Raw genomic sequence first — 253,326 nt, forward strand, 5'->3', positions numbered from 1 at the left:
AAAACCAACCAAAAAAATGAGTTCACGTGTCACCTCTGACACGCGTGTCATAGGTTCGCCATCACTGCCCTATAGTCTCAATGTAACAACCCTGTGACAATGAGAGAAGCATGTTCTAAGCACCCAGGGGACACCTTCTCCATTCAGAATTGTGGTCAGCAGGACTCATGGGCCCACTCTGCAGCTCGCTCTCATCATCTATGTCTTAAGTGGACTTGTGTTCTTTAGTCATTTTGTGCATTATGTCCGCAGCTAGAGAGAGGAAAGCAATCTTTCCTTTTTTACTTCCATACTAGCTTCTCAGCAAGTTAAATTGGTTTCCCCAAAAGTTGTCAAGTAAGGTGCCATTGCGAGTAAAGTGAAACCATCCTGTCAGAGTCTACATATATTTTATTTTATGATGAGTTATAAATATATAAATATTTTTAAAATAAGGTTATTAAAAACTCATAAATTAAAATATCCAGCTTCCACTCTTTGAGTATTTCTCTTGCATGATGGTCTTTAACCTTTCCAGGAAGTCTTTCAGTGTCCTCTTCTTGGCTTCGTTCACAGGACAGGAGGTCTACAAAAGAAACATTTCATTAGCTTGCATTGCTAAATACTCGAGTCTTGCTGTCGTGCCTGTCTGCTCCAGTCAAGCCCACTCTGGCACTTAGCACCGGAGCAATGATCGAACCAGGCCTCCAGTCTAGATTGAAGGGGAGTCTGACTCCACCACGAGGACAGCAGGGCTTGCCTATTTCCAGTATCTGCCTTCAGGGTGCCACAGTGTCTGGAGACGTGTGTCACACACTGCTAGGTGCTGCTCAGGGGCCTAACATGAAGGTAGAGGCTGAGACCTGTCCACTGCTGACCTGGGTCTTCTGTGGGGCGCCTGGGCTTCTGAGAGAGGTTCAGTCCATTTGCCCTCCTGCCCATTAAATAGCAACAGCACAGCGTGCAGCATGCCAGGTGGGAAGGGTTCCAGGTGCTTGCCGCCAGGCCACTGCTTCAGTTTGGGTCTCAGCTCTACCAGTTTACTATTTATTATGTTGCTTAGGACAAACATTTCATTTATAGAACGCTTCAGTTTCCTCTTTTGTAAAATGGGAAAAACAGTGCGGATTTTATAAGATGATTAAGAGGATTAAAAGAGAATTGAGTGTAATGTCAGCTCCCTATTCCATCACCTTATCTAATAGATAAGGTAACCGGCCCAGGGAGGGGTGAATGGCCCAGTTCCTCTACTTGACATTAGATAACGTCCACTCTTCGCTCTCCCTCTTTCCTACACTGTTGGTTCTCCCCTCTCACTGGACTATGCCCATTGGTACATTCACATGCTGAGTATATAGCCCACCTTCAAAGACCTTCCCTCACTCCACACCTGCCCTTCAGCTGTTGGTCCATTTCTCTGCAACCTATAGCAAACACCTCAGAAGACTTTTCTGTGCTCATTGCCTCTTCCTTCTCACTCCTCCCTGCCCATTTTCTATGGATCCCACTTCAGTCAGCCTTTCATTACCACATCTCCATTTACATCAGCTTTGCCGATGCCCCTGTCATGCCAAATCCGATGGCCATCTCTGTCTTCATCTTACTTGACCTTCTAGTGACCTGACACACTTGCTCACTCTCTATTCAGTCTACCACACAGTAGCCAGAGTAATCTTTTTAAGTCACAAAAATCAGATCGTAGTCTCTGTCCTGCTAAAAGCCGGGTGGGTATTTCCCACCATACTTGGGGCAGAGTCCAAAGGCCCAGTGTGATCTGATCTCCTGCTAAAATCCCCCTGCTCACTCTGGTCCAGCCACCCTGGCCCTCCTACCGCTCTTTGAACACATGAAGCTCATTTCTGCCTGAGGGCCTTTGCACAACTGTCCCCCTGCCAGGAATGTTCTTTCTCCAGTTATGAGGCCTGCTCCCTCACGTAATTTAAGTTCTTCTCAGATGATGTCACCGACTCCTAATCAGCCTCTTCCTCCTAACCCCTATGTTCTTTATTCCTGTGTTCTTTGCACACTTACCCGCTGGGCATCGTGGGCACGTTAGTTTGCTTTTCTGTCTCCCCCACTGGAACATTCTGAGGGCAGCGACTCTGCCTTCTCCCTACTACTGTATCCCCAGTGCCAGAACAGCACCTGGCACACATAGAGCCTCAGCAAATACTGCTTGAATGAATGGATGGGCTGAGTAACGGGGCTACCACTCATAGGAGGAGCACTGAGATGTGAAGGTGCTGTCCGCCGGGAGCCTTGCTGTTGGCATGAGGCAGCTTACCTTGTTGGCCATGCTGCTGAGGTTCCTGTCAAGTCCGCTCAATATTCTGGTCAAGCACTTGTGGTGCCTGTAGACCTGCCGAAGCACCGTTGCGGCCCTGCACAAGGTTTCCTTCTCAGTTGTGTTCTAGAAAGAGAAATACCAGATAGTCGTACACTAGCTCTGTTCTGAACATGGGAGAGAGGTTTTTCCTTCTGGTTTCTGGTTTCCAGGAAGACAAGTGATGAAGGCAGGTTAGCTCAGACATGGGCCCAGGTGTTCAAGGATTCTTGCCATGGTAATGAAGGCTGCTCACCACAGCCATAAACCTCTGCAAACAACTTCTCCCCCTCCCAGTTATCTGCAAATTCAGCAGCTTTTTCCTCAGACGCTCCCCGTTTCCTTTCTCTTAGAGCAGCGGTTCTCAACCTGTGGGTCGCGACCCCTTTGGGGGTCAAACGACCCTTTCACAGGGGTCACCTAAGACCATCGGAAAACACATATATAATTACATATTGTTTTTGTGATCAATCACTATGCTTTAATTATGTTCAATTTGTAACAATGAAAATACATCCTGCATATCAGATATTTACATTATGATTCATAACAAAATTACAGTTATGAAGTAGCAACGAAAATAATTTTATGGTTGGGGGTCACCCCAACATGAGGAACTGTATTAAAGGGTCGCAGCATTAGGAAGGTTGAGAACCACTGTCTTAGAGGGTTTTGCTGAAAGGATGCCTAATAAAGTCACTCAACTAAGGAGAGGACACAGTGGGGATTTGAATGCAGATCCATCTGTCTGGAGCTCAAGTCCGTTTCTTTCTGTGGAAGGTGCCTATGTGAGCTCACAGTCATTCCTATGGGGTTTGAAAGCCCAGGTCTCCCTGGAAGTCCTACATATGTGCTGAATAACGGGATGCCCATCCTTTGCCTGAACAGTGCTGCTGTGGGCCACACTCTCCATTTAGCTGTCCCCATGGGAGACAGCAGTGTGTGTATAAACTCGGGTCCAAGTGAGGAGATAAGACATTTCCCCACAGCTAGGTGAGTGCCAGGATCCTGGTGAGGTGCCCCAGGAGTCTGGCCTTGGGAGATCAGGAAGCATCTGAGAGAGGGTGCCATTGAGCTGGGCCTTGGACGGGGCAGCAGTCAGGAGATTTTGACCTTGCATGTACATGGTCAGAACCTCCTTGGAATGCTGGCAGCTCTGACGGGGCGCTGGCCACATGTCTCTTCCTGGGGACGTTTGGGCCTTAGAGGAGGGAACGTATAAGCAGGGAAACAGCTCTTGCTGGGAACCTGGGAGAGGAGTTGTGTATCCGTCTGGAGCAGGCCTGGTGTGTGCTCTCATTTCCCCTAAAAAGTGAAGTCACAGGGTCTGGAGAGTGGTCTTAGCTCGAGTCCGATCCAGAGCAGATGAAGCTCTCCTGGCCTCTCTCAGGACACGCTCCAGGCCCTTCCCACTCAGCACGTGGCCCGTGGGGCAGCAGCACAGGCATCACCCGTGAGCTTGTTGGAAATGCAGAATCCCAGTCCCCACCCAGACCCCCTGAACCACAAATGTGCATTACAGTAGCTCCAGGGGAGATTTACATGAGAAGCACTGTCCAGGCAGCTTTGTACGTTCTTACAGTTATCACGGTCATGTAAGTTTACTATAAAAATAGTATATATGCAACAAAAATGAATTCACTCATTATCTTACCAGCCAGAGATAACTACTGTTATTATTTTGGTAAATATCTTCCCAGGTTTTTAAAAATACTTTTTTTCAAAATAGGGGACCAACTATTGGTACTGCTTTGTAACCTTTTTACACTTAACATATAGTACAAGTGTATTCTTCAGTTATTCAAAAGTATCTGGAACATGGGATTGAGAGCTCTGTAGGAACTCATAGCATATTTGTACCCTAATTGATCAATCCCCGATTATTGCAGGTTTTTTTGCTTTTGTAAATAAATGCAGCAGTGAGTCATCTGTGTAGATACCTGTGTTCAGCTCTTACTATCTAGGCAAAATACTAGAAACACCAGAATTCCAAACTACAGAAGCTTCCTGGAACCTCCCCCTCTGGGCGGGGGCGGGGGGGTGGGAACGGGCACACCCTTGGAAGGGCACCCACTTGATGAGCTGGTGAGAGTCCTGGGCCCTGATTCCAGTTGGAAATTTAAGAGCAGCACTGGTATCTTTGGGCTCAGGGAGCCAAGAAATCTCCCATACAGCACCCTGCCTCTGGGCAGTGCGGCCTGGGGAAGACATACCACCTGTGGACGCAGATGAGGCAGACCCTGTGTGGCTGTAGAGAGAACAGTGAGGTTCAAGGGGGCCAAGAGGAGACGAGCCCCTTGGCTTATTTTTCCATCAAAACCTAATGAGACTTTGGAGAAAGGCTGGCTTGGAGCCTAGAGAATGGGCTGCCTCTCAGTATTGCATGGATGGCCGTATAATACAGGGAAACCTCTATCACGCAGCGGTTCTCAACCTGTTGGTGCGACCCCTTTGGGGGTCAAATGACCCTTTCACAGGGGTCGCCTAAGACCATCGGGAAACACATATATAATTACATATTGTTTTGTGATTAATCACTATGCTTTAATTATGTTCAATTTGTAACAATGAAATTGGGGGTCACCACAACATGAGGAACTGTATTAAAGGGTCGCGGCATCAGGAAGGTTGAGAACCACTGCACGATACTTGTCAGAGGACTTCCTGAAGGCCATTAGGGTAAAATAGGAATTGAAAAGAGTTTGAATCAAGTGGAAAAAGGTCAAAACAACCTAATTCTTAAGGCCTTTTAAACAAAGGGCTAGAGTTTTAGTTCCATTGGTATCGCAGCAACAGGAAGCCAGCCCATGCTGACTGCTTTCAGCTGCGTGTCCAGCTTTCGCTGCCCGCATGTGCGCAGCCCAGCTCAGGGGCGCACTTCACAGCCTGGCAGACCTCGCAGCCAGAACTGCACAGGGAAAGGGACTCAAAGGGGAGGCCCAGGCGCATGCCAGGGGAGCTCCCTCACCGGCCAGGCACCTCCTAGGAGATTTCTGTGGCAGGGACTCCTATAGAGCTCTAACTTGGCTCTTCACTAGCTTCGTCCAGGCCTGTAAAAATTCAGTCCCATTTGTGTCATATCCATTATCTACACTTCTGCCCAGATTTGGTGAGCCAGTGCTGTGTATAAGAAAATCCTTCACTTCCCCCACCCCCCAAAATAAATTGGGGGTTGACATAGAGCTTTCTGTAAATTATGAACTTGAGCTCTCTTTGGTAGGAAATACCTTCAAGGGTCCACCCAAGAAATCCTTCCTAGACCAGCAGCTTGCTTGCTTTGCACTTTGCTCTTCCTCAGACCACCTTAACTTCATGGACGCCTGGGCAGGCATTGCCTGTGAAGCCCAGGACTTAGATCAGCACATTCTTGCCAGCAACTGCCCAGACCAGGATGTTATCCAACAGGGAGATGCAGGAATTTTTGATTCCCAAAAGAAATAAAACTAATACACGATCTCGGAAAGGCTTTCCTTTTCAGGAACACAAGGATGTAACTTTCCCTTCCACATATCGCCTCTGTGTGTTTTGAAAAGAACCACCTTTCCTTGTTCTGAAATATCCTCCTAGATAAGTGAGCACTGAGTCTTGAGTAAAAGAAAAGAAAGGAAAATGAGGTTGTTAATCAGGAAGGACAGAAGCAGGTCGGGGAAGGCGTTTGCGGAAGGGTGGGGTGAAGGAGATATCTGCCTGTGCGGTGAGGGAGGTATGTTAGAACCAAGTGCAGAGAGGGCCCAGGATGGGAGGAGAGCAGCGTGGCCAGGCCTGCACCTCAGTGGGCTGAGGGGTGGCTGGGTCTTCTAGAGACAGGCCAGAGAGGGGTCCCCCGGACTTGGAAGGTTTGATCATTTCCAACCACGGCCCCTCCCTCTTAGAATTATTGCTTCTCTACAACCAGTTTTTTGTCTTTCATCAACAGTTGAAGCATCTTACAATATCACTTTCCACTAACTCAATAGTTGCATTCCAGCCAAAAGCATTTCTTCAGATCTGGAAACTGAGGCACAGAGAGGTGTGGAGACTTGCCAAAGGCCGTACAACTAGTTAATAGCAGAATCAGGGCTAAAACCACACTTTCAGACTCTCTGCACTTCCTTCAGGGCCTGCCCTTGGCTTTGGTAGAGCGCTCTCGGCAATGTAGCTGCTCTCCGGGGAGCCCAGAGCACAACCTGTGGACTCTTGGCTATTTATATATAAATATACGCACACACACACACACACATATATATAAATATATCACATTAACATACAGGGTGAGGCAAAAGTAGGTTTACAGTTGTTTGTATGGAAAATAATACAAGAATAAATAATAATACAAGAATAAACCCTGTGTTTCACGTACTCACAAATGTAAGCCTACTTTTGCCCACCCTGTATATAATCTTACAGGTATAAAATCTCCAAATCCTTCCATCCTACCAATAGAGTCTGATACATAATGAGATTCTGAAGGACCAAATTATATAATATTTATACTTACATACTATACACTTATTTATATAATGTTATGTATAATTCTATTATGATATTATATATTACTGTATATCAGATCCCTGGAATAATCTTTAATGAAATGAGGTAGCCAGATAAAGCCCAAAGAGTAGTTTTTCTCATGAAGTAGGACGGGCCTGTTTACGGCCTCGGTGCTGGGACATGGCCCTGCCCAGCCCGCGGGGCTTCCTCCTGGCCAGGCACCCCCAGCACACGTGGAAAGCAGGTGGTTAGGAGACCACTGGCAAATTGAAGCTTTGGGTTTTTCATTCTCAGTCGTGTGTTTCCATGAAAACAGGAACTGATGTGCACAAAGCTATTGATATGTCTGTAGTCATGTGTTTGTCAGAGAACATGCACTATCAGCTGTCAAATCTATCTCCTCCCACTGCAGATGGAGGGGCGGGGGTGAGGCACACAGGAGGTGGAAAGGCGAGATGCCCAAGCAGCCAGAAGCAGGGATGAGTTGGACCTCAGCTGGCAGGAGGGCTCCGGACCAGGCCGGAGGGGAGCTGGCAGGACAGAGCAAGCCAAGGCTCCCTGGACAGCACCCCAGAGCCGGTGGGCTGCGAGGTGACCAGGCGGCGGAAGACGAGGCTCTGGCAATACCTTCTCTGTTGCCATAGGAAGTCTCTTAGACAAAATGAAAGCTCCCTCAACCTGTAATCTCAATATCTGTTTTTGTGAGCGTATTTGTTTTTTCGGAAATGTATGGGCCAGAAAATTCTCTCCTTCAATAAGCATTTAACAAGGACCTCCTATGTCCCAGGTCCCTGGCCAGGGCTGGGTGAATCCTAGAGAGCACTTCCTTGACCAGGATCTCCATTAGGCTGACAGAATCCAAGCTCTCTATTAGACATCCTCTAAATCAAATGTCACCAGAAACTCCAAAACATGTTTTGAGAGTAAAGATCAGAATTCTTATTCTTTGAAAACATTTAACACCTTAGAGTTAATTTGGGCCTGTTCGCTTTCTGTTAAGAAATACATTTCTTGCTCAAACACTTATAGATGACTCTCCTGTCCCAAGTCACCCGCCTGCCAAGCAGACCACCCCAGACAGTTCTTACCTTTGGGGCAGCCAAGACGTCTGATACGGTCAGCTCCATGCACCGTGGATCCTTGGCCGGGCCAGGAACAAGAGAGCAAGAGATACAGTTACCTCCAACTAAGCAGAGTGATCCTTGCCAAGCAGCTCCCACTCCCTCAAACTGAGAAAACTTCCGACAGTCCCGCAGGGAACAAAAAAAGTGCCAGGGAGAAGTCTCCCATCCCCATCAACCAGCTACTGACTTGTCTAGAAGCTGTTATGTTCTTCTCATAGTCTAAGAAATACGCACAGCATCACCACACATCGGGAGAGATGGTGGCAGATAGCTCACTCACCTTTTTCGCTGTGAGGACATTCAGCATTTTGATGGTCTCTTGTAAGGTGATGTACTTGCGTCCGTGGGTGAAGTTGCTGGTACATGCTAGTAAGCAGATCAGAGCTGGAATCAGTTGGGACGTGAGACCCATTAATCGATCTCTATTTGCAATGACAGTGTGAGGCAATTAGTTTACCAGGAGAAGCTAACAATGCAATTCTGACAATGATATCTCTATATATAGATTTAAAATTGCTGAAACGGAGGGAAAATGAGTTTACATTGGAAATTTTCATTACACCAGGTTGGGGCCAATCAGCGCCTCTCTTCCAGGAGAAAAATATGCCTCACAGAAACAGGTAACATGTTCCTGTGAAATCAGACCAATAGGAAAATGAAACCTTTTTTTAAAATTAACTACAAAGTATCAGCATAGGAAATTACACCATAATTTGCTCTTTAGATTAATCTTATCAGCTTGGGGTTGTTGCTGGCTTTTTGCTTTGAAGGAAGAGGCCACAGGTGTCCGAATCTGTTGTAGTGCAGTGCTCCCGGGGAAAGACAGAGTAATATCAAGAAAGTTTGACTTGAAAGGTATTTCAACCTGGCTTTTTCCAAGTATGGGTGGCATCTTGGAAACTTTTCTTTTGTGGAAAAGCTGATGTGGGTTCTTTATCTGGGTAGAAGGAAAGTGACAAGCACAGATTATCTCCTGTCGTGGCACTCGGGCATGCCATTCTCTAGGTAAAGGACAGGTGACACCCGGTGGGGCTTAGTTTGGGTCACAGCAGATGCATAGTTTTTATTTTTTTTAAAAAATATATTTTTATTGATTTCAGAGAGGAAGGAAGAGGGGAAGGGACATAGAAACATCAATGAGAGAGAATCACTAATTGGCTGCCTCCTGCACACCCCCTACTGGGGATTAAGCCCACAACCTGGGCATGTGCCCTTGACCGGAATTGAACCTAGGACCCTTCCGGTTGAGCCAGACTGGCTAGGGCTGCATAGTCTAATAAGGAGGCGCTAAGCATGTTAGGTCGGTCAGGAATGACTGCTCTTTAAATGGAACTTACGTACGTCTTCAGTGAATTGGGAAAACCTTCCTGATTTATAAATCAAATGTCTTGTCAATGCCCCACCACCTACCTGCTGCTTTAGTGCAGCTCCCCTGGACCAGTGAGGGGCTGAGCACCCCATGTTCACCGATGCAGCAGGGTTGCTGTGCCCCAGCAAGCCATGCTTTTTCCTCCCTGAACTTTCCTGTTCTCTCCTCTCCTCTCCCCTCCCCTTATTTGGGTTCCCCGCCTTCCTCCCTCACTGGCTTTCCTCTGGAGGGTCACACGGAAGGATTCCTGCGGAGGCTGTTCCTGCCTTTGGATCTTGTTGCGGTGCCCTGCTCTCTGTGAAGGAGAGGGCAGGGATCCCTGTATCAGGAGGGCCCCTTGACCACATTTAGGGTGCTTCCCTCGGGACTGTGCAACACGTTTGCCAAACCCAAGGCAATGGCTTCTGACACCAACTACGTGGAGTTGGGCCACAAGTCTCAGTGAAGGGCACAGCCTTGCAAGCCTGCCCTCGCTCAGCAGCTGCGAATCCGGGGTTTCAGTCCACACTCACTGCAGGCCACTGGCTGCGAATTCCAGAGTTCCCATGATGCCCTCAGGCTCAGTAATGTACTAGAATGACCCACAGACCTCAGGAAAGTGCGATACATTTATTAGAGCAGAAGGATACCAATCAGACACAAGCAGGTGGTGAGATCTAAAGGATCCCAAACACAAAGCTCCCGCTGTCTCCTCCCGCGGAGTCGCTTCCCCAGCACCAGCTCACCAGCTTCCGTGCCCAGAGTTCTCCTGGGGTGTACTCTGTAGGCATGATTGATTGCATCGCTCGCCACTCAGTTGACCTCATCCTCCACCCCTTCCCTGGAGGTTTGATGACATCACAGTAGCTTAATAGTGTGGCTGCCCCCCACTTTGAGTTGCTTTATTAGCATAAACCAGTGATGGCGAACCTTTTGAGCTTGGCGTGTCAATATTTTGAAAAATCCTAAATTAACTCTGGTGCCGTGTCACATATAGAAATTTTTTGATATTTGCAACCGTAGTAAAACAAAGACTTATATTTTTGATATTTATTTTATACTAGAGGCCCGGTGCACAAAACTTTGTGCACTCGAGGGGAAGGGGGGGCGGTCCCTCAGCCTGGCCTGTGCCCTCTCGCAGTCTGGGACCCCTCGGGAGATAACGACCTGCTGGCGTAGGCCTGCTTCCGGGTGGCAGAGGGCAGGCCCAATCCCTAGGTGCAGCCCCTGGTCGGGCTCAGAGCAGGGCCGACTGGGGAGTTGGGGCGCCGCCCCCTGTCATGCACAGAGCAGGGTGGATTGGGAGGTTGCGATGCCACCCTCAGTCATGCTCAGGGTAGGGCCGATTGGAGGGTTGGGGCACTGCCCCCTGTCACACTCAAGGCAGGGTCGATGGGGAGGTTGCGGCGCCACCCCCTATCACGCACAGAGCAGGGCCAATCTGGGGGTTGGGGAGCTCCCCCCTGTCACACACAGAGCAGGGCTGATCCGGGGGTTGGGGTGCCGCCACTGTCACACTCAGGGCAGGGCCGATGGGGAGGTTATGGCTCTACCCCATCACACACAGAGCAGGGCCCGTGGGCGGGGGGTGGGGGTTGGGGCGCCACACCCTGTCACACACAGAGCCGCAGGGCGATCAGGGGGTTGGGGAGCTCCCCCCGTATCAGGCACAGAGCAGGGCTGATCAGGAGGTTGGGGCGCCTTCCCCTGTCAGAAACAGAGCAGGGCGGATAGGGAGGTTGTGGCCCTGCCACCTATCACACACAGAGCCGCAGGGTGATCAGGGGGTTTGGGCGCTGCCCCCTGTCATGCTGATCCCGGTGCCAGGAGGCCTTTCGGCTCTGCTGATCCCGGTGCTGGGAGGCATATTACCCTTTTACTATATAGGATAGAGGCCTGGTGCATGGGTGGGGCTGGCTGGTTTGCCCTGAAGGGTGTCCTGGATCAGGGTGGGGGTCCCCACTGGGGTGCCTGGCCAGCCTGGGTGAGGGGATGATGGCTGTTTGCAGCTGGTCACACACCCTTCAGTGTGGGGGTCCCCACTGGGGTGCCTGGCCAGCCTGGGTGAGGGGATGATGGCTGTTTGCAGCTGGTCACACACCCTTCAGGGTGGGGGTCCCCACTGGGGTGCCTGGCCAGTCTGGGTGAGGGGCTGAGGGCTGAAGCTCCCAATTGCTCCTTTTTTTCTTTTTTTTTTAAATTCTGGGCCAGCTTTAGCTCTGGCTCCAGCTCTGAGGCCTCTGCTGCTGAAAGCAGGTATCTGGTTTGTTTGTGTTCTATAATTGAAACAATGTATAACTCCAGCTCTGAGATCCCAGCTCGCTGAAAGCAGGTTTCTGGGGTTTTGTTTAGCTTCTATATTTGTTACAATGTTTCAAACTGCAGGCTCAGAGGCCAGCAAGGCAGGCGGGGAACATTGGTTTCCTCCATCACTGAAGCAAGCAAGCCTCGTGTTAGTTTCAAGCTGCCTGGCTGCCGGCCGCCATCTTGGCTGGCAGTTAATTTGCATATCGCCCTGATTATCCAATGGGAAGGGTAGCGGTTGTATGCTAATTACCATGTTTCTCTTTTATTAGATAGGATATTTAAATGCCATTTAACAAAGAAAAACCAACCAAAAAAATGAGTTTGCGTGTCACCTCTGAGACGCGTGTCATAGGTTTGCCATCACTGGCATAAACCATCAGAGCTCATCTTGAATGGCCGAGACTCCTATCACTTGAGAAATTCCTAGGATTTAGGGACTACCTCTCAGGAACTAATGACAAAACACAGCCAAATTCTTTATTGCAGGAGTTTAGAGGTTATCTTCCAAGAGGGGAACAAAGGTCTGACTTCTTTGGGTACATTCTTTTAAAAAGATAGGCATTTCTTTTTTCTTCCAGTTTTATTGAGATATAATTACAGCATTGTGTAAGTTTAAAGTGTATATACAGCATAATGACTTGACATATATATTGTGAAATGATTAACGCAAGTTTAGTTAACATCCGTCACCTCATATAGATACAACAAAAAAAGGAAAAGAAAAAAATGTGTTTTTTCTTGTGATGAGAAGTCTTAGGGTCTACTCTCTTAGCCACTTTCAAATATACTATCCAGCCGTGTTCTCAATAGTTATGTTGCACGTGACATCCCAGTATTTTATCTTATAACTGAAAGCTTGTACCTTTTGATCACCTTCATCCAAGGCCCCTCCTTCCACCTATAGATTCCACCTGTAGGGGGATCATATGGTATTTGTCTTTCTCTGACTTATCTCACTTAGCATCATATCCTTTATCAGTGGTTCTCAACCTTCTGGCCCTTTAAATACAGTTCCTCACGTTATGACCCAACCATAAAATTATTTTCATTGCTACTTCATAACTGTAATGTCGCTATTGTTATGAATCGTAATGTAAATATCTGATATGCAGATTGGTCTTAGGCGACCCCTGTGAAAGGGTCAGTCGTTTGACTGCCAAAGGGGTCGCGACCCCACAGGTTGAGAACCGCTGCTCCAGGTCCATCCATGTTGCCACAAATGGCTGGATTTCCTTCCTTTTTATGACTGAACTAGAGGCCTGTTGCATGAAGAGATTCGTGCAATAGGCCTTCCCTTCCCTTGGCTGCTGGCACCGGTTTGCCTCTGGCACCCGGGACCCAGGCTTTCCCTCTGGCCGGGCTCCAGCTGGAGCCGGCCCTGGGGGCGCCTGGCTTCATTCTGCCGCTTAGAGCCTACATATGCAAATTAACCGCCATCTTTGTTGGGTTAATTTACATACTCTCCTGATTGGCTGGTTAGCATAGCAAAGGTACGGTCAATTTACATGTTTGTCTATTATTAGGTAAGATAACATAGTCGAGTGTGTGTGTGTGTGTGTGTGTGTGTGTCACATTTTCTTTATCTATTTATCTGTCACTTAGGTTGTTTCCATGTCTTGGCTATTGTAAATAATGCTGCAGTGAACATGGGGTGCACATATCTTCATATATATATGTGTGTGTATATATATGTGTGTGTGTGTGTGTGTGTGTGTGTATACACACACATACATATATTTCAGGGAGAAAAGGAGAGGGAGAGAGAGATTGAAACATCAATGGTGAGAGAAAATCATTGATTGGCTGCCTCTTGCATGCCCCCTATCGGGGACTGAGCCCACAACCTGGGCATGTGCCCTTGGCCTTGACCGAAATCGAACCTGGAACCCTTAGTGTTTTTGTTTCCATTGGATAAACATGGAAGTGGAATTGTGGGATCAGATAGCAGTTATATTTTTAATTTTTTTTGCGGGGGGGAACCTCCATGCTGTTTCCACAGTGGCTGCACCAATTTGAAATCCCACCAACAGTGCACAAGGGTTCTCCTTCCGCCAAGTCATCTCCGGCATTTGTCATCTTCATTTTTAATGATGGCCATTCTGCAGGTGTGAGGTGCTATCTCACTGTGGTTTTGATTTGCATTTCTCTGATGATTAGCGATGTTGAGCACCTTTTCATGGACCTCTTGGCCATCTGCATGTCTTCTATGGAAAATCCATTTTCAATGGGATTGTTTGTTTTTCTGCTGGGGAAGTTAATCCGTCACTGCACAGATAAGTGGGTGTATGAGGCGGCAGGCAGCTCCTTCCAGAACAGGCAGGGACTTCAACTCAGATGGACTATTACCTGGAGTAAAATGGTGCTCCTCCTTTATTGAGGAAAAGTTCTGGTGAAACAGGAGGGAACTTGGGAGTGCGGATGCACTGGAGGGGAGTCCAGGCAGTGTGCACCCCACAAAGCCTTGTAGATGCTGGCGAGGCAGGGTCAGCGGGCCTTGCTGAGGGGTGCCTGAGAGGCACAGAACAGCCATCGTGTGTCCAGCAGTGGTTTTGTGAGCGCCCCACCTCACTGAGGGCCAGCCCCGGGCTTGGGCTCCGGGCACAGACACGGATCAGAAAAGGAATAGAAATGGGAACCAGTAGCCCGGAAGCAGAACACAGCTTTGTTTTTGGATTTCCACTGGTTGGAGAAGGCCAGGGGGAAAGGCTTAACTTTCCAGAACAACAGGGAGTGACCAGAGGTCCCCTCGAAGGGAAGTAGAAACGAACCGTCCCCTGCAGCGCGGCTGTGGCAGTGCCCGCCCATGGCTGCCTGGGCAGCGGCCAGGAAGGCGGAGGCCTGCAGGATCCCAGGCGGGCAGATTGAGGACCCTCTTCCCTTTCCCCTTTGTGAGAGCAGATGACAAGTGTCTCCCCCCTCCCCCCACACCTGTGTGGCCTCAGCGCTTCCCTTTCAGGCCCTGGGCCGTACCAGTTAGGAGCACTGGGGTTTAGAGTTTAGCAAACAGGCCACTCGTCTATCATGTGATCATGGGCGGGTCACTAACTCTCTGGGCTCAGTTCCCTCACCTGTGAAATGGGAATAATGTAGTTCCTCGTGGGACTCCTGTGAGGAGCGAGCAAGAGGTTCCTCCGTAAAGTGAGGGAGACACGGTACCGGCCTCGTGGGGGGCTCAGGAATAAACAAGGTGATGTTAGAGCCGTCAGAGACGTGCCTGGACACAGAACGCGCTCTGGATGCTCTGGATGTGGCAGCAGCGGCAGCACCGTCGGCATCACATCTTCCGTTGGTCCAATGACTGTGGTACTTAATGTGTGAGGCAAGCCCGAGCCCGGGCCCGGGCAGGGCCAGTGGAGGTTGTGCCAGCGGACCCTTCCCCACACGGACCCTCCTGGGTGTGTCCTCTTTTCAGTCTCTGAGGCCCTGTCCTTGTTCTGGGGAGTCCCATTAGCTGCTGCACTGCAGCCCTCATTTTCCATGTCTGGATTCTCTGTAGGAAGTAGATGCTGCTGTGGCTCCGCAGGCAGGAAGCATCTGATGCAGGAAAGTAGGTGCATGTAGAATGTTGGGGGAGGGAGGGTGGTTGCACAGCTCCAGGCTGGGCCCACAGCTCTAAAGGAACGACCCACAGGAAGGACTTCTGCCCTTGAAGCTGCCACTGCAGGTCTGAAGTTCGAGAAACACCCCTGAAGCCCCAGTGAAGGGACCGCAGAGCTGTGGCCTGGGCTTCTCCCAACTCCCCGAACTCAGGAGTAAACCCTGCCCCAGCCCCAGGGAACAGGAATGTGGCATCTGCCTCCCGCCTTCCACAGCTCCCGGAGAACAATGCGGGTGCAGGCTTTCACTCCAAGATCGGAACTGAATTGTGAGCATTCAAGGGGAGAGGCATGGAGGTGGAGCAGGGCAGCCCAGCCTCCTGTGGCCCCCGGTGATCGGTGATGGGTGTGCCCAGCCCCCAGCCCCCAGCCCTGCAAATCGTCTTCCTCCAGTGTCAGCAGCGCCCGGGCAACACACCGAGGAGCCCCTCCCAGCTCCTCTGGTGGCCGCGTTCATGAACACAAGGGAGAGCCCTCCAAGGGAGTGATGTCGGCAGAGATGAGTGGGTAGGCCCAGCTGGGAGCAGGGGGGCAGCGGGGAAGGCCCTGGAGGGCCTGAGGAAGGGCAGAGGGGAGCCAATCAGAGCACTGCCCGTCCCATCCGTCTGCGTGGATGGGGCGGGTGGGGGGTGGGGGCTGTGGTGTGAGGGGCTCTGTGGCCAGGGAGTGTGGAAGTGAAGGCCGTGTGTGTCTGGAGCCCACGGGACCTGGCAGTTCTGCGTCCCAGCTCTGCCACTCACCCTGTCCAGGCTTCTCTGTGAAACTGGGCTAATGAATAAGAGGTGGGGGCCCTGGCTGGTACATCCGTTGGTTGGAGAGCTGTCCGTACACCAAAAGTTTGCGGGTCCGATCCTGGGTCGCGGCACATATGGGAGGCAACTGGTCCATGTTTCTTACATCAATGATTCCCTCTCTCCCTTCCTCTCTAAAGTCAATTTAAAAAATACCCTCGGGTGAAGATTGAAAAAAAATAATAGGAGTGTGGGAAGATGATATAAGGTTATAAATATAAAGTGTTTTGTGTGGTGCCTGGCACGTGGAAAGCCTTTAATAGATGCCAGCTATCATTATCACCATCATGATGCCGACTGCCAGCACTTAGAGCTGCTGGATGTGGGGTGAGGAAGGGCGAGAGGCCGGAGGATGCCTGGTTTCTGGCTTGGGGCTGCTGTTAATGGTGATGGCAGCTTAGCAGGGATGGGGTGGGGTGCGGCGGGACCAGGAACTGAGCCGTGCAGTTCTGCACAGAGGGGGAGAGGGAGCAAAGGGGGCGTGGGACGCGGGTGCCTGCAGCCCTCAGCGCCTGGAATAGGAAGGAGGCAGAGGAGGCAGGCAGCCACGGAGCCTGCGAGGGGCCCCGGCCTGGACAGTCTGGGGCAAGGAGTTCCTCAGGGTCAGGAAAGGGAAGGGCAGAGGCACTTAGGCTGGGCTTAGTGATAGGAGCTTGTGGGTGAATCACTGAGACAGCGTCTCGATGCTGCGGGGACGGGATAGGACGCAGTGTGGACGGTGTGAGCGTCCGCGCAGACGCCCTGGAGGAGGGTGCTGGCTGCGTGTGGCAGTTACGCATGATCAGCAGTTAGTTTTTAAAGGCACACACTTGAGCACAGGCTTCCCCAGCTCAGTGAATGGCACCGCCCTTCAGGGCGCCCGCACCATCCTCTGCCTTCAAACGGCCTCCAGACCTGGATGGCTGCCTGTTTGGATGGGCGCGGGCCATTTTAAGATTTCTTAAAATGATGTAGATAGAAAACTTAAATGTATATTTACTACTTTTTAGATATAATATACAAGTATTTATGCTTTTACATATAACATAACATTTATGTACATGGTATATGCATGTAAGTGTATATTTCATAGGTAACACACACACATACACATCCCCAGAGTCTGACCCTGCCCCACCCTCCACTGCCACATACCCTGTCATTTCCCACCTGGGTTCTCGGCAGGAGCCTCCCAACTAGCATCCTGCTCCGGCCCTCGTCCCACGTCCGTTCTCCACACGAGGGCGTCTGTTAAATGAGAGCAAATGGTGGTGCATTATCCCACCTGGAGCAAAGCCTGGGAACCTTCCGCTCCGGCCACACGTGCTGGGAGGAGCATTCCATTTCCCCCACCTCCAGGCTCTGGCATTTGCTGTCCTCACTCCCTGTTCTTGTCCCACATTATGCTGAATGCCCTTCTCCCTCCCTCATGTCATCACGCACCATTTTGAATGACTTCACCTGGAGGACCTGTCTGACCGCCCCTCACAGCATGGCAGCCCCCCTGCCTCTCTGCCCCTGGAGCCCCCCCGCCCAACCTGCACACTCCATGTTCTCTCTTTCTTTTTTTAAAAATATATTTTATTGATTTTTTACAGAGAGGAAGGGAGAGGGATAGAGAGTTAGAAACATCGATGAGAGAGAAACATCGATCAGCTGCCTCCTGCACATCCCCCCACCAGGGATGTGCCCGCAACCAAGGTACATGCCCTTGACCTTAATCGAACCCAGGACCCCTCAGTCCACAGGCTGACACCCTATCCACTGAGCCAAACCGGTCAGGGCTCGGTGTTCTCTTGTTTGTGGATTCTGTGTCCCCATTAGATGCAACCTTGTTTAGTTGACCAGAGCGTAGAACAGTGCCTGGCACCGGGTAAAGGCCTCGGTAGATCCCTGTTGAAGGAGTGGTCAGCGCTCCATTCCATGGAGGGGCAGCTGAGACTTGGCCTATGTAACAAGGGAAGTCAGGGCCCAGTGGGGACTGGGAGCCAGGGCTGTCTGGACCCTGAAGTCCTTGCCCCAAGTCCCTGGAGAAGGCAGGGGGGAATGGGATTCTGAGCACAGGTGCAGGGAGGACCCTCCCAAGGGATGAGGGGACAAGGAGACCAGGGGAGGAGGGAGCCGAGGCAGGAGGGCCTTGGACTCCCGCTCCCCTGAGCGCATGGTGGGCCATGGGCCCTGGCTTCTCTTTTCTTTGAGAAGCAGGTGGAAGGTCTTTCTGAGAGAGGAAAGCTGGTCCAGGAGTCTGCAGCACCTCTCCATGTGCCCCCAGGGCACTGATGTCATTTCAGCCACTTGCCCAGCTCCCCCTGGTCTCCCTGCCCCAGCCTGGTTGGCCAGGGCTGGGTGACGACCCCCAAGGACAAGATCTGATGGGCCTGGGGATCCAGCCCTGGGAGGAGGGCAGCTGGGCCTCCTGCCTCCCAGGCCCTTGCAAACGCCCAGCTCCTCTCCTACACCAGCTGGGCCCCGGAGAGGGGCTAGAACGGAGCCAGGCCCACCCAGGGGTGCTACTGGCCCCTTCCCCACCCTAGTTTTGATCTGCTCCCTCATGACATCAGTTTCATGTTCTTTTTGTTCTCAATTAGTTTTGTCTTTGTCTCCCAGTGGGAAATGAATGCATGCTCATTATAGGAAATGTGAGCACAGAGATTAGAAGAAGAGATAATACATGAGAAATTGCTATTCTAATGTGGTATCACTGTGGCTCCTCCTGGCCAGGCCCAGGCTGGGCAGGGGGCACGGGCACTCTGCCTGGCGTGGTCAGCAGGCCATCGGGCACTGGTCTCCATGGGACGCCCCGTGGGTTTCAGGAGGGGCTGTGGGGCCACAGGCGTGTCTGAGTGCCGCGGGAGCGGACCTGGTGAGAGAGGCTGTTTAACTTTGGCGTCTGTGTCACGGTGGCCACAGGGAGGTCTGCCCAGGCAGGGCACGGGGCTGGGGGCAGCTCTGAGAGACGCTCTGAGAGAATTACTTTCCATAAGAGAGGCACTGCGGAGGGGAAGGGAGAGAGCGTAACAGAAAGTGAGGTTGTAAGTAGAAACGGCTTCTGGGATCTCACCGGCTTCGTCATGGGGCCCTCCCTGGCTGCCGGGAAATCAGTTGATCTGGGAAAGTTCGTTGGTGCAAACCTTTTGCTCTGCTGCTTTTGGGTGGAGCCAAGAAAAGAACGAAGATAATGAGACTGTATGACTTTTCTTTTCAGGGTAGGAGTGGGCCTAGTGTGTGGGCGGGTGATCGTGGATACAGCCACCGGTTCTGACACTGGCTCGGCCCTCCAGAAAGGCCAACTGGCCAGCGTGTCCCACGCCAGGGCACCCCCGCCCCGGGAGCACCGTCAGCCTGGCCCCGGCGGGCCTCCTCACCCGGGAGCCAAAGGGAAGAAGTTTGACTTTGCTCAAACTGACCAACTGAATTGAGATCATAAGCAAAAGGCACTTCCCTGCTTTGTCATAACGAACAGTGACGAGCTGATGGGCTGGATAAACCCCGGCCTCCCAGCTGCAGGGGCACAGGGACACAAGGCAGCCCTGTCCTCCTAGGCCCAGAGCAGTTCGGGGGCCACCCTCGGAGAACCCCTGAGGTGACTCGAGCGTTTCTGACTTCTCATCTGAGCAGCAAACAGAGGTGTTTGGTGCCGACTTCACCCGAAACTCACTTGCTTCTCATTTCTCACTTGAGCCCCAGCCCCCCTTCCAGTGAAACCTCCTAAGCTTGGGGTTCCCGAGGTGCCAGGGGGCTCCCTCTCTGGGCCCCACAATCAGCATCTCCCTCCCACTCACCAAGCACCATGTCTCTTCCCCCTTCTCTCGGGGCGGCCCTTGCCTCCTACAGGAAAATAAGCAAGAGGACGGGGTAGAGAAAACTCCCAGCAAACACCCAGGTGCTCCCAGTCACAATGGCTGACACAGACCTTTGTATTCTCTTTCTTCTCTTTTTCCCTTTCTCCCTGTTGCCACCAGAAGTGGCGTGGTCCTGTGCTCTGTGAGGCATCCATCCTCCCTGGACGCCATCTCTGACTCACCGCACGCTGGCGGCCACAGGCCCTGTCTAGGGACAGCTCAGAGGTGCAGGCCGGGAGCTGTGGGTGGCTGAGGATGTGGCACTCGGCAGCCCCCTAGTGGTGAAGCCCGATGGCCCGGTGGGGACTGTGCACCCCGCTGCAGGGCCCTGGGACTGCAGGGCTCAGAATACAGCCCCGGGAAATCCTAAGGGGCCCTCCCCAACACCAGCCTCAGTCCCAGGCTCTGTTTGGGAGATTCACATGGACTTTCACCAGCAGACTTTCCGTCTTCCTTTTGGACAGATACGCCAATGCCCTGGTTGGACAGAGAGGACATGGGTCAAAAGTGATGCTACCAGCAGATAGATGATAAATTTTATAATTAATCTTCCATAAATATCCTTCTGGCCTTAAAATTTTCGAATCTCTGGATGGAGGGGGTTAGTGGAGATCTGCCTCCTGTCCCCACCCTCCAGGGTAGAGCGCCTTCCTCAGACCCTCCATCGTCTAAAGACACCCGGCTGGGGCTCGGCCTTGAGTGCATGTGGTGTCTTGGTCATCACCTGCCCAGAAGGCTGGTGCAGAGCAGGCCACAGGCTGTCCTCAGCTAACGTAGTGGGGCCACAGAGACCAGCCAGTCCCTGCTGCGGACAGCCCGTGGGACGCGCAGCTCCCATGCCCACTCCCAGGTCTTCCCTCTCGGGGCCAAACATCCCTAACATCCTGCCTCGTCAGTTGTGACCTCTTCCCTCACCTCTGCCTGGGAGCCAAGTGAGGGTCCCTCCACCGCAGTCTGTGTGGTCATCCGCCCCAGGACACAGCCTGCCGTGGCCTCTGCTGCCTGCGGAAGCTCTCCCTGCTCCTGGGCGTCCACCTCCACTGACTTCTGAGCATCACTGCAGATGTTCCCAGGGGCTCTGGGCTCTCCAGGGAGGGCACCTGCCTGCCAGAGTTTAAGACTGGTCTCCAGTGACCCACCACCCACTGCAGAGGCACCCGTCCTCTGGGGCAGTCCTCTGCTCAGGGCACCGCCCAAAGGTTCTCCGTGGAAACCACGACACCAGCTCGCGGAGGCCGCTGCTCCCAGACAGGCCGAGGCCAGGGGAGGAGCAGAAAGAGGCGGCGAGCGTACTCACTAGTGACGAGAAATGTTTGGAAATGGAATGGGCTGTCCCTGAAGAGTAGGCAGTGAGCGCCCCATCAGGGGAGATGCCCAAGCAGATGGATGAAAATATTACAAAGGCCATGCATTCAGGCCAGATGACACTTGGACAGGGAGGCAGGGTTGTTAAGTGTTGTTAAGTGGAGTTGGATTGAGTTTTGGGTTCAAATCCTGGCTTTATTTATCCTCGTGTGACCTTGAACAAGTCACCTCCTCTTCTCTGAGCCTCAGAGAGGTTGTGTGGGAGACGCAGGCTGGCTCCTCATCAAGAGCTGTGATCATGAGATGACTCTGAGGTCAACGTCTGCTCCAGACGCCCTCCTTGAACCCTGACATCCTGGCCCAGGCCCCCCCACCCCCCTCCCACTCTCTGCAGGGGGAGGTGAGGGCACTTCCTGCAGGCCAGGCCTCCCCCAGGGGCTTGCTCACTTTCTTTCTGCCGAGGTCTCATCCCTCGCTCCCCCTCCGCCCATCCCAGGCCCCAACTCCAATTAGCTGGTTTCCAGGAGAGCTCCACAGAGTCTTAGGAACACAGGCCAGCACTCCCACAGATAAAATAAAAGGCAAACACCGTGAGTCTCTTGTCACCACCTTTATTCTGGCTTCCAGTTGACAAAGCCAATGGAAATATGTATTGAATGACCGCTCCCCCCGAGTCCACACATACCACATGCAGTGTTCTAGGCTGCTCTTATATATATTATTAACTCTGATAACATATTTTAATACTTAAATTTAAATACAAGGAAAAACAATAAATTACTCTTTGGCTGAGGGCCGGCTGGCGGCTGCAGACAGGAGCCTCCGCCCCGGGCCCGTGAGGTAGCAGGGTTTGCACACAGTACTTGTTCCCAGGGCTCTTGCGCCGCTGCGTTAGTGCTGGAGCCCGAGTCTCCTTGGCTCCGAGTTCTGGCAGCAGCAGTCCCCCCCTCCCCCCGGCACAGACAGACACTTGTTTAAATAACACACAGGAATAAATAAGGCCAAGAAGGAGGCCTGCGCTCTGCCTCAGGCGCCCGCTGGGAAGGCCCCTCCCTCACGCTGGCAAGGCTAGTGCCCACTTAATGCTAGTTCGCCCTAAGGAAGGGGAGGTCACGGGGGGCCATGTTTTTACCTCCCTCCACTGAGCTTGGAGCCCCGGAGGGAGGAGGCCCACCATGTGGGGCCTCAAGCCCGAGGCACCAGGGCCAGGGGCAGGCAGGGCTGAAGGCAGGCAGCACAGGCTGAGGTCGAAGCTAAGGAAATGTCACCCCCTCCCGCCCCCTTCGCCCCACCTCCCCGAAGAAATGTCTGACACATGAAAGGAAAACGAATCTGCAACTCAAATGGGTGGGTCAGCTCTGCCAACAGCGAGGCCAGCGGTTCCCGCTGTTGCTCTCATTCGAACTTCCCTTGGCGAACACCCTTCCTGAGGTGCTGCAGCAGGTCCTTGGCAAGCCGGGTCACTTCCACCTTGGTGTCGCGGACGGGCGGGCTGGAGGCCGGCTGCAGTGGGAGAGAGGCCCGTGCGTTAGTGGCAACGCCAGGGGTTCCCCGGGGCTGGGCGTGCTGGGTCCTCAGAGAAGACCCATGGGTGGATACCGCTGTCCTGACTCATTTTACAGACGTGGCCCCTCATTCCAGGTCCTAGACATCCCAGGGCCACGTGCCTGCTGCCACAGGGGACCCGCCCCCAGGTGGGTGGGTGCTTCAGATGCTCAGCCGGGCCCCCGGGGCCCCCAGGGCGAGCCCAGGGCTGCAGGAGGGGTGCAGGGCGGGGTGCGGGGCAGGGGCCTCACCCCGGCTGAGGGCTTGCGAGGGCACAGTGCGCTCAGCATCCTCTGGGTCCTCTGGATGGCAGGGCAGTCGGAGACGTTCATCAGCGACTCGAAGGCTGCACAGCACTGCGTGGGGGAGGAGGCGGTGTCAGGCCTGTGGGCAGCCCCAGCCTCACACCTTCAGTGCGTGGCCAGGGGGTACTGAGAGGCCTGGTGGAGGTGGGGTTGGGGGGAGGGAGGGAGGGAGCAGCTCTTTAAGCTTGCCTAGAGCCCCCCAAGCCCTGTGAGCGGGAAGGCCTTGGGGTCCTGGTGCCCAAGGGGGCCTTACCGAGCCAGCTGTCAGGTTGACACTCCACACCATGCTGCCATTGCAGAGCGGGGCCTGGGGGAGCAAAGGACAGTAAGCGAGTGCTGGCGGGGCCCAGGCAGGTCTCAGTGGGGATCAGTCCCACAAGCACCCCCGGTGTCGCACTGAGGCAGGCCTGGCCACCTCAGTGTTCCTGAACCCCATTTTCTTCTCTGCACATCGGGGAGACCCATTCTCCAGGGGCCTTTGAGGGAGAAAAACTGAATGACACAACCACTAAGGGACGCTTGCCACGGCTTATTTTTCCAATGAAGCGGTCTTTTGCCTTGTGTGGCGCTCGCCACAGCCAGGACTGAGGGCAGAAGACGCTGCCGGGCAGGCCACGAGGGAGGGGGCCGGCAGGGAAGACCCGCTGGCAGGTGAGGCGGCCAGGCCATGCAGATGGAGGCGGTGGGGATCTACCCTGCCTTGTGGACGCCGCAGTTCACCCGCAGTTCAGAGCATGGCACTCTGTGTTGAATCTGTTTGTTGTGAACTAAGTGCACTGAGGCCCAGTCAGTAAAACGGGGTCATCAGACCTGCCTCTCGAGGTGGCTGACAGGGATGAACTGAGACACGAGCCCCAGCCCCAGGCCTGGCACATGATCAGCGCTCAGAAAGCGTGAGCTGCCACCACCAGGAGAGGACCTGCCCCTGCCCGCGAACCTTCCACAAGAATGGGCTCAATGAGGAGCTCGGAATAACAGCCCCATGACTGCATTCAAATCCCGTTGGCAAAGGCCAAGTGGTTCTGAGCGGGCGCTGGCCCTTCTCTGCTTTTCTCTGATCAGGAACGGCTGGGTAGGCGCTTGCTAGGCAGGCAGGGCCAGGCCAGGGAACAGGCGGTCCCTGGGACTCTGCCAAATCTCTTCATGCGTCCACCCATTCTGCGGCACCCCAGCCTGGCCCCTCTCTCTCCCTCGGACCCTGCCCCTGGTCCGTGGGGCTTCTTCCTGACCCACGGGCATCTTAGCGCCAGGCCCAGCCTTCATGGCCCAGACCATGGCCAGTTCCAAGAGTCCAGCACCAGCACCAGCACCAGCACCAGCGCCAGCACCAGCACCAGCACCAGCACCAGCACCAGCACCAGCACCAGCACTCACCTTCTGGGTGATGTTGTCCAGCTCCTCGATGAGCTCTTTGACGACCGTGAGGGGGCGCACAGGGCCCGGGGAGGCGAGGCCGCCAAAGCAGGTGAGAACGATGACCAGGGTCAGCCAGAGCGCCATGGAGCCCCGAGCAGACCAGCAGGAGCAGGAGCAGGAGCAGGAGCAGGAGCAGGAGCAGACGCGCAGGCTGGCCCGAGCTGAGCGCTTGTGGCCTTGGTCTCTCGTGGCAGCTTTTATAGGCCCACGGTGACGCCTCACATCCTGGTCCCCGCGTTGTCAGCCACTATCTAGAAACCACAATTTACTTATCTTGATTTTACTTTGTGGAAAATCCAGCATCGCATAAAGGAAAGTGTTTGATTTCTTGTGGACTTACTAATGACAGGGGTCTGGGCAGTTTCCAAGATCTGGTGGGTTTTCTCCAGGGGCAGGTGAGAGGGCCTGGGGGGCCGGGTCAGCCATGCTGCTGGGGTGCCAGCGGTCCTGCCTGGTGGCCACCCGAGGGCCTGCCCCGCTCCTGCCCTCAGACCCCTCTGGGCCACCGCGTGTGCTCGGCGGACAGTGCTAGGACCCCAGTCCACCAGATATGGGGAGTTGGGGGTTTATTTTCCAATGAAGCGGTCTTTGCGTTCCCGAAGGGATGCTTGCTTCGGATACAAAGTACAGACAGGACAGGAGCGGAGTGAGGTCCACTCCTCAGGGCCTCCTGGTTCCCAGCAGCCCTGCTGTGTGAGGGGTTTTAAAAGTCCAGATTCTGGGTCTCCACCAACAGATCCAGGCAGACCCTCTGGACCTTCCCTTTTCCACGTGGCTTTGACGGGAGCACAGGCCACCTGGACACTGGGAGCCCTGCCCCACCGGCCTTCAGTGTGGGCCCATCCTGCTGGGCGGCCTCACTGCTCCGGTCAGTCCCAGGTCAGGGAGTGGACTGCCCACCTCTGCCCACCAGCCTCTGTGGAAACCAAGCCGTGCCCTCTGCGGACCTCGTTTCCCTTCTGCACAGTGAAGCCTGCTCCTGGGTCCCTGGCACAGCCCACCCCCTGCAGGGACCCTGGCACGTAGCTGTTTCCTGCCCTTCCCTCATTTCTCTAGAACTCCTCCAGAAACCCCCACAACAGAGACGCAGCATTTGCCTATTGTGTGCTGATGTCAAACCCTCTCACCCACTTCCTCCCTCCCCTAAGCCAGTGCCTCCCCCTCCAGCCCCCTCTCTGCCTTCTTGCTCAGGCTCCCTGTCACCCCTTCCCCCCTGTGGGGCCCAATCTCCTCAAAAGGGCCTTTAGGGATGCAGGAGCTTCTCTCCTGCTCTGCAGCCTCCCAGCCTTACCCCCTCTCCTCCCACAGGCAACACTGTCCCCCATCTCTTCTGTCCAAACCCTAAGCTCCCACCCAACTGCCCGCCCTGACGGAAGGCAGCCCGTGCAGCTCGTGTACCCCCTCCCCACCCACCCCTGTCCCCGCTCCCAGTGCCTGGAGTGCTGCTCCCTGGCTGTGTGACCCCGCTGTGGGCCTCCGATTCTTCGTGGGTAGAATAGGGCCAAGGACATCTTTGCCTGGGGTCTTGGATGGGGGAAGGTTTGGGGAACCACCCTGGGCTGTGCAAGTCCCGGGGAGCCCTGTCAGGATGAGTCAACGCCTGCCTACTCCCCAGGACCAGCCGAACCCAGGCGGGGAGCGGTGGGCAGGCTGCTGTGTGTGGGAGAAGATGCGCTGGCCGTGCGCTGGCGGCGATGCCGGGGAGATAGGGGCGCGGCCTTATGTAATGGGAGATGGGGCTGATAAGCGGCTGGTACCGCCCGCCCCTCCTCCTGTCCCGCCACCCAGGGCCCGGGAGCTGAGCTCCGCTGGCCAGCCGACTGTTGCTATTTCTTGACTTTCTGCGGGGCTCCATTCAACACAAAGGACAGAAGGGCTGCTCCCGGCTGCGCGGGGTCCGGTCAGGGGCAGCCCAGCGCGCAGCCCCGCCCACGCCCACCAGCCCTCCCTGGGCAAGGTTTCAGAAAACTTCCTTTTCCAGTTGTCTTCAACGGCGGGTCTCCGTTGGAAAGAAAATATGCCTAGTCGGTAGGAGTGGGGGTTAGATGAGTTGTCTGAATCATTTAAAATATCTTAGGTTTGTGTTTTTACGGAAGTTTTATGTGCATGCAAATTTTAAAAAATAATTCAAGGAGGTTGATGATGAATAACAGCAGTTTTGAGAATCAGTTCTCCATTGTTCTCTTGCATTTCTGCACACCTGTGAGTCAGACACTGGCTGCCCTCTTTGTTTCCCTGGAGAGTGTGTGTATTTCAGAGAGGAAGGGGGAGAGAGAGATGGTCAGAGAGAATCATCAATGGGCTGCCTTTTGCACGCTCCCCGCCCGTGAAGCTTGGGCTCCCTACTACCTTTTTTTTCCCTTCAACTTCCAGCATCCATTTATTTTTCCTAGAATTTGGATACAATAGCTGCAGCAAGACAGTGCTCAGTACTATTCAAACCTCACTTTAGGTTCTTAAACTACCTCAGCATTTGTAAATGTGAATTCACATTCCAGTGAAACTGGGAAATTAAAATTTAACATATGAACAAATTTACTCAATATTGATGTAACTACAAAATTTTATGTTAACACGTGGCCTTCACAGAATTTGGCCTTTAGAGACTAGCTTACAAACACAAAGTTAATGCCGCTGTGAAAATAAACTGTTCTTTGTCTCTGATCCCAGAGTTCTGTGTCTTCTGTCGGCATCCACGAAACTGTGGCAAACTAGTTAGTGTGCAAGTAGGGTAAGATCTCAGACCTGTCAGACCTTGCCTCTTCTCCAGAAAAACCACCATTTTCACTGTTTTTCTTGGTATTTACCCCCTCAGGTTTCCAAATTTCTTGATTTTCAGGTGTAGCCATTATGTGTAATTTAGCTGGATATTTACTTCTCTTTCTCCCTACCATTCTTCTTCCACTGTGTCCTATCAATATACATAAATCATACGTTCGGTCGGTCAAAAGCCTTGTCTATCATTTACATAATTATGCTAACATATTCATCGCTGACACATGGTTAATTATGATTATTTTTATTTTCCCTCAAAACTCATTTCCTCTGGAATTAAAAATTGTCTTGCACCTGGAACATGTACAATTTTGTTAACCAGTGTCACCCCAATAAGTTCAATAAAAGGAAAAAAATACAAAAATATACCATAGAAAAGCTTTTTTAAAAAAATCTTGTTTCCCCATTGGCTTAGTTTTCTATGTTCAAATCAGTCCTTTAGCCTTACATTCTGGGCCACCTAATAAATCTCTTCTCAAGAGACTTGGGTAAGTGAGTTATTCTCACAATGTCATCTTCCTGAGAAGTCTTCCTCAGGGCCTGCCCACCTGCCGTGACAGGGACAGCTGCCCTCTGACCCTTCTACACAGCGGTCGCCGCTGCCCTGGAGCTCCTTCGCCTCTCTCTTATCTGACTTCCCTGTTCTTTGCATCCCAGGACACATTCTAATAAACATAGAATTTCAGGCAGGAAGTAATTTTCTTTCAGAATCTTGAACGCCTGTGCTGTTGCCTCCTAAGTTCCAACACTGCTGTTCAGAAGTGCAAAGGCTTTTTTGAATCCAGACCTGTCCTAATTCTCTCTCTCTCTGGAAATTGTAGGAAATTTTCCTGGTCCCCATGTTCCAGATTTTGCAATGATGTGCTGTGTGTTTTCATCTACGATGGCAGACACCCTGGAGGCCCTTTCAAATGGAAACATGCTAAGTTCTTGGAAACTTTCTTTTAAAAGAAATTTTGTGAAGTCGTTGCTTTTTTAAAAATAGATTTTATTTTATTTTTTAATTTTTTAAAATATATTTTATTGATTTTTTACAGAGAGGAAGGGAGAAGGATAGAGAGTTAGAAACATCGATGGGAGAGAAACATCGATCAGCTGCCTCCTGCACACTCCCCACTGGGGATGTGCCCGCAACCAAGGTACATGCCCTTGACCGGAATCGAACCCGGGACCCTTCAGTCCGCAGGCCGACGCTCCATCCACTGAGCCAAACCTGCCAGGGCAGATTTTATTTTTTAGAGCAGTTTAGATTCACAGCAAAACTGAGGAACAATTACAGAGTCCCTGCAGCCCCCTGCCCCCACACATGCATGGCCTCCCCTCCATTAGCATCCCCACCAGAGTGGAACATTTGTTACAGCTGATGAACCTACACTGACACATGTAATTGTCATCCAGAGTCCATAGTTTTCATTAGGGTTCACTCTTTTTTTTTTTTTTTTTTTTTTTAAATATATTTTATTGATTCTTTACAGAGAGGAAGGGAGAGAGATAGTTAGAAACATCGATGAGAGAGAAACATCGATCAGCTGCCCCCTGCACCCTCCCTGCTGGGGATGTGCCCGCAACCTGGGACCCTTGAGTCCGCAGGCCGACGCTCCATCCACTGAGCCAAACCTGCCAGGGCAGATTTTATTTTTTAGAGCAGTTTAGATTCACAGCAAAACTGAGGAACAATTACAGAGTCCCTACAGCCCCCTGCCCCCACACATGCATGGCCTCCCCTCCATTAGCATCCCCACCAGAGTGGAACATTTGTTACAGCTGATGAACCTACACTGACACATGTAATTGTCATCCAGAGTCCATAGTTTTCATTAGGGTTCACTCTTTTTTTTTTTTTTTTTTTTTTTTAAATATATTTTATTGATTCTTTACAGAGAGGAAGGGAGAGAGATAGTTAGAAACATCGATGAGAGAGAAACATCGATCAGCTGCCCCCTGCACCCTCCCTGCTGGGGATGTGCCCGCAACCTGGGACCCTTGAGTCCGCAGGCCGACGCCCTATCCACTGAGCCACCCCGGTCAGGGCTGACCTTCCTCCTTTCATTCCGATCTTCCTCGCCCGAGGCCAACAGCAAACCTCAATCGAAACAATTTCCCGCTGGAAGTCACGTCCAAATACTGCGAGACTGAGGCCTAGGCGGCTGACTCTGCACATGCGCAGTAACAGGCTCTAGGGTTCACTCTTGGTGTTGTGCATTCTGTGGACGTGGACAGATGGATAATGACATGGATCCACAGGATATTTTCACTGCCCTAAAAATCCTCCGTGCTCCACCTATTCATCCCTTCCTCCCTCCTAACCCCAAACCACTCATCTTTTTTACTGTCCCCATAATTTTGCCTTTTCCAGAACGTCGCATAGTTGGAATCATAGTCTTTTCAGATTGGCTTCTTTCGCTTAGTAATATGCATTTAACTTTTCCCATGTCTTCTCATGGCTTAATAGCTCATTTATTTTTCAGTACTGAATAATATTGTCTAGGTTTACTCATTCACCTAATCAAGGATGTCTTGGTTGTTTCTAACTATTGACTATTACGAATAAAGCTCCTACACACATCTCTGTGCAGTTTTGTGTGGACATGAGTTTTCAGTTCATTTACACAAACACCAAGGAGTATGACTGCTGGATCATATGGTAAGAGTATGTATAGTTTTGCCAGAAAAAAATCTAAACCCGTCAAACTGTCTTGCAAAGTGGCTGTACCATTTTGCATTCCCACCAGCAAAGAATGAGAGTTCCTGTTGCTCCACAGACTTGCCAGCATGTAGTGTGGTCAGTGTTTTGGATTTTGGCCGTTCTAATAGGTATCTCACCATTTCTCTGAAGAAATATGATGTGGAGCATCTTTTTATGTGCTTACTTGCCCTTTGTATATCTTTTTTTTTTTTTTAATGAGATTTCTGTTAAGGTCTTTGGCCCTTTTAAAATTTGAGTTGGTATATATTGGATAACAGTCCTTTATCTGATATGTCTTATAGCTTGTCTTTATTCTCTTGACAGTGTTTTGAAGAGCAGAATTTTTAACTTTAATGAAGTCCAGTTTATCAGTTAATATCTTTCATAGATTGTGCCTTGGTATTGCATGTAAAAAGTCACCGATAAACCCAAAGTCATCTACCTTTTCTCCTATGTTATCTTATAGGAGTTTATAGTTTTGACTTTTACACTTAGGTCTGTGATCCATTTGAGTTACTTTTGTGAAGGGTATAAAGTCTGGGTCCAGTTTTCATTTTCCCCCCAGATATTCCAGCACCATTTGTTGGAAAGATTATCTTTGCTTCATTGCATTGCCTTTGCTCCTCTGTCAACGATTAGCTGACTATATTTATGTGGGTCTATTTCTGAGCTCTCTGTTCTGTTCCACTGATATATCAACAAGTCTATTCTTTTGCTATTACCACACTGTCCTGATTACTATAGCTTTATAGTAGGTCTTGAAGTCAGGTAGTGTCAGTCCTCCAACTTGGTTCTTTTCCTTCAATATTGTGCTGGCTAGTCTTTTGCCTCTCCATATAAACTTTAGAGTCAGTTTGTTAATATCTACAAAATATCTTGCTGACATTTTGATTGGGATTGCATTGAATCTACAGATTAAGTTGGGGAGAACTGACATCTAAACAATATTAAGTCTTCCTACCCATGAACAATGGACTATTTCTCCATTTATTTAGTTCTGTCATCAGAGTTTTGTAGTTTTCCTCATGTAGATCTTATACATATTTTGTCAGATTGATACCTGCATATTTCATTTTGGGGTGCTAATGTTAACAGTGCTGTGTTTTTAATTGCAAATTTCCCTTGTTAACTGCTGGTATATAGGAAAGGGATCAAGTTTTGTATATTAACCTTGTATCCTGTAACCCTGTTATAATAGCTTATTAGTTCTAGCAGTATTTTATTGATTCTTTTAGATTTTCTATTTCGATGACCATGACATCTGTGAACAAAGACCGTTTTATTTCTTCATTTCTAGTCTATATATCTTTTATTTCCTTTTCATGTCTTAGTGCATTAGATAAGATTTCCAGTATAGTGCTGAAAAGCAGTGGTAAGAGAGGCTATCCTTGCCTTGTTCCTGGTCTTTGTGGGAAAGCTTTGAGTTTCTAACCATAAAGTGTGATGTTAGCTATAGGGTTTTTAGAGATTCTTAGTCAAGTTGAGGAAGCTCACCTCTATCCTTAGTTGTTTGTTTGGAGAGAATTTTATCATGAATGGGTGATGGATTTTGTCCATTGATATGATAGTATGATACTTATTCTTTAGCTTGTTGATGTGATAGATTACATTAACTGATTTTTGAATGTTGAACCAGCCTTGCATTAGGAAAAACTCCATTTGGTCGTGATGTATAATTCTTTTTATACATTGTCAGATTTAATTTGCTAATATTTTGTTGAGGATTTTTGCATCTCTGTTTATGAGCTATATGGATTTGTACATTTATTTTCTTATAATGTTTTTGTCTGTTTTGATATTAGGATAATGTTGTCCTCATGGAACTTGTTAGCAAGTATTCTCTCTGTTTATATCCCCTGAAAGAGGTTGTAGAGAATCAGTATAATTTTTTCCATAAAATGTTTGGCAGAATTCACCAGTGAATGAACCCATCTGGGCCTGGTGCTTTATATTTTAGAGGATTATTATTATTCAACTTATTTAATAGATATTAACCTATTTGGATTGTTTTTTATTTCTTGTGCAAGTTTTGATTGGTTGTGCCTTTCAAAGAATTGGTCCATTTCAACTAGGCTATCAAATTTTTAGGCATAGAATAGCTCATATTATTTATAGTATTTATAGTATTCCTTGATTATCCTTTTTATGTCCATGGGATCTGCAGTGGTTCCCTTAGTCCATTTATGTTATTAGTAATTTGTAGTCTTTCTTTTTTTCTTAGCCTAGTTAGAGGCTCACTGATTTTATTGATCTTTTCAAAGAACCAGCTTTTGGTTTCTTTGATTTTCTCTATTGATTTCTTGTTTTTAAAATTCATTGATTTCTGTTCTAATTCTTATTATTTATTTTCTTGTTTATGTTGGATTTAACTTGCTCTTTTTTCTAGTTTCCTAAGGTGGAAACTTACTAGTAGATGATTGATTTTAGATCTGTCTTGTTTTCTAATATATATTCAATGCTATAAATTTCCCTCTAACACTACTTTCACCACATCCCATAAATTTTGACAACTTGTTTTCATTTCCAGTTAGTTAAAAATATTGTTTAATTTACCTAAATATTTCTTCTTTGACCCATGTTGTTCCAAGTGTTTTGTTTAATCTCAACATATTTTTTTAGATTTCCCGCTATCCTTGTTATTGATTCCTAGTTTAATTCCATTGTTGTATGAGAGCAGACATAGTATAATCTCTATTCGTCTGTGTTAAGGCTTGTTTTAGGGCCCCAAATGGTGAATTTTCCCTGTGAGCCTGAGAAGAATGCGCATTTTGCTGTTGTTGAATGAAATAGTCTACAGCTGTCCATTTTACCCGGTTGTTTGATAGTGAATAGAATTCAACTATTCCCTCACTGATTTTCTCCCAGTGGATGTATTCATTTCTGAAAGAGGGTACTAAAGTCTTCAATTGTAATAATGGAATAATCTATTTTTCTTTGCAGTTCTATCAGTTTTTGCCTCATGCAAAACTGACACTGTGTTCTAGCCAGTTTGGCTCAGTGGATAGAGCAGAGCGTTGTCCTGTGGACAGAGGGGTCCCGGGTTTGATTCTGGTCAAGGGCACGTACTTTGGTTGCAGGCTCCTCCCCGTCCCGGGCCCTGGTCAGGGCTTGTACGGGAGGCAACCAATCGATGTGTTTCTCTCACATCAATATTTCTCTCTGTCTTACCCTCTCTCTTCCACTCTCTCTAAAAATCAATGGAAAAATATCCTCAGGTGAGGATTAAAAACAAACAAACAAATAAAAACTGACATTGTTATTATATGTGTCCAGTAGGCATCCATGTTAAGAATCATTATGTCTTTTTGGAAAACTGACTATTGTTATATAATGCCCCTTTTTATCCCTGATAACTTTCCTTTGTCTGAAGTATGCTGTCGGAAATTAATATATTATTAGTATTCACATAGTAATATTTCATATAGGGGAGAGCCTGGGTGGGGGGTACTTTAGCTCACTGGGAAGCCAGAGAAAAGGGGGCCTTGGAGACAAGTTCAGGGGGTTAGCCAGGGATGAGCTGCTGCTGCCCATTGCTCCCTGGTTGCAAGTCTCCTGGGGACCCTTAGAGTTTAGGAGAGGCATGCTTTCAGGGAAGAAGAGGGGAAGGGAAAGGTACGCATTCTCCCGGGAGGGGGCGTGCACCTAACTTTTTTTTTGCTGCATATGGGCCACATATTCCTGTTGTTTGCATGTCTTATAATTTCTGGTTGATAACCGGACATAATATGATGTATCAACTCTGAAAATCAGATTACCCCCTCCCCAGGGTTTGTAACTGTTGTTATTGCTATTTATTTATTGTCTTTCCTGGACTAATTAAGTAAAGCTGTTTTCTTTGTCATGCGTGTTCATTGAAGTCTCTACTGAGTAGGCTTAGTAGTAAGTTAATGATTGGACAGAGATTTCTTTTAATGCCTTGAACTTATAAGTTTCCAAGCCTTTGTTGAAGGGCTCTGTGCGTGTGAATGAGCGAGGGAAGAAGCGAGAAAGAGAGAGAGCGCGAGATTGAGATGGAGATGGAGATTGAGATGGTTTGGTCATGTTATCAATGCTCTAGCAGGCAATTTACAACTGTGCTTTAGCCTTCACTTCTTGCCTAAGTATCAAGGTCAGCCAGAGGTCAGAGCTTAGGGCCTTCTCATCTCTGACACACACATGAACGTCTAGATTCCCAGGAACATGTTCAATTTGTCAAAGCCCCCATGGACATATCCTTCCCCACTTTGTCCTTTTAAGTTTTTTCTTAGCCCCTGTGCCTCAGGCAGCTGCAGAGTTAACTAATTATACCACTGATTGGCTACGGCAGGTGCCTGTTTGCTGCGAGAGCTTGTCTCAGGCCAAATAGACCCTGAGGGTGGAGCGTTTCAGTGAGCTGCCGGACAAGCCAAATCGTGGCAGTTTCCTTGGGCTGCAGATTTTGGGGAGCTCTAGACCCATTCCGCTTCGCTTCCTCCAGGCACTGCTGATTTAACAGGTACGGTGGTTATGTTGGTTTTCAAATCTGCCAGAGACAGGGAGAGGGGACTGGGATTAGGGCAGGTTCAAATGCACTGGATTTTCTTACTGAGACTCAGCTGCTTTCCTTGAAAAGGACTCTTTGGCCTGTTGCAAGCCTTCAGTTAATTCCTAAAGTTCTAAAAAGAGTTTTATTTTGGCTTTGTTCTCATTGCTTTTATGGAGAAGCATATTTTTGGCAGTCTTTGCTCTTCCCTTCTGAAAGTTGAAATCCTTTATATACTGAAACCATACATTTACACCGATAGTTTGGATTCAATCCAACAGTACTGGGCTCTTTCTAGCCTTCCCCCTTTCCGGAGATGCAAACATCTCTCTTCAACAGTGAGAAACTCAGCTCTAATTATCTACAATGTACGTATTTGTTTGATTTTGATATAAAGTGGTTTCAGAATTGCTAACCCTCACCTCTGTGAGAAACACCTATTTCGTTTACTTTTTAAAACAAGGACTGGCTGCTGTGTTGAGAACAAACTGTGAGGGGCAGGACGGAGTCGGCAGAGCAGTTAGGTGCTTACTCAGACTGCCAGGTGACGGTGGCCGGAGCCAGCACAGTGGCGGGCGGATGCACAGGCATGGCCTGGTTCTGGGTATATTTTGAAATTTGAACCCATAGCATTAAAATGATGGGTTGGATGCATGATGTGAGATAAATAGAGTAAAGGGTGATGCCATGATTTAGCCTGAGCAATGGGAAGGAGCTGACATTAATTGAACGCCTATGGGAGGTTCTGAGGGAAAGACTGGTTTTGGTCATTTTAAGTTTCAAATGTCTATCATATTTAAGTGCAACTAGATGTCCAGTAGGCAGCTTAATGAGTCGGGAGCTTAGAAGAGATCTAGACTAGAGACTTGTTTGAGGAATAGCATCCACATGATTATTAAAGTTGTCATCAGGGCCCTACCTCTATCCTAAAAAATTCCACTGTGCTCCATCCCACTTGTATCTTCTGCTATGCGTATCTCTGTCAAAGGCGTTTTCTTTCTTTCTTAAAACAACAACAAGAAAAAAAATCCCTGTAAAAGGCAGCTCTGCTGGTGTACATGGCGAGCCAACAGCCAGCTCGCCCTGGAAGAGCCCTCCGCTGGTGCCTCTAGGAGTGGGTATACACAGACATGCCCAGCTCTCTTGCCCCTCCGGTGGGATAATTCTGAAACACATATTCTGCCAAAGTTCCCGGTCTCCCTGTGGGATGAAGCCTCCGTTGCCTGCTGGGACCGCTGGTTTAAGAACACAATCTTCATTGGCTGTCTTCACTATATAATTCCTGAAGTCTCCTGTTTCCTTCTGCTGGGATCATTGTTTTAGGTTCTGCTTCTGGGAGAACCCAAACTAAGATAGTAGTAACTTTAAGGCCAAGACCGGATGAGATCAACAAACAAGGGCGTGCAGAGGAGGTGCAGATTCAGGCTGAGCGCGAGCACCACAACCTCACAGGCGAGGGAGATGGGGATCAGCGAAGGAAACCTTTGTGCGGGAAGAGGGCTGGCGCTGTCAGGAGAGTTTGAGGACAGAAGAGGACGAGACAGTGATGTAGGATGGGCCGTGGAACTTCAGGTGTGCGGAGAGAAGGCGAGGGAAGTGAAGAACTGAAGACATGGTGGGATCAACGGGCCAAAACCCTGGTGGGCTCAAAGAGTTGCCGGGGTTGGAGGCCCCAGGAGTGAGTTGGAAAGTACCAGGGGCTTGGAGAGAGGTGCTTCCAGTCGAGCTTGTATGTGTGGGGGTCACAGTTATCATTATTGGAGGGACTGGACGAAAAGAACAAGGAGCAGAGAGCCAGGGGTTGGTCTTCGATCGTCGTTTGGACACTGAAATCACAATGACTGTGAAATTAGTGTTGGACAATGACAGTGAACTGGATGATGAAACAGTCAGGGGACATGGGGGAGTGACCAGGCTAAAGATAACGGCAGTGAGAAAGAGTAAACTGAAAATAGGCTTTTCTTGCACACCCAGTACTTACTGTGTGCCAGGCAACTCTAAGCAGTTTGTGAAGTCATTTAATCCTCACAACAACCCTACATGACAGGCACTGTTTTGACCTACTTTTACAAATAAGGAAACAGAAGCAGAAGAGGATATACATGACTTGCCCAAGGTCCCAGGACTAGTGAGTGGTGGTGCTAAGATTTGAGCTCAAGTAGTCTGGCTCATATTCTGAACCTCCATCCTGTAATGCCTGTTCATTCCAAGTGTGAAGGAGGGGGCTGTGGAGAAGCAGCAATGAAAAGCAGGAAGGGCACCCACCCCACCTCCATGCCCACGGATTCAAGAGGAACGGGGGCGAGGTGGGGAGAGGAGAGCAAGCAGCAGTCACTCTCAACAGGGCTGCAAGGGAAGCTGCATCCTCGGGGAAAACCAGAATCAAACTAGGAAGTCTGTCTGACTGTTTCATTGCCTATATGTGTCCTGCATTGCTGTTTTTGGTCACTCCTATTGCAATGGCCAGAGCTTTCAGAAACATGTTGTTGCTAGAAGGTAACTGGTTTTATTATTTAACTAGAGGCCCAGTGCATGAATTCGTGCACCTTGAAAGAAACTGTGGGCCCTGAGGATGCGGTGGGCACAGGGGCGGGTCTCGGCCCCTCCTCCGCACCCCAGCCCGGCCCCTCCTGCCGCAGCCCTCGGTCCCCTGTCTGCTGGCAGCCCCACTCCTGCCACTCCCATGCACTTACGGCGCTGGCCCCACGCGCACCTACTGATGGCGCAGAGCAATTGGGGCCGGCACCTGCAGCGGTGCGAGCAGAGGCTGCTGGCCTGATAGCCCCTCAGGAGCAGGGGGAGGTGGAGAAGCCCTGAGGGGGGATCTGGGCCAGCAGCCACCGCTCGCACCCACTGACGGCACCGAGCAATTGGGGCCAGTGCTGGGCGCTGGCAGCAGGTGTGAACGGCGGCTCTGGTGCCGGGAGCGGGTGCAAGTGGGACCAGTGCCGGCAGCAGGTGTGAGCACCAGGCAGGACCACGGTGCATAGGAGCAAAGAATTTTCAGTAACCACCAGAAGCTCGCCCCGATGACAGTGACTGGTCCTCTGCCTTGGTCTGGCGCCCCTACTCACCTGCTCCACCATCCCGCTGTGGCCGACGCCTGCCATGTTTGCACACGTCCCCTGGTGGTCAGTGCACATCATAGTGTCTGGTTGTTCGGTTGTTCAGCTGTTCAGTCTATTTGCATATTAGGGTTTTATATAGATAGATGGGAATGTTTCATCGTTGGCTTGAGTTTAATTTTGATTTGAAGACAACATTAAGAATATATTCTCTTATCCTTTGCAATGTTATGAGTTCACTAAGCTAGGAGATAGTAAATGTTACCAAATAATGGTCAGTGTTAGGTGTCTGTCAGAAATTTTCCCCTTTGGCTTTATTGTGTTGATTTAGGTTTCTCATTTTCTGAAGTAGTCTTGCACTCTTGGGATAAAAACACCTTGGTTAATTATGTGTATTTACTTATTTAAATCTTTATTGTTGAAAGTTTTACATAGGTCCACCTTTCCCCCCCATTAATCTCTTCCAGCCCACTCCCGACCCCCACACCCAGGCTCTCACCACCACATTGTCTGTGTCCATGGGTTCTGCATATGTGCATACAAGTTCCTTGGTTGATCTCTTCCCAACCCCCCTCCCCTGCCTTCCCTCTGAGGTTCACTGTCTGGAGATGACATGGACAAGTCTGTTCATGCTTCTATGTCTCTGGGTCTATTTTTGTTCATCAGTTTATTTGGTTCATTAGATTCCATATATGAGTGAGATCATATGATACTTACCTTTCTCCAACTTGGTTATTTCACTTAGTGTAATGCTCTCCAGGTCCATCCATGATGCTACAAATGATAAGAGTTCTTTTTAATTGCTGTGTAGTATTCCATTGTGTAAATGTTACTACAGTTTTTTTTTCATCTGCTGATAGGCACTTAGGCTGTTTCCAAATCTTAGCAATTGTAAATTGTGCTGCTATGAACATAGGGGTGCATATATCCTTTCTGATTTCTTGGGATATATTCCTAGAAGTGGGATTACTGGGTCAAATGTGAGATCCATTTTTAATTTTTTGAGGAAACTCCATACTGTTTTCCATAGTGGCTGCACCAGTCTGCATTCCCACCAGCAGTGCACGAGGGTTCCCTTTTATCTACAACCTCGCCAACATTTGTCGCTTGTTGATGGTAGCCATTCTGACAGGTGTGAAGTGATATCTCATGTTGTTTTGATTTGATCTCTTGTATAAGTGACTTTGAGCATTTTCTCATGTCTCTTGGCTTTCTGTATGTCTGCCGGGGTCCAACCCCAGCGGGTCCAGGGGTTCCCAAAGGTGTGGACGGAGTCGGCAAAGAAGGAATGACATGGAGGCAGCATTCAGTTGATCAGCATAGCGAGGATCTCCAGCCAGGATCTCCAGCCAAGTTCTGGTCTGGATCTCCAGAGAAGTTCTGCTTAGGATCTCCAGCCAGGTTCTGTGTCCATGTTCTCTTGCTAGGTTCTCCAGCCAGGTTCTGTAGCCAAGTTCCCTCGTTAGGTTCTCCAGCCAGGTTCTGTCCAGGTTCTCCAGCCAGGTTCAGTTACCAGGTTCTAGTCAGGTTCTCTTGCCAATTTCTGTAGTCAGGTTCAGTCCAGGATCTTTTGCCATGTTCTCTCGCTAGGTTCTGTCTCTAGGTTCTGAGGCCAGTTTCTGTCCAGGAACTTTTGCCATGTTCTCCAGCGAAGTTCTTCTGTCTCTAGAGAACGTTCTGTGTAGGTTCTGTCTCTCTTGGTTCCGTATTCTAAGTTCTGTCTTGCTGTCTTATTACATCTATATTTATACCAGTTGATTCAATCCTATCAATCTCTATTACAAAGGTTAGGGCGTTTCTTATCTCCATTCCAGGGAGTAAAGATTATGTAGCTTAAGCATGATTGTTCGTAGTTAAAGTGATTAATTACCCACCTGGCACTAGTTAAGAGGTTTTATTCCCTCCCTAACTTCAGGGGAAAATCCCTACCTGGGGAAACAACCTTTCTCAGAGACCTTGGTTAAAACACATAGTGCCAAGAAGGTGAGCAAACATATTAAGAACAGTATGCCATATATGCCAGGTCCTTTGAAACAGCAAGCATGGACCGGCTCCCGGCATATGTCCACTTTGGAAAAGTGTCTATTTAGGTCTTTTGCCCTTTTTTAATTGGATTGTTTAACTTCCTTTTAAGTTGTATGAGTTCCCTATATATTTTGGAGATTAACCTCTTATTGGATGTATCATTGGCAAATATGTTCTCCCATGCAGTGGGTTAATTGTGTTTATTTTAATATGTCTGGGATTGATTTGCTCTTAATTTATAAATTCCTGGATCTGTGCTCTGAGAATTGGTTTGTTTTTTCTCATAATACCTTTGTCAAGGTGATGCTAGTTTGGTAAATATGGGTAATTTCAGTTTTTCAAAGCTCATTAGGACTGAACATGGTCATGAGAAGGTGGCAGGAGAGGTGGCTGTGCTGCTTGGCCTTTTCATCTAGGCACTGGGTGAGGGTCTAGACCAGCCTTTTCAACCAGGGTTCTTCATGGGAACCACAGAAAGGAATCTGAGTAATTTTTTCCAATTCTCTCAAGGATAGTACGTAACTAGTGTCCTTTTATATACATAGAAATTGATTACATACAGTGGGTACTGTGTTAGTTTCCTATTGCTGCTATAACAAATTATAATTACCACAAACCCAGCAGCTTAAAACAATACAAATTTATTCTCTTATACTTCTGGAGATCAGGAATCCAAAATCAGTTTTACTGGGCTAAAAGTCAAGGTGCCAGCGAGGCTGGTTCCTTTTGGAGGCTTGGTAGGGGGTGGGGGTAGGGAGGGAATTGGGGTCCTTCAGTCTGTGGCAGAGCTCTATCCACTGAGCCACACCGGCTGGGCTCTGCCTCCTTATTAGGACACTAGTGACTACATTTAGGTTTACCAGGGTAACCCCATCTCAAGATCCTTAGCTTTAATCACCTCTGCAAAGCCCCTTTGGCTACATAATATTCACAGGTTCCATGGATTAAGACCTTGGTATCTTCAGAGGCCATTACTCAACCTACTATAGGTATGTTAGGACCTTGGAGCTCTTTATTTCCTCCATTTTTAAAAATTTGTTGGGATTACATTGATCAATAAAATTATATAGGTTTCAATTACATAATTATGTAAGTGTACAATTCTATAACACATCACCTGCATATTGTATTCTGTGTTCACCACCCAAAGTCTAATCTCCTTCTGTCACCATTTGTTCCCCCTTTAAGGACCTTCGAGCTTAATTCTCTTCTATACTTGGGTTGAGAAAGGCTGTCTAGACCAGTGATGGCAAACCTATGACACACGTGTCAGAGGTGACACGTGAACTCATTTTTTTGGTTGATTTTTCTTTGTTAAATGGCATTTAAATATATAAAATAAATCAAAAATATAAATCTTTGTTTTACTATGGTTGCAAATACCAAAAAATTTCTATATGTGACACGGCACCAGAGTTAAGTTAGGGTTTTTCAAAATGCTGACACGCCGAGCTCAAAAGGTTCGCCATCACTGGTCTAGACCATCTCCTCATTGTCTGCAGATGACACAGAACCATGCCACATGACAGGCTCCGAAGGATCAAACTCCACAGTCTAACTCAAAAGCATGTGGCTTGGTAGCACTCTGTATGTATGCAATGCTTGTGAGAGGCTTCAAGATGTCAGTTGGCAATTCCGAGGGAAAGTGTGATTGGGCTTTTATTAGAAATGACATCTGGAGTGAAATGAGGGGCCTGCTCCTCCAGATGTGGCAGGACCCCACTGGAGCAGGTCCCGACTTTGTGACCGAGCCTTGCTGTCTCCACCCTGTAGTGCACACCTGGAGAGCAGCCAGCTGATGGCGAGGCTGAGGACACACAGGGAGGGTTAAAGACTTGTGATGGCAGGGAGGCCTTGCTCTGTCAGCGTTTCCAAGGGTGGATGTGCACAGTGGGGGACTTCCTCTCTAGAGAGCCCGCGGCTGGATGTGTGGGGAGGGAAGATGGGACAGTGACTACAAGATTACTTACGGTTCCGTGAAACCCTGAAGCCCCATTCAACTTTGTAAAATTTTAGCTGGGAAAACTGAGGCCCAGAGGAAGGTCACTTGGCTGGATTTATAGAGTGAATGGAGCCAGACATTAAAATCTCATCATTTATGGTCATTGTCAGGTGTTAACAGTCACTGATAACTCAGTTTTATAAAAGACTTTTTAAAAATTGATTTTTAGACACCTTCCTGGTGTGGTTGAGTGGTTAGACTCTTCAGCACCTGCAATGAAGTCACGGGTTGGATTCCTAGTCAAGAGCATGTACCTGGGTTGCAAGTTCAATCTCCAGCCCCATTTAGGGCAAATGCAGGAGGCAACCAATCAATGTGTCTCTCTCACATCAATGTTTCTCGCTCTTCCCTCCCTCTCTCCCACTCTAAAAATCAATGGAAAAAATATCCTTGGATGAGGATAAACAAAAAATAAAGTTATTTTTAGAGAGAGAAGAAAGTAGGGGAGAGACATCAATGTGAGAACAAGACATCAATCAGCTGCCTCCCTTATGCCCCCCACTGGGAGCCCGAAACCCAGGCATATGCCCCGTCTGGGAATCAGTGCATATGATGTCGTCCAACCAACTGGGCCACACTGGCCAGAGTGATAACTCGGCTTTTAAAAACCGTATCTCAGCAAATAAATTTAGTGATAACATTTAACACACATAACTTTAAAATGCAAAGACCTAAATCTTGAAGGCAGTGAGGACCCACTCTCAATGGTGCTGTGAGAAGTGAAAGGTAGTAGCAGGTCAGGCCAGGGAATCACACGGACGCTGGGAAGGGAGGGGAAACCGAGTCTAACTGCTGTGCTGAGCCCTGTGGGCCTGTCAGGCTGCCCGAGGGGATGAAGTTCAGGAATCAGTCCAAATTTCATGTGAAACAACTTTAATCATTTTAGAACCTCTCAGACATTCAAAATCCTAGACACAGAGCTCCTTTTAAAGAATATATTTGCTTACTGACTCAGCTGATACCAGAAACAAGCAGTTGCCTAAGGACCTGTATTTCCAAGGCAGCTAAATCTCGAGTCTTCTCAGTGAACATAGGATTCCAGGGAGCTAATATTGCACTTCACAATCTCTGAGCACTGGTCGATGTTCTTCTTAATCCTGTAGAATTTCTCCACATACTCGGATCGCCCCAAGAGCTCCACAAAATCTTCGTCATGAGTGATTACCAGAAGCTGGAAGTTACGTTGCTGTGAGCGACTCTTTATTATCCTGAAACAACAGATTTAGAACATTTTGTTACTAAAGAACATATATAACCCTTTCTTTCCTTTATTTGAAAAAGCTATTGAGAACCTTGTTTGACATATGGCTGAGTGGCAGGGCCGCTGCCAGCCCTGCAGGAAGTGGGGGTGGGGTGGGGTGGACCCGGGCCTCTGTCAAGTAGGAGCCCACCTCCTCTCCAGGCAGTGGGGGTGCATGTCTTGACTCTTCACGTAGGTCTGGCTTACGAACTGGTAAGAATACGTGATCTAGTTTCTTCCAGAACACAAAGTTCTTACCACAGCAGCTGGAAATGCTCTAAAGTTTTCCTTAATATCTATGCTGCTCAACTTTAGGAGTCTGACTTATTCCTTTGCCTTGGGTTTTCTTGACCTCTGACTAGTTTTCTCTGGAAGAAAATACTTTTTCTTTTTGAAAAGACAGACTACAGGCAAGGGGAATAACGTGTGCAAGCCCTGCTGCCTTCTCAGGAGCTGTGTCTACTTAGAATTCTGCCCGCCTAGTCACTATATGCATCATGAGCATGACACACGGCCTGAGTGGGTGGACTGAGACACGGTGCTCGTTATCTATACGCTGAGGTTACGAGGCTGAGACCTGAGGCCTGAAAGACCTTTTCCTTATATCAACCACTTACATATCCCTTGCCCGGAGCTGGATGTACTTAGGTTCAAAAGCACTAGCCCTTACTTGCTGGTCACGCAGGTATCCTGGGAGGTGGCTCCGGGGTTGCTCAATTCTCCCTCTGGCTGTCAGACAGGAAACATGTCTGCCAGGGGTCTCCCACAGGTGACTGTGCTGCAAGGTGTGTGCAACTTTACCTTCCTGGATTCCACTTAACCACTAATCTACTTTTGAATAAGAACTGTCACTCCTCATAGAGTCTGACGCATGTGGAAAGCTGGGGAGACAGTCCAAAACCACCGTGACCACCCAGAATGTTTTACAAGTCATGGTAACTCCTGTACACAACATGTGGGCCCCTCTGGTGGGTTTACAGGAAAGCCAAACCAAACCAGCAAACTCACCACAGTTTCCCCATGAACACAGGGGGAGGTGCAGGGTGTGTGCTGCTGGTGGTCACCATTTAGTTCATTTTTAAAAATCTGATAAATTACTATCAAAAGGTAAAGCCAACCAGCTTCCCCGAGGAAGACACATCTAAAGGCGTTTCACCATGGAGCTCTCTTAATCTTACTTTAAACTTGAGAAACTTACTCAACCAGCGAATGTGCAAGAGATTCAATGTTTTCTCGGTCAAGATTCGTTGTTGGCTCATCCAAGGCAAGGATGCCGCAGTTCAAACAGAAGGTTTCAGCCAGGGCCAAGCGGATAATGAGGGAGGCTAACACCTGGAAAAAGCACCAAAGCTGAGCTGCCGCACAGACCATTTTCTCATCCACCTGGGAGAGTGTGCAGACCTGGCTGGGTCTCTACACGGGGAAGGTCACAGGGCCACTGGCCTGAGGAAAATCGCTGCTCTTCTGCTTGGGAGAGCCCGGCACTGTGACCAGACGTGCTCTACCAGAAAGTGAGCCATCACGTGCACGACCTCAGCGTATCATGTGCAATGAAATAAAATGCTAAGAGCAATGCTGACCCCCTGCCCCAATCACATCAGCTATAACAAAACTTGAATTCACAGACGTGAATCAGAAATGCATTGCCATTTAGTATTAACTAATAATTTTAATAACTGGTATAAGATTAACAACCTTAAAATTCACAACCTATTTTATTTTCCTGATAGAGATTTATCAGGAAACCTGGACACATTACATTTCCCAGAGCCTCAGAGACCTTTTATCTCTTCCTTACATCTCTCTGTTCTGTGGTCTAAAAGAGGCACCTAACCTACAAATGCTCTCACCCACACAAATATGTTCGTGCATTGTGAGACAGAATGAATGAATTCCTGGGCCAAAATACCAGGAGTACAGAAATACAGCGTTATTTAAGCTTAACCTGTAGGAAATCCAAACAACCCAAACTGAGGCACTTCCATGGCTAACAGACACCTAACAGAAACCCCTCAGGCCCTGCTGAAACCATCTGAGGGTACAGGCACACCAATAAGAGTGCAGGCGCTTCAGGAAGTCTAACCACCTGTGTGTGAGCTGGAAGTCCCCCTCCCCTCGAACATGTGAGTGAAGGAGAGTCAGTGAGTTCGTGATTCTAGAGCAGCTGACAGTCTCTCTTTGATGGAGCGCTTGGTCCTTTGGACAGACACTTCTTCCTCTGTGTCTGAACCCCCTGCTGCCACCTCCCCCACCACTCCTCGGAGTGGAGTCTACTGAGGTCCTGGCCCACCTCTACCAAACCATTCCTCTGTCTTCTCCCCCAATCACTACAAATGAATTTATAGTAGTTACCGGAAATCTACTTTTATTCAGAAACTATTTTTGAAAGTATTTTTAATCCAAAGAGACATGTTTTAAACTATATTTTCCCATTCATAACTACCACTACAAATCACCAAAGCAAGTAGGGGATACTGATTATAGATCACAAATTTGTCATTTTTTGCAGACTACGATTATGATAATCTGCAGATGCCTTAAACTAGTATAGTTGTCTGGGCTGACAACAAAATACATACATGCATGGAGTGTCTTTAGGTCAAAATTTAAAACTACAAAAATAACTTGGGTAACATGAGCATCTATTTCTAGAATTTTAAAAATTTGTTAAGAAAACCAAGGGTAAAGAGATGTCATCAATATAATCTCTCTTTTTTTAAAAAAATATATTTTATTGATTTTTTACAGAGAGGAAGGGAGAGGGATAGAGAGTTAGAAACATCGATCAGCTGCCTCCTGCACATCTCCTATTGGGGATGTGCCCGCAACCCAGGTACATGCCCTTGACCGGAATCGAACCTGGGACCTTTCAGTCCGCAGGCCGACGCTCTATCCACTGAGCCAAACCGGTTTCGGCGTCAATATAATCTCTTGCTTCTAATCTGAAAGGAGGAAATCTGTGGCATCTTGGGTACCAGCCTGTGCACAGGGAAGACCCTGCCTGTTCCCCAGGATGCAGGCCCCACTGTCCTCACTGTAAATCACCTTCCCTCTGATTTGCTCTGTGCTCCATACCCCACCAAGGCTGTCTTCCCAGAGCCTCACGTAGCAGCACCAGGTGCCCTGCCCAGCAGCTGAGTGTGTGTGTGTGTGTGTGTGTGTGTGTGTGTGTGTGTGTGTGTGGTGGGGGGGGGGGGTCTGCAGGCCCCAAGGCTAGGCTGGGTGGTGTTGGGGGACTCAGACCTATAAGGGGGCTGCTTTCTCAGAGAGAGGCTCATCTATTATAACACCTCATCTGGCTCAACCTAGGATCTAGTTTGCTAATACTGCCTGTCACTGACTAAAACACACCTCCCTCTCCCACTTGACTTCTCTCAAATCAGGATGCATCTTATAATTACAACTGCCTTTTTTCTTTCTTAGTGGCACATAAAATGGTGTGTCTTGCAATCAATGACACAGTAACTTATTCTCCTAAGGAAGGCTGTAGAAGAATGAATGGTCTTCAGCTCCTTGTTTTATATTGAGCCTATCCTGTGAGAATGGTTCAGGCCCTTCTCCTAAAAGCCCAATTTATGTGATGCTGCAGGAAATGCCGGTTAGAAGTGGGGGAGTGTATGAGGGCAGCAGATCCGACCCTGAATGTGGCAGCCAGGAGCATGGTAGGAGCTTCCACCATTCCCGGGCGGCCTTGGAGGCTTCCACCTCACTGACATTTGTTTCTCTCTGTCGAGTCTCTGGGTGAAGGTGGCCCCTAGGTTCTGAGTACCTGCCTTTTGTCCAGCACTGCATCGTCCTCGCATATCCAAGGCCGTGTCACCCTTTAGCATCACCACGCGGTAGTTATAATTCCGCCGTTTATCAGAAGCTGATACGTTTTCATCGGCATCAGACCGAATTTCTATATATTCAATATCTGACACAGAAGGGAGAAGATTTCAGAGGAACCTACACTCTGTACCCTTTGTCATTTGCCAGCATTATCAAATAAGCCCAGGAGTACCATGTGAGGGCAGACACCACAGGGGAAACCCTGGCTTGTCTGGAACCTTTCCTCTGGCTGAGAGTGTTCCCGTGGATTCCTGGCTAGAAGCAACCCAGAGACCCCAACCCCCTCTCAGCGCTGCCTTTCTTAGTTCTACTCTACTAAGAGTTTCCTCCTGACGGTTTCTTCTTATCACATTTCGGCTTATCCCTATCGACACTCAACAGAATCTATTATGTCATCAGCTAAATATAATGTGCATCGTAGCCAAATATGTAAGGCCTACCAGGCTCTGGAATAGAAACCTCTGCACTTCTTCTTGCTATAAGATGTTGTCAAGATAAGAATTCTTAGAACACATCAGAGAGATGCTCAGCAAGGGCCCGGGAGGGGACGCGGCACAATGAGAAGTCGCGCGGTGGGAGCGGGGACAGGGCTTTGGGAGGAGCTGGTGACACCTCGCGATACCTTGTCCACGATAGGTGCTGCGCCAGAGGTCACGGATGATCTTATTGATTTCTTCCATTTTCATACTGTGGAATTTCATTATTGCTCTGGAAAAAAAGCCAGTGGTACTTTTAATAGAATAATAATATGGTAACGTATTATTACATGTAACAGTAACATTAAAGTGTGAAATATATAATAATGTGTATAATAATGATGTAAGTAACATCATAACAATATCATGAAGTAACTTCCCTGGATATTTCAGTGATAAAAGTAGGATATAGTAAGAGCTAGAAAAAATAATCAGGACCAAGATCTTGCTGCTTGGCTAATAATGAGTAGTGCCGTCATATTTCCAGAGCTCCAGGGTCCCTACCTTCTCCATTTTCACTCTGTATGATATGACAAACACTCCCTTAAATACAACCACAAATGCTGTGAACATTTCAGAAAACAGTTTTTTAGTAGACTCTTTCTTAGGCTTATTGGAAGGACTGTTTCCACTGATGGCCACCAGTTACAGGAAGACCTGCTGAATGGAAGAGAGTCAAGAGGGGAGGGAGGTGTACAGGGTCCCTTGCTCTATGGGGAAATAGGCAAATCTCTGCAAATGCTGTTGTTTTCCTCTTTAATTACTAATAAGGTTTACCAAGAGTCAGTCTCTTGGGCTGCTTTTATTCCTCAGATCCGTGAGCTTTTTATCTATTAGAAGCTTTGGTACAGAAAGGGCCATTTAGAGACTTAAACTGAGCTGAACCTCAAAACTTTTATTCTCCCTTCCTAGCCAAAGATTCAGAAATCCTACTAATAGGTACACCCCTTCCGTCCCCTCTCAACACTCTTAAAAAACTAGGAGTTTCTGAACACTAAAGGGAAGAAATGTTTGTAAAAACAGAAGTAGCCTTCAAAATCTAATGTTGTTCTTACTATTGTCACCTTTCACCAAAAAGCGCTAGGTTCTGTGGAGGCCTATGAACTGTAAGCGCTGCCCCAGTGACACACAGGCAGACTTCGCTGCCACCGCCACACAGAGGATGTGAGGCGCCTCACTTCCATTTGCAGCCTCTTATCTGATACACACAAAAAGAAACTGAACGTAATGCTTCTGCCTCTTCATAATCACTTCATGATCTTCTGGTTCACTAGCCAAAGAGAAAGAAATGACTCAACACAAATACATTTTAAGTATCAGATGAAGGATTTTGAAGTAATTGACTGGAAAAAACCATATTCTGCTTGATGATGAGAATGCAAGTCTCCATATTCTACTTTATACATCTGTCTCAGGCTAACATTTTATACTCCTTTAAAAGGATGGAGACAGCCCTGGTCAGTGTGGCTAGGTGGTTAGAGTATTGGCCCATGCGCCAAAGGGTCTTGGGTTTGATTTCTGGTCAAGGGCACGTATCTGGGTTGCAGGTTTGATCCCTGGCCCCAACTGTGGGTGTGTGTGGGAGGCAACCAATTGATGTCTCTCTCTCACATCGATGTTTCTCTCTCTCCCTCCCCCTATCCCCTTCCTCCCTTCCACTCTCTAAAAATCAATAGAAAAAAATATCCTTGGGGTGAGGATTAACAAAAAAATAAGACAAAGGATGGAGACAAAATGTCTAAATATTTGCTATAAAATACACACACACGCACTCTCAGAGAATGTTCTTGAGATCAATCATGTAATCCATAGTTTTTTGTTTTTTAATTAATCCTCACCTGAGGATATGTGTGTGTGTTTTTTAATTGATTTTAGAGAGAAAGGGAGAGGGAGAGAAACATCAATGTGACAGACATTGATTGGCTGCCTCACGAATGCACCCAGACTGGGGATTGAACCCGCAACCTAGGTATGTGCACTGGCCTGGAATCAAACCCACAACTTATTTGGTGTATGGAACAAGGCCCAACCTGCTGAACCACCTGGCCCAGGTTGTAAGCCATAGTTTTATATATTACTATCCTGACTTTTCAAATGACTTTTTAAAAAAGTCATCTTTCCATTCAAGTTAAAAATCTTCCATAATAAACATTCCCAAAGTAGAGCACAAGCTCCAGCTGAGGCAGGGGGTGATGGTGCCCCATGTGCAGCCGCGGAGGTGCATCTGCCCATGGGTAGTGTGCTGGAGAGAGCACTGCGAGAAAGACCTACTCACCCCAGGGCTGTGCCAGACACAGCTGAGGCTACTTGGCTGTATCCCTTCTGTCTAGTCTTGAGTTTAACCCCACTTGAGGGAATAACAATAATAATAGTGGTTACTACTGAGGAGCATTAACTTATGGAAGGCACAAATATGCTTAAACAATCATATTATTTCATTTAATCCTTATAATACTGGGAGAGTTAGGTTTGGTTATCCCCATTTTCCTATTAAGAAGATGAAGTCAGTAACTTCATCATAATCAGAGAAAAGTGGGTAGACTATTAACAGCCCTTAAATATGATAATTAAAAATTTTAAAAGGCAGTCAAAATGCCATCCTTAAAGCCACCAAGCTCAGCTAGTTTTATGTTCTAATGTTCTCCATTCTTCAAGGTACATTGGTACGCTTAAAACTCTTAAGTATATGAAATATTACATAGCAAAAAGAAATATAAGTAGAGCCTGGCCTGTGTTGCTCAGTGGTTGAGTGTTGACCCATGAACTAGGATTCCTGGTTCAATTCCTGGTCAGGGCACATGCCCAGGTTGTGGGCTCAATCCCCAGTAGGGGGTGTGCAGGAGGCAGCTGATCAATGTTTTTTCTCTCATCATTGATGTTTCTATTCTCTCTCCCTTCCTTTCTGCAATCAATAAAAACATTTTTTAAAAAAGAAATACAAGTAGAAAGAGGAAAAAAATGTATAAGCCTATATAAGATCATTTAGTAGTGAGGTATTAAAAAGAATATATCAGGACCAAGTAGTATTTATCCCAAGAATAGTACAACAGAAAAAAAAATTGATTCATTGTATTAATGAATTATAAGGAAAAAAATCATCTCAATAGATGTCCAAAAAGTACTTGTTATAACACTGAGTTTTGATAAAAATCCTCAGTAAAAAATAGAAAATTTTCTTAATTTGACAAAATGACTTGATCAGATATCCACAGCAGCATTCAATTAATGTTGAAATATACAGAAGTGTTACTGCTAAAAACTGTATCAAGAAAAAGATGCCTCTTATTATGGCTACCCTAAAATAATACCCTAGAGATATCCCTGACAATGAAGAGGAAGCAGCAGCCCAAAACATGTCACTGTTTCTGCAAATGATATAACTGTGCACTCAGAAAATCTAAGAAATCAACTGTAAAGCTATTAAGACTAATACAGTGGTCAGAAATAAAATTAATAGTTTTATGATCTAGTAGCAAAATCCAATAGAAAACAATAGGAAAAAAGGACCCTAATCACAGTGGCAATTAAAATTATGAAATAAATACCTAGGAAAAAATCTAACAAAAAGGTAAATGCTCTAAACGGAAAGCTATAGAACTTTACAACAGGACAAAGGAACTGACTAAATAGAAGAGACATACTATAGAGTCCAAAATGGGAGATTCAATACTGCAAAGATGTCTCCTCTCCTCAGTAATCCATAAAGCAAATGCAATCCAAACACAACTCCCAAAAGATTAAAACATTTTAAAAATTAAATCCATAAGGTGACTCTAAAGTTCTTATTTCAAAAGAATAATGCAAAATAATAAATCACAGTAGGACAGGAAAAGAAATGAAATAAAACCAAATACTTGCAGAACTTTAGTTTTACAAATGACATTTTAAATCAGTAGGAAAGCTTTCAGTAGTGTTGGAGAAAGGAAAAACTGAAACTTATATCACTGCCCTTTAACAAACCTCAAATATAATTCTTCTGAAAACATTTTTATAATTTTAAGATTGGGGAGGCCCTTCTAATCCAGAAGCCATAAAGAAAGACTAAAGATTTGCCTACCTAGAAATTAAAAGTCACAAACAATACTGTAAAGTTAAAGGACAATGACAAACTAGGAATAACTAATTTGCAATGTATGTGAAAAGGATTAATATCCAGAATATATATTTAAAAAGTGGTACAAATCATTGAGAAAAAGACAACCTAATAGAAAAACTGGTAAAAAGATATGAATAGGCAATTCTTGGAGAAGAAATACAAATAGCCAACATATGTAAAAAGTGTTTAACCTCACTAATAAATAGGGAAATGTAAATTAAAGTGAGCTTTTTTTGTGTGTGTGTGTAACAGACTGGCAAAAATTAGAAAGGGTAATGATATGAAGACATAGAGAAATGTGTACTTTCATACACTTTTGGTGAATACAAATTTTGTAAATGTGTTTGGAAGGCAATCTGGCAATAACAACTTAAAAATGTAGATACCCTCTGACCCATTAACTCTGTTTCTAAGAAGTTATCTTCCTAGTGTATCTATACAAGTGTGCAAAGACATGCATTGTAGCACTATCTGTAGTAGCAATTATTTAAAAACTTCCTAATATGTCCATCTGTGGTTAAATAAAGTAGGCAACATCCATTTTATAGAATAGTATGCAGCCATTATAAATGAAGTACTTACATATATGAACATAAAAGATTTTCATTACATGTTAAGTGAAAGAAAAAGCCAACAGAAAAAGCCAATAGTGTGATACTATTCACATAAAAACAAAAAAGATCTATTTGTATAAACATACTTAGAAAAGCACTGTGAGAGAAATAAAAACATGTCACCAATGTACTAATACTTAAGTGCTGAATAAATGTTAGACATTGTCATGGAAATAAACCTAAGTCTAATGTGAACCATGTTCTGTGATTTGGATAGTAATGGAGTGAGTACCGGGAAGCATAAATATCTATAATATAAGGCTGAATGGTTTAACTCATATAAGTTGTACAAAATATTATGGAATACACAGGAAGGAAAAATTATATCTGCTTGGGAAGGGCTTCATCAAGATAACGTTCCAAGGAAGAGAAATAGCATGGGAAAATCTGAGGTGTCCTAAGGAATGTTCAGTTTGCTTAGATCACAGTGAGTATTGAGAGATGAAATGGGAAAGGCCAGGTGTGGAAGTCTGTCCTAAAATTAGCAGGGAATAGAGACAACTATCTTTAGGAAAATTAGCCAGGTGAAAGTATATCGGGGGGGGAGGAGGGGGGTAGGAGGGACAAAGAAGTGAGGGAAAACGACAATAATATAGGTAAGAGTAAGGAGGGTCTGACGTAAGAGGGGGCTGTGCAAGAAAAGCAGCCCTGACACAGGACCGGGTGAGGGTGGACTGCTGATCAACAAATACAGGCCCAGAGATGAGCTACACACACCTTTACGCACCTGGACTTTATAATTAACATTTAAGATTGACCTTGAAGGTCCATGACCTCAAGTAAACAATCATTCTGCTGAGGCAAAGATATGAATTTCATGGGCTGGAAACTGTTGTGGGTAAGTGGTCATCTGGTTAGTTGCATCAGCCCCACCATGTGCCTGGTGTACATATCATTTGGTTATATGCAAATACTAACTCACATGAAGTGGTACATTTTGTGAAAACTGGTTCCCACAAGAGAATGGAAAGGTCTAAGAGCTAAGAATATGGTGGTCTATAAATTATTTGGTCCTATATTTAATCTGAAAGATTTCCTTTAAATTTTTAGTAACAATCTATGTCATATTATGAGGACAAATGATAGCTTTAGAGTAGTGATAATTTTGGTGATCAATGAAAGTCTTAGGATATGATCCTCACAAATGACAAGGGCCTACTAATTTCCTGTTTGAAAGAAGGCATGGGACAGCATGAGGCCAGAAAGACAAAAAGACATGCGCCAGTGAAACAATTCTATATGATACCATAATGGTAGATACATATCATTATACATTTGTCCAAACCCATAGGATGTATTACAACAAGAGTGAACCCTAATGTAAACGATGGACTTTGGGGGATTATGACATGTCAGTGTAGGTTCAACTGTTCCACTCTAGTGAAGGCTGCTGATGGTGGGAGAGGCTTTGGTTATTAGGTTGGGGGAGGTATATGGGAAATCTCTGTATTTTCTGCTCAATTTTGTGGTGAACCTAAAACTGCTCTAAATGAAGTCTACTAAAAAAAAAAAAAAGACAGAGCCCTAACCGGTTTGGCTCAGTGGATAGAGCGTCAACCTGTGGACTCAAGGGTCCCAGGTTCGATTCCGGTCAAGTGCATGTACCTTGGTTGCGGGCACATCCCCAGTAGGGAGTGCGCAGGAGGCAGCTGATTGATGTTTCTCTCTCATCGATGTTTCTAACTCTCTATCCCTCTCCCTTCCTCTCTGTAAAAAATCAATAAAATATTTTTTAAAAAAGACAGAAAAATAGAAATAGGGGCCAATGTAACTGGTGCAGCGGTTTCTATCCATGTCCCTCTTCCTTCTTTATGCAGCATCTCCTGTAAACGTTAGGCTGACTACACTGCCCTTTAGTACCTCTTTGCACCAGGGCTTCTGCCCCGGCAATGAGATGATTTTCCTTTTTGTTCTAAGCTGTCCAGCTGCCTCCCACACTTGGACATTTAGTGAAAAGCTCTGTAAGCTCTAAATTATCTTCTTCCTAAGTATACATATGTTCTAGTTTGATGTCACAAGTGAAGCATATTAGGCCTCCCCAGGACCATAGTTCAGGGTTTTTGTTGCCGTTCTGAGGCCACATTTTAAATCAGGACTTAACCATTAGCAAAGATCGGAATGTCTGATATGGAGTAATTAGAGAGCAGGTATCTAAGGGGTTGGAAAAATATCATCTAAATAGTCCAAAACCTTACCTGCCGGGAAAAGACCTTCTAGGTCCTGCTTCTTTCATTATTTAAAACATCTCCAGGTACTAAGGAAGGTTAGCTACCATTTTGGCAAAATTTGAACTAATGCACAGAAAATGGCAAATCTTGAACTGAATTTCCCCATTGTCTCAAGCTATTTTATTGAGTATTGATTAAAAGGGCCAAATACAAATATGCCTTACTAATAAAAAAATGTTAGTTCAAAAGTATGAAAAACTAAGTTAATGAAAATAAAGTTGGAAAAAAGTAGAAAAGATTATATTTAACAAAGGACGTTTTCTAACAATATTGTCGTTATCCTTGTATTTAAAATTGTACCAAACTTTGAGATATATAGTTTGCTAAGAAATTGGCTATGACCATTGTTATTCATGATTACACTGAATACTCTTCTCTGCTGCCCTGGTACTTAGCAGCGTGAGAACTTCCTGTCTCCCAACATCTAAGCTAGCGGAAGCCCTCTCATATAGAGGAAATGGTACCATGTTCCAAACTAATAATGATTTTCATTACCGAGCTAAACTCAAAATCCCTAATTTGCCAAACTTAAGTTGCACATTTAAAAGAAAAAAGGCCACTTTTTCTAGATAAAACCCTTAAGACTATTACATTCTTAAAACTACTGAACTAATTTCCTTTAGCCAGACTCTCAAAAAAAAACCACCACAAAACAAAACAGCTTTTAAAATTCAAGCAAGGGTTCAACCATCATCACAAGATAAACATTTGGTTTAAAAAAACTGCAGTGAGTGTGAAAAGTCTCTGGTTATCTTTTGATTTTGGCTCGATGCTGGAGGGACCCAGTGCTGTAAAACTGCTGCATCCACGGTGAAGACAAGAATATTGGTTGAAAAATGAGCCCTAAGCCCTCCATGCATTCAAGTAGCCAGACTCTCAACAGATTCACAGAGAGTTGGTTACCTTGGATACAAAACTGTAAAAGTTACATGTTTCCACAGAATCTCAGCAGAATATGCAACTTTCCACGTTTGGGGAAGAATGACAGTGTAAGATTGGTATAAGGTTGAACATATTCTAAAATCATTTAATTCTAATTGATATATTCTACTAAGGAACAAGGAGCAATACATTCTAAATGATGAATGTTTTCCCTCTTCTCAGCCAGTGCAAGTCTCTCAGGCCATTGGCAATGCTTACAATTAGTGATGTTTTTAGATGATTACTAATAACAGATGGTAATCAGCTTTTCTTGAAAATGCACTGCTAATTTCCTGTGTTACCTTAAATAGACAGCTAAATGCAACAACTACACTGACTGCATGCTTCATTCTAAGAGGTGAAACAATGAGGGAAATTTTGGACCTCACTTTCTTCTAGGTGAGAAGGCAAACTTAAGGCTTAGAGTATAAACCTTAAGAATGCCACTGTTTGCAAGCACAAGCCCACAAAGACTCAATTTTGGGGAAATTTGTACCAATTCTTTTCCTCTCACTTAGTAGAATCCATCTGACTACCAGATAAAGACCTCAGTTTGGATTTGTTCCTTTAGTAAGCCCAAATTGCTGGAAAGCCCCGTACCTCCCTACCCCCAGAAACCCCTGATTGGCCACACCAAACCCTCTCACCCCCATCACTTGGCTACATGATGCCTCTGTGATTTTTTTCTCTACTGAAATGTCCTTCCTTCATTATTAAAGGCCCAGGTCAAACATAGACTATGGGGCACCTACCATGGTCTCCCCTGTTGGACTGTTTGCAGGAGGGACAGAATATGATATCTCCATTTTCCCTGACGAGAAGACAGAAGAGGGATTTGGGAATGAACATGTGCATTTCTGAGGACATTCCTCTTCTTGTGGCTACCACTGGCTCTCTGGGTCTGCAGGAATAGCTGGAGGCGCCTAGCAGTAGTGTTCTATTCAGTCAGTACACATGAAACCAGGTCTGCCGTCAGTTTACTAAGTAGAGGAGCTACCTAATAGTAGAATATGAGCAAGTAAAATTTAAAACCAAACCTTTCTACCTAAATGGGCCCTTCAAGCTAACACCCCATTGTTTTGCTCCCCTTCACAGAAGAACTTTTTGTAAGAAGTATCTATATTCGCTGTCTCCATTTCTTACCAAACATCCTTTCTTCATCCAACTTCAAGGCTTTAGTTCCAACCAAGCCACTAAGATTGTACCTCAAAATCATTAACAACCTCCATTTTGTCAAATTCAAGGGTTGGGTCGCTTTTTTTGTTTCTTAAATTTCAGTGAGTTTTTGATTGTTAAAAATTTTATTTAAATAAATTTTAAAATTTTAAAATGTTATTTAAGATTATATAATATTGACATAATATTATATGAGTGTCAGGTATACAAAATAGTAATTAGACATTTATATACCTTATGATTTATGTACCTCATGATTACTTTTATAAGTGGCAGTTTGTTATCTTCACTTGCAATCCCTGATTTCCAATGCTGCTGAACATCTTTTCGTGTTTGATTATTTTGTTTCCTCTTTGAAACATTTGTGTCTTTTACCCATTTTAAATGTATTATTGGTCATTAATCCAACTGGTCATTACATTCTTTTGTTGTTAATTCCCATCAGGATATACTTTTTCCATTAATTTTTTTTTAGAGAGAGAAGGGAGGGAGGGAAGGAGAGAGACATCGATGTGAGAGAGATACATTAATTGGTTGCCTCCTGCACATGCCCCAACTGGGTGTGGGGATCGAACCTCCGACCCAGGTACATACCCTGGACTGGAAATCAAACCTGTGACCCTTCGGTGTGCAGGCCAAGGCTCTAACCACTGGACAACACAGGGCTTAGTCATTATATTCTTAATCTCCCTTCATCTTTCTCACCCATCTCTCCCATCCCTTCCCATCTGACAACTATCAGTTTATTCTCTGTATTTATGAGTTTGTTTTTGTTTTGTCTTTTTAGATTCCACACAGAAATGAAATCATACGGTATTTATCTTTCTCTGTCTGACTTATTTCACTAGCATAATACCCTCAAGGTCCATCCCTGTTGTTGCAAATACAAGTTTTCATTCATTTTTACGGCAAGGTAATATTCCACTGTATATATGTACCACATCCTCTTTATCCATTCATCTATTCATGGATACCTAGGGGTGAATGTATCTTTTCAAACTGGTGTTTTGGATTTCTTCAGATAAATACCCAGAAGTGGGACTGCTGGGTCACAGGCAGCTCTATTTTTAATTTAGTGAGGAGCCTCCATGCTGTTTTCCACGGTGGCTGCACCAATTTGCAATCCCACCTAAAAGGCAGGAGGGTTTCTTTTTCTCCACATTCTCATATCCCACTCCTCAGGGAGGACCTTGGAAGCTGAGCTATCTTTGATAATCTCCACCCTGTAGGTGTGCGACTGAGTCCCCACCTCTCCTTCCTATCTAATAAGTTCCAAGATGATACTCATAATGCTGCTCCAGAAACACTTTAAGAATCAATGTATCTGATTTTAAAATATGCATGTTAAAAATTTAAAGGTAAACACCTAATAACTAAAGTGGAATATATCATTTACAACCCAAAGAAGGGAAAAGAGAAATAAAGAAAAATTCCACAGAAGGCAGAAAGTAGAGGAAAAAAAAAGACAGAAACAAATTTGTGAATTGAAAGAACTAAATTCACTAGTGAAAACAACAAGATGGTCAGACTGACTAAAAAATTATGGGGGGGTTGGGGATGGGGGGATAAGGACACATGTAATACCTTAATCAATAAAGAAAAAAAACCAAATTCTGTTATATGCTGAATATATTATGCAGATGTAGGAAATAAGGCAGTTTAGGCAATGGCACAGAGATAGATAAAATGACCAATGAAACAGATGGAAAACTTCTTTTTCTCCACATTCTCATATCCCACTCCTCAGGGAGGACCTTGGAAGCTGAGCTATCTTTGATAATCTCCACCCTGTAGGTGTGCGACTGAGTCCCCACCTCTCCTTCCTATCTAATAAGTTCCAAGATGATACTCATAATGCTGCTCCAGAAACACTTTAAGAATCAATGTATCTGATTTTAAAATATGCATGTTAAAAATTTAAAGGTAAACACCTAATAACTAAAGTGGAATATATCATTTACAACCCAAAGAAGGGAAAAGAGAAATAAAGAAAAATTCCACAGAAGGCAGAAAGTAGAGGAAAAAAAAAGACAGAAACAAATTTGTGAATTGAAAGAACTAAATTCACTAGTGAAAACAACAAGATGGTCAGACTGAATAAAAAATTATGGGGGGGTTGGGGATGGGGGGATAAGGACACATGTAATACCTTAATCAATAAAGAAAAAAAACCAAATTCTGTTATATGCTGAATATATTATGCAGATGTAGGAAATAAGGCAGTTTAGGCAATGGCACAGAGATAGATAAAATGACCAATGAAACAGATGGAAAACCCAGAAGTGACCCATACACACACATGGAATTCCGATGTGTGACGTAAGTGACAGTGCAGATCATTAAGAAAAGGATAGGCTCCTCGCTACACAGAGCCAGGACGACTGGTTGGCCACAAGGGGAAAAGTGATACTGGAGTCCTACCTGACGCTGTACATAAAGTTCCATTTAGGATTATATACTTAAATGTACTTAAATGTGAAAAGACAAACTTTAAAACTTTTAGAAGGACACACAAAAGTAGGGAAGGATTTCTTAAACAAGACAAAAAAGAGCTAACCCAAAAAGAAAAGATTGGTAAATTCAATGACCCTAAAATCAAATCTGTCCACTAGAAGACACTATAAGAAAGTGAAAAGATAAACATGAAAAGTTCGAAAAAAATATTTGTAATACATATAACTTAAAAGTAATTAAAATGCAGAAGAGATAAAGAACACCTTCAAATCAATCGGATGACTGAAAGCCCTGGCTGGATGACCTAATTGGTTGAAGCATCGTCCCATATACCAAAAGGTTGCGGGTTCGATTCCTGATCGGGGTGCATACCTAGGCTGTGGGTTTGAGCCCCAGGTGGGGAGCATACGAGAGGCCACGAAATATTTCTCTCTTCCTTCCTCTCTCTCTAAAATCAATAAACATATCCTTATGTGAGGAGTAAGGAAAAAAACCCAAAACTAATAATACATTAAATATAGGTAGAAGACACAAACATTTCAAAGATGAAGCAAAATGGTCAAACATGAAAAAGACGTTCAGCAATATTAGAAATCAGGGGACTGCAGATGAAGACCACAATGATTTAACATTTTAAACTCAGATTGGCAAAAATTAAGAAACTGAAAAAAATCAATGTCAGAAAATGTGTTTAAAAAAATCCTTATATTCTGCTAGTGGTGCAAATTAGTAAAAAAACTTTGGCAAAAAACTTAACATTATTTTGTAAAATTGAGCATATCCTGCAACCCAGAAACTTTACCCCACATATACTCTAGGGTAGTGGTTGGCAAACTGGCTCGCGAGCCACATGCGGCTCTTTGGCCCTTTAAGTGTGGCTCTTCCACAAAATACCGACTTCTGCGCATGGGCCACGAAGGGCCACAAAGTTTCAATCGCACTGTACGTGTGCACCCGCACGGGGTATTTTGTGGAAGAGCCACACTCAAGGGGCCAAAGAGCCACATGTGGCTCGCGAGCCGCAGTTTGCTGACCACTGCTCTAAGGAATCTCTTACACCTCTGCTCCAGAACACATAACAAGGAAGGGTGATATCAGTGAAGACCCGGAAGCAACCGAATGTCCATCTACAGAAGAATGGATACATAGTGGTCTAGTCCCACAATAGAATTCTATATATCAGTGAAGATGAATGAATGACAGCTCTAAGCAACATAAGCAAAAGCAAACAAAATTTAAAAAAAGCAAATCCTAGAAGAGTACACAGAATATATTTTTAAGCTCAAATTACATGCATATGATAAAATTATTTTTTTTTAAAGCATATAAAACAAAAATCTGTGCCAATGGTTACAGGGAGTAGGGATGACAGAGGCTGAGATAAAGAGGAGCATTTGAGAGGATGCCAGTTAGTGACAATGGTAGAGTTCTTGGATTGGGTGTGTGTGAGGAGGGAAGCATGACCACTCCTTAGTATTAATATGCTTTATAACTTACCTTTATAACTTCAGTATTTGTTGTATACACATAAATATATGTATTTTCCATTCTTTGGCATGTATGACATATAATTAAAAAGAGGGAAATATGACTAAAATATGCTAGTTGATATTCACTACAATGGGGACCAAATTCCCAATCCAATACTTACTGGTCAAGGGTCTTATAATAAATGTCCAGATCCTTGTTCACAAGCTCTGTTGTTCTCATAACAATCATCATTTCTCTATACTTTTCCTCGGCATCTCGAAACTGAGGTGATCGAAGTTCTTTCTTAAAGTGAATAATTTCTTCCTCATAACCCTTCTGTCGCCCTATTGCCAAACTGTGACTTGTTTTTATATTTTCTATTTTTTCTTCCAAGTTCTGATGTTCACTATGAAAGGGAAAAATGACAAATGAGGACCATTTTTAGCTTTTGGCAGCTTGAAGTGGAAAAGCCAGATCTCTTTAGAGAGAAATATCATTTATCATTCTCCTTAGCAGTCAGCATATGATAACAGAGTCTTTCCTTGCTTTTTATGTAAGGCTTCAGTACAAAAGAAAATTTTCTTACTTCCAAATTCCTGAAGCATCCAGGTTTCTAAACAGTTAATTTTTGTGTGCTGAATAAAGAACTCTCATAACATGTGAGCAATAAGAAAGTTCCTGACTTTTAGACACTAAATAAAGCACTCTTAGTGATTAATATTAGAAATTCACAAACTTCTGACTGTGAACTGAGAGTGTACAATGAGGAGTTATTGAATGACAGATGTCATAATTTTGTTCACATTGTCAAAGACAAATATAATTTTATTTCAAACTATTAATTTCTATAGTAACACCTACTAAAAAAAAGTTTGTATTCCTCTATGAAAAAATTTCTCACACAAGCATAATTCTGACCAAAAAAAGTAAAATACCCAAACTTAGTAGATAATACAGTTTTTAATATATGATTTAAAAAATCTTCATTCATTTAACAGTTCCTTATTAAGCACCCTCTTATGTGCCCGGCACTGCTGTCAAGTTTATAAACATCCTTACAGAATTGGCCTGATTGTCCTTTTGTTGATATTTCTGTTGTGTTCTGGTTGAAGAAAGGTTTGCAAAATAGCAGTTGTACTTAGTAGACTGAATGGATCTAAAAAGCATTGTTATATACCAACCACAGAAGGAATTATATTTAAAAAATCTGGTTTTGCTTTCAGTAGCAAAGAATAAATTGTTTCATTTAAAAGTTTCTTCTAAAAGCTTTATTTTTTCCAACTTGCAACCGGGAGCACTAACATTATAGCGTTAAAGAGCTGAGGCTTGGGAGTGAGGATATCTGAGTCACATTCCTGGCTTTCATCAAAATTTACTGTGAATTTTTTTCCTGAGTCTCAATGTCCTAATGTATAAAAAATGAAGAAGCTAAAGATGAATAGCTCTTCCAGCTAAAAAGTCTGATTTCCTCATTATAGGAAAGAGATTTTAAACAGCTAAACCAATAACAGGGTTAACCACTTGTAGTGTTTTATAAATTAAAATTTCAGTTTACTATATACTTTAGAAAACCTAAAGCATTCTTTGATTCATATTTCTGTGTAAAGTCAAACAAATGAAAAATCTATAAGGAATGGCTGAATGAGAGACCTAAATTTAATCAACTGAGGCCGTTAAAAAATCAATTTGGTGAGTATAGCCATTTATACCAGTCTAATGCCTTAGCATCAACCGAGTTCTTACAGAATTCTTAAGGCAACTGACTCTAAGGCAGACAAGGCAAGAACAAAATCTTTTCTGCTGCACCAGGAAGGTAGACACTACAGTAAGTACCAATAAAACCAGATGAAAGAAGAATCAGGACAATCTTAAGAAAAAACCACACAAATCTGCCTGGTTGTCATCTATATATATACTAGTAAAAGCCCAGCGACCTGAACGGCGGAACAACCAGAACGACTGGTGGCTATGACTCATATTGCGGCAGCTAACCAGCCTGATCCTGGCCCCAATCCTCCCCACCCCCAACCCTCCAGCCAGCCAACCACCACGGTCCCTCCCCCTGGCCAGCCTATCCTGATGGGCACCCATAGGGGCAGACTGGCTGGACCACATCTATGCACGAATTCGTGTACCAGGCCTCTAGTATAATTATAACTAAGACCATCTAAAATGGGTCTCCAATGTCAAATCACTTTGGCAGTATTATAAATTGCACAAGCTCTGACCCAGGCAGGGTTCATAGGCCATATATTATTTTTGTTCGGTACCATTATCTTGTGAAGCAGACTAACAGAAACCTGGGGACTTGGCATTTTTAATTCTGTCCACCACTGCAGTGTAACTATAAATTTTATATCACTCTTCAGTAATTTAATTCATAAGGCCATGAAATATATTTGTATAAAAACTTCCTATAAGTCTCAAGGGACATTTAGGCTAAAGGCTTAAATCATTTTTAAAAAAACACATATTAAATATTCTTCACATTCAATAATAGTCCTTTATTTAAACTAAAGACTATTTTTAAAAAACATACTTTTTCAGTTGTAAGACCTGCATTTGACCCATTTCCTTCAAATGTTGTTTTCTTTCTTCTTCAACTTCTTTTAATTCTTCATTTCTTTTTCTTAACGTAAGATTATCCTGCAGCCATCTTTCTTGTATCTAAATGTAAATATTAAACCAGTTAAAAAATGATCAAGTTACCAACATGTGATTCATAACAGGCAACTGCTGGCAGGTAGTACTCATTCTGCCTTATTTAGAATCGTGTTAAACTCAATAGAGGGAGAATAAGCCAGGGTGAAGGAATCTACAACCTGGACTAACCTGGATTGCACATATAAACCAGAACAGAAATTTACACAATGAAATAACAACTGTAACTAATTAAATATTTTATACCTGTACCCCATTGGATCATCTTGCACAGGAACCCCACAATAAAAAATCTGATTGAAAAAAAAATCACAAGCTAGCAATACTACTATTAATGTCCCCCCTCAATTTTTTTGCCTACTTGTATTTTTGTCCTATGTGCCAATACTGTTAGATTCTATTTTTTTAAAAAATATATTTCTTTATTGATTTCAGAGAGGGAAGAGGGAGAGAAACATCGATGAGAGAGAATCATTGATTGGCTGCCTCCTGCACGCCCCCTACTGGGGATCGAGCCCACAACCCAGGCATGTGCCCTTGGCCAGAACTGAACCTGGAACCCTTCAGTCCCCAGGCCGACGCTCTAGCCACTGAGCCAAACTGGCTAGGGCTAGATTCTATTAAGTATGTCAGATAAGATCTTTACCTTCAAGCTAACAAATAAATTATACAAGGCAGTAAGAAGTGCCACAAAAACAGTAAATATTTACTTGATGAGACTTCCATGGACATTGAATTGAACTGAAAATTTAAAAAGTTGGCTGTTCTTATTGAGCAGTTTTGTCCTTAAAGAGACCTAATCACTTAGCAGCAGCAGCAGCAATGCCAACACAATTATTTCAGTAGGTTTCCCAGTGATTACAATGGACTATATTGTGAGATAAACATTATAAGTTGATTCTTTGAAATTTAGAGAAAAAAATATCCTGTAGAAACAATGTTGGTTTGGACCATAAAAGCCTGAATATAGAAAACTCATCACAAGTTCAAAGTCAAGACTTCTCAAAGAAGGAGCTAGGTTCCTCCTTCAGTGACCCTAGCTGCTGAGATAAACTCAAGAGTCATGTGGGAAGTGGGAGGGAGAGGCAGATCTTTGGCAATATCTCATTAACCAACAATAACAGCAGAGAGTCACCAGGGAAAATGAATTTGGAGGTGGGAGAGAAGCATGGAAGGATTTTTCTCTCATGTTTAGTGTTCATATCCAACCCTGCCCATCTATAAATCACTATTTTGTGGGTTTTTCCCCCAACTGTCATCAGTTTTCCTGGTAATGATAAAATAAATATATACTTATCTATTACAGATATCATTATAAGCAGTTAAAAGTGACTACCATGATATGGTTGTAACTGTCCTTTTGCTGCCAAGGCAACTTAATGCACCACTGCAGCTGCTGTGACACTCCAAGATCCTTCCATGGGAGACTATCTGTGTACTTTTTCCTTATTAGGAACAAGAGACTATGCTATTGCTTTCTTTTATCTAGTATTACATAACACTGGAATTGGCTTTCAATACTGCATAAAAACTTCATTTTTAAAAAACTGATATTCTCTACTATATGGATCTATTGAACATAAAAGTTTTAAAAAATGTTATTGGTATAAGTCAGTGGTCGGCAAACCGCGGCTCACGAGTCACATGAGGCTGTTTGGCCCCTTAAGTATGGCTCTTCCACAAAATACCACGTGCGGCCGCGCACGTACAGTGCGATTGAAACTTCGTGGCCTATGCGCAGAAGTTGGTTTTCGGCCTGGGCGAGTCTATTTTGAAGAAGTGGCGTTAGAAGAAGTGGGGGTACATTCACTGAGGTTGACCTTGACCCCTCAGATTGAGGACGTTTTTAGCAAAGGCCAGCTTGGGAGTACCCTAATTCAGTTAATAACAATGTACCTACCTATATAGTTTAAGTTTAAAAAATTTGGCTCTCAAAAGAAATTTCAATCGTTGTACTGTTGGTATTTGGCTCTGTTGACTAATGAGTTTGCCGACCACTGGTATAAGTGATACCATTAAGACACAAAGAAGACTTACTTTCTGTGTATCAATATCTTGTCTCATGATTCCCATATCGGTATTTATCTTTTCTTTGTGTTTCTCGCTTTCACTTAGTTGAGCTATTACTTTATTAAGTTCAGTTTCTTTTTGCTATAAAAAAGAAAATTTTTTTTAATTGTTCAAGTATTACATATGTCTCCTTTTCCCCCCGATTGACCCCTCCACCACACTCCCGCACCCAGGACAAGCCCCCACCGCCCCAGTGTCCGTGTCCATTAGTTATGCTAATATGCTTGCATACACGTCCTTCGATTGATCTCTTACGCCCCGGCCCCCACGCTTTCTCTCTGAGGTTGGAGGGACAAAATTTCTTTAAGCACAAGAAATAAAACTATAAATAAATAAGATTTAAGTTTTAAATTACCTTCTTATAGTCGTCTTTCCCATCTTGAATATAATTCTCAATGTTTTTCACATAGCCGTGAATATTTTTAACCTTCTCTTTGATATCATTCATCTGTAAAAAAAGTTATTAAACACATTGATTGAGGACCAGAGCATTTAAGATTTATTTCCAAGGAAATACTAGGTGTACCAGTTAATAATGAGGATTTTTTTCAATAGATGGAGTTACACATATGTTGATATATATGCGATTTGATATGTATGCTATTTTGTTGTATTGACAGCAAGCTTCAAAACTTGTATGTCAAATTTGCTGAAGGTGTTAATATCATAGATATTTTTACACTTAAAAATGAGCATTTGCGGGAAGTTTTAATTCATTATTTTGAAGAAAAAGTTATTGTATACTTTGGGAAGATTATGGTGAACATGCTCCATTTCAAGATACTTGTGAACGCTGATTTAAACGCTTTAAAAGTGATGATTTTGATGTGAAAGACAAAGAACGTCCAGGTCAACCGAAAAAGTTTGAAGACCAACAATTACAAGCATTATTGGATGAAGATGCATGTAAAACTCAAAAACAACTTGCAGAAAGATTAAACGTTGCTCAGCAAATAATTTCCAATCGTTTACAAGCAATGGGAAAGATTTTAAAGGAAGGAAAATGGGTGCCATATCAACTGAACAAAAGACAAATGGAAAACCGAAAAGTCATTAGTAAAATGTTGCTTCAACGGCACGAAAGAAAGTCTTTTTTGCATGGAATTGTGACTGGCGATGAAAAGTGGATTTATTTTGAAAATCCCAAGTGCACAAAATCATGGGCTGATCCAGGTCAACTATCAACATCGACTGCAAGGCCAAATCGCTTCTGAACGAAGACAATGCTCTGCATTTGGTGGGATCAGGAAGGTGTGGTGTATTATGAGCTTCTAAAACCAGGTGAAACCATTAATACTGATCGCTACTGACAACAAATAATCAATTTGAACCACGCTTTGATCGTGAAATGACCAGAATTGGCCAGAAGACACGGCAAAGTAATTTTGTTTCATCATGACACACCATCACACACTTCAAAACCAGTTAAAGACATGTTAAAGATCTTGCCTGAGAAGTATTAACCCACCCGCTGTATTCACCAGACCTTGCTCCTTCAGATTACCACTTGTTTCCATCGATGGCACACGCACTTTCTGAGCAGCACTTCAAAACGTACAAAGAAGTGGAAAACTGGATGTCTGAATGGTTTGCCTCAAAACAAGAAAAGTTCTATTGGGACAGTATCCAAAAATTAACCTGAAAGATGGGGGAAATGTGTAGCTAGAGATGGACATTACTTTGAATGAAGCACTTTTGATGTTTCTCTTGAAATTATTGTGTTTCCTTTGATTACAAAATCTGCATTTTTAACCGGTACACCTCGTATATTAAGGTAACAAAAACTTAATAGGAGAGCACAGTGAAACATTGGCTTGAAAGTTAGGAGCTTTGGGTTCTAGTTTTCATCACCAGCACATTTTATTATCTCAGATAATTCCCTTTATCATGTATGGAATTGGATTAAATAGTCTTACTTCTCAGCTTCTATGATAGATCAAGAAACTAGTTACAAGTTTAATCCTTATTTTAACAAGAATTTTTAATATCAAGATTATGTCACAAATCTGAAAATACTATTTATCTTGTACTTTTAATTTCATGGGAAGTAATAATGCCCAATATGGTGCTCTGAACATTATGTTTAATATATATATATTGGTAAGTAAATATAGAAAGGAAATATTACTTTATCCTGTGTTATTTTGTGGCTTGTATTTTTTTTGAAGATTAATTCTTCTTTCTCCTGCTGGAACTTTTCCAGTGTTATTTCCAAAGGGCTTATCTGCTCTTTAGCATCCTAAAAACAAAAAACATTCCATTATTTTAGGGTCAGACTTTACAGTCATACAAGCACTCTCTTATGTGCCAGGCTTTAAAAAGAAATTCATTTGCCTCTTCTAACAACCCTATGAGGAAGTACCATTATTTTCATCCCATATTTCAGATGAGTAAATAGGCATAGAAATGACTTGTCCAGGATCACAACAGCCAGTAAATAAAGGAGCCAGGAGTCAAATCCCATCCAGCTCGAGTCTCTGTGAGCCACTATGCTATACTGCTACAGCCATTGTCTTGATTCTTAAACTACACCATGCACTCCCAACTATATGAACGACCGGCTTCAGGTATAAGTTTTTAGGAGTCTGCAGGGGCTCATGCCAACTGTGTCACCAAAAAATGGCAAAGTTCATTCGCTCCAGACAGGCGGCATTCCTCTTACAGACAGGAATATGATTGTAAAGGACACATTTGTCCTTAAGCTTATTTTGCTAAGTAAGATTAAGTAGATTGTTTATGGTAACAAAAGTGTACTGTACACACTGATATCACTGATGTGTCCACACCTATTTTGGTAGGAAAAGGGCTTTCAAGTAACAAACTAGTTTACTAATCAAAAGTCTGCATTATTTGGCCTTGTAACATATCTACAGCATAATTATATGATAACCCCTGTTAAAAAACAATGATCCTTAAGTATTTTAAGATCCTGAAATATATAATGAATCCACAAAAGTAGAAATGACTATGTAGTATTACTTCAACACAGGTGTATTTTATCATATTGGGAAGTGGTATGGTGTAGTGCAGTGATGGCGAACCTATGACACACGTGTCAGAGGTGACACGCGAACTCATTTTTTTGGTTGATTTTTCTTTGTTAAATGGCATTTAAATATATAAAATAAATATCAAAAATATGTCTTTGTTTTACTATGGTTGCAAATATCAAAAAATTTCTATATGTGACATGGCACCAGAGTTAAGTTAGGGTTTTTCAAAATGCTGACACGCCGAGCTCAAAAGGTTCGCCATCACTGGTGGGAAGTCAAATGTCTTTGATGTCTGTAGACCTAACATCTGAAATTAACCTGCCTCTTACTAGCTCCATGAACATGGGTAAGTTATGGGACATCTAAAAGTCTCAATTTCTTTTTCTATAATAGGGGATTTAGTCACATATCTCAACAGGGTTACTTAGACCTAAATGGCTTATTGTCAAATTACTTTATAAACACTAAAATATTATATAAATGTATGGTAGTACTATTTGATATACTATAAGCCTCTGATAATTTGTAATCCAAAATACTTAAGAAACACAGTAACTATAGATTCAATAATATATATATATATATATATATATATTTATATATATATATTTTTTTAAATATATTTTTTTATTGACTTCAGAAAGGAAGGGAGAGGAAGAGTGAAATAGAAACATCAATGATGAGAAGGAATCATTGATTGGCTGCCGCCCACAATGTACCCTTAGCTGGAATCTATCCTGGGGCCCTTCGGTCCGCAAGCCAATGCTCTATCCACTGAGCCAAACTAGGCAGGGCTCAATAATATATTTAGTGCTTACTGAATGTGTCTAATTATAAAAACCTAAATGAGATTGTTGTTTCTAAAACTGTTTAAAAACTTAATTGGTTGGGTTTTAGATTTTATTAATCGAGATGAAGGATTCCAAATGGGTTCCATTTCATGTGACAAATCAATTCCCCATGTTCACTGTTTGGGGAAGAATTCCAAGACTACATCTCAAATCAGATAGAGAAAGTGCTATGACTAAGGCAGTGTTGGCCGTGGATATAGAATTAAGACGAACTTCACATGGAGGAATACTTACATGGAGTTAGTTACCCACCACCTGACCACCTCCAATAACAAGACATTCTCTACTAAGTTAACCAGGCAGCCAATTCTTCCTTATTATGACCAAAATTCTTCTTCCAGACATCTTTAGTACTATGAGTACAAGTTCTGTCACCCAGGAGCCACACAAAGAATTATTATGCCATTTTCATTTTATCTTCACAATATCCATAATTCTAGCTACTATACCAATAAAGAACATTTCATACATTTGAAGTAATTAAAGACATACAAATGTTCTTACCTTTATCTCTCTGTATAAGGACTGAACTTCAGTGGATAATTCCACAGTCTGCTCCTCCAGTTGCTGACGACGTTGTAAATTAGTGGATATCTGAAGTTTTTCTGATTTAAGTTCATTTGTTAAACCTCTTAGGTGTTGAATCTGTTCTTGCTGGTCCTGTATAAGCTTACGATTCAATTCAATCTTACTGGAAACTGCACAAAAACATATGGACACAGTGATTAATGTAAGAGTATAGAAAATGCTCTGAGCAGCATCCTTCCAGTGTTATAGGTCTATGGAATTCACAAAGGCAAGTTTCTACGGGTCCCACCCACAGCAACAAAAGTGCCACTAGAACCCTCGAGCCCCAAACCATCTTTCTGTCCCCTCCTGGCCACTCACAGGGCAGGTATGATTGAGAAAGAGTACAGCTCACTTGATACTCATCATTCAAAATCTGTTGTACAAAGCAAGGAAACAGAAGTGATACTTCTGAAAAAAGTAAGTGAATATACTGTGGATTGGAAGGAGGAAAGACAGTTCTTATCCACATAACAGGTGTAAAATTTAGGTGAAAAGCAAAAGCTGGGATGTTGATGTCTTTAATGGGAATATGAGGAAACGGGCTATATTACCTGTATCTAATTTGTGTTGTTTTTCTTGTTTTTCTTGGTTTACTTGTTGAAGAGTTCTATCTAAGTCTAGTCCTTGTAGCTTAGCTGCTTGTTGTGCAATTTTCCTTTCAACATCTTTAAGTTCCATCTTAAGAATAAAACAAAGTTATTTCTTTTAAGAAATTTACTGCAATTTACAACTGCTTTCATATATCATTTGAACAAAATTTGATAGGAAGAAATAAAATTAATTTTAAATAATTTCAATGATATAAGCAAAAGGCAGCAGACTGAAAATGGAAACAAACAGGACTATTTTTCATGATCCTATATAATAAAAAGCTAATATGCAAATTGTCCCCTTGACTGTGAGTTCGACCATGGATGGGGCTGGCCTGCCAATTGCCCATGGCCTCTCCCTGCCGGCCAGCCGGCCGGCAGACTCCACCTATGCACAAATTTGTGCACTGGGCCTCTAGTTTATAAATAATTCAGAATGGGGAACTCTAACCATGATGTGTACCTGAACACCAGCTACTGTTTTTAACACTCTCACACTTCACATTCAAACCACCATGAAACAAGTTTTTTGCTGCCTCGCTATAAGTTTTTTGTAGTTTTAACTACAATCAGCATACCTGAAATCTCTCCATAATTGTAACATCTGTGAGACACACTTTGGCACTTTCTTCTTCAGGCATTATTGTACCCAAGAGTGTTTCCTGTTCTTCTATGTCATTCTTCAGGCGCTGTATATCTCTATTGACATTCTGCAGTTTGTTTCTTAATTCTGGTATTTCCTTCTCTTTCAAATCAATTATGCTTTGCCTTAACAGAAAACACACAATTAAAAATAAGCTATCTAATGTTTTCTCATCGTGAGATTGAGGTTATGTATTTTTTGGCAATAATATAAAAGTGGTATCATGTATCCTTCTCAGGGCATCATATCGATGGGTACATGTCAGTATGTCTTATTACTGGAGATGTTAAACTTATTCACTTGGTTAAGATGGTGTTAGCCAGATCCATCCATTGTAAAGTAATTATTTCCCTTTTTGTAGTTAATACTTAGGAGAGATACACTGAGACTGTAAATATCCTGTTTCTCCTCAAACTTCTGCCCATTGATTTTACTATCCATTGCTAGATGTTGCTTGCAACAATTATTACTGTGCTGTTTGTCAAACATATTCTACAAATTAACCGATCATACTCATTAGAAGTATCAAGGCCATGAAAGACAAAGACTGAAGAATGTTACAGACCACAGTAGCCTAAGGAGAAATAAGAACTACATGCAATGTGGAATCCAGGTTTGGATCCTGAAACAAAAAAGGACATTAATGGAAAGACTGCTGAAATTCAAATATGGTAATTTAGGTAATAGCATTTTATCAATGTTAATTATGGTTACATAAATTCTGATCATCACGAGAAGCTAGGTGAAGGGTATATGTAAATTCTCTGTACTATTTTTGTAATTTTCCTATAAGTCTAAAATTTTTTTCAAAATAAAAGGTTTAAAAAAATGATGGAAAGAAGGAAAGCAAACAACCACTCAGCCAAATGCTACATGAGTTTTAGGTACAAAAGCTGTCAGTCCAGCCTACTGTTGCTTCTCTAGCTAATATGGCAGGTACTAGCCCCACATATATATTATTTTTTCACTCTCATTATTTTATTAAACACTTTTATGGTTTAATAGAGAAGAAGTGTAGACAAAATTCACACTGAAAACTATGGGTCACAAAAGTTACAATACACAAAGAATTATGAAACTACAACATTGAAAAAGGTAGGCACCAAGTACCTTACTCTGAAAATGGGAGCTGTGATGGCAAGAGCCCCAAAATATAACACAATGTTGATTTCTGCTATTTATAGTATATCAGTATGACACAGAACTAAGCTCAAATTTCCTTGACATGCAATTTCTATCAACTTTAAATTTTATCTTTTATTTGATCTTTTTCTTCTCAAGATACTGCCTTATTCCTCTTCCTTTTCATTCTCAAACTACTGCCTTTGTCTCCTATCACATTCTCTCTATAGCCGGCAATAATCTGGTTTCACCTTGATAATTATATTATTTACTGCTGCAAAACAAAACAGCCCAAAATTTAGCTGCTTAAAATGACAGCACTTATTTCTCACAGTAAGACAATCAGGAGCAGCTATCTGGATACTTCTGATTTGGGTTTCTTGTTGAAGTTGCACTCAAGCTGAAGGCCAGGGCTACAGTCACTCAAGGAGTGACTGCTAGAGAATATGTTTCCAAATGGTACCCTCACTCAATTGGTTGTTCAAAGGCCTTAAGTCCTCACCAAGTGGGTCCCTGCTCTGCTCACCACATGACAACTGGCTTTCCCGAGATCCAGATGATCCAGGAGAGAAAAAAGGAGAGCAGGAAGCTTGAGTGCCTTATATAACCGAGTCCTAGAAGGGACATGTTATCACTTCTGTCGTATTTGCTTGGTCACACAGACCAATCCTGGAACAAGACTGTGAAAGCCAGGATCATTGGGGGCCATCATGGAGGCTGGCTACCACAAAGTACATCTTCTTAAACCTTTCCTGCCTTTTTTTTTTTTTAATTTTTTTAAAAATTTTTTTTAAATTAAATCTTTATTGTTCAGATTATTACATTTGTTCCTCTTTTTCCCACCCATAACTCCCCTCCTCCCAGTTCCTGCCCCACCCTCCGCCCTCACTCCCCACCCACTGTCCTCATCCATAGGTGCACGATTTTTGTCCAGTCTCTTCCCGCATCTCCCACACCCCTTTCCCCCCTAAGAATAGTCAGTCCATTCCCTTTCTATGTCCCTGATTCTATTATGATCACCAGATTATTTATTCACTTGATTCTTAGATTCACTTGTTGATAGATGCATGTTTGTTGTTCATAATTTGTATCTTTACCTTTTTCTTCTTCTTCCTCTTCTTAAAGGATACCTTTCAGCATTTCATATAATACTGGTTTGGTGGTGATGAACTCCTTTAGCTTTTCCTTATCTATGAAGCTCTTTATCTGACCTTCAGTTCTGAATGATAGCTTTGCTGGATAAAGTAATCTTGGTTGTAGGTTCTTGGTATTCATCACTTTGAATATTTCTTGCCATTCCCTTCTGGCCTGCAAAGTTTCTGTTGAGAAATCAGCTGACAGTCATATGGGTATTCCCTTGTAGGTAACTGGGTTTCTTTCTCTTGCTGCTTTTAAGATTCTCTCTTTGTGTTCTGCTCTTGGCATTTTAATTATGATGTGTCTTGGTGTGGTCCTCTTTGGATTCCTTTTGTTTGGGGTTCTCTGCGCTTCCTGGACCTGTAAGTCTATTTCTTTCACCAGGTGGGGGAAGTTTTCTGTCATTATTTCTTCAAATAGGTTTTCAATATCTTGCTCTCTCTCATCTTCTGGCGCCCCTATAATTCTGATGTTGGTACGCTTGAAGCTGTCCCAGAGGCTCCTTACACTATCTTCGTATTTTTGGATTCTTTTTTCATTTTGCTTTTCCGGTTGGGTGTTTTTTGCTTCTTCGCATTTCGAATCTTTGAGTTGATTCTTGCGCTCCTCTGGTCTGCTGTTGGGTGTCTGTATAATATTCTTTATTTCAGTCAGTGTATGCTTAATTTCTAGTTGGTTCTTTATCACAGCATCGAGGGTCTCATTAGATTTCTTGAGGATCTCACTACATTTATCGGTGGCTTCTAAACAGTTCTTGAGAGACCTTAAAAGTGTGGTTCTGAACTCTATATCCTCCATGGACAATTTTGTCCTGTTTCTTTGTCTCCGCATTTTTTATGCTTTCTTGGTGCACCCCCTAGTGGTCTTTGTGCGCAGTCTTGTTGTAGTTAAGCCTTGATTGTTGTCGGCAATAGTGGGGGTGATTTGACCTCCAGGCTAACTGGCTATGAGAGTCCGCTGTGTCTGCAGTGGGAGAGCTTCTGTGCTGGATCTCTAGGGCAGTGGTAATCTAGCATTTGCCTGAGGCTATTCGGCAAATGGCTCTGCGCAGGGCTTGGGCGGGGCGGGTCCCTGGGGATCTACAGGGCGGGTGGAGCAAGCAGTTATGGCTGCTCTCAGTCCTGTCCCTAGGGGCTCTGCCTCACAGAGTCCCAGCAACCGCTGCAAACCTCGGAGAGAAAGCTGCCTTCGATTTCTGACCGAAGCCAGACAGTCCCGCTTCTCCCGTTTGAGTCTGGGTCCCTAGAGACTCGCCTGGATCTGGAGCTCAGAGTCTGAAACTCCCTCCCGATTGAAAACAACAACCGAGCCCTCCGCCGCCAGCCCGCTCGGTGCGCACTCCGCACCTCAGTATTTCACTTCAGCACTGCGCCTCCTCTGAGTCTGGGTATGATATTCTCTTTCCTCCTAGTTGTAGAATTTCCACTCAGCCAGCCTTCCTGTGGTTCTGGATGATGTCTGTTCCGTCTTTAGTTGTTTTTTGAAGTGGTTGTTCGAGGCAGCAATCTCCGGCATTAACCTATGCCGCCATCTTGGTTTTTCTCAACCTTTCCTGCTTTTCCTGAAATTCCTCTTTGGTTTTCCAGGACAACAGACCCTCTTGGTTTTTCTGCTTCCAGAGTTTTTTGTTGTTGTTTTTTTTCACTCTCATCTATTCAATACATTAATATTAGATCAATTTTCCTAAAACACATTGTTGATTAAATCCCTCAGAATGGCTCCCCATCAGAGACAGCTATAACTAGAACTGAACATAATCTAGTCCCATCTTCCCAATTTATGGGAATCAATCCCTATAAGTAACTCCCTAAACTCCAATGCTTCTATTGCAGCACAGGTCATGTTCTCCATCCTTTTATACACAATGTTCTCAATTCCCTCTCCCCTTTCCTTTTCTTAACTGAGTTTAACCAGTTTCCCTGTGTGACTTTGTGCAAATTACATTCTCCCTCCTACCTTGTTCTTTATAAATTCTATTCTCACTCTGTAGTCCACTGGCTTCTCTCTTCTTAAATAATGCATTTGTTTGAACTAACTAAGCACTTTATCTAATTCTGAATGCTTGTTTCCTTTCTTGGGACATCAGCTCCTTGAGGGTCATGTCATTGGTTTCTCTGACCAGCTCTGTGCTCTGTTCTGGGAGACAAGGCAATCATCACATACTTTCTGATTTGATTTATAGACTATCATTTGAATTTCTTGCACAAGCAAGGGAAAAATGAACACTAGAAATCATTTAGGATTCATTCCTTTTTAGAGTGGGAAAGACATAATACAGTTTCTTATATTTTATTGATTTTTAGAGAGACCGGGAGAGAGAGGAAGAAACATCAGTGTGACACTCCTGCACGATCCCTGCCAGGGATTGAGCCCGCAACCCAGGCATGTGCCCTGAACGGGAATCAAACCAGCAACCTTTCGGTGCAAGGGATGACACCCAACCAACTGAGCCACACCAGCCAGGGCCGTAATACAGTTTAAAATTTGTCTGCTGAGAGAGCTTTTCAGTAATTTAATTCTTTTGCTGGGTTTACAAAGTTAAATATCAGCAAACAGTTCTAAATCTGTCAAAATTTCTGCCCTCAAACCAAATCTGAGGAATTCAATTAACACAGACACAGATTGTATCTGTCTGCCCTGTAACTAGATTAAGAAGCAAATTTACCTTTAGAAGAAAACAAAAAAGGAAACAGGAAGAAAATCATTGTTTCTTCTTGTCATGTAACTAACATGAGACGGGGCATACTGGCTTAGGATCCTGACTTCAACTTTTATTCATTCGAGACATGCTACTGAGGCGCTACCACATGCCAGGCACTAGGCCAGTACCTTCTACCGGGCTGCTGCTGCTGCTACACGTACGTAACGGTAAACCCCTCGTCTCACCTCATGGGCACAAGCCCCAGCATTTCATCACGCCGCTTCTCTTTTTTCTTTAGCTCTGATTCTGTTGACTTGAGTTTGTCTGGAGCCAGCCGCAGCTTAGACTGCAAATCACTGATGACTTCTTGTAATTCAGCTTCTGTCTGAAAAACTCTCTGACAGACGGGGCAGCAGGACTGGCTTTCATCCGTCAGCTGAGTGATGAATTGGGAGTACACGGCCGTAGCTCCAGCCAGCATGGCTGTTTTAAGAAAATAAGTATTTCCAGTCAGGAGAAAATATAGTTTTGTCAATATGGTTACATCCTCCTCTGTAAATATATGATTATTCTTCTTGCTTTATAAACACATTATTAAAAAATTTTAAATTCTGATATTTAAATATTCCTACAAATTTTTCAATTTCTTCTTGAAAACCTCTATCTAAATCACTTTCAAAATTCTGGCTCCCACAATACATTCAGATTTGTCTTTTGGATAACACATAAAAGTACAATAAATTTTAGAGCTTATTATGTTCCAAGAACTGTTCTAAGTTTTATACCTAAAATCTCATTTACTCCTCCCTAACGGCCTAGGTCAGTGGTTGGCAAACTCATTAGTCAACAGAGCCAAATATCAACAGTACTTCTTCAAAATAGACTCGCCCAGGCTGAAAACCGACTTCTGTGCATGGGCCACGAAGTTTCAACCGCACTGTACACGAGCCTACACGTGATATTTTGTGGAAAAGCCACACTCAAGGGGCCAAAGAGCCGCATGTGGCTCACGAGCCGCAGTTTGCCAGCCACGGTCCTAGGTGGTAGGTAATTATGTCCTCAGACAATGAATCTGAAGTATAGGAAGATTCAATAATTTGCACAAAGTCACACAGCAAGTTAAGTTATAGAACCAGGATCAAAACTTAAGCCAACTGGATCCAGAACCAAGTTTTTAAATCTCCCATCCTTAGTTACCTGTCAATGAAAATTCATGTGTCACAGTGACTCGATAATATAAAGCAGGTAACTTACCTCGTTGTTTTGAAGATTTTTCAATTTCTTCTTTAAGCCTGCCTAAATCACTTTCAAAATCCTGGCTACCACAAACATCAAACAGCTTGTCTTCATAACTGGATAACTGCTCCTCCTTCCTTTTTAGCTCAATATTTATATGATTTTTATTTTGCTCAGCTGAAGCCAGTTCCTTGCTATAAAATAAGAAAAATATGAATTACCATTTTAGAACATGAGAAATTAGTTTGAAAAGTTTGAATAGGTATAAGACAAATTCTGCCAACAAATATTAAAAAGTTTGCTATGGCCAAGTACTTTTTTTAGAAGTCCAGGCAATTGTCACTTCCACCTGAACTCTCCCACTCAGATACCAACTCACTTGCCATCAGTAGTCATGGGCCCGGTCCCAGAAAAATGTGTAATATCAGCGAAATTCTGCCTGGTTTCTGGGAATTCATGGCCTCAGATCTCAGCTTAAGAGCCTTTGCAAGGAGAATGTGCTTGCTGGATCTACTGGAGGAAGGGAAGCGGGGCAAACATCCTAATCCCCTTCGGGCCCATTCACAATATTCCTTCCCTTCCTTTCCTGTAAACTTTTCCTTTGTCCCCTCTTTATTGTTATCATCTACTTAAGATCATTCATTTCTTCTCATTCATCAAAGACTTTGCTCACTAGTACAATTTATCTCCATTCCAACTCTTAAATTTCACCCTAGTCAATCTCCATGCCCATACAGATTAGGGTTTTTTAATTTGCAGGTTGTGAGGCAAATCATATAATCAATTCAATGGATCATCTCAGCATATTTTAACAAAATGAAACAACAGAATCTATCGGAGTAGACTGTACATAGGTAGGACAGGTACTATTTTGAGAAATCTGTTTCAGATAAACATGTGTGAGTGCACACCTGCTTCATCTTGATACTTCCCATTGTTTTCTATATGCAACTGCACCATTTTGCATTCCCACCAACAGTGCCTAAGGGTTCCAATTTCTCAACATTCTTACCAACACCTGTTATTTTCTGCGTTTTTGATATTGGACATCCTAACCAGTGTGAAGTGATGTGGGTTTTTGTTGTTGTTGTTGCTGATTTCAGAGAGGGAGGGAGAGGGAGAGAAAGATCGAAACATCAATGATGAGAGAGAATCATTGATTGGCTGCTTCCTGCACACCCGCTACTGGGGACTGAACCAGCAACCTGGGCATGTGACCATGACCGGAATTAAACCCGGGACCCTTCAGTCTGCAGGCTGACACTATCCACTGAGCAAACCGGCTAGGGCTGAAGTGATGTGGTTTTAATCTGCATTTCCCTGATGACTAGTGATGTTGGGCATCTTTTCACATGTTCATTGGCCATTTGTATATCTTCTTTGGAGAATTATCTATTCAAGTCCTTTGCCCTTTTTTTTTTTAATCCTCACCTGAAGTCATTTTTCTATTGATTTTTTGAGAGTGGAAGAGAGAGGGAAAGACAGAGAGAAATATCGATGCGAGAGAAACACATCGATTTGTTGCCTCCCACACATGCCCTAGGGCCCAGGGGGGGTGAACCCAGGACCCTTTGGTCAGCAGGCCAACACTCTATCCATTGAGCCAAACTGGCTAGGGCCTTTGCCCATTTTTAAAATCCAGTTATTTTGTTGTTGTTGAGTAGTAGGAGTTTATATATTCTGGATATTAACCCCTTATTAGATACACGATTTGCAAACATTTTCTCCCATTTTATAGGCTGCCTTTTCCCTGTCTAATGTTTCTTTTGCTGTGTAGAAGTTTTAAAGCTTGATGTAGCCTCATTTGTCTATTTTGCTTTTGTTGTCATATGCAAGAAATGATTGCCATTTCAATATAATAAAGCTTTTCCTCTTAAGTTTCCTTCTAGGTGTTTTATAGTTTCAGGTCTCACTTTTTTTATAAAGGAGACTTTTAATCCTCTCAGTTAATTCTACAAACTTTCAAGGAACAAGAGATCCCAAATCACTATTACCATTTTACTTAAATTCATAAAATGTAGAACCAAAATCGATTAATAAGACTTACCTTTTCATGACAAATTATTTTAGAACAATTAAAAATTAATGCAAGAAATAAGAGATTTCTATTACTTACTTCAATTTGGCAAGCCTGTCCCTGGTCTGATTAATTTCTCTTGATTTACTATGAAGCCAGTCTTCAAGTTGTTTTTTGTTGGGAAAATACCCTAATAATGAATTTAATTCATCACTGTGTCTAGACTTTATTTTTCTGATTTGTTCATCTTTGTCAGCCTATTAAAAAATATTTTAAAAATAAAGCTCAGTATCTCCACATTATGTCAAGAACAAATATAAATTTTAGATTTGTTAAAGTTCTAGGCTTAGAAAGTAAAACTATAAAAATGTAAGAAGAGAATATATAATTTCCTAAAGTCTAAGAGTGGGGATGACCTTCCTAAGCCATAAAAGAGTAACAAGTCTGATAATATAAAAATTAAAACTTCTGCATAAGATATAAAATTTAACAGCAATGTATGGTATTTACTAGTATCTATACACCTCTGTATTAGTTTCTTGTAATTAGAAAATAGTTTTTAAACTTGAAAGTCTATTTTTATAGTATTAAGCTCAGTTAGCCCCTAAAATATAAAGCCAATAACGACCAACTTCTTCATAATAAGATAAACTATTAAAAATACCAAAAATTATCCTATATAATAAAAGCCTAATATGCTAAGTGTCTGACCATTCGACAAGTCGCTATGATGTGCAATGACCACCAGGGGCAGAAGCTCCGACTGGTAGGTTAGCTTGCTGGTGGGGTCTGGCTGACTGGGACTGGGCAAGAGGGCCAGACACGCCCTGGAGCCCTCCCACAGCCCCTTCCAGGCCCCAATCTAGGCGGGACTGGGCAAGAGGGGCCGGACACACTCTGGAGCCCTTCTGCAGTCCCTCCCTGGCCGCCACCAATCACGATTGGGCGAGACGGGCCAGAAACGCCCTGCAGACCTCCCACGGTTCCTCCCCAGCCCCGATCATGCATCAGTGGGGTCCCTTGGCCTGGCCTGTGCCCTCTCACAATCCGGGACCCCTCAGGGGATGTCCACAGGCCAAGCTGAGGGATCCCACCAATGCACGAGCCCTCTCGTAATTAAAATAAAAAGAAAGGTCATACTTTGTCTTTGGTCAGCATCTCCATCTGGGTGCGTGTTGCTGTATGATGGTTTAACTGCTCCATCTCCTGGTCCAGTTTACGCAGGGTCCTGTCTAGGTCTGCTTTCTCATTCTGAAGACTTATTACTTCTGTTTTTAGAGTTTCTACATTACTGTTTTTCTCAGCCTTGCTTAGCTCATGTTCCTTATCAATAATAAAAACACAGGTTTATATAGTTTGTGTTAAAATAGTGACAAAGTGTATTAGAAATCAACTACTCACTGCAACAGAAATAAAAAAAAATAAGGAATAAAATTTTTAAGGAAAAAATCTTATAAAATTACCTTACTATCTTATAATACTTAAATAAATCTGGAAGAGTCAAACAAGGGTGGGAGAATAAGAATTAATGCAAAGTTAAGAGAAATTTGTCTAAGAATATAGTTTCATGACTCTTCAGTCAATACCTAAGTATTTATCAAGTACCCATGTAACTCACTACATTTCCTGCCACATAGAAACTCTAAAAACAGTGTAACGCTATCCCTTAATAATGCCACCCCTTTACAACAAGACAATCCTATCTAATAATAGACAAACATGATAATTAACCGTAACTTCGCTACCCTTCCCATTGGCTAATTAGGGTGATATGCAAATTAACTGCCAACAAAGATGGTGGTTAACCGCCAACAAAGATGGCGGTTAATTTGCATATATAGGCGCAATGATGGGAGGCCATAGGGGAAGGACGGTGATTGGAAACACAGTCGGCAGGCAAGAGCCAGGAGGCACTGCCCCTGGCCCTGGATCGGAGAACCGGCCGCCTTTGCCCACCCCCCTGCCGGTGATCGGAGAAGTCAGAGGGGGGCAGGGAAGAGGCGGGCGCCCGCCTCTTCCCTGGCCGCCCCTGCCAGGGATGAGCAACCAGAGATCCCACAGCAGGAAAGGGCGGCCTGAAGCCAGCCCCCCTGTGCACCTGCCTGCCCATGGGATCGCCGATGCGATCCCACAGCAGGAAAGGGGGGCCTGCAGCCAGCCCTGTGTGCGCCTGACCCAGGCCGCCACTGCAATCCCCTAGCAGGAAAGAGCGGCCTCTAGCCAGCCCCCCTGTGTGCCTGCCCATGGGATCGCCACGGCGATCACGGAGCAGGGAAGGGTGGCCTCTAGCCAGCCTCCCGTGCACCTGCCGGTGGGTCGCCATGGCAATCCCATAGCAGGAAAGGGCGCCCCACCCTGGCCACAGCTCAAGGGAGAGTACAACATGCAGTGGAGGCCAGGAGCCTGAGAGATCAACAGAGAGGGGCGCCTGCTCCAAGCCTCCAAGGTGTGGTTGGGGGCAGGCCCTCAGCAGACACACACACACACACACACACACACACACACACACAGCGCCTACTCTGAGCTTCCAATGTGGCTGGAAGCAGACCACCGCTGGACACACACAAACGGCAAATGCTCGGAGCCTATGTGGCACGGCTGGGGGCAGGCCCCAGCAGACAGACACACACACACACACACACACAAACACATACACACACACACACGGGACGCCTGCACCGAGCCTCTGCTGCCAGACAGTGGCCATGAGTAGGACATCCACTGAGGGCTCCCGGACTGAGGGGCAGGCTGGGCTGAGGGAACCCCATCCCCCAGTGCACTAATTTCGTGGACCGGGCCTCTAGTCTATAATAATAAAAGCGTAATATGCTAATTAGACCCGATGTCCTTCCTTCCGGACAAAGCTGCAGCAGGTGGGGGCCGCTGCAAAGGCAGCAGAGGCCCCTGGCCATGGCAGCGGTGGGCGGGGGCCAGGACCAAGGCCCTTGCATGAATTTAGTGCATCGGGCCTCTAGTATTGTGATAAAATGCTAAACTGACAAAACGTACACTAGATGTTAAATTAGGAAGCAAAAAGCAGTGTTTAATTACATTATCAAAGTAGGGTCTGAGAGGGGGAATTCCCAGCTTTAGGATGTTTACTTTGGTGGTGGGGATGAAGAAAATAGAAAGAAGGAAGAAAATTTGGAAATTCATGAAAAGAATAGGTGGGCTAAGAAAGATTCCACCATAGAAAAAGTGGTAGTATGGCAAAAAATTTATAAGATCTACAGTGTATGGAACCTAGAGGAAAAATACTTGTTTCTTTTTTAACTTAAGTAAATGGTTCTTAACCAAGGTACTCGTAAGAATGCCTTGTTTTGTTCTGAATGCACATTTCCAGGCTCTACTCTAGAGAGGTTTGATTTGGAAGGTCTGAAGTAAGGTCTAAGCATAAGTACTTTTTAAAAAGTTCCTAGGTGATTCTAATTTTTAATCCACTGGATTCTAGAACCAAAGAGTTAACTGATTAAGATATTTAGATGAATTCATTTTACATGAAATTGTTAGACAAGATAGATATTTTAATTAACATGTCATAATCTTAGAATTAACAACAGAAAAAAAATACTTCAAACTACAAGATTCTAAATGTCTTACACCTTAAAATTATTTTGTCTTACAGCTTTTGTGAGTTCCTGGTCCAGTTCATGAATCCTGTCAGAAGATCCTTCCAATTGTTGTAATTCGTACTTCACATTTTTCAGCTCATTCTGCTTCTTACTTAGAATTTCTGATTTCAACTCAATTATTCTTCCCAGTCCAATTTTCTTATCCCTTATCTCATCTATCTGTTTTTGTTTCAGAGTTTCTTTTTCTGCAAAGTCATTCTAAATACATATAAAAAAAAGTATTAACAATTTTTTCACTCCATAATTCATTAAGTGACAGTTTCCTCATTATCAAAGTAACACATGCACACTAAGGAAAATATTAAAAAGTTAAAAAATATGGAATGGCTAGCACCCACAGATAATCATTTTTAACTCTGAGCAAACCTTTTCCTTTACTTTTTCTGGTAAAAGAAAAAAAAAATATTACTTAAAATCAAATAAAAAATATAGGTCTGCATTTCTTCATATTTTTAGCCTTATCCACATTTAAAAATTTGCTTCCATGAAAGTTTCTTCTACCTTGTATCAGATTCTATCCTAAAACTAACCCCAAAATATAAGAAAATAAGGTCTATCCAAAAATTAAAACAACATAACTAAAGATTTGGACACAAACAAAAGAAAATAATATTTACCATCAGTTGGCTGGCAGTTTCTTCTTCCTTTTCTTGTCTCTCTCTTACAAGTTTGTGAAAATTTTTAATCTGTCTTTCACTGAATGGTCCATGCTCAAAGCCATCCAATTCTAACTGTGACGCCAAAGACTGAATTAATGAATCTCTAGCTCGGATATTTTCTTGATGGCGATCTGCTTGTTGCTGTAGACGACCTTTATTATTATTATTTTTAATATGTTTTTATTAATTTCAGAGAGAAAGGGAGGAGAGATAGAATCGTCAATGATGAGAGAGAATTATTGATCAGCTGCCTTCTGCACCCCCCCCCCCCCCCCCCCACTGGGGATTGAGCCCACAACCTGGGCATGTGCCCTGACCAGGAATCGAACCGTGACCTCCTGGTTCATAGGTCAACGCTCAACCATTGAGCCACACGGACTGAGCTGTAGATATAATTCTATTTTTAGCTGATTTTTTAAAAATTGAGATAATCATACATTAACATGTAGTTGTAAAAAAAATACAGCAAGATCTCTTATATTCTGTGCCCTGTTTGCCCAAATAGTAACTATGATATTGTAATATAATTAGAAATACACATTTGGTCTTTGTCCCTGGTTCCTGGCACTGATCTCCTAAAACTCTTAGAATTTCGGATAGAATGTCTTTGTTTGGTTGTTGTTGTTAATCCTTAGGATATTTTTTCCAATGATTTTTAGAGAGTGGAAGGGGAGAGAAAGAGAGAAACATCGATGTAAGAGAGACACATCAGCTGGATGCCCCGACAAAGAAAGGCCTGGGGATCAAATCAGAGACCTTTCTGTGAATGGGCCAATGGTCTAACTATTGAGCAACACTAGCCAGGGCAAGAGAGGAGTGTCTTTTGTTATTCATTACTAGGGGCCCAGTGCACGAAGATTTGTGCATGGGGTGGGGGGGTGGGGGGGAAGGGTGGGTCCCTCAGCCCGATTTGCACCCTCTCCAATCTGGGAGACCTCAGAGGAGCCGTCTCCAATCTGGGAGTTTCTGTCTGTCTTTGCAATCATATGAGCGAACTGTCTGAGACCCCAACCCAGTTTGATTTGCTGCTCACAGAATTATAGAGGCTTTTTTTTTCTTTGCTTCATTGGTGGAGATTTCCTGGAAGTTTTAGGATATCTTCCCTTTAATTTTTCCTAGACACTCTGATTTTACTTATGTCTCTCACCTTTGCTTTCCCTCCATCCCCCACCGCAACAGTAACTTGCTCCAGGCTCACTTTGCTCCAGTGCAGTGGTTCTCAACCTTGGCTGCACATTAGAATCACCTGGGAATCTTTTCAAAATCCTGATTTCTGGGCCTCATCCTCCGGAAATTCTGTTTCTTTGTTATGGGGTGGGGCTACAACATTAGTAACAAAGAAACAGAATTTCCGGAGGATGAGGCCCAGAAATCAGGATTTTGAAAAGATTCCCAGGTGATTCTAATGTGCAGCCAAGGTTGAGAACCACTGCTCTAGTGTCTAGGTCCTAGACCTAGACCAGGGGTGGGCAAACTTTTTTACTCGAGGGCCACAATGGGTTCTTAAACTGGACCGGAGGGCCGGAACAAAAGCATGGATGGAGTGTTTGTGTGAACTAATATAAATTCAAAGTAAACATCATTACATAAAAGGGTATGGTCTTTTTTTTTTAGTTTTATTCATTTCAAACGGGCCGAATCCGGCCCGCGGGCCGTAGTTTGCCCACGGCTGACCTAGACTCTAGGAGATCCGTCTGCCACCTGAACTACGATTCCCAGCATTCCTGGTGCTCCCTGGGCTCTGGGCTTCCGCTTCTGGTCCTGGGGCTGCCACCAGAACTACTATTCCCAGAATTCCTGGTGCTCCCCACACTCTTGGTTTTCCCTTCCTGCTCTGTCTCTGTCCCATGGCCTCCCACTCTGCCAAGTTCCCCAAGCTGCTCCACTCTCCCTCTCTGCTCTCAGCGACCAAGGGAGCCATGCCTCCCCCCGCACCCCCCCCAAGCCTCTGACTCTCCTGTTCTGCTCTCTGCCAGGCGGCTTGCGGGGAGCGACCAAGGGAGACACATCCCCCCAAGCCTCCAGCTCTCTCACTCTGCTCTCTGTCTGTGTATGCAAATTAACCCTCCATCTTTGTCCGGTTAATTCGCATGCTCACTCCTGATTGGCTGGTGGGCAACACAGAGGTACGGTCAACTTACACGTTTCTCTTTTATTATTATTCATTATAGGTTTCTTTCTACCACACCTGAGTTTATTCTAATGAAGTGACGCCTGTAGGATGAGACCTGGTTATCAGAGGAGCCTCTATGTGATTAGAGAATAGGAATTTTCAGTACTCTCCTACCCCACTCTGGGGAGAAGTTGAAGATTCAGTTCAATCGTCAATGGTCAATAATTTAATCAATAATGATTACATAATGGAACTCCCATAAAACCCCTAAACAAGGAGCTTCAGAGCTTCCAGGTTGGTGAACACATGGAGGTGCTTAGAAAGTGCCACGCCCTTTCCCCATACCTTACTCTATACATCTCTTCCATTTGGTTGTTTCTGAGCTGTATTCTTTATAATAAACTAGAAATTGTGTTTCCCTGAGTTCTATGAGCTATTATAGAAAATTATTGAATCTGAGGAAGGGGTATAGAAATGCCTGATGTATAGCCAGTGGTCAGAAGAACAGGTGACAGACAACCTGGACTTGGCAACGGCCATTGGAAATGGAAGGCAGTCTCACAGGACTGAGCCCTCAATCTGTGGGGTCTGTGCTAATTCCAGACAGTTAGTGTCAGAACTAAATTAAATTACAGGACACCCAGTTGCCAAGAATTGGAAAATTGCTTGGTGTGGAAAAATGCACTCACCTGGTGTTAGAATTTTTTAAGCAGAAAACTGTGTAACATTTTAGTAACATTTTGCAAAACTATAAAGTAAATCCTCACTTAAAGTCATGGATAGATTCTGCAACTTTAAATGAAATGACATATAATGAAACCAAATTTACCATAGACTACTTGATATAGACAAGAGTTAAGTTCCTATGCCTCTCAAAAACATTGTAATAAAAGTTATTCGAAGGACCTATTGTAGTGTCATTATCAACCAGGATACAGACACTGATACAATCCTACAAACTTATTCAGATTTCCCAGTTTTACTTGTATTCATTTGTATGTGTGTTTATTAAATTCTATATAATTGTATCACCTGTACTGGCTCATATATCTACCACAACAGTCAAGATACCGAACAGTTCCAATACCACAAGAATCCCTCTTGTTGCTTTTATAACTATACCCACAGTAACCTTTTTCCTGCCCCTCCTCCTACTTAGTAAGCCTAGCAACCACTAATCAGTCCTCCACTTCTAAAATTCTGGCATTTCAAAAATGTTACATAAATGGCAATACACTGTATATATTTTGAGATTGACTTATTTTTACTCAGCATAATTCCCTGGAGATTCATCATTCATGCTGAAAATGCATAATATTACAATAAGAAAGACCAAGTAAATACTTTACCCTACCCTGTTCAACAAGTAGCTCTGATTTTTCTTGATTGAGAAGCCTAGATTCTTTATTTAATTTTTCCAGTTCACGCTGACAGTCTACCAATTTCCTTTCTTTCTCCCTTATTGTTCTCTGGTGATTGAGATATAAATCATTTAGTTGCTCATCAGTCCCTTGAAAAACCTATGCAAAACCAAAATAAAGAGCTTTAATAAGTATAAGAAGATATCACTCTGAGGTACAAAGTATGAAAAAAGTATTCAATATCCTTCCTCTTAACATATACTTGGAAGGCAAACATCATAAGGATTTTCTTCCAAAATGAGTGGCAAAATGGATTAAAATGAGGTTCACTATAAGAAGCCCAGAATTTTGAAGAACAAAATTCTATCACCACAAACCTTTTCCATTTTCTGTTCCAGTTCACTATTATCTTTCTCCATTTGCTTCTTTCGGCTTTCCAAGGCTTTAATTTCATTGTCAAGTTTCATTATTTTAGAGAGATTGTGTTCAATTTCTTTGAGACGATTCTGGAAATAAACAAACACTCTACAATAAATAAAATTCTCTATAGTTTACAACACAGATGGATAAAGAGAAATACATAAGATGTGCCAGGGTCAGGCACTTGGTAAAAGTGATCTCATTTAATGTGAACGATGCTGCAAAGGGGTATACAAAAACTAAGGATCGGAGACATTAAGTAACTTGCCCAACTCCTCATAGCTAGTAAAGAAAAGCAGTAAACTCCAAATCTAACTCCAAAGCCATGTCTCATCTTCAACACCCCCAAGTCATTCATTAATTGAGTACTTAGAGCCACATTATGCAAAGTACCACATTTTAAGAATTTAATCCTCAAAAGGTTAGCTATTTAATGTATTTTAAAAAGTTAGGAAAAACAAGTGGGCTAGAGACTCAGGGTGAGTCACCAGTGCATTCCGAGCCTGGAGGCAAATTTACATGGAAGATTATACTTTAATTCAAAGTTGGCTCAAGCACAGAGGACTCTGACCACGTGAAATGTGATAAATAACCTCAGTGGTCTGCTCCCTGGGAGAGCTGGCTGCCTCATCACCTAGGAATATGTGTGACCTGGTTCAGAGCATTCTCCTGGGTGATGCTCTTCCACTGCCATTACATTTCCAAGGCTGACCGAGTCCTCTTACAAGACATTTGTAGAACCTGATTTTTAAACTAACGCATTACTACAGTGCTTATTTATTGTAACCTTTCAAAGCTGCACCAAAATGCATCCTCAACTTTAATGTCATTTAATAAAATTGTATCAAACCATCTCGTGATTTGTAAATTAATCAGTAGCATGTAATCACTATAAAAATAGGAATTTTGTTCACTAATGTATCACTAGCACATATAACAGGTGTTCAGTATGTTAGCTGAAAAAAGATTTTTAAAATTTTTAAAGATTTTTAAAGATTTTATATTTACAGTTACAGCTATCATGACTGAATGCCTACCAACTTGCAGACATTGTACTAGCTGCTCCTCTACATTCTCTTTAATCCTATGAGACTATGTACTAGGTAGGAGACTTGGAGGACTTAACTTGTATAAAGCTACATATATACTTAACAATAAGAGATGAGACTGGGATGCAGAGTTGTATAATGGTTATGACCTAGGCTTTGTGTGCTGGAACAATTAAACATCTGTATGCAAAAAAGCAAACCTCAACCTTACCTCACACATATTTTAAAATTAACCCGAAATAGGGCATATACTTAAGTGTAAGAACTCAAACTATAAAATGTCAGGAAGAAAATACAGAAAAAAAAATCTTTGTGTCAGGAAAAGATTTCCTAGATAAAAAACAAAAACTATAAAAGAAAAATTGATAAACTGAACTTCATAAAAACTAAACTCTTGCTCTTTGAAAAGCAGTTAACAAAATATTTGCAAAATATGTATTTGATAAGGACTTGTATCGAAACTATCTGAAGCACTTTTAATATTCAGCTTGTAAGACAAAAAAATTTGAAAATAGCCTTGACCAGTGTTGCTAAGTAGTTAGAGCATCGTCTCTCTCACATCAATGATTCTCTCTTTCTCTGTCTCTCTTCCCTCCTCTCTCCCTTCCTTCCACTCTTTTTGAAAATCAATGGGAGAAAAATGTCCTTGGGTGAGGATTAAAACATTTTTTGAAAATAGCCAGAAGAATCAAAGACACTTTACCAAAAACGATATTCAGATGGCGAATAAACACATACAAAGGATGCTCAATATCCAAAGACATTAGAAAAATTAAAGGCACAATGAAAAAAAAATACTCAAGAGATACAACCTATCTAATGTAATGGCTGAAATAAAAAAAGACTAACAATGTAAGAGCTGATAAGGATGCAGAGCAACTTCAATCGTAAACATTCTTGGTAGGACTATGAAATGGTACAGCCACTCTGAAAAGTGGCAGCTCACAGTGTTAAACATATACTTACCATACATCCTATCAACTCCCCTCCTGGAGAGTTACCCTAGAAAGAAACAAACTACAAACAAAGACCCATACACAAGTTTATAGCAGTTTGATTTGTAATAGCTAAAAGCTGGAAACAACCTAACGTCCCTCAATCAGGGAACAGATGGACATACTGTAATAGAGCCATACAGTAAAATAACCTCAGCAATGAAAAGGAGTAACTACCTAAATGTGCAAGAGACTAATTAAAAGCAACATGCTAAGAAGTCAGATGCAAAAAGCTACATAAGCTAGGATTCCATTTATGTGACAATTCTGGAAAAGACAAAACGAATCAGTGGTTACCAAGGGCTGGGGATGGAGGGAGAAGGCTGACTACAGAGACTTATAAGAACTTTTTGAGGATGGAAATGTTCTGTATCTTGATTGGAGTGGTAGCAATGCTACTATATGCATTTGCCCAAACTCATTGAACTATATACTTTTAAAAGGGTTGATTTTACTATATGTAAATTATACATCAATAAATCTGACGTTTAATAGTACAGGCATAGGAATCAGAGAGGCCTGGACTCAAATCTGGGCTTTATCCCTTACTTCCAACATGAAAACCTGTGTCTCAGTTTTCTTTCCTAAAAACCTCACAGGATTAATGTGGAGCTTACAAAATACATTTTAAAGCACTTTGATCAGTGACTGACATACAGCTGGCCCTTAATGAATACCTTTTGAACAGTCTAACCAAGAGAAATGGATTGAATCTTCAAAACACTGATTATAGGCATACCTCATTTTATTGTGTTTCATTTTATTGCACTTCACAAAGTTGCATTGTTTACAAATTGGAGGAGAGCCTATCCACCAGGAAAAATATTACAACTCATTTTATTGCAGTAGTCTGGAACCAAACCCGCAATGGTACTCTACTTCTCAAAAACTTCTTAGCTTCCCTCAGTGTTTTCACTGCCTCTTGGTGGCATTAACATTATCTGGGCTTGAATTGTTTGTGACATCCCTAGCTACTTCCTTTTTTTATATCTAGCCCATCACCAGATGCTGTGGATTCTTTTTTTGACACTTGTGTTTTGGCTCTACCCCCAGAGCACACAATCTAATAAAAGGAGCTAAGACAAATTTGTAAGCAACAAAAAATATAGCAGAGTGCTTAAAGCTTAGGCATTAGTGTGAAATGAGACAAATGAATAGGGTAATTGGGCTATTACTATGTAACTAGTAGCCCTGTGCACGAATCCGTGTGCCAGTAGCTCACTGCTGCCCTCCAGTAGCTCTCTGCCTGCTGCCCCACCCTCTGGTAGCTCCTCGTCCCCCCTCCCCACCTCATAGCTTGCTGCCCTACCCCCTCCTGTAGCTCTCCACCACCCGCTTGTAGCTCGCTGCCCCACCCTCCTGCTGATCCATGATCCGGTCGTTACGCCGATATGCTTCATGACCATTTGCATATTATATCTTTATTATATAGGCTTAGTGGTCTGATGCACAAAATTCATGCACGGGGGAGGGAGGTCCCTTAGCCTTGCCTGCACCCTCTCCAATCCGGACCCCTCGGGGAATGTCGGACTGCCGGCAGTTGGACATCCTTCTCGAAATCTGGGACCACTAGTAACCACTCGCATGCCTGCCTGCCTGATCACCCCTAACCGCCTCTGCCTGCCTGCCTGATCTTTTCTCTAACTGCTTGCTCCCCCATACCCCTAACTGCCCTCCCCTACCAGCCTGATTACCGCTAACCACCTCTGCCTCGGCCCCCGCCACCATGGCTTTGTCCGGAAGGATGTCAGATGTCCAGTGGATCCAGTCTAATTAGCATATTACCCTTGTATCAGTATAGATGACTATGAACTTGTGTGTGTGGAAAAATAAATAAGTGTTTTTGAACTTGAAAACAAATTTCTCAAGCAGTTTCCACTAATAGAAAGAAAGAAAAACAGGCCTAAATGAGCCAGTGTGGTGGGATGGAAATAAAGTAGTTTATGAAAGAGTTCTTAAAGACTGGGGGAATCTGTAAAAATGGTTAAGAATGAATTATAGTGCAGTAGTGAAATGAAACTATCCCTGGATGGCTGCTGGGAAGGTGACTTGATCCAAACTTTATGCTGAGTTCTATGAAGGAAAGAATTCTCAAATATTAGAGCTAAAAAAGGACTTTGGAAATAACCCACTTAATAAATACTACTGACCCACCTGCTATGTGCCAGGCACTGGACTAGGCTCTGAAGAGAATAAGATTAAAACCTTGGAGAACTAGTCAAATTAAACAAAGAAATTTACAAACACCTCAATGTTTGCTACAATCTTGGAATCTAGGCACCACTCAAATAAATATCAGATATTATCCCAGCCTATCTTGACATATTTCCTATTCATATGCTCTACTTCAGCTATATGAATTTCCTTGATAGTGTTCAAAGACAGTTTGCATTTTACTGTCCCTATGTCTCTAATTACCTACCCATTTTTGGTTTAAAACATACCCCAAATTTAGTCTCATAAAGTCCTTTCTGGCCACCTCAGAGCTTACAGCTCTAGTCTAGTAAGATACATCATACTTGTCATTCTTTTGTCTACTGAACTAAATTCTAAACCCATTAACTCTTCATAATCTGACTGTAATAATCTCTTACTCCTTTTACCCTGATTTACTTAACCCAGGCTCTTCTCACACAATCCTATTTTGATAAGCTTGTATGTGTGAACATATACTTATATACATGTGAATATATGCACATATATGTTATATATATGCAAAAAAAGTTTTTGGTTGGATGTGTCTAGGAGGCCAAAAATAACAAGTGGGAAGAACATTTCTTACTTTAAATTAATATTCTTCTGTAATTTTTTTCATTGTGAGCATAGATTATTTTTAAAGAAAAAAAAATGCAGAATAAATACAAACATACATAAAATGCCTTCCAATCTGTTGATATAATTTTCCCATTCTTTAAGGCCCAGCTCAGCCATGCTTCCTCCCTGGACACCTTAAAACAGATTTATATTAAATCTTATTAATTAAAGATTTATATCACTTTTTAAACAGCGCTATTGGGATATAATTTGCATACCCTACAACTCATCCATTTAAAGTGTGCAATTCAATGTTTTTTAGTGTATTCAGAGTTGTGCAACCATCACCATACTCTATTCTTAGGACATTTTCAATTTCTAAACAGAAACCGTGTATTCATTAGCAGTCACTATTCATTCCTCTCTACCACCTACCCATGGCAATCACTAATTTATTTTCTATCTCTATCAATTTGCCAATTCTGACCATTTTAAATAAATGGAATCATACAATATGTGGTCTTTTGTGATTGGCTTCTTTCACTTAGCATGTATGAGAACTTCATTTCTTTTTATGGCTAAATAATAATCCAATATATGGATATGCCATATTTTATTGATCAGGTATTTATGACATCTGAGTTTTCATTGTTTACTATTATGCATAATACTGCTATAAACATTCCTATACAAGTTTTTATGTAGATTTATGTTTTAATTTCCTTTGAGGTTATATGAGAATTCATGTTCAACATTTTGAGGAACTTGCTGAACTATTTTCTAAAGTGGCTGCACCATTTTACATTCACACCAGCATGTATAAGAGCTCCAATTTCTCCACATCCTCACCAACACTTATTTTTTTAATTTATACTCATTTCAGTAAGTATGAAGTGGCATCTCATTGTGGTTTTAATTTGCATTTCCTGATGAATACTGTTCTATAGCAAAAGTTTTTTTATAAGTAAAAAGAGTACACCCTAAAATAATGATAAAAAGTACAATGTAGTAAATACATAAAACAGTAACATAGTAATATATTACCATTATCAAGTATTACGTACTGTACATATTTCAAGAAATATATGTATCATTCAAACTCATAACAAAATAAAGTACATGCAGCGATTCTCAACCTGTGGTTCGCGACCCCTTTGGTGGTCGAACGACCCTTTCACAGGGGTCGCCTAAGACCATCCTGCATATCAGATATTTACATTACGATTCATAACAGTAGCAACATTACAGTTATGAAGTAGCAACGAAAATAATTTTATGGTTGGGTCACAACATGAGGAACTGTATTTAAAGGGACAGAAGGTTGAGAACCACTGAGTCATAAAGGGTGAGTGCTACCATGGTAAAGGTGACTTTCTCCTTAGCATATAAGAAATCAAATTACCTTCAGTGGATCAAGTTCATTCTCATAGGATTTGACAATTTCTTTTGAAGATGTTAACTGGGTTTCCTTACTAGTAATCTGATCGCGGATCTCACAAGCTTTTTCCTTATTTTGCTTCAGATATTTTAGTTCTGTTTGACATTCTTTTACTTTCTGACCTTGTGTCTGGCGTACCTGCCTAAGTGTTTCCAAGGCCTTAATGTACCTATGAAGATATTAAATAACAATTTCTGGATAAGTAAATGATAGTATAGTCATACAATGAAATATTATGCAGTCATTAAAAGTTTTTAATAACTTGGAAAATGCTTATGACATATGGTAAGTGAAAAAGTTACATATACACTGTCAATCAGGTAGTTTACATGCACAGAAAGAAAACTGAAAGGAAATATGCCCACTAGTTGCTACTGAGAAGTAATAATTAATGACTTTCTTGCTTTTAAAATTTTATCTGTTTTAAGAAAGATATATCCAAATTGCAATCGTATCAATAACTTAATGGGCTACAAAGTCTAATTAAATGTTACAAACCTTGTTGCTGAAAAAATCTCATCAAATTTTTGCTTCAAAGCCTTTCCTTCACTTAAAGGCCAATTAGAATCTTCTTGATGACAGAAAATGACATTATTTAGCACAGACTTGGAAACCCCAAGAGAACTTATCATCTCTCGGTCAATTTCTGCACACTTAGAGCTGAGACTGACCTTTTCACCATGCCTATAGAAAATGAAAATAAAGAATTTATGTAAAATAACCTCCAGTTGTGCCTATTCTATTGCTTAAATCAATCCTTTATGTTATACTTGTAAAAAAAAAAAAAGTCCCTTCATTCATCCCTCTTACAATAGCTTCCTCATGTTAAAAAGTATTCTGAGCCAAAACCGGTTTGGCTCGGTGGATGGGGCGTCGGCCTGCGGACTGAAGGGTCGCCGGTTCGATTCCGGTCAAGGGCATGTACCTTGGTTGCAGGCACATCCCCAGTGGGAGATATGCAGGAGGCAGCTGATCGATGTTTCTCTCTCATCGATGTTTCTAGCTCTCTCTCGCTCTCCCTTCCTCTCTGTAGAAAATCAATAAAATATATTTTAAAAAAAATTGAAAAAAAAAAGTATTCTGAAATAATTCAGTTCACTGAGAAAAGAAGTACATAAAACTGTGTGGTTCAGAAAAAGATGTAAGAATTTATGTAATATGTTTTTACATATTTGGATTTTTAATTACAATCATTTAAAATACCTATAGACAATACATAGGGAAAAATAAACTACCTCCCATCCCTAGAACTTAAAAATAAGGAAAATAAGGGTCTTAAGAGAATAGAACAAAACATGATAATCCACAGCAGACAGGCAAAGGTGCCTTAAACAAAAACATGTAAAGACTGTGTAGTTTAGATAAGGGGTTGTTTAATAACAGACACATGGTAAAAGGAGAGTAAAGGCAAACAAACCTTAGTGGTACCCATCTAGCAAATCCAGGGAGGATTCTTATCAGTAGACCTCAAGTTCTAGGTTCACACTGCCAAAGCAATACAATAAAGAGAACTGCTTTGGGGTCTCTTAAGTGAGATCAGTATACCCAGAGCAAGGAGCATCCTTGTCCTTGGATTCCAAGAGATCTCTCAGTATCTTCCAGCAGAAAGACAAATCTACCATGTTCTTTCATATCTTCTGTCCAGTCAGTATCTGTTAACAACTAGATGAGGTAGGCAGAAGCAGTGTCGATCTTTCCTGTCATTTACATATTCCCTTATGTATGTTTAAAACATTACACTGAATGAAGTGAGAATGTTTTGTAGGGGGATTGAATGGGCACAGATAGAGCAGGAAGTTATCATATTAGACCAGGAAAAGATAATGGTAGCTTTAACTGGAATGGTCATCATAGAGATAGAAAGAAGAAGACTAAAAAGACATTCAGGTTAAATCCACACAAGTTGATAATGGACTGAATATGAAGGGCAAGGAAGATGTCAAAACAGACTTAGGTTCTCGGCTTGTGTCACCAGATAGGTAGTGGTGTCATTCACTGAGAGTAAGAGAACTGTAAGAGGTTTTTCAAGGGGAGTCAGGGGAAGGATCATGAACTTGGTATAGTTGAATCTGAGGCATCTTTGAAACAACTGGTAGAAAAATTAGAGAGGCAGTTAAGTACATCGGTCTAGAAACAGAGGTCTGGCCTGGAGACATAAATCTGTGAGTTACCTATGAATACACAGTAAATTGAGCAATAGGTATAAATGAGATTATCTAAGAAGAGAATATAGAGCAAAAATGAAAGGGGATCTAGGACTAAGTCTGTACAGCTCCAACTTTTATTGGCTGGGTAGAAGTTGGCTTTAAGGAAAAGGAAGAGGGAACAGTGTTTCGGCATGTCATGGAAATCTAAAAACATGTTCAAGTAAGAAGTGATTAACATCTACTTTTTACTGCGTTGTAGTACATAGAACAATGGCCTTCTAAAGAGATCTATATTACAGTCCCTGGAATTTGTGAATGTGTTAGTTTATGAGGCAAAGGGGAATTAAGAAGAGATGAAATTGAAGTTACCCTTTATCTGACTTTAAAATAGGTTATCCTGGATTGTATGGGTGGGCCAAGGTAAGGAGAGGGTCCTTAAGTTTGGGAGAGGGAGGCAGAAGAGGAAGTCAGAGTGATGCGATGTGAAAACTCTGTCCACTGTTGCTAGCTTTGAATTTGGAGGAAGAGTGCCAGGAACCAAAGAATGTGGGTGGCCTCTAAAAGGTGGAGAGTGCCCAGCCGGCATGGCTCGCTGGTTGAGCGCTGACCTATGAACCAGGAGGTGATGGTTTGATTCCTGGTCAGAGCACATGCCCAGGATGCTGGCTCAATCCCTAGTAAGAGGCATGCAGGAGGCAGCCAAATCAATGGTTCTCTCTCATCACTGATGTTTCTATCTCTCTTTCCCTCTCCTTTCCTCTCTGAAATCAATAAAAATACATTTAAAATAAATAAATAAAATAAAAGGTGGAAAGAGCAAGGAAACAGACTGTTCCTAGAGCCTCCAAAAAGAAACAGCCTTGCCAACACCTTGGTTTTAGATTAGTGAGACCCAATTCAAACTTCTAAATCACAGAACTGCAAGATAATAAATTGTGTTGTTTTGCCTGGCCAGCATGGCTCAGTAGTTGAGTGCTGACCTATGAACCAGGAGGTCATGGTTCAATTCCCAGTTAGGGCACATGTCCGGGTTGTGGGCTCCATCTCCAGTATGGGGCATGCAGGAGGCAGCAGATCAATGGTTCTTTCTCATCAGTGATATTTCTCTCTCTCTCCCTCTCCCTTCCTCTCTGAAATCAATAAAAATATACTTAAAAATAAATAAATTGTGTTGTTTTAAGCCACTAAGTTTGTGGTTTGTTACAGCAGTCATAGAAAACTAATACATGAGCTCTTAATACATATTAAGCATTTTATATGCACTAGCACAATCCTTACATCTGTTTTAATATGTACAGTGATACTGAACCCCAATTTTACAAATGAAAAAAAACAAGCTCACTAACTGTGAGGTCTATTTTATATAACCATAACATTATCTTAATTAGTACAGAGGTTATTAGTGACCTTAGTTGTAGCTGTTTCAGTAGAGGAAGGGGCTAGAGAAGGAGTGAGGAGAAAGTAAAGAAATGGAAACAGTAAGTATCAACAATTCATTTGAGAAGATTGGCTGTAAAGGGGAAGATGGAAACAGTAACTGGAGTGGACTGAAATCAAAGGTATGTGCTTAAAAGCCACTAAAAAGAACCTGCTTAAGAAGCTAGTGGCTAGTATAGTACCTCTAACACATAATAGATGCTACACGTTACTGGTTAAATAAAAGGATTATTTCACTAGTTTAACAAATAAGAAATAAATGAAAAAGGAAGGGGGTAAGGTCACAGTTAAGTAATTTGCTCAACAAAGATAAAGCCTTAAACCCAGGGTGGCCTAATTCCAAAATCCATACTCACTGCAAGATGACACTTGCTCAGTTGAAATGGACAAATTATTACTCTCTCCTACTTGTCTACTTCTCATCTCACCCATCCCTACACGATACTACCAGTTTTTCATTCAATCTATATTTGAGTGACTATGGATCTTCAATTCAGCAACTGTTCATAAATTACTCAAAAGAACGGAACATTATCATTCTGTTTAACTGATAAATTGTAACCAAGTAAAAAATTAAATGATGACAGTGGGTGAACCTGTGCATATGTAGAGGCAGGGATTATACAGGCTACTTTCTGCTCAAGTTTTCTGAGAACCTATAATTGCCCTAAAAAATAGTCTGTTAAAAAATTAATATGCTCCCCTAAAATAAACTCAAAGTAGTAGGAAAAACCATAAAAAAACTAAAAGACAGAAAATGAACGGATAATCAAATATAAAATAAAAACCTACTTTGTTCTAGTAATGACTCCTTCCAGGGTCTTAAATTCTGTCTTTTTGCTTTTCTGAGTACACACCATAGATCTCTGCACAGCTACGAGTTCTCCATTCACATCACGAAACTGCAGACGAATCTGGGCTCTAACATCTGTTTCTTGAGCAATCTTTCAAGATAAAATAGAAAAAAAATGCTACTTTAATAAGCATTAGAATGCTAGTTCTGAAGGAAAATAAAAGCAATTTTACTGAAAATGAGTGAACAAAAGAATTTAATTTTACTGTTTGATTTATTAAAATTATATATTCCCCTATATTATTCAGCATCATTAAGAAATTAGGTGTCCTAACTGGTTTGGCTCAGTGGATAGAGTGTCTGTCTGAAGACAGAGTGGTCCCAGGTTCGATTCCGGCCAAGGGCACATGCCCGGGTTGCGGCCTTGATCCCCGGTAGAGGGCATGCAGGAGGCAGCTGATCAATGATTCTCTCTCACCATTGAAGTTTCTATTTCTCTCTCCTTCTCCCTTTCTCTCTGAAATCAATAAAAAATATATATTTTTAAAAACTCAGGCGTGTGATTTTTCAAATAAATTTTAGTTTTTAAGCACCAAAAACATTTTTTAAAAGTTTTTAAAAAATTACAAGGTTACAGAAAAGTAGAAATATAGTATACATAATCTGCCCCCAAACCACTTGAGAGTAAGTTGCTCATCTGCTATCCCATTACCAATATTTCCTAGGAAACATTTCAATCATAAAAATCAGGAAATTGATATTGATATATTATACCATATAGTCATCACATTCCATTCAAGTTTTGCCAATTGTTCCAATATGACTTTTATAACAAAAAAGCTATTTCAAAATCACACATTGTTAATTCACACGGTTCAGAACTGCACATCATGTCTCTGGTTTCTTTCAGTTTGGAACAGTTCCTCAGCTTTTCCTTGATTTGCATACCTGATAATTTTGAAAATTTACAGAATGTCTCCCCATATTTGTCTTTGTCTAATATTTCTTTATGACTATAACCAGATTATTCATCTTTGGCAGGAATATTAAAGAAATGATGATATGTTCCTTTCATTGAATCTTATCAGATGAAACTTGATTTCAATTTATCTCATTACTGGGGATGTTAACACCAGTTTCTGATAAAAGCAGTCCCTGTCAGGCTTCTCCACCATAAACTTATTTTCTTCTACTTTGCTTTTAGTAAGTACTGGAGGAGAAATATATTAAGATCATACAAATATATTTATCAAGCTTTCCTCCATGAGGTTTAGCATCTAGTAATGAATGTTTTTTACTTGAATGATTACTAAATAGCTATCCAATAGTAATTTTCTAGTTCCATTATTTCTCCTACATTTATTAGTTAAGATTCTATGAACTTCCAGCAAAGATGGTAGAAGAGCTAAACGCTATGCCCACCTACTTCCATGAACACATTAAAATTACAACTAAGTTATAGAACAACCATCATTGAAAACCAGATGAAGATCAGCTGAACAGAAGTCCTATAACTAAGGACATAAAGAAGCCATGTCAAGACTGGTAAAAGGAGCAGAGACACAGAACCAGCAGGTTTCACATCCAAAGTGTAGTGATTAAGAATCAGGAGGTACTGGGGGGAGTTCTCTCTTCCCGCAACCAGCGCAGAGAGAGAGAGAGAGAGAGAGAGAGAGAGAGAGAGAGAGAGAACGAACACGCGGGGGTTGATGAATCTTGATTAGAACACGACAAGGTTTAAGGAAAAATGAATAAAACAAGACTGAGATAGAAATAGAGGGAAAGCTGGGACCGGGTGTGGCATCTGCCCTCTGATGGAGGGGCAGACAGACGCGCAGCATTGGAAGTAAATTTAATATATATTCGAGGTAACAGGAAGTTACATCACATCTGGGTGGGTCTTGAGTTAATAGGATCCATCCTTTCCCTTAGCACCTGGGCGGGAAAGTCAGACTGAGTGGCATCCTAGCCTCTTGACTAGGATTGCCCCCAGGGCATGGCTCTGCCTGAGCTCTGGGTCCAGCCAACAATATTTAAAAAACATCCGAAGGTGCTAGCCAGCAGGCCTCCACAAGGAGGAATCAACCGAAGGACTTGTATGCATACATATAAGCACAACCCACAGATGCAAGACACTGGGGGGCGGTGTGAGGGCAAGTGCTGAGGGTAGAGGAGGAATGGGGGTAGGGGAGGCCGGGCGGAGGTCAATGGGGAAAAAAAGGAGACGTGTACTACTATTTGTAATACCTTAAATAATAATAATTTTAAAAAAGGATAAGGAGGAAGAGCTGGGCTGCAGAGGTCCCCCCTGAGGAGCAATGGGTCCCAACCAGGCGCACCAGTGCCAGGAAAAGAAGTCCCCCAGAATACCGGTTGTGAAAACCAGCAGGGATTGAGTACAGTGATCCAGAGGACTGCTAAAAATCAAGTTGTCTTCTTAAAGGTCCTGTGCATGAACTTGTTCACTGACAAATTCACTTGTTCTGGGGTCCAGAGAAGGGACAGCAGCTTGAAAAGTGCCAGGGACATCCAGGGAGGAATTAGTTTCACAGCAAGGGCTGAAGGAGCAGGGGTCCAGGCAGCTCTCCCTGAGGAAGTGCTGATAGGCATCACTATTCCTTTGTTGAACACTCCTCTCACTCAGCCAGTGGGCACAAGTGGGCATTAGCTTTCCCTGGTGATTCCCTAAAACCCCACCCCACTCAAGTCCAGCCCTGCAGTGGCTGCTCCACACAGGGGGCCTGCCGAGGGCTTGTGGACCTTCCTAAAATCTCTCAAAGGCCCACAAACCCCAAACAAGCAGCAGCTGAGTTCAGGATGCCCTGCAAGCAGCCCTAAGCCCAGCATAAGCAGTGACTGGTCTTCACTTGCATTGTAATTCCCATCAGGTGGCCACAAGCCTGGAATAAGTGGCGGCCACTTTTAGTTTAAAATGTAGCTTCAACTAAGCAGCTATAGCCAGGCACAAGTTAGCACTGGCTTCAGCTTACATCAAGGTACCCATTAAAGGGTCCCAAGCCCAGCGCAAGTAGCAGCTGGCTTCAGTTTGCACCATGCCATCATGCAAATGCCTCCAAGCCCTGCACAAAAAGCAATCAACTGCAGATCACTTTGTAGATCCTACCGGGTGACCTCAAGCCCAGCACAAGTGGCAACTGACCTTGGCCTACACTGGAACCTCTCCCAAAAAGCTCCAGAACCAACATACTGGGTGGCCAGCTTTAAACTACACCAAAAGCACCACCCAACCAGCTCCACAAACAACATACCAAAAGGGCAAACTCAACAGGCACCAGAGCCCACTAAAGTGATTCCCTCTTCATAGGGTCAGCTCCCACACAACAGCTCACTCACTGTAGTCACAGCCAGTACTCAAAGCCAGTTAGTCTGAGGGTCAACCAAACCTATGACATGCCAACAGCAATCAAAGCTCAACTATAACAGAAGGTTACACAACTCATACAAGGGAAAACCCTAAAACTCCCGGCTGAGGTAATTAGAGAGACTGGGCTTCTGGGACCCACAGAACATGTACTATATAAGGCCACTGTGTGAAGACTGGGAGACATAGCAGATCTACCTAATACATAGAAATAAATGCAGGGAGGCAGCCAAAATGAGGAGATGAAGAAACATGTCCTAAATAAAAGAACAGGACAAAACTCCAGAAAACAACTACATGATATAGAGACAAGCAACCTACCAGATACAAAGTTGAAAACACTGTGTAATGGATGCTCAACGAACTTAGGGGAAGATTAGATGAACTCAGTGAGGTGGAAAACATAAAAAAAGAACCGGTTAGAAATAAAGATTACAATAGCTGAAATGAAAAATACACTGGAAAGAATCAACAACAAATTACATGAAGCAGATGATCAAATCAATGATGTGCAATGCAAGATAGCAAAAAATACCCAATAAGAGCAGCAAAAAGAAAAAAAAAAGAATTTTAAAAACTGAGGACAGTTTAAGTGACCTCTGGGACAACATCAAGCATACCAACATTTGCATCATAGGGGTACCAAAAGAAGAAGAGAGAGAACAAGAGATTGAAAACTACTGAAGAAATAATGACAGAAAACTTCCCTAACCTAGCAAAGGAAATAGACACATGAGTCCAGGAAGCACAGAGAGTCCCAAACAAGATGAACCCAAACAGGTCCACACCAAGACATCATAATTAAAATGAAAAAGGTTTAAAGATAAAGAATTTTAAAAGTAGCAAGAGAAAAGCAATTAGTTACATACAAAGAAGCTCCCATAAAACTATCAGCTAATTCTCAACACAAACTTTGCAGGCCAGAAGGGACTGACAAATATTCAAAGTGATGATAAGCAAGGAAATACAACCAAGATTACTCTTCCCAGCAAGGCTATCATTTAGAATCAAATGAGATAAAAGAGTTTCCCAGGCAAGAAAAACCTAAAAGAGTTCATCACCACTAAACCAGTATTACAAAAAATGTTAAAGGCAAAGTAGGAAGATAATGTGTAATTATAACAATCAATTAAGGGATACACTCACAGACACAAAAGTAAAAAATGACAAAAACATAAACGTAGAAGGGATGAGCAAAAATTGTAGTGATTTTGTAATATGTTTGAAGTTAAGCAAATATCAACTTAAAACAGACTGCTACAAATATAACTTAGTATATATGAAGCATATATTAACCACAAACCGAAAATCTGTAAGATATATACTAGAAATAAAGAGAAAGGAATCCAAACAGAACACTATAAAAAGTCATAAACATACAAGAGAAGATAGCAAGAAAATAAGAAAGGAACAGGGAACTAAAATACATTCAAAAAACAATAAAATGGCAATAACTACATATCTATCAATTACTTTAAATGTAAGTGGACTAAATGCTCCAATCAAAAGACATAGAATGGCTGAATGAATATAAACCAAGAACCATACATACGTATGCTGTCTAAAAGAGACCCACTTCAGCTTGATAAACACAGAATGTAAAGGGATGAAAAAAGATATTTTGTGCAAATGTAAACAAAAAGTAAACTGTGTTGCAATACTTGTAAGAGAAAAAATAGACTTTAAAACAAAGGCAGTAACCAGAGACAAAGAAGGACATTTCATAATGATAAAGGGATCAATCCAACAAGAGGATATAACTCTTGTAAACATTTATGCACCCAACATAGGAACAATTAAATATATAAAGCAAATATTGATGGACATAAAGGAAGAAATTACCAGTAATACAATAAGAGGAGGGGACTTTAACATCCCACTGACATCAATAGATAGATCATCCAAACAGAAAATCAATAAGGAAAGAGTGGCTTAAAATGACACATTAGAACAGACCGGCTTAATTAATATTTTTAGAACATTTCACCTGAAAGTAGGAGAATATACATTCTTTTCAAGTGTACATGGAATATTTTCCAAGATAGAACACGTTAGGCCACAAAACAAATCTTAATAAATTTAAGACTGAAATCATGCCAACCATGTTCTCCGATGACAATAGCATGAAATTAGAAATCATTTACAGGAAGAAAATTGAAAACACACAAACACATGGAGGCTAAATACAAGTTACTAAACAATGAATTGTTAACAATGACGTCAAAGAAGAAATCAAAAGACACCTGAGATAAATGAAAATGAAAACATAATGACCTCAAATCTATGGGACATAGCCAAAGCAGTTCTAAGAAGGAAGTTCACAGCAATCCAGATCTACCTCAAGAAATAAGAAAAATCACAAATATACAATCTAACCTTACACCTGCAGGAACTAGAAACACAAAGCCCAAGTGAGCAGGAAGAAGGAAACAAGATCAGAGCAGAAATAAACAAAATAGAGGCTAAAAAAAAATACAAAGATCAATGAAACCAAGAGCTGGTTCTTTGAAAAGATAAACAAAATTGATAAGCCTTTTGCCAGACACATCAAGAAAAAGAGAGCCCTGGCTGGTTTGGCTCAGTGGATAGAGTGTCAGTCTGCAGACTAAAGGGTCCCAGGTTCAATTCCAGCCAAGGGCACATACCCGGGTTGCAGGCTCGATCCTCACTAGGGGGCATGCAGGAGGCAACCTATCAATGATTCTCTCTCTCACCATCGAAGTTTCTATTTCTCCCTTCCTCTCTGAAATAAATAAATAAATATATATATAAATTCATGACTGATTAAAGAAAAGAAAGAAAAAGAGAGGGCCCAAACATAAAACAGAAAGAGAAGCTACTGAATGGGAGAAGATATTTTCCAATAATACATCCAAAAAAGGGTTAGTATCCAAAATATATAAGAAATTCATATAACTTAACAGCAATAAAAACCAAATAATGGGCAGTGGACATGAATAGATATAAATAAGGATGGGTTTATTTCTGGGCTCAGTTTTCTGTTCCATTGATCGATGTGTCTGTTTTTATGCTTTATATACTAGAGGCCCAGTGCACAAAATTCATGCACGGGGGAGGGGGAGTGTGTGTACCCTCAGCAATGCATCCTTTCCAATCTGGGATCCCTCTCATAATCCTGGACCACTGGCTCCTAATTGCTCACCTGCCTGGTCACCCCTAATTGCCCCCTCCCTGCCGGCCTGGTAACCCCCAACTGCCCCCACCCTGCCAGCCTGGTCACCCCCACAAATACCTTATGATTTCATTTATATGTGAAATAAAAAAAAACACAAAATAAACAAACAAAACAGAAACAAGCTCATAGATACAGAAAACTGATAGTCGCCAGATGGGAGGAGGACTGGAGGGATGAGTGAAAAATGGGAAGGAATTAAATACAAATTGCGTATTATTTTAGCAACTCATTATTATTCCCACTTGAGCTGAACAGAGAACATTTTTTAATGAATGTAAATGAATTGTTAGGATTTTGTTTTGCTTTTTCCTTAACAAACTCCACCTGCACCTCTTACTGGATGCCTTTTAAGAGCTTTAGCATGCCAAAGAAGTATCACTGACTATATCATGGGGATATAGTCAATAAACCCATGCTTATTTGTATCATGGGGATATAGTCAATGATATTGTAATAACTATGTATGGTGCCAGATGGGTACTAGACTTACTAGGGTAATCACTTTGTAAGTCGTATGTCTAATCTCTATGTTGTACACCTGAAACTAATATATTGTACGTCAACAGTAATTGAAAATAATTTTAAGATTCTACTTAAGGGCTTCATCCTCCCCCCATTTATTTTAGTTTAATTTTATATATAATGATGGACTCATTCATTCCTCACTTGGACTCCAATTCCTAACCACGCTGCCACAGCTATTTTTTTGTTGATGCCTTCCTCTCTCAGCCTTACCTACTAGCTTTTGGTTTGAATTACTTAAGAATAAAAGATGCCCTAGCTGGTTTGGATCAGTGGACAGAGCATCGGCCTACGGGCTGAAAGGTCCCAGGTTCGATTCCGGTCAAGGGCATGTACCTTGGTTGCGGGTACATCCCCAGTAGATGTGCAGGAGGCAGCTGATCAATGTTTCTCTCTCATCGATGTTTCTAACTCTCTATCCCTCTCCCTTCCTCTCTGTAAAAAATCAAATATATATATGAATAAAAGACAGTGCTGCGTTTTTATCTGGACAAATATTGAACTTATATGCTGTTTTTATACCTACTGGTGCTTATATTTTTCTTCTTTACTTAGTTAATGTGACAAATTGGTTTTCAAATGTCAAACAAAACTTGCATTCCTGAGATAAACCCTGCTTAGTCACGGAATATTATCTTGTTTTCTGTGGTTGTTTTTTTTTTTTAGAAAAGCAAGCATAAAGTTTATTGACCGCAGCAAAAATATACTTAGAAGAGTGAAACAAGGAAGGCCATAGAAACAACAGGAGAGCCTAGGCTGGGCTGCCTTAGCTCACTGGGAAGTCAGAGAACAGGGGGCTTTGGAGACAAGTTCAGGAGATAGCCCAAGAAGAGCTCTACTGCCCATTGCTCCGCTGGTTGCAAATCTCATGCAGTCCCTTAGAGATTAGGGGATACATGCAGGGGAGCAGGGGGGAGAAGAGGGGCAAGGGGAATGGCATGGGCATGCTCCTTAGAGGGAGAGCACACCTGGAATATTATCTTTATTTGCATATTGCTGAACTTGATTTGCTAATATTTTGCTAAAAATTTTGTGGAGATATTTATGTTCATGAATGGTATCATCTAGTTTTCTTGTGTCTTTGTCTGATTTGGGTATGGGGTAATGCTACCCTCATAAAGAGTTGGGACATTTTCCTCTCCCTCACTCTTCTAAAAAGATCTGTATAGAAATATTATTTCTTCCTAAAATGTTTGGTAGAATTTAGCAGTGATACCATTGAAGCCTGAAGTAAGTTCTCATTGTGAGGTTTTTAACTTTGAATCAATTTCTTATTGAGTGAACTTTGACAGCTTGTGTCCTTTAAAGAATTTTTCCGTTTCATCTAAGTAGTTGAAGTTATTGGCATAAGTTTGCTAACACTATTCCCTTATTACCTATATACTGACTATAAGATCTGCAGTGAAGTCACCTCTTTCATTCCTATTATTGGTAACTTGTGTCTTTTTCTTGATCACTTTGCTTAGAGGTAAATTAATTATATTCATTTAAAGAATGAACTTCAGCCCTAACCGGTTTGGCTCAGTGGATAGAGCGTTGGCCTGTGGACTGAAGGGTCCCGGGCTTGATTCTGGTCAAGGGCACACGCCTGGGTTGTGCGCTTGATCCCCAGTAGGGGGCATGCAGGAGGCAGCCCATTATTGATTCTCTCTCATCACTGATGTTTCTTTTTTTTTTTTTTTAATTTATTGCTTAAAGTATTACAAAGGGTATTACATATGTGTCCATTTTACCCCTATGATGTTTCTATCTCTCTATCCCTCTCCCTTCCTCTCTGAAATCAATAAAAATATGTTTAAAAAAAAAAAAAAGGAATAACCGGCCTAGCTAGGTTTGGCTCAGTGGAGAGTGTCAGCCTGCGGACTGAAGGGTCCCAGGTTTGATTCTAGTCAAGGGCACGACTGCATGCTCAATGCCTGGCCCTGGTTCAGGTGTGTGCGGGAGGCAACCAATCAATGGGTCTCCCTCACACTGATATTTCTGTCTCTCCCCTTCCTTTCCACTCTCTCCAAAAATCAATGGATTAACCAACTGTATCAAATCTGCTGAGAAGTTAATAAGAATTAGAAAATGACCACTTTAGCCCGGCTGGCGTGGTTCAGTGGTTGAGCATCAGCTTATGAACAAGGAAGTCATGGTTCAACTCCCAGCCAGGTTGCGGGCTCAGTCCCCAATGTGGGGCATGCAGGAGGCAGCTAATCAATGATTCTCTCTCATCATTGATGTTTCCATCATTCTCTCCCTCTCTCTTCCTCTCTGAAATCAATAAAAATATCTACACTAATAAAAGAGGAACATGGTAATTAGTGTCACTCCGATACCCTTCCCATTGGCTAATCCCCCTGTCACTCACAGAGTAGGGCCGAGATATGCAAATTAACTGGCAGCCAAGATGGCGGCCGGCAGCCAGGCAGCAGATGCGAACAGGGAGGCTTGCTTGCTTCAGTGACGGAGAACTCCAACGTTCCCCGCCTGACTTGCCGGCCTCTCAGCTGCAACTCTCAGCAACTATGTTGCGAATAAAGAAGCTAAAAAAAACCCAGAAACCTGCTTTACTCAGCAGAGCTTCAGCCAGCCGGACCGCAACATTGTATCAAATACAGACGGTAAACAAAGGCCAGAAACCTGTTTTCAGCAGCGGAGGCCTCAGAGCTAAAGCTGGCCCAGAATAAAAAAAGAAAAAAGAAAAAAACGGAGCGGTTGGGAGCTTCAGTCCCAGTCTGAAAACAGCCTCAGCCCCTCAGCCAGACTGGCCAGGCACCCCAGTGGGGACCCCCACCCTGATCCAGGACACCCTTCAGGGCAAACCAGCCAGCCCCACCCGTGCACCAGGCCTCTATTCTATATAGTAAAAAGGTAATATGCCTCCCAGCACCGGGATCAGCGTGACAGGGGGCAGCGCCCAAACTCCCTGATCGCCCTGCAGCTCTGTGTGTGACAGGGGGCGGGGCCCCAACCCCCCTGCCCCCCACAGGCCCTGCTCTGTGTGTGACAGGGTAGAGCCATAACCTCCCCATTGGCCCTGCCCTGAGTGTGACAGTGGCAGTGCCCCAACCACCTGATCGGCCCTGCTCTGTGGGAGATAAAGGGCGGTGCCCCACCCCCCACCTCCCATGGGCCCTGCTCTGTGTGTGATGGGGTAGAGTCATAACCTCCCCATCTGCCCTACCCTGAGTGTGACAGTGGCGGTGCCCCAACCCCCTGATCAGCCCTGCTCTGTGCGTGATAGAGGGCGGCGCCCCAACTCCCTGATCTGTCCTGCCCTGAGTGCGACAGGGGGCGGTGCCCCAACTCCCCTATCGGCCCTACTCTGTGAGTGACAGGGGGGAGCTCCTCAACCCCCTGATCGGTCCTGCTCTGTGCATGACAGGGGGGAGCTCCCCAACCCCCTGATTGACCCTGCTCTGTGCATGACAGGGTAGGGAGCCCCAACCCCCCTGATGGGCCCTGCTCTGTGCGTGACAGGGGGTGGCGCCGCAACCTCCCCATCGACCCTGCCTTGAGTGTGACGGGGCGGTGCCCCAACCCCCCAATCGGCCCTACCCTGAGCCTGACTGAGGGTGGCATCGCAACCTCCCAATCTGCCCTGCTCTGTGCATGACAGGGGAAGGCGCCCCAACTCCCCAATCGGCCCTGCTCTGAGCCCGACCAGGGGCTGCACCTAGGGATTGGGCCTGCCCTCTGCCACCCGGGAGCAGGCCTAAGCCAGCAGGTCGTTATCTCCCGAGGGGTCCCAGACTGCGAGAGGGCACAAATTTTTGTGCACCGGGCCTCTAGTATTTAAATAAAAGGAAAAGAAAAATAAAATGACCACTTTATCTGGCAACATAGATATTACTGGTAACTTTACAAGAGCAGTTTCAGTGAGGAAAAAAAGAAGAAAATCTGAACTGAGTAGGCTGAGGAGAAAATGGAAAGCAATGAAGTGATGACAATGAGTACATACAACTCTTGTGAATTTTGTTATAAACTGGAACAGAGAAGAGGTAGTAGCAAAGGGGTGATTTGAAGTAAAAAGACAGTTGTTTATGTTTATAGATTGGAGCTACCAGAGCATGCTGATGTGAATGATCCTATACAGAGGGAGAAATTGCTACTGAAAGAGCAAGAAGGAACACTAGGAAAGCAAAATGCTTGAGATGACAAGAGAGATTGGATCCAGCCTTCAAGAGGAGTTGGCTGACCTTTAGATAAAATAATAAACAATTTACTCTTAATACAGGAGAGAAAACAGATAGCATGGGTCCATATACAGAGTAGTTTGGAAGATTTTATGACTGGAAAACGAGAGACTTTTCATCTGATTCCTTCTACTTTCTCAATATAGTACAAGGCAAGATCATCAATCAAGGAGGGTAGATTACAGGTTTAAGAAGAAAGAAAATGTGAATAGAGAGGGCTCAGTATATGTACTAAATGGTATTTCTAAGTGGAAAATTAATAAATACTTTAATTATTAGCTATTTTTAGTAATATAAAAGTAGAAATTTCAATGACCAACTGGGAGTCAGTTAAATGAACTACGGAATATAAACTCAATGGAATTCAACTTAGTAAAACAACGAAATAAGAGTATATACAGGGGTGGAAAAGAATACAATAATTAATAAATATTAATACAATAAAAACTCTGTGTACTCGTAACTGTAGACCTATTTTTGCCCACCCCTGAATATCTACATATATAAAAGTCTAAATGACCGAACAACCAGTCGACTGGTTGTTATGATGTGCACTGACCACCAGGGGGCAGACACTCAATGTAGGAGCTGTCACCTGGTGGTCAGTGCGCTCCCACAGCCAACCTCCCTCGGCCCCTCCCCTGAACCGTGCATTGGGCCTCTAGTATGTATATAAACAGACATATAGTAGGTCACTAAATAATTATTTGATTTGTAAAATGGCATAATAAAATTCTATCCATGTGTTAAAATACATATGTGAGTATATTTATATATGCACACAAATATGTTTTCATAAACACAAAAAAAGCCTGGAATAAATATACAACAAACTCTTGTGAGGGGTAGATATTGAGAGAGGCACCTATATATGCAATAAGAAAAACCTACAGGCCAAATATGTACAGAAAATTCTATGTCCTTGACAAACACCAATAGTATAAATAGTAATTCAAAGATTCAGGCAAAGACTTTCATCATGGTACATTTTAATGAAAAACTAAAAGCAATGTAAGAAAAGTATGCAATTATTAAAAACATTCACAAATGTTACATGTTTTAAGGAGAAATATTTCAGACATTATAAAAAAGCATAAAGATTATAAAGAACACCCATATACCAAACACCTAGATTAAGAACTTAATTTTTTAATGACATGGGACTTTATGATGTTAAGTGGAAAAAAAACCCCTCAGAATACAAAATTCGAGTATGTCTTCAGCTATGTTAAACAGTATGTAAAGGAGAAGAAAATACATGAAAATGTCAACAATGGTTTTCATTGGGTGCTAAGACTGTGTGTGGGTGACATTCCTATCTCTTTATACTTTGCCATTGCTAGGTTTCTACAATAAGCTGTTATCACTTTTATAATTATAAACAATTTAGTTTAAAAGTACAAAGTTTTACTAGCACCATTACCTTGGGATCATGAACAAATGTATTTCCTTTGGTTCCAGGAGGGAAATCTCCAGTACAAATATATTTTAAACATTCAATAATGGTCTAAAGAAAGAGAAAATTACATTTAGCCATAAGAGAACCACAGAAATTAATCATACAATATTCATTATAAAAATATTATTTACCTTAGAGCAGCGGTTCTCAACCTGTGGGTCGAACAACCCTTTCAATTTGTAACAATGAAATTGGGGGGGTCACCACAACATGAGGAACTGTATTAAAGGGTCGCAGCATTAGGAAGGTTGAGAACCACTGCCTTAGAGACTCTAAGGATACAATCAGACATAAAACCTGCAACAGAGGTATGATTAACTATTAAAGAGTAATTGTAAGTTCATAGAAAAACTACACAATTAAGGAAGTATAATAGCCCTAGCCGGTTTGGCTCAGTGGATAGAGCATCGGCCTGCGGACTGAAAGGTCCCGGGTTCGATTCTGATCAAGGGCACATGCCTGGGTTGTGGGCTCGATCCCCAGTAGGGGGCAGGAGGCAGCCAATCAATGATTCTCTCTCATCATTGATGTTTCGCTCTCTCTCTCTCTCCCTTCCTCTCTGAAATCAATAAAAATATATTTTTTAAAAAGTATAATAATAATTATTTAGAAAAAATTCTCTATTTCCAATTAAAATCATTTAAGCTAATTTAATAATAACAATGGCTAATTAAAAAACATGGCCACCATAATTCATAACAATATTGTATAATTGAAATTTGCTGAACTTAAATGTTTTCACTAAAAAAGATAAATGTGTGAGATGATGGATTTGTTAATTAACTACATAGGGGGAGTCCTCCCACCATTAGGTATTATCAGACCACCAGATGTATACTTTATAAATATCTTACAATTTTATGTGAATTATACCTTGATAAAACTGAAATTTTTAGAAAAGTAAAAAACACCACCACCAAAACCAATGGCTGTTACATAGACCTTACTATGTGCCAGGTATTGAATGAACCACTTTTACATAGAGTAACCTTTTAATTCTCACATTAATCCTAGGCTCTCGAAACTGTCTTTTATCTCCATTTTACAAATGAGAAAACTAAGGCATAGAACACTGAGGTCACTCTTGCACAGCCAGTGCTCATCAACGCTATACTAGTCTCCTTCACAGTAGATCACTTAATACAATGCTAGCTACCCAAAAGGCATGCAATAAATACATTTTTGCATAAAAGGAGACAGGAGTCAGACATTCAGTTCTCCCTGTTACACTCCTTGTGTTTTCTCAAGCCACCCTTCCAGAACACAATCCAGCCTTTTGGCTATCCTTTTTCCATAACTGCTTGCCATTGCAGGGCCTAACCTAAATTTCTAAATATTCCCCGTTTTAAAAAAACCACAGTAAATAAGCTGTGCTCCAACTTTTTGACTAGGGAAGCGCATCCCACAACAAAATACAGGCATGCCCGAAGATACTGCGGGTTTGGTTCCAGGCCACTGCAATAAAGCAAGTCAATTTTTTTTTTTTGCTGGGTTTGCCTTAAGTTTATTTAATTAAAAAAAACAATACAAAAAACACGCAGCACCTGTTAAGAGCAATAAACCACGCAGAGTAAAACGAGGTATGCCTGCAGTTTTCCAATTTAAGCCTCACTGCATGTTTTTAAAATTAAGCCATTTATTTTTTTATTAATTATACTTAAAACAGTTGGCATACTTGTAAACTCACATATTTCTATTTCATAACCTTTTATGAAGTTCCTGTATTGAGAAAACTACCATGAAGAGAGTGCTATGCTTGGGAGCAAGGTGCTGAAATGCACCGATACAGACAAGGATTCTTGCGGGACAGGCTGTCGGCCCGTGGGGTTCCCCGGAGAACCTGCCCACGGGCCCGGACACCCTCGGGTGCTGGGTCTGGGCGACTCCTGCACTCGCTGACCACGCCCCGGGCCGGGAAGTCACCGGAGGAGAGGACAGGCACTTCCTGGGGCCCCAGAAACAGGGGCGCCTCTCGTTCCTCATCAGCATCCTGCCCCCGGGTGTTTGAGGCCTCGGTTCCTTGACCCGTAACCTGAAGGGGGCTACTCCGCACTTACCGTCTTCCCTGCCCCATTGGGTCCAACCAAAATTGTGAGGGGACTGAAGAAAGTGATAATTTGCTTATCTTTGTCCTCTATTCCAAAACTCCGCACGCCCATAATGCTCATCTTTTCGATCCGGGACATGTTTGTAAATGTTTCTTATTTCAACACCAGCAAGATTGAGCGGTGAGGCAGCAGCGCGGCGAACGCGGGCCGGCAGGCTCCCGCTGGGAGCGAAGGCTCCGGCTGGAACCCTTCCTCCCACGCCTGCCTTCTTCCCGGCTGGCGGGCCGGAGCGGCCCAGGGATGCCCGCGGGAGACGCAAAACACGGGCCACGGGACCCCGCGACCGTGCCCACTCACAGATTCCCGCCTCTGCTGCCCCGCGGGTCACGTGAGCGTTTGCGGCCTGCGCGCCTTTACGCCGCAGGCCCGGGGCACGCTGGGAACGCAGGCCCGCCCTGCGTGCGTGCGCAGCGCCGGCTTCTGGGCGCCGCGCGGACCTAGAGGGTTGGATACTGCGTGTTTCCGGTGGCGGCGGTTCCGGCTCCCTGATCACTGCTGGCGGTCCTGGGCGAATGGAGAGGCACTATCCCTAAGGGGAGACGAAGACTTGCAGCGAACCACCACGGTTCTCAAAGTGGGATCCCGGGAATGGAGGAGAGTGTGGTGTTTGCTAACGTCAAAACTATTTTCCTAGCCCTTGCCGGTTTGGTTCAGTGGCAGTGGGTCTCAGCCTTCTGGCCCTTTAAATACAGTTCCTCATGTTGTGACCCAACCATAAAATTATTTTCGTTGCTACTTCATAACTGTAATGTTGCTCCTGGTGTGAATCATAATGTAAATATCTGATATGCAGGATGGTCTTAGGCGACCCCTGTGAAAGGGTCGTTCGACCGCCAAAGGGGTCGGGACCCACAGGTTGAGAACCACTGGGTAGGGCATCGGCTGGGTTCTGGTCAAGGGCACATGCAGGGGTTGCGGGCTTGCTCCCCAGTGGGTGTCGTGGAGGAGGCAGCGGATCAATAATTCTCTCTCATCAATAATTCTCTCTCACAAAAAAAGCCACTATTTTTCTAAAAGTAGCTGTTATTTACCTTTTCTACTCTCATTTGCTCACTAATATAGTTTTTTCTGGTGATCACATGACGGGTGGTGACGCCATCGCATTGGTGACCAGTGGCATGTTACTAGATTTCGAGTGGCGATCACAGGGTATATAAATGTCGAATCACTGTGTTGTACACCTCAAACCAATATAATACTGTATACCGACTATTGTAATAAAAATAAAATGTTGAAGCTCTTTGCGGTCCTCAGTAATTTGTAAGAGTGTAAAGAGGCGTTTAAGACTAAAAGTCAAACGCTCTGGCATATGATGTGAAGGAAATCCAGTCATAAGTATTAACACAAGATAGGAATAGACACCTTTCAAAAAAGGAAGTTTCGGTTATGCAAGATGAATAGTAAGAGATCTATATACCATAGTGCTTACAGTGAAGAGTACTATATTGTATAATTACAATTTTGCTAACAAGGTAGATCTTACGTGTTCCTACCAAAAAAATAATAGAGAAGGTGGGAGGGAACTTGAAGGTGACAGGTGCACTAGTGGCATTGACGGAGTAGATTTACCTCCAGAGTCATCACATTGTATACATGAAGTATGCACAACTTTTATGTTTCAAGAAAGTTAAAGTAAAATAAGGGAAAGAGAAATTACCTTTCTCAAAAATAAGAAAATTGTGGCCCTGGCCTGGTAGCTCAGTTGGTTAGAATATTGTCCCTGTATGCTAAGGTTGCAGGTCCCATCTCTGGTCAGGGCACATACAAGAAGCAACCAATGATGCCCTAACCGGTTTGGCTCAGTGAATAGAGCATCGGCCTGCGGACTCAAGGATCCCGGGTTCGATCCCGGTCAAGGGCATGTACCTTGGTTGCGGGCACATCCCCAGTAGGGAGTGTGCAGGAGGTGGCTGATCGATGTTTTTAACTCTATCCCTCTCCCTTCCTCTCTGTAAAAGATCAATAAAATATATTTTTTTAAAAAGGTAATGAATTAAAACTTCCCGCAAATGCTCTTTAAAAAAAAAAAAAGCAACCAATGAATGCATAAATAAGTGGAACAACAAGTTGATATTTCTCTCTTTGCCTTCCTCTCTCTCTCAAAATCAATAAATTTAAAAATGAGAATATTGCTTTTTGGAAACCAATTTGAGGGATATCACATGCAAGGATGTATAGACGAAATTACAAAAGCAGTAATGGAAGATACTAAAATCAAAGTAAATACTTTGGACTACTGAGCTAGAAAAGCATGGGAAACACTCTAATCACATAGTCCCAAGACAATCACTTACAGAACTTAATACATTAACTAAAAAATACATCAAAGATGCAAGTGGGGAAGGCCAGTAAATAGTGTCTTCAAGTACCAAGTGTGAAAACATGAAAGGGTCAGTTATTACAGTACATATCTTAAATTACCAATGGAACAAAACAGATTGAAATTATACAATAATGCCTTATGTATACAATAATGCCTTATTACCAAATATGATAAAACAATGACACTACAGTAAAGCCTTTTTTATTTAAAAAAAGAGTTTTTACTTTTTAATGTTTTCTTTTTACTCACTACCTAAAAATTACTAGGAGACCCTAAAGTAATGAAAGTTTAGCACCTCCGAAACCTATTCGAAGTGAACTTTACTGGTGAGTTCATTATTTTCATACCTATTTTCTGTGGTTGATTGAAAGGAAATTCTCATAGTAGGACTCAAAACATATAAACAGTGAAGAAACTAGGAAGCCTGATTTATGCTCTTGCCCAGTATTAAAATAATGAAAGCTCATTTTTAAAAAATCAGATTTACTGAAGCATAACTTACAGTAAAATTTACTCTTTCCAGCATACAGTTCCATGAGTTTTGACAAATGTAAACAGATGTGTAACCACCAAGACCACTTCCCCCCCACCGCCCCCCACCAATTTTCAGGGGTGGGGAACCTTTTTTCTGCCAATGACCATTTGGATATTTATAACATCATTCGAGGGCCATACAAAATTATAAAATTAAGAATTAGCCTGCTATATTTGGTCAAACATTTAATTAACTTACCCCTAGTGCCTTGGCAGGGCCAAACCAAATGATTGCGAGGGCCTTATATGGCCCATGGGACAGACACTCCCCATCCTTGAAGACAAATACTTGGATGCCAGTAAGAAGAAAAAAGCAAATCTATATTTTACTAACCACTCTTAAGTTCTAGGTTGATGAAGAGCTAGATATTTCTGAAAACAATAAAAGAAAATCCAGAAATGTAATTACTCTTCCCCACCCCTTTTTTTTTAACCCTCACTTTTAAAACAGAATTTTATACTCAAAGTAACACAAGAAATTAGCAATGACTGGGGCAACCAGACATTGTCTCCTCCTGAAATCTTAATATGAAGTATCCAACATCACCTCTTATGCAGTTTTTTTCAAAGGTTAAACTTTAATCACACCTTTAAATTTAACTTCTAGTTCACAGGAATTAAGGATTAAGCTAATAATACACAAGGATGAAAGAGGTAAACCTGGATGTACTGCAAAACACTAGCCCTGGTTCTCTTTGTCATTACAACAAGGAAATTTTAAAAGGCCAGTTTTGTTGTTTGTTTGATTGTTTGTTTTTTAAGGACTGTTGCAGATGAAAAGACTTGAGTTGCATGTTGCCCCTATTCAGCATGTGGTCCTGGAGCTGATCCTGATTTGAACATAGAGATGTGAAGGGAATTTGGGGGATACATGGGAAAACTTTTTCTGAATGTAGACTGCAAATTAAATGCTAAAAAGAATTATTAATTTCATTATATTAGGTGTGATAATATTTTGCTATGTAAGAAAACGATCATTTTTTGAGGTACATATGGAAGTGTTAATGATAGTGTCATGCTTTCTGTCCTTTAACATACTTCAGAAGAAAAGTTATGAGTTAAAGGGAAAAAAATGGATATGAGAAGGTAAATTCCATTACAAAATTTTCAACTTTGTAACAATAGGAAACTCTAAAACTAAGATAACTCTAGGAGGAAGGTGGAAAAGATTTGCAATAAAAATGATTACTCCTTAAAATAAAAATAACTAAAAAGGCAAATCAGTCAGGTTCCCAGTTCTCAGCAAACTATTGAAAAATGTTTGGTTTCACTTATAGCATACTCAAAGAAATGGAAATTAAACTACCATGAGATATTATCTTATACCGGCTAGTGAATCTCTTTATCCTTATAATACTTTCTCATATAAATTATTTTTCTAGTGTTGGTATTACTGTGTCAGCTTTATTTTTATTAGTATTTGATCAGTCTATTTTTTATCCCTTGATTTTCAACCTTTTAAAAAATATATTTTTTTATTGATTTCAGAGAGGAAGGAAGAGGGAGAGAGAGATAGAAACATCAATGATGAGAAAGAATCATTGATCGGCTGCCTCTTGCACACCCCACAGGGGGATTGAGCCTGAAACCTGGGCATATGTCCCTCCTGGTTCATAGGTCGATGCGCAACCACTGAGCCACACCAGCCTGGCATGATTTTCAACCTTTTAATGGCATTTTTCATGAAGTGTATCTCTTGAAAATAGCTGAAATGATTTTAATATAATTTTATAGTATCTTCCTTTTAATAGGTGAGTTTAATCTATTTTTCAATTACTATCGTTTCTGATAAATTTGGATATATTTCTCATATCTTTTTCTTTACTTTTTCTCCTTTCCTAGTTTCTGGATTGATTAAGCTTCCTTTATTCCCATGGTTTAGTCCACTGGTTTGGGACTTATACATTCAATTTCTGCTATTTTAGCGGCTACTCTTAAAAACTTCACATGCCTATTTTGACGTCTAAAGTTAGTATCTTTAGCATCCTCCCAAACAATACAAGACCATAAGATGCACCAAGTCTGATCACTCTTTCTATCTCCTACATGATCATTGTTTAGTGTCTGTTCCTCATTGCCTTGAAACCCCCTAAATAAATTGTTTTTAACCAGCATTATTTATTTAGGTTTACCAACTTATTTGTCAATCTCTTTGATTGTCACCGCTTCTGGCATCATACCTTCCTTCTGGGTTCATTTCATTCATTCCATTAGTTTTGCTAATGAGACTTCAGGGAAAGAAATCTATCCCACAGTGCTGATATCAGGATTAAACAAAGTTATTTTTTGAAAGTGCATTATAAGTTGCAAAACACTGTAAAAATATGAGATTTATTTTTTGTGCATTGAATATTTTCAGAGGAGTGATCTTATAAAATGTAATAAAAGCTAAAAAATTTACCACACAACTTCCTTAACATAAGGATATATTTTAGAAATGATACAATGGACTTTTTAGAAAGTACTTTATAAGTTGCAAAACACTGTTAAAATATAAGAGATTTATTTTTTGTGCATTGAATATTTTCAGAGCAGTGATCTGGTAAAATGTAACAAAAGCTAAAAAATTATTACACAAGTTCCTTAGCATAAGGAAATACTTAGAAATTATACAGTATTTTAAAAATGATAAAATTGTGGAATGCGGAAAACAACCCAAATGGTGAAGTAAATTATGATTCACCAGTTTCATGTAATAGCAGGTAACCTTTAAAATAAACAAATAGATACGTGAAGAATTAAGCAAAAAAGATAAACACAGATTGCATATATTCATTGGTTTACAACTCTGTAAAGCTATCTATGTGTTAGTAAAGATTGGAAGAAGTCATCAAAAACACTGAAAGTTGCTAGGCCAAGAGGAAGAAGTTCTGTTATTTTCCTATAATGTTATTTATTCAATAAAAATTTATTTTAAACATATGCTTGAGGATTGAAAAGATGGAGGTTAGATTAAAATAAAAAGAAGAAAGAGATACTATCATTTTACATTTAGTCACCAAGAAAATTTTGTGGCATCATGCCCAGTAGGTTGATTAAAATCAGTTCATAGAAAAGTCATTTAACCTTAAGTGACTACACAGTTAGTAAAAACCACAAGTATCAATTTTTAAAAATAGGTTGCCAATTTGGAAGGTTTTAGGGCAAAAGGATGGATGTTACTAATGCACCTTTTCAACACTATTCAACATCTTTTTTCTAAATGATATAATATAGTTACTCATAATTCTTAATTCTGCATACTGGTTGCTAATTTATTTCTGTTCTCCTAAAATAATGTGGATTTTTTTTAATGCCATGGTAGTTCATATTGGCTTGGTCTCTAGCTTAACCTTAAAGTTTTACTCTATCTTTTCATTAGGAGACCTTCAGACTCCTTGAATTTCCACAGTATACATATTAATTTGTTCAACTAATACAACCAAGTGCCTGCTTATTCATTCAGTTACTTATTCAACAAGCATTAATTGAGTGCCTACAATAGGCTGGTCCTTGACAATGAAGAGATCAATCAAATAAAATCCTTATTCTTAAGGAGCTCACAATCTAGTGGTGAAGGCAAAGGTCTCAAGTCTATGACATTTATGGGATACAAAGTCTCTTTCATAATAATAGTAAAAAACAATTATTAACTTTTTTTCAACATGCAATATTATATTTTTAATCTTCACCCAAGAATATGATTATTGATGGGGAGGGGGCGGAGAGAGAGAGAGAAACATTGATGTGAGGGAGAAACATCGATGGGTTGCCTTCCATTCATGCCCTGACTGCCTCTCCCCCTCCCTGCCACTCTCTCTAAAAATCAGTGGAGCCCATCTGGCATGGCTCAGTGGTTGAGTGTTGACCTATGAACCAAGAGGTCAGGGTTCAATCCCCAGTCAGGGCACATTATTTATTCAACAAGCATTAATTGAGTGCCTACAATAGGCTGGTCCTTGAGAATGAAGAGATCAAGTTGAAGAGATTAAGTTGCAGGCCTAATACTCAGTGTGGACATGCAGGAGGCAGGTGGTCAATGATTCTCTCTCATCATTGATGTTTCTCTCTCTCTCTCCCTCTCCCTTCCTCTCTGAAATCAATAAAAATATTTTTTTAAAAATCAATGGAAAAATATCCTTGGGTGAGGATTAACAAAATAATAACAACTAGCCCTCCAATAGGGATCCACAACTATACTGTAAGTCAGAGGCTGCAAAATGACACACTTTATGGTTTTTGAAAATATGACTTGCCAATAAAAGAGATGATACATAATAATCAGGATTTCTGGCTTTTTTGAAAAAGTTGATGATCTGGCAACATAAGGTCTCGGGTGTCACGTGGCATCAATCAGCTGGAGCTGTGTAGCACCTGCCACCTATGGACAGGTCATACATGCTGCAGCTACCATAGCCCCAAGGCCTTTCAAGTGTTCAAATCAGACATGTCTAGCCAAGAGTCCCAAACTTCCGCACAAACAAAACCAGACATGCTACAGAAAGCTGCCCCCGAAGTCCGACACCACTTTTAACCTACCTGGGCAGAGCTCTGATTATATGCATGTAAAAGGCATGTCTACCCCCTCCCCCCCAGCTGCCTCTGTTTCTCCTACAGAACTCTATCCAGCTTTGGGAAAGGGTTCTACATAACCATTTGCATTTGGTACCATCTGCCCTAGATGCTCAAGATAGTTCTAAAGCCAGGCTTCCAGGCACCAACACAGACCCACTCTGGAACACTTACTGAAAAACCTCCATTGAAAGCAAGTGGCTTACAGCTCCATTATGTGTGCTCAGGCCTGGGAGGAAGGAAGCGTGTGGTTGAGTAGGGGGCCTCATAAGCTCCCTTCTGGGGATTACAGGTCTGAGCCTAAGGAACACAGCAGCCGAGTCCTCTGATCAGACCTGGCCCACCCAGGGTGCGAAAGGACATCCCCACCCTTGTCAGACGTGAAGGAGAGGCCATGCCTGTATATTATGTGGTTGTGATGGATACTTACTGGTTAACTTCCCAGCATCCACATCCCTCTTACTACTACCCAGGACCCCCAATTTCTTAGGTGTGCCATTTGGGTGGGATGAAGCCCACCTCCAGTTCCAGAGAGAGAGAGACAATCAGTATATCCCGTACCCCTGGCCACCGTCCAAGGGTGAACATGTATGTGTTCCCTTGCCACAAGGAGGCTGAATGCTAGAACTTTTGACTGAGCAATCAGAAAAGCACAACTTGCTTTCTCCTGCTTCTCAAAAACAGGATTCACATAGATCCAGGAGTTCTGACATCGTCTTGGGACCACAGTGGGAGAGCTGTCGGAGAAGGGAGCCAAGAAGAGCCACTGAGGCCAGCAAAATATACAGGTGCCTCCACACTGGACCATTTGGTGCTACGAGCTAATAAATTCCCTGCTTGGCTTCAACCAGTTTGGGTTTGGTTTTTGGTCACTGGCGACACAAAGGGTCCTCACCAGCACCCCAGTGAGCACAACTTGAGCCAGCTCCGTTTTGATGATCTCTGCCCTAATCACCATCTTCCCACCCGTATTTTCAATTCCGTGTAAGGCAAGTCAATGTAGCAACAACTGTGATAGAATTCAGTAGACCTCGGCAGGGGAGGGGGAAAGACAGTTCCCAATATTTGTGTATTTTAGCTTAAAATTCGATTTCGTGGTTTACGTCATACTTCTCTTTTTTTATGTATATCTTTTCAGAGGAAATTCGATCATCAGTGTTTAAGAAATGCAAATGTGGGGCAGTGATGTATCAACCCAGAGACTTTCTTTTATACTAGAAAATGTTTTTGAAGGGGGAAAAACAGGGATTTTTATTAAAAGATAAAAGTAAACTTGTTTTTTTAAGACACAAGGCATTGGAAACATTGGTTTCACAACATGCCATTATTAGACAGTCTCTATCTGATTGTTGGAAATTATTCATTTCCTCAAAGAGAGAGAATAAATTGGTTGGGGATACAATCTTGTACAATGCACTTTCTTTGCCAAAGGCAATCGCTGAACATTTCAGAGCCACCAGAATGCTTCTGCTTTTGACTTTCCTGGCTCTCGGAGCTGCCGACGTTGGTGCCATTGCCTTAGAAAGTCCCTTGAAGAGACTGGTGGCAGAGACCTTGACCCTGCTCTCCACTCATCGGACTCTGCTGATAGGCGAAGGGGTAATTTTCTTTTTGAGTCCTACAGTCTTTAAAAGGCGTCGGTAATCATTGGTGCGGTTAACTTTTAAAGATCTGTTAATGAAATTATGAGTGTTAGCAATGGATGATTGGTAACCATTTCACAATCATTTTATTAAGTGGTGAATGTATAGAGTGCTTTACAAATGAATGTATTTCCTTTACTTTTCAGAACCTGATGATTCCTACTCCAGGACATACAAATGTAAGTTAAATTATGATAGCATGAATAAGTGAATTGCATATTTTAGGCTATCAAACCATAGTTATCATTGGAACTATTTATGTTCTATATTTTGTTTTTGTGTGTGTGATGTGAATGTGTGTACTTATAAATATTAGGAATGACTTTATAACAAGTAGAATCCATTAAACAAGGCCCTTTGGAGATATGGTCAGGTTAAGAGGTGCCTCCTCATCTCCATTCAATTCTGACAGTCTACTGCTTTCCTCACTTTAATATCTTTTTGAAAGTATTAGCAACTTAGGGTAATACTTTTAGAATCTTAGTGCACATTACAATATACAATGAATGACCTATATTTACAGTCATTTCCACATTTTAAAGTGATCATGACATGTAACAGAATTGTATGCGTTTGGAATATGTCATGGTCATACTAAAATGTAAAATATATGATTTCATTAGTCTGAATAGAACAAAATTACCAACTAGAACTATGAAAGGAAGCTCTGATATGAGATCAATAATTATTCTTCTTAAACATTGTATTTTTGGTTAAGTACTTACTTTATATCATTTGTAAAACTCCTCAGTAATTCAATAAACCTCACTTACTTTTAGAAATCATATCCCAATATGAATTGGTTCCACCTAGAAAAGGAACAATGAAAAACTCTTTGGAAAAGGAAACTCGTGTAAACACCACAAAACAAAGTCTAGCTTTTTGGACCAATGTTTTAGATCCTGCTTTGATTACTTATATTTTTAAAATCTTCCTCATTTAGTACCAACTATGCATTAAAGAAGTCTTTCAGGGGGTAGACACATTGAGGAATCAAACTGCAGAAGTGGATGCCGTGGAAAAACTCTTCCAGAACTTGTCTTCAATAAAAGACTACATAGATGGCGAAAAAGTAAGTAAAAAACATTTAGTGGAAACTTAAGCATGTTTGTCTGGCTGTGCCTATTTTTACAGGAATTGACAGGTTCCTACAATACCTCTTGTCTGTTCTTTTTCACAGAAAAAGTGTGAAGGGGAACGATTGAGAGTAAAAAAGTTCCTCGACTACCTGCAAGTATTTCTTGGCGTGATAAACACTGAGTGGACAATGGAAAGCTGAGACTCAACTGGCTTGTTGTAGCGATAAAGGATGTTTTATTGCCACGAGAATGAGGGCCAATCAAGGGCAGGGCCTTCCTCTTCAGTTTAATTAAGCTTCTGAGGCAAAGTAGCAGCATTTCAGGCATACTGCTGCTTCACTACCTCGTCTAGGCAGAAAGCATCAAAACAAAATGTCCTAGGTATATTCCAGAGACAGGAATCAGGGAAGTATTTTCCTCCAGTTCGCTCCAAACAAAACGGATGTATACTTTTTATCTTATTTAATGCAACATTCTGTAAAATGTCTGTTAACTTAATATTATTTATGAAATGGTTAAGAATTTGGAAAATTACTATTTATTTCATGTCAAGCTATGTTCCAATAAAACAAAAATAGACAACTCTGGTTCAATTTGTTGTTGGCCTTTGTCTTATTCTTGAAGTGAGTGCAGACTGTGTGAGAACAGGCTGAGTGTGGAGGGAGGGCCTGCATGGATGCTAACATGTTAGGTTGTAAAATTTGGGGGGAGGGTATTTACTTATTTATATATTCCATAAACTGTAATAAAATAAGGATGTAAAATATTTAAAGCTCTCTGATCACTAATCCATCAACATGGCTGCTTTGTCTGTATAACATGCTACACGTCCCCTTAGTTGACCCTCAGAGCCTTTCTAATGGTCTTCTATGAACTTTTCTATGTTCCCAATTATATTTGGAGTGAACCTACAAATTTTCTCTGCCGACTTCCCTCCCATCACTTTGTTAAAAATGCATCGTTTGGGGACATACATATAATATTTCCCTATATAAATACTGGTAGACAAGCAATGTATTCAAAGAAATATATGTTCCATGAAGAAATGTTTTATGCAGAAAACATTCATTGGGGAGACATTCTAGAGCAGTGGTTCTCAACCTTCTGGCCCTTTAAATACAGTTCCTCATGTTGTGACCCAACCATAAAATTATTTTCGTTGCTATTTCATAACTGTAATTTTGCTACTGTTATGAATTGTAATGTAAATATCTGATATGCAGGATGGTCTTAGGCGACCCCTGTGAAAGGGTCGTTTGACCACCAAAGGGGTCGCGACCCACAGGTTGAGAACCGCTGGTTTAGGGGAAGTGCTAGGTCTAATTCTTCCCGTAACGCCCCAAGAATTTTCACACCTGTGTACCTTTGCCCACACTGACTCAGAACATCAGTCTTTCCCCACACAGGGAACATGGAATTGTCCCCTGGATGTTTTCATTCATTCCTCTTTCTGAGCTCTCACAGTCCAGCTCAAATGCTTCTTTCTTGATTCCTTCCCTGCCTAGCCTAGCAGTATTAGTTGCTCCCTTCTCAGTGTCCTGTATTACTTTGAACATTTCTCTATCGGAGTTCTTGTTTTTATATTGCAGTGTTTCCAGGTACATCATATATATCTCTGTACATGTATCAGTCTGAATAGTCCAGGTGATGCTGCAATAACAGATCATCCCTGAATACTAGTGGTGGGGGACACAACCAAAGTTTGTTTCTTAGTCACACAGAGTCTACTGTGGTGTAGACTCTGAGCAACCCTTCAGAGCTGCTGTTCACATGTTGGCTCTGCAATCCAGGATGTTTCCGTCTTATGATGCTCAGACAACCTGAGCAAGTGCTTGTGAAGCAATCTTCCTCCAAACAATTTTTCCCAGAGTCAAGTACAGAAGCCAAAAATTCCATGGGACGAGCTACCTCTGAGCAGAGGAATCAATGCTCAAAGCCTGGAAATGGCCTCATTCCCTTCCTTCCTCTCACTACAATGTAAGATTTGCTCCTAGGCCAGGTCAGCCAAGCCCTGGCAAACGTGCACCAGGAGGAAATGGCTCAGGTGCCTCTGAAATCTGAACAAACACTGAGATGGAGCCATCTGACTTGGCCACTTTCACGCGGGAAGACCCCATCCCTCACCTCTATTGTAAAACCGCAAAACCTGCAAGGGCCTTCGAGGACAAATTTCCCCCAGCCCAGTCTAGTTGTGCTTTGCTGACAATCTAGCGGTGTTGAAGTTCAGTTCACACTGTATTCACTTGGTCATCTGCCATGACAAACCCACAGATTGGGTGGCTTTAACAACAGAGCTTTATTTTCTCACGGTTCTGGCAGCGTTGGTTTCCCCTGCACCTCTCTCCTTGGCTGCCTCGTCCCTGTGTACTCACATGGTCGTCCCTCTGTGTGTGCGCAGCCCTGGAATCTCTCTACATGGATTAATCTCCCCTTCTCATAAGGACACCAGTCAGATTGGATTAGGGCCCAGCCTAGAGACCACATTGTCACTTACCTCTCTAAAAGCCCTATTTCCAAATACAGTCAACATCCTGAGGTACTGAGGGCTAGGACTTCAACACATGAATTTGGGGAGAATACAATTCCATCCATAATATACACTAACAGGAAACATTTCCTCAGGCATTTGGGATGACACAGGTGTCCACCTGCATGAGGAGCAGACAGGTCACATGTCTCCTTCTTCTCTATTTTAGGAACACACAGAAGTTAGAAAGAGCAGGTTGTACATCTGAAAACAAAGTGCTGCCAGGCCAGTGTGGCTCAGTGGTTGAGCTCCCACCTATGGACCAGTAGGTCATGGTTCAATTCCTGGTCAGGGCACATGCCCGGGTTGCGTACTTGATCCCCAGTGGGGGATGTGCAGGAGGCAGCCAATCAATGATTCTCTCTCCATTGATGTTTCTATCTCTCTCTTCCTCTCCCTTCCTCTCTGAAATCAATTTAAAAAAAATTTTTTTTTAATGAAAAAGTGCTGACACAGGTGTGAAAAACCAGCTCAGGAGGCCCAGGGTTTCTGACATAGTGCAGCCCGGACAGTCACACCAGGTAGCCCCTGCAGGACCTCTGAGGCAGGGCAGGTACACCCTGTGGCACCCTGGTAAGTGCCCAACCCTAGACCCAGCAGCTTCACTCCCCTGTGGGCCATAGAAAATAATCTTAAGAGCAGCCAGAAGAGATAGATTGCCTACAAAGGAAATAAAATAAGACTGAGAGCTGAGGTCTCAACAGCAAAACACGGAAGACTGGTGACAGCAGAATGTTATCTCAAGGCTGAGGGGGGGAAATGTCTAACTTAGCAGTCTGTGAAGAGCGAACATTTTTTTCAAAAATAAAGATGAACTAAAAGCATTTTTTTAAAAAATAGACTTCAGCCCTGACTGGTTTGGCTCAGTGGATAGAGCGCCGGCCTGCGGACTGAAGGGTCCCAGGTTCGATTCCTGGTCAGGAGCATGTACCTTGGTTGCGGGCACATCCCCAGTAGGGGGTGTGCAGAGGGCAGCTGATCAGTGTTTCTAACTCTCTATCTCTCTCCCTTCCTGTCTGTAAAAGAAATCAATAAAATATATTTTAAAAATAGACTTTATTTTTAGAGCAGTTTTAGGTTCACACAAAACTGAGCAGAAAGTACAGAGATTTCCCAGATACCTCCTGCCCCTACACACACAGCCTCCCTCATGATCAACACCCTGCAATAAGGTGGTACGTGTGTTGTAATCCGTGGACCTACATTGACACATCATTATCACATTAGGGTTCACTCCTAGTGTTGTACATTCTATGGGCTTTGGAAAATATAATGACATGTCTCTGCCATTATGGTATCATACAGAATAGTTTCACTGCCCTAAAACCCCTCTGTGTCCCACCTATTTATTCCTCCATCCCCTCTCCTCCCTGGACACCACTAATGTTTTTACTATCTTCATAGTTTTGCCTTCTCCAAATATCATATCATTGGAATCATGCAGAATGTAGCCTGTTCACATTGGTTCCTTCACTTAGTAACATGCATTTAAGATTCCTCCATTTTCATGGCTTGATAGCTCATTTCTTTCTGGCACTGAATAATATTCTATTGTGGATGTATCACAATTTATTTGTCCACTCACCTGCTGAAGGACATCATGGCTGTTTCCACGTTTTGGCAATTATAAATAAAGGAGCTACAAACATCCATGTGCAGGTTTTTGTGTGCATATAAGTTATCAGCTTATTGATTGCTGAAATGTCAAGGGTATGTTCCATTTTTCTAAGAAACTGACAAACTAAACTGTCTTCCAAAGTGGCTCTACCATTTGGCATTATCACCAGCAATGCATGAGAGTTCCTGTTGCTCTACCTCCTTGCTAACACTTGGTGTTGTCAGTATTTTGGATTTTGGCCACTCTAATAGGTGTGTGGTGAGCAATATCTCATTGTTTTAATTTGCAGTTCCATAATGACATATGATGTGGAGCAGCTTTTCATATGCTTATTTGCTATCTGTATATCTTCTTTGGGGAGGTGTCTGTTCATGTCTTTTTCCCATTTTTAAAATTCAGTTAAAAACATTATCAACAAGCTCTCACTAAAAGGACTTTGATAAATGGCACTCCTGGAAGGTGAAAAACCACCTCAGAAAGAATGCAAGAAGGAATTACACGGTTACTGTTTTATGCAGCATGATGTTATCTTCCTCCAGAAATGCTTTACTTACTTCTGGCATGCAATTAGGGGAAGAGCAGATCATCTCAATGTAATCTGAGATACAGCCGCTGGAAAGCTGGGTTTGCTTTAAAAGACTGATCTATTTTGGTTCTTAACCTAGAGTATAACTCTTCAGGAGTCCTGATGGGAAGCTTAGCAGTATTTACAGAAACCCCTCCTAGCTGGGATCCCCGAATTCCCATTTTTGTTCCTCTATACCCATGAGACTGCCCCCAAACTCGCTTTATCCACAGTCCCGCAGCCACAGCTTTCCTCTCAGCTTCTCAACCTCCAGATCACAGCTTTCCAATCTGTAAAGGCCTCAACGCGAAAAGCTTTGCCAACTGTCAGACTCACTTCCATGCTTTCCGTCGAAGAACTTAGTCTCTTAAGCCTTCATTGCCATGTTAGTTCTCTGATTCTTTCAAGCAGATTTTTAAAACTATTTGACACGCTTTCCTGATGGTCCTTAACTAGAGGGCTAGTCTGTACAAGCTAGTCTGCCACAGCCTGGATTGACTGTCCTGGCTTTTGCAGAGACCAGGAAGGTGAGCTGAATGGGAGTGCGAGAGGGACCAGCACTCCTGCACGTTCAAGTTGTCATGGTGGCGACCGCCCAGGAACACAATATCGTGGTGTGTATTGCCTTTGATGTACTATCTTTTTTTTTAAAGTATATTTTATTGATTTTTCACAGAGAGGAAGGGAGAGAGATAGAGAGTTAGAAACATCGATGAGAGAGAAACATCGACCAGCTGCCTCCTGCACACCTCCCACTGGGGATGTGCCCGCAACCCAGGTACATGCCCTTGACCGGAATCGAACCTGGGACCTTTCAGTCCGCAGGCCGACGCTCTGTCCACTGAGCCAAACCGGTCTCGGCTGATGTACTATCTTGATCAGGGTTGGGATCGCTTCAAGCCCTTCCACTGGACCCTTACTTCATAGACCCAGAGCCCATGCGAAAGTTCTCCCAGGCACTAGGAATATTTACCCTATTTATACAGTAAAGACTACGGCAATAATCACAGGATATAAAAATGATTTATGCCACAGTTCCATTTGATTACTTATCCTATACAAGTTCCATTCTAGCCAGAAAGCCAGGGTGGCATCTAGGTTTTCCGGGTGCTGGGCCTCATATGTACCAATCTTCGAAAGTCTGGGGATTCCCTTTTACCAGTGCATGGTTATCGTTTTGTTTTGAAATATATTTTTTATTGATTTCAGAGAGAAAGAGAGAGGGAGAGAGAGAGAAACATCAATGATGATAGAGAATCATTGATTGGCTGCCTCTTACTGAGGATCAAGTCCACAACCCAGGCATGTGCCCTTGACCAGAATCAAACCCGGGACCCTTCAGTCCGCAGGCCAACGTTCTATCCACTGAGCCACACCTGCTAGGCCAGTGCATGGTTGTTCTGATGATGGCTCTAGGTCTCTTTAGTAAAGAACGGAAGAACGTTTACTGCATGTACATGCAGAGGCACTGTAGGGTCCTCCTGTTTAATGAATGAAGACTGGACTTATGAACTGTGTCAGGTCTGGGAAGTGGGGGAAGGGCCTGATTTTCTATTGTGATGGCTTATGTCAGGCCTCTACCCACAAACTCTAGATTCTATCTAACTCTATAGACACTGAGTAGCATGTTGATCGATGACCCATTTCTCTGCCTCTAGGAACATTTTAATGTATTAACCACCACTATAGGTCCCCATGCCTTAAAGATCAAGGTTCCCTGATTGCTACTAGAATCCTACTGCTCAGGTGTTATATTTTTTATTGAATTTATTGGGGTGACATTGGTTAATATAATTATGTAGGTTTCAGGTGTAAAATTTTAGAATGCATCATCTGTATATTGCATTGTGTTTACCACCCCAAGTTTCCTTCTGTCACTCTTTATCCCCCCTGTACCCTCTTCTTGGGTTTTTGTACTCAGGTGCTCCTACCTCAGGTCTTGTGGTCCCACCCTTTCCAGATTTGACACAACTATTCTCCTCTGAAGCTCTACAAAGACCTGCACATGGTCAGACTCTGCCAAATTTTTAGCCAGTCTGCCCTGTGGCTGCAGGAGACAGGGCCTCCTTTAACGTTTCCACAGAAGTCTTCTAGCTCTCAGAGCACACCTGAACTCGGGACTAGATAACCCTGAGCCACTCATTGTCTTTGGTCAACTCTCCAGTGCTGTCAGGAGAGTTACCGTACCCCGCCATGCTTATCATTAACATGGTGCTCACACATCCCACCACTCTACCTTCCATTATGTTTCTCTCCGTCTGCCCTTCATCCAAAAATAAAGTTACTAGTAAAAGCTTAAGGAATGGGAAAAGCCACCGAATGCTAGAAGTTATTGCCAATCTACTTTTCCTCAGCGATAGGTTTCTGTTATTTTAAAGAGGTGAGCAACCTTCTATAATAACAAAAGTGTAGTTTGCTAATTAGACCAGACGTCCTTCTGGACAATTGTCATAGCCCAGGTCTCCTCAGAAAACCACACTAGCCAGGGCTAGACATTGTAAATTTCAATATGTGTTATGACAATTTCCCAGGTGGAGGTAAAGTGTCTTGAGGAAGAGGCTTCTTTTCCCTATTTGCACACAGGCTTTATATGGGCTAGTGGTGGCCTTGGATATTAACTCCATTTCTATTAAACACTGTGACTTAAGGTCCTGGCTTTCCAATATGGTATAAGTAGGGCTAATTAATATGAAGATTGTAACGGAAGAAACAAAATTCATATATATATATATGCATATATGTAGTGCATATTTACACAGATGGTAAAATATGACAAAAATAAAACCCAAGAGTGGCCTAACCAGTTTGGTTCAGTGGTTAGAGCGTTGCCCTGTGGACTGAAGGGTCCTGGGTTTGGTTCTGGTCAAGGGCGCATGCTTGGGTTGTGGGCTCAATCCCCAGTAGGGGGCATGCAGAAGGCAGCTGATCAATGATTCTCTGTCATCACTGATGTTTTCTATCTCTCTTTCTCTTCCTCTATGAAATCAATAAAAATATATGTTTAAAAAACCTAAGAGAATGTAGAGCCAGTCAAATGATTAAAAGGAAACAGTTTAGCAAGTTGATGGATCATATACAAAGTCAATTACATATAGCAATGTAATTTTATTTTATTTTTTTAAAATATATTTTATTGATTTTTTTACAGAGAGGAAGGGAGAGAGATAGAGAGTTAGAAACATCGATGAGAGAGAAACATCGATCAGCTGCCTCCTGCACATCCCCTACTGGGGAAGTGCCCGCAACCCAGGTACACGCCCTTGACCGGAATCGAACCTGGGACCCCTCAGTCCGCAGGCCGACACTCTATCCAGTGAGCCAAACCGGCCATGGCAATAGCAATGTAATTTTAAAGATATTTATAATACTTACAAAAAATAAGGTGCCACAAAAAAATAAATCTAAGAAAATAATGGGGAAAATTTTTTAACTTTATTGAAAGACATTACAAAGAACTTTAACATATGCAGAGACCTACTATACTATGTCCATGGATAGGAAAACCAATACTATAATTTGGAATCTGATCTATAAGTTTAATGTAACTCATATCAAAACCTCAATGATCATGGTGTTTACTAAAATGTACATGGGCGCGGCTGGCATGGCTCAGTGGTTGAGAGTCGACCTATGAACCAGGAGGTCATGGTTCGATGCCCAGGTTGTGGGCTTGATCCCCACTAGGGGGCATGCCAGAGGCAGATGATCAATGATTCTCTCATCATTGATGTTCTTATCTCTCTCTCCCTTTCCCTTTCTCTCTGAAATCAATAAAGATATATTTTTTAAAAGGAAAAAAATGTACATGGAAGAATGGACAATGTACAATGTACATTGGACCCAAGAATGGACAATACAATCCTAAAGAAGATCAAATTGGGAGACTGTGTGCTACTAGATATCAAGTTTTAGTAATCAGGTCAGTGTGGTATTGACATGGGGTTCTCAACAAAGAAGGACTCTCCCCTCTCCCGGGGAACATTTGGCAATTTTTAGTCGTCACAACTGAAGAGTAGGGAGGGGATGCTATTGTCATCAGTGGGTAGAGGCCAGAGATGCTACTAAACAATGCAGAGTTCCATAACAAAAAAATTATCCCATTTAAAATGTCAAAGGCATGCCCTAGCTGGTTTGGCTCAGTGGATGGAGCGTTGGCCTGTGGACTGAAGTGTCCCTCGGGGCATGAGCAGGAGGCAACCAATCGATGTGGCTCTCTCACATTGATGTTTCTCTCTCTCTTTCTTCCCCTCCCTTCCACTCTAAAAATCAATGGAAAAATATCCTCGGCTGAGGATTAAGAAAACAAAACAAAACAAAAATAAATTAAATAAAATGTCAATAGTGCCAAGGTTGAGAAATCTAGGGTTAGAGATAGACCAATTAAAGAAGAAATTATATATATATATATATATATATATATATATATATATATGACCTTGGGGTGAGCATATCCAGCTGGAAACAGCTGTAATATTCATATTGGGTAATTTGATGAGAATTTATTTAATAAAGGGACCATTATAAAAGTGAGAATAGGGTGTAGAGAAACCAAGAGGAAAAATGCAGTCCCCTGGAGCTAATAGGAGCTATAACAGGACAGGGAATAGCTACTAAGACTCAGAGAGCAGAAAGGGACACTGGAAGGAGCCAGAAACTTTAGTAGGGGCACGGCCAGCCTGCAGCAACCTGGCAAGGAGAGAGCTGGGAGGACAAATGCCCTGACTTCACTTACCTTTGCCTGTCAGCACTGCTCATGGCCTAACCCAATAGGAACCCATGGCCAAAAAAGCCATTAACGTATTCCAGACAGGTCTGCCTCCCCTCCCAGGACACAGGCAAGGCTAAATAAGGCTAAATAAGAGCAAATCTGAAGAAGCAAACAGGAGCTCTCCAGCCAAATAGAAAGATTTTATAAATAAATCACCCAAATTTAACATTCATCAAATTTATTATGAGAATGAGAAGACAAGCCACAAGTGAGAACAAGTATATGTCACTGTAAATGACAAAGGAGTGGTTTCCAGGATGTGTAACAAAGTCCTTCTAATCAATAGGAAAAAGATAAATAACCCACTAGAATTTTTTTAAAAAGGTAAATGACATGAATAAGCATTTCTTAGAACAGGAAGCACAGATGGCCAATAAACATATACAAAGAGATGTTCAACCTTGTTAATAGTCACGGAAATGCAAAATTAAACCGCAGCGAGATAACATTTCACACCCACCAGACAGGCAAGAATTAAAAAGGCAGATATTACAAATTTTGCCCAAGAGGTGAAGTCAAAGGAATTCTTTTTTTTTTTAATTTATTTTATTGACTTTTCACAGAGAGGAAGGGAGAGGGATAGAGAGTTAGAAACATCGATGAGAGAGAAACATTAATCAGCTGCCTCCTGCACACCCCCTCCTGGGGATGTGCCCGTAACCAAGGTACATGCCCTTGACCAGAATCGAACCTGGGACCCTTCGGTCGCTCTATCCACTGAGCCAAACCGGTCAGGGCCAAAGGAATTCTTTTATGTTGTACCGGGGACAGTGAATTGGTACTTTTGACATGTAGTGCCTAGTAAAATGGAAGATGCGTGTACTCTGCCACCCAGAATTCCAATCTGGAGTGCATTTCAAAGAAATTCTTGTACATGTGTATCAGGAAATGTAAGCAAGGATGTTCCTAACAGCATTGGGTTTTTAAAAAGTAACCCCCCCCCTTTTTTTAAAAATATTGACTGTAAACTGTAACTGAAAAAATGTTTAAATAACCTTTTTGTTGTAGAATAATTTTAGATTTACAAAAAATTGTGAAGAAAATACAGCCCGCACCCAATTTTCCCTATTGGTACGTCTTACATGTGTGTGGTACCTTTGTCACATTAATGAACCAATACTGGTACATTATTATTATTACAGTCTATGCCTTATTCATGTTTCCTCAGTATTTACCTCATGTCCTTTCTGCAGTATTGTCTTTAATAGGTAAAACTGAAAAAAATTTCCCTAACTATCCATAATGATAAAATAGTTCACAACTGCGGTTTATTTGGTCACTGGACTTTATAGGAAGGCAGACACAGGAGAGAGAGTAAACGAATGTTCAGCTGCATCAGGCCGAAAACATTTTGCTGGGCAGCAAAAGTGAGTCTTAAACATATCCAACACGATTCCATTTATAAAGAGTTCAAAATGAGGCAAAATAAAATCATATACAATTTGAGGATATTTACGTATGTAATAAAACTTTAAAGAATAGCAAAAAAAAAAAAAAGATTCACTACAAACATCAAGGTAGTGTTACCTCTGGTGGGAGGAAGTGTGACGCTATGAGAGAAACACTTTCACGGGGGTGGGATGGTGAACACATGAGTTTTTATTTTGTTATGTTTTAAACCATACATGTCAGGTATATTTTCTTTTGTGTGTATATGTTTCATCATAATAATTAAAAACTCTTATCCCCCCCCCCCTTTTTCTTTGCCCCTAAAGCATTTTTTTCCACACAGTCTCCATCCTCCAAAATTCTGGCTTTAGGGCAAAGGGGATGAGTTAGAGGAGAGCAAACAGGAACCCCAGCCCTCCATGCCCAAACCAAAGAAATATGATCATGTCTCTTATCACCCTTTCAAACCCTACCACATGGTTTTTCCTGTTTCTCAGAAGCTGAAAAAAGGTGCTGACATAATGTAATGAGTGGAAGGGAGGCTTCTCACAGAGATCCACCCGGAACCCTGGGTATCACCCCAGACAAGCTGTGCCTTCAGCTGTGGTCAGAGCAACGGCCAAACCCAGGACCTTGGTCGGGGAATGACCCCAAGTTGGAAGATTCATGGAGCAGGTGACTCTCACTGTAAGAGGAGTGAGGCCACCATCATCTACCCCAAAAGATGCTTTCCTGCAACAGCAAGAGGCAACTTCTCAGCTGAGCCCTTTGCCCAGGGACTGCTGGGCTGGGCACTGGACTCCAGCTGGGGCCTGGGAAAGTCTGCCACTGCCGGTGTGCTCATGTGCCTCCACTTTCAGCCCTCCCTTGTCTGTTCACTCAACTGTTTATCCATTCACCCAGCAAACACTCACTGAGCACCTACAGCGTGTGAGGCACTGTTCTGAGCCCTGGCAACACGTCAGGCGGCAGGACACAGCCCTGCTCTAGCAACATCACAGCCAGCACAGGGACCAGACAACAAGCAAACAAAACCACTACAAGCTGTGCTAAGTATTATCCAGGAAAGAACAAAGGTAGAGGTAAAATAACCCACTGTCACGGTGTAAGCACAAAGGTCAGGCAGCCTGAGTTCAAGTTCTGCTGCTAGCACCTATACTTTGGGCAAGTTATTTAAGCTTTCTAGGCCTCAGTTTCCCTTTCTATAAATTGGAAGCAATGATCAAACCTGCTGAATAGAGTTGATAGAACATTTATTCTTTCAGAAAACATGTATTGCCCTAGCTGGTTTGGCTCAGTGGATAGAGCGTCGGTCTGTGGACTGAGGGGTCCCAGGTTAGATTCTGGTCAAGGACACATGCCCGGGTTGCAGGCTCAATCCTCCAGTAGGGGATGTGCAAGAGTCAGCTGATCAATGATTCTCTCACATCATTGATGTTTATCTCTCTCTCCTTCTCCCTTCCCCTCTGAAATCGATAAAAATATATATTTAAAATATATATTTATTGAGCACCTCTATGTGCCAGGCACTAAGGACTAGTAGTGAAGATAACAGGCCAGGTCTTGACCTCAAATGCTTACATCATAGTGGAGGAAGAGTCACTGGAGATACAAAGGCCATTTCAGATAGCAGCAAGGATAGGCACTGATGTGACAGTGAGATTAGGGAGGGAGGTGCTGGGGAGTCAGGGAAGTCCTCTCTGAGAAGATGACATTTTTTAGCTAAATGATGAAAAGGAGCCAGCTATGTGAAAGGCTGGGGGAAGAGAGAGTTAACCAGAAGGAATTAGCAAGTGTGAAAGGCCTGCAGTGGGAATGAACTTGGTGTAGTTAATGAGTAGCAGGAAGACAGCGATGGCTGGAACATATTAGTGGGCAGGCAGAAGATGGGGCTAGGGAGAAAAGGGAGTGTCCATGAAGGCCACAGAGAGGATTCTGCATTTCTCTTAGTAACAGGAAGTCACTGAAGCTTTAAAGCAAAGAAAGGATGTTAGTGTTTAATCGGGGAAATAAATTAGAAAGCTATTGCTCTGGGGTTGGTGGCTTGAACTTGGGCCTCTGTGTGATATGGGGTGAAGGGTGAGGGGTGGTCTGGAGGAGGCGGGACCCGGAGCTTGTCATGGACACCTGATCTGCCTCCTCCCGCTCCGTGCAGCTTCTCCCCTCCCTTCGGTATCCATATCTGAATTCCACTTTCTGTAGGAAAAGCCCTCCCCACTTTGAATTCCATTCTCTCTGAAGGTGGTGAGGCTCCTGTACCCGAGGTCTCTGCCTCCTTTCCCCCACCTCCTGTCTAACGGTCCTGGAGCCCTCTCCTGTAACGCAGAGGTATCCTGGGGCCCCCAGGCTCCCAAGACCTGCATGAGAAGACCCGGACTCCCATTTGCCCATGTGCAAGTCCAAAGCCTTTGTCAAGGTGCCAGTAAGATCCAGGGGCCCGTGTTCGCATGACCACCACTGGGTCCCTGCCCCTGCTCTCTGTGGAGTTAGTTCATCCAGAACATTCTACGGGAGTGCTGCTCCTGTGCTGCACCGGACAGAATGCAACCCTTCCCACGGAATCTGTTCACATAGCAAAGCTGACCAGCCACCCAGATTGCAGAAGAACCTCAAACTTAGCTCTGCGGTTCCTGTTCTTTGAAGTCCTATGGCCACCCAACTGTGGTGGATTTTCCAATTCTCCATCCCTCCCCGCTTTTTTTCAATTGAATGTATTGGGATGACATCGGTTAATCACTCTTTTTCATTCTCCTTGTCTCCAACCTTTTGCCATTTTGCCAACTCCTCCTCCCTTCTCACTCAATTACAGTTCATTTCTAATACAGAGCAAGTTCTGTAGCCCTTTAGTGACCTCAACTCATTCGTTGTTCACTGGCGCACTCAATTTCTCAGCTCCCTACCTCCCTCTCCTGGCTGGTCCCGGCATTTCCCAAGAATTCTTACTAAAGCAGGGTTCTGTGACTGTCTGCAAGGCTGCCATTGAAAGCCCCTGCACACACGGTGGTTCTAAGAGTTTAGGGTGCTCAAGACATGTCATAAAAACAAATGAGGTCTGTCACAGAAGCCTGGGCTGAAAGAAGATAAGTCCTGTTTATCATTCTCTGGCTGAGGTAGTTTTCTGGGGTGTTGACATACCCCAACACCGCCCTCTGGTGGTTGACAGATGTTAATTCAGAGACAAATCAGTAGCCTTCCCAGCATCATCTCCAACAGCCCATACATTAAGTGTGGGCGAAGTCATATCCTTAGACCAAGTTCTGTATTTTGCACAGGAGCCATTACATTTCAGGGGGAGGGGCTGTCTACCTAGGTGACTCTCAACATGACCTGAGTCCAGTCAAGGAGAGAGGTCAGGGCCTAGATGGTTTGGCTCAGGGGATAGAGCGTCTGCCTGCGGACTGAGGGGCCCTGGTTCGATTCCGGTCAGGGCGCATGCCTCGGTTGTGGGCTTGCTCTACATGCAGGAGGCAGATGGTCAATGATTCTCATCATTGGTGTTTCTATTTCTCTTCCCCTCTCCCTTCCTCTCTGAAATATTTAAAAAGATCAATCAATCAATCAATAAAAATAAATGTTGGATCTGATTTCCTCTATTTCTTAAAAAAAAAAAAAGGAGAGAGGTCAGGTGGGATCCTGAGATTGGAAGGCTTAGAGCAGTGGTTCTCAACCGCCCAACCAACCCTTTAATACAGCTCCTCATGTTGTGGTGACCCCCAATTTCATTGTTACAAATTGACCATAATTAAAGCATAGTGATTAATCACAAAAACAATATGTAATTATATATGTGTTTTCCGATGGTCTTAGGCGACCCCTGTGAAAGGATTGTTTGACCCCCCAAGGGGTCGTGACCCACAGGTTGAGAACCTCTGGCCTAGAGTATCAAGAGATTAACCATCCTTGGTCTCAAGTCCTTCTCTTGACCACTACATCCCTCACAGGTTCTGGTTCCCCACCCTAAACACTAGACCGATAGGCAGCAAGAACAAACCCAGGGGACAAGGGTGACTGGCCAATAGGCACTGACAGAATTAGAATGGTAGGAAACATCCCTTTTTATGTCCTCATCTCTCAGGCCCAGAGCAGTGTCAGCTCTGTGGGATAAAGGGGCCTGACCTACTCATCCCTCAGATCCTAGCACGGTGCTGGCACTCCATAAACATCAGATGCAGAATGAATGGATGGAGGAATGAATACTGTAATGAATGTGCCTCATTCACTCCCTCCTGCCTCCTCATCCTGACCCTAGAGAGCAGCATGCTATATGGCTCCTAAAACGGTTTCTCACTCAACTACCTCCCCTACTCTCCAACCTCCAGCCCCCGAGTGATGATTTCTCTGCTTCTCCTCTGACCTTGGTCCCCCAAATCTGCCCTGTTGTCAGAGCATTGGGCTAGGAGTTAGAAGTCCCGGCTCTGCCATCAAAGAGCTCTTTTGTCCCTTGTGGCCTTATCTGTAAACTGAGATGGGGCTCTCTTCGCCCTAGGAAGTAAGTGGGATGGGAAGGTGCCCAACCGTACTTAGGACCGCGGTATTCTGACCCAGAGTTGTTGCTTTTTCCTCTCTCTCCAGCATCATAAGCGTTCTGTGCATAATATAAAATATATACACATTCATAAAGATAATAAACCAAAGTCCTCCCAGAAGTACTCTCTGTGAGATGGGGATATGTTGCTGCTTTATAGACTTGGTGTCATTCACTCCTCACACCAACCCCGCCATGTGGGCGCTTCGACTATCCGTGTTTCACGGATGAGGAAAGTGAGGGCTAGAGAGCTCCAGTTACTTGCTCAAGGTCACACAGCTTGAATGGTAGGTTGGGATACAGCATGAGGGATATAAGAGTTTAAGTACTGGGAGGGCATTCTGGACAGAGTGAGAAATTTCCTCAAAGGCTCAGTTTTATTATGAGTTGGCCCTCTTTTTTTTGTTGCTCAGGGTATGGATGCAAAAGTGAAATAGTGCAAGTTGTGACCAGCCACCAGAGACTTAGCTGGGCAAGGGGCTGCCCCAGCTTCTGTTCCTGCAACTCGGGGTTACAAAACTGCCCTTAGCTTTGCCACTGCATCCTGTGTTGCTGGAGGACAGCCACTCTATTGTATTTTACAGCTTTACCGAGGCTTAATTCATGCAGGAGAAACTGGGCTTAACGTGTACAACTCAGTAGGTTTGGACCATTATGCCCGTGTGAAACCAGCAGCACAGTCAAGATAGTGAACAGGTCAATCACCTGAAAGCTTCCTGCGGTCACTTAGCAATTCCTTCCTCCACTCCTTCTCATATCCCTACCCCCAAGCAATCATGGATCAGTTTTTTTGTATTTTTTTATTGATTTAAGAGAGAGGAAGGGAGAGGGAGAGATGGAGACATCAATGATGAGAGAGAATAATTGATCAGCTGCCTCTTGCGTGTCCCCTACTGGGGGTCGAGCCCATAACCCGGGCATGTGCCCTGACCAGGAATTGAACCATGACCTCCTGGTTCATAGGTCAACGCTCAGCTATTAAGCTACACCAGGCAGGCACAGATCGGTTTCATGCCACCATAGATTAGTCTGCATTTTCTAGAATTTTATAAAAATGGGATCATCCTCAGCCTGATATGTTGAACTCAGCAGAATTATTTTAAGATTTATCCATATTGTTGCACGTATTACTAGTGCATTCCTTATTTGATTTATTTTTATTTTTTTAAATATATTTTTATTGATTTTAGAGAGGAAGGGAGAGGGATAGAGAGATAGAAACATCAATGATGAGAGAGAATCATTGATCGGCTGCCTCCTGCACGCCCCCTACTGGGGATGGAGCCCACAACCTAGGCATGTGCCCTTGGCCTGAATCAAACCTGGGACCCTTCAGTCAGCGGGCTGACGCTCTTATTCACAGGGCCAAACCAGCTAGGGCTGATTTATTTTATTTTTAAATTAACATACTGCTGGGGCTGACCGGCAGACCTCGAGCGATTACTCTGTCACACGTTTCTGTGAAAGAAAGGGCTAAGGCACTGCTTGGCTGTCGTCGCCAAGTAGCCCTGTTCGGCTGCCTCCTTTGGCGTTTATTGGTACAAAAGCTTGAACTAAAATTAACTATTAGATACTATTAGCAGGGTAGGTGTCCTTGAGAAAATATATGCGTCCTTTAAGCAAGGTCAGGTCTTTATTTTATACATATATATTTTATTGATTTTTTTACAGAGAGGAAGGGAGAGGGATAGAGTCAGAAACATCGATCAGCTGCCTCCTATACACCCCCTACTGTGCATGTGTCCACAATCAAGGTACATGCTGCTGACTGAAACTGAACCTGGGACCCTTTACTCCACAGGCCAATGCTCTATCCCAGTGATGGTGAACCTATGACACGCGTGTCAGAGGTGACACACGAACTCATTTTTGTTGTTGATTTTTCTTTGTTAAATGACATTTAAATATATAAAATAAATATCAAAAATAGAAGTCTTTCTTTTACTATGGTTGCAAATATCAAAAAATTTCTGTATGTGGCACGGCACCAGAGTTAAGTTAGGGTTTTTCAAAATGCTGACATGCCGAGCTCAAAAGGTTTGCCATCACTGCTCTATCCACTGAGCCAAACCAGTCAAGGTAAGATCAGGTCTTTAAAGGCTAAACAATAGATATTCTAGCAAACACCCCGGGGATCAGGATAGGACTTGTTTGAAAAAGTCAAGGTAGGGGCTGCCGCCTTGGGCAAGGTCCCTTTGAGGCCACCGACCTTTCGGAGAATCTTCCCTACAGACATTCCAACCAAGTCCCATGCTTCCCCACAACATACAAGAAAAAAAACACTTTTGTGGTGAACAGTTCTGTGCATTTTAACATAGGTATAGATTTGTGTAACCACCGCCACAACCAGAATACAGAATAAAAAACTCCCTGGTGTTAACAATGCCTTTGTAATCCCACCTACCTCTACCCCAACCCCTGGGAACTACTATCAGATCTCCATCGACAGTTTGTCTTTTCGAGAAGGTCATATTAATGGAATCAGGTAGTATATAGCTTTTTGAGACCAGCTTCTTTACTCAGCATAAAGACTTAGAAATTCATCTAAATTGTGTGTTTCTTTCTTTTTTTGTGTAGTATACCACTGCATGGAGGTATGAGTTTGTTTATCCATTCACTTGTTGAATATTTGAGTGGCTTCCAGTATTTGAAATTATGAATGGAGCTGCTATAAACATTTGTGCTCAGGTATTTGTGTGAACACATGTCTTCATTTCTCTAGGATAAATACCTAGAACTAGGACTGCTGGATCGTATAGTAAGTGTATGTTTAACTCTATAAGGAAACTGCCGAATTGTTTTCCAAAGTAGCTGTGTCATTTTTGTATTTCCATCTGCAAAGTATGAAGAGTCCAGCTGCTCTGGCTCCTCACCAGCACTTAGCTTTGCCAATGTTTTTTATTTTAACCATTCTAATAGATGTGTAGTGGTATCTCATCATAGTTTTAATTGCATTTTCCTAATGACTAATAATACAAAACATTTGCATAAATGTAATTATTGATATATTATGGTTTCAGCCTACCATTTTATATTTTGTTTTCTGCTCATTCTCTCATTTCTCATTTATTTGTTGTTGTTTTCCCCTGTCTTAAGTTCTTTATGTCTTTTAGCTATGAGTCCTTTATTTAATACAGGATTTGTAAATATGTTCAAGTCTCTGGCTTGACTTTCTGTTTTCTTGAAGATGTATTTGAAAAGCAAAAGTTTTACATTTGAAGTTGAGTTTGTCAATTCTTCATTCATGTATTATGCTTTTGGAGTCACAGCTAAGAAATCTTCATTTAACCCAAGGTCACAAAGATGTCTACTATGTTTGCTCATAACATTTTTTAAAAAATACTTTATTATTGATTTCAGAGAGGAAGGGAGAGGGAGAGATAGAAACATCAATGATGAGAGGGAATTGTTGATTGGCTGCTCCACACTGGGGGTCGAGCCTGCAACCCAGGCATATGCCCTGACTGGGAATCGAACCATGACCTCCTGGTTCATAGGTCGACGCTCAACCTATAAATGTATCAAACCAATATTTTGCCTCCTGCAAGCCTGGTATATGCCCTTGACTAGAATCAAACCTGGGAACCTTTGATCCGCAGGCTGATGCTCTCTCTATCCACTGAGCAAACCGGCTAGGGCTCCTGGATCTTTGTATGCCAAGTAATTTTGTTTTGAAACCTAGACATTTTGAATTTTGAGACTTGGTCTTATTTGAATAGTATGAAGAATGTTGATATTTATATTTTAGCAGGGAATTGACTATTGGATTCAGCCACAAGTTCTGACCAGCCTTCTGTGGATTGTGGTTTTGATGTTAATTCCATTTTGGAAGCCTTTGCAGTACTGTTTAGATTTGTCCCATGTATGCACCCACCCAGTGGTCAGTCTGAGAATTGGGTAGTGGTTTATCCTTTTTTTAAAAAAATTGATTTTACAGAGAGGAAGGAGAGGGAGAGTTGGAAACATGGATGAGAGAGAAACACCAATCAGCTGCTTCCTGCATGCCCCACACTGGGGATTGAGCCCACACCCACAACCCAAGCATGTGCCCTAACTGGGAATAGAACTGTGACTTCCTGATTCATAGGTCAATGCTCAACCACTGAGCCACGCTGGCGGGGCATGGTTTATCCTTTATTTCAATTCTAAGTACTTGGTATGCTGCTTAGGACCAAATCCTCAGCTTGGAGTTAAGTTCAGGAGTTCACAAACGACTCGGTTTCCTGAGTTCCTCCTTCTCCACAATCTCCCTAGTAGTTCTGGATTCCCTGGGGCCGCTCTTTTTGGTCAAAAAGCTGGAGTTTTAGTTCCTTTGCTCTGTAGTGCACTTCCTGCAACTGTGCCCCCTTCCAGGGCCAAGTGGCAAAAGGATGGAGAGCCAAGAGAGCAAGAGCAAGAGCCAGTAATAGGGTTTGTCCCAAACCCTGGGACGCCTCCAGGCAAACTCCCTCCCTTAGAGTTTTAGGTGCTTGCAAGCCTCAGATATCACTGCAGCAGGAATGTTGGGGATGGGGCTGGAGCATGAGAAAATGTATAAGGAGAGTAAAGCATTAGGAGTTTCTTTCCCAATCTTCAAACCAGAACTAAAGGGCTTCTCCTACAGTTTCCACTGTCTGTGCCCTGTAGCCCACATTCGGATTTCAGACTGCTTTAAGTCCAGCCCAGAGAGTGCTGGAGGGAAAATGGGGCCTCATCCCCCGGTCAGTGGTCCTCCAAATACAGATTTTCTTCCCCAACGCACCTGCTACTATTTACTCTGTTCAGAGTCCTCCATGCATCCTGTCCAGGTTTTATGGCTGCATTTAGTGGAAGAGACAGAGTGGAATATGTTTACTCCATGTTACCTAGTTCATTCCTTTTTATTGCCAAGTGGTATTCCATTGTATAGATTATGCTACAACCTATTTATTCATTCTCTTGTTGATGGTCATTTTTAAAAAATATATATATTTTATTGATTTTTAACAGAGAGGAAGGGAGAGAGATAGAGAGTTAGAAACATCGATGAGAGAGAAACATCGATCAGCCGCCTCCTTCACATCTCCCACTGGGGATGTGCCTGCAACCCAGGTACATGCCCTTGGCCGGAATCGAACCCGGGACCTTTCAGTCCGCAGGCCGACACTCTATCCACTGAGCCAAACCAGTCTCGGCTGTTGATGGTCATTTTTGTTGTTTCCAGTTTTTTATTATGAATTAAGCTGCTATGAATATATGAACATTCAAGTATAAGTCTTCGTGTGTGGACACATACTTTCATTCGTTTTGGATAAATATCTTGGAATGGAAAAACTATGTGTGGAATGGAAAAATGTATATACATATTTATGCCATTTATATATTATATATATGTATACACACAATTTTATATATATTATATATAACTTTATATATCTATATGTTACATATAGATATATATGTAAAATAACATTTTTTAAAGGAAACTGCCAAAATGTCTTTTAAAATAGTTGTATCATTTTACATCCCTGCCAACAGCTTAGGAGCGTTCCAGTGGCTCCACTCTCGGCACAGCCTTTTTCTTTTTTTCTTCTTTTTTTTTTTTAAATACATTTTATTGATTTTTTACAGAGAGGAAGGGAGAGGGATAGAGAGTTAGAAACATCCATGAGAGAGAAACATCGATCAGCCGCCGCCTGCACACTCCCCACTGGGGATGTGCCCGCAACCAGGGTGCATGCCCTTGACCGGAATTGAACCTGGGACCCTTGCGTCCGGAGGCTGACGCTCTATCCACTGAGCCAAACCGGTCAGGACAAGGCACAGTCTTTTTCATTTAGCCTTCCAAGAGGATGTGTAGTGGGATTTCACCACAGTTTTGATTTGCATGTCATAATGACTAATGATGTTGAGCATCTTTTGAACTGCATATTTGCCTGCATATCTGTATATTTTCTTTGGTGAAATATCCATACAAATCTTCTGGCTATTTAAAAAAAAAAAACTGTGCTGTTTCATTGTTGAGTTGTAAGCATTCTTTATAGATTCTACGCACAAGTCCTCTATTGGATATATAATTTGCAAATGTTTTCCCCCAATCCACAGCCACCACATTTTATTCATCTGTTTGGCCTTCCCTCCATATTCTGCCTGGATCCATTCCCTGTTCTTCCCATTGATATCACCGCCACCCCGGTTCACCTCTCCTGGACCATTCTCCTGCTCCGGTCTCACATGGTCTCCTTGCTTCCACACCGGCACAAAGTCTGGGTGTATAGCTGTACATGTGAACAAAACTAACTCCATTTCTGCGTCCGGATTTCATTCCATTTTTTTTAGGTTTCATGCTGTGATCTTTGACCAACCTCACTGTTCTTAGTAAACATATCAAAGCTTTCTAGTTGATGATTACCCATGTTCCTTAAAATGTAGCCATAAATTTGTTCTTAGTAATAGACAAATGGCATGGCAATCAAGATAAATATCGAACTGGTAATAGTATCGATTATAAACAATCATCTATCATAAGACCATCAGGAGGGATGGCCCCTGGTACTACTGCAATTTTTGTCCCTTTGTCTTGTCAATCATTAGCACTCAAGATATACTGTAAAAAATAATACCAGCAGAGAATAATCTGAGCAGGCTGCTGGGCTGTCTTTTCTGCACCAAAGCAATCGTCCTGTAAGGAAATTCCCCTGTAACAAATTGTTATAATCTGTGGAGTTGTTTGCTTCATTTGTCGGTCTTACGATACCTTCTCATTACGGTGTCCATTACACCTCTGCCCCACCATCGGACACCTGGACTGGCCTACACTTCAGTCTATTTAAAGATGCACACGGCATCACTTCACCTCCATGTACTAGTGTAACATCCTTCAAAGGCTCTCCGTTCCCTTGGCATAAAACCCAAGTCCCTGACAATGGGTCCCAAACGCTCACTATCTGATCCCTAACTCTCTTCCTGGTCCCATCTTCTATCATCCCCACCCCTTGCCCACCGCGCTGCAGCCATAATGATCCTTTTCCTCAAACACACCAGCTTCTGTTCCTGAGGCCTACGCACAAGCTCTTCCCTCTGCCTGGAGAACTCTTTGCCCTGTTCTGCACATTGCCGACTCTTCTGTCATTTAGAGAGTTAAAAGGCCACCACTTCAGATAGACATTCCTTACACATCTGGAGTGGCTACCTCCATACTCTCTCTGACATCGTGCTACAGTATTTTATTTCTCTGCAGAAGAGTTATCACAAAACAACACTTTCCTTGTTGTATTGCCTGCCTCCGCTAGAATATGTCTCAAGAAAGCGGAGACTTTGTCTTCTTTATTTCTATATCCCTAGTGTGCAGAGCAGTTCCTGGCACGCAGCACAGGCTCAATAAATTCTTGTTGAGTGTCTGTGCCTACTTCTGTGCCTGGCACCTGGCCACAGAGTAAATGTTTGCTGCCTGAATTTGTCAAGTAATCCATCCCTATGACACCAATGGTCAAAAGCATCCCTCGGCCCTGGCTAGTGTTGCTCAGTAGGTTGAGCACCATCCCATGCACCGAGAAGTTGCTGGTTCGATTCCCAGTCAGGGCACATGCCCAGATTACAGACTCAATCACCGTGGTGTGCTGGAGGCAGTCGATCAATGTTTCTCTCTCTCATCAATGTTCCTCTCTTTCCAAAATCAATTTTTTTTTAAAAAAAAAAAGCATTCCTGGGCCAGAAGAGGGAGGGTTAAAAACACCCATATAGAAATATGACAAAAGAAAAGTTGCAGAGAAGCCTAAAAGGGATCAATTTCTCTAGAAGTGTTTTAGGACCTTGTGACAGAGTTGCCATGTCCCTGGCTCTGGCGTGGGTTCCCACACAAGGGACAGCCTTCCCTTGGTTGCTGGGGCTGTTAGGCCCCCAGAGAATGCACACGAGGCCAGGGAACAGCTGGCCGGCGCAGCCCAAAGAAACTTCACAGGGCCTGCCTGTCAGGAAATGGGACCCTGTGGACCTCATCTGCTGTTCACTGTGCTCCTGCACATCCTGGTGTCTGCAAGTTGATCTTCCCATCCCACAATCCTCAGCACGATGGTCCCCTCCCAGGAACTGGTGAGAGCTTGTTGTTCCCTTGGCTCCTACCCTCTCCCAGGCCCTGTGGCACCAGGCCTGCTGGCTGCGTATGGCACCTGGGGCTGCACAGACAGGGTAACACACAGCGCCAGTTTCTTTTCTTCGGGGACTTTCCCTTAGGCCTCAGCCCTCCCTGAGAGCGTGGTTGGGAAGCAGTCAGGAGTCCCTGTGAGGAGGCTGCATTGCTCTGGTGAATCCAGGGCCACCCCTGGGGCGTGGAGAGGAGCGGCTTTCCTGAGCACTCAGCACTCTCTGTGCCCTGAAGAGAGATGTGGCCACCCACGCTGCTTTGGCCTGGGAGAGAAGCTTCCCTGAGGCCAAGACCCCTGCCCAGCTTCCAGGAGCCAAGTGAGGCCTCAGCCTTCCCTGGAACTAAGAGTCATGAATGATGTAAACACACTCCCAGAGCCTCTTATCTGAGGTGGGGACTCCAGATGGCAGGGCCGAGTGTGGGCAGGGCTTATCAGGCAAAGTCACATTTTTTTGTGGCAGAAATTTCTAGGAAGTGGCTGCCCAGGATGTGGCCCTGTTTGTGGACTTCTTGGCTTGGAAGTAAGGGACCGAGGCAGCACACGCGGAGTCCTCTCACGCCTCTGTCCATCTCATCCAGCACTCCCAACTGCCCCCTGTGCCGCGAGGCATGGACCAGGGCTCAGGAGGGGAGTGAGTCCAGATGAGGTTTGCCTCCATCCTCAGCCTGGATTGGATAGTGGGGCAGGAATTCTGTCTAGGGATGACTCTCCCCCGTTTCAGAGCGCCTAGGGCACCACGCCTTCACAGGCCTATCCCTTGGCCTTCAGTCCCAGGCCAGATCCTCTGTGGGGCCCATGGGGCTTGCTCTGGGGGAACTCAGGAGGCGCCTGAGCCCACCTGAGGAGTGTGCTGAGCCTAGGATGCAGGCCTTCCCGGCCACCATGGCAGGGGAGAGAACAGGGTCCTCGTTCGGCCTCCCTTGGCAGTCACTTTAGAAAACCCATCTCTGCCTGCCTTGGCTTGGGTTCCTACTCTCTGTCACCTGTTCAAAGGATACTGACCAGGAAACAGGTGCTCTTTACCAGGTGGCACCTGCCTATCTGCCTTAACCAAAGTCCAGTCTCAGTTCCTTGCCCCGCCCTTTGAGCCCTTCTCCCTCCCCTAGACTCCCCCAAGAGGGGAAGAGGGTGTGTGTTAGCCAGCAGGGGGCGCTGCTGCCACAGGGTCAGAGCTTCCAGGAGTCTGAAGCTACAGGAGCCAAATTGCTAATCCCCTGGGAACACAGGTGGACCTGAGATGGATTCTGGTCCTGCTGGACAGAAAGGGGATGATGAACTGATACACATGCCCCAGCCAGAAATGGGGGCACCCTTATCCATCCTTCCCTGCTGCTGTGTCGTGTCCACACACCTAGTGTCCAAAGGGCATGGTAGAGCAGTCTTGATGTATATTTTATGTTCTAGCTGGAGTCACCAGTGACCTGGGCGTTCCCGGGGCAGGCTGTGTGACCTCTCTCACCTCCTGCCCTATTCTCTTTAGCTCAATGTCCTTGACTCCCCAGACTCATAACTTAGGATGGAAGCCAAGGCTCAGAGTTCTGCCTTGGCCTTGGCAGCAGGCATACAGGCCCCTTTGGCAGGGTTGGGGTCCGTACTCCTACACGGCGCCCAGAATGGGGAACCTAGAGAGGGCCTCAGAAAGGTCCTGCTCCAACCCATCCCACATCCTGGCCATCCCCAAATTCTGCCTTGAGCTGCCTCCTGTCCATCACCCTGCTCCCAGGACGCAGCAGGGTCTCGGACTAGGGTAAGCCAAGTAAGTGCCTAGGGTGCAAATTTAAGGGGGTGCTCACTCTGAGGGTCATGTGAGTACAGAGCTGGCCCCTGAGAGTGTCTCCTCGGGTTTTGTAGCCTAGGAGACTGTTTGCCTCACCCTCGTTCCTCCCCGGTACCCCACATATCTCATCTTCCTGGCAGCCACAGAAAGTTCTAAAGCACAGGTAGGACTCCCAGTGACCCTCACAGGGTCTGCCCTAGAATTTACTTCAACAAACATCAGATGACAGACCCTGGCTCTCCAGAAGGGCCGGGGGGAGGGGGGGGGGACCATGGGTCGTGCCCTGAGGAGCTCCCTATTTGGCAGGATAAAGTCCAGACTCCTGAGTACAGCATTCAAATTTCTTCACAGCGTGTCCCCCATTGCCCCATTGGCTGGTCCAGCCTCAGCTCCTGGGGCAGCCACACCACAAGCAGGATCTGTGTGCACTTTCTTAAATATATATATATTTTTTATTTATTTCTGAGAGGAAGGGAGAGGGAGAGAGAGACAGAAACATCAATGATGAGAACCACTGATCAGCTGCTTCCTGCACGCCCCACACTGGGGATCGAGCCCGCAACCAGGGCATGTGCCCTGACTGGGAATCAAACCGTGACCTCCTGGTTCCCAGTATGACGCTCAGCCACTGAGCCAGGCCGGCCGGGCTCTGTGTGCACTTTTGAGCCTCCAGGCTTTTCCTTGGTCTATCCTGGAATGTCCTTTCCCACTGCTGTCCTACTAAACTTTGACTCCATCACCCTGCTGAATACTTCGTCCTCAGAGCAGCCACCTGTGAAGACTGGCTGAGATAAACTGCCGCTGTCCTCACACCCAGGACCTCTGCCCCTTTGTCTCGTACTCCAGATATGACACACATGTCACTCTGTCCGAGCGCACTAAGTGCCTACAGTGTTTGAGAAGTGTGCTAGCTGGCAGGGAGGTGACTCCCTGAGAGTAACAGTCACATACTCTGCTCTGAGAGCTCACATCCACATTAGTGCTGGGGACTGTGGCGGCTCACTTCTAACTGCCCCACCCGGCTGGTATGGGCCAGGACTGAGCAACATTCTGTGATCACCAGATGCCCCCAAGTCTTCAGACTTCTGGAGTAACTGCTCCACGAAAAGCACATTAATCCATGTGTGCTCCAGCCCATGAGGCTGCGGGAAGCCCCCTCCAACATTCACAAAGGTTCTCGAAGAAGGGAGAATGGCTTTTGATTCCTGGGGTGACCAGTCACCAGAGGTCCCCTCGCTCAGGGCTCCTCCCAACCCACCATGGTCCACTGTGCCCCCCAATATGGACTCAGTCTTCTGAAACACTCCCAGAGCAGCATTTCACATTGGCTATCTGACATGGTAACACACTCACTGTGGCTTGTCACCTGCCAAGCCAGAGGACAGATAGTCATGCTTTCTCCCGGACCATCCAGGCAGGTGGGTCACTGTTGACCCTTAACCCTCCTATCAGTCAGTCAGGGAAGAGATATTTTCCTGAAGACTTATGCACGCAGAGAAAGAACTGAAACCTCTCACACCTGGCTATGGTCCTCTTTAAATTGATCTCCTGTGTGGACCTACCTTTCAGGAGAGGAAGAGAACACTCACTGATGCTAACAGCCCCTTTCCCTTGTTCTCTAGCTGGCTAGCCCTTTCACTGGATTCCCAATCTCTCTGTGGGACTTAGAGGGGCCACATATGTAAACAAGGCAATGGGAAAGAGAGCAGAGGTCCCCTTGGAGGGACAGAACCAGCTGAAATGATCGCAATGCTGCTCAGGGAAGCCACGCACCTCCCTCCTTCTCTCCTTTTGGGGCATAGGTGTGTTTCTGTGGAAACTGTCCTGTTGCCAAGACCATCTCAGGGAAAATGTGCATACTGCTGAGACAATCTGAATCCATCCATCCACCCATCCTCCATGTCACACTGGTTCACAGGGCACCTGCTGTGCTCAGCCAGAGTACACTACTCATGATAGTGTACCCCTAGGCCAGTGATCGGCAAACTCATTAGTCAACAGAGCCAAATATCAACAGTACAACGACTGAAATTTCTTTTGAGAGCCAAATTTTTTAAACTTAAACTGTATAGGTAGGTAAATTGTTATTAACTTAATTAGGGTACTTCCTAAGGCTTAGGAAGAGCCACACTCAAGGGGCCAAAGAGCCGCATGTGGCTCACGAGCCGCAGTTTGCCGACCACAGCCCTAGGCCATCCTATTCGTCTGCCTCTTGTCCTGCTTTCCTTCCATGAATGTACCTACACTGAGTGGCCAGATTATTATGACCACCTGATGTTTGTAGGCAAATTAGCTATAATTTCGCGCTGAAGTTGCTAGAGGGCCAGACCATTATAAACGTCTGAACAGCACAACATACCTAAGTATCATTGCTGATCAAGTTCATCCTATCATGTTGATGGCGTATCCCAATGGAGATGGCTTCTTCCAACAAGACAATGCGCCATGCCACGGTGCTCGTATTGTGCAGGAGTGGTTTCAAGAACATGAGGGAGACTTTACCTTGCTTAGGTGGCCCCCACAATCACCAGATCTCAATCCAATTGAGCATTTGGGGGACGAAGTTAAGAGTCATCAGGCAGCTGGTTCCAAAACCATCAAATCTCACAGAATTGAACAGCTATTCATCAGGCATGGTGTCAGATTCCTCGCATCACCTTTCAACATCTCGTGGAGTCAATGCCAAGAAGAATCGCCGTAGTATTGAAGGCAAAAGGTGGCCCAACGAAGTACTGATGGGGGTGTCATAATAATCTGGCCATTCAGTGTGTGGCCAGATTATTATGACCACCCCATCAGTGTGTGTGTGTGTGTGTGTGTGTGTGTGTGTGTGTGTGTGTATCATACTGAGTGGCCACCCCATCAGTACTTTGTTGGGCCACCTTTTGCCTTCAATACTGCAGCGATTCTTCTTGGCATTGACTCCATGAGATGTTGAAAGGTGATTCGAGGAATCTGACACCATGCCTGATGAATAGCTGTCCAATTCTGTGAGATTTGATGGTTGTGGAACCAGCTGCCTGATGGCTCTTTTAACTTCGTCCCACAAATGCTCAATTGGATTGAGATCTGGTGATTGTGGGGGCCACCTAAGCAAGGTAAAGTCTCCCTCATGTTCTTGAAACCACTCCTGCACAATACGAGCACTGTGGCATGGCACATTGTCTTGCTGGAAGAAGCCATCTCCATTGGGACACGCCATCAACATGATAGGATGAACTTGATCAGCAACGATACTTAGGTATGTTGTGCTATTCAGACGTTGTTCCATACGAATTAAAGGGCCCAAATCATGCCAGGAAAACATGCCCCAAACCATAACACTGCCCCTACCAGCTTGAAGGGTTGTACTCATGCATGTGGGGTGCATGCTTTCATGCTGTTTCTGCCAAATTCTCACTCTGCCATCTGCATGATGCAACTGGAAACGTGATTCATCAGACCACATGACTTTTTTCCAATGCTCGACTGTCCAATCCTTGTGTTCCTGTGCGAATTGGAGATGTTTTATCTTTGTAACTGCAGACAGCAAAGGTGTTCGAACAGGCCTTTGGCTTCCATATCCCATACGATGCAGTGTATGGCTAATTAGCCTACAAAAGTCAGGTGTCATAATAATCTGGCCACTCACGTTCAAATATATCCCACATTCAAAGGCTGTTAAATCGCGTTGTTTTCCCATAACTTCAACAACAACAAAAAAATCACTTCTACTGTCGTGGTAAACAACCTGCTTCCCTATTTATAATGGTCTGGCCCTCTAGCAACTTCAGCGTGAAATTTGCCTACAAACGTTAGGTGGTCATAATAATCTGGCCACTCGGTGTATAACTTAGCTCTTGCTGAGTCCAAACTACAAAGTCGTATTCCTGTTGATATTTTCTAACTTAAGCTACATCTACTGTTTCTGAAATGTGACTTCAAATGGAGCCCAACACAGACACTCGGAAAACCAGGTCCTCTCCCAAGTCAAATATATGCGCTTGGATCACAATTAGGCTTCGCCTCAAAGACATTCGTTGGACTAGGCAGAGAACCAACATCAGTGGGTCAGGCCTTGGGCCACAGGGGGAGGAGGGGACAACAATCTATTTGGTCCGGGGCCTCACTAAACTGCTGTCATGGTCACCAGGCCCCTCAAGGGTAAACCCTCATTGTCCTGAGCCTGATTCCAGAGCAGCCCCTGGAATTGGGATTCCCAGGCTGAGTCACCCGTGTCACCAGGGGCTGTGCTCGCAGCACAAGCTCTACTCTTGCAGAATTTGGAGTTTCCCTGGCTCTCTCCCATGCCAGCCACCTGATTCTGAGCCTGGTTCAGGGGAAGTCAGTGCTGGCCTGGACAAGAGATGCTTGAGGGTCTGTCTGCCTATCCCTCCACTGGTTAGCTGGCCGCTTCCAGAGTGGCTACTACTGCTACTTACACCACCCTCAGCTCTTCTGCCCTGGGAAGTTCTACTTGTTTGTCTTCCTAAGAGCTACGGTCTCAGGGCTATCAGGAAGAAGACTCCCATCACAGATTTGGTGTCTTGAAAGCAAGAATTTAAGAGACATGGGCCTGCAGGTGATACTGCCCACCTTGGCCCCAGCTATTGCTTTATTCTGAAGAGGTCAGGGAGGGTCCTGGGCTGTGCCTCATCATTCCAAACTCCCAGCCTCTCTGGCTCCCATCCAGGCTCAACCCACAAACATCTCTGGCTTGAGCTGCAAGCCCTGGGGAGGGGAGGAAGTGGCCGACCCCCACAGCCAGCATTCCTTTGTGATGACTACAGTCTGCTCACTGCCCAAACTACTCCATCTGGAGCCACAGGACTTCCCCAAAAGGGGCTGAGGCCTTCTTCAACTGAGGGTATCCACAGGACCCGACTGGGCTGGAGGGCCAGGAGCGGGTCCAGAGGTCCCCGCAAGGCCCACTCTAGATGCCTCCAGCTCCATTTCTTTACTCACTGAGGTTCTCCTAGTGGTTAGCTGGGTTCTAGGCCATGGGACCCAGGAGGCTGGACTGGGCAGGCAGGGCCTGTGCCTTAAGGAGCTCCAAGTCCTGTAGGGGAAATCCCCCGACAAATAAAGTACATAAATGGGATAATTTCAGCAATGGCAAGAGCTATGAAGACATGTGACAGTGGGTGACAGTGGGTGGTAAAACTGGGGACTTCAGTGCTTTGAGAGGGCCTCCCCATTCCTTAGAGTCTAAGTGGTTTTCAACCTTCCTAATGCCGTGACCCTTTAATACAGTTCCTCATGTTGTGGTGACCCCCAACCATAAAATTATTTTCGTTGCTACTTCATAACTGTAATTTTGCTACTGTTATGAATCGTAATGTGAATATCTGATATGCAGGATGTATTTTCATTGTTATAAACTGAACATAAAAGCATAGTGATTAATGACAAAAACAATATGTAATTATATATGTGTTTTCCGATGGTCTTAGGCGACCCCTGTGAAAGGGTCGTTCGACGCCCAAAGGGGTCGCGACCCACAGGTTGAGAACCGCTGCCTTAGACTCTACCTGCCTGCGCAGTCCCTTCCGCCCCTCCCTATTCAGCCCCCTCCCCGACCCCCACGTCCCCTGCCTAAGAACACCAGCCGGAGCGGGCTGCGGGCAGGTGCATCAGGTGGGGCTTTTCCGGGGCCGGTTTTCCCCAGCTCCCGCTGGAACTTCCAGAGGGTCACGGGCCCGGGGCACTGGACGCCGCCCGCCCTCCCGCCCGCCGAGCGAGCCTCAGCACTCCGGCGCGGTTCCCGGAAACTCCTCGATTTCCCTGTCGCCCCGGCGTTTGCAAGAAACCGAAACCCAGGCTCCGCCCCTCCGGCGCGGCCCCGCGGAACGGGCTCGGGGCGGGGCGGAGCGGAGTCGGGCGGCCTGCGGGCCTCCCCCGCTGCTGCCCCGCAGGCCGAGCGGAGGCGGGAGCCAGCTCGAGTGTCCGGGCGCGGCTCGGCGCCGACTCCCGCCGGCAGGGCTGCGAGTCTGAGTCGCGCCGGCTGCACGGAAGGCGGCCTCCCCCTGCAGCCGCGGCGGAGGCACCACGGCCGTGCGCCTACTGTGTGTCCGCCGGCCCGGGAGGCAGAGGCAGGGGCGGAGGGGGCGATAAGAAGGGAGAGCAGGGCATTTACCAAGGGCCCTGCACCCGAAGGGTTACTGGCTTCATCTTGCGGTGGGCGGGGGGCGGCTAGACAATATGCACAGAGAAGTTGAGTACCTTGCCCGAAGTCACACAGCCTGTAGCTGCGGAGCTGGCTGCAAACCCCAGGTTCGCAGCGGGAGGCCGGGAGGGGGAGGAGGAGGAAGTAGCTGGGCACCCGCAGGTGAGCCGCCCGGCCTGGGCGGGGCAGCCACGGGGGGGGAGGGGCGGTCCCAGGCCGCCAACGAGCGGCCCGGCGGGGAGGCTTCCCTTTCCTCCCGCCATCCCTCCCTTTCCAGGAAGCCAGCCAGACCGGAGCCGGCCGCTCACCCTAAGTCACCCCCAGCCCGAGCTGTGCAGGAATGTGGAAGTTGGCCCGTAGAGCTTGTGTCCCCTCCCCTGCAAATACACACACACCCAGCTCGGAGGGGCGGTAGGGGGAAAACGAAGGCGGGAGGGGCTGCACACCAGAATTCGGATTCCCCAGGGCGAAGTAGGGGTACAGCTGCCCCCACAGAGGCTAAGAAGCCTGCCAGGAGCGCTCTGGGCAAACGACCGTGAGCGCAGGCCGCGCTGCAGGACCCATTCGCGCGGGGGAGGAGGGTGCTGCTCCGGGCGCGCCGCTGAGCGCTGAGTCCGCCTTCCCCCACCCCGCCTCCCGGGGGCCTCCACGGGGCGGATGGGGAGCGAGGCCTCTTTCCTCCCATCGCGGTGTTTATAAGAAATGAAACTGCACAGGGCATCAGCGGCAGCCCACATGGACACTATTCCCCCTCCGGGGTTCCGGAACAGCCCAGGGCGCTGCAGGCTCCCCCCCCCCCCCCCCCCGTGCTTTCTCAGGCAGCTGCAACCTCCCACTCTGCATTTAGGAATTTTATAACTGCACGTTTATTCTGCTGTGTCATACAGCACGTCTGCCAGAGCTGAGAGAGAGAAGGGGTAGACTCGTGCTCCCGCATATCCTCAGGGCCAAACCTGGAGTTGACCCAGAGCAGGAGTGCGATTTGCATTTGTTGAATGAATTAAGAAACTTCTTCCTTTCTGCTAACTAGGCTCCTTTCAGGAAGAGTGAAGCCGCCTGGATTCTGTCGCTAAGCCTTCGGATGCTCAGAGGAGTTCATGTTTGACTTGTACTCTGCACGTCACAGTTTGGGGCTGCCTGCCTCCCAGGCTTGCTGTGAAAATAAAGATGATAGCTGGGAGGAACGTTGAGCATCTAAGAGAGACCTCTCTCGGACCTGGAAGCTGGACTGCCTGTTGTGGGTTCCTTTGCTTTGGGGTCTGTGGCCTCTTCTCTGGTAGCAGGCCCAGCAAGGGCCCAGGGCTGCCCCCCTCTCAAAAACCTAAAGCCTCAATGGTCCTGCATCTCAGGACTAACTGGACCCACCCAGGTGGCAACAGTGTGTTCTGGGAGGCTGAGGATAGAATTTGGTCCATCAGGGAAGAGGCTTCCACAAGGGTGATCTTGCCTCCAGCATCTTTTTAAAAAATATATTTTGTTATTGACTTGAGAGAGGTAGGGAGATGGAGAGACAGAAACATCAATGATGAGAGAGAATCACTGATTGACTGCCTCCCGCAGCCCACACCCCCCCCCCCCCCATCCAAACCCCAATCCTGGGCATTTGCCCTAACCCAGAATGGAACCATGACCTCCGGTTCATAGGTCGATGCTAAACCACTGAGCTACACTGGCTGGTCTGCCTCCAGCATCCTGATTGCCAGCCAGTCAACTCCTTTTGCCAGCCTAGAAAACCCCAGGGCCTTATACAGAAAAACTATCCATTAATTTGACACTCAGAGAATGATAGTATAGACAGGAGGCATCCTGTGAACACCTGCTCCAGAGCTAAGGCCCAGCTAACTCCAGCTGTAGGTGTGAGGAACTCAGGTCTCTTGTGGAAAAATGCAAAGTTCTCCAGAAGGTCACTACCCAGAATGTAGTAAGCGGCGAAAAAGCAACATGACAGTTAAGGCTGAGGAGGTCCTGAGGGGGGAATGACTTCTAGCTGGCTGCTCTGGGGGCATTTCATAGACCAGGCATTTGCTCTGGGCCCTAAAATAAGAGACTGAAATTGAAGTGGGGGGAGGGGTAGTGAGATGGGAGAACTGAAATTGGGGGGTGGGAGTGAGTTGCTAAGTATCCCAAAAAGTCAGGGTTGAAGAGTAAATGGAAGGAACAAAGACATGAAGGGGAAAACACAACGTGTGCTCACAGAATGGAAGTGCAGTGAAAGGTTCACGCATTTCTATTCATACACGTCATGTGTCTAATGTTTTATAGTTTAGGAAGGGGTTTGACAAGCTACCGCATTTCATCTTCACAACAATTAAGAGATGGACTAGAGCCGTGGTCGGCAAACTGCGGCTCTCGAGCCTCATTGGCCCCTTGAGTGTGGCTCTTCCACAAAGTATCGCGGGCGCGCGTACAGTGCGATTGAAACTTCGTGGCCCATGCACAGAAGTCGGTTTTCGGCCTGGGCAAGTCTATTTTGAAGAAGTACTGTTGATATTTGGCTCTGTTGACTAATGAGTTTCCCGACCACTGGACTAGAGTATCTCTGTTTTACAGATGAGAACACGGAGGCACCATGAGGGACAGTAACTTGCTTAAGATCACACAGCAAATAGCAAAGGGACAAGAACCCAGGCTTTTGGATTTAAATTGTGTTCTTTTCCACCGCCCTCTAGTTACTGCCAAGAGTAGGGGAGCTGTAGGAGAGAAGGTTGGAATGAGACCCTTGAGACCAGAGTGAGCATTGATTTGAATGTGGGGCTGAGGAGTCTGGGAGAACTCAGAGGGTTCCAGGGTGGACCTGAATATTAGGGAGGTCATAAAGTTAGGGAGATGACCCTAGTGCAGAGGCACCTGGAGGGGCAGGCCACAGGGGAGGCTGTAGCAACACCGGCTGGTCCTAGAATGTGAAGACATGACTTAGTTCAAGGAAGGAAGACCCAGAGGACCAGGTGAGGCAAAGGGGGGTTGGAGGTTAGGAAAGACTTCACCAGGGAGGGAGCTGGAAGTAAGATAAGAGAAAGCTGCTGGGGGCAGCATGGAAGGGGAGGCCAGGAGTTCTGCTTGTATGTGTGTGAACCTATGGATGGGATTGTAGGGAAGTGTCAGCCGGAGCTTGGGTTTGGACAGCACCTGTCCAGAGGGGATGCCTGGAAGCACAGAGGATGCGTATTTTGAGTCAGAGGAGAAAGGGCCAGCCCTGAATTCCTAAGAAGAACCTAGGGAAGGCTCTGTGTTCTGCGTGGCATTCCGGGGAATAGGTGATACATCTTAGAAGGGGATTCATCAAGAGCAGGCACAATAAAAATTGTACTTCAGCAGGCAAAGCTTTATTTCACCTATTGGGGCATAGCGCTCCCGATCCTGACAAGCGGATCCTCTTACCGGCTTCAAGATACAACAGAATCCCTAAAGTTAAAAGTTAAAGAGAAAAAAAAAAAATCAAAGAACACTTCAGAGATGTTAATGACAATTTCATCGGTAAATCCTAACATTGGGGAATTTCTCCTAAGCAAAAAATGATGGATGTGTGCAAAGATTTAGCTCTACAGTGTTGCTTGCATTATGAAAAAAATGGAAATAACCTAAATGTCCTACAATAGGGGATTAATTGGGTAAAATTTTATTTATCCTTATGATAGAATAATATGTACCCACTGAAAATGATATTGCAGAAGTACATTTCACAACATAGAAAGATGCTCACTATATATACATGTATACATATGGATGATTACCTGTGACTTGATATAAAGTTCTTGTTTTAAAGCACTTTTTACAGCCTCCTGTTGCCTTCACAGGGCCATTTGGTCCATTTCTCAGACCACATGAGATGCAAACTTCCTCTCCCTAATCTCATTCTGAGTTTTCCAGCGGTTATGTCAGGCTCTTAGGGACCATCCATTTGCTGCACAGAGAACAGACTTCACAGTTCAGGAGCCAGTTATTCCTGCTCTTGCTCAGAGGGTCTTGGCCTCCCATTTTGCTTAACACCCAGCTAGGCTCATTCCTCACAGTTCCTCCTGCCTCTTCCAGCTTTTGCACCCACCACCAGAACTGGCTTAACTCATTCACTTCCTTGGTGGGAAGAAGTAGAGTGACTGGCAGGTGGAATGCTGCATCAATGTCTGTTTATAGCCTGCATCATTGCAGCTGGGCGCTGCTGTGGAGGGAGAGCTGGGGTGAAGGGCCTGACACAACCAGTCTCTCCAGGAAGAGCAATTTACTTGAGTCAGCAGCTTCGGGGAGGTGAAGAAAGGAGTCGGCTGGGCCAGAGTTCTGAATGGAAAAATGAACACTCAGCCCAGCCTCTAGGAGTACACAGGTAAGGCAAGGTCTAAGTTGTAAGCACGAAGAGTTAACTAGCTACCCTTCCCAAATGGCCTGAGACCTGGGCTCCCCAACCCTTTGGCCATACCCATGGCCTTGGCCAGCCCTAAATCTGCCCAGGCTGCCCAGAACCTCTCTGGGCCAATCCCTGAGGACCCAGAGACAACACCAACGCTGCCACTGAGGCGCTCCCACACAAGGGCCACCTAAGGCTGTGGAGGTGGCCTAAGGCTGTAGTGCTAGGAGGGACCAAGGCTCTCCCCCCTCTTCGCCCCCCAATTTAGCAGTCCTGGCTTCTACGAAGCCCTTCTTTATTTACCCTTTCCCCGAGGCCACCTGTGAGACAGTCCCAAGGATGTAGACAGAGAAGGGGGAGAAGTGTCTCCCTGGTCACTATTAGACTCTAGCCGGGGATTTCGCAAACCACAGAGCATCTGCTGCCCATGGTGTTTTACAGATTATCTCTCCTGTCGCTGTAAACCGGCGAGGGAGGGCCGTTATTTTGAGGTTGAGGAAATTGAGGTCCGGAGTCCCCTGGCAGGCTGCGCCATCAGTGGCCAGACTGAGATTCCCTCTCGCCCAACTGGCCCAGGCAGCAGCCCAGGCAGAGCAGGCTTTCCTTTACTTCTACAGGGCAGGTGAGTGACCCGAAGGTGGGTCACCCCTCAAGAAGGGGGCAATGAGACCCTCCCTTTTTGACATCCCATTAGCGGGCTGGAGGAACCAGCGGGTGTTCAGGAATTTAATCCGGCGTCCACTCTGAAGAAGGAGGCAGGTGCCCGGTGATCACCTCACCTGCGCTCGGTGGACAGACGTCTGCACCTCCAAGAGGAGGGTGTGGAGACGGCCTCTGGGGCTAGCAGGCTGGGAGAATGCGGGCTGGGGAGTAATTGCGGGCCAGGAGCGTTCGGCTTTCCTGGACAGCCTATCTCGGGGAAGAGCTGGGGTGGGGGTAGAGAGGAGGCGGGCGGGCGGCGGCGGCGGGGGTGGGGAGGAGCAGCCGCCCTGTACTTCCCCTTCGCCGCTAGCTCTACAACAGCCTGATTTCCCCGAAATGATGGGCCGGCGCTGGCCAATCGGCGCCCTCGCGGCGCTCTGAGAGGCGGGGCCGGGCCTGGGCTGGGGGAATCCCGCTAAGTGTTTAGATTGCGGGCCAGCGCCGCTGCCCTGGCAGATCGCGCCACTCCTTCGTCGAGGTAGGACGTGCGTCCGAGCTCAGTCGAGCCGAGGCCAGCGGGAGCCGTGCCCAGCCAAGGCCAGCCGTGCCCAGCGGCCCCGCGACCCGGGCATCCTCTGCCTTCTCCCTGCTCCCACCCGGAATCGCGCTCACCGCTTCGGGACCCTCGGATTCCGCCACCCATTCGCGCCCGCTGCAGAGGTGAGCCTGCTTTCGACGCGGGGGAGGGAGAGGGGACGGGTGGCATCGAACAAAGACGCGCGGGGCACCAGGAAGTGGGGGCTGAAAACCCCAGGCGGGAGAGTCGCGGGCGTGCGGCGTTGCCTGGTTCCCGCGCGGGCTCGGGAGGGCGCAGGAGGAACGGCGGGCTGCTGCGCAGGGAGGGCGGGCGGTGCGCGAGGTTGCGGGCGCCCGGCCGCTTTAGCAGATCTGTGTGCGCAGAGCCTTCGGGGGGAGGGAGGGCCTCTGGTTAGCGGGGTATGTTTGTAGCGCGCATCCGCGAGCGGTGCCGGGGACTCGAGTGTCGGTCCGTGCGTGCATGGGTGCTCTGTGCCTCGCGCCCAGACCCCAGGTTTCAGGCTGTCCATGCAGGTGGCAGGGTTGGGGCTTGCTCCCCTGGGCGGCTGGAGAACCTGCTGCAGCAGCGGGAGGAGGCGTCACAGGTGTTTGGTTCATTTCGCCGAGGACAGGAGCCAGGCAGGAAGGGTTGCGCCTCGCGGCCGCTGCACTCTTGTGGGCGATGGTGGGGGGAGGATGTCTCCGATGCAGGGAGACTAGACTGCTCGCCCATGAGGGAAAGTGCACAGCTTTATCTCAAGTAGGGAAATTTCTTGGCATCCAGCAAAAGCCCCTACCTTCCCAAAGGATCTGAGTTTGGGAAGAAAAGTTTTGGTATTAAGATACCCGTGTATTTTGTCTCTTTTTCCTGCACATAAGTCCTGCAACTATCACCAGTCTTCCCAGGACTGCCCAGGAGGGAAGGGGCAGGATGGTGTTGCCTCAGATGCTAAAAGGATTTGGAGGGCAGTTTTATTTCAGTATAAGCCTCCTCCCCATGATTGTATTACCTGCTACCTGGTTGAGGGCAGGGGAAGGTAACTGAATGATCTGGGGTGCAGCAAAATAGTGCCCAGGGGCTGCTCAAACAGACTCAAACAGGAGCCTTCTGTCTTCTCTTTACAGCCAACATGCCCATCACTCGGATGCGCATGAGACCCTGGCTAGAGATGCAGATTAATTCCAACCAAATTCCAGGGCTGATCTGGATTAATAAAGTGAGTGTAACTCTTTGGGTTTTTCTGCCACATTTTAACACATGTTCTTTGGGGGACCAAAGCTGCAGATGCAGCTCAAAAAGGGAAGTGATAGGGAGGAGGCAGATGTGTTTTCCAGCGGGTCCTGCGTGCAGGGAGTGGGCTGGCCCAGCCCTGGGCCTCACTTGCCTGACTTCTGCCTGCCTTCCTTCCTTCTTGAGGAAAGGACAGGGCACCTACCTGAGGTCACTGACAGTTTCCAGCAGCTAGACTCTTCCAGCATCCAAAGAGCTGGAGTTCTGATCTCTCCTGAGGGAGACCCATAAAAATTCACCCAGCAGGGCTCTACTCAGACAAATGGCACTGCCAGTAGGAAGGTGACCGGCTCACCAGGTGACCCAAGAGTTAACCTTGCACCAGTTGCCCAGGCCCAAGAAATCTCTTGCTGGTGAATAAAGGGCATCACAGGCTTTGTAGACCTAATAACAACAGTATTCATAATAACAGCTACTGCATACTGTTCACTCACTACAAGTGAGTGTGGCAACATGCTAAGTACGTTACTTACATTGTGTCATTTAACCCTTAAAATAGCCCTGTGAGGTAGGTCCTTTAATATCTCCATTTTCAGATAAAGAAACTGAAGCACTGAGAGATAGATAATGACTTTGATGCCAAGACTTGAACCTGAGCAGTCTGACTCAGAAATCCATACTGTTAAGCCATGAGAACAGTGAGACCTTAGTCTTTACAAATGCCACTGTGTTTTCTTGTTTCATAGAAAACAGTGAAGGACAGAGTTAGCGTGCCAGTGCCACGGCCACACAGGGTAGCCAGCATCCATGTCTGGCCCAGGGCTTCCTCAGGCATACGGCCAGAACCCCCAGTGGAGGAGCCAGTGGCCCTAAGGTGTCCTGAGCAGTCCCATCTAATGGACAAAGTTCTCATTTCAATGTCGATGCTGACAAGCCAGAGAAGCATGCCACCCAGCACATCTGTAACAGGCAGAGGGAGGTTTTTGCTGAGCTGATGGTGCCACAGCTCATCTGAACCCATAGCCCCTTCTGAGGGATCCAGAGTGATGCAGCAGCCTGTTCAAGCCAATCTCAGGATGGGTCAGCCCAAGCCAGCTGTCAGGGTGAAAAGGGGAAGTCAGCCTTTTCCCAGACCTCAGTGGCTGGGCAGACTCCGACTAAAAGCCTGTAGCCTCTGAGCTGACACAACCTTCTGTACATGTGTGTGTGCTGTTCAGGAGGAGATGACCTTCCAGATCCCATGGAAGCACGCTGCCAAGCATGGCTGGGACATCAACAAGGACGCCTGTCTGTTCCGGAGCTGGGCCATTCACACAGGTGTGTGACTCTTGCCCAGGAGGAGCCTGGGAGGGGATAGGTGGAGGTACTTCTGTTAACACAGAGGCTCTCACTGGGCTTTCTGAGCTCCCTGTGATGGAATTGGGGGTGGGGGCAGAGGGCAGACCTACATTTCTTCGGAGAAGGGCCATTGTTTCAAGGAGTTTGTGGCTGGATTAGAGTTCTCCCTGGCAAAAGCAACTGTGAGCCAAGATATTAAGAGACCCAGGCCTTCTTTTCTTGAGGCCCTTGGCTAAAGGCCCATCTTGTTGGTGGCCTCCTTTTATCCCAGAGGGATGGGGCTCTCAGCCCATCTCAGACCAGTCAGCCCACCTATCAGTAACTGTTCTTTGATGCCTACTCTGTACCCACTCCCATGTTTGGAAATATCAGATAAGCCCCAGCCCCTACCCTCTGGATGCTGACAGCTCAAGTAGGGAGTCTGGGCATGGTCCAGGACAAAGAGCACTTTCGGGTATGTGAGTGCTCTAGTGCGTCCAGCTGGGCCCATCTGTGAGGCTTGCTGGATGTGTCTACGTATACAAGCCTGGGCATTTGAGAAACCCCAGGGTCCAGGGCCAGCAGAATGTCATGCAGGAGTACCTATTGGTTTGACCAGTGAGGATCCCTGGCAGCATGAGAGCTTGGGAAACTCTTGCCTTCCTCCTCCCAGGCCAGCAGGCAGCTGAGGATCCCCACCTATGGCCCTGACCATCTTCTTCACCCTCCTGCCCACTAGGCCGATACAAAGTAGGGGAAAAGGAGCCAGATCCCAAGACGTGGAAGGCCAACTTTCGCTGTGCCATGAACTCCCTGCCAGACATTGAGGAGGTAAAGGACCAGAGCAGGAACAAAGGCAGCTCCGCTGTGCGGGTGTACCGGATGCTCCCACCCCTCACCAAGAACCAGAGGAAAGGTATCCAAGGGCTCTGGGTCCTCAAGAAGCCCCCAGGCAGGGAGGGAGGGAAAGCAGGAGGGAGGGAGGAAGGCAACTGGGGCTGGTGTGCCTGTACCAAGGCTTATAGCTTGTCTCTTCCACAGAGAGAAAGTCCAAGTCCAGCCGAGATGCTAAGAGCAAGGCCAAGAGGAAGGTGAGTGCAGTCCTAGGCAGCCAGTCTTTGGCCACCTGTGAGTCAGGCTGGGCAGTGGAAGAAGTGCCACGGCAGCCTGGTCTAAGCTCTTCTCCCTCTGCAGTCATACGGGGACTCCAGCCCTGATACCCTCTCCGATGGCCTCAGCAGCTCCACCCTGCCTGATGACCACAGCAACTACACAGCACAGGGCTTCATGGGGCAGGACTTGGAGATTGAGCGGGCCCTTACTCCAGGTGAGATGGACGGGGCCTGGCAGGGACCGTACAGGTCGGAGGGGGTGGGGCAAGCTCTTTCTCTTGGATCTGGGAGGCAACGTGCTTTGGGTGGCCTATTGGAGCAGGCTACGGGATAGGGGATGCTGGGTGTCCTGCAAACTAAGAACGCACACAGCTCTGACCTGCGCTTTCTGCTGTCCTAAAGCACTGTCACCATGTGCCGTCACCAGCACTCTTCCCGACTGGCACATCCCAATGGAAATCGTGCCAGACAGCACCAGCGACCTGTACAACTTCCAGGTGTCGCCCATGCCCTCCACCTCTGAAGGTTCGTGCTGCTGGGGCGTCGCTTGCCTGCCTGACTGTTCAGGTCTTGGGAAGGGTTTCCTGGTGGAGAAAAGATGCTCAGAACTCCAGAGCCGGCGGCAGCAGGCTAGAGAGAAGAGGAAGGGGGCCAGGGGCTGCATTTTGATCTAAGGTTGCTGGTTCTCCTGGCTTCTCTGCAGCCCAGTCTCCGAGGGTGAGGAAGGAAGCGAGGGAGTAGGAAGAGGTGTGGCTTCAGGGTTTGGGAGGCTGAATCAGTAGGAGAGTATCCTGTTCTGGAATCTGCAGGGCAGGCAAGGCAAATGTCTACTGGGATGGGTGTGTGTGTGTGTGTGTGTGTAGGGGCAGGGGAGCCTGGCTGACTGCCAGCTAACCTTTCTGCGCTTCCCCATCCACAGCCACAACAGATGAGGACGAGGAAGGAAAGTTACCTGAGGACATCATGAAGGTAGAGCCCCTTCCTCCCTGGGCACTCTTTTGAAGTAGCTGCTACTCAGCGAGGAGAGAGAGAACCTCCAAATCGGGGGGCGGGGGGAGGGGTGTGGGGTGAGGGGGGGGCAGTGTTAGGCAGCTACTGCTATGACCTGGCTGCTTGCATAGTGCCATCTCCATACGGCTAGGGACCGCTGGCCCTCCTTGGAGGAAAGACACTGTGGAAGTGAGGACAGGAGGGATGCCCGGTTTCCAATAGACTGTCCTGGAGCAGGCCTCAGGGCCCCGGATAGCTCTGAGTCAGCCACCATCAGGACCAGGTCCCTGGCCCGCATTCTCCGCCCCAACATGCCCCAGCCCTGCTAGCCTGAGACATGCGCATCAGGTTTCAATAATCAGCCTTGGGGATCTATAATATGGCGTCTTTATTTTTCCTTTAGCTAATTATCCTCTAGGGTTGTTTTTTCTGTTTTGTTTTAAAAGTGAATATAAAGGAGTTTTTGCAGTTGTATGCAGGCTCTGTTCCATCAGCACACAAACTTCATGGACATAGTTTCTTATCTCTTGCTTTTCTAGTCATCTTTTCTTGACTTATTATGCTAGCCATTGCTTTAAGCCATTCTCCCAGTTGTCATGTCCTTATCCAGTTGAGAGGAAAGGCGAGGAGCTTTGGTGCCGGGGTTGATGTAGGAGTGTGGGTCCAAGGCAGACCCTCACCTCCCAGGCCCCTGTCCTAAGTGAACTCCTCTGCGTCTGTCCATCTGAGAAAGTGGCCAAGGGTGTGATCCTGACTGGGAAGCTTTGGCTCATTAGGGCAGGGCCATTGGGTGAGTCTGCACTGGACGTGAGCTGATGGCCTCTTGTTCCTCTGTCCCCAGCTCTGGGAGCAGGAGCAGTCAGAGTGGCAGCCGACAAATGTGGATGGGAAGGGGTACCTGCTCAATGAACCTGGGGCCCAGCCCACCTCTGTATATGGAGACTTCAGCTGCAAGGAGGAGCCAGACAGCCTTGGGGGTAAGAAGCCCCTGAGGGAGAAGGGAGAACCATGTGGGGGGGGCTAAGGGAGGGGAAGGCTAGGGGGTAGGGCCAGGGAGCAGCAGAGGTAAAGCATCCTTGAGCTCACCAGGGTACAGACAGCTTGCAAATTAGCTGTTGCGCCCATGCCTTTAAGTTTGTCTAAAGAGGGGTGTTGCGGCCATGGGATCGACATCAGATGCTGCTGTGTCTGTGGCCTTCAGGGAGGGAGTTAGGGGGACACTCACCTCCTCCCAACCCCCCTATCCTCATACAACCTTCTTCACATCTTCTAGGGGATATCGGACTGAGCGGACTGAGCCTACACCGCGTCTTCCCAGACCTGAAGAACATGGACAGCCTCTGGCTGGACAGCCTGCTGCCCCCAGTCCGGCTGTCCTCCATCCAGGCCATTCCTTGTGCGCCATAGCTGGGTCCCCGGCTATCTTTTGCTCTCCTAGGCTAGCAGGACCTGGCATCATGGTGGCTGTGGTGCAGAGAAGCAAGACTCTTGGATGTGCAAAGAGTGGGGGTGGAGCCACCCTCCTTGGGACAGTGGCTTCTCGGGGCCTGGCAGGACAGGGTCTGTGGGGTAAAGCTGGCCCTGCCTCCTGGGAAAATGGGGTTCTGAGACTGGCGTCAGGTGGAGGTCTCAGACAGGAGTCAGCCCTCCAGGTTTTCCCTCCGAACCCTGCTGCCTGGAGAGGGTTTCCCTGTCACTGAGGGAGCAGACCAGTGACCTCAGGAAAGCACAGCACCACCCCAGGGCTGGCTCTGCACTAAGACAATTGCACTAAGTGAATCCTATTTCCAAAGAGCACCTCCCTTCCCAGCTGAGCCCTGGGCGCTGTTCCAAAGTCAGTGAAATGTGAAGGAAAAACGTGGTCCTGCGGGACAGTGTTCCCCCAGCCTCAGAGGAGTCCTGCCCTCCCCGCCTGGGCTGAGGGGCTGGGGGGAAAGCATGGCACTTTTTCCTGTGGATCTTGCCACGTTTCTGATCAGAGATGTACACTAACGTTTCCCGCGGGTTCTCAACCTTTGCGTTTATTTATACAGTGCCTTGTCCTGCGCCCACCTGCCCCTCAGGTAGGCTGCAGCAGCTCTCAGCAGGCCCAGGGAGGGAAGTGTGAGCACCTTGGTATGACTTTTAAAATTGGAAAAGCTTTCTAACCACTAAGTCATATATGACCATAATATGTACATGCGTGTAAATATGTACATTGTATTTTTATAAAAAGTGAATTGTTCTAAGGGGTGTGGCCTTTTATTTGTAGATAAATTGTAAATTGTAGATGAGTTTACTTTCTGTAGAGACATTCTGATGGCCTCATTCTTGGCATCCTGCCTGAGCTTGACTGTGGGGTGAGGTGACACGCACCTACTGTAGGATCCTTTCAGTTGTGTTCTTGGAGAAGATGGCCGGAGGGGACAGGCATGACACAGGAACACACTCATGTAAATATAGTCGAGGCTTGGCGTTAGAGCCAAGGCTGTGAATGAATTAGGGAATGTTGGGTTTTGAGTTCTGAGGAACGTGCCGTAGACTGTCTGTCCGCTGAACTCCAATGCAAGTGCACTCGGGTTCCATTCCCAACAGTGAACAACAGGTGCGGTGCAGTCATGGGCACCGGAACAGACGCTGCTCAGAAAAGGCTCCTGAGGCCTCCTGTGTCGGGCCTTGCTGCCCGGCTTCTGCAGAGATGGACATGTCCAGTAGGCAGTGGCAGAGTCACATGTGCCAACGGAGTGCTTGAAATATGGCCAGTGCGATGGAAGAATTGGATTTTAAACTTCATTAGTTAAAATTTAAATAGCCACTTGTGACTAGTATCTACTGTATTGGACAATACAGGTAGAAACTGGATTGGGGACAGACCTGAGGGGTTGGGTGAGGTGTTGAAAGAAGGGGGGGGGGGGGGACGGGGACAGGGGATTGGGGCTATTTACCTGCCAAATCAAGAGTCTTATTTGCCAGCTAACAATAACTCTCAGTGCTGAATGCCAGCCCTGCATTGTTCTGTGAAACGGGTCCATGCACAAAAGTGCTAGGAAAACCTTGGACGACCTTACATGAAGCAGGTTTCCCTCCTCCACATCTTCTCAGGGTCTGTCTGGGCTAATGCACACAGAAGCTCTCTGAAAGGGGTATTATGTTGGGGGTCTCCCTTCTCTGGGTTCAGCACGGGGGCGGGGGGGGGGGGGAGAGAGAAAGAGAACCAGTTCTTTGAGTAGAGGCGCTTGGGATTGAAAAAGAAATGAAGAGACTGGACACAGAAATAGAGGGAGAAGCTGGGTCCAGGTGGGCTTCTGGCGGAGAGACAGAGACACTCAGCACTGAAGCAGGTGTTTATTTTATAGCCCAAATTCCCCAAATATCAGGAGGTTTCACCAAAACTCAAGATGAAGGAGCTTGGGTTGGCCCGAGTCTATTCATTCCCGGTGCTTGACTGGATTTACATAATAAAAACCCTTCCGGGTACCTGGGCTTTGAAGAGTCAACTGAGGCATTCTCACCTCTTGGTTAGATATGCCCCCAAGACAAGGCTGTGCCTACTACACCTTGGGTTCAGTCAACAGGAACTTAAAGCTGTGGCACCTTCCCTGGGAGGGGGCCCTGCACAGGGTATATTGATCAGAACAGTGTTTCTGAAAACCACAGGTTGGGAACCACTGACACATGCCCAAGAGCCCTTCAGATAAGGCCCAAGTCACAGGAATATCTGAGGGTGAGAGGTCTGGATATGGGCTTTTCTCCTCTCCCTCCCCAGTCTCTGGCATAAACTGTACCCAGCAGTAGGCAGGCTGGCCAAGGGAAGCCTGCTGGCATCATTAGCATCATCTAGGGCAGTGGTCGGCAAACTGCAGCTCGGCAAACCGCAGCTCGCGAGCCACATGCGGCTCTTTGGCCCCTTCAGTGTGGCTCTTCCACAAAATACCGACTTCTGCGCAAGGGCCACGAAGTTTCAGTCGCACTGTACGTGCGCACCCGCACATGGTATTTTGTGGAAGAGCCATACTGAAGGGGCCAAAGAGCTGCTTGTGGCTCGCGAGCCGCGGTTTGCCGACCACAGATCTAGGGAAAGGCCATGGCAGGGATGGGGTTGCTCGGGGAAACCAAGCCTTGTAGACACATCTTCCATATACTTAGTCCTTGAAACCACTTGCACTGTGATCCCCTCTTTGGACCCAGCTCTCTGGAAGGAATGTGGGCCCTTGGTGGGGAAGGGAAGGCTGAGTGAAAGAAGATGAGACAATTGGAACATGGGCAAAGGTCAGTTTGACATGCTCTGCCAAGCTCAAGAAATATTGTTCTCTGACCTTGGACATGCTGTGTTAGTGACAGATAGCCTCCTGCTGGGGGGGGGGGGGGGTTAATTCTGTATGTGGGTGCCTGGAAAGACCCCAACTTCAAGCCCTGCCCATCAGAAGATCCACCTGGTTTTTTTAAGAGTAACTTCATCTATGGGCAGAGGGATGGATAAAATGACCTTTCCAGCTCCTCCAGAGCCCAGCCCTTACAGAGGAAAAATGGATTAGGGGTGACTAGCCTCCTGTGGCTTCTAAAAGGGGGCTTGGCAAAGACCTCTAGTGGGTGGCTTTTCCAGATAAGGATGGCTGGGGGCAGTGTGAAGCCAGGGAGAGTGGACTGAGGAGGGATGGAAGGGAGGAAATGCAACCCAGAGCAAACAGAATTGCTCCTGACTTCCTCTCCTCTGTCCTTCAGCCTCATCCCTGACAGAGAGTATAGTGAAGTGGGTATGTTGAAGCCCCAGGTAGCTGTAGAAATCTCAAATTCTAATATGTCAAAGTTCATCACCAAAAATAGTTACCAAAATTGGAGAGGAATTCCACTCATCACCCAATCTCCAGAGCCAAGCTGGAGTCCTGAGCTCCTCCAGCTCTTCTTATCCCAGGAGTCCTAAACAATTGGGACCAACTCCTTAGAATATCCTGTACCCCCTCCTCGTAATAATGGAGCTGGGTCCTAGGGACCAGGCCTGGAGGAGGAGTGTGGGATGGGGTTAGCACCATGAGTTGTCCCACCACACCCCACCAAGGACTTCAGCCTATGCCCAACAGGAGAAACCGTAAAGTCTGCCTGCTCACCTAAGGGTGATGGCAGCTGACAGTAACTCATTAGTGAAAAGGTGCCACATCAGTGGAACAACATCAGTTTAATCCGAGCCAAATTGGGGCATAATCATTCAAGGTCATTCTAAGGACCTGCCAATGCTTTTGTGGGTCATTCTAAGAGTTTCAGTCCAAGCACTGAGTGAAGGTGGAGGCTCTTGGCTGAGGGAGCTAGAAGGCATTGAAAAGCCTGTTTTTTAGGTGTGATGATATCATTGTCATCAAGAACCACTTTTCAATGGGGTAATCTGGCAAAATGGGCTCAGTCATACTAGCTAGAACTCCTGCCAAGTCTACAGATATTCAAAGGCATTTCTGGTTAGTTACAGGGTTTCCTTGCCTTACTCCAAAGGTGTCATTTTAATTGGGCTGGTTTATTCATCCAGCCCACTTGGCAACAGGAAGAAAGCTACAGGCTAATATGCTAACTGCCATACAGAGGCTCAGGGTGGCAGGAGATCTTTAGGGAATACAGATGCAAACTATCCCGTCTTAGTATATTGGTTTCCAACATCTCTCAGTGCAGCACATGCAGGATAAGAGCTTTCTCAGATCATTCTGGAAGTCTCAGATGGGGAACTGCCAAAGACAGAACTGAAGTCCTAGGAAAAGCCCAGGGCCTGGTTGGGGTGGGGTCCTTTCCTCTGGGAGTGATGCCCCCTGGCTAGTGGAGCTGGTCATACCCAGGATGTCATTCTCTGGAACCATTTGGTCCTTCACAGTTTGCACAGACCCTCAAATCCCTGTATCAGTGGGGATCAAGGGGTCCTGTTGGAGCACCCAGGAAGCTTTGTCTCTGTCAGATGCAATGCCCTTCCTTAACTTGGGCAGGACTAACTCTCCACGGTGAGGATGCCTGAAATTCATCAGAACACTGCACTAACCTTTCCCCACTTGTACCAGTGGTCGGTCACAGGGGCAGGAGCCTGGGGAGGGAGAGTGGGGAGCTGGTGTACTCTCTTTTCCAGGAGTGAAAGTTCTGGGAAGAATAAGACTTGTCTTTGTCAGCCAAGACTCCCTGGTGAGGCCAAGTCTCAGGCAGTGCAAAGGAATAGCTGGTTGGCCACATGGTTTTCTTAACTCCAGGCAGCTGCCCAAAGACCCCTTTCTGATGATTTCCTGGGGTGGGAGTTGGAGGAGAAGCCCCTACTTCTGCAGGCTCCATAGTGAGGTGGGCCTAGAGCAGTGATGGCGAACCTTTTGAGCTCGGCGTGCCAGTGTTTTGAAAAACCCTAACTTAACTCTGGTGCCGTGTCACATATAGAAATTTTTTGATATTTGCAACCATAGTAAAACAAAGACATATTTTTGATATTTAGTTTATATATTTAAATGCCATTTAACAAAGAAAAATCAACCAAAAAAATGAGTTCGCGTGTCACCTCTGTCACGCGGGTCATAGGTTCGCCATCACTGGCCTAGAGAGTCTACACAGAGTTTAATTTCAACTGGGGAAATACTGAAGGCAATAAAGCAAGGACATGGGGACGGAGCGAGAGAAGAGGCAGATGTCCAGCTCACCATCCCTTATGTAGCTCCACGGAGCTCAGAAATAGGCAGCACTGGAAAGGACCTCAAAGTCTGGCTGGGTAATGGTAACACAGCCCTCCAGGGCTCACCATGAGAAGGTGCAAAGCACCCCCTATGCACCATGACACCGGCACCTACCACAGCCCCTGCTTCACAGACCAACCAAAGCTCAACTGGCATAAGACATTTGCCTAAGATGACTCAGCTAATCTGTATGGGGCCTGGATTCCAACCCACAGCTGTTTGTGCCCAGAACCCAGACTGCCTCCACAATATCAGGCTGCCTGCAGAGGAGGAAACTGAGGCCTGGGGAGGAAGGTTGGCAGAGCTTGCCCGGGAGCAGGGCTCTAGCACCTCATGCCAAGAAAGCCTTTGGAGACACGAGAGAAGGTAGCAAAAGCCACAGCTGCTCTGACACTGTGCAGGACCCGCCCCTGCTTTCAGCACTCGTGACCTCTCCCACCCCAGGGGACTGGCTCTGCTGCTACAGGCCCCAGGGCCCCAATGGGGTAGGGTTTGTCTTGGTTCTCAAGGAGGGGGATGCCCCACCTATGCCCTGGAGGCCACCTGCAGTTTAGAGGAGCATGGGCCCCAGGAGGGTAGAACACAGACCGCTTGTGACTTGGCCTCAGTGCAGGGGGCAGCTCAGCCACACAAGTCTGTGAACCGGCTCCAGGGAACTCTGGCTTGTTAGCCCTTATCTCAGCTCTAGGGATCAAAGAGAACTTTTCATCTTGCCTGTCTGAGCCATGTGCTCCTGTTCCGCTCAAAACCAGACCCTTGTGGGGTCCTGGGGTCCTCAGAGGTCTGGACTCTGGTGACTGTACCAGCCGGAACCATTTGGGGTGCATTCTAACTCCCAGCCATGTGGTTGGAGCCACTCTGTGGCTGTCGTGACTCAAATCCTGGCTTCTTGGTCCCTGAGAAAACAGCACTTCTGACAGCTGGCTGGTTGCTGCCCCACATCAGGTGGGCGCTCAGACTCACTGGCAGGCTTTCTTCAGCAGACGTGCCCAGCCCTGTCCTCCAGACCCAGCTGAGACGGCGGGTGGGGCCCTCACTCTGTTTCTGGCCAAATGCCTCACATTGGCCTGGGTTCCTTCTTGGTTTCTGCCCTCTGCTTTTCCTTGGAAACCAGGTGGCTGCAGGGTGTTCAGTTCTGCCACCACTTCCCATCAGACTCTCAATCGGAATTAGGGCAGGACCAGCGAGCTCTTCCACAGCATTCAACTCCTCAGCCACACCTTTGCTCACAGAGGTGAGAGGATATGCCAGGCTCTCCGTTCAGGAGGCCACATGGGTCCTGGGGTGGGGGTGGGGCGGGGGTGGGGTTAGGCTTCTTTGAGAAAGAAGGGAGCCGTGTGGGCACAGTGGTGGTGTTTGGGGGTCTGGGGTGGACAGGGAGGAAGTCATGATGCCAGAAGAGCTATTACTTTTCTGAGACGAAGAACACATCAAGGGGTCCTGTCACACACATGGGCCACACTGACCTTGGCCGTGGGACAGGAAGGTGGCTGTCACTGCTCAGACGGAGGACTCCTCTCCCAGTGCTCCTTCTTGGCTTGCCAGGATGGGGAGAGGAGCTGGATGTGAGGGCGCTGAGAGCCATGGTGAGGGCTGGGCAAGTGGGTGTGGGAGTCTGGTATTCTCTGGGGGTGGGGGAGTGGGGTAGGGTGGGGCAGAGGGGAGGGCCCGAAGGGATGTGCAACTTCTCAAGACTCAGAACAGCCTGGTGACTGTTCATCACCACCCATCTGTCATGAACTGGCAGCGGCCAGAGTTCCAAGCCCAGGTGCCCATCTGGCCCCTCTTGGGGAACCTGCCTCAGGTCACTCGGGAGGACCCCAGTTTTGGCCTCTGGCCATACTAAGAGACATGCATTGTGGCCCTGAGGCCCTCCCTTATCTGACAACCCACACAGGCAGAGCCTCACCATCCAGTGCCTGTCCCCTTCCTGTCTGCTACTCCCCACTCGGAGGTGCCCAGTCTCTCCAGCCAGACTGAGAGCTCCCCCGGGACAAGTAGTCATCTCCTGCATCTCTCCACAGTGCTCAGGCAGGCCCGGAGCTGGAGAGCATCTCTTGCAAAACCCTGGGCCTGCAAAACCCTGCAGTCAGCAGCTGTTCACCTGCTCTGTCCATTGCCCACCTGGCTTCTCTGAGTCCTTCCCTGGGGACAACCTAGGCTGGACTCAGGGGTGCAGGGAGCAGAGTGAGAGGCAGGGAGGGCAGAGAAAGGTAACTAGCTCTGCTCCTGCAATAGAGACTCGTCCAACCAGCAGCCCGGGCTAAAGATCCCAGAACAAGCGCCACTGTGTCCACGACATACAGCAGGCACAACCCGTCTGGCTCCCTCAGCAGGACTACTGGAGATGGAAGGTTGGGTCATTAGTTACTTTCTTTTATTAAAAATGTACACAAATAAAAGGAACATGGTTCAGTTGTACAGAGTAAGAAATACAGATGAGTAAATAGAAACATTAATTAAAGCCACCTGTAGCACACCGTCCAGAAGTAATCAGGCTGTTAAATTTTGAGAGACTCGGGTGCAAATATAATTTTTCAGCCCTGCGCACATGTCCAGGAGCTCTGTCCCAGGCAGACACAGGCATGGCTCCACAAGCGATGCCTCTGCTGCGAACACCGCAAGCAGGAGTCTGTTTCCCGGGCCCTGGCTTGGGGCCCTTCCTCAGCCCCAGGTTTCTCTGTGCCCAGATACTGTGCAGAGGTTGGCATCCCAGAGTCCAAAGGGCCAGCTGTGCAGGCTGCAGAGGTAATTTAGAGTAGATTAGGAGGTGCAAAGGCCCTTGCTCAGGACCGAGGTGTCTCCTGGGATGTGGAACCTTCCGTGCTAAAACTGAGAAAGTCCTGGACAAACCTAGGGCAAGTTGGTCACCCTACTTGGAGGGCCAAAGGCCTTGTCCAGCCTCTCCCTCCCTTGCTGTCCACAGGCCCTCTTGCTGGGCCTCAGAGCTCCCAGACCCTCACCAAGCAGCCCAGGGAAAGAGAGGGGGAAGGGAATGAATAAGGCAGACAGTCAGCACCTGAAGGAAGGGGTCAAGTAAAATCTGATTATCAAGGACAACCAGGCCTGCAGAGGTGGAGGGACTCCAATACTTAGCTGCCTGCCCCTCTAGCCTTGCAGCGACCATTAGACTCTGTGTTGAGCCCCCCTCAGAGGTTAGGCCCGTCCTTGGAAAGTGTAGCGTCTCCAGGTGGGCAGCGCTCAGCCTCCCAGGGCCTCCTACAGCCCTGGTGCAACCAGCCTTACACCTCCCTCCTTCTTGTCCACACCTCCTGGTGCATCCTGCCCAGGTCCTCTCTGCCTCCAACTGGGAGCAGCAGATGGGAGAAGAGGAGGCCAGGACAGGCTGAGCTGAGTCAGGAGCAGGCAGGTGGCAGGGGGCCTGGGCAGACAGGGCCTCTCTCACAGTGGCTGGCACATCCTGACTGTGGTCTGGCCCCACACCCTGTCTATGCCTGCGGATGGGTCCCTTGGATAACCTAGCGGAGTAGGCAGAGTAGTGGTCCATGGTGGGATAAATATGTCCACATCCAATCTAGTGAACAAAATATGCTGATGAACAAAATAGAAACAGAGACATGGATACATGGGACAGACTGACAGCTGTCAGAGGGGCGGGGGGAGGAGGGAGGAGGGGACTGGATGAACGAAGGTGAAGTGATTGGCCAAAGAACATATATGCATAACCCATAGACACAGACAACAGTGTGATGATGGCCAGAGGGAAGGGGGGAGGGGCAGGGGCTGGGTGGAGGGAGGCAAAGGGGGAGGGGTAATGGGGGCAAAGGGTGGGAGGGGGACATCTGTAATGGTGCCAACAATATTAAAAAAAGAAGAAGAAATGTCCACATCCTAATGCATAGAATCTCTGAACATGTTATGTTAGGTGGCAACCGGGAATTAAAATTGCAGATGGAATCAATCAGGTAATCTTAAAACAAAGATTATCCTGGATTATCTGGCTGGTCCAGAAGAATCAGAACCAGAGAGATGGAACTGTGTGAAAGACTTGACTAGCCTTGACTTGCTGGCTTTGAAGATGGAGGAAGGCGCCACAAGCCACGGCATGCAGGCAACCTCTACAGCTGGAAAGGGCAATGAAGCAGATTCTCTACTCGAGCCTCCAAAAGGAATGCAGCCCTACTGACACCGTGACGTTAGTCTGTTAAGACCCATTTTGGGTTTCTGACCTAGAGAACTGTACGATAATAAATCTGTGTTTTAAGCCGCTTAGTCGATGGTTCAGCAGCAATACTGAGAAACCACCCAGGGGCTGCAGCTGCCCCACATCCCTTGGTTAGAGCGGGTCTCACAGAGCCCCACCATCCCTCGGTGAGAGGCTGTTTTGTCCTGGGAGGCACTGAGATTCTGGGGCCCAGGGCAGGTCAAGAACAGTGCTCTGCTGGACGTGTCTGTAGGAAATGGCTGCCTCCCAGAGCCCACTCCCCAAACCAGCGAGGGTGCTGGCTCTGAGTCATGCCCTGAGGTCAGGCCACTCCGCACAGCCAGCCAGGGCCTGCAGGCTTGGCTGACAACTCCCAGGGCAGGGCTCCGGCACACAGCACTGTCAGTCCCTGGCCTCACTAAGGGGATCCAGCTGCCCTCAGGAAATACGAGGACTAGAGGGGAAAAGAGGGGAGAGGACAAATCACTAAATTGGAGGTCAGTCAAATCTGCCTGCTCTGTCACCTACTAGCTGTGTAGCTTCGAAGAAGCCACTAGACTTCTTGTAGCCTCAGTTTCTCCATCTGTACAACGAGCATAACAGCTTTTGTCTTACCTGACTCACCGGGTGTGTGTCTTGGGTGAAATAACCCCTGAGAAAACATTGTGCTGCACAGATTGAGATGCTGTTGTTAATAAACAGTAGTGGTCACAACCCCACATGCCTTTGGATGGAGTGAGTGGTTACATATCCCGGGTCGGCAAATGACGGGTGAGTGCAGAGTCATCTGTCCTGCCGGGCAGGCACGAGCTGCAGCCTGGCCAGGAGAGAAGAGAAAGACCTGACTTTCTAAGCCGCTGCCTCGGAGCTCACAGCGGATGTGAGCCGGAGCCACCCTGCAGCCTGCAGGATGTCCTCCCAACCACCACAGACGGTAGCTTTGCACCTTCTTCTTCTTCTTCTTTTTTTGCTAAGGAAAAAGATTTCTAGAGGGTTTTTTTTTTTTTGCATTAAAATAGCCCCTTTGTTCACAGAACACTCCCAGTTTTACAGGGAAAACGCGGAACATGAAACTATGCACAATACAACTCCAATCTAATAAATATAGGATGTTTAACTTTGTGTGCAATACCTTCTGGAAGAAAACATAAGAATACTAATGGGGATTGCTTTTGGTGGTGGGGTTAGGTGATTATATTTCCTTTCTTATATTTCTATAATTTAAAAATGCCCCATAATGCTATAATTACTTTTACCATCTGAAAAAAAATTGTATAAATGAAAAGTACCAGGGACTTCCTTTTGTGGGGCCACAACCTGGGCTTGAGGAGTCATTTGAGCTGGTTCTGCACAGGCGGGAGTCCTGGCCCTGGTCTTTGCCACGGGACCTTGAGACTCACTCTTCTCCCTCCCTGGCCTCTGTTGGCCTGTGAGACAAGATGCTGGACAAAACATTCTCTAGGATCCTTGGCAGCTCGATAAAGTATTCACCTTCATCTCCTCCATCCCTGCCTGATGCTCAGCTCCCAGCAGCTTCTCTGTTCCTAGAGAACTCCTTACTTAGGCCTTGAGGTTAAGACCACCACCCCCCCTTATCAGCCTGGCATTTGCCTGCATCAGTCTGCACTTCTCAGAGCCCCGCCCTTCCTTGGAAAGAACAAAGCCTGGCCAAATCCTGTGCAGCCTGCTGGCCTGCAGTGACCCCTGCTTCCCTCTACTTGTGCATAACAATAGCCATCATTTATTGTTGACTTCAGGTCACAGAGCGCGGCATTTAACTTCAGGTAACCAGCAACTGCAGAAACTAAAATGTGAGCAGTATCCCCTGGAGGTATGTAATGTGGTGACCCTAACTGATCCTCTCCTGTCTCTGAGGTATTGTTATACCCATTTCACTGATAACTGAGGCTCAGAGAGGTCAAGTTAACTCATCCATGGTCATACAATGAGTTTGTGGCAGTGCTAGGATATGATCTGTAAGTCAGTTCAGTCCAAGTCCAGTGGTTTTTCATTCTCATGATGGTGTCTTCCTCAACTCCCACCTTCTAGCACTGGAGGGCAAGGACAGTGTGTTCTGAGTTGAACATACAGGGAGCACCCAGTGAATGTCTGGTGGTAGTGGTGTTGTTCACAATGAATTTAACCAGCATTTATTATTCAATCAACAAGTCTTCCCAGAGTCTGGGATCTCTGGGGAGCAGGAACAGGCCTATTCTGTTCACTGCTATACTCCAGCACCAGCAGTGCCTGACACAGAGTACATGCTCAGTTCGTGACCCTGAATTTATGATTGTTCATTCAAATAATAAAACAACAAAGTAAATAATATGAACTGACATCTATGGGGTGCCTACCCCAAGCCAGCTCTCAGGGAGTCTCCAGGAGAGTTAAAGAGAAATATAACACTGGTGACAAGGCTACCTCGTGGAGTTTTACGTAAGAAAAGTATCTGTGTTGCCCTGGCCGGTGTCACTCAGTTGGCTGGGCATTGTCCTGTGCACTGAAAGGTTGCCAGTTCAATTCCCAGTCAGAGCACATTCCTGGGTCATGGGCTCAATCTCCGGTTGGGGTGCATGCAGGAGGCAGCAGATTGATGTTTTGCTCTAATGGATGCTTCGCTCTCTCTCGCTCTCCGCCGCCCCTCCCCCCACCCCCAAATCAATAAAAAGATACTATTTTATTTACATTTTTATGTGTTCTTTTAAAAATCTTTATTGTTGAAAGTATTACATAGGTCTTAAAAGTATCTGTGTAAAGGCTGTGAAAACACCAAAGAAAGATGATTAGAAGCCTTCTTCTGGTGTTGGAGGCCCTGCCAGAAACTATCACCATTGCAACTCCGATACACTGACTGCCAAAGCACAGAACCCTAATTTTCCATCTATATCCATGGTTCTGTCTGCTTGGAACATATCTGGATGCTTTTGTTGCCCTCCAGATTGGATAACCAGAATGCTGAGGGCTATAAGACAATCGTGGAAACTGGTGAATTTAGCTTGGAGAAGGAAACCGAGGGTCATCTTTAACCCCTGATGGGCTGCAGGGGCGATAGCCCTGGCACCCCCTGAGGAAGACCTCTCTCTGGAGACAAACCAGAGAAGCAGGGAGCCTGGTAGCTGCCTGTCCAGGACGTGATGAGGCCTTACTCCCTACAGCACAATCTGCACACTTGCTCACATAGCAAACGTTTATTAACTGTCCTCCATGGCTTATTGCAGGCTAGGGGAACAAGGATGAATAAAACAAGCTTGCAAGCTTAGAAAACGCCATTCCCCTAGGGAGAGAGCCAGGAGCCTCATCCTGTGGCCTGAGATTCCTTATTATGCATCTTGTCCCAGGCACTGCTGAAGGCTTTTATTTTCCTTTTTTTTTTTTGTATTCTTAAGGGGCTGGGCATAATGCAGATAATCAACAAATATAGGCATCTCTGTAGAGGAGTCCTGGGATGGGAACTCCAGCTGAATCAATGTTCTACAGGGGCCACAGGAGGCTGGGTCTCAGGCCCGGTCATTGGCATGTGTCCTCTGCCCCTTCAGATCCCTTCAAGTGCAGACAGGCCTTGACCACGGTGTCTTCCAGCCCCGTTTCCACAAACACTGACTGACCTTCGCCGGTTGCACTGACATGTCAAAGGATGTCCTCCACCCCTAACTTCATACCAGTCCTTGTCTTCTGTTCCCTCCAGGGCTCCACAGGCTACAGTGACAGCTGTGGTTCAGCAAACAGTGTGACACTCTTGAGTGCTGCTCGGAAAGCAGGCTGCCGCTGCCCTGCCCACTCACACACCGGTCAGCGCCGGGCCTGACCGAGTGCACTTCTTACTGTGAAACAATACTTATGCACAAAAATGCACAGAACATACAGTCAGTTTAGTAAGTACAAAACATGAAGCAAAGATGTGTATAACCACCACCAGGTCCAGAGATACAACAATGCCTACTGTGAACCCCTGTGCACTCCTAATCACAACCCCAACCCTCCCTGGGGTCATGACTAAATGGACTTTTGTGATAATTTCTGTTGTTTATATTTTGCCTCTTCTGCATGTATCCTTAAACAATACCGTCCAGGATTGCCAGTTGTTAAACTTTTCATGAGAGGAATTATGTACATATTCTTTTGTGTTCCATAATGTTGATGAGAGTCATCATTATGACAGTTTTTCTATACCATATTACATATCTGCAAGTTGCTGTGGTTCATTCATTTTCACCGCAGAAACATTGCACATGGTATTTGTATTCTCCAGTGGTGATGAGCCAGCATCTGGACTCCTCCTGGTGCTGTGTGGGTATCTGGTGCACAGGGTAAGAGTTTGGTTAAGGAACATTCTGAGGAGTGGGGCTGCTGGGTTATAGGGTATATGTATTTTCATCTTTACCAGATCACTCATATACTTTTTAAAAAAAAATCCTTGCCAGGGATATTTTTTCCATTGATCTTTAGGGAGAGAGTGGAAGGAAGGAAGAAGGGGGGGGGGGGAGAAGAGAGAGAGAGAGAGAAACATCAATGTGAGAGAAACACATCAACTGGTTGCCTCTTGCATGCAATCCTCCGGGGGCTGGAGATCGAACCTGCAACCAAGGTATGTGCCGTTGACCAGGAATCAAACCCAAGACCCTTCAATTTGCGGGCTGACACTTTTAACCACTTAGCAAACCAGCTAGGGCCACTTATGTACTTTTTAATTATGAAAATGTTTCTCAGGGAAGGGGTGCTGTAACACACCATCATTGTCTGGAGTAGAGAGAATGAGACATGCCGGCCCCTACAGCCTGACTGGCCCACCCTCTGTCCTCAGAACCTCATCCCTTCCCTGTAGCCCAGCCGCCCTCTCCCTCCTCTGGCACCCCTAGGCTAGGACCCCTCAGTAGCAGGCTCCTCTTTGGCCTCTGTCCCTTAGTGATGAAGTTAGATGGGGGTGTGGGTGTGGGTGGGAGGAAGTTGAGAATGAGGAAGTGGAAACCAAATACAAGGGCCACAGAGAAGTCTGGTCCACAGACCTCAGTGTTTCAGCGGCACACTCTGTGGGACAGGAACATGCAGGCGGCCTGGGGAGCATGGCCAGCAGGCGCCAGGCCCACCGTGCTGAGGTGTGCTACTGGGCAAACCGCCACTTTGCACTAGGTTCCTGTATATAAGTGACTCCATGCAGTCCTCACCCCAAACCTGTGAGGTAGGTATTAACATCCCCATGTCACAGGCAAAGACACGGAGGCACAGAGACACTGAGTAACGGACACGATATTACATCCTGTTAATAGTGTGGGATCTGGCCCAGCCTGCGTGACCTCAGTGGTTAACCAAGAACCAGGAGGTCAGGGCACATGCCTGGGTTGTGGGCTCAGTCCCCAGTGTGGGCCGTGCAGGAGGCAGCCAATCAATGACTTTCTCTCATCATTGATGTTTCTATCTCTCTCTCCCCCTCTCCCTTCCTCTCTGAAATCAATAAAAAAAAAAAAAAATTTAAAAAATAGTGTGGGATCTGGACCTGCTTAAATCGTGGCTTCCCTACTTTCTGGTATAACTGTTGAGCAGTTCCCTGACTTTATTTGGCCTCCTTTCCTCATCTGTAGAATAGGCTAACTGACCCACAGGGCTGTTGAAAGAGTTAAAAGAGATAATGTGTAGAAGGAGCTTAGCAGAGTGCCTGTCAAAGGGGAATGAGCAGAACTATGAAATGGGAACCATGGAGTCCCGAGGTGAACAGCCAGGACTTGTGGGGGGCAGCTCATCTTGGCAAGCTGGGACCAGGCCACCACGCTGAGGGAGGTGAGCCGGTGCTCTGTGAGGACTCGGTCAGCGGGGTACTGGCCACATGGACTTTGAAACTTGGGCGCCCAGGCAGTCCTGCTCCCCTGACACCTTTGCCCAGAGCTCTCTTCCTAGCTCTGGCTGCTTCAAATGGCAGTGATTTGTGACGGGGAGCAGTGGATCCCTGCACGTGTGGAGCTTCTACCCAGCTTCAGTGCTGGTCTCCAGGAAGCGGCATGGGCAGGCGGCAACAGTGGCAGCCAATGGGCAGCAAGCCTGTTGCTAAGGTCACTGGTGAACCTTATTTGGCAACTTCCAGCTGACCCTGCATTCACCTCTGAGAACCCTGGGAAACGCCAACCACAGATGTGAAATGAACGTCTCAAAACCACAACTGCATTTCCTTTGAGAAAAGATTCGGCTCTCCTCTCCAGCCTGCCTCTCGGCAAGCTGGGACCAGGCCTTTTGTGCAATACCTTGCAACCTCGAGAGAGAAGCCCGGGCAGGCCTGGGCAGGGAGAGAGGGCAGGGTTCCTGCACAGGCGGCCTCAGGACCCTGCAAGGACCTCTGTTCTCACCCTGCGGCTGCCGACCCCTGCCCAGGCCTCCCCGTTCACACCCTGAGTGTTCCTGACCCCACTTACTGCAGCCTTGGGAAGCGGCTGGTATGAGGAAGACCGGTGGCACGCAGGGAGGAAGTGGGCCTGCCCAGGCCCTCACCATCTGCACCAGCCACACTGCTTTGTGCAGCCTACAGCTCAAACGGTCGATGATTCGGTTTTTCATCTCCTTTTGGTGTGTCTTCCAGCTTAACATTAAATAAGTTAATTAAATGTTGCCCCCACCCCAAATGTGGGAGGGAAGCGGTGCCTTCGGTATTTCCAAAATAATACTCTTTCCTCATGTTTGTTTGGTGCGTTCGATTCTGCAACTGTGCTCACATTTGCCATCTTGCTGGCTCCTCACAGGCCTGGCTAAGGCAATAACAACAAACGATGACTAAGCCCTCAGCACATGTCAGGAACAGGAATCAACTCACAGAATCTGCTATAATCGTTCCCATTCCACAGAAGAGCAAGAATGAGGCAAAGACAGACTCAGTAATTGTCTCGGAGCCCACGTAGCCCGTGAATGAACAGCTGGGATTGTATCCTAGGTAGCCCAACTCCAAACTCTGCCCTATTCTCTTCTGTTACATTGCCTTTCAAGGCACATGCACCAAAACGAATGCCATTTACAGGTAAGAAGGGGAGGCTGAGAAGACTGAAGGGTGGTGTGCGGTCAGGGCTGCTATCCCTGTCCACGTCTGCTCCCAGAGGACCATCCATCCCCCAGCATCCTTCACTGTCCTTTTTGATTACTCTCATGCCCCCCACTCCTCAGCTTGTCTCCTGGCCCACAGGCCTAATGTGGCCTTTCTTTTCTGGGCAGCCCAGGGAGCTAAGTGGCCCGGCCTGTCAGGAAGAGGCTACATGAGCCCATCTGTCAGAGAGGGGAGCAAAGCCAGAACCACAGAGAATGTGCCACAGGACACCCCTCCCCATGTCCCCCCTCCCCCCTTCCCCTGCTAAACCCCTGTGCACACCAGGACAGTCACAGTATTCCACCGGCTGGGGTCCCCGGACTGTGGGCAGCAGGGCTGGGGTGCCTGTCACAGCATCCTCAACTGAAGGTGGTCTGAGGGCCTGGGGTGGGGTCTGGACCCTGAGGAACACCCTTGCTGGAGCATGTCTTTCTCTTGGGCTCTTCAGGACTCACTCATGCACATAGGGTGTCCCAAGATGTATGCAAGAGGGAACAACACGGACCAGGACCCGGGCCTCACAGGTGTAGTTCCAGTGATGAAGACGGACGTTAGGCCAGTAATCACACAGACAGCTGGAAACCACAGGGTGCTATGGAAGTGCACTGTCAAGGTCTTCGTCTAAGGCAGGGGTCCTCAAACTTTTTAAACAGGGGGCCAGTTCACTGTCCCTCAGACCGTTGGAGGGCCGGACTATAGTTTAAAAAAACACTATGAACAAATTCCTATGCACACTGCACATATCTTATTTTGAAGTAAAAAAACAAAACGGGAACAAATACAATATTTGTATTTGCATGTGGCCCAAGCACCATAGTTTGAGGACCGCCGGTCTAAGGAATGCATGGGACTGGGGGTTAGGGCAGGTGGGATGAAGGAGGAGGGATGGTGTGGGGTGAGGGGTAGGGATGGTTCTTGGTGCCTTCCCCACTGTCCTCTCCCCCGCAGTCCAGCCCCTTCTGAAATGGCTTCCGTGCACGTTCTCTGGTGGTGTCCAAGTTGCCCTGAGTGTTTCTGCCTGGTGAGCTGGCTCACGTGTGTGCTGCGGAGACTGGAGGAGAGAGGGCTGAAGCTGTTTATTTTTGAGCCCCAGCTAAACCCAAGCATCTCCATGACCCGCTGAAGTCCTGCATGTGCATGTGAGGGAGCCTGGCAGGCTCAGGGGGTGAAGGCAGCTGGCAGGGCAAGAAGCTCCTGGTATGAAATACCTAATTCTGAGAAACATTTTCAGATGAACCGCTTTCACATTAACCGAGAGCCAGGGCCCTTCCTAAAGCACCTCTGAAAAGTTTTTTTCAACCTAAAGTGTGAAATTAGTTTTCTCCAGAGAGGAAACCCTTCTAGGGGTGACAGCAAGCCAGGTGGCCTTAGAGGAAGCTGGTGCAGCGGGGCCCTCCCAGCCGGCGCCTCCCCACCTGCAGGCTGCCAGCGAGGCAGGTGATCACCACTGGCAGGCTGCTGGGACACACCCTCATGGCCTTCACTAAGCATGCCCCCCTTTCTTCCTCAGGGAACTCCCTGTGGAAAAGGAACCCCAGCACTTGGGGTTTCGAGGCTGTGATCTCGTTTCATTTTCCAGTTTCCATCTAGACGCCTCTCTGCCAGCTCTCTACTCCCACCTCAGAAGAGCTGAGAGGAAGAAAAAAGGGTCCCAACCAGCACCCTGCTCCCCGGGGCTCTCAGAGGGCGGGAACTGGCAGAATCTCCTGCAGGAGAGGTGGTTAAAGTGCAAATTCCTGCCCCCCCCCCCACCCCTCCGTCTCTGAGGTGGTAGGTTTGTGTCCTTCAGTGACTCTCCTGCAACCTGTGAACCCCGCTCTGGCTTTCGCAGCCTCAGGGCCTGCAGAACAGTCCGAGCACAACCCAATCCCCTCCAAGGATCTTCCAGTAGTAAGTGCTTGTGGCACCCTTGCCCCTTCCCTGCCAGCAGCGGGCATACTTCAGATGTCAGTTCTTTGGGACTGGAGGTCTGTAGGAGGTATAGTCTTCACACAGCTCCTCTCCTCCCCACACTCCTAATTTCCCTTTAAGATGTTAATTCCTAATAGGTATTATTAGAAACAAAACAAGAAAGAAAATTTCTACTAAGAGGTCCTTTGACTTTTCTCCCTTGCCTCGTTTATTTATCATTCATAGCCTAATTTCTAAAAGAATGTAAGAGCATTTATATCTGTCTTTTTTCCGTGTGTGTGTGTGTGTGTGTACCTTTGTCCTAGTCTAACATTTGAGGGAGCAGGTGGGCAGGTACCCAAGCCTGGCAGATGTAGACCTTTCCTAATCTCTAGGGCAAATTTGTTCTTCAGTGTTTCTAGTATCAGGTTTTTGACAAATCATTAATCAAAGTTGCAATAAAAAGATAATCTCAGGACTGGGCTGTAAAGGTCCTTAAATAAAACCTTCTGTGGAGGCCTTAAAGCCAAGAGAGAAGAGTCTTGTGTCTTTGGCTGGATTTGGAGGCAAATGAAGGCACCATCCATTTCTAATCAGTGGGGACAGGCATGAACTTTAGTCACCTCAGTGGCTATGGCCTCTTCCTTCACCTCTTGCTGTCGGTAAAGCTGGCCATGCCCTGACTCCTGGATCAGGTGGCACGGGGAGGGGTGGGAAGTGGAAGAGGCTGTAGTTGGACCCAAATGTGAGGGTCAGGGGGGCATCTCCACAGGGTGTGACCGCTGTGGCATGGCTCCGGGGCCAGGCCTGATGGCAGTGGAGGAGGCAGGGCAGCCGCCAGGGCCTGCAGAGCCCAAGTGAGGGGGGAGCCCCCATCTCTGACAGCTTGGTTCATTCCTGTTGACTTACTGCTGCGCAGGGCAGAGAGGTGCCTGGGATGGAGGCACCTCCTGGGAGGAAGAAAGGAAATGGCTGCTCCTCCCAGGGCCCAGCAGGGTCAGGGGCTGTGGGGCCCTCACTGCTCTCCACACTCCCTCACAGAAAAGAAGGTGGGTCTGCTCTTGGGGGCATGAGGTCACCGGCTCCTGACAGGCTGCAGAGCTGGCTCTAGGAGCTAGAATCAGTCATGGTCAGGGACAATGTGAGGCCCAGCACCGGTTCCAAGAGACACCAAGGCAAGGCCCAGGGACCTCGGTCAAGTGCAACCTGGACCAACAGACTTAGGGGCTTAGTTGTGAGTCACCTTCACAGGAGACACAACAATGACCGCATTGTCCACGAGAGCCCCTGTGCCCACGTGGACATAACTCAGACGTGTGGTATCTGAGACAGGCACTCACTGCTCCCTGAGTACCTTCCGACTATTACCGGACCCATGCTGGTACCATATTTCAGACACAAGGGGGAAATGGGCATTTTTCGAGAAGTGCAGCCTGGAGGTGCAGAGTAGTGAAATCAGGTGTGAGCAGTTGTTCAGAGGATTGATGTCCAGAACCCGGATAGACTTGCTCTGGGTGGCTCAAGGGGAGGAAGCTGCCTTGGTGGGACAGTTGAGAGACAGAGGTGAGGAAGGCTTCCTACAGGTCCAATGTGTTGTCCAAAGACAGACAGAAGCGCGCGTGCGCGCACACACACACACACACACACACACACACACACACACACGCTTCTTTTTTTTAACAGAATAGGAAATGAATGGAAAGATACCCTGACATTTTAACAGTGGCTGTCTCTAGCTGGTAAGACAATGAATGATTTACAATTTTTCCCTTTCTGCTTACCAATAGTTTCTAAAGTATCCATAATATACACAAATTACTTTTTCTTTATCATGGTAAAATATGCATAACATAAAATTTACCATTTAAAAAAATTTTAGGTGTGCGATTCAATGGCATTAAGTTTCATGCTCATGTTGGTATGCAGCCATCACTACCATGAAGCTCTAGAACTTTTATATCATCCCCAGCATAAACTCTGAGCTTCTGAAACGAATTCCCCACTCCCTGCCACCGCCAGTCTCTGGCAATCACCATTCCACTTTCTGTCTCTATGAACTTGACTACTCTAGGTACCTGGCATGAGTGGAATCAAACAATACTTGTCCTTTTGTGTCTGGCTTATTTCACTTCTTGGCATAATGTTTTCAAGGTTCATCCATGTGGTAGCATGTGGCAGAGTTCCATTCCTTTTTAAGGTTGATTAATATTCCATTGTGTGTATGTATTCCATTCACCTGTCAATGGACATTTGGATTGTCTCCACCTTTTTACTGTGAATAATGCAGATATGAGAATGGGTGTACAAGCATCTTTTTGAATCCCTGTTTTCAATACCCAGAATTAGAATTGCTGGGTCATATGATCATTCCATGTGTATTTTTTTAGGAACTACAGTCATAGTGACTGTATCATTTCACATTCCCACCAGCCATGCACAAGTCTAATTCCTCCACATCCTTGCCAACACTTGTTATTTCCTGGTTTTTGATAAAAGCTATCCTAAAGGGTGTGAAGAAGTATCTCATTGTGGTTTTGACTTGCACTTCCCTAATCCAAACTACTTAAACACATTTTTAAAATATGTTTTTATTGAATTTTAGAGAGAGAGAAAGGGAGAGGGATAGAAAGAAACATCGATCGGCTGCCTCCTGCACGCCCCCACCACCGGGGATCGAGCCCACAACCTGGGCATGCACCCTGACTGGGAATCAAACCGGTGACCTCTTGGTTCATGGGTCGACACTCACCACTGAGCAACACTGGCTGAACCAAACTATTTATTTTTTAATCCAGTTCTGCCTGAATCAAATCCTTTGTCCTTTATTTCTTGACAGTATGGACCTTTCTCCCATCTTCTCCTTTTTGTATTTATTCTCTACATAATTTTTAAAAAATATGTTTTTATTGATTTCAGAGTGGGGAAGGGACTTGCATCCCTCTACTGAGCTCCTCTGATGTGCCAGGCGGGAGGCTCTGAGATGGGCATGGCCTGGTCTTTGCCCTCGGGTTTCGGCCTCTGGTAGGAACAGCTACACCCTGAGTGTGGGCACACTGATGCGGTGGCATGTGAGCTGGCCTCAAGGGATGAGATGTTTGCAGGTGTGCAAGTGCAGGACGGAACTAGGCTGTGGCAACACTGATCACAACGGCCATGACGTAAGCATTTGTTTGTCTATGTCTGTCTTCCCTATTTTCCTATAAACGTCACGAGGACGGGGCCAGGTGGTCTTTCTCCCCGTAGGACCCCACTGTGCTCAGCACCGGCAGATTAAAATGAATACTTGCTGAATAAAATATGTCTCCTTCCAGGATGTCAACCGTGAGAGGCAGACAGCGTGGCTGTTCTCCATGGCACAGGGGCTGGAGGGAAGCATCACACAGACAATGGGGACAAGAGCATGTCAAAGGCTGCACCACAGGAGCCAGTGGGAAGGAGAGTTTGAAGACCCAGGTTTGAGAGAACTGGAGGCCGTGATTGCTGGTTAGTGGCCCTGGAGAAAGGGGAGATCCTAGGGTGCAGGCTCAGTAGAAGGAGGGGGGTCTCTCTTTTTGTGAGCCTCCGATGGCCAATACGAAAAAAACAAACAGGAAATGCCAGTTGCTGACAAGGATGTGAGCACTTGGAACTCTCATACACCGACGGAGAGAGTGCCCTTCCTGCTGTCATTCTAGGCTTCAGACAGCCTCTGGGTGCTGGTTGGTTCTGGTTACCCTTTGGGCCAATCAAAGGAACCCCAACACCTGCACTTAGGCTATCAGACATGAAATGTTCTATGTCCAGAGCAATTTCCCAGAAGGGCCTAAATCCATGGGACTTGGTGCAATCGAGAGCCCAGAGTTGGCTCTGTGCTCACCGGCCTCCAAAATGTCAACTTTGCCCACGTGCCTCCTTGCCCCTCCTCTCAGGTCACGTAGCTGGCAGGACTTCAGTCAACAGAAGGTGGACCCTGCTCTTTTCAAAGGGCACACGGGACGGGCACTGACAAGCTCGCTCCACCCCCACCCCTGAGCCTGTGGTGGACTCCATCAGGGTGCTGACCGCTGCTGCCTGAGGGGCCTTCATGTGCTCCCAGTCAGGCACCAGCATCCTACCTCCGGCTACGGGCCCAAGACTCAGTGCACAGGCCCCTCGCCCACCAGGCGGGCAGCACATGTGCCACTCAGAGCCCACACAGGGCAGCTCTGCTTGACACCCGCACAGCTTAAGTCTGAGGGAAGGAAAATGTTGACTCGGTGTATTTTTAATGTATCTTCCTTCTCCAGTTGGAGGATGTTGTCACTGAGCTACCAAATGCCACTTGCTCACCTCGGGGGAACACAGACAAATCCAGAGGCAAGGGTGCCACGAAGGGGACTTAGGACAAGGAGGTGTGCAGTCAGGAGAGATGGGATGCTCTCATTCCAAGTGCTGCAGGAGCTCAGAACCGAGAGGGTCAAGTAGGGGTGGGGTGGGCAGGAAAGATCCTGGAACAGGGCCCCCAAGGTGGGGAGCAGAGGATAGAGGGTGAGGAAAACAGCAACTGGAACCTGTACGCAAACCCAACAGAACACAAGAGCTGGCCAGGCCTAGACCCTTGTGGGAGAGCCCCACTGGCTGCCCTTTCCCCGCAGACAGCAGGCCTCCTTCAGCCCCACTCAGGCCCCCGAACACACTCCACTGTCCCTAGCCTGACCACAAGCCCCACAGGAGCTGTGTCCCATTCACACTGGCCTAGAAACTGGGAAGTACCTGGCATGGGGCCCCTCCACTTCCTCCACATGATTGCCTGGGGCTTGGGGGGACCAGCACAGGGTCATTTTTGTGGTCAGGAAATGTCTGTGGCAGCTGTGGACACCACGGGCCTTCCCTGGGCCCTTCTGAAGTGGAGGCCACATTCCCAGTGATTCTCAACTGCCTGAATTCCAGCTCCAATCTCTTGCTTCTTCCTGATAGGCTTGGTGTGTGTGCCGGGGGGTGACTGTTATCTTTCCCCAGGTCTGTGAGGTCCCCTCAGATCCGAAATCCTCTAAGTTCAAGGGCAGGACATCGAGAAACAGAGCAGCAGATACTGACGTGTGCTTTAGTTCAAAGCTTTCCAACCTTGGATCCAACCTTACAGCCCCCTAAGGAGTTTCTTAAAAATACTCATGTCCAAATACTTCAACAGACACTTTGCAAAGAGGGGATCTAAATGGCTAATAGACACATGAAAAAGTGCTTGACTATACGGTATTAGTCATCAGGGAAATGCAAATGAAAACCACATTGTGATACCATTACACACCCACCCGAATGGCTCACATAAGACAGAAAATAGCAAATGTTGGCAAAGATGTGAAGGAGCCAGAACGGTATTACATTGCTGGAGGGAGCGTAAATTGGTACAGTCACTCTGGAAAATTATTTGGCACATGGTACTCAAGCTAAACACGTTCGTATCCATACTTGTCCAGCAATTTCACTTTTACGTACGTATCCAACAGAAGTGCATACGAATGTGCTCCCGCAGACACCACTAGAATGCTCAGAGCAGCAGTAGTCAAAATAAACTTAGGCCGCAAACAACAATCCAAACACCCAAATATCCACCAACAGTGGAATGGACAGGTAAACTGAGGACTGCCCGTAGGGTTGGCTACACTATGGCGATGGGAATGAACCAACTACACATATAGGCAACAGCTTGGATGAAGCTCACGATGTTGAGTGGAAGAAGCCAGACACGAGCGCATAGATACGGTATGACTATTCACATACTGGAAAGCTCAAAAGCAGCTGAAACTAACTGATACCCTACACCAGCCGTGGGCAAACTACGGCCCGCAGGCCAGATCCGGCCCGTTTGAAATGAATAAAACTAAAAAAAAAAAAAAGACCGTACACTTTTATGTAATGATGTTTACTTTGAATTTATATTAGTTCACACAAACACTCCATCCATGCTTTTGTTCCGGCCCTCCGGTCCAGTTTAAGAACCCATTGTGGCCCTCGAGTCAAAAAGTGTGCCCACCCCTGCCCTAAACCCTATTAGGAGGGAAAAGGGCAAACACCCGTAGAGCACAAGGGGATTCTGGTGATGTTCTGTTCCCTGATCTGGCTGCTGGTGGCTTGAGGCAAGTTCACTGTGTGAAAATTCATGGAGCTTCACACTTGTGGTGTGTGTGTTTTAATGTATGTTATCCTTCAATAAAGACTTTAAAAAACAAAACAAAACAACTCAGGCCAATTCAGTTAGTATCTGCGGGGTGAGGATTGGCCCAGGCATCAGTACTTTTTAATATCCTACGACTGTGATGTGCAGCCAAAATTGAGAGCCACTGGTGTGCGTTCTTGGGCAGAGCAGATGCACTCACCTGAAATGGTTCTGACGAAGGCACTCCCCGCTCGGTGGAACGAGGTATTGGGGGGAGCGGGGGGGGGGGGGGGGGCGGGGGGGCTAAGAGGTCCGTCTTTGCTGATGTGAGCAAGCCTCCTGCATGGGAAGAGGAAACGCTGTAGCGTGCTGCTGTTATGTGTTCCTCCCCTGACAGTGTCTGTTGAAAGCTGGTTGCATCAGTTTGGTGTATAATGGGAACAAGGTGGGCCCCACCCCGCCCCAGGGAAGTGGCCCACTCAGCACAGCTGTTACGGGGTCATTTATAGAGAGGTGGCAGCTGGGCTTCCCAGGGGCTGCGACCAGGGCCGAGGCATGCTGAGGCTCTGACACCTGGTGGGGGGAGGGGTGGGTGCAGGACCCACTCAGGGTGTCTATGTCTGTGGGTAACAGCCAACTCTGGGTTCCACATGATGCCCAAACTCCCTGGCCTCTGGGCCCAGATTAGGAACTTGAAACCTTGTTGCGGACCACACTGGTTTTGGCTCAAGTGCCCGGGCTGAGAATATTCCTTCCCTTCGTGTGGTGAGTGGCAGCCACCTTAGCAGTGGCCACGCTCTGGCATAGTCTGGTCAGGCTACAGGTAGCTTGGACAGGACAAGACAGGACGTGGGCTTACACACTACACAGGTGTTCTGCCCACCTGGGCCCCATCCGTCCTCCCAGAAGTGCAGCGACCATGAACTTTCAGCTGTGGGAGGGGCCGCGGGGAGAGGCCTCAGAAGCTTCCCCCAGCGCTCCAGGGCCCACCACCAACAAGCTGCGGGCTGGCTCTTCTGGCCATGTCCCTGCGTGTCTGCCTCCCGGCATCGCGTCTACAGGACAAGAGTGAACAGGACGGGGCCTGGGTCTCGTGCACCTCTGCTGGGAGTGACGCTGTGGGGCCTTGCGGGGCTCACAGAGTGGCGTGGGCTGGAAGAAGGCAAGCTAGACTGATAAAGGCTACATCTCTTGAGGGAAGACATCACACATTAAATACTAACAAACCCTCTCCAACTGCCCAGCCTCCACTCCCCAAATTAAAAACACACAAAGTCTGGCCAGTGTGGCTCAGTGGTTGAGGTTCTACCTATGAACCAGGAGATCACAGTTCAATTCCCGGTCAAAACACATGTCCGGGTTGCGGGCTCGATCACCAGTCGGGGGCGTGCAGGAGGCAGCTGATCAATGATTCTGTCTCATCGTTGATGTTTCTATCTCTCTCTCTCCCTTTCCCTTCCTCTCTGGGGAAAAAAAAAGATTAAAAAAATAAATTAAAAAAAAACAAAACAAAACACACACACACAAATCCCTGGAAGTAAAATAATCAGGAATAAGGAAGTGCGGTGGTGGTGGTGGTGGTGGTGGTGTAAGAGGGCCTCTCCACCCAAGCTGCCACCCTCCACTTCCCAGGCTCCAGTCTCCTCCCTGGGAAATGGGGGTGGCCCAGGCCTTTCCCCCTGCACAGGAGGGTGGATCTGCTGGAGTGGGCCAGGGAGGCTGGGCCCTGAGGGCTGTGCCAGGGCTGCTCTGGCAGGGACGTCGCCTCCCTCGTCTGTGAAATATTACAATGGCAGTCCCTGCCAGCCAGAGCGGCACAGCCCCTCCCGGTTGTCTGTTTTAAGAAGCATTTATGAAATATTTCCTTTCTGTGCTTCAGGAAAAGGGTGACCAGAAAGAAATCTTGATTCTACTTTTCCCCTAGAGGTTTACAACCTGTGCTTCGAAGGGGTACACAAATTCAACAACTCGGAGGCTGGTAGAGGCAGGAACGCAGGGAGCACGCAGGCTGAGCTCAGAGGAGGCAGGGGCTCCGGAGCTCTCTGTGTGAGGTGTGCTGTGGGCCTCTCTGGGCGCCAGTTTATCCTCATCCCAGTGGACAGACGAGCACACGATGCTCCTCAGAGCAAAAGCATCAAAAAAGCTGCTGACCTGGAAGCACATAGGCCTGGCTGGTGGGTCTGACCTGAGAGACAACTACTGTCACATCTGGGGGTGCCCACCCAGACACAGCCTGGATGTCCTCCAAACACCCACTTTACCTTGAGACCCAGTAAGGATCTGTTATCCAGGAAGGATAATTAAAACTCCTGATATTTCCGTCTGTTATATGTTTTCTAAAAGTCATCATAAATTCTCTCTCCTGGTTTCCTATTACTTACATGCTTCTTTTCCTTCTCAAAACACTCCAATCAGCAATATTTCCAATATAGAGAAGTCACTGGTCCCCTACCCTCCATTATGTATTATAGTTAAAAACTAGAAAGTAAACTTAAAGCACCATCCCATCTCCCCCCCTCCCCTCCCCCGTAGCCCAGAAATGTCACCACGCTCCTGCAAAGGACTCCTAGGAGGAGCTCTCAGCCTCCCTCAGAGACTATTGTTGTTTTAGATGCAAATCAGAAAACGTTTCAGTTCGGCCAGAGGCCCAGTAGAAAACAGATGCATACTCCACAGGTGACAGAGGAGAGTTTAAGGAAGGACTGGGAACAGGGGTGAGCAGGATTAGAGAGACAACAAGGGGAGGAGCCAGCAGCAGAGGGGAGCCGTGGGCCTGAGGGAGGGTGAGAAGTGGTTACCAGAACCTGCAGAGAGCTGTGGCAGATGGCTGCTGGGAGGAGTTGTGGCTTTAGGGTGAGACCTTGCTGACCTGGGGCCTGACAAGGGAGGGAGCTGGGGAATAAAGCACCCCAATATTACTCTGAAATCTCCTGCAGGGCCTTCAACTAACCAAACCCAGCTGGAAGCATGAGGACAGGGAGTCTGGTTGCTGCAGTCCACAAGGTCAAATGCTAGGAGGTGTGGGGCAAGGAAGTGGGGGGATCCCAGTACAGTCATCTGGTTTAACCATTTAAAAGGAGTAATGCAGATAGTAATGTGCTGTGGTGCACACCCTCGCCACAAATGAATAGGGTGAGGGGCAGCCAGAGACAGAGATCACCATGAGAAAGGGTTTCAGGAATTTTATCACAGTGGCCTGGGTCCCCATCATGGAGGGACAAATAGCTCTACTTAGCTTAATAATGCCAAGGTAAACATGTATGTTCATAAAGATGGCTCAGAATTATTTTTTAAAAGATTAAACGTGGTCACTGTACTACTTCACAGGGCAGGGGAGACTGTAACACGATTTAGAAATACCTCCAACCAAAAGAAGTACAACAGGGCTTCCAGGCAAACAGGACAGGCTATTCACATGTCCCAATTGCCTTTCTCTCCTGAAGTGCCTTTAAATGCCAGTCAAGAAATAAAATGGTACAAACCTCCAGAGCAAAGAGAATGCCGAAGCAGACGCCGGTGGATGAGAGTTCAGCAAATTCTGGGAAGCAGAAGCGGAATGCTGGCCTACGTGGAGGGAGCTAGTTTCCTATGGGCCTGCAGAGGAGAGTACTGACCGGAGGCGGCCGCCTCACCCCAGGACCCTGGAAGAGCTCAGAGCTTGGGGAGACCAGGTATTATGGTTGGTGGGGTCAGGTATGGGTGGGGTGGGGTAAGGAACCAGGAAAATTGGTTGGAATCCTCCCAGGTCCCACCCCATACTTCGCCCCACACAGCGGAAGACTGAAGACAGTGAGTGAGAGACTCAGGCAGAAGGGGCGGATGAACACAAGGATGAAAACAGGAGGATGAGGGCAAAGTCTGAACATGAAAACTCGGACTCCACATCCCCCCTCTTCACATCCCTCCCTGCCCAGGCATAGGGCACCCCGTGCTAGAGTATGGTGAGTTTAAAACACGGCCACACATTTCTGGGGACAATTCTTCCTTTTGAAAGGTGGGTCTCTGTCTCCCTCTCTGAGGCTGGGCAGGCGTGTGACTGCAGTGGAAGTGATGCCATGTGGCTTCCCAGGCCAGGCCATAGCAGGCCATGCAGCTTCCGCACTGCTGGCTGCGACGTTCACACTGGAGCCCTGAGCTGCCACACAAGAGGTCCGATCCCGGGCTCCCTGCCAAATGAAGAACCACCTTGGAGGTGGATCCTTCAGCCCCGACTGTTCTACCTCAGCCATTGGGGCCCCCCACAGCCATTCCTGCCATCCCAGCCTGGGGCCCCCAGACACTGTGGAGCAGAGGAGCTTGGTGCCTTTTCCAAACTCCTGACTTGCAGCACAATGAAATGGTTGTCTGTGCTCCTAGGTTCTGGGGTGGTTGGTCATGCAGTAATTAGTAAGTGGAACAAGGAGTTAGAAGCTTCTCTTGAGAACCTGAATGACTCCAGAATAGTTCTCACTGGGCAGATCTGGCTCCCCTCCCGCTCCCCCTGCCCCCAGGGAACATTTGGCAAAGGTTATAGACAATCTTGATTATCACAGTAGTTCTAGGAGGGTGTTGCATCTGGTGATGCTGCTAAACATTCTGTAATGCACAAGAGCCCCTGACTCAAAGGAATTATTTGGCCCCAAATATCAATAGTGCTCTAGAGAAGAGAGTCTGACATTTAAGGTTTGCTAATGAAAAGACTGGCCTGCTTCCTACAGTGAAGCCCCAGTTGATAAGTTTTCCCCAAACACACAGTTTAATTCGTTTTTTTATTGCTTCTTTCATAGATATCAACAGCCAGGCAGGACATTTGCCGTTTGAGGAAAGGTTCCAATGAGAGAGAGAGAGAGAGAGAGAGAGAGAGAGAGAGAGAGGGAATTGCAAACAAAGACAATAGAAGACTATTGAAACAAAAGAAGGGACAAAGAAAAAATAAATAATTATCTTCAGAGGGCTAAGAGGGAAAGAGTATATCCATATAATAAGAATGTAATATTATGAAAAAGGAACAGTTAGAAAACAAGAGTGAGCACTGTATATTAAAAATAAGAAAGCAGTGCGGCTGGTATGGCTCAGTGGTTGAGTGTCGACCTATGAACCAGGAGTCACGGTTCCATCCCCAGTCAGGGCACATGCCCGGGTTGCAGGTTTGGTCCCCAGTGGGGGCCGTGCAGGAGGCAGCCAATCAATGATTCTCATCATTGATGTTTCTATCTCTCTCTTTCTCTCCTTTACTCTCTGAAGTCAATAAAAAAATATTTTTAAAAGAAGATAATTATTCTTTAAAAAAATAAAAAATAAATAAGAAAGCAAAAATCAAAAAAAGAAATCAGCAGAAGGGTTGGAGGATAAAGTCAAGGAAGATTTCCCAAAGGAGTAAACCCAAAAGGCAAAGGGAGGGTAAATAAGAGGAAAAATGTTTTTAAAAAATTAGGTTAATCCAGTAGGCCCAACAGATAAAATAGAGAATTATCAAAGAACATACATTTTTTCCAGAACACAAGCACACACAACATACTCTTTAGTTCAGCAGTGAAGACTGTCTACATTCACTATCGTTTTAACCAAAACTCATGTTATATTTCTATTGGAAGGGTGGGGAGTGGAGATTGGAATTCTGTAGGAAAGTGCATCTCATCTACAAGGAGTCGACAGATGTCTAAAACTGGTAAATCAAGAAATAACAATATAAACAGAAACGAATAAGAGGGTGGAAGGAAAGAGGCTACCTCTAGAGCAGGGGTGGGCAAACTTTTTGACTCGAGGGCCACAATGGGTTCTTAAACTGGACCGGAGGGCCGGAACAAAAGCATGGATGGAGTGTTTGTGTGAACTAATATAAACTCAAAGTAAACATCATTACATAAAAGGGTACGGTCTTTTTTTTTTTTAAGTTTTATTCATTTCAAACGGCTGGATCCGGCCCGCGGGCCGTAGTTTGCCCACGGCTGCTCTAGAGAATGTGGGACTGAAAAACGTGGGAGGGGGTTTTAATTATGAGCCTCTCTGCGCTACTTTTTTTGTTTGTTAATGCTCACAGGAGAGTATTTTTTTTCTTTGATTTTTAGAAAGAGTGGAAGGAGGGAGGGAGGGAGAAAGAGAGGGGGAGGGAGAAAAAAAAGAGAGAGAGAAACATCGATGTGAGAGAGACACATAGATTGGTTGCCTCCCACACCTGCAACCCAGGTACATACCTTTGACTGGGAATCGAGCCCTTGACCCTTCTGTGTGCAGGCCAACGCTCTAACCACTGAGCACACCAGCCAGGGCTTTCTGCATTATTGATATTTAAACCATATGCATGAGTTATTTTAATACATTTGATAAAATAGAAATTAGTTAAAATTAATACAATAAAAATTGGAATGTGATGTAATTAAATTTATGTATTTGGAAAATTCACTTATGTGGATGATCCATGCCCCAAGAATGCTCGCTCAATCAATTGTCATAGTCAGGCATAAACCTTGTTAATGTGTAAGAGTTTCTCCTGACGCCACTGGCCAGTAAGGCAGTGGGTGGGGTGGGGTGGGGTGGGGATAGGAGCCCACACAGCAGCCCTTGGTGGTCCCTGGCTCTTTGTCAGCGGGTTGCATATGCTTGGGCGACCTTGCTCTTGGGTATGGGAGACCAGGCTGCCAAAGAAGAGAGGAGCTAATCATCCTTTCAGGGTGTGTATTGTTTGACAGATTTCAAATCCACTTGTTTATGACTCAGCTGAAGTTGTTTTAATTCACCTGTTTATGGCAAAGACCCAAAAAAGTTGCTTTTAGAAGTAAAGTGGTTCTGATGTAAGAACGAAGTCAGTTGTGTCTGGACGTCCTTGCTTATTGTCGCTGATAAGCACTCAGTAGCTGAGCTGCCCAGAGCCCGGCCTGGGGGCTCATCCATAAGAACATGCGGAGGAGCTGCTATAAAGTGGACGTTCAGACTATAAATACTGTGAGTTTGTGAGGCATATCTGAGTTTCAGTCTGGGCAAGGCGACGCCCTGCTGACTTAAAAACCTCTCTGAAGACCTTTGGGGCATAAGCACCTCCCTCTGTAAAGGTGACTCTTACTGGCAGTGTGAAAGCCATGCAGCAGCGCAAGGAGGAGATGGCCTTGCCCTTCAAACTGGTGCCATCCTCCCCTAGCAACAAGATGTAGCAACGAGGGACTTTTACTTTTCACTGTGGCAGCTGGACGTCAGCTCTCAGTCGGCTAAGCATAAAGGTACACCTCAATTAAACTCAGACTTTTCCCCTTTTATCTCCCATTGCCTGGAACAAGAGAGTAATTAATCCATCATTGCTTTGGAGTATGTTACTTTTATTGGCTTATGAAGAGACATTAACCTGTATGCTATTGGTTTGTGTAATTCCCTCAGCAAACCCGTGTTAAATAAACTTCAGCCAAGATAATCTCAGTCTCTGAACATGCATGATTTTGGTCCCCAAAACAACTCTGGACATGGGCAAGAAGCTGGGTTTCTAAAGGTGGGCGAGGAGCCCAGCCCAGGGCTGTAGCCTCAGGGCCCCTCCCAGGACCTGCTGGAGGCAGGTTGTCACAGCAGCGGAAGGTGACTGCACACACTCAGTGTCATCTGACCCGACAGGTGGGCCTTGAGTCACCACATCTCCTACCAGGGGCTCCCCCATGAGGGGCAAAAGTGGGTAACTTGTTTGCAGGGCCTTGAGCCTTACCTCTGAGGTGCACCACTTGGGCACCAGCCCTCAGGCCTGACCGTCTTTTTTGTTCTTTTCCTTCCCCTCCTCCCCCTCTACCTCAGTCCTCCCGAGCTCTGCCCCCGGGGCTGCTCAGCTGGCCTGCCTGCCAAAAGCATTGCCGTTTTTCATTTTTATTTGTTTAACCTTTTCAATTGTTACTTCCTTTTTTATTACATCACCATTATATAAGTAGTAAGTATTCCTTGTAGAAAAATAAGAAAATATGGAAAATCACCCATAACTCCAACAGCCAAATAAAACCACTATTTGTTTCTAGATTTCCAGAATGTTTCCAGGTTTATACGTAGGTAAATATACTACTGGCTCACAGTTCAGCTGGGTATCCAACTGCGGAGACCCAGCGCGTGCCCAGACGCTGTGCTGGGGCATTAGCCCTGTTAATCCCACCAAATCCTCCAACTCTGTGAGGCAGGTGTTGTGCCCTTTTCCAGGCAAGAAGCTGCGGCTTAGGGAGAGCAGTAATCCCTGGCCTGAGTCCATGCTGGTCAAGAGACTGCTCTGGACTGCCACTCTCCAGGCGGGGGCCATAACTCCTTTCCTGACATGTTTCATAGGCTTTTCCCATTTTTCTTTTTTTTTCTACTTAGCAATATATGCAAAATCCTTCTTGTCAATAAATATAGACCTAGGTCATCCTGCTGCATGACATGCCCTTGTGCGGATGTGCCAGATTTTTAAAAATTTTTAAAATGTTTTTATTGATTTTTAGAGGGGGGGAGGGAGAGAGAGAGAAGCATCGATGTGAGAGAGAAACATGGATAGGGTGCCTCCCATATGCAGCCTGACTGGGGATTGAACCTGCAACCTGGGCATGTGCCCTGACTGGGAATCGAACCGCTGACCTTTTGGTACACAGGACGACACTCAACCAACCGAGTCACACAGCCGGGGCAATGTGCCAGGTTTTAAATGACCCATGCCATTTTGTTGGGCTTTCCGATGTTTTCTTTTTTTTTCCCTATCACAAACAATGCAGTTATAAATATCTCTGTACACATACGTTTGCACAAATGTGATTGTTTTCCAAGGTCAACTCCAGAAAACGAAATTGCTTGGTCAAAGGCTGCACACATTTTTAAAAGCTGCCCCTTTCCAATCACATCAGCACATTCCCCCACTTCGGTGCACGCTCCCTAGCATCCATTATTTGCTGAGTACTTTCAGTTTTTGAAATTTGGACTGTGACTTAACAGACTCAGAAAACTTCTAAACTGGAAACATCCTAGGATATTCCTCTAGATCTAGAACCAAACCAAGACGCTTAAACACACACACACATACACACACACACCCAGACACTCTGCCCAGGCCTGTCCTGACTTCAGCAGGCAGGGCAGGCCCTCCAGAGAGAGCGAGTATGGGGCCTAAAGTACCTAAAGGCCTGGAGGGAGGCAGAGCAGGAGGACCAGGCTATGGTCCACAACTGGTTTGGTGGAAATTGTCATGTTTTCCCAAGGGAGGCACTGTCCCTCCAGCTCTCCCAACCTCACAGCCACCCCTGCTGATTCACCCTCCATACGAGCTGTCCTCACTGTCCCCAGTGCCCACACTCTATTCAGGAAGTCAACACAAGTCCCCCGGACCTTCACTTTATCCAGTTGCCAACACTTCAGCACTCTGGTCTTCCCTGAATACCTTCCAAGGCTTTGAAGTTGAGAAGTCCTGAACTATACACAGTCTCATTGTTCTCTTACCTTGATGCTGTTTTCCTCCAATAGGCTGCAAACTGGCACCTGGACAAAAAAAAAAAAAAAAAAGGAGGGGGAGAGTAAAATGACTGAGGCAGAACACTGGGTGGGCCTTTGGGCAAAGCAAGCCTGGATGGAAACTGAGTGATGCGTGTGCCTTTGTGGCGAGTTCAGAAGCCACTAAAGTCTGAGCAGGCTACACACTGACCCAGGGCAGGCACAGGCACCAGGACTTCCACACAGGGCATTCTCTTCTTGGGGAATTTCTTTCTCAGCAGCCAGTTAACGTTCTCACACTGGCAGGGACCCCAGTGCTCTTTCCATCTTGTCTCAAGGCCTTGTATAAACAGAAAGTGGCTATTTCATACATTTTTATTCATATAGCCATGTATCAGATATTTATTAAGCACCTACTATATGCCAGGCACTGTCCTTGGGTTCTGGGGGCACAGCAATTGACAAAATAAGACAAAACCTCCTGCCCTCATGGAGCTTGCAGTCTATTAGGAGAGACCAACAACCAAATCCTAATATATAAAAAGCCAGGGGCCGTCATAACCTAAATGACCAGATGGATGACCAAACAACAGGCTGCGTGGGGCGACCAGGCTGACAGGGGGGTCAATTGGGGGCAACCAGGCTGGCGGGGAGGGAAGTTGGGGGTGACCAGGTCAGTAGGGGGGCAGTTAGGGCTGACCAGGCTGGCAGTGGGGGGCAATTGGTGGTGACCAGGCAGGCAGGGGGAGAGTAAGGGGTGACCAGGCCAGCAGGGGGTGGGCAGTTAGGGACGACCAGGCTGGCTGAGGGGGGCAGTTAGGGATGACCAGGCCAGCAGGGGGGGCAGTTAGGGGCGATCAGGCAGGCAGGCAGGTGAGCAGTTAGGAGCCAGCAGTCTTGGATTGTGAGAGGGATGTACGACTGCTGGTTTTGGCCTGATCTCAGGGATCAGGCATAAATCAGCAGTTGGACATCCCCCAAGGGGTCCTGGACTGGAGAGGGTGTAGGCTGGGCTGAGGGAACTCCCCCACCCCCGCACGAATTTTATGCATTGGGCCTCTAGTACATAAATAAATCAACTATATAGCAGTCAGAAGAGGTAAGTGCTCTGGAGGAAAAATAAAGCAGGAGAGGGTGGGAAGGGAGTGTTGGAGCAGGAGGTAGGAAGAGGTGCCAACATTCTAAATAGTGTGGCCAGGGAAGTCCAGACATCTGAGAAGGTGGATTATGAATAAAGACCTGAAAGAAATTAGGACGCAAACCCTGAGAATTAATGGGAAAGAGCCTTTCTAGATGGAGGGAACAGAATGTGCAGATGCTCAGAGGTGAGAGCCTGCCTGACATGGTAAATCTCAGTGGGGAGGATGGTGCGCCCAGAGTAGTGAGTGAATTAAGGGGAAGAAAGACAGGGAATCAGAGCGGTAGTGAGAGGTTCCAGAGTGTGCAGAGAATCAAAAGAAGGCCCTGTATAAACTTGAGCTTTGACTCAGATGGGTGCCACTGGGAACTTTTACACAGAGAAGTGACATGATGTTACTCACATTTTAACAAGTGATCTGGACACTGTTAAAGAATAAATTGGGAGGATAGGTAGAACATAGGCAGGAATCCTGGCAAGAAGTGATGGCAGCTTGGACCTGAGAGGTAGCATGAAGGTACTAAGGGATGGTCAGATTCCAGAAAGTAGAGCCCACAGGATTGGGAGTGGGGTATGAAATAAAGGAATCAGGAGGTGTTTGGCTTGAGGGAATGGGAGGATGGAGTTGCCGTCACTGGACTGCAGAAGCCCGGCGATGGAGCAGGTTTGGGTAAGATAGGGAACTTACTTTCAGACATGTTATGTATGCCTTTTTGATGTTCAAGTGAAGAGGCCTGTAGGCAGGCAGATATTTGAGTCTTGAGTTCAGAGGAGAGGTCCAGGGTGAAAATGAAGATTTTTAAGCATTCAGTAGGTAGCTTTTTATAGTAGGATGTCACCAAGGGTGTGACTGTTAACAGAGAAGCTGTCCAAGGACTGAGCCCCATTCAATCGCTCAGCCAGGGAGACTAAGAAGGAGCAACAAGTACAATAGGAGAAAAGGCTTCAAGGAGGATGGAGCAATCCACTGTGATAGGACAGGTCATACAAAGACACAGCATTCATAATTGGATTTAGCATCTTGGAGTCACAGGTGATCCTGGTCAAGAGCAGACTCAGTGGAATGAATGGGTGGGATGAGAACCTGATTGGAACAGGCTTAAAAGAGAGGAGCGGAAGTTGTGAGCTGGAAGACAGAGTGGGCTGTCCACTGCAGAGGCGCCAGAAGCAAGGGAAATGGATGATAAGATAAATTGCTTCTACCTTCCCTCCACTCAGTTATAAAATGTAAAGCACAAAGCTGGCACGTCCACAACACCTGTAAATAGCAGCCATTGTTACCAAGCTGGAGCAGGTGTGACAGGTAGCAAAGCTTCATGCAGTTCTGGCCCCATGCGCTGGCTATGTGCCTATTTCTAGACTCCCATGAAGCTATTCCCAGGTTCTCACTGTCACGTGCAGCCTTAGGATCAATGCCCACATTGGGGCTGCTCCGTTCCTTACAAACCAAGATCTCAGTCAGGCCCCTGCTCCAGATGGTAAGTCAGAGGGAGTAAGACATCAGGGCGCTGCTCTCATGAGCTTGCCTTCTGTGGAGGAGACAAATAATCACCAAGGAAACAGATGTGTAGGCTGGTCACTTCAGCCGCAGACAGGTGCAATGAAGACAATAAAATGGGGTGAAAGAGGGAGAAAAAATGTGGGAGGGGCCTCCTTCAGACAGGTTATGTGATCTGGTGGCCTCTCTGGGAGATGACATTAAGACAAGACCTGGACAACAATGCCCAGCTAATTCTCCTCAAGCTGGCCCCTGCCCAAGTACTCTGGGTGGGGCCCGGGGTCATCTAAGTACAAAGCCAAAAGATGCCATTCTTTCCCTCTTCTGTCTCTAAAATACATTACTGGGATTTTTTCTCCATGATTTAAAAAAAGAAAAAGAAAAAAGCATGCTCACTGCAAGGACTGCAAAATATTGAAAACAGAAGAAAACAAGTCACTGACAGTTCTGCTGCCCAGAGAACACTACTGTCCACATTTGCTATGCACCCTTCTAGACGCTCTCATGTACACGTAAAGACATACCAGAGGCCCGATGCACGAAATTTGTGCAAGTGTAAGCCTTCCTTCCCCTGGCTGCTGGCACCGGTTTCCCTCTGGCACCCGGGACCCGGGCTTCCCTCGAAGCCCTGGCTTCATTCGGAAGGTCGTCTGGAAGGACGTCCAGTCTAATTAGCATATTATGCTTTTATTATTATAGATTGTTTAAAAACAAGATCCCGTTGTACATTGTGATTTGTGTATCTTGTTTTAGTCATGAATTTTGACCAAACTGTTGTGAGCATTCTTCTCATGTCATTTAATTTTCTCCTACATTTGGTTTTCAATGGCTGCATGGTATTCCATTGAATGCATACTTTTAACATATTTTTATTTAATACTCAATTAAATACTGGCTAAATAGACTGCTTCCAAGTGACTGCTACTATGAGCAAATGCTAAAACAAAAAAATCCTGTATCTTTTTTTCTTAGCGGAGGAGGTTTACAAATCTCTGATTGTTTCCTTGGGTTAAAAGGAAATGTCATTGCCCAGTGGGAGCGCCCCAGGTCTCCTAAGATCAAGAGGCAGGCTGAGGCTGAGGGCAGTGCAGAGCTGAGCCCAGAGGTCAGTCAGAAGCCAGAGGCGACTCAATCCTTTGATTTACCCTGGTCCTGTGTTCCTCCCGAGGGGGCTTGAGCGGAAGAGAAACAGTAGGCCCCTCCCATAAACCCAGTGAAATCCAAAGGGATTCCCCACCTCAGCCAGGAAGAGGGTGTCACTCCCTGACAGAGCACAGGCAGCACCCCATCCTCCCTTGAAATCCCCTTGAGGAAGCTCCGCCCTCCACCCCTCCCTGGGGAAAACATCTGAGTGGTCAGGCATTCAGCCTTTCTTTGGGGCCAGGCTGTGGGGAAACACAGGGCTTTACTGGTGCAGAAGTAGCAGCTCCTCTCTTATCCCTGACCCAGCCTTGCTCCTGAATTCTGAGACGGTCTATGCCCCCCCATGGGAGCAAAGTCCTGAGGGGCAGTGAATTCTGAGGTAAGGTGGGAAAGCATAAGCCCAGGAGGCCACCAGACTTGGGTTTGACTCTGAGCTCTGAACATTCCAGACTCATCTTGGGCAAGTGACTTCATGGAATGTAAGCTCCATGACGGAGGGACTTGGGCGCTCAATAAATACTATGTACCAGGTCAATGCATGATCCTTTCTGAGCCTTAGTTTACTCGTCTGTAAAATGGGAATGATAACACTTATCTCACGGGCTTGTTGTGAGGACTAAATAAAACATGGGTAAAATACTTAACACAGCATCTGGCGTTCAGCAAACAGCAGAGTCCTAAGCTCTGAAGAGTTGCTTTCGCCTTGCCACACGCCCCACAGCCCGGGCAGTTTCCCCTTGTTAGATAGCGTTAGTTTGCCTTCACGCTTCCCACTACTGCACCCAAACATGCCTCTGACATGGTACACATCACACTGTGCCTGTGCTTGTCCAACGCCCCTGCTAGGCTTCAGAGCAGTTGAGAGACAGGAATTCTGTCTAGTATCCTCTGTGCCTCTGAACAATACTAGTACATGAGGTAAGCAAGGTCCTTATCTCCATTCTACAGATGAGGAAACAGAAAGGTTAGGTACCTTGCCCTAAGTCCACAGATGAGGCGTGGCAGAACAAGGTCTAAACCTGGTTCTGATTTCTTCTCCCCTGCTCTCTTCTAGGTGATTCTCTTGCAAATAGAAGTCAGGGGAGTGGGGAGGTGGGGGGAAGAAGCAAGCCAGTTCCCATGTTCCTAAGAGAAAAGGCAGGTGGGGGGCGGGGAGGAGGTAAGAGGGGGATAAGGACACATATGTAATACCTTAATCAATAAAGAAAATAAAAAAATTATATATATTTTTTTAACGGTATGTAAGAAAAGTTTTAATAAAAATTTCGTAAATTAATTTTACAATATCCTGTTATATGTAAATTTTTTTATTTGTAAAAGTTAAAAAAAAAAAAAAAAAGGCAGAACTCCAAGAGAACTCCAGAACTCCAAGAGACCAGCAGTCTCCTGAGCCCATGTCATCTTCTGAGGACCATCATGCATGCTGCGGGTTTGGCCCCCCACCCTCAAGGCCTGTGGATTGGCTGGTCTGGGACAGGCTGATACAAAGGCAGGGCCCCTGGCTCCCTCTACCAATGTGGAGCCCAGCCAGTAAGTGGACTTGAGTTTCTTCAGCCCGGAGTTGATGGTCACGGTCCCAGCAGCAGACGTAGTGGGCTGAGGGTACCTGCTCAGGACTGACCTATCTGCAGCTATGGGACAGGAAGGCTCTTCACCAGACTACAAGCATCCTGACTTCCTCATCTGCCACCCTAAGATCCTGCTGAGTGAGAGCCTCTAGCTGCCAGCATGGCCCAGTGAGGGAGAGGAGGCAGCTAGACCTAAGCCAGGGATGCAGAGGAGGAAACAAGGGATCAGGAAGGAGTGTTCTGGATGACCAAGAATGGCCTCTGTCCACCTTCCTCCATCCTGACTTGCAGGTTTTTACAAGGTAGGTCCGTGGCTGATTCATCTGTGTCTCTACCCCACCCAGCAGGCTATTTTGCAGAGAGTTGGTACTTAGTAAGTGTAGTTTATTGGAGGTGTCCCTGGAAGCCAGTCTACAGGATGGCAGATGGCATCCACTTTTTGTGTCTGTGTCATGAGGGAAAGGGCTCAGGGAGGGGTGGGATTACACCTGCGGCATGCACAGTGTGCCTCCCTCCCAAAGCACACCCAGGTGACAAACTCCCTTCCTTAGCCAAACAGAGACCATGTGGGGAAATCTCCTGGACCTAGGTGGCTCCTGGCGACAGAAATGGACTGGGCGTGGGGTATAACTTCCTTGTCCTTGGGGATCGGAGGGCTCTGCACGCAAGACAGAAGAATTCAGAGCAATTATCTCTTTATTGGGAGTAAAACTGCTGCTTTTGCCTGAATGGTAGATCAGGAGTCTTCTCCACAGCGTGCATGAATCATCCTATATAATAAAAGGCTAATATGCAAATTATCCCCTCAACCGGGAGTTCGACCGAGAGTTCAACCAAGAGTTCGACCAGGGGGTGGGGCCGGCTGGCCAACCACCTGCAGTCCCTCCCCTGGCTGGCCCCACCCCTGATCGGCCACCCCCACCCCGACTGTACTGGGCAGGCAGGACCCCACCCATGCATGAATTCATGCACTGGGCCTCTAGTATGGCTATAATCATCCTGATGTCCTGTTACTAGTAAAATAAGGCCTTTCTTCAATCCTTCCTTGTCCATCAGGGTAAACTTTGTCTTCCTCTGCAGGTGTGCTGCCTGCAGGGCTTGTCTCTACAAGACCAAACTCAGCATGCGTTTATCACCAGCATATCGGTATAGCCTTATGCTTCAGGCTGAGGGTACCCAAACCCTGGAGTGAGGCATCCAGAGACCAGTTATTACACATGTGACCCTAAATGAAGTATACAGAATTAGGTCTATACCCATCAGGCTGCAGCCAAAGGCCTCCAGGCCAAGGCCCTCTCCATCTGTCCACCCCGATCCCATCTTGCCCTTTTCTTATCTTACACTATGGCTCAGGCGAGATGCCACTGCCTGGACCAGCTGGCTTTGGCTTAAGCCAGGGGCTCTCGAAGTGTGGTTCCCAGATCAGCAGCTTAGCACCACCTGGGACTTGTTAGAAATGTAGATTCTCAGGCCCTACCCCAGATCCACTGAATCAGGCAGAGGCCCTAGGGTAGGGCCCAGCTACCTGTGTTCTCACTAGGTGATTCAGACATGCACCAAAGCTTGAGAATCACCTGGTTATGCCATTGCCTGAGCCTGGGCTGTGCTTCTTAGGCCTTTTCTGCCTGTTGTCATCTCAACCACCTTTCAAAGTTCAGCTCAATAGGATCCCTTTCAGGAAGCCTTCCTCATCCCCCAAGCACCTGCGAATGCCTCTTCTGGAACCCGCAACCCCATTCTGGCGGAAGGGCTTCGCTTCTGCTTCTCTTTACAGCATGCATTTTCTGCTTCATTTCACAGTGAACTGGGATCATTTGTTAACTGTCTCCCAGGCTGATTCCACTCTAGCACACACAAACGTTACTCTGAAAACACCTTGAGGAGTAAAGGCCATGTCTTACATCACTCAGTCTGTCAACAAACATCAACTGGGGGCCTGCCGAGCGTGGCAGGAACTGTGCTGGGCACTGAGGTTTCAGAGAGAAAAGGTGTGGTCCTATCCTCTGGGAACATAGAATCATATAATATGTACTTTTTTTGGCATCTGGCTTCTTTCACTTCACATCTCTGTGAGATTCATCAATGTGTTAGGTGTCGCTATGATTTGTTCCTCTTTAAAACTGCTGTGGTATATTCCATTGCGTGGATATGACACAATTTACTTGTCTGTTCTATTGGTGGACATTTGGGCTGTTTCCACGTCTATAAATAAAAATCCTGCACACACTGATGGGCCTCTGCACTCATTCCTCTTGAGTTCATGCCGAGAAGTGGAACTGATGGCTTTTGCAATGGGTAGAATATTAGCTTTAGTAGATATTGCGAAACAGTTTTCCAAAGAGTTTATACCAACTTACACTCCTACCTGCAATGTATAAGGGTCTGCCAATATTTGGTATTACCAATCTTGAAAGTTTTAGTCCTTTGGGTGGGTATATAGTGGCATCTCATAAGTTTTATTTCCTTATTGGCTATTTAGATATCCACTTTGAGGATGTTCCTGTTCAAGACACTTGCTTATTTTGTCTGTCTTTTTCTCATTAACTTCTAAGAGTTCTTTGAACATTGTAGATACAAGACCTCTGTCATGTATGTTCCTGACAATCTCAGTCCGTGGCTTGCCTTTTACTGCACCTCCCCCCCAAAAAAACCCCAGATTTTAGGAAGAGAGAGAGAAACATCGATGGGAGAGAAACACTAGAGCGAGAAACATTGATCAGTTGCCTCCTGTATGCACCCCCAACCAGGGATCGAACATGCACCCTGGGGATGTCCTGACGGGGAATTAAACCTGCAACTTTTTGATGCACAGGACAATGCTCCAACTAACCAAGCCACCCGGCCAGGGCGCCTTTCACTCTTTTAATGTTACTTTCAATGAACAAAAGTTCAAGAGGTCAACTTATCTATCTTCTCATCTATGACTAGTGTCTTTTGTATCCTGTTTAAGAAATCTTTATTTAACATCAAGAAATCAGTGAACAGCCCAGCCGGCGTGGCTCAGTGGTTGAGCATCAACCAATGAACTAGGAGGTCATGATTCGATTCCGGTAAGGGCACATCTAGATCCGTGCAGGAGGCAGCCGATCAATGATTCTCTCATCCATCCTTGATGTTTCTCTCTCTCTCCCTCTCCCTTCCTACCTGAAATCAATAAAAACAAACAAACAAAAAGAAATCCAGTGAACATAGAAATAACAACAAAACCCACTCATATTAAAAGCACAAAGACGTGAAGGAGAAAGTTTGACGGCCAGTCAGAGAAGTTATGGCATCTGCTCACAACGGCGTGCCTGCCTGAGTGGGACACGAAAAGCCTGGGCTTTGTCCTGTAACATGATGTCGGTGAGGGGTCAGCCTCTGATCAGTTCAACAGGCATGTCTGGTGCCCGGTGTGGATGGGGTGCTATGCCAGATGCTGGGATAGATCTGTGGGGGAGAAAGGTCCTGGCTGATGGGTCAAGAGAAGGACCACCTCTTTTCATGTGTGTTACATTGGGTCCAGCTGCCCAAACCTGCAGACTGCCCCCGGTAAAGGCCCTGCTCCTGCTCCTCTGTGTCAGAGCCTGCAAAGAGAAGCGTTTGCACTGGTCCAGCTGGCTGAAAAGGGGATTCCCCACTCCCCTCCCGTTCCCACCCCCCCCACACCCTGAGTCACTGCTGACAGGAGGAGCTTCACAGAGCAGGCACGGGACTACAGCGGATCACTGTGCTAGTTTCACTATGCTGCTTCGCTTCCAAAATCCCCTATGACGCTGCTGGATGAAGTCTAGATCCAAAAACTTTCCCCATGTTTCCCCCAGTTACAGAACAATACCCAGGGAATCACAAGCTGCCTCTCAAAATGACTTCCCCAAAGAAAATAAGAGCTTTCAGGCTCCGGGTTATGAATATGGAGTTTGCAGTGACCAAGCCCCCACCACCTCTGCTGGGAGGTGGGGAGGTAGCAGGCTGCTAGCCCCTGTCACCTTGCCAGGAGGGCTCCAACCCACCGATGACACACGTTGTGTTCTGCCTCCTGCAGCAGAAAGCCAGCTCCAGTGCCCGCAGGGTGGCTCTCTCTCCATCCAGCTTCTCGGAGATGCAGGGCACACAGCCTGGGAGCTCAGAGATGTGGTGCACAAGTTCCCAGCATCACCGCTGACAGCACACCTCTCTAGGGAGGGCAGCGCCTACGGCCGGTGACAGACATTCATTTCTGATATGTTCACATTACTGGCCTTGGGGAAAACCACGAAGTGATCTCTAGCAGCACCCAGGTTCCCGGTCTGTTCCTGTTCCTCACCCCTCACCACCACCTTTGCCCATTGACCATCCTGTCATAAGAAGAACTCCAAACTCCAGGGTAGTAGGGTCAAAAGGGTCCTTGGAATCTACAAATGATGTGTCAAATGCTGGATGTTTGGGCATTTTCCTGGGAACGGGTCCATCTAGTATTTTAGAGTCCAGAACAGCGGTTCTCAAACTGTGGGTCGCGACCCCTTTGGGGGTCGAACGACCCTTTCACAGGGGTGACCTAAATACATCCTGTATATCAGATATTTACATTACGATTCATAACAGTAGCAACATTACAGTAATGAAGTAGCAACGAAAATAATTTTATGGCTGGGGGACACCACAACATGAGGAACTGTATTAAAGGGTCACGGCATTAGGAAGGTTGAGAACCACTGTTCTAGAAGGAGTGTGTGACTTCAAAAGGGCTAAGAGTCACTGGACTGTGCCCTCTTTAAATGTAGTGTATCAGTCTGACAAAGCCCATTTACACTATGAGTAATGCATCTTTAGCTAACTGCATTTCCAAAATAACACCTGGGGAAGAACGCTTCACTGGAAGTATATTCCTAACGGCAAATCTGAGGTCCTGCTAAAACCTGAGGGGAAGATGACCTTGGAGCCACAGGGCCCTCTTGCTATCTGCCCTTGAAGCCAGTCCCACTGGTGCAGAAGGCCAGCTTTTCTGTCCAGATGGTTATTCTGAGGCTCCTGGAGAGGAGACCAGGGTTGCTGATTAGGATGTGTCAAAAGAGACATAGGCATATCTCCGATGGAGCCCAGCCACTCGGGTTTGAGAAACCCTCAAGCCACTGAGGAGGCTAAAGACCTGAAGAAAGACGGGAGGTTCCCACCATGACTAGGGCCCAGGAGCCCTGTTTCTACTATCACTTCTCATCTCAAATTGGAAGAGCCTGCCTGGAGCACTGACTCCCTCCGGAGAGGGCTGAGCCCTCAGAAGACCCATGTCTGCTGCATCCTGTGCCCCTGCTCTCTGCTGGTGGCTGGTGACGAGATGCAGCTGTCCTTAGCAGGAGCCATCCGAGGGCTCCTCCTTCCCAACGCACGGCTCTTCCTCCCAGACTCTTTCTGAGCTTCCAGACCAAGCCAGGGCCCTGCCCCCGCTGCAAGCAGGAGGAAGTGATTCTGCAAGGCCTCCCAGGGACTCCCGGGGCTGGCTCAGGCATCAGACTGTTAAATAAGTGGGATTTTTTTTAACTTTTTTTTTTTTTAGTGTTTTCAGAAACTGTTGTTTAAAAAAGGGATATAACCATCCAAACCGTTTACGTAACCCTTGGGAAGTCTCAACAGACATGGTTCCCTACTTATAACTGTGGCCGGCACTTAAAAACATAGAAGTAGAGGGGTCGTCACAATCCGCGGCTGTCTCATTCAAGTTCAGTGCTTTAGTAATCGAGTTCAATATTTCACTCTAACTTAAGAAGTTTCTTTTTATGCACCTTCCCGCCTTTGCTGTTTTTCTTTTCCTTCGTTGTCCACTGCTGTGCACCATACACTTCTGACGTTTCTGGAAACATCAGAACTGAACTATTTTCCTGAAATAGAGACCAGAACATACCCAGAACTTGGTATTTAGGAGAATGACTATGCTGGAACTCATTTAAAAGCCTAGGAATATTCTCTTCTCATAGATATTCCATGCCTCCCAGGGTCAACACGGCTCACTTCTACCCCTCCACCCAGCTGCGGGGTCTGCTCTGTCTCTGAGTTTTTCTCTTTGGAGTGGGCACCAGACTACTTGGTCCAGCTCCCAGGGGTTTCAGCTCTCTGGACCGGGGCCAACCAGGTCCACATGGTCCCGAAACCAGAAGCTCTGGTTACAAGAGAAACACAAAGTTCCTGGGGGGCAGTCACAGTGTGGAGGTGATGCTCTGGGCTTCTTTCTAGAATCCCCTGGGGGTCTCCATCACTCAGTGCTGGCAATCCAGCAGGAACCCATCTCCTGTAGAAAAACATCCCCTTCCTGGCTGGTTTGGCTCAGTGGATAGAGCGTCAGCCTGCCGACTGAAGGGTCCCGGGTTTGATTCCAGTCAGGGGCACATGCCAGGGTTGTGGGCTCGATCCCCAGTAGGGGATGTGCAGGAGGCAGCTGATCAATGATTCTCTCTCATCATTGATGTTTCCATCTCTCCCTTCCTCTCCCTTCCTCTGTGAAATCAATAAAAACAAACGAACAAACAAACAAAAACACATCCCCTTCTTTATTAGAAAGGCTATTCTTCTTTGGGTTAAAAGAGGTGGTTTGGAGCACAGACTTTTCTGGTAAAAGAACAAGCTGATGAGAGCTAGGCCTCCACCAAATGCAGTTTGATACCACTTGAGGGGCAAGGATAGGCTCACAGCCCCTGAAGATGAGCCTGTGGGCCAGAGATAAGGGTCTATGGCAGATTTCCTGACACTACAAAGCCTCTAAGAATTCCTAACCACTGTCCAAGCCAAGGCCTCAGCCTGGAACTCCCTGTTTCCACTAGCACTGACCACCCTAATGGAGAAGGCAAAGGCACAGAGCCCTCCCACCCCAGGGTTTCCCCTAAGGGCCCAACAGCTTGGAGGGCTTGAAGGGACAATAGAGGGTGTGGCCACCACAGCCCTCGTCTCCTGCAGCTGAGGGACATCAGCCAAGAAGCATCTAAATGAGGGTGGAGAGGGCCAGAGGTTCTTCCTCTCGGGTCTCTCCACCCAATCTCAACCCCAAGCCCTGATGTCAGCCCTGCTCTGCCCGCCCAGGAAACCCTCGGCCACTTCCTACAGGCCCCTTCCCAGGGAAGGTCTTTAACTGGTGAGTGTGGGAAAGAGGAAGAGAAAAACTATTTCTATCCCTCCCAACTCCTTCCACTCCATAAATACCCAAATGAAAAATGATTACTCATCCAACCTGGAGAGCTCATTCCAGGTATCATAACGGCTCCGTACGCTCATGAAGAGAATGAGTGGTAAAGAATTGCAAAATCGCCCTGCCCGGTTTTGCTCAGAGGATAGATCGTCGGCCTGCGGACTGAAAGGTCCCAGGTTCGATTCCGGTCAAGGGCATGTACCTTGGTTGCGGGCACATCCCCAGTAGGAGGTGTGCAGGAGGCAGATTGATCGATGTTTCTCTCTCATCAATGTTTCTAACTCTCTATCCCTCTCCCTTCCTCTCTGTAAAAAAAATCAATAACATATATTTTAAAAAAAAAGAATTGCAAAATTCCAACTCATAAAAATGTGATTGAAAAAGGGACACCCCCCTCCCCCCTGCCCCGCAAGTTCCCATTGTTGATCAGAGCCAATTAATATGTGACTTTAAAAAACCTTTGGGGTCTTTCCAAATCATGGATGAAAACATACACAGGAAGACACGTTCCAGTTTTAAAACTCTGACTTGGCACCAAACTAGGTGATCCCCAACAACAGCCCTCTTCTGCCTGCCTTGCCCCGCCCGTATGAGGTCCCAGACAACTCAAGAAACATCTACTGACCTCTGGTTGTGTGCTTTCAACCATGCCAGGGGCTGGAGTTCTGCAACCTTTGGGTGCTTTGAGAGGAGCAGGAAAATGTTTCAGCCAACCTTCACTGTGTGTCTACACTGTGGTAGGTTTTGAGGTTTGAAGGAAAAAAAAGAAAAAAAAATACTCCAACCTGGGAAGTACTAATCTACAAATAGCACCTTAGGCTCAAGGAGCAATTAATTCTGCATGGTGGGATCAGGGAAGGTGACCCAGGGAGGTGACACTTGAGTTGGGCTTTGAAAACATAGTAGGATTTTAATGGGTACAGCTGGGGAGGAGCAGCATTCCAGGCAGAAACAACGGAGTGAGCAAAGGTCAGGGGTGGGGATGGGAGGTGGTATGGACAGCTGGTCGTGTGGGGTAAGGCATGTAGTCAGGCCAGTGGCGCCTGAGCATAGGGTCTGGGAGCAGGAAAAGAGAAAAGAAGAGGCTGACTGCGGTTTATGCCAGCCATGGACAAGTGCCCTTCAGAGGGCCTACTGCCCGGAGTGACAGCCTTCAGCCTCAGGGTCTGCCCTACCATTCAAGTCAAGGCCACATGCCTCCTGGGAAGCCCCTAGCCAATGGCAGGTTATGGCAGGGGTGCTGGGACCTGTCCACTTCTGCCCAAAGTGGGACTCCTCTCATGGGCACTCTTTATGCTGGACCTCCCCATCGGACTGGTTGAGATGTTCTCGAAGCTGCATCACAGTTGGGGGATCTTCCTACTCAGTTCTCCTTCGTTCCCCCTTTCCTTTCCCAGGAGTTACACCCCAGCTGCATTCTGAAGACTGCCCCCTCCATGCCTACTCCTGCTCCCTTCCCTTGACCTTTCACAGGCATTACTGCCCTATACATCCCCTGCATTTCAAATTCCCAGAGAACCCAAAATGACTGAGAAGGATCCAGTGTCTGACCTCTATCTTGTTGGCAGTGAGGAGCCATTAAACTTGAAAAGCCATGATCAGATCGAATTTATAAAAGCAACTCAGTGGCAGAGTGAGGAATGAGCCAGTGGGGAGCTAATGGGCTGGCGAAAAGGCCACTTAAAGGACAGCATTTATTGGTACAAGGTTTTGACAAGAGGCCACTGGCAGCATTTATAATTTACTAGGTATGCACTCTTGAAGTCAACAACCCCCATTTAAAAAATCTTATAGAAACACTAGCACAAATGCATAGAAGAATGAAGATGAGGATGCTTATAGTAGCCTCGTATGTATTAGCATGACATTAGAAAACACATGTTCTTCTGTAGGAGGGAAAATGAAATAATGGTACATCCACGCAGTGGAACACTATGCAGCCTTTTACTTTTTTATGTGTGTTTACAAAGTGGTAGTAATAGATTCTGGCTTTATTTTTATTCTGCTTGGTGCTTTTCTGTATTTTCCAACTGTTTAGATGATAAACATGGTTTATTTTTCTTATCAGAAAACAAAATTTTAATTTTAAAAGCTTTGTGTCTACTTGGGGGGAAAAAAAGTCTAAAATTCTTCATATTACCTTCCCAGAGGAAAAAAATAAAAAAAAGCTCCCAGGAGAGTTGGGAAGTCGGTCAATGGCCCTGTCTAGGGAAACAGGGAGTAGAATTGAGCTGGAGCAGAGCTGAACACAGGGTGGCAAAGACAGAAGTTCCAGAAGCCCAGAGTACTATCCTGGGAAGCAGGTAGGTGACCCAAGAGGGGGTATGGGTGCTGAGCGTGCTGGCCTTCGGGTGGCTCAGGCCAGGCAAGGTGGCGTAAATGAGAGATGATGTTGCCTCCTGTCCTGCAACTCAGGAGAGTAGTTGGGATGGAAACTCATGACCTACAGAAGATTCAAAACTCACCAACAGCACTCACCAATGAGCTAAAACACCAAATACAAACAGTGAAATCATTAAAAAAAAAAACACCTAGCAAAATATTGGGGAATATTTATCTGATCTGAAGAGATAAGCACTTCAAATACAAGAGCAACATATATATATATATATATATATATATATATATATATATATATATATTGCTTTCAGAGAGGAAGGGAGAAGGAGAGATAGAAACATCAATGATGAAAGAGAATAATTGATTGGCTGCCTCCTGCACGGTCCAACTGGGGATCGAGCCCGCAACCTGGACATGTGCCCTGACCGGGAATTGAACTGTGACCTCCTGGTTCCTAGGTCCACACTCAACTTTTGAGCCACGCCAGCCGGGTTCAATTAGTGTTTTTAAAGCCTGGAAACTTTTAACAACTTTAAAATAAATACCTTTCTTTTAAAAACAAAACTATAAAATAAAACTCATAAACAAAATCAAAAGGCAAGCAAAAATAGAATATTCACAACATTTACAGAGATGAAATAATCTTTAATACGTGAAAAACATAGATCAGTAATTTTTTTAAAAAGTTCCAGGAAAAAAACACACAACAGTTAGAGCATTTATTTTGGATTGGTTAGAATTTGGTTTGGTTACATAAAAGAGAAAACAACAGGGCTTAAACAAGATGGAAGTTTATTTCTCTCACATTAAGAAGAAAAAAGTCCCAGAGGTTGTCAGTCCAGGGCTGATATGGTGGCTCTAAGAGTCATTAGGGACTTAGGCTTCTTCCAGCTCATTTTGCCCCATCCCTAGGGTTCAGCTCTCATGGTCCATATTGGTTGCTAGAGCTGTAGTCATCGTGCCCTCATTTAAGGACATAGGATGGAGAAAGGGAGGGTTGGTAGAAGGGCATATCTCTCTCCTTTCAAGGGGTCTCCTGGGAGTCCCACACAATATTTTTACTTCCATCTCATTGGTCAGAATTCAGTTACATGGCCATACCTAGCTGCAAGGGAGCCTGGGAAACATTGTCTTTGAGTTAAATAATAAAGGGCTCAGCTACAAATTGGACTTGTTAATTAGAAAGACAGAGGAATGGATATTAGAAAGCAACTAGCAGTTTCTAACATACATGTGCATAGAGTTATCATGATAAATACAAATGTAAAATGTTTTTAAAAGAGTCAACCTTGCCCAGCTGGTGTGGCTCAGTGGTTGAGTGTCAACCTATGAACCAGGAGGTCACAGTTCAATTACCGGTGCGGGGGGGCATGCCCAGGTTGCAGGCTTGATCCCCAGTGTGGGGTGTGCAGGAGGGAGCCAATCAATGTTTCTCTCTCATCATTGATGTTTCTATCTCTCTTCCTTTCTGAAATCAATTTAAAAAAATATTTTTAAAAGGGTCAACTTTACCAATAATCAAATAAATGTAGAGCAGCCCTCTTATGGTCTCTTTCAGCTAAGGTCGAAGGGCTGGCCAGAGATGCCATCAAGAGGACAGTCAAATGCTTACTGTCTTAGTACAGTCCCAGGGCAAAGGCCCTTCCACCTGCTGCATGGCTCCTGGCCCTTCTCTCCAGAGTCTCCCTCCAACCCCAAGTGACATCAGATTCTGTAAATGCTGGGAAGTGGAGAAAATTCCTAGGGATTCTCTAGCTAAACTATGGCTACAATTAAATTTTAGGTGTTTTTGAAAGTTCCTTAAAAAGTAATATCCTCATGCAAACTGAATCAGCAGTTTCAGAACTAAAAAGAACCTCTTCCCTGTGCTTGGGGTGTCACAAACTAAGCATGAAAACCGGCCATTAGAATACAGATAAGTGTCGGGGATAATTAGGCAGCTCCTTTGGCGAATTCAGAGCTTTACTTCAGGCTCCAGAGGACTGTAATCAATGCCGCCATCCCTCAGAATGCACAGAAGACATGGCAAGCGTGGACCCTGAAGGGTTCTTAAGCTCTTGGGCCCATTAAAAAATTTGTTTAAATCTTAAATTACAATTTACATTCAATATTATTTTGTATTAATTTCAGGTATACAGTAGAGTGGTTAGAAAATCATAAACTTTAGAAAGTGATTTCCCTAATATTTCAAATATCCACCTGCTACCATGCCGTTACATTATTATTAACTATAGTAGAGGCCCGGTGCACAGAATTCGGGCACTGGGGGTGTCCCTCAGCCTGGCCTGCACCCTCTCCCAGTCCGGGACCCCTCGAGGGTGTCCACCTGCTGGCTTAGGACCGCTCCCCACAGTCCGGGACCCCTCACTCCTTACCACCTGCCTGCTTGCTGCTCCTTACTGCTGAGTTCACTGCTCCCTAGTGCTGCCACAGAGGCGGGAGAGGCTCCTGCCACCGCCGCTGTGCTCGCTAGCTGTGAGCCCGGCTTCTGGCTGAGTGGCGCTCCTGCTGTGGGAGTGCACTGACCACCAGGGGTAGCTCCTTCGTTGAGTGTCTGCCCCCTGGTGGTCAGCGCGCATCATAGTGACCGGTCATTCTGGTGGTTCCACCGTAATGGCCGCTTAGACTTTTATTATATAGATTCCCTATGCTGTACTTTATATCCCAATGAATATTTTATAACTACCAATTTGTACTTTTTTTTCAAATCCTCACCTGAGGGTATGTTTACTGATTTGAGAGAGAGGAAGTAAGAGAGAGGGGGTGGGGGAGAGAGAAGCAGCGATGCAAGAAACACCGATCAGTTCCCTTACGTGCCCCCACCAGTGATCAAACCCGCAACCTAGGTGTGTGCCTTGACTGGGAATCAAAACTGCAAACCTTTTGGTGTACAGCAAGCATGTCAAACTCGTGGGCCACAGGCCGCATGCAGCCCACAGCGAATATTTTTGCGGCCCAGCCAATATAACGGTATGTAAGAAACGTTTTAATAAAAATGTCCTAACTTAATTTTTACAATATCCTGTTATACATAATTATTAATAATGAACTACAACGTTCGCTAATGACTGATTATTATAATCATGTTGCATTCATTTCCCTTATGCCCCTTACGTGCGCAGGTGCACCATTTCTCTCTACTAATACTAGCAGCGAGTATTTTAGCAGCCGATTGCCACGTCATTAGTCTTGGACTGACTTGTTTGGTGTGCGCAACAGGAAATATTTCACTTTTGGAGAACAAGAAAAATAGGTTTATTTGCTTTACGCTTAGTAATTTGTGCAGTTATTCAGTGTTTGGTAAGTTAATGTTCAAGAAAAAATATTAATTTTTATTAAGATGTTCTATTATTTTATGTTAATGATGACTCGTTTATTTCAGCCCTTTGTATTCAGCATGTCTCTATCAAAATAAACATACATTTCTATGAAAATTGAAGCTTTTGTTTTTTGCAGCCCACATAAACTTAAGCCTTGTTTATTTGGCCTGTGTTAGTCTTTGAGTTTGACATGCTTGGTGTCCTCAAACAGGGGTCCTCAAACTTTTTAAACAGGGGGCCAGTTCACTGTCCCTCAGGCTGTTGGAGGGCCAGACTATAGTTTTAAAAAAAACTATGAACAAATTCCTATGCACACTGCACATATCTTATTTTGAAGTAAAAAAAACCAAAATGGGAACAAATACAATATTTGTATTTGCATGTGGCCCGCGGACCGTAGTTTGAGGACCCCTGGTGTACAGGATGATGCTCCAGCCAACTGAGCCACCTGGCCAGGACCCAATTTGTACTTCTTAGTCCCTTCACCTTTTTCAGCAAGTCCCCCAGCCTCCCCTCCCCTCTGGCTACCATCAGTCTATTCTCTGTGTCTATGAGTCTATTTCAATTTTGTTTGTTTATTTATTCTGTTCTATAGATTCCACATATAAGTGAAGTCATATGGTATTTGTCTTTCTCTGACTGGCTTATTTCACTTAGTTTAACAACCTCTAGGTCCATCCATGCTGTCGCAAATGGTAAGGTTTCATTCATTTTTATGGCTTAGGTCTATACTAGTATCTTTAATAGCTTCTATTCCTTTTCTCCATCTCAGACTGTCACCAGTCACTTCTCACGACTTACTTGAAAGCCTGCCGTTAGCATCCACTTCTAATTTTTGCTCCACTTAATGGTTGTGGATTAGGGAACAAAATACAAGAGCAAGTGGATATTTAGTGGAGTCCGGGGGAAAGGGTCTTGAGTATGTGGGAAGCAATGTGATAGAATGACTTGACATACACTTGGATTTGAGTCCTAGTTCTACCAGTCACTAGCTGTGTGCTCTTGGACAAGTGAGTAAACTCTCTGAGCCTCATGTTCCTTGTCTTACAATGGGGATACCATAGTGCTTACCTCATATGGTTTATCATACTGATAGGGTCTTGTAGGAAATGGGTGGCATAGTCAGACTGGACAGATTTAAGGAACCCAACATGGTAGGGCTAGGCATAGTGGGGAGCTGTTACTACCTCTAGCTGAAGATGCGAAGGATGGAAAGAGGCACCCAGTGGAACCCAGAGTTGGCATCTGCTGGAATGGGTGTCTAGAAGGATCTGTAGGCTCCAGGAGAGGATGCACTTAGCTTGAAGTGACCTGATAGGGATCCAGGGAAATAAATGTCTGTGTCCACTGATTTCCTGGCAGTCCTCCCCACTGGCCAAACTGAGGCAGAAGCCAGCAGCCAGGTAGCTAGCCCTGCAGTGCACCATAGGGCAGCCTTCCAGGGTACTGGGCAGGTGGGGAGGGTGGACAGCAGACCTAGAGGGGTAAATGGGAAAGCTTTGGGGAAGATTAAACAAAACAGAGAATGTGATGCGCTTAGCACAGTGCCTTCAACATAGTAAGGCAAGGCAAGTCCTCAACAACTGTTAATTAATTCTGGACTTTGGTCTTCTCTCTCCCTCTGTCGCGCTCTCTTTCTGGATGACTCTTACTTACTGCTTACTTCCTGGTTTTAACAGGTCACGAATGGTCGGTCGAGGTGACTCCCAAGTAATCAACTATTGTTATCTATATTGGAGGGTTTTGAGGGAGTAATGAGTGTGTAAAGAACATAACAAATAACCAAGGGCTCTGGGGTTGGGGATGAGAGAGGGAAACAAAAGAAGGGGAGCAGCGAAGCGGAAAGAATGAGAGGAAGCCGTACGTTCCCTATCAGGCTGGAACGAACACAGGATTGTCACTTTATGATCCATTTATGCATGTCCAGGGGTGTGATCACAGTGTCTTTGCGATTCAGTCTTGTGAGACTTGCAAAGACGGTATGCAAAACCCTATCGTTATTCCTAGATGAATAGGCTTTATCTCAGTGCTGTTCCCTCCAAACTCACGTAGTCAAATGTGCTCACACGGATGTTCAAATACCTCCATGTTCCCGCCTGGGTGCCTGTCAGGGAAATGGCTGCGTGGAGTGAGTTGGTCCTCCATGGGTGGTTCCCGGTGGGAAGGGAGGCCCGGAGAGTGCTCTGAGCTCATGGCCTCAGTGTCCTTTCCCCAAGTCTTTGGCTGCTGCTGACTTGACCCCTTAGGAACCAGTCTTAACTCCACAAGCTATTCTGAGTGTCTGGTACAGGCTCCAGAGCCAAGCATTCTTGGCTTCCTGTTCCGCCTCTAGCATCCTTCTCACATCTGCGCACCCTTCCTCCAGACCTCTGCACAGGCCCCTCTCTCTCTCTGCCTGGAACACACGCTCTCTCTTCTTTGTCTGGCAAATCTGACCACATTTTCCAAGATCCTTCAGGTGGCATCTCCTTCAGAGAGCCTGCCTGGACAGTGTCTCCTCCCCTCAGTGCTCACAGGGCCTGGGAAGCCCTCCGCCTGCTCCCATTAACCCTCTTTGTTCCCTCACCCACAGCACTTACCACCCTGTCTTGGTGTCCTGGCCTAACTCTGTCAGCAGATTAAACATCTCTTGAGAAGAGACCTCGACATATTCATCCTGGTCCCACCACCATCCAGCAGAGTCTCCTGGCACTCAATGAAGACTCACTGAGTGAATGTGTGGGGCGTAATTCAGAAAATAAGAAAACAAGCATCACAAATCCAAAAGCATCTAGTTAACCATGCTATATGTTCTAGAACATTCTTCCTTACCTCCTGTCACCCTGGCTCTCCTGCCACAACTGCAGGATAGGTAACCTTATGGCCATTCACCTGCCCTTTCCTCAATCTTCTTTTTCAAATATCCTCTTACATGCCACCTCCTTAGAGGCCGTCCCTGACCACCAACCCAAAGGGGTCACTTAGTCACTTTGCTTACATTTCAGTGTGTTTTTTTTTGTTTTGTTTTTTATATTTTATTGATTTTTTACAGAGAGGAATGGAGAGAGACAGAGAGTTAGAAACATCGATCAGCTGCCTCCGGCACATCTCCCACTAGGGATGTGCCCGCAACCCAGGCACATGCCCTTGACCGGAATCGAACCCGGGACCCTTCAGTCCGCAGGCCGACGCTCTATCCACTGAGCCAAACCGGTTTCGGCTTCAGTGTGTTTTAATTTGCTACACAGTACTCTTTTCTGGCATTAACATTTGATTTATGTGTTTGTTTGATTATTTTCTATCTGTCAGCTCCATTTGAGCAGGGACCTTGTCTTTTCATGGTTGTATGCCAGGCAAATTGTTCATTCAATATTTGTTAGACAAATGTGTGCTATTATTGCTGCATTCTGACTCAACCTGATGTATGTCTCCTGTCTTTGCTGTTGGATTAGGTGCTCAGAAAAACTCAGAAGGCTCTCCCCCGTGGCATTGGAGGGCGGGAGGGGACCTCAGTTCCCTTCCTAGGACAAGGTGGATTCTGCTGCTTGCTACAGCTTCCTGTGGCCAGATGCTGAGGAATCTCACCCATGTGTCTGCAGGCCCCAGGGCTGGAAGTGCTCCTCCAGCTTGCTGTGACAGCCCTTCCAGCTGCCCAGGGCCCATCTGACAGAGGAATGTGCCCAGGGCTCCTAGCTGGCATGGCACCCAGCAGGAAGCAGGCAAAGCGGTCAGCACAGAGGACAGGTGTCTTTCTTTTTCCATACTGCCACCCTGAGAGTTCACGTAGCTGCCTGGCTGGGTGCCGAAAGTGGCCCTGCCTCATGGGCGGGGCATCGTGGCTCCTGGCTCTGCTGCAGAACAGGACTAGCCTTGAGAAGCCTTGACCTGACTCCTGCCCCTCCCGCTCCTGCAGAAATTGCTCTGCTAGCTCAGTGGAGGGCCAGGCCTGGAGTCTCTCACCTGCCCCTGGCCTTTCCTTGAAGTCCTCTGGTTTACTGGAAATCATAAACCGAGACAGCCTTTATCACACCCTGAATATTGCACTCTTAATATTTAACGCCAAAGCCTGAAACGACCTGATACTGGCCTCCTGGTTTCTCTCAGTGACTGATATTTGCACCTCGTAATTGAGGTCAAATTTGCTTCTCTTAAGTCACATGATTTGTCTCAAGGCAGGAAGGTGTCGCGGCCACTTGTTGCAAAGGGAACAGGAGGTGAACACAGAAATGCTGCAAATCAGCTTTGGCAGCAACAGCTGTGTCCCCAGGCAGCCAGCCCTGGGAGCACACCACTGGGCTGGCAGCTGGTAAAGGACCCACGTAGCATCTAAACCCCAACATTTTACTCAGAGCAAGCTTAGGACACCTTCTTCCCTCTAAGACACCTGCTGCTGGAGCCACTTTGAATCCTTTCTGGAATAGGGTGGGACCTAAATAAATTAATTAACAAACTAATTCAGCATGTTGAATGGGCCACTCACAAGATTCTGGTAACCTAAGGATTTCCAAATCACAGGACAGGTCCCACCCTATCTAGACACCTAATCTTGCTCCAGCCTTTGCTTAACCTCAGGTATTTATCTCCTGGTTGTCATGGAGCCTGCTCAGAATAACAGCAACACAGCCAGACTGGCCCCTCTGCCAGCCTGGAATTCTTCTGAGAGCAGCGGAGCTCCCTGGTGGCCACTGGTGGCCCTGCCCGCTGGACACAGTCCGGTACCACCTCACATCTGAGGTCTCTTTCACATGGTCTCTCAAGGCACACAGTAGGGGTTCAATCAATGCCTGCTGAATGAAGTTACCACCAAAGGGTATATTAGTTTTCTGGCTTCGAGGACCCTGGATAACCCCCTAGTGGCTGCAGTGGCTGCAGTGGCTAGAGCAGATCCACCCCTACCTCTCACCCCAGGGACTGAAGGCCAGACCTAACATGGTCACTCAGCCCCTCCAGGGACTCAGGTGGCCCACAGACCACTTCCTCTGCTCCCAGAGCCAGGTGGATGCAGACCTGTGAAGAAGGAGCCAGCTGTGGTCAGGCAACTCAGCAGCACAGCAGGCGGGGCTGATGTCTGGCTATACTTGCACTGGATGCCAGACACCACAGTCAGCACAGCAGAAGGCCCTGCCACCCACACTCCAGAGGACATCACCCTCACTGTCCTCGTGTCCACCCCAGGACTCTGAAACTAGGCCCCTGACTATTCTGGAGGATGGACGGCTGGCCTCAAGGGGACACTGCCAGAAGGCCAAGGAAGAAGCCACTGTCCCTGCAGACCCTGACATGGCTACCACAGGAAGGCCCACAGTGCTCTCTGGAAAGCTGCTGAAGTAGGACAGGAACTATACTGGCTTCATTTGCTATTATCTGGGAACTCCTCCGTGTGGAAATGTTTGTTTAAAATCCCCCCTCTTGTCAGTGTATTAGGGATAGGAATAGGAATAGCCTTTACAGATTTACAGTATAAATTCATGAGAAGGTCCTTATTTTTTTAAATACATTTTTATTGATTTCAGAAAGGAAGGAAGGAGGGAGGGAGAGAGAGAATAGAAAAGTCAAAGATGAGAGAGAATCATTGATCACCTGCCTCCTGCATGTCCCCTACTGGGGATCAAGCCCGCAACCTGGGCATGTGCCCTGACCGGGAATCCAACCGTGGTTCATAGGTCAACACTCAACCACTGAGCCACACCGGCCAAGAAACCTTATTTTGAATATGCTTATAACTGAGTCAGGATAAAGGAGGGAAATTGTATTGATAGTTTGATACCAAAATTTCATAGTACCACCTAGGAAAGCGATTTCTTTAACAACTTACAGTTTATGTTGTTAAAGAGTTTTATCTGAGATGTACTAGTATTGCTTTATTTTTCAATTAAAAGTGGTTTTCTCCTAAAAAATACAAACAAATAAGAAAGTAGGACAGATTTTCCCCTCTGTGACACAGCTCAGTTCAGCAAGGGAGCTGGGGGGTGGAGCAGACTACCTGCTCCCTCAAGGCCACCAGGTCAACCACTGCCCTGCGGAGGGAGGCAGCACAGGGTGAGTGTGGCTCTGGACTTGGACCTGTGAAGGCCAGGTCGGCCGCGGGAAAGCCATGCAGCTTGGGCATCATTTAACCTCTCCGTCTCTTCATTGGGTTGTTATGTGAATTAAAGAAGATAATACATGCAAAACTCATAGTATAGTAAACCCTCCTACATTTTAGCCATATAACAAGTTTTTTCTTTCAAGAACACTGAGTAAAGAAAAGAAGCCGGGAAAGAAATAGCATGGCATCACACAACAGCAGCTTAATCATCCACCCTGAGCAACAGACATGACTGCAAACGGCAATAAAGCAGAGAGGCCTGAGAACTGTGGCTCAGTCATTTGGGCTCCTGCGTCATGCAGATGCACGTGAGAGCTGCTTCCACCCACACACTGGTGGAGCCCACTGATATGCTTAATAACCACGGCCAGGATGATGAAAATAGCTCCCACGGGCCAGGCACATGCCAAGCAGCTCACACGGGGCATTTTATTTATTTCATACTGTAAATCTGAGAGGCAGGTATTTTTGTTCCCTCTTTACAGATATAGGAACTGAGAGTTGAAGAGGCTGAATAATTTCTCAAGCACACGCCCACCCATGTACCCACACACAAAGAGGCAGCCCAGCCTACCTGACGGTGGATCTCGCTGTGCCGTGCTGCCTGCAGCAACATTCTAAGCGCAGTCCATTTCCTGGGAAAACCCACGGGATAGTCCTTAAATCTAACTTGCCAGGAGCAGGGGCACCACTGTGTATCTAAGACCAGTGGCCACAATCCTCAGGTGACAGGGTGACCAGGGCAGCTCGAAGGGGCATCTGTTGTCCCTGCCCCATAGGGCAAAAGTCAGGTCACTTTATCCAAAAAATCTGGGCCACCAGAGTGAGGGCCCGGCTTTACGCTAGGATATAGAGTTTTAGAGTGCCCCCCCTGCCGCCACCTGCAAGCCTGTCCCAACCATCCCCCCCCCCCCCCCCACACACACACTCCATGTATGGTCTTTGTGAGGGCCCGTGGTGGGGGTGAGAGGGAAGGGTGGGTGCAGGATCTGACTAGCACCAAGCAAAGGTGGGGCATACTAGAAGCACACCACCCCCAACCTCTCTCCCTCTCACAAACCGAAGAGCCCCCACAGGTGCCCCTCCCCAGGGGCCTCTTACTGCCTAGGATTAAGGGTCCTGTGTGCTGAGGAAGCCCTGACCACAAGCCCTACAAAAGTCAAAAGCAGCTGCCAAAGGGTTCAACTCAGCTAGAACTGTCTGTAGATGTTAACATTTTTTTCCTGGAGACCAATATGAATTCCAGGGAGAAAACCCTGGCCTAGGACCCCCTTGAGCCAAGGCTTCCACTTCCAGCTTTTCCTCTAAGTCTGTACATGACCTTAAGCAAGTCACTTAACCTCCCTGGTCTCGGCTTTCCTTCCCGTTCACGGGGAATAATTACACGAGGTTTTACTCTGAGCCAGGCCCTGCGCTGGTGCATCCGCACGTTTGCCCTCAGAATGGCCTTTGAGGTAAGTACTGTTTCCATTCCATTTGCAGATGAGGAAGCTGGAAGAACAGGGAAGTCAGGGGAACATGCCCCCGTCGCCCAGGTAGTAAAGGTGGACCGGCTTTTGTTTTCCCAAGCTCTTAACCACTGTAACAGAGTTACTTTATAAACATCAAGGACAGATGTAAAGGTGTTTTGAGAGCAAGCAAAAAGGGGGGGGGGGGCTGCATAATATAAATATAAAACACAACCCCCTGGACATGATTTAAAGAATATTCCTAATCCCCTTAAGAACATTCTGTAGAATCTGTCCACAGAACCAGAGACCTCTAAGATGAGAAAGCCCTGCAATAAGTCTTTTTTTTCTTTCTTCCCCCTCCTTTTGGGCAGGAATGCCATGGCTAGCCAAATTCCACAGGTGAGACCAGAAAGGTCAAGCTTAGGCCTTCAACTGGCAGGTGACGAGGGAGACAAAAATGGTCAAGGTGGGGCCCTTCCAACCAAAATTTAAACATCCTATATAATAAAAGCCTAGGTGGTGCCAGGCGACGTCATCACAAGATGGCCACCCTTACGTCATCACAAGATGACCACCACAAGATGGCTGCCACAAGATGGCCGGTGGGGGAGGGCAATTGTGGGCGATCAGACAGGCAGGGGAGGGCAGTTGGGGGTGAGATCAGGCCAGCAGGGGAGGGCAGTTGGGGGTGAGATCAGGCCGGCAGGGGAGGGCAGTTGGGGGTGAGATCAGGCCGGCAGGGGAGGGCAGTTGGGGGTGAGATCAGGCCGGCAGGGGAGCAGTTAGGGGCAATCAGGCAGGCAGGCAGGCAAGTGGTTAGGAGCCAGCAGTCCTGGATTGTGAGAGGGATGTGTGGGATTGGGCCTAAACTGGCAGTCGGACATCCCCAAGGGGTCCCAGATTGGAGAGGGTGCAGGCCAGGCTGAGGGATACCCCCTTCCTCCCCCTGCCCCACTGATGTGCATGAATTTTGTGCACAGGGCCTCTAATTTTAATATAATATCCAAGTATATCTTTTCTAATCTTAAACACAACTGTATTTCACTTCTAAGCTGGTCAACATTCAGTTCTAAATGTAGCTGGTCCCCCTCTCCTCCCCACAAAGCTCTGCATGGGGGCTCCTGCTCAAAGACAGCAGAACTACTGGTGACTAACAGCACCAGAAAAGAGGCTAAGTATCGAAGGACACTGGGCAGATCAAAAGGTTCTCTGGGAAGGCTGCAGATTTAGAGGCCAAGCAGCCAGGAGCACGCCTCAAACATACCTTAGGGCCGGGCGAGAACACAATCCTATCTTCCTACAGTGGCCTGCAAGGCTGGTGGCCAGTGCCTCCTCCCTCTGTGGTCTCTGCTCCTCCCACTCTCCTCCTGCCTGCTTCTCTGATGCACTGGTCTCCTTGTTGATCCCCACACAACCCCATCCCAGGGCCATGAACTTGCTGTTCCCTCTGCCTGGAACAGACATTCGTAGGGCTTGCTCCCTGGCTTTACCAGGTTCTGTTCAAACACCCCTCCCTAGAAAAGTCTTCCTGGACTGCCCTGTCCCTGTGCCCTCTCCCTGCTTCGCTCTTCCTCAGAGCACCCACTGCTCCCTGACACTGTGTTAAGCACTGTCTGCCTCCCAGAGGGGACCGTAAGCTCCATGAAGGCAGGGGCTTGGGTTTTGTTTGTTGCTGTAAGCCCGTAGGTGCTTAACTATTTGCTGAATGTTCCATGAAGGAATGAATGGAAAAGTTCAGCACACACGAGGCGCTCACATTCTCCTGCCTGAGCTGGAATATCAGGGCAGTAACAAGAGTCAGCTTGTGCGGTGGCTGCAGCTGCGCTGTCACCCTGCCCGGGATTGCGATCAGCCCTGCGGCTTCCACTTCGGAGGGAAGGCTTGTCTGGGGACCTGTAGCTCCAAAACTCCCCGACAGCCTCTGCAGCATGTGGGACTTGTCTGGACTGTTGCTGTGCAGACATGGAGGTCTGGCTGGGTTCTTGCCCTGCTTTCTCCGGGCCTCAGAGGGACTGGGAAGTGACCTACCCAAAGTCTCCCCTCTCCCCCTACCCGGTTAGCGCAGGGAGTGACGCTGACAAACACATGCAGTCGTGTGTAGACTCTCAGGGTCACAAAAGGTCAGAGCTGGGTGAAGCCTCGGTGATCCCAAGACCTGCCTGTGCTCTGCAGATAACACAGGCTGAGCGTGTGTGTGGACTCTGGGGTCTGGCGGATCCAACCTCCACCAGCTGTGTGGCCTTTGAGAATTATTTGAGAAGACAATATAAAAGCACTGCTTTTCTCAGGTGTGAAATGGAGATAAAAGTCCCTACTTTAAACAGGAAGCTTGTCCTCCTGTTCAAAAGTCTTTATTTCCATTCTTGATCTTTCAGTCAAATTATTTTGGCTTGAGAAGTCAAATCCTACCACCACCAAAATCGGGTCAACCCAACCTACTCAGTGTGATCCCTCTGGACTCCTCCTCCTGATGCTCCTGCTCCCCGACCCCTCCCCCCTCCCCCCCCAAGCTGTGTGCCTGGAACCACCACCGCCTTCTTTTCTCCCATCTGAGTTACTAAAGCCCCAGGAGCAGGCCCCACAGCCTTTCCTGATCTGGGCTTTTCTAGGAACTCACAACTGGTACTCTGCCATGCACATGCGGCATGTTAACAGGAAGAAACCACTTTTTTCGTTTTTTTGATTTAGATTTCTTTTTTAAATTGTATTTATTTATTTATTTTTAATATATTTTTAATTGATCTCAAGGGAGAGAGGGAGAGAGAGAAACATCAATGATGAGGGAGAATCATTGATTGGCTGCCTCCTGCATGTCCCCTACTGGGGATCGAGCCTGAAACCTGGGCATGTGCCCTTGACTGGACTCGAACCCGGGACCCTTCAGTCCACAGGCCGACACTCTATCCACTGAGCCACACCAGCCAGGGCTAATTTTATTTTTTAAATAGTTTGCATTCAATATTGTTTTCTGTTGGTTCTGGGAGTACAGCATAGTGTCAGACAATCATACGCCTTGCAAAGTGTTTCCCCGGTTTCCAGGACCCACCTAGAAACCAAGTTCTGATTCTCCCACCAGAACATGTGACCCTTGAGGGCAACAGCCTCTTCTCAGAGGGCGACTCCACTCATCAGGCACTAAATAATACTCAGGAATCCCTGCTGACTGAAGTTAATATGCCCCCAAATATTCCCTCCATTTCCCGAGGAAAGAAAATGAAAGAGAAATAAATTAAATTGGAGGCAAATTCAAGTCATTCCTATTTCTGCGTGCTTGGTCTGTGTTGAAAAAAAAAAATCATCTTTATCTCCAACCCAGACTTGACAAGTAGAGCCACGCCCTAAAAAACGAGGCATAGAATAAATCATAAAGACTAGCCTCGGGTAAAGACTTCAGGAAGGAACACACAGTTAAACTGAAAACTGTTAACTGGTGTTTAAGAAGAAAACACAACAAACAGCCCGGAAATGTTTTCAGGAGTTTGCCCATCAAAGTCCCTCGGGGCCCGATTTGTCCTTCCACACCTGCTTTTACTAAAAACCAACAGCCCAATACCAGAGCTTTGTGAGTCAGAAGCTGAGCGAAACCGGACACAGGGGTACTGAACTGTGAGGCACAGCACCAGAGAGCAAGCGGTAACCATGCCAGGACCGGCTGGGCCCTGTGGCCACGAGGGTGGGCCATGGGGAAGCTGAACCAACAGCAGATGGGCGTCCCACATGACCCCCTTTGGCGGGCGAACGACCCTTTCACAGGGGTCGCCTAAGACCATCGGAAAACACATATATAATTACATATTGTTTTTGTGGTTAATCACTATGCTTTAATTATGTTCAATTTGTAACAATGAAATTGGGGGTCACCACAACATGAGGAACTGTATTACAGGGTCTCGGCATTAGGAAGGCTGAGAACCACTGGACTAGAGGGAACTGTTCTGGGTGGGCCCCGCCCCTCTGGGTGACAAAGGGGCGGGACACCACACTCACAGTGCAGAGGATGACTCCTGGCCCCGCATCCCCTCTGCAAGATCCTGGTAATATTTCTGGTTCCGTTGTTATTGTTGTTTTGTAAACAAACTGAAAATCGACAAACTACCTCAAAATCCAACATGTGTGGTTTACACCAACCCCTACGTTAAAAATAAATAAGTAACACGGGACAGAAAAGAGGAAAACTCTGGTCAAGCTCCAAACTCACCCATGGCTGGTGGCTGGCATTCCTGTCTCCAGGAGAAGGGAGTCCATTTTCTCGGTTCCCTGCTGTCCAGCCCCAGGTCTGCCTGCAATGCAGGGAAGTCCAGGGCGTGCTGCCATCTGCAGGCAAAACAAGAAAAAGCACAAGTTATGGCTCAAGCTGCCCACCTGAAGCCCTTGCCAGGAGCTTCCTCTCTCCAGAGCCAGGAGAAGTCACTCAGTTCTGCATTTGGGATCCCACCTCAGAGCTGCAACAGACACACTAACAATTCTAAGCGACTAGGAGCTCAAGTATTTCTTACCAGCAGCAAAGTCTTACACAGGGCTCACCGTGTGCCAAATGCTGTTCTCAATGGTTTGCATTTATTAACGCACTGAATTACCACAAAAACAGGTGAATATTTTAGATCTCTGCCAATCTGCCTAATTCTTGAGCTGGACTGAATAATTAAAACGAAGACCTTGATAAAAGGATCTTCTGGGATAGAGTCCGGGCATCCCGCAGATGAGTCATCCCCTACATTTTTGTCAAGTGCCTGTCTTGGCCCAGGCACGACTCTGGGACCTGGGAGTAGAGGCATGGACTCAAACACAAAGCCCCTGCTCTCACGGAGATTCCATTCTGGTGGAGGGAGGCGACAGAAGAGGTGACAAATGCTGTATGACAAAGCAGGATAAAGCGGATAGAGAGTGATGACATTCATTCAATTATTCATTCTTTCCCACATTTCCCCAGTACTTACTAACCACCTACCACCAAGCACTAGGCTGGGATGCAGTGATGGCCCCAAAACAGACACAGCCCCAGCTCGCCTGGCATACTTATCACATAGGAGAAGCACAGACGAATCAAACGATCACTTAGATAAATGCAAGGCTGTTAACCTGTGGTAAGTGTGATAGGGGGATGGCACAGGTCCCTGCGAGAGCATCCCAGGGAGGCCTGACCTGGTCGGAAGCCTCGGGAAGGCCTGGGATGGAGTGTGGGGAGCAGCATTCTTGGCAAAAAGCACACAATGTACAAAGGCTGGACCATGAATAGCAAGCCAGAGGCGGAGTGGGGAGAGAGGAAGCAGGGGCAGGTGGAGAGGGGTTTGGGCAGCTCTTGCATGGCACTCGCAGCCGTGAGAGGTCCTTATCACCTGAGAACTGGAGCACCACAAGGGGCCTGGTGGAGAATGATGTGGCGGGATGTGAGTCTTCTTAAAAGATTCACTCTGAGGCTGCCTGGATAATGGCTCCACCAAAGATGTGGATGCCTGAATCCTGGAAGCTGTGCATATGTTCCCTTACAAAGAGACTTAGCAGATGTGACTAAATTCGGCATCTTGAGATGGGAGGATTATCCGGGAGTGTCCAGGTGAGCCCAGTGTCACTACAAGGGTCTCCATTAAGAGGGAGGCAGAGGGAGAGGTGATTACAGAGGAGGAGTGCCAGTGTGATGCCACGTGAAAAAGACTGGTGGGTTTAAAAGATGAGGAAGGCCCTAACCGGTTTGGCTCAGTGGATAGAGCATCGGCCTGCAGACTGAAGGGTCCTAGGTTCTATTCCAGTCAAGGGTATGTACCAGGGGTGGGCAAACTTTTTGACTCGAGGGCCACAATGGGTTCTTAAACTGGACCGAAGGGCCGGAACAAAAGCATGGATGGAGTGTTTGTGTGAACTAATATAAATTCAAAGTAAACATCATTACATAAAAGGGTACGGTCTTTTTTTTTTTTTAGTTTTATTCATTTCAAACGGGCCGGATCCGGCCCGCGGGCCATAGTTTGCCCACGGCTGGTATGTACCTTAGTTGCGGGCACATCTCCAGTGCAGGGTGTGCAGGAGGCAGCTGATCAATGATTCTTTCTCGTCGATGTTTCTAACTCTCTATGCCTCTCCCTTCCTAACTGTAAAAAATCAATAAAATATATTTTTAAAAAATAAAAATAAGAGATGAGGAAGTAGCCATAGCCAAAGAATGAAGGAAGCCTCTAGAACAGTGATTCTCAACCTTCTTAATGCCACGACCCTTTAATACAGTTCCTTATGTTGTGATGACCCTCAACCATAAAATTATTTTTGTTGCTATTTCATAACTGTAATTTTGCTACTGCTATGAATCGTAATGTAAATATCTGATATGCAGAATGTATTTAGGCGACCCCTGTGAAAGGGTCGTTCGACCTGCAAAGGGGTCGCGACCCACAGGTTGAGAACTGCTGCTCTAGAAGCTGGAAAAGCCTTGATTTGTTACAGCAGCAATAAGAGGCTGAGAAACACTGTCTTCAGGGAAGAAACACACTAGAAGTAAGGAGAAGGGGAGGCAGGGGCCAGTTGGAGGTCACTGTGTTATCCAGGCAAGCGGTGTGAGAGCCTGAACCACAGCAATGGCAGTCGGAGTGAAGAGGCGTTGAAGGAGGGGAAGAGTCAACTAGTCAAAGGTCTTGCTGCAACCTGGCAGATGCTACCGAGTGCAACATCAGGCTTCTTCCGGGCTCAGGACGCGGCTGGCTTCTCCTGAGCAGAGCCCAGCACCCTCTGTAGAAGGAGGAAGCTGTACCGGGCTATAGCCCACTCCCGGACTCTTCTCAGGGACCTGCCAGCCCCATCCCCCAAAGGAGTCCAGGGGTTCCAGACACAAGCTCTAAGTGACAGCCTGGGAACTGCTACTGGGCAAAAGGTAGCAATTGTTTCTGCCAAGCACTAGGCCTTGCAGTGAACATTATTTTTCTTCCAAACAAAGAGATTTCATAATCTTGGAAATGAGGTGCCCAAATTTAAATACACCCATCTCCAACCCAGGTGATGCATAGCCACAATGATATTCAACATGTGGAAATCTCATGGTCAGTAAAATAATACAGAAATCAAAGAAAGATAATAAATGAGAAACTAGGAGACCCTCTCTCAGCATCTACCCCACCCCTACGTAATGACCCGGACCTACTAAAAAGTGGCGTCCTGACTTGATCCTGCCTAATAGGGCTGTTGAGAAGAAAAGGCGATAAAAATGATTCCAGAGCATTTTATATATGTTCTCCCTGTTTTACTGCAAAAGTATAAACATATACCCACCAAGTACTTTGGAGTCTACTGAGGGGTGACAAGCAAGTCTTAAAGGCACTGCTCCCCCTACCCCTAACCCCACCCCCATCCCCAGGTGGCTTTGGGTCAGGCCTCAGGGACCCAGGAGCATGTCAAGACCCAGGAGTGCCTGCAGATTGCAAAATACCAGGTAGTCCAGTTAGGGTTGGAACAGGTTAATTAAAAAGCAGATGTATGTATGTATGTGTTGTTTTTTTGGTGACAAAAGTGACATATGTTTATTATTGAAAAACACAAAGATCTCCTGTAGTCCCAACCATCCAGAGATAATTTATTTGGAAATATTTTCTTTCAATATTTTTTCCAGTAATTTTAGTGTGTGTATCTATATATCTATAATTTCTTTTAAAACTTTTCAGGTACTATGTATATTTTCTTTTGCAACCAGCTTTGTTTTATATAGCAGTATATAATTTTTCTGTGCCATTAAATATACTTTTTAAACAGTTGGCACTATTCCATCATAGAAAGGTATCAACATCACTTAACCAATTCCTTCTGGCTGGAAAACTGAGTGGCACCATTATGTAGCAGGAGTCACAGGGAGGAACAGCCCACATATAAGAACACCCCGTTTAAAATCTGCCTGAAGCTCTGATTATTCCTTGGGGCCATGCTTCGCACATTTCAGTCAACCATACATCACCATTACTAGTTCATTGTAATTCTATACCAGCCGTACCATACTTAACATTTCTCTTTAAATCAACTCATTTTCCCTTCAGTAAACGTGTTTTAAAAGCAAACCTTATGTACTATTGTAAATGGAAAACCGGCATCATAGTCGTAAATGAAGGCGACTGGAAAAATAAATACGAAGGAAAACAAAACAGTGTGGTGAAAGTGCAGTTAAGATACTGCTAGCCTTGTGCTCATTCTTTTATATCAAAAGCGAGATGAGGAAGGTGTGGAGGGCTTTTTAAGATGGACTAGCACCAAGCTGAGACGTTTCTCCTTCCCTTGGTCAGAAGATTGCAAAGGGCAATAACTTCTCACCATGCAAGTCAGGGTTAGACAATGCTGTATGTTCCGCCTAGAATTACTCTGCACCATCCGAAATAACCCCACGTGGGAATCACGTCTTCGGATAGACCACTGGAAGTAGCATTATTGGGATGAAAGGTATGGACACTTTTAAAGAGCTTTTGATAAACACCATCCAAGTTACTGGCACCACTATTTTACTATCAGAGTGCCCATTTTACTTCACCCTCACATAGTAAGGATGATAAACAGCAACGTTAAAATGCTAAGCTTTTTAGTGTAACATATTCAGCAGCTGAATTTTCAAAGCTATGCTCATACTCCTGCAGCCATTCTCGGACCCTGAGGCAGGGCCATGACACTTAGCGGTAAGTCTACACAGCCCGACATTGCACTTTTTAACCCAGTTAAAGGAAACTCAGTAAAATATGAGGAAGTGACTTCAGCACTTGTAAACATTTCAGAACATGTTTATGCCAGCAAAGGTCAAGTGAGGATTAGAATAGCATGGACTCTACAGTATGCTTTTGAGAAATCAGAGGCCGGAGAAGCAATACTCGCGAGACACAGATAACTACAAATGTTCAGTAAGCCAATGAAAATGCCAAAAGAAACACATGTTGAAGCCCTCCTACCCTGGTATGATAGGCCATTGTACAACTCGGTTAAAGAGTAATGCAATTGTTAAGAAAAGATTTCAAAAATAGAAAAAGGAAACTGTATTTTGAAGCATGAAGAGTTAATAACAATGAGAAGCTTCCAGATTATTTCAATAATTTCTGGGCAGATACCCATGTGTGTATGTGGCTGTGGGAGTAAGGTGGGGGAGGAGAAGATAATTAAAAACATGCTAAAAAGTTTCTTATGTTTGGAAGGAGGTTAGAGATTCTGATTAATTTGGGGCATTAATAGGAAAACATAAGTTTGTCTATGCTTAAGAACTGAATGAGGGCTCCTGGTAAGATACAGAATTTAAAGTCACTAAATAAAGAGGAAGGAATGGGGACGAAGATGCCTTGATGAATCCAGAAAAAAACAATCACAAGAAAAAAGGAAGAACCCATAATAAATATATGGCAAAACAAGATGGTAGAAAGGCCACACATATCAGTGATCAAAATAAACATGAATGAATTATATGCCACTATTAAAAAACCAAGATTTTCAATCTAAATGCCCATTAATGGAAAAATTGATAAGTAAATTATGCCATTCCATTGTAATGGGGGTGTGTGTGAGCATACCACAGAAAGAGGCCCATGCCTTACATAGTTTAGAAAGTTGTAGAAAAATGTGTAAGTATAGAAAAAAGAGTCCAGAAAAAAACACACCAAATTGGTAACTAAGGTTACCTATAAAGAGTGGGATTATAGAAAATAGGAGTGGCCTTTCCTATCTAATTATATGAGTGTCTCATTGTTTGCATCTATTACAAGCAGCATGTAACCAGGAAAACAAGGTGAAATGAAATAATAAGTATAAGGGAAGAACCAATTAAATAGAGGATGTAGAGGACAAAAAAATAAAGGTGGTTGACAAAACCCAATGTATTTCTTTAAAAATAGACAAATCCCTGGGGAGACTGATCAGGAATATCTGAGAGTGCCCTGGCTGGTGTGGCTCCGTGGCTAGAACATCAGCCTGTGCACCGAAGGGTTGCAGGTTCATCCCCAGCCCCTGTCAGGGCACATGCAGGAGGCAACCAATCAACCAATCAATGTATCTCTCTCACATGGATGTCTCTCTCTCTGTCTCTGTCTCTCTCTCTTTCTCCTTTCCTCTCTCTCAAAAACAAATAAAAAATATCCTCATGTGAGGATTTAAAAACAGTAAGAGTTAAAACTATAAAACTCTTAGCCCAGTCAGTATGGCTCAGTGGTTGAGCATCAACCTATGAATCAGGAGGTCACTATTCAATTCCTGATCAGGGCACATGCCCAGGTTTCAGGCTCAATACCCAGAATGGGGCATATAGGAGGCAGACAATCAATCATTCTCTCTCATCATTGATGCTTTTATCTCTCTCTCCCTCTCCCTTCGCCTCTGAAATCAATAAATAGAAATATTTTTTTAAAAAGAGAAGATTGATCAGTTGGACCGCAACAAAAATTGAAAAAAAAAATTGCTTCAAAGAACACCATCAAGAAAGTGAAAGGGGGCCCTAATGGCATGGCTCCGTGGTTGAGCGGCCACTTATAAACCAGGAGGTCACAGTTTGATTCCCGGTCAGGGCACATGCCCAGGTTTCAGGCTCAGTCCCTGGTGGCAGCCTATCAATAATTATCTCTCATCACTGATATTTCTATCTCTCTCTCCCTCTCTCTTCCTCTCTGAAATCAATAAAAAAATATATATATTTTTTAGGAGCTCCAGTGACGCAATCGGTTAGCGTGTGGTACTTATAAAAATATTTTTTTTAAAAGAATTCTTTACCCAAGAGAAATGAAAATATATGTTCACACAAAAATTTATACATAAATGCTCATAGAGCATTATTCATAATAGCCCCAAAATAGAAACAACCTAAATATTCATCAACTGATGGATGAATAAACAAAATGCTGTAAATCCATATGATGGAGCATTATTGGCCAATAAAAATGAACTACTGCCCTAGCCAGTTTGGCTCAGTGGATAAAGCGTTGGCCTGCAGACCGAAGGGTTCCAGGTTCGATACCAGACAAGGGCATGTACCTAGGTTGCAGGCTCCTCCTGGGCCTGGGCCCTGGTCAGGGCACATGCAGGAGGCAACCAATCAATGTGTTCCCCTCACATCAATATTTCTCTCTGTTTTTCCCTCTCTCTAAAATCAATGGAAAACCTCAGATGAGGATTTAAAAAAAAGAACTACTGATACATGCTGTAATACGGATGAACCTCCAAAACATATGCTAAGTGAAAAAGCCAGTCACAACAAATCACATATTGCATAATCCCATTTATATGAAACTAGAAGCCTGGCACATGAAATCTGTGCACGGGTAGGGTCCCTAGGCCTGGCCTGTGATCAGGGCCCATCTTCCCTGACTGCCAGCAGCCGGCCCCGCCCCCAGTGGCCGATGCTGGTCGCCCTCTGTGTGTGGGGTGACTGGCGGGGCAATCGGGGCCCTGCTCACTCTCACCCACCTTGGCCTGGCACCACCTGTGTCCCCTGCCACCCACCCCTGGCTCCCCGTTCCCCATCGGACGATCGGAGCCTGCCGGGCAGGGGGGTGGCGGGGGACACTGAGTGGTTGGCCGTTCCCACCCACTCGCCACATGGAGATACCCGAAAGGATGTTCAGTGTAGCATCCTTTATGGAAGCAAGGAGTTAAGAGGCCACCCAATGTCTCTTTTCAGGAGACTGGTTAAGTACTTGTGGTGTGCACTTTTGATATAGTGTATCAAAAGAACAAAACTATGCAACAGCTAGGAGTAATGAGCTAGACTTATATAGAGCAATATGGTTTGACTCAAAAACATAATGCTGAGGGGGAAAAAAACAGTATGAGATTTATAGCACAATCCTATTCATTCAGGTAAGTTCAACCAAAGCAAAACATGATATATCTTTCAAAGATACACATTTTCTGAGAAGATGTAATGAGAGGTCGGGTGTGTGTGTGTGTGTGTGTGTGTGTGTGTGTGTGTGTGTGTATGTGTGTGTGAGAGAGAGATCTCAGAAGATGCTTGACAATGATTTCAATCTTCTTGACTTGTAGAGACTTGTTTTGTGTCCTAACATGTGGTCTATCTTTGTGAATGACCCATGTGCACTTGAGAAGAATGTATATTCTGCAGCTTTGGGGTGAAATGTTCTATAAATGTCAATTAAATCCATCTGATCCAGTGTATCCTTTAGAGTCACTGTTTCCTTGTTAAGTTTTGGTCTGAAAGATCTATCCAGTGAAGTTGGCAGGTGTTCAAGTCCCCTAAGATGACTGTATTGTCGATCTCTCCCTTAAAGTCCTCTAGAAGTTGTTTTTTAATATATATAGGTGCTCCTATATTGGGTGCATATATGTTCACCAGGGCTATATCCTCTCGTTGGATTGATCCCTTTAGTATTTTGTAGTGACCTTTATTGTCTCTTGTGATGGCCTTCATTTTTAAGTCTATTTTGTCAGCTATGAATATTGCTACTCCAGCTTTTCTTTTTGTTTCCATTTGCTGGAAAATTTTTTCCATCCCTTCACTCTCACCCTGTGTGAGTCTTTTGTTCTGAGGTGGGTCTCTGGTAGACAGCATATAACTGGATCATGTTTTTGTATCCATTCAGCTACCCTGTCTTTTGACTGGAGAGGTAGTTTTGAAGAACAAATATGTCAGTATGGCTGCCTAAGTTTGTGCAGGCCCAAGAAGGAGGGTGTTGAGAGAGAAATGGAGGATAAATGGAGGAAATAACAACAAATAAGACTGAGGAAAAAAAATAAAACTCCTAGCATTACTTTCTAGTGAAACACACACACAGACACACACACACACACACACACACACACAACAAAGGCCATCACATCACATGCTGGTGGCTAACACAATGAATAATAAAGCTGTGGCGAGAAGAAGGGATTGGGGGAGACAGGGGCTTGCTCAGTCTTCAACTGAGTCATCCAGTTTTCAGGAACACGGAAGCAAGAGCCCGGGGTGGGGAAAATGTGGTGGATGGTGTCCACTATACCACCCCTTCCTACCCCGAGATGAAAGGTAAGAGAGTGTGGGATGTAAAAAAAATAATTTTCCTCCCACTTTTCTAAGTTCTTCTGGCTGGACTAATAACCAAACATAAGACCGATTAACAGGAGAAAATGTCCAAGTTTATTGCACATAGGGGCTCCATAAGAATCTAAGACTGAGGCCCTAGCCGGGTTGGCTCAGTGCATAGAGCATCAGCCTGCAGACTGAAGGGTCCGGGGTTCGATTCCAGTCAAGGGCACATGGCTGTAGGCCCGATCCCCTTTTGGGGGCCTGCAGGAGGCAGCCAATCTATGATTCTTTCATCACTGATATTTTTCTCTCTCCCTCTCTCTCTCTCTCTCCCCCACCTTCCTCTCTAAAAAAAAAAAAATAAAAATCAATAAAAACATTTTTTAAAAAAGAATATAAGACTGAGGATGCATTGGGCAGTTGAGGCTTACATGCCCTTCTAGATGAGGGGGAGGGAGGCAGGGGTCTAGGACAGTGGTTCTCAACCTTCCTAATGCCGCGACCCTTCAATACAGTTCCTCATGTTGTGGTGACCCCCAACCATAAAATTATTTTCGTTGCTACTTCATAACTGTAATTTTGCTACTGTTACGAATCGTAATGTAAATATCTGATATGCAGGATGTATTTTCATTGTTACAAATTGAACATAATTAAAGCATAGTGATTAATCACAAAAACAATATGTAATTATGTATGTGTTTTCCGATGGTCTTAGGCGACCCCTGTGAAAGGGTCGTTCGACCTCCAAAGGGGTCGCAACCCACAGGTGAGAACCACTGGTCTAGGATTTCAAAGGGATAGTAGCCAATTCACAGGTAGATGAGAAAGAGCAGACTTGTCAACAAATCCTGGCTGGGCCACCCTGAAACAATGGGACGCAGAGGGGAGTCCAACAAACAGGCTTTGCTAGGTTTCTCCCAGTCTGCCACTTACTTAAGGGTAAGGTGACTACCCTGAGGTCCGTGTGCTCGGCTTTGCTTCCTGAAGCAGGCTTTTCCATCGGAATTCCTTTAGGCAGGAAAGGATCAAAGACTCTTTGTGAATCTTTCCTTTCTCCAAAATAGCCGTCTTAAGATCAATATCCCAAAAGGCATATTTTAGGGTGGCAAACTTTGGTTCCCCCTCAAGAGGAAAGAGAACCATCCATGACAGTTAAATCATAGTTTAATAGGAGGGAGCGGACAAGGGCCTTAGGAAATTCAGAAGAAAAGGAACAGCTTAGAGGAGGTTAGTCACAAAATCAAGGACCTGACTTTCTGGCTCATGATAAAGACAGCATTTTCTAAAAGTAACAGAAGCCGCTCTTCTGGGGTGGGACTCCATGTTTTAAAAAATAGGGCACTGAGTCATCTCATCAAATTCAGATGGCTATTTTCAAAGTTATGGACGTTCCAGTTTTGCCTCAATAATGAGTCTTAGGATCAGATCCATGTAATTAAGCTGAATTCCTTTTTATTGAGACAAAAGCAGAAGAGAAGGGGGTTCTTGGCTACAAAAACTGGGTTCTTGTCCGTTTTTGCAAGTCAGTGCCTGTAGACTTGTCACTTTACTGTCAACACTTAGCGCCTCATCTCTATGCCTGTCCCACACAACCGGCCTAGGGCGCAGCTAGCCGACCTACCTTCTCTGGCCCGGGGATGGGGAACACCCCAAGGTCAGGGGCTGTCTCTACAATTCTTACACACCAGGAGTGCGCGGTAGATCTGACTAAGGACACAGACCAGGGCACTCATCTTTCACCCTTGTGCCCGGCAGACGCGGTGGAAGGGTGCGTGGTTTGGGAAGACCTGGGTCACTGGGTGCATCCAACCCTGGCCATTTATGTCAGCCCTGGGTCTGGGTCCCTGAAGGGCCCGGGGGAGGGGCGGCATCCCGGACTAGCTGCTCTCCAAACCTATGACCAAGTGGGGGTACGTGCCAGGCCCCCGGAGGGCACCGCAGGGACGCCCAAGTGCACCAGATCCGAGAGACGCAGGAAGCTAAGGACCGAGGGACACCGAGTGGGGAGGAGGGGGCTCTGCCAGGTGAGAAGGCCAGGATGCGCGCCTTCCTCCCGCTGAGCTCAGGTGAGGCACTCCGCCCCGCACCTGACAGGCTTCCATCCTCCCGCTTCCATTGGGAAACCCAGGCTGGAGGGGGAAGGGGGCGCGGTGTTCTACCGAAAGGGAGCGTGTGCGGGGAGCCGTGGCTCGCCTCGCCACGTCCCACCCGACCCCGGGCTGCCGGGTCCTTGGCCCGCGGGTCGGGGCTCCCCCGTCTCCCAGCCCGGCGGGGAGGGTCCGAGTCCTCCACGCCCCGCCTGCCGGGTCCGCAAGGAGGAGCCCGCGAGGCGACCGCGAAGGGGCTGCGCTTACCTCGCCCGGCGCGGGCTGCGCTCCGGCTCCAGGCTCGCGCTCCGGGCTCCGGCGCCGCCGCGCTCCGCGCCCCTCGCCGATGGCAGCCGCGCCAGCGCAGACCACGGCCGCTTTCATTTTCCTCAACTATATCGGCAGGAAAGCGAAAGCGAAAACCGCCGAGAGGCGGGCCCGGCCCGAGCGCGCGGTGAGCGCGGGCCCCGAGCCAGAGGCGGGGGCCTCGGGCTGCGCGCGGCCCGCCGGGCGGCCTTCGGGCTGGAGCCCCGCGCGCCGAGGGGCCGGGGCCGGGGCCGGGGCCGGGGCCGGGGCCGGGCAGCCCGGCGGCCAGCGGAGGGGCCCGCGCGCCCCGGTCCGGCCCGGCCGCTTCTCTGCATTCAGCGCCTCCTGGGCCTCGAGGCCGGCGGCGGCGGTGCGGGCCCTGGCTGCCCGCGCCCCTCGTGGGTTTCTGGCCCGAGAAGGTGGGCCCTGGCCTGGCAGCGGGGAGCCAGCCTCGGAGGGACCCAGGTTCCAGGCGCTGAGCGCCCTGGTCCCTCTGCCAAACTGGTGCGCCATCACTTTAACAGCCTGGTCCTGGCATGAGGTGCCAGGCAGGCTCTTCCTCCTGGGTCAGCAGAGAAATAAGTCAGAGGTGTCGGTGAAATGGGGGACCCCCTCCTTTGACAAGAAAAACGAACAGCAAGCTTAAGGTTTGCACCCCCCGGTCTTAATGGTGCCCATCAATACCCCAAGTTCAGAGCCTCCAGGGTTCAACCTCCTGGCTCTGTCACTTGCTGGCTGTGATTTCGGAAATACTCCCTTGGCCTTGGTTTCTTTCCCCCATAGGATGGGGGTAATAACTATGCCTACCACAATTGTAGGCAGTAAGACAGAACTGCGCAGAGCAAGGACGATGGGCCAGGTACAGAAGGTCACCGGGTGGGACGCCCCAGGTGTCCAGCAAAGGACAATTGTAAGGTGGGGGAAAGGTAGGTGACTTCCTCCCCTAGCACATCACTGGTCATGAGATTTGGACCCCCAGTGCTTTCCTCCCCAGGGATAACATGTAGCCCTCAAGTTGTACTTGAGCTCCAGGCCCAGATAAGCAACGCCCCTTCTCCACCTGCCAGCCAATCAATCAGTGGAGACCAGAACCCTGAATGGACACACCTGGAAAGCTACTGGATATTCTATTAAGATCTTTCCCTCTTGCTGCCCCTAAAATCTCCAGCCTTAAAAGCCTTAGGAAGGAGGACCCAGTGCTGCTCTCCCCTCTGGGGAGCATTCCCCCTGCCCTTCCCTTCCCTCCCCTTCCCTCTCTTCTTCCTCCTCCTGTCCCTCCCCCTCTTTGGGCCCAGGCATGTTACCATTAGCTTCCTAACTCCCAAGGGCCCTTCCTTGACCTCCATAATTCGTTTCCTAAGGCCATTTCTTCTAGGAATGACCTTTTCTACCTCTGTAATGTACCCAATAAATCTTCTCTTACAGTTTGGGTCTTGCTCTGAATTCTTCCCTAGCCAGAACCCAATTACCAAGGTTGCTGAACCCAGGTTTGGTCTGACCCCGCCAGTCAGACACCTGGTGCCCTTCCTGCCTCCTACAACACCACTAGGTCATAGGAATTTAATGAACCATATAATGGAGAAAATACTGAGTATTTTATCTTAGGCTCTGGGTGGGTTCTTTGAGGGCAGTGACCAAGTCATTGTTTTTCTGGGTGCTTGATGGACATGTTCTAATGGTCTGATAAGTTGGAGGTCTCTGTGATAATGGGAAAGAAAGTTTTCTTCAAAGTTTGGACTGTGTTCTGTTGACTAGGAAGGACTGAGGGCATTGCAGCCTTTATAGGAGGCACCTGGCACTTCGCCTAACAATCAGCCCCTGTAATGATGCCACTGGGCCAGGTTTTTATTAGTGTAGAGCGCTGCTCCAATCAAAGTCAGAGGGAGTCCCCGCAGCTCTATCCAGCACCCACCTTTGAGATCTGAAAATACTTTTTGTAAATATTTCCACTTGGAAAGCAGTGACAAGACTCCATACTCTAAACACAATTTGCATGTGTGTGTGTGTGTTTGTGTTTGTCACAGAGCAATCTGATACCTGCAACAGAAAAACAAGAAGAGCTAAAGTCTGCCAGAGTCACTTTGGTTTGCCTGTTTGTAATTCCTGTACGTTCCCTGCATGATGGCAGCTTTGATCTGTGGCTGACATTGTGGTTTTCCCTGTGTCCTTGCAGTATTTTCCTCAAGAGCAGGTGGGGAAGAGGGGCAGGCCAACTGCTGGCCTTAGAAAAACAGAAGCCCATGTTTCCTCTGTAGAAGATGCTTTTGCTCTGTAGTATGAAGTAAAAAGAAAAAAAATCCAGACAAGTCCTGGAGCCTCTTCCTTGTTATAGAACAACTAGAGGCCCGGTGCACAAAAATTTGTGCACTCAGGGGGGTCCCTCAGCCCAGCCTGTGCCCTCTCGAAGTCTGGACCCCTCAGGGGATGTCCACCTGCTGGCTTGGGCCCGCTCCCTGGGGGATCGGGCCTAAGCTGGTAGTCAGACATCCCTCTGGCAGCCCAGGAGCCCTTGGGGGATGTCCACTTGCCAGCAGGGACCAGGCTTAAGCTGCAGTCGGACATCCTTAGCGCTGCTGAGGAGGCAGGAGAGGCTCCCACCATCACTGCTGTGCTGGCAGCTGGCAGCCTGGCTTGTGGCTGAGCAGAGCTCCCCCTGTGGGAGCGCACTGACCACCAGGGGGCAGCTCCTGCATTGAGCATCTGCCCCCTGGTGGTCAGTGTGTGTCATAGTGACCAGTCATTCCCAGTCAATCTGCTGTTAGGGTCATTTGCATATTACCCTTTTATTATATGCCTGGTGCATGGGTGGGGGCTGGCTGGTTTGCCCTGAAGGGTGTCCTGGATCAGGGTGGGGGTCCCGCTTGGGTGCCTGGCCAGCCTGGGTGAGGGGCTGATGGCTGTTTGCAGGCTGGCCACAGCCCCCAGCCACCCAAGCTCCCAGTGGAGGCTGGCTGGAAGAAGGTATCTGGGATTTATTTATCTTCTATAATTGAAACTTTGTTGCCTTTAGCAGAGGCCACAGCCAGCCAGGGCAGGCGGGAAGCTTGGCTTCCTCCATCGCTGGGGCAACCAAGCCTCCTGCTTGCTCCAGCTCCGTGGCTGCCGACTGCCATCTTGGTTGGGTTAATTTGCATATAGTCGCTCTGATTGGCTGGTGGGTGTGGCTTGGGGCATAGGGAAGGTATGGTCAATTTGCATGTTTCTCTTTTATTAGATTAGATCAATCTTGACTTCAGGAGAGCAAAGTAGAGCTAATAGAGCTAACTCTACTTCTGCATAAAAAGTATGTCTGGCAGATGAGGAACAGGAAAAGAGCGGTTGAGACACAAGAAGGTGAAGGCAAATCCTGGCTATCTGTTATAGATGTTGCCCAAGTGAGCAGAGGTAGCAGGATGTGAGGGCTAGTCTGGAGTCTATCATGTTGGTGATTTCCCAAGGTCCAGATTTGGTCCTCAGCCTTGTGGTATCAAAATTTTTATCTTGCCCTGACCGGTTTGGCTCAGTGGATAGAGCATCGGCCTGCGGACTCAACGGTCCCAGGTTCGATTCTGGTCAAGGGCATGTACCTTGGTTGTGGGCACATCCCCAGTGGGGAGTGTGCAGGAGGCAGCTGATCGATGTTTCTCTCTCATTGATGTTTCTGACTCTCTATCCCTCTCCCTTCCTCTCTGTAAAAAATCAATAAAATATATTAAAAAAATTTTTTTTTGTCTTTGCCCTGGCTGGTTTGATTCAGTGGATAGAGCATCAGCCTGTGGACTGAAAGGTCTCAGGTTTGATTCCAGTCAAGGGCACATGCCAGGTTGCCGGCTCGATCCCCAATAGGGGGTGTGCAGGAGGCAGCCGATCAATGATTCTCTCTGTCCCTCTCCCTTCCTCTCTGAAATCAATAAAATATATTAAAAAATTTTTTTCATTGTTTTTTTTCCCCAGCCACCAGGGTTGTGGGCTCGATCCCCAGTAGGGGGCATGCAGGAGGCAGCTGATAAATCATTCTCATCATTGATTTTTAAAAATCTTTCCCTCTCTGCCGAACCGGTTTGGCTCAGTGGATAGAGCGTCGGCCTGCGGACTGAGGGGTCCCAGGTTCGATTCCGGTCGGGGGCATGTGCCTTGGTTGCAGGCACATCCCTACTGGGGGGCGTGCGGGAGGCAGCTGATCAATGTTTCTCTCTCATCAATGTTTCTGGCTCTCTGTCCCTCTCTCTTCTTCTCTGTGGAAAATCAATAAAATATATTTTTTAAAAAAATCTTTCCCTCTCTCTTCCTCTCTGAAATCAATAAAATATATATATACATAAATTTTTCATCTTTTTAGTGTTCCAGCTTTGATTAAAAGTCAACATTATATAAAATTAGAATGCCAACTTACTGACTTCATCTGTTTGCTAGCCTCTATGCGAGGTGCATTGCATACATGGCTTTATTTAACTCTCCCTATAATTATGTGGTGTATTCTGATGTTTTTTTTTTCAGTTGGGAGGAAAAAGCTGAAGGAAATTCCCAGTTAGTGTGTATGTAAGTGATAGTGTCGGGGTTCAAATAAAGGCATCTGATTCCAAAACCGGGAGCTTACCCATTCCTGTTAGAAGCAAAACTCTCAGGAACATTGGACTCTTGATGTTGCCTGGTGCATGCTCTCTCTACTGGTAACTGTGTACTTTGTAGCCCAATTGTAAGAAGGTAGCTTGGCAAATTGAAATCAGAGTCAGGATCTGACTTCAGTGTTTAATGATCTCAGACCTGGGCAGCCTGGTGCGTTTTCCTCCACACCAAAGGCCACACAACCTGCTGGAAGGACTGCTCACCCATTCCCGCTGCCTGGCTGCCCTTCTCGGGGTGGTGCCCACTGAACACTCCATCTGTGTTGCCTCCTGTCTTTATTATGCTACGTGGGCTGCCCCTCCTCAGGTGGACACATTTCTTATTTTAGATAGAGCAAGGCCTGATCAAGTGTAACAGTGCCGTTAGACTCCTGGAGTCCTTGTTCCTCTTTATGGAAGCATTTTGTTTGTATATCTTTACTCTGATTGACTTGATATATAATTGAACTTTCAAAGAGCAACTTTGCACCCCAACTCTTAGAGGGAAATTTACTTTCTTTTCCTTCCTACCACCCCTCACCTTCTAACTCTAGAATAAAATCTTGTGCAAATAGCAAGTTATGGAACAAGCACTTTATCCAGGCTGCAATGGTCATTAACGAAGACCCAAAATTCCAAGGCCAAGGCCAGCCTTCAAAGACTTTGTGGGGTGGGGGGCAAGAAGAGGTGATCAGGCAATACAGCTGGAGAACAATATGAATGCAAAGAAAGATAGAATTTGCTGATTAGAAAACACCTGGTGTGTGATTCAAATAAAAGGGGGGGGGGGGGAGAGTCAAATAACCCTTTACATACTTCATTTATTCAACCAATATTTTGTGACAACTACAAAATGCAGCCACTCTCTATGGTTAGCCACTGTTATGATTCAATAATGAGCAAAATTAGACATGGTCTCTGCCCTCAGGAAACACCTTAGTGAGGTAGACAGACAGTCACACGATCAGTCAAATATAGAAAACTATCCTAAATGCTACAAAGTGGGTTTGATTCTCAGAGGGAAGAACAAAGGATGTGAAATTGTCTGGGGGTCAGAAAAGTCTTCCTTGAAGAAGTGCTGCTTGAATTGGGAGCAAAGGAATGAGGATTAATTTAACTGGGCAAATGGGTATGGGGCTGGAGAAGAGATAAATGGTGGTGGTGGTGGTGGCAGCGGGAGGGGAACAGCATGTGCAAAAGTCCTGAGGCAGGAAAGAACCCAGACAACTTGGGGAACTGGACGCTGGTTGGATTTGAACCATTGTCTTCTATCTGATGCCCAAAGGTTACACGGAGCAGAGAGAGTCCACAGGAGGCTGGAGAGTAAGGTAAAAGCTGTATTAGGTAGGGTCTTGATGGTCCTGCTACGGACTTAGGTCTTTATGAGCAGTAATGTTATATCATCTGATTTGTCCTTTGAGAAGATTCGCTGTGTGGCGAATGAGTTGAAATGCAGTCACCTGTTGGGAGCAAGAAGATGGTGGCCGTGGTGGAGGAGATGAAGGGAAACAGACAGATGAGAGGTTGAGATTTAGACGGAAACATGGTCAGAAACACGGTGATGGGTTGGGTCTCAGAGATAAGGGAGAAGGAGGTATGAAGCATGACTCCCAAGTTGCATAATTGAATGAATAGTTGTGGGAGCCATGTAGGTACTCAGATCTCTCTTCAAGAAAGCCTTCTACTGCCGGAAGCCGGTCCATCCTTGCTGCTTGACACAGTCGCTGCAGGATAGAAACATCTGCACAGCATGTTTCAAGGGACCTGGCGTATATAGCATACTGTTCTTAATATGTTTTGCTCCCCTTAGCGCTGTGTGTTTTAACCAAGGTCACTTCTCCGAGAAAGGTTGTTTCCCCAGGTAGGGATTTTTCCCTGAAGTTAGGGAGGGGATGAAACTCCTTAACTAAGTGCCAGGCAGGTAGTTAATCACTTTAACTACAAACAATCATGCTTAAGCTACATAATCTTTACTCCCTGGAATGGAGATAAGAAACGCCCTAACCTTTGTAATAGAAATTGACAGGATTAAAATCAACTGGTATAAATACGGATGTAACAAGACAATAAACGGCAGAACCTCTCTGGAGATCCAGACCAGAACTTGGCTGGAGATCCTGGCTGGAGATCCTGGCTAGGCTGCTGATCAACTGAACACTGTCTCTGTGTCCTTCCTTCTTCGCCGACTCCGTCTACGCCTTTGAGAACCCCTGGACCTGCTGGGGTTGGACCCCGGCATTCTACAAAGAATATAGTTAGCCACCAGAAGCTGTGCCTTCCCATTCGCTGCAGTGTTCACACAAGGCCACACGTTCTGGCTCCTCCCAGCCAATGAATGAGCACAATGCGGGTATCAGAGCCAGGTCATTTCTGCCCAAGGTGGGACTCCTCCAACAGGCAAGGCAGTCTCTACCCTGCAGGTCCCGTCAATATGGCCAACACTCTCAGAACTGCTCTAGGGCAGCGGTTCTCAACCTGTGGGTCGCTACCCCTTTGGGGGTCGAACGACCCTTTCACAGGGGTCGCCTAAGACCATCGGAAAACACATATATAATTACATATTGTTTTTGTCATTAATCACTATGCTTTAATTATGTTCAATTTGTAACAATGAAAATACATCCTGCATATCAGATATTTACATTACGATTCATAACAGTAGCAAAATTATAGTTATGAAGTAGCAACGAAAATAATTTTATGGTTGGGGGTCACCACAACATGAGGAACTGTTTTAAAGGGTCACGGCATTAGGAAGGTTGAGAACCACTGCTCTAGGGAGACCCAAAGTGACAAGGATGCCCTTTATTAAGCTGGAGAACATTGGGAAAGACCCAAGTTTTGGAGGGCTTTGATTCTGCACGTGTCCGGTGATGCTTCAGGTGGGCAGGGAACCTACATATCCACGTTCCCTGTCATAAGATATGTTTGTGCTTTGCTATGAAACTATCAACTCTGTCTTCAGTGTAAGCTAGTATTTGGTCTTTGGGAAATGCTTGTTGCATGGATAATTTCCCAACTTCAGTTTAGAACTCAATACTAGAACTATTTGCCTCTAGAAAAATTTGACTTACCAGTAGCAAAAGTATCCTTTAACTTCCTTGAGGAGGAGGCAAAAGTCAAAAAATAGAGAGGGAGTGAGCAGTTGTTCTTGAACAACCCAAGGTAAATCATTGTGTTCTGGGGGCTCTGGTTTTCTGGGAAAAAGGAGTAGTTTTTTTTAATAAATGTTCCTGAAGAAAAGCAGTTACATATTTGGCAACACCAATGGAAATTTCTGTTAGTCCCTGAGAAAAAGAAGCTAATACTCCAAAAGGCACTCTTGCTCTGAGGTCTGTCTCCCTGAGCAAGATGCCCTTGGCAAGCTGGGTGGCATGGGCTGACCCTGTCACGGAGATTGCAGTCACGATCAGCGTGTCTGAGCGAATCATCCGGGAGAGAGCAGAGCTGTCCAGGTCTAACACTGGTTCATCCTAGTGCAGCGGGTTGAACAAAAGCATAACTACTACCTGCTATTCGAACTCCGGGCTCTCTCGTAGGTCCAACATTTCCTTCACGAATCTCGGACCCCAGGCAACCCGCACCCATCTCAGGGCATAGGTGAGTTTGCATGCTTTGTTAGTAGGTGGCCAGGAAGCCCAGAAACCATTAGTTTCCTTGCACTAGAAAGAAGAAAGGAGTAGGTGTGGGCATCGCGAGGTATGTTTTCCTGAGGGCTCTGTCTCACTGAAGGATGAATGAGCAAACATTTGTTAAAATGTTCATAACAGACAATCAAATGTAAAATGAATGTGCTACTTAAGTGCCTTAGGGATAGGAAACCTGTGCTTTCCCCCAAAGGTAGTTATAATTTCTCTCTGGAACCATCAGACCATGATAAGGACTAATTATTTGTATAGTCAATAATTACATTAGGAAGTCTGGAGGAATAGCAATATTATTATTGTTAATACAAATTTAGTACTGCTAAGCACTTTACATGCATGATCTAATATCTATCTATATAATAAAAGTCTAAGCAACCATTATAGTGGAACAACTACTAGACCAGTCTCTATGATGCACACTGACCCCCAGGGGGCACTCAACACAGGAGCTCCCCCAGGGGGGCAAACAGCTGGCAAGCGCAGGGGCAGTGGCAGGAGCCTCTCCTACCTCCACAGCAGTGCTAAGGAGCAGTGAGCAGGTGGTCCCAGATTGTGAGAGGGATGCCGGCAGGTGGACATCCCCCAAGGGGACCTGGACTGTGAGAGGGTGCATGCTGGGCTGAGGGACCTCCCCCCCCCCCCCCACCGCTGTGCAGGAATTTCGTGCACCAGGCTTCTAGTAATCCCTATAACAACCCAGTGAGGTAGTTCATCTATTTTACATGTGAGGAAAGTTTGTGATTTGTCCAACTTTTTGAGCTAGTCAGTGGAGAAGCCGACTGTTAGACCGCTTGGACCACATACCTGCTCCTGGTGTGGGCACTTTGCCAATAAGTCATAGCGCCTCCCAGAAAGAGCGTGTGCTTGAGGTGAGCCTTGAGCATGGGTAGAATTGGGATAATCAGAGACAACGGAGGGCAATGTATGGATGGAGGCAGCAGTATCAAGGAGAAATATGAAACTGGAAGTGTTTCATATCAGGAGCTGAATGAACTACGTAAAAAGTATGTGAAGCCCTGGCCCTCGTGTCTCAGTGGGTACAGCCCTCGTGGTCAAGGGCAGGTACCTGGGTTGCAGATACCTGGGTTGCAGGTTTGATCCCTGGCTCTGGGCGGGGCTAGTGCAGGAGTAAACCAATCTGTGTCTCTCTCATATCGATGTTTCTCTCTCTCCCTCTCCCTCCCTCCCTCAGCTCCCTTCCACTCTTTAAAAATCAGTGGAAAAAATATTCGTGGGTGAGGATTAACAAAAATAAAAAATATGTGAAGTTTTGGGAAGGGATTGGAGGAGTTTTTAAAAAGAGTGAAAAGTACGCAGAAGAAATGAATTCATCCTTGTCTTCATCTTGCATATTTACTCCCAGTTTTATTTTTTAAATTAAAAACCACTACAAAACTTATGCATTCTCATTATATGGAATTCAAACAATATAGAAAGTATGCTATATGCTATAAAGCTCTCCCAAATCTTACCATCTAAAAATTATTACTATTAATGTAAGAAAAATATTATTATATATATTTTCCTTTGCATTTATAAAGAGGAGGGATGTAAATGAAACTGACAACAAATGGGTCCAGGCTGCCTGTCACTACTTGAGCCAATTAAACAGAAACAGGGTTGAATTATGTATGAGCATTTATTCCAATAATGCCAGCAGCGTCGGAGAGGAGCAGGTCATCCAGGAAAGTCTGCTCTGCCATAAACCAGCTGCTTATGTTGGGTAGAAGGACAAAGATTACATGGGGAAGTAGGCAAAAGGGCTAAAAATGGGTATAATGGTTAGATTACAGGCAATGTGGGCTGGGGGGAGGGGCTCCGTTGTTTGGGCAACAAGGTTGTTGTCAATCTTTCCAAGATAATGGACCACATTCCAAGGTTGACTCCCTGGTGTGTGTGTGTGTGTGTGTGTGTGTGTGTGTGTGTGTGTGTGTGTGTTGGGGGGGGGGGGGGCGGGGAGACGTGGTACAACCCCCAGCCAGGTTAGAGTGTGCTTTCTTTAATCAGAACAAAACAATCACGGTTAACAGAGCATTATTAATATTTTTATAACTAATAGCTAGTCCCCAATAGTCTATGTCTGCCCCTAACAAAGCCCCTGATTCAGGCATCCTGGGCATCCTCTATCAATGTCATTGGAGTTTTATGAAGATCAAATGAGAAAGTAGGTGTATTTTCCAAAGTGCCTTTTGCTATAGCAATGGCGTACAACATAAGGAATTGCTAAGCTGTATGTACTGCATCCAGACTCTGTATCTTAGAGTCTGAAAGCACTTTGGGAAAAGGAATTGAATGAATCACCCAGGGGAAGATTAGCTGTGCTGCTTACCACCTAACAACAGGGCCCTCTGCCCAACTCATTCACCATCACTTAGATGAGGTGTTAAGCGGGATAATTCTCTCTGGCAAACATAGCCCTTCTGGCATTCAGGGAGCTCTGATGGAGACAGAAACTAGTTCCTAACAATAGGAAAAGATTATGGGGTAAACCCTTCATTACACATTTATTTTTTTAATCTGAATTGTCCCTCCCCCTCCTTTGCTTTACCCTTATTATTCTATGGGTATCCTGGCTTTTAATTCTTACAGGTATTAACTGAGCACATTACTCACCAACCATTCCTGTGATTATAGGTTGTGCACACCTCTCTTCCTGAGAGGAGATCCCTGATCAGGACAACTTGGTCAGTCATCCCAAAGCCATGGCTCTGATAGAAAAAACACACACAAGAGCCCAGGAGGCCAGGACAAAGGCCTTGGATTTCCTGACACTTGCCTCTGCCCAGGGAGGAGTGACTTGGGCTATTGTTCCCATGGTAAGAGCTCTGAGCATTCAGGTAATTGTTCAGACTTACAAGGCAATATAATGCTTAACGGCCGTTTTGTCTGCTGGGCATAGGAGAACAAAGACCAGGAAGACTTGTTGGACAGGAAATGCTAGGCACCAGGAATCAAACATATAAGGAATTAAAACTGCCAAGAAGCACCCAATCATGCACCCAGTCCCACATCCACCTTCCTGTTGACCCAACCCCACTGCCCAAGCCCACCAACCAAGCCCCCAAACCCCACTGATGACAAAAGCTTCTGGCCAGAGGCTGCATATAAGGAACAGACTCCAGCTCTTAGGGGCTGCCACCATTCACCCAACACTCTTTGGCTCAGTGCTACGTAGCCCTTCCCTTTGGATATCCCCATCTCCTTTTCTTTAAATAAATTCAACTTTTCTTTATTCACCGTCTAGGATTGCTATTTAGCCTGCCTGTGCACCACCACCTTGAACCTTTCGGTCAATATGATTTTTGCTCCCAGAGGGCCACAAATAACTGGAATCAGTGACACTGAGGATAAGAAAGAAAACCCAGAACTCTTCACTCATGCAACAGGAGAAAGGGCAGGCGGGACCGTAATTCATATTCTGGAGCCACTGTGTGGTCAGTTCATCGGGAACCCAGCACAGGACCAGGTCTGAGGAGAGTGGAGGAGCCAACAGTGTTAGGGAAGACGAGCTTCCTTCCATCCCACCTGAGTCGGAGGCTGCTTGTTTGGTTATGCATCATGCATCTCTATCCCACCCTGGAGCTCCCTACATGCTCTAGCACAGATTGCCCTGTGACACATTGTGTGTGTGTGTGTGTGTGTGTGTGTGTGCGCGCGTGTGCGTGCGCGCACCATGTCCAACCCCAGTGCACAGCAGCTTTGACCAGTTGTGCAGCCTGACAGTGCTCACCTCGAGCCGGCCTTGTGTTACCTCTTGCTTTCTTCCCAGGGGACAGAACCTGCTTGGGACTTATGCATGTGGGAGGCTGACATGTAGGGGGCTGCTTTCGATGAATGGGGGACGGAGGCTAATGTATAAATGCTTCCCCCTCTTATCTATGTGCAGATAGTTTTGAGATAGATTTCAGAAGGCTCCTCAGATGTTCTGGATGGATGGAGCAGTGCCCTTGGTGCTGGCCAACCTCTTGCTCCTTCCCTGTTTCCTCTGCCTGTCCTTTACTCCTGCTTCCTGGAATCTTGTCCCCAAATAAACCATCTGACTGCACAGGAGCACTGGCCTCAGGCTCTGCTTTTATTATTATTTTTTAAAAATATATTTTCATTGATTTCAGAGAGGAAGGAAGAGGGAGTGATAGAAACATCAATGATGAGAATCATTGATTGGCTGCTTCCAGCATGCCCCACAGGGGGGACTGACCAGGAATCAAACTGTGACCTCCTGGTTCTTCGGTTGACGCTCAACCACTGAGCCACGCTGGCCGAGCTCGGGCTCTGCTTTTAGGGGAAGCCAGGCTAAGACACCGGTGTAAGACGGCTGGCTCAGTGCACAGCCAGTAGAGGGAAGGTTTCCAGCACACAGGGATTAAGTCTCAGCTCTAGGGGCTCATCACAAACCACTGCGAGAAGTAGGCCAAGGTGACACAGAAAAGTCAGGCAGTGGTGTGGTATGGCTCACCAAATTGTGGAAATAAAGGTTGTGGAGAGTTGCTATTACTTAAAAAATTATTTTATTTATTAAAACATCTTCATTTTCCAAGGCACGTCAGTAGCTTTCCCAAAAATGTTTTTTAACCAGGTGAAGCATAGGCTGCAGGAATACCACAGTAACAATCAGAAAAGAGAGGACAATTACATGGAACACAAAATCTCTCCCAATGTCATATGACTGAAGTGAGCAGCTCTGAAAGACTGTGAACACGACTGAACTTTCTTCTTTGTAATTTCCCCCATGATTTGGCATCACAAAAGGAACCCCCACAATGACATCCGTACGACACTCAGGAGTGCTAGTGGGAAGGCCTTGCACAAGCGGCAACTGCAGACCTTTGCCAGAGTGATTCTGGGTTGAAAAAAAAAGACACAAACCAAGAGGCTAAGGAACCAGTCTTTCCTAAGTCTTTTCTGAAGAGCAAATAACGTAATGAGAAAAAGACATAACAACACACAAACAAAACCCATATTATGGTTTTAAGAGAAGAGACAAGTTTG

General features: G+C 45.9%; 5 protein-coding genes and 2 long non-coding RNA genes across 14 annotated transcripts; 3 read left to right on the forward strand and 4 right to left on the reverse strand.

The window, feature by feature from the left end:
- Positions 1-454: 454 nt before the first annotated feature.
- On the reverse strand, positions 455-8,334 carry IL4 (interleukin 4). The gene is made up of 4 exons (XM_036312604.1): positions 8,177-8,334; positions 7,861-7,911; positions 2,264-2,389; positions 455-565 (listed from the first exon to the last, which is right to left on the reverse strand). The coding sequence occupies exons 1-4, from the start codon at positions 8,306-8,308 to the stop codon at positions 455-457; spliced, it is 420 nt and encodes a 139-aa protein (XP_036168497.1). The 5' UTR covers positions 8,309-8,334.
- A 14,052-nt stretch (positions 8,335-22,386) lies between these two features.
- Positions 22,387-24,476, reverse strand: IL13 (interleukin 13). The gene is made up of 4 exons (XM_036315309.1): positions 24,289-24,476; positions 23,168-23,221; positions 22,861-22,965; positions 22,387-22,567 (listed from the first exon to the last, which is right to left on the reverse strand). Exons 1-4 carry the CDS (start codon positions 24,412-24,414, stop codon positions 22,460-22,462), a joined length of 393 nt encoding a protein of 130 aa, XP_036171202.1. The 5' UTR covers positions 24,415-24,476; the 3' UTR covers positions 22,387-22,459.
- A 17,764-nt stretch (positions 24,477-42,240) lies between these two features.
- Positions 42,241-240,200, reverse strand: RAD50 (RAD50 double strand break repair protein). 7 transcript variants are annotated; one of them, XM_036313980.1, is made up of 29 exons: positions 240,069-240,200; positions 228,958-229,073; positions 223,883-223,943; positions 199,112-199,150; positions 109,924-110,007; positions 97,219-97,370; positions 93,341-93,526; positions 92,807-93,011; positions 91,521-91,598; positions 86,564-86,692; positions 86,180-86,345; positions 82,671-82,864; positions 82,045-82,251; positions 79,562-79,744; positions 78,521-78,678; positions 76,423-76,598; positions 75,414-75,651; positions 70,204-70,393; positions 69,587-69,713; positions 68,970-69,163; positions 66,750-66,860; positions 64,977-65,069; positions 64,589-64,702; positions 62,430-62,557; positions 60,072-60,296; positions 47,078-47,163; positions 46,398-46,540; positions 43,823-43,956; positions 42,241-42,592 (listed from the first exon to the last, which is right to left on the reverse strand). In XM_036313980.1, the coding sequence occupies exons 1-29, from the start codon at positions 240,183-240,185 to the stop codon at positions 42,406-42,408; spliced, it is 4,221 nt and encodes a 1,406-aa protein (XP_036169873.1). In that variant the 5' UTR covers positions 240,186-240,200; the 3' UTR covers positions 42,241-42,405. The 7 variants fall into 7 exon arrangements, with proteins under 7 accessions (XP_036169873.1, XP_036169872.1, XP_036169874.1 ...); XM_036313979.1 differs by lacking the exon at positions 240,069-240,200 and adding an exon at positions 229,415-229,549; XM_036313981.1 differs by lacking the exons at positions 91,521-91,598; positions 240,069-240,200 and adding an exon at positions 229,415-229,549.
- IL5 (interleukin 5) lies at positions 120,913-122,720 on the forward strand. Its single transcript, XM_036313989.1, has 4 exons — positions 120,913-121,074; positions 121,265-121,297; positions 122,062-122,190; positions 122,299-122,720. The coding sequence occupies exons 1-4, from the start codon at positions 120,937-120,939 to the stop codon at positions 122,395-122,397; spliced, it is 399 nt and encodes a 132-aa protein (XP_036169882.1). The 5' UTR covers positions 120,913-120,936; the 3' UTR covers positions 122,398-122,720.
- LOC118658443 lies at positions 121,012-124,840 on the reverse strand. Its single transcript, XR_004968318.1, has 3 exons — positions 124,692-124,840; positions 121,844-121,927; positions 121,012-121,146 (listed from the first exon to the last, which is right to left on the reverse strand). It is a non-coding gene; the product is annotated as an uncharacterized LOC118658443 (long non-coding RNA).
- IRF1 (interferon regulatory factor 1) lies at positions 159,094-166,048 on the forward strand. Of its 2 annotated transcripts, XM_036313987.1 has the most exons (10): positions 159,096-159,314; positions 160,296-160,387; positions 161,619-161,718; positions 162,458-162,634; positions 162,760-162,809; positions 162,913-163,045; positions 163,233-163,355; positions 163,750-163,799; positions 164,662-164,797; positions 165,094-166,048. In XM_036313987.1, the coding sequence occupies exons 2-10, from the start codon at positions 160,301-160,303 to the stop codon at positions 165,225-165,227; spliced, it is 990 nt and encodes a 329-aa protein (XP_036169880.1). In that variant the 5' UTR covers positions 159,096-159,314; positions 160,296-160,300; the 3' UTR covers positions 165,228-166,048. The 2 variants fall into 2 exon arrangements, with proteins under 2 accessions (XP_036169881.1, XP_036169880.1); XM_036313988.1 differs by lacking the exon at positions 163,233-163,355 and having other exon boundaries at positions 159,094-159,314.
- Positions 172,126-174,715, forward strand: LOC118658444. The gene is made up of 2 exons (XR_004968319.1): positions 172,126-172,836; positions 174,369-174,715. It is a non-coding gene; the product is annotated as an uncharacterized LOC118658444 (long non-coding RNA).
- Positions 240,201-253,326: the final 13,126 nt, after the last annotated feature.

Source organism: Myotis myotis, unplaced genomic scaffold (assembly GCF_014108235.1).
Source record: "Myotis myotis isolate mMyoMyo1 unplaced genomic scaffold, mMyoMyo1.p scaffold_m19_p_6, whole genome shotgun sequence".
NCBI lineage: Eukaryota > Metazoa > Chordata > Mammalia > Chiroptera > Vespertilionidae > Myotis > Myotis myotis.

Excerpts from the sequence above, each read along its gene's own strand:
- IL5 (XM_036313989.1), top strand. The coding sequence starts at position 120,937 with ATGCTTCTGCTTTTGACTTTCCTGGCTCTCGGAGCTGCCGACGTTGGT. Across the intron at positions 121,075-121,264 it reads CTCTGCTGATAGGCGAAGGG|AACCTGATGATTCCTACTCC; the intron begins GTAATTTTCTTT and ends TTTACTTTTCAG. Across the intron at positions 122,191-122,298 it reads ACTACATAGATGGCGAAAAA|AAAAAGTGTGAAGGGGAACG; the intron begins GTAAGTAAAAAA and ends TCTTTTTCACAG.
- IL4 (XM_036312604.1), bottom strand. The coding sequence starts at position 8,308 with ATGGGTCTCACGTCCCAACTGATTCCAGCTCTGATCTGCTTACTAGCA. Across the intron at positions 7,912-8,176 it reads ATGTCCTCACAGCGAAAAAG|GATCCACGGTGCATGGAGCT; the intron begins GTGAGTGAGCTA and ends GGCCCGGCCAAG. Across the intron at positions 566-2,263 it reads TCAGCAGCATGGCCAACAAG|ACCTCCTGTCCTGTGAACGA; the intron begins GTAAGCTGCCTC and ends TTTCTTTTGTAG.
- RAD50 (XM_036313979.1), bottom strand. The coding sequence starts at position 229,534 with ATGCCTCTACTCCCAGGTCCCAGAGTCGTGCCTGGGCCAAGACAGGCA. Across the intron at positions 93,012-93,340 it reads GAGATTTTTTCAGCAACAAG|GTACATTAAGGCCTTGGAAA; the intron begins GTTTGTAACATT and ends ATATCTTCATAG. Across the intron at positions 82,865-86,179 it reads AGAGCTACTTGTTGAACAGG|GTCGTCTACAGCAACAAGCA; the intron begins GTAGGGTAAAGT and ends ATAATAATAAAG.
- IRF1 (XM_036313987.1), top strand. The coding sequence starts at position 160,301 with ATGCCCATCACTCGGATGCGCATGAGACCCTGGCTAGAGATGCAGATT. Across the intron at positions 162,810-162,912 it reads AGAGCAAGGCCAAGAGGAAG|TCATACGGGGACTCCAGCCC; the intron begins GTGAGTGCAGTC and ends CTCCCTCTGCAG. Across the intron at positions 163,356-163,749 it reads CATGCCCTCCACCTCTGAAG|CCACAACAGATGAGGACGAG; the intron begins GTTCGTGCTGCT and ends CCCCATCCACAG.
- IL13 (XM_036315309.1), bottom strand. The coding sequence starts at position 24,414 with ATGGCGCTCTGGCTGACCCTGGTCATCGTTCTCACCTGCTTTGGCGGC. Across the intron at positions 22,966-23,167 it reads TCAACCTGACAGCTGGCTCG|TGCTGTGCAGCCTTCGAGTC; the intron begins GTAAGGCCCCCT and ends TCCCCCACGCAG. Across the intron at positions 22,568-22,860 it reads CTCGCAAGCCCTCAGCCGGG|CCGGCCTCCAGCCCGCCCGT; the intron begins GTGAGGCCCCTG and ends CTCCCACTGCAG.